The sequence below is a fragment of the Agelaius phoeniceus genome, chromosome 3, assembly GCF_051311805.1.
Source record: "Agelaius phoeniceus isolate bAgePho1 chromosome 3, bAgePho1.hap1, whole genome shotgun sequence".
Classification (NCBI taxonomy): Eukaryota; Metazoa; Chordata; class Aves; order Passeriformes; family Icteridae; genus Agelaius; species Agelaius phoeniceus.
In genome coordinates this window covers 86,592,046-86,835,838 of record NC_135267.1, presented here as the reverse complement: position 1 = coordinate 86,835,838, position 243,793 = coordinate 86,592,046, and the positions used below count along the sequence as shown (strand labels likewise).

At 37.4% G+C, this 243,793-nt stretch overlaps 3 protein-coding genes across 9 annotated transcripts; all 3 read left to right on the top strand.

Annotated features, from left to right (window-relative positions):
* Positions 1–594: 594 nt before the first annotated feature.
* KIF6 (kinesin family member 6) lies at positions 595–160,440 on the top strand. Of its 7 annotated transcripts, XR_013181445.1 has the most exons (25): positions 595–906; positions 1,677–1,783; positions 3,820–3,894; positions 15,795–15,942; positions 18,514–18,623; positions 27,217–27,346; positions 35,511–35,717; positions 40,680–40,823; positions 44,915–45,001; positions 48,040–48,143; positions 62,483–62,588; positions 63,426–63,552; positions 65,604–65,816; positions 74,112–74,153; positions 95,497–95,599; positions 102,443–102,498; positions 125,501–125,551; positions 139,483–139,564; positions 140,544–140,679; positions 142,200–142,288; positions 149,304–149,393; positions 151,792–151,892; positions 154,686–154,790; positions 158,071–158,117; positions 159,153–160,440. XR_013181445.1 is itself a non-coding variant. In XM_077175809.1 (23 exons), exons 1-23 carry the CDS (start codon positions 763–765, stop codon positions 154,700–154,702), a joined length of 2,391 nt encoding a protein of 796 aa, XP_077031924.1. In that variant the 5' UTR covers positions 595–762; the 3' UTR covers positions 154,703–156,123. The 7 variants fall into 7 exon arrangements, 6 of the variants coding, with proteins under 6 accessions (XP_077031924.1, XP_077031923.1, XP_077031921.1 ...); XM_077175809.1 differs by lacking the exons at positions 158,071–158,117; positions 159,153–160,440 and having other exon boundaries at positions 595–828; positions 154,686–156,123; XM_077175808.1 differs by lacking the exons at positions 158,071–158,117; positions 159,153–160,440 and having other exon boundaries at positions 142,254–142,288; positions 154,686–156,123.
* Positions 160,441–160,450: 10 nt separating this feature from the next.
* KCNK16 (potassium two pore domain channel subfamily K member 16) lies at positions 160,451–187,354 on the top strand. Its single transcript, XM_054630404.2, has 7 exons — positions 160,451–162,095; positions 166,306–166,420; positions 166,955–167,121; positions 169,478–169,643; positions 170,864–171,092; positions 171,372–171,477; positions 187,247–187,354. Exons 1-5 carry the CDS (start codon positions 161,883–161,885, stop codon positions 171,085–171,087), a joined length of 885 nt encoding a protein of 294 aa, XP_054486379.2. The 5' UTR covers positions 160,451–161,882; the 3' UTR covers positions 171,088–171,092; positions 171,372–171,477; positions 187,247–187,354.
* On the top strand, positions 175,599–201,362 carry KCNK17 (potassium two pore domain channel subfamily K member 17). The gene is made up of 5 exons (XM_054630066.2): positions 175,599–175,874; positions 187,247–187,361; positions 196,227–196,393; positions 197,534–197,702; positions 199,427–201,362. Exons 1-5 carry the CDS (start codon positions 175,659–175,661, stop codon positions 199,720–199,722), a joined length of 963 nt encoding a protein of 320 aa, XP_054486041.1. The 5' UTR covers positions 175,599–175,658; the 3' UTR covers positions 199,723–201,362.
* The last annotated feature ends 42,431 nt before the right edge of the window (positions 201,363–243,793 follow it).

The following is a 243,793-nucleotide window of genomic DNA, read 5'->3' as shown; positions in this document are numbered from 1 at the left end:
ATTTTCCACTTAATTTAAATTAGTGTGCTTGCAATCACTGTAATCTGATCCCTGCCACTATGTCCCACCAAAACTAAGGCCAAAATACAAAAATATTGTGTGGCTCTTCAGTGACCACTTCACAGAATAATGGGGTTCTGCTCTTACTGCTTTCTGTTAGCTCTTGTAGCAAGACAACATCTTTTCCCACTAGAAATTGTTTTGGTTTTTTTCACAACCATTTTTATATTAGAGTTAAGGAGTTGATGTCCTCAGTGCCTGTAAACTTGGTATTTCTCTCCATGGTGTTTCAGCTGCATAACGGCAGAAGACCTTCTCTTGAGACTGACACAGGTGCGCGGCTGAGCCGGGAGGTCACTGCGGACAAACAGGTGCAGAACAAGAGATCGGGCAGGGAATGCACCTTAGGGCCGGGCAGTGCGTGCGAGCTCCCTTGGCTCGCAGCCGCGAAGCTCCGGCCACGGGGGGCCTGCACGACGGGATGGGCAGGCGGAGCCCGGCCGCTCCGCGCTCCCTGGAGCCGTGTGAGGACCGGGAGCCGCTCCCTGGTGCCGTGTGCGGGCCTGGAGCCGTGTGAGGGCCGCTCCGCGCTCCCTGGAGCCGTGTGAGGGCCGCTCCGCGCTCCCTGGAGCCGTGTGAGGGCCGGGAGCCGCTCCCTGGTGCCGTGTGAGGGCCGCTCCGCGCTGCCTGGGGCCGTGTGGGGGCGGCGCGTGCCCGCGGGCCGTGCCCGGTTACCGTTGCCGGGGCCCGGCGGTGGCGGCGATGGTGAAGGAGACGATCCGGGTGTACGCGCGGGTGAAGCCGCTGGGCAGGCGGCAGCAGGCGGGGGTAGGATGGGAGCTGTGCCCCGGGGGTGCGCTGGGGATGCCGGGGAGAGCCAAGGGCTGGCCGGGGACCCTCGCTCAGGTGCGGGCAGAGGAGCGGAGCTCATCCCCTTCAAGAGGCTCGGGCGGCTGGCGGGGGCGGAGAGGCTGGTACGCGGGTGGGTGTGCGGCGAGAATCTCCTGCTGTCCGAAGCCTTAAGAAGTTCATAAAATCACTAAGTAGAGGAGTTTAGGCTGTAACTGTTGGGGGAGTGGCTGAGGAACTTTCTCAGCCACTGTTACAGAAAGGATCCGCAGGAAAGCGCTTGACACGCGTCACTGGGTTTGTGCAGTTCAGCAGCGTTCTGAGCAAGGGAGAGGAACGTGTTGCTCCTAGTGTGCAGCTGCCCTCCCAAGGGATAATAAACATGAAGTGTTCCTCAAGAACTGTGCATTTAGGTCTCTTAAATGCCTTCTTGTTTTAAACGAGCTCTTCTCGTTGCAGCCTTCGTCTTGCCGTAGCCTTTCCTAATGTAGTATTTCAGATTTTTTGGAGAGTTTTGCACTGGGGGGCGTGCTTCGTTTTTTCTTATAACATTACAGATATCAAAGTGGTTTAGTACGCAAATTATGTCAAAGAGGCTGCACTTTGGTTTCAAGTGTTGTTGTAGTGTTTACATGGTGACAGGATAATGCTGTTATGCGCTGGTTTTGTTGTGTAGTAGTTAAGGGAGATCTGCTCACGTATTCAGTGCAATTTGTAGCAAGTTTTTCTCCAGACAATTACAGGTGCTAAGCTTGAGTGTTGTATCTAAGGGTAACGCTGTTCTGTTGATGACGTTATTCTGTGAATTTGTGTCCATCCTTTATTAGAGTTACTCCATTGATAATGAGGAACTTCTGCCCAGTCTGGAGATTACTGTGCCACGTGACTTAGCAGATGGGTTCATTAATAATAAACGAGAAAGCTACAAGTTCAAGTGAGTAGAAGCCTTATCATTTTACCTTCTGCCTTTAGTGACTGACAGTGTTATGTGTAGTGATACAGATCTATATACTCAGGGAAAGTCTAAAATTAAATTATGGTATAGATGGGCTTATTTTTATATAACTCCTGTAACAAGAGGAATACTTCAGGACAGGCTCTTCACCACAATGGGTCTGATAGCATTGGATAAAATTGTCATACTATTGTCTGTCCATTGCGAGTCATTATGTATTTCTAAATCTCATCTCAAAGATTCATTTACCAATTCTTCTATTTTTGCACTTTGTTTTGAATTTGTATATGAAGACTGAATCAGGACTGTATGTTACCTTGTGATCTAATGAGTTGTCCTAGACTGGCTAAAGTCTTGATGCAAAACATTGTTTGGAAACTGTGTTTCAGACATAGCCAAAGCAAAGTAAAAAAACCCAGAAACTGTTGACAGAAATGAATTCTTGGTTTGAGAGTGTAAATATTTTTTAGGAACCTAAAATCAGTACAACAATATCAAATATTGTTATTAAACCAACAGAAAAGCGAGGCAACACTTTAAAATTTTGGTGATGAATAAAGCTAGATATATCATCTCCCATGATGATGTCAAGGCTGTCGTTTTCCAATTCAGTTATGCTTAATTTTTTTATAGTAAACAACAAGTAATTTGTTTCTCTATGCTGTTAAAAAAGAGAGCTCCACGTAAAAAACTGCAGCTCAGACTAATGCAGTTTTACATCAGCTAAAATAACCTGCTTGGAAAAGAGGACCTGCCCTCTCCAAGTAGATTCATATGCAACACTACCTTAGTCTCTAAATGCCCCAAGCCTGACCTAATGAATGCAGATATTTTTGTCTGACTTTATAATTCGTTAAAAACTCTGAGATGCATTTTGAGAAGCCTTATGCCTTACTGTTCTTAAGACAATGCAAGAATAATTGAGTTACTTGACTGATTAGCAGGATAGAATAAATGCTTTCATGTTTTGTGTATTGCATTTGTCTGTGATACTGCACCCACTGCATGGGTTAGCATGGTGCTTTTCTAGACACCCAGTGTCCCTAAGGCCTTCCTACACACCCTGGGAAGTTCTGTGCAAGAATAGAGCTCCAAATAAGGGGGGCAACACAGCAGGGCACCAGCACTTTGGGGGGCTGCTGGAACATGTGGATGACAACTTCCTAACATACAGTTAAGACAATCAGGATATTTGCAAACATGGACAAGCTGTTGAGGGATATTAAGCCTGGAGGTAGCTTTGACTGCAGTGGCTGTGAGATAATGAAATTCAGGACACTGAGAGAAGGGAGTAAGGCAAAAAGCAGGATCACAACCCTGGACATCATAAATGCAGAGTTTGTCTTGTTTGTGGATCTGCTTGAAAGAATTTTGAGACGCATTCCTGGAGAGATGACCAGGAAAACTGGCTGATTTTCAAGGATCACCTTCTCCAAGCTCAAGAACAGTCCATCCATGTGAACAGAAATGATGTAGAGGCAACAGGAGGATTGGAACAAGTGGTCCCTTCCAACCTCAACAATTCTGATTCTGTAAAATAACTGCAGATATTTTATATAGAAAGTGACAAAACATACCTATTTAAAAATCTCATTGTGACCTATAGTAATTGTGCAGCAGAATGAAGGAAATGGCTTAAAAAATGTGAGCCTGGCTGTACTGGCGGGATGCTGTATTTGGTTATAGTGTAATCTATTTATCCAGAATTCAATGTGGTGCCAGTTACAAACACTAATTCTCTTGATGGTTTTAAAATACGGTTTATTTTTTTTCTAAGCCACATCATTTTATCAGAGGATTTTATTGTACAGATCTCGTCAAAGCAGCTCTGTGTACAGCCTATTTATGTACAATAGCACAACAGCAAGCTGTGGTTAAGACTACAGGGAAAACATTGTACTAAGTTATGTAAGCCTAATGATGTAAACATTGACTATTACAAACACAAACAAAAATGTATGAATCAAGTACTGTTTTAACATTCTAAGCAATTATTATTTGCTTAATATTTTCAGATTTCAGAAAATTTTTGATCAAGAGGCAAAACAAGATGTGATTTTTGACAGCATTGCCAAACCAGTAGCAGAATGGTATGTTGTTGATCCTGCTCGTAACCAGGGAAAAGCTATTCCTGCTTTTGTTGTGTTACTTGAAGGAGAGCTGTCAAGTCTTTGTCTTGTTGTAAAAGTGAATTGATGTTCTAGTTTACTAAATACTGACATGTCTGAATCCAGGAGATATACAATCCCCCGAGAATGTTATGTGTACTAATGTTCCTTTTTTGACTCTTCAAATAGCAATGCTACTGTTGCCTCTTTTGTTGTATAGCAATAGAAATCCATGCCCAATTTTTTTTTTTTTTTGGCTGTAATATAAACTGACTTCATTGCCTTGGAATAGTATCTTCTATATAGTTTAATGTAGAGGTAAACCTAATGAAAATTTTATTCCCCCCATATAATTTTCATTAAGCTAGGGACTCTCACTAATGTTTGTGGAGATATTCCTAAGTCTTGTCATTACTTCTGTTTTGACATGTAAGGCACTGCTTTTGGCACTATTTGTTTTTTTCTCCTCCATTTTCATAATAAAAAATGCTCATATCTGACCGTTTGCAGAGGCAAATATTTAAGACTGATGAAGACCTCTGCATTTGCTGAGTGGATTGAATGCCACTCTGAAACAGGTGGATTTTTCAATGGAAAATGGATTTTATGCCGTTCTCTTTGCTCAGTTTACTGTCTGTTCCTGAAGTTTGTACTGGTGTGGGACAAAATCCCATGCAGGAAGAAGCAGAATTTCTCTGTAGTGTTTGCTTGTTGATCAAACTTGCTGCTCAAAATCCAGACTGGTAGTGAGTTGGGAACTATTACTTCAAGTGCCAATTTCTTTCTCACTCATTATCTGACCCACCTGATGGTTTAAGCCACAATTCTGCAAGTTATTCCTCAATGTATTGCACAGTCCTGTGTTTAGCACTGTAGGAAAACAAACTTCAGCTGGGCACTCAGCCTTTCTTAAGTTGTTACAAGGAAGAAAAATATATCCATCTCTTTATAATTTTGTCTTTCTCCCCACTCTTCCTGTTTTTGTCTCTGAAGTCCTCCAAAGCAGGAAGGTAATTGACAGTGAAAATGAAAAGCCAGTGAATTTGAAATTTCATTAGAATGAGCTAACTAGACTAAAAATAATGCTTGTTACTTTGTCATCCAAAAGATATTTCTTTGCTTATCTGACATTATAGCTTCACATTAACTCATACACTTAATTTTAAGTATTTCTGGGTTTAATGTTGACTGCAGAAAAAAATCTTTATCAAATTTGAGTGTGTTTGGAAAGAGAACCATTCAAAGTCCCGTTGTTATTGTACTATGGACTTAATTTTGATATGCTGAGCTCTTGTTGAGGATAACTAACTAGTAAGAAACTGGCTACTTTTGTCTCTTTGGAGTGTTTTTCTAGAATATGGATATGTTTTCCAGTTAATGAGTTCACCTGTGCAGTGCCCTAATAATCAGGAAGGGGTGTTCTCCTTTATTTCAGTGTTAGCTGATAAAAGACCTGTTTTATATATTAATTTTCTCCGTTATGTATGTTTTAGTTTCAGGGTTTAGATGTTTTTAAGTACCTGAAAGTACTTTAGTGCTATTAAAATCAATGGTGTTTAGGCAGACAGCTACCTCTAAATATCTCCAAGTCTTTGTCTTTAATGCTGAAATTGACTTATAAAACCATTCTTAATGAAATCAAAATTGCCTTTGAGCATTATAATGAGGTTAAGCTTGTATTCTAAACTATGCCTGTGTTACTGATAATTTTACTCATGCTTTTATAATAGAGTAGACAATAACTGAAGTATATTCATGTTTTTTATCCACTCCCTTAATTTTTTACCTCTTTATAGACAAAAATATATATTTCAAAATAAATTCAGAGTCATGAAGTTCCTTGGCTAATGGAGTCCTGAACTGGGCCTGAAATTTGTCTCACTCTGTGGTTAATGATAGCATTTTCTTTTCCATCATGGGAAGAATAAGAATTGCTCTGTTTCTCTTGGAGACCGCAGTTTTTCACAGTAAAATGTCCTTCGTTATTTGTTTCTTTCACAGTCAATATTCTCTTGCGTGAAAAAGCTGTTGCAATTACACATGTTTCTGTTGTTGGAGTCACTGTACTAAGGGAACGGATTGTGTGTTTGTGTTGCCAGTGAAAAGAAAGTAGCAGGAAAATATCAATGAAATAGTTCAGTAACATTTTGAGGTTCTTTGTCATGCATTCTTACAGTCCTGAGAAAATTCAGTTAGAGACTTGAATGCTTAGGGGAAAAAAAAATCTTGGGCATTGTTTAACTAAAACCAGAAAGGCAATGCTCAGGATTCTAAAATTTTTCTATTTTGTTCTTGGATGGATGGAAATTGGATGCAACTTTCTTTTCTCTTTTTCTTTTTAAGTAGGTTTTCTTTGATGTTGGGCCACTACTTCTTTCTCTAAGTCCAGTTACATTGTCATCTTGCCTGTGGTTTCAGAGGCACCAGACATTAGTTAGTTTAATTTGCTTCTTCAGTCAAAAGTGCCAGCCTCTGCAAACCATTATAAACAGATGACTTGCTTGAACTTTATTAGTTTTTTTCTGTCCTGGAGTCATCTTACATTGTTTCTTTTCCTTCTAATTTTAAATATATATTCTTGATAATGTTTTTGTGCAGAGTTTAAGAAGCACCACTAATTCTGTTACTGTATCAAAACCAGAAAAAAATAAATAGCACCCTACTTTAAAAGTTTGCTATGGCTAAGCATTGCTTTAGCCTCACAACTAAACAAGGCTACTCTCAAAATTTCAACTATTAGTATTATGTTTATGTATGCAACCAGAAATTAAGTAGAAAATGCTAACTGTTTTGAATTCATTGATTTTTCAGTTCTAAAATGAACTGAAAACTCAATGTTTTAGTATTAGATTTCTTGGTTTTTTAAATAATATTTGAAAATATTTTCAGTTCTCATGCAAATAAGAATTAGCTTAGCTGTTCATAAACCTAATGTCATCACCTATGATCTTTTGAAAAATCTGATGGCCTTGGGGATGATGCTCCCAATTCTGCAGGTTCTGGTTTCTTATGGGTTATATTTATCCTAAGAATTAGTGTCTGTAATATATAAACTACTTCAGTTGACTCTCAACTGGTTTTGTGGGGCTTCTTTCTGCTGTGTAGTCTTACAGAAAATGTAGTAAAAACATTTTTATTAAGAGCTATTTATTTTATACCTGGATATACTTGCCACACGATGTTGAAAGTAGTGATCTGCCTCACAAAGACCTGTAGAATCTATATAGAGCAAAAGGACACATTGTTTCAGATATCATCTTGAAAGAAATATAGCCTAAACTTTCCCCTAATTGAGAAATTAGCAATGCTTGCTGTTCTTTCTCAAAGTGAGTACAATTATGAGGCAATAAAAAGTGAGAAGTGTCATTGATATTTCTTCTCAAATGACTGTTAGTTGCTTGTTTGTTTTGACATAAATTGTGCAATTTAGAGTTGTTCAAGAAGGTTGCTTAATTTAAGTTAGTTTGACAGCTTTGATTCAGAATATCTTTGTGTCACTTATGTTATAGTGTTTATGGTGAAATTCTAAATATATTTAGAGATCTTGGTCAAAAAAAGAAAATATATTGCTTTTTTTTTCCCCAGTAGGAAAACTTCTGAAATTTCTAAGGAAACTTGCCTGCACTAATTCCTCAAAACTGTTGCATTCAAATCAGTTTTCTTTTTTAAAGATGAAGCATTACCAATTTGGATTTGTTCCACAAATATGGCAAAGACATAAAGAAACAAGAAGTCATACTGAGATACTTTGTTTCTTTTAATTAAAAGAAACTTTAGTTGGACCTCCAAGCGTTAGAAGATACCCGAAAGCTGAGTCTGTGAAGACAAATTCTCCTCAAAACTTATTTTCCAGATCCTTGAAATTAGGTTCTTCCTTCCTTTTATCTTCAGTATAATTTGAAAGGGTGAGAAGGGGTGGAGGGGGGCTGGTTTTGCCAGGATTTGGTTAATTTATTTTTTAATATCGATGAATTGAGGTTTCATGAGATAGAAGGAAGGAAAATGAGAGACACTGATTAAAAAAAAGTTCAGATCTGCAGGAACTGAGATAGAGAGGGCCAACAGTATCCAAATATCAGAGATACTGGTGACTTCTGCTTTTTTCATTAGTCTAATGTTTTGTAGTATTGAATATTTGTTTTGACCACATGCTTTTATGCTACTACACATTTAAAATGAAGATGGCAGAACTCGGGTAAAAAAAATAATGTGAAGCCAAAATAAACTAAGAAAATAAATAAGCTTTTAAGATCCAAGTTGTTCTCAGGATTTTCTCTTACCTACTTAAAAACACATACAGAATTTAGTCTTACTTAATAAGCATTTTTCATTGTTTTATTTATTCATATTATAAAATTTTTGTACAAAACTTTCTTAACCTATTAGAGTAATTAAGTAAGAAGGGATCTCTGTAGGTCATCTGGAACAATCTTCTGAGGAAAGCAAGTCTGGCTTCTAGGTCACATTTCTTGGGCTCTCGTCCAATAGAGATGCAAAAATGTCCAAAGATTGGAATCCCACAATTCATCTGAGAACCTGTTCCAAGGCTTAACTACTCTGACTGTGAAGAATATTTTCCTTATGCCCACTTGGGACCTCAGCTTTGTCTTCTACCAGTGTAAACCTCTGGGAGGAGTTTGAGTCCATCCCTAATGATCAATTGCAGAAGGTGGTAATTAGGTACATATAAGGCTTTCTCTTTGCAAGTTTGATAGGAAACAGTTTGCTTGCCTTCTTGTGCATGACATGCTGAATTCAATTGGTTCTGGCAGGCTCATTCCAGTTTCTTAAGTGCATTTTTCATCTGCTGGGGAGACCAAAAGTGGGGACAGAACTCAAGGAGCAGAGTTTCTTTTTTTTTTTTTTGCTAATTTTGAAGGTAACTGTTCTGTTTGATTCAGCAAAAATGGTGCAGCAGCAGAGGAAGCAGAGTTCTTGGTTATACTTAGGCAAAAGCCTCCCTAAAGTCTCATTAACAATGAGCACAGAAACAAATGAAAAGTTCTGTGTCCGTAAGCTTTAAATAGAACAAATGATCTTCACTGGAAATTAAAACAAAATGTAGTCAGAAAACCCAACCACAATAGAACAACCTCAGTCTGCTTTCAACCTCTGTCTACTGTCACTGGGCTTTTACCACTATTTATATTGTCTCAGATACTCAAGGACAAAGTAGTGAATGATATTTTTAGACTGTAGTAACTACCTATAAATTGTCTAGCTCTCACTTGAGGAATTTCTCACTTAAGGAATGTTAGGACGTTGTAAACATAACATATCTATCAATTTAAGTGGAATTGCTTCCATGAGTTATACTTCTGTATCACACTATATTTAGGAATTAGACAGCTTTCAGGAATGAGACAAGGCAGTGGAGTGACTGGAAGTGTCAGTTGATAGTTCTGTAACAGCATTCATTTACATAGGAGTCTGAACTAAATTTTCAAATTGGAAGTTCTGATCTCACTGTGCATGTTGTGAAATCACCATTAATTGCAAGTAAGTTAGAACATGCAAGTTACTTGATAAGTGAGTGAGAAGCTTGAGGGGGAAAAAAACCACATGGTATTGCTCTCATTTACATTAATGTAAAAAATTGTCTTATGCTTGATAATGGATAGTTTCTCAAAGTCCAAAGTGCAGAAGAGACCACATATCATAATTAATTTTTCACAAAGCCAAAACTCATTTTCTTGAGCAATCATCATTACATATGCTTTTGTGTAGCAGCACTTAGGTTATTAAGTGGTATTAACGTTTTACTGAAAGTGGAATATATAAGGAATATTTGCTTCAGCCTTCTGTTTTTCTATGTCTCTTTTTCAAAACAAGAGATGTACTAAAATTAAGAGTATTCCATGTTCATTGGGAAAAAAATACTTGTAGGATGTATGTTGGGAGTTTCTAAGGTATTTGATGTGCTTTTAATATATGCAGATAAGTTCAAATCCTATAGTATGCTCAAGCATTTACAACGGCAAAAATTTGCTGCATCAAATTTTTCCCCTAAAACTCAGTAATGTACCGGAAAGGTGGTCATTGAATTGAATAAGCTGTGGATCATGATCTTAATACTTTCCAGGTAGAGAATTCTTTCCCAGTTGAGGGAAAGTATCCCTTAGTATTCTGGTTAGAAAAAATACTAGGAGTACTGAAATTCCTGTCTCAAACACTGCTGTTGGGGGATATTTTTTAGTAGTCTGTGTCATAGCTGGAGGTAAAACTTGAACATTTTTAATTTAACCCATCGTGTTGCTGCCATAATATATGATTTGGTTTATTTAGCAGTGGTATCAAATCAACCTCCTTAGCTGGCTGTGTGCACAAAGCACCTTTTGCTTGGAGAAGGTGTCATTTAAATCCTAGGCAACATAGAGAATATATTCAATGCTTTCTTTTTGTTTCAAGTTGTTGCTGTTTAGCTCTGTAAGGTGAAGCACAAGCTTTTGTGTTGCTAGAAACCAACACTAAGTTTTCAGTGCTTGATCAGAAAAGAAGCATTCAATTCTTTGGGTAAAATGTAAGAACAGATCTAATCCTTTTCTGAATTATAATCATCTTGAAGAGAACATATAATTTGATGATAAATTATAATGCAGAATAAAAGAATAAAGAAGATTTAGGCATGTAATAAACAATAATTATTCATACTTTGGGAGTTGCTTGCCTGCAATTTATGCTGTTATTTGCTTTTTTCCCATGCACCCTCTTATTGTGTTTTCCACCATGCAAAATCTTTTTGCACAGTTTTGTGTTGTTCAATGATATTAACTTTTCTAAGGAGACTTTCTTATTGCATAAATACTTCTTGAGTTTGTAATACTTGTCAAACAATCATGATATTTCTTCAATATTTTGCTTTAAATCAATTTTTCTTACAGTCATCAAAAAGACAAGACTAACATTTATCATCCCACTCACCTCAAGAAGCAGAAAACTTATGTAGATATGGTTACATAGATGTACATTTATAACATATCAAACATTATTTTTTTTCTTACATTCAGTTTTTTAACATGTGAAGCTTCATATGACTTGACCACGTGTATTTTCACTGAAACACAAAAATATTCAATTTTAAAATGTGTATTTAAAAAGTGTTGATGTAATTATAATTTATGCTACAAAATCTGGAAAACCTGATATTCTGATATCATGAGTTAAATCTAAAATATTGATATTCTATTTGTTTCTTTGAATTGGCAACTGACTTTTTGGGGCCTTTCTTGACAGTCATGAAACAGATCTTCCACACATTAATAAGCCATGAAGACAGCTCAGTATATCAAATAAGATTGAAATGCAACTTTTTTCAGACCTGTTGCGTGTCCATGTTTTCCCTGAACTGTCATGGTTTTTGTGGAAATCTTAGCTTAACAGAACTTGAAGTCTTTGCCAGGTTTCTTTGAGATTTCCTTATATGCAGAAATTCAGGTCAATGAGATTTGTCCCCATTCAATGCATCTTATTGTCCACAGGTATGAACTTGAACAAATCAGACTTACTGCTCATGCATGTGGCAAATTAAGTTTTCCTTGACATATTTCATTTGTCCATGTTTTCCAGATAGAAACATGGAATATGTGGTTATAAGCAGTACAAGCAAAGCCAAATCAACGACTTGTTAGAAACTGACTTTAATATATATTATTCTTTTCTCGTAGAGAGTAAGTCTATCACAAAGTGTTACAAATATATGCCTGCATGTTTTAGTGAATAATGAAAATGATCCCTCTCAATTCTGTAATAGAATGAAACAAGCATACAATTTTAGGGAAGATTTTGAGCGTTGTATTTTAAAGGGTTTTTTTCTCTGTAGTAGGTGCTTTTAGGTCTCTCTTGGTATTGATAAAAAAGTAAGACCCTCCAGTAGCTCTGGCAATCACAACTTTGGTAAAATATGCTGGAGACAGATTTCTCCAACAGTGTTTTGGCTAATCTGTCTGGAAGTTGTCCATGAACTTCTGAACAGGGTGTTCTACAATATTGTATAAATGCATGAAAGATCTTTTCTGCAAAGCTTCTCCTTGGATTATGGGTCTTTAATATGTTTTGTTTAAAGCAGTACAGAGACTACTTATTCAACAAAATGTCTTCTTAACCATGCCAAAATTCATCCTTCAGAGAGGGAAAAAAAAAAATCTAGGTATTGTGATAACACCAAGGGTGCATGACTGAAAATACACTTTTAGTGTATGATATTTATTTATGCATATTTTTAAGTCCTCACATGACTACCATCACTATACCTGTGAACCTGTGTAGTTTCAAATCCTGAATTTAACAAAAATTTGGGACTTTTGTTCAGATACTCAAAGAGTAAAAATGCAGACTTTGTGGGAACTGACATCTTGCAAAGTAGGTTTTACTGAAAAGGCAGAAAAAAGCTGCTGATTCTCTACCAATCTTTCCTAGTAAAGAATCACTTCCACTGTTGGGGACAGCCTTAATTTGCAAGTGAGCATCTTTGAGGATCCCTTTGGTGGATGCTTTAGAAGATATGCTCTGCTCTTTTCTTGTTATAATGGATGTTGCCAACTTTTTTGGTACCTGCTGCAGTTATATTTCAGGATGAAAGAGACCATGTGTATATCCCTCCCTAGCATCTGAGGGACCCATCAGTTTGCCAAGGGTAATTATGCAGTACAGTTTGATGTTGTTTTCTTAAACAGCATTTTATGGGTGGCTAACAGTTTATGAAAGTTTTTGAGCTTTTTATTTTCCTGAGGGAGTTGTGCATCTTGGGTCAAAAATACTAGATACAAATCTTCAACTTCCTGAGTATTTAGTAAGTAGGTATTGATGTATTGATTGTTTTGGTATTGCTCCATCTAAATATAGTTACCCTTTCAGTGTTAAACTCGTTGGGAAAATGACCTAAAAATAGATTGATGGAGTTTTGGTTGGAATTTTTTTTCCTTGAAGTACTTAGAAGTGAAAAAGAGCCAAGTGTGTCTCCAACAACTATTTCCTATGTTGTCCACAAGGCTCATTGCTAAAACATCCTGTATGGCCATTGATTCCAAATGAAGTTACTTAAAATAAGTGTGAATAAGACACATCAAAACTGGATTTTTTACTTAATCCATGTTATCACATATGGGCCTTCAAAATTGATACTGACTAATATTCATGCTACTATAATTAGAGTGGTAGTTAAATCTCTTCAGTTTTGAAATATGTTTTTTCATAAGTATATATGTATGCACAAACTTTTAACTTTTGTGTATTTTATAAATTTAATGTTCTCTCCACAAGCCAATGCAGTAGAGGCTGTTCATTTTCACTGCATCTTCCCCTCTGCTTTTTTCAGGAGGCAAGATCTGTACAGCTTGCTTCTGGGCCAAAGGACCTTTGTCAGTCTTGCCTGAACACCTAGTCCCTTGTCTCTTATTTATCAAAGTATTTTGCTTCTCAGACTAAGAAAGGAATTTGCTCTCCATCCTGTCCTCATGGAGTTGAATGTTGCTCTTAGAAGGCTTTGCCAGCAGTTTCACTGGAATTATTGCTTGTATTCTTTCCTTACAGGCTTCCTTAGCACCTCAAGCAGGCTGTCCTTAATTGACTTGGTGGTAGTTGTAATACACTCTGAATGAAAGAAATGCCTGTTGTAAATATGGACAGGATGCAGTTATTTGTATATAATTATACACACACATCTAGTTACTCACACATAAATTTAGAAAATAAGGTTGACTTCTGGTGAGAATTTAAAGAACATAACTGTGGAATCAAAATCATCTATGTAATGCAATATTAAGATAACCTATAATTACATTGGTTTAGAAGAATGCGTTATTGACATGGATATGTTCACATTTTATGGGCGGTCAGGGTTTTCCAGAAAACTTTTCAGAGCTGTGCTGATGCACTGCAGAAAATATAAGAATATATATGAATCAAATAGCAAAAAGAAAACTCACTGACTTTTGCAGCTGTTTTGACAGCATATGGTATGTGACATTTTATCCTGTGTTTACATGTGAGGTGATTCTAATCAACAGCTTTTTCCATACTGGTTAGAAATCAGAATACAAACATGTTGAGTTAATAGTTTGCAGCCACACGTTTATTAGTTTTTAACACATTGCAAGACACACCTTTAAAGAAGAGGAGTAAGAAAATTTAACAGCCCCAGCTGCCAGCTCTGAAGAGCCAAAGAGCTCATCTGTAGGAGCTGAAGTGCAACTATAGAGCATCAGAGCAAGGTTCCATCTAGCGCACTATGTTGTCTCTGACAGGGACTAGCAGACAATGCTCAGAGGAACAAAACAAAGTAAGCATGTAGAGCTCCTCCTACATGTATCCTCTTAGTCTTTAGTTATTTGTAGTTTAGTGACTGTGTAATTTCTCTGTGATTAGTAGCCCTGAAGAAAAATGTTTTGGTGATTTAGTCCAATTTCTGCTGAAGCCTGTGTGACATTTTAATGTCCAAAACATGGCATGGCAAAGAGTTGCACAGCTTAACTACAATTTACTTGAGGAATCATTTCCTCTTGCTAGGTTTGAATCTGCCATGTCTGAACTTCTGTTGATACCCCCTACCTTCTGACAACTCATTACTGTCGTCAGCATTCAGATATTGTGACAGTGGGCACTAGAAATTCCTAAGATAGATGAATGAGGTGTTTTATCATAGTAGTTGTTTTGATTTGTAACATCTGGAATCTAATATCTATATATATTCCATCTTTGTGCATTTTGGGAGCAGATGTTCGCTGTAGCTCCTTTCAACATGTTTCTGGTTTTGTCTTTGACATCCTACTGTAATGGATTAAAATAAGCAATTTGGCAACTACCCAAGCCTTTAAATAAACTTTAATAAGTTGGAGAATCATTGCATCTCTTGTGGCGCCAGACCAGCAGCTATCTATATACATGTTTCTTTTCCTCTTACACAAGGGTTGTTTTCCCTCTTTTTATTTATTAAAATTGTAGTTTATTTATCACTTCTTTAAACAAATTGCACAAGAATAATTTTTACTTTTCGGTTTGTTGAACAAAATGGGTAGGTCCTTAAGCATAGTAAATCCAATCCAAAATTTAAGATGATTTAGCTTATTTACTGTTTAGTGGAAATAAGGTGGAAGTCAATGGTGGCGTGGTGGAAGTCAGTGGTGAATTAAAGAAAGATATTTGAACTGGACTTTCATTAGGCACTTCTGCAAACAGAAATAAGAAGTGTGAAAAAGATGAATCTGAATGCCATTTCATGCTATGTCATTAACAGCTATTTTGTCTGTTCTATCGAAGCTTCTTGTACAGTCATATTTATAACAGAAAAGTTTGCTATTACCGATGTGTTTTTGTGCATTTTCTTAGTAAAGGAAAATTTTATTACACTGATTTAAGCACATGTTCTCCTGCATACTCTTTTCAAAGCATAGTCTGGTCATTCAGTATAGTCATGGTCTCAGAATAAAAGCTGGACCCTGGTATAACAGTATCATTACATGAGTTTCTAACTATAATGTAGTTTTCTCTTTTTGCATTTAATGAGGTTCTATATGAAATATTTCTTGATTCTCCTACTGTATGAATAGCACAATTCTAGACATCTACAGTCTTTAAAGAGATTAAATATCATCCTTGCAGAAAATCATCTGCCATACTAAAAAGTATGAAAAGGTAGTGTAAATAGTAATAAGTATGATCAGCTAATAATGGATTAAGTCAAGGCATCAAGAAATCCTTCCATTCTAGATAGTTTAAATTCTATAGAATCTAGGGTATAAATATTAAAGTGTACTCTTGTATTACCAAAGCTAGTTGCTATGCAATTTAGAATTACTGTTAATTGTATTTTGGTTCTATACAAAGTTGATCATGGACAATATGTTCTGCCTTAAATGTTAATTATCTTCCTTTATATAATTGTATAGTGTTTTGGCTGGATACAATGGTACTATCTTTGCATATGGTCAGACAGGCAGTGGCAAAACTTTTACCATCACGGGAGGAGCAGAACGTTACAGTGATCGAGGCATCATTCCCAGGACTTTATCTTATATTTTTGATCAATTGCAGAAGGTATGGAACATTATTTTCTGTTAATTTCTAATGTCTGGTTTCAAATATTTAACTATTGCTAATGCTTGTTTTTATAAAAGTATTAGTGGAAGTCCTAAAACTAATGCTTAATAAAATATTGAACTTGACACGGTACTTCCTGTGTGCAAGAATGTATTTGTAGTTGTTTTGGCTATCTGGTTTATTGCAATAGTCTGAAAATTATGGGCATCATTGTGGGGGGCTTTTGTCTTTGTAAAACCCAGGGTATTTTTAGTTGGTGCAGCATACCTTCAGGTCACACAAGTTGTTCTCCTTGTCTAACACTTATATCAGCTCCACTCTGGTTTTGTATTGCGTGCATTGCATTTCATTTTTGACTTTTTATGTGATGAAATGAGTCAATAAGTGAAAGGATGTGCCAGAGTAAGCACACTGATTTTTTTTTTTATGTTTATTATGTTTGTGAGAAATTTAATTTTCTTTTAGTGTCTGAAATACTTACATGAGTCAACATAGTCAATTATTCCAGTACTTTTATAATTATAGGAGAAAGTGAAGAGAGGAGTCTGGTGTAATTTATGTTTTGTCTCTTCATTTATTCCACCAGGCCTATGACTCATTAATCTTCACATTTTAGCAAAGCTATTTAATTAAGCCAATTTAAATATTATTTGCCATTAACATAAATCATTCTGCTGTACATTTATAGTCTTTCAGTTGTGTACTACAGAATACCAATCTGTTTGCAGAAGGGTATATGGCTTAGTCACACTAACGTGCCCTGTCTCAGTAAGGGTTAACAAAAGTGAATAACTACTTTGGCTCTTTGGAAGTATGGCTTTGGCAGGTAAATGTACACAGCATGTGGCAAGTGCACAAAAACTTGCCATTGTAGGAATGGAAATGAAAAAAACCCACATGATCATGTTGTCTTAGACTTTCTGCTGCACTCACACAACCTCCATGGATTACTTTTGTAGTGGAAAGTGAACAGGTTTAGCGTGTAATTGCCAACAACAGTGTTAACACACCAACATTCTTTTCTAATATTAATTATGTAGTAAACCAAAATAGCTAGATGAGAATTAACTAGTATGTTTGTCAGATTCTCAACACAGAAATATGAATGTTTCCCATTTCAGACTCTGGGTTTGGACAAAAGTTATACTTAGTTACACTTATGGGGCTATTTCAATTTTCCTGCTTCCAGATCATTGTTTCATATAATCTTTTTTCTTAGTGCATTTTAAAGGGCCTCTTCTTGGTGTTTTATCTTTCCTCTTACCTTTCTTTTCATATGTCTCCCCGGTTGCATTTCTTTATACCTACAACTATGGTTTGGAAGGTGCTCAAATAGTGGACAAGAATGATTTGCCTTCTAACCCTAAGTAGGATGAAACAGGAGAAAGTGAAATCAGGGACATGAAATACAAGACTTGTTAAGCTCTTACTTGGACAAAGACAGCACAATTTGAAACCAAAGAAACAAAATTGGAGAACTAAATGAGAAGCACATCAAAACCTTTGTTTTTAATAACATTTCCTTTTAATTTAGAAATTCTCCTATTTCCATGGCATCCTGTTTGAACTGTTCCTTACTACATTTTTTCCATCCATCTGTAGTATATCTTTTAAATTATGTCCCTTGAAATAGTGAACTGTCATAACCAATTAAAAAAACATAGGAAATAATTATTAAATGAAAGTGACAAGTTACATCTCAAAGTATTTTGCAAAAAACCTGCAGTGGATTGAATTATTACATTTCAACTGTGATATCAGTGCTTTCACAGTGGTTTGTTCTGCTGAAAAAAAAAGTGACTTTTTTTTTTATTCTCTTTTATTTCTTTAATTTTGGAAATCATAGCCCACTATTTTGAGGTTTATGTTGTTTGGATTTGGCTTTGGGGTAGGGGAAAATTGTCGGCAAAACTCAGTTGTGTTAAATTACTTTTTGGCAATGTAATTTACCAAAAGAATTGTGATTGCAGAGAACAGCTGACATCATATCGTATGCAGTGCTCTAATGTTATGATGAAGAGAATGAAAACCAGTATGTCACTGATGTTTCTAAATTAAGTAAATCTTATTTTTGTTGCTGTTTTTACTTTTGCTTTGCTTTTTTCGTTAAGCACAGTCTTTCTATCCACAATATGAGCATTTACCTTTTTTAAAAAAATCTTTTTTTAGTGCAGAAGGGAAAAATGCCATGTTGCATAGTTCTGTAAGCAGCTCGCATGTTTAAATATATACAGACTTTTTAAAGTATACAGAATCAATTAAAAATCCCAGACTAAACTCATGGTAATAGTGGTTTTTGTGGGGGATTTTTGTTTTTAGTGAGTGTTGTGTGTGCCTCTGTTTTGGTTGGGAGCTTTTTGTGGGTTTATTTTTTTCTTTCCCCTTTCTTCTTCTTGAGTCCTTATATATATGGTAACACAAAACATGAAAGTATCAGAAATTGAACCTGTGCACCATACCCATGAAAAGAGACAAAGTGAGAAAGTGACCTAGAAGCCACAGAAATAAATTTGTCTTCTAATCTACCTCTGACTTCTGTTTATAACGCTTTTTTTTTTTCTTATCCAGGATAGCAGTAAAGTGTACACAACTCATGTTTCCTACTTAGAAATCTACAATGAATGTGGTTATGATCTGCTGGACCCAAGACATGAGACCTCCAAAATGGAAGATTTGCCGTAAGTAATAAATACAGAAAATCATTAAAACCAAGAGGAATAATTTTCGTATACCCTATTACATTGTTTAAGGACTTTTTGAAGTTGTGCTACTGATCTCAGTGTTAATTTAATCAGAATACTTTTTTTTCACGATTCTGTCAACAGTGCCGAAATGTTTTGTTATTTTGCGTGTAGGGTAGGGAGTAACCAAAGGTGAAAGGTTACTGAAAGGTAGGTGTTCACTGCTATTATGCAGAAGTGATCTCTTGCAGCCACTGACAAGAAGGTGCACTTGTTTTTCTCATGGCAGCCTGTCTCTTTGTATGGCACGTATGACTGCGTGGGGCAGAGACATGGAACAGATGGTATTTCCTTACAGCAGTAATGAGAATCTCTCTGCTTCTATTTGGGCCTTTTACTTCAAGGATAAGTATTTTTCTAGAATATGCAATTGTGAAATAAGGTAAGTTACAACTAGAAAATAGGTCACAATAGTGGCTCCAAAGAATCGTATATTTCCTTCAGAAAAGATGGTTGTTATAATAGCAGTCATTGATCAGACACTAGCGCCTAGTGATTGGAGCAAGGTAGTAAACAAAGGTTTGTAGATCATGAATACTCCAGCTGGTGATGTTAAAGATTTCCAATTTATAGGAAATCCAAGTCCTAGTCTCCAAGTCTGAAGTAATAGTTTATAGTCTGTGTTATTTTTAAATACCTGAGCAAACACTAAATAGGTGTGAATAAGTGAGTTGTTTACTGGATTCACAAGTACCCTGAAATGATGCTGGGCGCCATGGATTTTATCATTTGACATGATAGTAACAGACACTTGTAAATAGCAATAAAATCACTGCTGATACAAGAGCAGGAAACATGCTGAAATTTTTCAGTGGGACAATAAAAGAAAATCAATAGAATTTTATTTTGAAATAACTAATTATGTTATTCCCATGTTATTAAATTTTATTTATTAAAAAATAAATAAAATTTATCTTTTTCTATTTATTAAAAAAAATCTTGCAGCACAATATTTTGTGTTTAAATGGAGCTTTGTTTTTTCATGCAGTATGGGGTATCTAGGATATGTATGTACAAAATAGTTTTCAAGATTGATCTTTATGAAAGAAGCTAGTCTAGAGATTAGGAAAGCAGCAGACAAATGCAAAGTGTGGGACTGGGCTGTGAATTGGTCTAATTGTTTCAGTTTCTTTACCTGAAAAATGGAAGTAGAACTTACTGCTTTATGACACATCAGTGCTATGAAGACTGTGTGTCATTACAGTGTCTTTCATGATGAAGTTTAGGATTATAATCTAATTTATCTGCTTCCTGTGGCATTCAGACCAAAATTTTAGTCAGAGGCTAGTTTGCATAGTATAATTTAGTGCTGTGTCCATTTTTGCATGGACACAGAATAGTAAATAGTATGTTTACTTATTAGATTTAATGCTATCAAGTTATTCAAGTTTATTAGATTAATAATTTCATTTATTAGGTAATTTGAAATATTATATCTGAACTCATTCAATTTAACATTTTATAAGGATGAATTTATTCAGTTCAAAGAAACTGAATTTTAATAATATAACTGCAATTTTGAAACAGATATTTGGGATCACATGCTCTGGAAAATGTCATATTTTAAAACTAGGTACTGAATATTTCCTAATAATTGTGATTTTTAGAATCCTACAATTAAGCTTATGTATAGTGATTCACTTAAACTAAAGAATAGTTCTGTGTTGTGTGTAAGGTTATTTTAAAACATAAAAGTTGATGGATAATTTGATTGTAAATTAGGAATAAAGCATGCTGGGATAGTCATAATTACCGTAACCTTGCATAGTATATACTACTGCAGGATGAGTTGTAGTAAGATAATAAATTTTTCTCTACAGAGTAATATTACTGAGTGCTTTAAGGTTTTAATTGTACATGGGCATTATTTCCACTACATTGTTTATCAAGAAAATATGTTCTGTAAACTAAAACTATACCTACATAAGTCACATTAATTATGTGTAAAAGTATTTAATTAATAAAATGTTTTGTTTATTTTTTAATATTGTAGTCTGGGAATTCAAAACTTAAAAATTTCTAGTGTCATTCTGATCTAAAAAGGGAGCAAAAGTTGCAGGAATAGGTGGTTGCATGATTAACTATATTTCAATTACTTAAAAGATAAAGTAGAGGTTACTTATAAGTAAATAATCATATTTTAAAATATATCAGGTGTTTATCATCTAATATGTATTTCTGGAGAATTTTATGTGCTTAAAACCTCTTAATATTTCAGTGACAGTAAGCAAAATACAAAATAATAACTTTAAGTTTGCTTGAAAGCCTGTATTTAATGAGAATATTAAAAAGAATTTGGTTTTTGTACATTAAAGGTGTCATATTATATATAATTTTCTGTTCAACCCCACAGTGGATCATCTAAGCTTTGAGCACCATAAAAAGCCAAAGGCTTTTTACAGCTTCAAACCCTATGTTCTTGGGTAAATATTAGCAGTCAGTGCTGATACTTTCCTAAGTATTTAAGATGGACAGGAAGAGTATTGAAGAAATGTGTCATTTTAGAAGAGTAAGCAAAATCATTAGTTAACTTCATGTGATGTGCAGATTGTTCTGGAATAGTATTGCTATCCATATTCTTGCAAAAGAAGGGGATGTAATTTCAATGAGAAATTGAAATATGTACTTCTGACCAGCAAACTCTTCTTATCTTTATGTTACCATGTTCAATGTGGGGACTAAGTACAGATTGCATTCAGGTGATAGAAGTTGTGAAAGGCTTGCGGATACATGACAGACTTGTTGATAGTACTTGAAAAATGAGACATTGCAACTGTATTTGATGCTTAAGGCAAAAGGAATAATACACATTTTTAAATTGTCCATTATATCTAAACATTACATCATTAGACTTGGAATCTCAGCTCCTGCAGTCAAGGTTTTGTGTGTAGCCATACTTTGTGTGTTCTGTAGACTATGAGATTTTCATCTTAGCACTGCTTACTCATTTCATCTGAGTCTGCCAGATGAGGAAGGAGGAGGGTCTCACAAAAACAACCAATATTTTTCTGTAAATAAATTCCTGAGAAATGCATGAATATGGGCCATATAACTACGCATATATGTATGCATATACAGATTCCTGCGCAGAACTATGAAGAAATTGAATTTAATATTGACAATCTAATTCTGTTTGTAGCTGTAGAGAATTCCATGTTTCTACAAGGACATTATGATTGTTTTCAACACATAAAGGTATGAAATAATTGCTGTAAAACAAAGCTGGTAGAAGACTATTTAAGTACTTACTGCCACCTTATGTTTTGCAGGAGTGTTCAAATTAGGAATACTTTTCTAAAGCTCTTAATTTGCTGTGCATTTATGAATGAGCCTTTTATCTCCAACAGATTCTTGGTTCTAGTGTATATGTGACCAAATGTTACTGAATTTCACTTTAATTATGACCTATCAGAAAAGTTCTTCTTAATGTGTTCTTATTTATCCAGACGTAAGGAATTTTTTGACATCATGTATAGCACAAATGTAGAAACTGAAGTTATAGAACCATTAGTCAAGAATGACTAGATTAATTCATAGGTGAGCAGTAAGTTACTGCTTTACCTCTCTGCTGGCATATGAGGGCTAACTACAATTACTGCTGTTTTGCCTTAGAATAATAATCTAAGCTGCAGTAATTGAGGAGGTACTTGTCAGGGAGCTCAGACAACCATTACTCCACAGTGATGTGGCCAGGGGAAAATAGAATCTAAATTTCAAGTTATCAAAAGGGATTCCCCATTTTGTGTGAAGATTCTTTAAAGTCCTCTTTGAGAGGGAAGTGTTTAATTTTTAGTATGATGCAGTCTTACTTTAAGGACATCACACTTTAAGCTCAGAGCCAATTAACTTCAAACATCAGCAATGATGTCTATATCAATATATGTTAGTAACATGCAGAACTGTTATGTTCCATGGGGTCAGTGTGAAATAATTTCCCTTTGAAACAAAACCTGTTACTGCATATTGGTGAATTACCTCTAATGAGTTTGTACTCTTCTGTTTCTCTACTGCCCTCCAAGGGCTTTAAGAGTAATCAAAGTGCTGGCATGGGAAGCTAAAGCAACTACTAAAATAACTCCTGCCTTCCTTAACAAAGAAGGATAAAAATAAAATAAGGCTGAAGGAATAATCTTAAACATATAGGAAGCCTATTTTATTCAGTCTGATTTTTTGATGCAAATAAACCTAATTTTCTCCTCCAGTCTCAACAGTGTTAATGTCAGCCCCTTTTAATGGCTGTACCAAGTCTGTAATTTGGAAACTGACCACCAACCATAAACCTACAAGAATATATTTCCAGTGTTCTGAGAATTATCACTATTTTAATACTTCTAAGGCTAATAATATTACTAGTTCACTTTTTTATATGGAATAAATTCTTTCAAAATTAAGAGTGCTCATTGTGTTACTACTGAATAGCAAAGGTTAAGAGAATACAAAGTTTTGTGAGGCTAGACTTTAATAAGGAGACAGCTAAAAACTGTTTTGAATAATTTCTTTGAAGACTGATTTTTTTTAAATTACAGTTCAAACAAATTACACTTAAAATGCATCCAATAACTTCAGCATCCAAGATATATTGGTTATTCACATCCATGTTTTATGTTGATTTGTTTCCTGAAAAAGAGTATAAAGTCCAGTGAAGCTTTTTTAAGGTAACTTTTCTACAAACATTTGAGCAAATGTCAAAATTTATTTAACAAATTTTTTTTTTGTGAGTGACATTATTTAAGTTGCCTACAAATTCTAACAGATTTTGTATGTTTTGTTCTTACATGAATCACTGATCTCATTGGTTCAGTTTTAATTCCTTGTTCTACATGGTGGGGTGGGGTGAGAGAGTGCCCAGCTTTTTCCAGATGTCAGTGAGAAAGGTTTAGCAACAAATGGTTTGATAGGGTAACTGCTTTAGTAAGACAGAATAAGAGGAGGAAGATAGGAGGCAAATCTTGCAAATCCCATCACATGCTGGGTGCCCTGCATCCATGCAGCATTGGACAGAGCCTGAATGATTTCCCCATGGCACACTGCACAGGAGCAGTACAGATCCCAGCCATGCAGAGAAGGTCTCCCTTTTGCTCTTTTGAGCCTTTGTATGATTTTCTTACAAGAAAACAGCTTCATTCTTAGAAGGTGTTCTCCTGAGAACTCAGTGAATTTATTTGGCAGCCAAGGGATCTGTGCAGCACAACTTGGGCCTGAATGCCCCACTTGATGTGCAGCACCTTGCAGGCTGTGCCTGCTCAGGTTCACTGTTACATGAATCACTAACCCCTAAATATGTAAGTCTCCAGTCATGTCCATAACATCCAGAACAGCCAAACTGTGTTTTTGTTGTCTCAAAACAGAATTCATTGGAGACAGTGGGAAGGATTTCCTATCACAATATGATGTGTCAAGCAAGCAGTCTGCCTGAGCCCTTACTCATCTCACAGTTCTGCCATGTCTCACAAGGGAGATTATGCTCTAAATCTCTACTTGGATGGTGTCCTGGTTCAGGGCAAATTTGGGAGAGAACCCCCAAAGGGGTTCCTCTAGAAAGCAGATTCAATCACCCTCTCCCCCCAACTGGTTTGGGAAAAATACCTCCTTGGAGAAAAGTGGATAAAACTGTTTATTGAACAATAAAACCTAAAGAATATTAAGCAATAAAACCTCTTGCTGCTCCAAAAGAGATGACAAATTCAGGAAGTCCCCTTCATGGGCTGTAGCTCAACTCATTGTCTCTTATCAGTCTGTCCAGTGCTGGAAAGGCCGTGGCCCAGGCCTGGCCTGGTGGACCACAGGTGCGAGCTGCCAGTACTCTTCTGGGTGTTCGGTCCAGAGGTCCAGAGCAGGTTTAAACAGGTCCAAAGAAAAGGAAAAAAAAAGTTCAGGGAACTTCTTTGCCTCAGCTAGCTAAAAGTAACTAAAAGCCAAGGAGAGCTCTGGCTTGTTGTCTATCCATCTGCAGAAAAAACAGTCCAGGAGGAGGAATGTGGAGGAGTGAGTGCAGTTTTCTGAAAACAAAACTCCACACTTCTTCACTCCTCACTTCACTCTTGAAACAAGTCTTAAAGTTGCGGAACTTATTATTCAGCATAAGCAGAACATATGACTGGGGATAAAAGCAACATATAGTCAGCCCAGGACAGGTAGAAAATCAAATCTGTGTGCTGTTGTGGTGGTGGTAGCTGAATAACTTTGTGACCTTGCATCTTGAATAAGCATTGACTTTGTCCTCTGTTGTGGTGTTCAGGTATTCATGTGGTATTCATGATCTTTTGAAAGATTATCTTTTTGGGATGATACATAAGATGATTATCCTGACAATTCTTTCCTAAAAACTAAAGTCCTTTGCAGTTATAAGAAACATTACCTATTTGTATCCATTAATTTATTCTGTTCTTCTGAACAGAATATAAGATGCATACTTGTTGCTTTTCTCTTTTAACTTGATCCTAAATTTAATTGTGGTCCTATAGTCTCCTCACAATGACATAGTATCACTATATCCTGTTCATGTATTTGCATAGGACTTGTGTATCTTCATATGCTGTTTGTTTGCATCACTATGATCAATTCTTAAATGTTTGTAAATTTTTTTAAGATTATTTTATATTTCTTCAATTCTAAGCCCTAGAGAAAGATATAATAATAGGAAGCTTGACTTTTTAAATGGTCATTCATATTACATTCAAAATATATTAAGGGGATTTTTATTATTTTTTTTAGTACACAAATTAATGAGATAGTATTAATTAATAAAAGGAAGATTTAAGTCAATATTTGCTAGTAACAAGAATTTAATAAATGAAAGCATTCAGTGTGCAAGGCTCTCCTGCATTGGTGGGAGCTGAGTTGATGCAGGAAAGGGCACAAGTTAATAAGAGTATACTGCAATCAGAATTGCTCTGGGCTTTAGTGTGTGATGCACATGCAGATGCACACAGAATACAATATGACATTATCAAAAGTTTGATATGCAAGGCCAGACTTATACTTTGGGGTTTATGTTTTGAATGGGGAAGCTGAATTTTGTGACTAAATGAGAAATGTCTTATACCACCACACAAATTAAGGCTAATGGTAGGAGGCAATCATACTTGGAAGAGCAATTGTTATGATTACCAAAGAATATTTGTGTGTGTTTTACATGCAATTTTTCTTGAAAAGAGTTGAGTGCATTGCAATGTGTTTAAATTATTTCTCTATATTCATTTGAATGTTTTGACCATCAGACTGTGAACCACTCCCACAGTGTCTAAGAGCAATACTATGGAATGCTGCTTTGATGCTTGATTTCATTCTCAGTTTGAGGTGGGGTGGGGGGAAAGGAAAGTAAAGCAGAACAAAACCCAATCTCTCTGGTTTTGAAGCAACTTGGAGTAATTAACCTGCAAGAACTACCTACTGATAAAAACTCAAGCCCCATACTCCCTCTTGTGGTTTATCTTGAAGAACATGAAAAATATTTATATACATATATGTATACATGTAGGTGTATATGTATAGATAGAAAATATTATCTATACTTAGACAGAAAATAAAGTTTTAGTTTAAATAAAAACAACTCTCAACTTTTAAAAATGCTCTAATTTGTTTTAAATTGTATCAGAACATGTAATTCACTCTGAAAGACATGTTATTTATCTCCAGATTTAGAGTACTTCTGTTTTAACAGATTCTTCTGTGAGTTTTCCAAATCCTGCGAGGCAACTACTTGGCCTCCATGTTGGGTACTATAGAATGTCCCAGCTGAGGAGACACTAATGTCTTCTCAGTAATGGCACTAAAGTTTGACTCTCATTAACCATTTCAAAAGAAAAAGAAATCTTATGTTGAAGGACTATTCAAAGAAGTGAAAAGGATTTTCAGTAATATTTAGCAGCTCTTTAGGAGCTTTTGCCATATCCTTGCATCCAATTCCTTTCTGGCAGCTTCACTCTTATAAATATGTAACTAAGAACATTTCTAACAGGGGGAATAAATAAAATCATTGTTAGCTTGCTTTTAATTTAAGGAGGGGATAATTTACAGTTGTAGTTACTACCATTTAATAAAAATGAAAAAGAAATAGTCTTGACAAATTTTTCTAAATTTATTAGAAACATGTTGACTACAGATGTGTTGATTCTGAAGTATTCCATTTATATTTGTATGTCAAAATAATGGTATGCTTTATGTATCATCTATACTTGGTAATAGCAAACAAACCCTTACATGTTATTTGTTTGTGATGAATCATCTAATCTCTTACTTTTGAAATCTTAATATCTCAATAAACAAAAATACCAAAGCTTTCTCTAAAATGTACAGTTTTCTTATATTCCTTTTCTATGTGAAGTTTCATAATAAAGGAATAAAAAGGAGATGACAGTAAAAAAAGAAATCAACATTTCCTTTAATGTGTATCATTTATTTTTCATGTTCTTTCATTATGATTTGACTTGGGTTTTAGATTTCACCTTTAGGTGTGATCAGAATTAAAGTATGAAACAAAATTGCATTAAAACTCTAGTTTTCACTGCTGTTTTTATTTTGCATGTAGAAAAGTGACAATAATGGAAGACTCCGATCAAAACATTCATCTGAAAAACTTGTCTCTTCAGCAAGCAACCAATGAAGAGGAAGCCTTAAACCTACTCTTCTTGGGGGACACCAACAGAATGATTGCTGAGGTGAGATTTGCTGCTCCAATCTTCTTAACACCACCAAAATTAAAATGGTCAAAAGCATCTCTCCTCCTCTCTCAAATACAACGTATATTTTAGAAGTCCTTGGACGTAAATTATTATTCTCTTTTTGAGTGTATTTCCACAGTGAAATTAAATAAGCATTTCTCTGGTGATAGTGTTCTATAGTGGATCTTATTGGTGGCTCTTGAATTCATAACTCACTGAAATTCAAAGTAGAATACAGAAATTCTTGTAAACTATAGACTTACTTTTGAATTTGGCATGTATCAACATACACAGACATGTAAAGATAAGAAAATATGTCCTTGCAAAGCATTGTCAAACATTCCCAGTGAATTTTTTCCCTGGAAGTGTTCAACACCAGTTTGGATGGGGCCCTGAGCAACTTGTTCTAGTGGGAAGTCTCCCTGCTCATGGGGTGCAAGGGGACTGGGAGGTTGGAACAAGATGACCTTTAAGGTCCCTTCCAACTCAAACCATTCTATGACTAAGCATTCAATTGCCCTTGAAGTACTTAATATAAGTCCCCTCTTTTTTTCCTTCTTACTGCATAATAAACATGTGGTGTTTTATGGAAAAACACAAAACAAACAACCTCCCAAACTAAACAAATAAACAAAACCCACCAAGAACCCAGATGGTAGTTCAAAGGAAATTCAAAATAAATATGTGCCAATATTCAAGCACAAGGCTGTTTTTACTGATTCTGAAAAATTCCAATTAAATGTTTCCGTATCTGTAAGGTTCTTTTTTCCCTTTATGCTTGGATATGGAATGTAAATATAAAAAGTGTATTGCATAATATGAGCACTGGCAATGTGTCTTTATTACAATAGAGTTGATTCTCTTTTTGAACTTTTTGGGTTTTCCTCCTCTGTATTTCCAAAAGGATATATGATAAATCATTGGCAAGAAAGATACTTAGAGTATATGAATAGTCAGATAGTTCTGTGCTCCTGCTGGATGACCACATACACCTGGACACAGGGGAAGAAGCGTTTTATTACAAAACGTAAATAGGTAACACAAATACTTGTTCTTTCTCAAGGATGACTGTTTCAACAGTTATATTTTGAGAGGTAGGAATATGTTTAGGCAAGAGATAATCAACATAAGGGCTTCTCATAAACCTGAGCATTTAGGCAAGGAACTGCTTCATGATATTGAATTGGAAAAATTGGTACTGTGTGGAGGAGAGGAACTTGACAAAGTGTAATAGAAGACAAAAGGGTTAATTTAGAGATCTAAGAAGGAGGACTTATGACAGTAAACATAACTTCTTTGGAGAACCATATTTTTAGATCTTGAGTCATTATACTACTTTCTGACCTCTGAAGATTAGAACCCTATTAAGTAAACTTTAAAGAAAAAGAAGCAAGATTAATAAACCTAAATAGAAAATAAGTAAAATAAATGCTTAATTCATCTTTTTTAATGATGAGTTTGGGCTGTGAGAAAACTCAGATGACTGTCATGGATCGCATATGAGATGTGTAGCCTCTAAAATTGCAATCTAGTGCTTTAACCCTGAATAACCCTTCTTTGAAGAGTTGACTGTTTTGAAAATAAGAATGATAATTTAATTTCGGCATTAGCTATGATAATGCTTATGATTTGAGGGGTGTGTTTTTCCCTCATCACTGATTGTGCTAAAAAAATGTCATCACAATATTAAAAGCATTTTGCAGGTAAAATTTGTTCATTCATTCAATTTCAGAACCTAAGAAAATGTTTATAACTGAATGCTTCTTTCCTGCATGTAACTATATAGCCCAAGAGAAGGGAAAAAAAAGGAAACTAATCTACTTTGCTCAGGATTGCTTTTCTAGGTCCTTTGTTCTAGTTTTGATGGGTACTACAAGTTGTGTAGGTGGTAAGATGAGAGACATTTGTACAGAGACGATTCATAATGTAAAAATCCAAATAGGAATTTTTTGTCTCATATTTTGCCAGGGAGAAATAGGCAGAGATCAAAACTGAAAAAAACCAGAGTCTTTTGTTGGCGGCTCTACTGAATGTAAGGACTAGATTTTTGTTTGCTTTCTGATAAAACAGTTTCTTGATATATTTGAATACATAAGAATCTGCAGCAACAGGTTATAAAATCTGAATTTTATTTTTTAATCTGTTTTCTTATATTTTCTATCTGTTAAGACAACTTTATGATTTCAGTACCTGAAATTCATGCTGAAGATTTAAAAATCAAGCTTGCAGTATAAACAACTGGTAGCAGCGACATCTAAAAAACCTCCTGTGTGGAAATAAATGTTTGGCCATTTAAGTAGTATTCTCAAACCATTTTATCTTGGTATACTATTAATATATCTTCAGATGAAGTGGTCTTTCTAGGTTCTTGTGATGGGAATCCCATATAACCTCTGCCTTTTGAAATAACATGCCTTAACCTCTGTGATTTTGAGAATTCTTAGTGGTTTTTAGTATTTCTCTAAAAGCAATAGACTAAGCCAGCCTCCCAAGGATGTGCAGCAATTTCAAAACAGTAAAATCCTTTTCTGAATTTAGTACCTCTGAGAACTGCAGTTACATATACAGTTAGAATTTATTTTTTCCTTTAATGAAAAGGTACTTTGCTTTAATGAGGAAGGAAATGTTTCAGTGCATGGTTTTATACCTACAGCACTCAATTTTTTTAAAATTTGGCACACAGTGTATAAGACACAGTATTTGTTCCATCATTTAAAATGTTTGAAGTACAATTGGGTCAATCGGTAAACTTTTGGCAATGTTTAAATATATTTATTTCAAGAAAGAATGAAACTTTAAGGTTTAAGGTTAGTTGTGGGGCCCGACTTGTGATCTGTGAATTGAACTCATTCTATTTGTATTTATTGTACATTAATATTCTATTGAATATATATAGAAACCCTGTGGTAGTGTTTGACTGCATTTTTTATTGGATGAGATAGGAAAAATAGGATTTCAGTATGTGAGCATATGAGATTAAACACCACTTTTGACAAAAATGCATGCTATTTGGGTTAGTGCTGCAGTCTAGAAGAAATTACAACTTTCTGCTTTCCTAGGTTCCTCTTTGGTGTCAATTATTAACTTCTTTGCACGCCAACAAATCTGTAATATTGTATTGAGCACCAAATAGCATTGTTATTTCAGCACAGGTGCTTTCATTTCCATGTGTGGTAAAAAAATTACTGGTCATACATAGTACTTTGAATAGTCATTATGCTATAGTTAAAATGCTTTGGGATTTATATGGATAAAAGGCACTATATAACATAAGATTAACAATGTCTTCACCAGGGAGTATTAATTACTTTAAAAGTTATCTAAGTTTAAAAGTTAACATGGTCTAACTGTGAAACTGTACTTGTAGTAAATATGAAAATAAAGTATTGCTATCAGGAAATGATTGCACCTATTCTGATCCTGATATTTTCATAGAAAAATTTTTCAATTTCAAACTATGACAAGTGTACCTAAGTAAAACTGAAGAGCCCCTTTACCTGTAACTTATTATTTAGAAAGGAAACTAAAGACATACTGAGGTCTCTACAAGCTGAAGACATCCTGAGGTCTCTCTCATCTACCAGATATAAAGACAGGCACCTCCTATTCCTCAATTTGTATGCTCTTCCTTATAGCATAGTTCTATTGGAACTGGAGTTTATATTCATTAGACAGAGATATCCATCTGAACTGTGAAATGACTGTAGTTGTCAGAACATCTTTCTACAGATATCCCTCTGATTGTAGCACAAAATTGGAGAAAATTGATTTGATATCAATCTTGAATGCTATCAGTACTTTCTCTTTTTTCCCCTTGCTCTTCTTTGAAAAGTTCAGAAGCAAAAAATCCTTCAGATGAAAAAGAAGCATTCCTTAAAAGAAAATTTTGTAAGTTTTTACTGAGACATTCTCTCAAAAAACGGAACACTGAGAATTGACATCTCTTTATGCATTGGCTAATCACTAATTCACTCATACAGGAAAATCATGTTCTTCTGCTGTCTAAATATTTTGATTCAAGGAAGAAAAGATTTCACTGGAATGGTGTAAGTTGCCAAGTGGAGATGGTCTGAAATACGGGCTTAACAACTGCATTTATCACCTGCAAAATTGTTTTCTCCCAGTGGTCCTGCTCCCTTTCATGTATTATCTCAATCAGTGCTTTGGCAGCCATGCTTAACACATTATTCTTCCAGATAGTAGCAGCTTCTGTTAGTCTAGTGGTGATTTTCAAACAGCTTTTCTTATGTCTTTGTCCTGTTTAAGAAGCTTTGTCTTTCTTAGATCCTCAATTCTTAAGAACACTGTTTAGACCTGTAGCATCCATTTCTGGCTATTTTTAGTGCAAACATTTATAACAACATCTGCAACAAATAAAGGATTTGGGAAATACATAAATTCCTATATAAGGAAGAACTCCTGCAGTGTTTTTCTGACTTAAGATGGGTAAGAATTAGATTAAGATGGACAGCTTAGGTTCCAGCAAGTTTTTGGATAGTTCTTGACCTGGCATTTCTTGACAGAAATATCCAACTCAGAAGTTTCTTCCACTATGACTGTGATGTAGATTCTCATTTGAGTAGAAGCCATCTTTTTGGAACCATTGTATAAATAGATGTAGCAGTTAAAGTCACAAAGCAATACAATTTATTTAATTTCAGCACAGGTATATTTTCATCCTGGAAAAAACAAGACTGGCTTGTATGGCTTGAAATACACCTTGTATGTATTTTCCATGATCAAATGAAGTGTTGATGCTTTACCAAGTCAATGTTACTGAATTTGTCCTTTGCCATGCTACAAATGGGCAGCAATAGATGACCTGGCATTAAGTCCTTTGTAGTGTTCACGTGATATCACAAAGCATCTGAAGTCTGCTTATGTGGTTTATGATGTAACAGAATTCCTGGAAAAAATTATTCTTTGTAAGTAACTGCTGCTCATCAGTTGTTCTATATATAACTCTCACAATAGCAACCATCTGCTGAGAACCAGGCCACTCCCCTCTTTCTCTTTTTTTTCCTTCATCACATCAAATTAGTGTTAGGATGATTTCATATACATATGGTTTGAATACTACTAACAAAGCCAAAATGAACTCTGAAAACCACCAAAGGAACATTTTAGTAGGCGCTGAGACACTGTCCAGAAAATGTTGTTTTCTGTTTTCAAACTTTCTAAACAGATGAATGGTGATACTCAGAAGTTGTATATGTAAGATAATAACCAAACAGTAAAAGAAAAGGCTTGTTCTTGGACTAGAGATGCCAACATGTCATCATTTCTCTTCTGTGCTGTGCATCTACTTGTGTGGTAAAAGTAGCTACGTGTAGGGGGATAATGAAATTAACATTTCATGGCCTCATCCTATTTAACAGTTTAAATTTTTATTGCTATATGCTTTCTGCAAGAGTTCTAACAGAGCTTCCTGTATATGGGAACTCCAAAGCAGAGATAGAACCATACTGCAAAAAGGAGTACTGGTGTCTTGATTAAGCCATGGTTCTACTCTGAAGAAGGACTTCACAAAAATACCAGTTTGGGATTCTAGCCAATGACTTCCAAACCAGCTTCATTAATATTTTCCATTTACATGAGAAAAAAAAGCTGTGGAGAGAAAATCAATGGAGTTTCTAATGACTAGTACAGCCAAATCTACTTGGAACACACAAAATAAAGTTGTGGCTAGTGTATCAGAATAGATAATAAAAACCTTGTAGAGCAAATATTGCCATGTGCTGTTTGGAACTCAAGAGTCCTGAAATTATGTTCTTTTAGGATTTGAACTTTTTTTTGCCTCTGTTGGCATTAAATGGGTGTGACGAAAAGCCCTTTTTGAAGTAGATAAGGTTTTGCTGTAGTGTGAATCTCAAGTTTTCTTAACAATGCATATTCAGAAGTATGATGATTTCTTCAGCTTCTCTCATAGCAATGTTTACTTTGTGCTTCCACCTGTACTCATACTTGATCTGGCTTAGACTTGTCTGCAGTATAGTGTGACTGATACTACTTCTGTAGTGCAAAATGTCCCTAAATATCAGTTCTGTCAAGGAGAATGTCCTTAAATATTAATTCTGTTGTGGATTTTTAGCTGGAAAAAAAATATCCAGTCCTGCTTCACAGAGCTGCAAATAAAAAAGTCATAGGCATCCCAGTAAAATAAGTGAAGCTGGCTCTGATTATTCATGGAATCAGAATTGCTGAATGAAGTACATTTTCACAGCATATAACTTTTTCTTAGTCTAACTGCATTTTAAGTAAGTTTGGGAGTGCTTTCTTGTTTGACACCTTTCCCTCAGCCTGTTTATTTTCATTCCAACACTACAACTCACTTCCTCTTCATTTGCCCAGCATCACCTCTGAGGACAGCATAGCATGTGACTGCAATCTGATGCTCATTTCATAGGATTATGAATTCTAAAATTCTTCATCTGTATGAACTAATGATCAAAATTCTTTTCCCTCTCCCTCTGAGCTTGCCTGTATTAGGTAAAGCAGCCCAAAAGAAAATACTGCTAAGGCTGAAATTTCCTTACAGAATTTCCACCAATGGTTACAAGTGTATGTTGTTTCTGCAAACTACCTACTTGTTCACATCCAGTATGCTGCCATTTTCAGGTATTCTGCACAGTTGTTTTCTATAGCTGTGAGCTGTGCTGTGGCTAAATCAAAAAACTGACCTAGGTTAAATATCTATGGTTTGCTCTCTTTTATTTTTTCTTTTTTTTAAGATGGATCTGTTCCCAAAACCCATTTGGTTATGCTGGCACTACTAAGATGTTTTTAAAAAAAGGGAACTTGAAGTGGAGACAATTGAACCAAATGATCCATATTACTCCTGTTAAAGGACACTTCAGCTTGTAGTCTTTTTGTTAAGAGCTGTCCTTTCTGGATCTATAAGACAACATCTTCAGTACCTGCAATGGGCAGGCCATTTTAACATCTGCAGTGTTGCATGCTAAAGCAGATTATGTAAAAAAAAAAAAAAAAGACAATATGTTTATATATCTGGTCTGAATCACAGGATAGGTCTGCATAAAAAAATTACTGCAGAATGAATAAAGTAGAGACCAGAGATTAATGTAGACAGTGTAACTGGGATGTTTCTCTTACTTTTTTCAGCAGCTATAAATAAATATAGATTTAGTTGCTGACTCAATAATATTGATTTATTATTTTACTACTCTGGTTTTTTGCAGGGTCAGCATTTATGTCTTGAGAACAATGTAGTCATACTTGTTATAGTTTATGAATAGAAATACTATCTGTATGCTAAACCTTTAATCTCCCTATATTATCTCAAGCTTTAGCTATTTATGAAATGAGGATTATGTAAAGTAGTTTTACATTTAAGTTTCTAACAATACCTTGAAACAAGTAAACAAAAGGTGCTTTCGATGTTTAAAGGTATTTTATATGTTTTTTAATAAAAATGCAAATGTGATGGCATATGGTAATTAAAATTTAGAGTTAAATAACTGAGAGCTGTTTAAAACTTTTAGTTCTGCATTTCAAATATATTGAGAAAACCTCTGAAGTGATACTAAGACTGTACATTTCTAAAAATTGACCAAGACTTTCTGTGTTTTAAATTAAGGAAGTGTGGCTGTAGTTATTCCCAAAAAAATATATTTAAAGCCAAATATTTTATGAAAACTCTGTCATGCCACCCAAAAGTCTGATATTGATTTTGCCAAGCAGAATTTTTCATAAAAGTAATAATTCAGAAGTCTAAAGCCTTATAGGGAGTCCTAGTCCTTGTTATGCTGGTAGCTACCTATCATAAAAAAAAAAAAAAATTATGTACCAATGGGGAAATTATTAAATTCTCAGAAATCAGCATTCAGTAACTTTTCCTCCAGTCAAGCTGCCCTTTTCTAGTATTCCTCATGTAGTAAGGCCACTTGTTTTGCTGATGTTAGAGTACTTTGGACCAACCTTAATTGCTTACAGTACAATTTGTCCAGATTAAAGTTATCCAAGTATTTTTCCAGAATACAAAAGTCAGGTAAATCCTTTTGGGTTCTTTTTGCATGTTCATTACAGGTCCAATAGCTAAAAAATAGGATAAATTATTTTGGTTCCCAGATTACTGAGCTATAAAGAGCTGAATTTATTTATCCACTGAACATTGAGAGTTCTTTTTTTCCTGTTATTGTAGACACCAATGAATCAAGCCTCAAGCCGGTCTCACTGCATTTTCACTATTCACATCACCAGCAAGGAACCTGGATCTGCAACTATCCGGCGCTCCAAGTTGCATTTAGTAGATCTTGCTGGATCAGAACGTGTTGCAAAGACTGGAATTGGAGGCCACTTACTGACAGAAGCCAAATATATCAACCTGTCATTACATTATTTGGAGCAGGTAAAATTGAAAAAGAGTAAAACATTTCTCCCTTTACTAAATTCCTGTTTAACAATGTGCAATGTTTTGGAAAGCTTTATTGCAATATTTACTTATGCTATTTATTGCAGGGGGGTTTTTTAACATTGAATTGATGTGTCTTCCTTTAAAATAAAATATGTTAATTTAGAGCAAATTTAACAGTTAAGCAGTAGGATTATAGTTGGTATACAGGGTAGTATTTCCAAAATAGTTTGTTTTCTTTGAAATACTAAAGATATTTACAAGATTTGAGCTATATTTCTCCTAAAAATGTTCTGCATAATCTTCTTCCCCTTCCACAGCTGGGATGAGGATGTATCACTGAAAAGAAAGTGTTTGGGCTTTATTTGGTTCAAGCATTGTAGTATGGTAAATTATTGGGCTCTTCCCTCATGTGTTGTTGTTTTATTCCTCTACCAATTTAAATCTTTGATCTTTTTGAGACAGGAGATATCATTGGTAATGTATTTATGCATTGACTACCATAACTGGATTTACACCAATAGTATTCATGGATGTAGTACAATAATAAGTAAATAAATAAAATTTTGTTATTGTTGTTATTATTGTTGTTTTTGTTATTATTAATCTCCACAAAGCTTTGTCATTCAGCAATTGTTACTAAAAATATTCACCCTCTTAATAAGGTATACTAAAATCCCTATTCTTCTTTCATTGTTGCTTTTTGGTTTTCCTCTTTGGAAAAGGCAAATATTGAGTAGATAGATTGCTCCTAACCAACCTTATTAAGTAAAAAAAAAAAAATACTTCAGACAGCAGCAGTGAAAGGAAACTTTGGAGATAAAGATTTCTAGTAAAAAGATTTGGTTAATTATGGTGATTATTATTATTAATAATACGTTTTACAATAATTATAATAATTTTTAAGTTAATTATTGAAATAATTATTTAAATACTATTTAAAAACAAATTAAGGCTTTAATATATATCTCTTTGACCTACCATGATGTTTTAAATGATTGGATGTTTATGCTGCTTACCAAGTTAGAGTAAGAAACACTTGGCAATGAATGAAATCTCTTTTGTGAGTGCTGTGCTATTAAGCAATCACTGTTGATTTACAAGTGTCCATTTCAGATCCCACACCTGGAAGAGAAATTAATTTCTTCCTAAAACTAAATATTTAATATTGCTTACACAGTTACAGCATGCACTGTTCCTGTTGCTAGAAATTAATTATTTTGGGAATTCCAATGGACAATACAGTATTTTCTCCTAAAGCTTCTTTAAAATTTTTTATGTAGAAACATAGCAGGTCAGTGAGGCTGTCATTTAGGGGGACAATTAAGGAGAATATGGAGAAGAAAAAAGGCTTAACTCTAAAATTCAAATCTGTACTTTTTGAGTTACATTATAGTACATGTGTTATTTAGTAAAATATGCAGTTGAGGAGATCATCATTAAACCTGAAAATTTTGTGGGTGTGTATATGTGAAAATTCTTTAAAATAATGATTAGGAAATATAACTGTTATACTTGCTGGGGAGAATATTTTTCAGTTTTGTGTTGGTTTTCTGTTAACAAGAACAAATCTCTTGGATTTCATTTAATTTATAGTCAGAGATATTTCATCTGTCAAAAGAAGAAGCTTAAGGTACAGCAGGTGGCAGTCAGTCATTTACTATCACACTAGATTTTTTTCATGCCCCTCATTTGTTTAAATTTTACCTTGAAGAATAATGTCTGTATTTGAGTTGTACTCAAGGGAAATGATAAGGATCAGTGACTCTATAATGGATGTCTTCAGAATAATACAAATTTTACTCAGGATCCCTTCTTATTTATTGTACGATTTTTATGCATTTAGCAGGGAAAGATATTTTTTCATGCAAATTTTAATTCCTATTTTAGAGAAATACTGTTGGAAATAGGCATGTTGTATTCTGTCTGGGATTGTGTATTAATAGAAATGTTTTCTTATATTGAATAAAAGACCACCAAAGACAGTAAAAATGTCTTTTTCCCCCAAATAAGTGGGAATTTAATCATTCAATCCTGAACTTGCAGTGAATAATATATTAAAGTGCACAAATGCTTCAAAATTTTAATTTCTTATTAAAATTCTCAAGTCTTTAGCTATCAACTGGTGGTCTACTGTTGATTTATGCAATTTTGAAATACTTTTCACAGTAAAATAGTCATATTTAAATGATTTTTATCAATATGACAATAAGAATACAGTTCTGTGTTACCACTCTTGATCTACTTGTTAAATATCGGCAGCATGTTAAAAAAGTCTTCAAATAAATCCACTGTACTTTTACTCCAAGCAGCCTCTACATCTAGAGAAAAATGAAGATAGTTTTATGTAGCTGATCTGAAATGATAGCAGGAATTTGGAAGTACTTATTACTATATCTGGGTAGCTTTTTTTGTCTGAGAGATGTAGTAGCGCATTCTGGAATTACAACTGCAATGTAACTGTGCATATGTAGATATTCCCTTAAGATAGAAATATAGAAGATCCTGGACCAGATTTAGAGTTGCAAATTAAGTTGTACTGCCACGTGATTTGACACTATAATGGAGTTATTTTCTTATTTCCCAAAAAATCCCCAGGTTACAGTGTTCTCATTGCTTTAATGAATGCGTTCGTTAACTGTCTTTTAACACATGTTCCTTTTACAGAATGTTGAAAGATTTTTATCCATTAATGGATGGTTGCTGCCCAAATTTACCAAAGGGTTTTTTTTTTTTATAGTTTGTTTATTTGTTTGTTCAGGGTTTTTTGTTTTGTTGGTTGGTTGTTTTTTTTTCTGCAAAGACCACAGTTTAAGCTTCTAAACTCTACCAGAAATGGGAAGTAGGATGGGAAACAAAAAGAAGACCTCTGAAGCAGGAATATGGCTTCAGAGCATGTGATACACTAAACAGCAAGATAGAGGTGTACCTGACAGCTGTTTCTGCAAGTGATGCATGCCAAAATGCCCATCTCTTGAGGATTCTCTGAGAACAGGATGGCATGAGAAACTGGTGCAAATCTGTTCCTTGTACAAAAGAGGTAGACGGAAACAGGGACTCTTGGGCACACTTCAGATCATGTCATATTCTCTTGCGAGTCTTGCACTTTCTGTTGTGCTAACAGTGTTTCTACATGTGTCAGTGGAGTTATTTGTGAGTGATTATACCTGCTCTGTTTCATATAGGATTCAATTTTACAAAAAGTGGCAAGAGTTCTGACTGCAACTAGGGCTTGAGGTGGTTCGTTTGACCCACTCAAAATGAAGCTTTCTGCTTTAGTGACATTATTAAGCTTAAAATTACAGCTATTAAAAAAACCCTTTTTATATCTAAAGGATAATAACACCTTCTTAAATGAGACAATTTTCTGATTTTCGCATTTGGTGCCTCTTGGAGAATCCAGGTTCAGCTTCTATACACGTGATCTTTGTAACTTTGTCAAAGTATTCAGAGTCTCCTCTTTCTATTCCAGATTACTTGATTGGATTGTAAAGATCTATGAAGTGATTAAGATGAAGTTTTACTAATGGGACTTTAGACTAAAATAATTTGTGTTATGAGACTGTCATGTGACAGTGCAATAGGTTCTGCATCATGATAGCTGGTCACAGCTTTCCAGCATTAGTGTGAGAGGGTTCAGATTCTAACTGGCTGCAGACTTCCTGCATGGACTTCAGAAAAAATGAACTTCCCTGTAACAATGTTCGCATTTTTAGTGGAAATAACATACCTTCTCTCTGGCTCTTTTCTCATCTTGTCTATTCCATTTATGGTCTCTGTGTGGCAGAGGCTGAGAATGTGCTTATTAATGTATGTGCTAGACTACTATGAGATTTCTATGCAATATTATAAACAAACAAAACTTTAACATGTTTCTATATAACAAGTTGTAACATATGAGATTTGAAATCCTTGATCCAGGAATGGGTTTCCGGATTCCTTTACAAGACGGTAATTATCTTATTATGCATTTGTGTTTCTCAGGACTGCCAGTGTAAGATTTATAGTTTTAACTTTTAACTTTGTGAAGACCATTTAGAGAAACTAATGCCACAAAAAAGTCACTACTAAATTTTCTAAAATAGCAATTTTTTTTAATGTAGCATAAACAAAATATACACTGATATGTAACATATAAATGTTACATAAAGAAAAACCAACTCCTAATGATTTAGGAGAGCTTGCACAACTCATATAGCTAAAGATTTTCAGTAAACTGCTTGGCCAGATAACAGTTCACATCTTTTATATCACAAGACATCATGGGGTAATCTAGCTTTTTATTTAATAATTAGGTCCCATAATGTAAACAGCTGAGGAGGGAAACTGAGACTAGTAGGTGTACAATTTCCTTTCTGGCCAAGGCATATATATTCTAAACGGAATCATTTCTTTCCAGCAGTACATTGTAATCATGCACCCTTTTATTTGTGCTTTGCTTTCCAAGAGAATTTCTCAGAAATAAATGTATTGGCTCATGTACAAAGCACATGTTTTAAGAATGTGTCATTTTTAAAGTATGCTGTAGCAAATATTGAGGAAGTTTTTACTTTAATACTATCCATATTTTTTAGTTATGACCAAAAAGTACGAGGAAGATTTTCATTATGTTCCTGTGTCTTAGGAAAACCTGTGGGTTTGAGTTTATCATGTTCAGTTTCCATGTTGCTGAGAGACTGTAAGGCTAGGGCATGATAAAATTTAATGTACTTGGTCTTTCAGGTCCAGCTCCTACAAAGATATATAAACATACTGAAATTTAACTTGGAATTCTTTCATTAAAGCCAGTGGGTTTGCAGCTAACAGTGGGGTGCATAAGCATCCCAGTTTTGTTGTGTCAAAAGTTCTTGAGCAGATTGTATTTGTTCTTTATATGTTTTATATGTTGGATATGTTCTTTATACATCAAACATTAAGATACATATAAATTTAAGTATTTTAATTTTGCTATTGTTCCAGGTAATAATTGCCCTTGCAGAGAAAAACCGGTCTCACATTCCTTACCGAAACTCTATGATGACCTCAGTGCTAAGAGACAGCCTGGGAGGCAACTGCATGACTACCATGATAGCAATGCTTGCTATGGACAAAAGAAACATAGATGTATGTTATTTCTATCTTGAACAAAAATCTTCTCACTTCTCTATAGATCCTGCTCTTTTGATTTTTAGTATAGGTTAAAATTCAAGGACATTTTAATTTTGTTTCTAGGAGATAATTTGGAATAGAAATAGATAATCAATGAAAATTGCTGTAGGATAGAAACAAATCCTTTAGACAAATGTGCTTTTCTCTAAGTAATCTCAAATCAAGTGGCAGTTGGGAAATGACTTGCACTTAGTGATGAACTACTCTTTTTTTCAATTTACTGATTTCCTGGTGAATAAATTTTTGAGCTATAAAAGTGAATTTCTGCTTAAAACCTTGGCAGAACTTGTTTCACTTCTTTGGAGTCAAGATTTTATAGATTATGGTAGAAAAATGGAGAGTTTACTTGGAAAGAAAGGGAATTGGGAGGGTAGTTTGGGATTTATGGAAATTTTTCAAATATTTTGTATCCTGTCACTGATTTCCTGAACTGCAATTGTGTAGTGATGTTTCCTCTTTTTTTTACAAATAGATCTGTAGTTTTTATCAAAGGGCTGTAGTGAATGGGGCTACATCTGTCTGGAGCCTGGTCAGAATGATATTCTTCAAGGTTCAGTTCCAGGGCCAGTTCTGTTCAATACATTCATCAATGATCTGGATGCAGGAGTTAAATGGCCCACTAGCAAATTTACTGATGATGCCAAACTGGGAAATGCTGTTGACTCTCTTGAGGGACAGAAGGCCTGGCAGCTGGATCTAGATATATTGGAGCATTAGGCTGTGGTTATTTGGATGAAATTTAATGAGTTCTGCATTTATACTGGAGTAATGCCCAACACAAACATAATTTGGGAGACCAGTGGATGGAAAGTAGCCCTGCAGAAATGGATCCAGAGATGCTGGTCAGAGGAGCAGTGAGTCCTGGGATACATCAAACACAGCACAACCAGCAGGTCAAAATAGGTGATTGATTATCCTGCTGTCTGCTGCTCTCACCTTGAGCACTGTGTGCAGTTCTGAGCCCCACAGGTTAAGAAGGATGTGAAGGTCCTTGAGTGCAGCCAAAGGAGGGCAACAAAGCTTGCTAAACTCTGGAAAAAATGTCCTGTGAGGAGCAAGGAGCAACTGAGGAATTTGGGCTTGTCTAGGTTGGAGCAAAGAAGGCTGAGGGTGACCTCATTCCTCTCTGCATCCTCCCTGAGGAGGGAAAGTGGAGAGGGAGGTGTTGAGCTCTTCTCCCCAGTATCCAGCAATGGATTGTGTGGGAATGGTTCAAAGATATGCCAAGATATGCTTTAACTTGGTCAGGCAGTTGGATAAGTTGATCATTGTAGGTCTCTTCCAAGTGAAATAGTCTAGTCTATTTTATTCTAGAACATGTTGCAATGTGAGTACATAGAACACTGCACAAAGCCATTTATAATCAGTTTATTTCCTGATTTTCCTAACATAAAAACAAGAAAAGAAAAACTATTTAGTCTAAGACTGTTTTTTAAAATACAGTGGAAAATATTATACTCAAACCATACTTCATTTAGTTATAGACTTTTCTTTTATAAAAATGGACTTTGCTGTTAAATGAAGACATATTGTTCAGACTTGCAAATGTAGTTATGCAAACATATTGTCTGGTTACAAAGAAAGTTGGAGAAGTTTGTTAATTTTATTTTAAGCTCTTTGAGATCAGAAGCCTTTCATATGTCAATTCATCAGGTGCATCTCACATTGAGTTCTAGATTAATATTTTGGAAATATTTAGATCAAGCAATTATCCAGAGCAAGCTATTAAAATTTTCATGTTCTTGCTTTAACATATACTATTTACATCACAGATCTTATTCTTTGTTCCTCTGAAAAATAAAATAAAATGAAACAAAAACCCCAAAAAACAAAACAAAACCCAACAACAAACCAAACAAAAAACAAACAAAAAAACCCCAACAAAACAACAAAATCCCTTCCTTGATCCCCAAAATCTGGAATGTCCAAATAATAAAGGAGGATGATAAGCTAATATGTCTGAATAATATAAAAAGATAAGTAAGTTGTTAATCATAAGAAAATCTCAGAATTAGAATAGGTGCATGAGTCATTATCTATAGCTATGTTAGGGCTGCATGTTGGTTTGTTTTTCCCATTGGGTGTACATTTCACTCACAAACAATGCACAAGATAGAACTACCTGCAGTATGAATTGAAGTTGTATAGTAGAAGCCACTTTCTGAAGGACCTAATGCTATTTCTTGTAATGAAAATAATGAAGCAGAAAATTCAGAGTAAGAAAGGGAGGACAATAAGAGGACATGAAGAGGACAAATAGAACTGGATTATATTCCTACTTCTACCAATGAGTTTACTGAATTTCTTAAGTCACTACATCAAATTTTTTTGGAGTGCTTGTATGAAGATGTTGATTCTGAATTGTAGATACATTATTCAATATAACTGTAACTGAAGCAGAATGGAAGCTATTTTGGACAGCAGATCATAAAATTACAACAACTGAGTATAATTTTTTGATGCTTTTGACTTCAGTTTCCATTCTGTTAAGTGTAATCATTCCACACACTTGCAGAAAAGGTTGATTGATTAATCCTTGTAAAGCCCTGAGGTGTTGTGATGATAAGCACGATATAAAAATGATTAGGAAATTAGATGTCTGACTTGATTAGCATTTTGATGGCATGGAATGAACAGATTGTAAGCTAGCATATTGAACATTGAGAACTGAATTGATTACCTACTCATTAATTTAACATGTCCTGCACACTAAATGGGGTGAAGAGATCTAGTGGAAATGTATGTATATGTACTGTACATATAACTGTACTTACTATATATATAGAACTTAATTAAAATCACATTGTCTGATCATCATTGCAAAGGAACAGCAGAGGCAGATATAGAGTCCAACTAATACAGTGTGCAACTCTATTAATTATAAGGCCTTCCTTTCCTTTGATTCTCTACGTATATATTGTGTCTTTAGCAAGAATCATCTTTCCTCACGTAACCCTTATTCAGGGTTCCAAACCAAAACCTCCAAGCACTTAAAGAGACAGAAGTTATGTAGAAAAAGGTGTATGAACACAACATTTAAACTGGTGTTTTCCTATATTGAAGGACTGAAAACTGCAGAATTATTTCCATTCTGAAAATCAATTCTGTTACAGTAGGGAATTAATTTAGGGGCTAACAAATTTTCTTTTAAATGCAGGCTGCCACATCTCATAAGGGTTTATCATACAGTTCCTCAAGGAACATTTGAATTTCTGAGACTACTGGCTAGTATTCTATGTTTTATTACTTGACTGAACTGGATACCGGTGCTGAGGTTTTTTTTCATTAAATATGTATGTCTTATAGCAGGGTCTGGCATTTAAATATCAGCTGATCTGGAATGTGAGAACAATACTTACCAGCATCTTTGATTTCTCCCTGTGTGCTACAGGGGAGTACACAATGGCTGTCACAGAGTTTCCCAAACCAGCTCAGTCTTGTATCTTTTTTTTTCTGCCTTTCAGTCCTGCTGATCCCTGTCTTAGCTCATCAGACAGATTTTTATCTGGTATCACAGTTCCCCTGTATGCCTCCCAGTTTCAAGTCTCCTAGCTTGTTTCTCAGTTGTCCTGGATTTCCGCTATTCTTTCTTCCATCTTTTTCCCAGCTTCTCTTACATAAATTTCCTAGTCCCCTTTTCACCAAAAAACCAACCAACCAAAATGACAACAACAAAATTCCAACTTTTATTAGTTTTCCCTTTTTCTCATCATTCAAAGGTTATTGCCTTCTGTGTAGCATGGCTTTGTTATCCTACAATTCCAGCTGCGGTCTTACCTGAAACACAGTTGGTCAGGGGATAAACTGTATCAGTCAAATATGTCCTATGATTTAAAAGTTTTATGTGCTCCTGTCATTAATATACTAAACTTATTTCCCTTCAGTATTGTTGTTTTGGAATTGGAAATGATAGAATATTTCTGTAACATATTCAAAAAGTGGAAATGTAGTTTAATGGCTTTGTTAGCAGTCTGGCTACTTACCTGGTGCAAAGGTAATTGGAATTCTCTCTTCTCTTTTTTTTTTTTTTTTAATTTTTCTTCCAGGAATCTATATCAACCTGCAGATTTGCACAGAGAGTTGCTCTTATTAAGAATGAAGCAGTTCTTAATGAAGAAATTGACCCCAGATTGGTGAGAACTGTCTGGGGACAGAGGGAACGAGATTGCTTGGGTTAAGTTTTATTAATCAATAGCATTCAAATTGGTGTTGGGGATTTTATACTGAAAAGTGCCATTAAATTGTTTTCAGATGCAAGCTCCAACTTTTTTTCTTTAAAATAACTGCCACTTTAACTTTTTTTCTTTTGGACACAATTATAATTAAGTGGATCTTTATCAAATCTATAATTAAGTGGATTCTTATCAAATCAAAGGCTTTCTTAACTCTTAAAGCATCTGAGGAGAAATGGTCACTTTCATTATCATCTTAGTGTTATTTCTTTAGTGTGATAATTCCTAAATCATAATCACAGTTCATTGGATGGTTCTAAAACTCCAAGAATGTACTAAGATTGCTAATTACTTAATGAAGGCACACAGCTGCACTGAAACAATTTGTGTATTAAAAAGCTGAGAAATATCCCAAGCCCTTCATTGAAATTGATTCAAGGAACATTATAGATAGGAACAAAAAACTTTGTGAAGTTACCATTAGGAAAAAAAGAGGGAAACAAGCAAAGGAGACAGAAATAGCTAATTATGTAACTAATGATTTTATTCATTGTTACTTGATGGTAATTAGCACATTTCAGTTATTGTTAATAATTGTGCTTTTATTTTTTCTTGTCTCTTTTTCTTGACTTTCAAAGGGAACAGAAGTTCCTTGTCAAGTTTTCAGCTGAAAATTATTATGTATTTTATTTTTCCTTGCAATTTCTAATAGCAATAGTATCACAGAGTTAAAAACAAAGGCAAAAAAACCCCAATAAGCATTGCACAACTTCTTAATTTCTATCTGTTTGTTTTCTTTTCTTTTATACATAGACTTTCTAGTAGCAAATCATGCAAAACATTTCTTCCATGGCCACAGAAAGCTTTGATTGAGGTAAAGCATATGCAGGCTCCTGAACATTTACTACATCCTGTGGAGCTATACTCCGCGAGTTTGGTATGTCTTGCTCTGCAGGATCATTTAGCAAGTAAAGCAAAAGTGGACACATGAGAGTTAGAAAACCATCCCCTCTCGTGAAAAAAGCAGGGGAACACAAGTACCTCAAATTTATATGGCCCTGTGCTCATTATGGAACTTGTTGCCCATCTTAAGTGTATTCCCAGGGTGCAACTCTATTATTCAAAGTCTGGATTTAAGATCTTTTTCATAAAAATAAATTTTATTGTAATAAAATAATATTAATTTTATGAAAAATCAAAACACAATTTATTGTCAGCATCTATCATCTGTGAGTTGAATGCATGCTTTATAAAGGGTATTCACAATATCTCTTGGTAGATCTGAGTTAACTCAGATTCTTGTGTAAACTTTATTCTTCATAATGGAGATTTCCTAACTTTTTATCTTAATGAGAAAATTAATTTGTACCTGTTGTACTTTTAAGTGACTCATCTTTGAACCTCTCTCACTCATGGCTAAAGAACATAATTTAAACTGAAGATTAAGGTCTTGAATTAAACCTCATCTCTTCTGGCATTCATGTAAAAATAGAAATGAAGTTATTTTGCTTTTGTAGATTTTTGTCTTAATAATACTTGAAAATTAATCTTCTACCCATATCCTGAAATTGGTATTTCTGTTGTTGTCAGATTGAAGTTAATCATCCTAACAAATTTGAACATTGAACAGAGATCTTACTGTGATTCAGCTGTTTTAATTTTCTTGACTCAGTAGCTGGCACAAACTGTATCAGAGTGTGGCACCAAAACAAGGCAATATAAAATTATGGTAAAATGTTTGGCCTGAAACATTCTCTAAGTGTTCTTGCAACTTTTCTTATTAACAGTCATAATTTTAACAGGCTATTAAATAAAATATTTTGACTTTCATACTTTATTGTAAAAAAAACCCCATACACTGTAGGTTTAGAATTAAAAGAAGTAATCAAATGCATGTTTAAAATAATTGAGTTTTCAAAGTAAAATCTTAGGAACTTATGATTAAATTTAGCCATTAAAAGAAATAGAAATGTTTGAAGGAGTTTTAACATCCAGTGAAAATATGTGTCATTTATTTCAGCAATCTCATTACTGGAAAGTGCATGCAATCAAAAGTGATTAATTTTCCTTAAAAACATTCTTCTCTTGGAAAGTTATTTTGCACATGGAATCAGTGTATGCAAATCCACCTAAAAATATCACTGGCCTACTGACATTTGAGCCATATAAAGGGAGGCTTCATTAAATAATCAACCATTAAATGTCCAAGAATGCACTCATTCGTGTCTTAGACTTAGGTATATGCATATTTCTCTGCTTTGTAGAATTTGGCTTTGAGAGTTTAATGATTAGTAAAATTTGGTTTTATACAGACATTTATTCCCAAAGTACAGATTCTGACAGTTACTTCCTAGAATTTAAAAATCTAGTTAAGTTTTCCATGTAATGTTATCACATTACTATTCATTAATATCATTTAATTTCATTATTGCTTCATGCCATCAGTTTGTTGTTAGCAACTGATGCATCCTACAAGTATAGCATGCAATAATTCTAATAATTGCAAAATGTCACATGAGAAAGAAAAAAGGTAAGATTAAAATTATGATATTGTTTGGAAATTTCTGTTTGTAGAGGGAAAGCAAAAAAAATCACTTTTGTTGTATGGTTGCCCTTAGTCTAACAAAGGTGTCAGTTCTTAAATGTGCTTTCATTATTAAAAGGCAAAACTAATGAGTCAGAAAAACTCTTTTTATTCCTATGTCAAATACTATTTCTCTTTTGCAAAATATCTTTTGAGCTCTTTCTGTACAGCCAAATCTTCTAACACAAGAATTTACTGAATTTGGAAGACTTTTCTTGGGTTTATAAATGGAAAAACAGGGGATAAAAAAGAGCTTGGTGTATTTAAGGTACTTTGACAGTTTTTAGAAAAGATATCTTGTTTAAAAAAAGAGAAAACTAAAGTATATTTACCTAAACTAGACCTTCCACTGAAAAAATCATATACCAGCTAATAATTTGTTGGTGATGCTTGGTTTATGTCTTGCTGTTTGTAGATGATTATCCAGCTGAAAAAGGAGATCCAGGATTTGAAGGATGAGTTGGCACTGGTGACTGGCAAGCAAAGAAAATCAGAGCTTTCCCGAGAAGAGCTACTTCAGTAATGTCTTACATTGTTTTCATCTTCTTCTTTTATTATTATACTTTTCATCAGTTTCTTTTTTGGCATAAATATTTAAATTCATCTCAGAGTTTTAAACTTCCTTGAGTGAATAATAAAGTGGAGTTAGGTGCCAGTTTAGAATGGCAGATTTCCATGAAAAGCTCTATGAGGCTGCTGGCTGTGTTTTTGCAGCCTCAGCATTGAGGAAGTGAAGTGAAGTAAATGCAAAGGATGGGAATGCCTGTCAAATGCCAGGCAAAAAGAAGTGTTGTATAATAGGGCAGAATGAGAAACAGTCTCTCTCAAAACTGGATATTCAATCTGAGTAGATTCCAAAAAATATTGGAATTGTGCTAAGATGTATCCTGCTGCAGCATTAGTTTGATATAAACCAAAAGAAATCTCACATTTCAGATCCACAATTAGTTAGTGTCTTGAAAGCCAAATATTCTTTTTTTTTTTTAACTGAACATGCTGTTGAAATATACTATTAATTAGTGTAAATATTGTAACATTCTGTAGCTTTTGGTAACAGATCAGTACAGCATATAGGAACTTTCTAAATATATTTCTAAATATGATGTGTTTACTCAGGTCTAAATGTTCACAATGACTGAATTAAATTTCTAGGCTTGAAAAATTGATTCTGTAGTATGGACCTATTTAATTACTGTACCTCAAGTCTATAAAGAAAGAACTGCCTAATTTTGTTTGATTAGGTTGTTAACAGTAACCAAAGAGAAGCTGTGGGAATATTTAGTCTTTAATTTCTCAAGGGACTGCTCCAGAAGCAGCTTCCAGTGCTAACAATTTCCCCCGACACATAGGAGAGTCTGGAGACATGAAGACAAGCTGCTACCTTGAATTTCTCATGTCGATTGTTCTCATTATTGATCATTTACATCAGCAGTTATCAGTATATTCTCCTAATCAGAAATGTACCTGCAGTTCCTATGGAGTTAGTATATATTTATCACCTGCCCAAATATGAGTGTCAAATGCGCAAATAACATTGCAGATTAGCATGAGATGTGACCAAGACTAGCCATAGAAAGAAAAGCACCTTTCTTTTCCATTATATGCAGAATTAAATGCCCTTATTAGTTAGCTTCTTTTTACCCCGGCAGAAGGGTAAAAAAATAAACCTTTTTAATCTTCAAAAGATGACTAACTTTCAGTGATTTTATTCAGACATACTTAAATAATTTATATGTCGGTTTAAATAAGTGCTTTCATAGCATAATTGTAAAAATCTGTCACATTTATTTTCCACTGTGGTCTTGTTTGCTGCTTACTTTGTGTAGAGAAACTGGGATTTTGAAAATCATTTGAGTTTTCTAAGACCACAGTCACAAATCTTATTTGCTAAGATTTTTATCTTTTTGCCATGGAAATGGCAGTCTTATAAATAGGAATAGGTTATAAATAGTAATGGATTGATGGTTGATTAAATTTTTCATTATGATTATGCAAAGGAAAAGTAGGAATGTACCATCTGCATAAAATTGCACTACAGCATACCTCTGGGAGGCCTGATTTCAGAATTGTGACTAAAAAGTGTATTAGTTTTATGTTTTTCCTTTTTATCTATGTAGCACAATATGTAGTGCATTACACTATCAGAAAAGGTTTCTTCTAGGCTCATAACAAGGAATTTTGCATCCCATTACTCCAGAAAGAAGCAGGGTGGAGACTTTTATGAGTTTCTGCCTGTATTAAGTCATGCAATGAGAAAAAACTTTCAAGGACCTCAGCTACACTAGGTCAATGCAAAATTTTAAGGTTTCTAAATATAATTTATTTATATTTATTTAGGCTTATGTAGCACATGTATTCATTGTTTCAAAATTAAGTTCTTTCTTGGAATAAATGCTGTGGAATTAAAGTATAGTGCAGCAGTTAAGTACTGCTGACTGGGATATAATAATTTTCCTTAGGATCAATACTAAACAAGAACAGCCTCAAACAATTAACCTCATCAATCATCAATGCCATATAATAACATTTTTAAGGGATTGTTTTCTTAATATGTTTTTAAGTGGAAAAAAAAGAAAATTGGATATATAGAGTTTTTCAGAGAGGCAAAGAGAGTGTTAGAGAATAACTGTCACATACATGAGCCAAACTGGCTTGTTGGTATTTGGGCTGCCGTTGAATGGAATGCTGAAAGCTAAGTCAGTCTTTTCTAGAACAATTCAAGGGAAGGAAAATACCAAATGTCAGTGTTTATGAGTTTTGCATTTGTCTGTGTTCATGCAAACAGAGTGCTCACAGATAAACAACTGATGCCGCTCAAACACCCAAATGAAAATATAATGAAATAATGACATAAAAAGCCATTACTTCAATGAAAGTATCTTTTTGTGGTTTTGACCATTTATACTTTTTGAGCTAGCTTTCATATGGCAATAACATTTGCGACCATGCTGATTTACATGTCTGAGCTTGAGGTCCATAAATGTTCTGAGCATTTATGACAATCAGCAGATAGAATCTAAGTCTTCTGTCTCCAGTTAGAGTCTATCAACACATAATAGCAAATCTCCATGACAGTTCTGTTTATTAGGACTGGCCATCTGAGCTTGGAGCTAGTTGTTATCTGGAGAGTTTGTACACATTAATAAATATACAAGTGAGTAGTCCAAACAGAAGTATGGACCTGGATGATGGCTAATAAAATCATGATGACTATTACTGGAAAATGTCTATGTTGGGATTTGCATCTGGTTTTGCATCTATAATGAAACCTAAATAATATTATTTATCAGGAGCCATACAGATCAGTTTGTTATGACAGGGAGAAGAAAAAAAGAAACATGGTATAGGTGATAATGCAACATACTCTGTTGTGCTTTATTTCAAGTGGCCACCCAAGAATGATTCTTAAAGGGCTAGTATTGTGTAGGGGATTATTTTATTATTATTGTTTTTATTGTTCATGCTTTTCTTAAATGTCATAGAGGAAAGTCTAATTAAGGTCATTATGGATTTTAAATCCTACTTAGACATTTTTGCTGAGTTAAGATATCTTCTGTTTAAACTTAAATAAACTATATCTCATTGTGTGTGTGTATATATATATATATGTAAATAATTCAAGTTTATATAGTTATTTTCCAAATTCTTAAACTTAGACTGAAGTCTAACTGTGGTTAGTTTTATCGCAAATAATTGACTAGTAAGGAGAACTGTTATAAAGGATAGTCTTATAAAAAATGGATGTGCTTTAATTGTTATTTTTATTCATCATATTTATTTTAACAGAGGTCACAGCAAAATTGATCTGCTGAATGTATTCTGATCCTGGGGTTTTTTTTAACTCTTTGATGCTGAGCACTGATGGTCAAAGGTACAAAACATGTTAGTGAGAAACTCCGTGCACTGAGTACACATTTATTGTTTTTGTCCCACACAATGCTTTATCTCAGGCACTTTTCAGTACAAGACAGATGCCAAAATAAAACCAAGTCCAGTGGTATGTGTGTAGATCCAATATTTTTTACTCTAACACAATGTTTATGGTATTGCATAGGTTTTTTTGCTCTCTACATATGTTGCAGGAACTAGGTGTTAGTGATTGCCCAGGAAATAAGTGTTAATAGTATGTGAAAATTTTATTTTGTATGTTTCTTGACTTACTAAGTCAAGAAATGCCGAACATTTCTCATAACGATGAGCTTCATTCTACTTGCTTGCATTCAGAGCATTCCAAAGGAAATTGATGGGCTACTCAATGCAGTTGGAATTGCTAAATATTTGCAGGTAGCATATGAATAATCTGATTTTCATCCTTTATTTGTTTTTTCCTCAACAATCAAAATTCTTCAGGGATTTTTTTTTTTTTTCATTTAATGGAAGGAAAAAATCTGTCAAATATTCTTTCCTCATAATTGCTACAATGTCACATTACCATTTACTAAGTTTAAAACAAAATGGAAAACAGATGCTCTTGACTTTTCTTGGGAATGGTAAATTATAATATGATGCAACTTATCAGTTGTGTGACTAAAGCTACAGCTGTCTGGAATTCAGAATTCTGTTTTAAATGGTGAGCACTTGCATTACTGTGTCATACTTTTGATTTTATTAGTTTGTTCTCATAAATGTTAAACATAAATTAATTCTTCTGCTCTCGTTTTGTTTATCTAAAAAGCAAAGCTTAAAAATTTCAGCTAGACTACATAAGTGGTTCAGAATGTACTTCAGAAATGCTTCCAAAATCTGAATTGCTTGCTTTGGATCTTGCCTTCTATTTCCTCAGCAGTAAAAGGCTGATCTAAATATTTCTTTGAGCTGAAGAATTACTTTCATATTTAAGGGGAAAAAAATTAGAAAAGGAGCTCTTTGAATTATTTTTAAAAAGTAGAAAATAACATCCTACATCCCAAATACAGGGAAATTGTACTCTTTCAGGTTTCAGCATTATGCTTTAGAATAGAATTAAATTACCTCAAAATGATTTTTTTTTTGTGAATTGTATGCCAAAAATAAAAGGGAAAGTCCTTTTTGTTTGAATAATTTGTGATTTTTTTTTAATAATATAAATGAGCTCACTAGCAATTTTCAGTATGTGCCCAGAAAGTCAGGATTTCAAATCAACGTCCTATGTTCCAGAGAACCCACGCTTGCAGAGCTTTTGCCAGCTGGAAATCTCTGAGAACAGGACCGGAAGTACTGGCTTAGCACTTTAATTTATTAATAACTTTACCTTATTTCTTTCAGATACATATGTTATTACAGACAATTCTGTATTTTACTTCAACAATCATATATTGTTCATCTTACTCAAGTCCTGGAGATCTCATTACTTCTGTCTTACATTTGTTCTGTTTCAACATAGTGACATCTGTATGCTATCATAGTATTAACAATATTGCACTGTTGTACAGTACAGACCTTTAACAGTTACTCAGTTAAGCTGTTGAACAAATGGCTTCTTTTACAAAGCAGAGCAAATGTTCTTATTTGCTGATGTCAGTGTTCAATTTCGTTTGCAAGGTGGAAGAAATAAAGGCATATCACCTTGCCTTTTGGCAACACGGTTTTGCAGACCATAGATCCGTGTAGAAGTTAGCAGATTGACCGACATGAACTGTGTAGGCAGTATTCAAGAGAAAACAAGCTACCTTAGCTATAAAGTAGTCTTAAGATATCTCATGTTAACTGCTTGCTTAGATGCCTGATTTAGAATGCTATAAAATCAGTGTATTTTCTTAGAGGATGTATTTTCTCCTACATGTTATGAAATCTGTAGCAACAGTGCAGAAAGTTCAGATTCCTAATGCAAGCAGCTAAGCTATGTGCTTAAATTGTAAATAATTTTCTGTGATCCTGCTTTTTGTTCCAAGACCCCTGAAAGTAGGGCAAAAATATCTTATTTCAACTGATTACCTTTTACATTGAAACTATTCAGAGATAATAAACTGTAAAGTTCTTTTCAAAGGATAGCAAATTTGTTTCAGCACGGGGGTGGGAGGGAAGTAGATGAACAACTGTGTCCTGCTTTTTAGTGTTCAAAATTATACCAGTCATCTAACATTATATGGTTTCAACAGTAATAGTGAAATAAACACATATTAGTGAGGTGTATGGAGAAAACATAACATAGCTTCCATTGATTATTTATTTGTTTGAAAAAAGTCTTGGAGCCAATTTGCAAATATATATGACCAAATGTGATCATAGAAGCTTTTTGAATCTCACTGAAATTCATTGAATATTTGGTCAGGTGCATTATAAAGGTACCACTAAATATCTGTTTGCATCTTTTGGAACTTTGAATACTTTTTGATAGTCTTTTTCTTTTGATAAGTAATAACCTGTAAGTGATACTTTACAGAGTTTTTAAAACTACTTCTGTCTTCTATACTGTAGGATTATCTTGGTGTTCATCCATATGAGTACTTTTGGCTTCTTTGAATTGCTGTTATGCTTGTCCTATGTAACTTCATTTTATTTCAAGTTCTTCCTACTTTGTAGATATTTTGATTTTTTAAAATTTTGATAAACTAAAGGTTGGTTTTCTCTTGCTACTTTTAGATATACTCCAGTGATTAGAACATAACTACTGTTATGGCCGCAAGTATTAGCTGGCAGTGAGTAGCATTCCTTTCTGTATGTGCTTTTGGATTGTTTTTATAAAGTGCTGTTGAAGAAGGAAATCATCTACTCAGCAAGCTACTTGACATGTTTCTTCTCTGAAAAAAAAGTTGCATGTGTAGAATTAAAGGCAATAGGCACCTTTTTCTCTCAGAAACCAGTCTTGGTCTTTTTATTGTCCAGTCCAAATCACCCCTTTTCTTACTGATACAAAGATTTAGAGCTGTGTGCATTTCATCATTGAAATGAATACTTTTCAACTGTGTAGAAACTCATCTTACATCTGTTTGCCACATGGTAGCCATCTAATTCAGAAGAATCTCCTGTAATATGTAGTTGTTAGAGCACTATATAGATATTTTTCAAAACTGTATAAATCTTCCAGTCTGTAGAAGCATAAAACATTCAAAGGCTTACTGCTGTTACTACCCTAGTCTATGACTGAACCAAATCAATGCAGCCTTTACCAGGGCTATGATAATAGAACTATTCTATGAAATATCTACTGAAGGGATTGTACAAAGACTTATTTAACTGCTTCCACTATTTACCTGAATTATTATTGTTTCACCCAGAAGTTAGCACACTTTTGTTAAATGAGGGGTTAAGCAGTTATTTCTGGACACAGCATACAGCATTATCCCTTACAAATGTCAGTTAAGCTGTCATATGTAGTACCTGTCAGCATGTATAACAGCTCTTCTCAGGGCAAGCTGGGTGTATTCTGTGTACTTTTACCTTCTGTCATTTCATTCACAACAACGCCTGGAAATACCTTTCTTTTTTCCCCTATCTTCCATAGCATTATTCATAGAATCCACTACTTTGAATCTCCATGGTCTTCCCATGCTGATGTGCACTTGAAGCTAATTTAGCTTCAAGTTAGCTGTTCTTAACTATAACAGTCATTCTGCTTCCACTGTCGCGCATATTTTAGATCAATGAATTCATAAAATTTTGAGATGTGGCATTCCTCTTTAAACAATATAGACATCATTATTAAACTTAATAATAATTTTTGGAATTAATATATTTTAAAACAAATTGATACCAATTATGTTACCAATAGGAAAACTATTGCAAAATCAAGGTAAACAAACTTGTTTAATAAAACGAACTCTCTAATTACCACAAGTTCTTCATTAGCTGCCTTGTTAGCAGCCTAGTTTTCATAAACTTAGATTTTTGCTCGTGACAGAGTTCACAACTAACACAAAATTAATTGTTATTTAAGTGGACTTTATTTTGATACATAACATACAGTGTCAGTGATCAGGGGTTAAAAGGCAAGTTCTCTCAGGAATGAATCATGGCACATAAAGCAAGGTCAAAACAAGTCCTTCCAAATCTGTGTTTTGAGACTGTGCATCCTGCAAGCTACTGAGAGCTCCAAACTTTAAAAACTTACTCAGTTGGCTGGGAGTGCTTTTCTGATGCATTTCAGCTGTGTAATTTGCATCCTGGTTCATCCAAACAAGTGACTGATTCAGAAGCAGATTTTTAGAAAAAATATAGGTGCATGTTATTTAATGGATTGGTAAAAGCGAAGTAGTACAGTGCTCAGTTAATCATTCTGAAGTTGTGCTATCAGAAAAATTGCATGGAATCTGAAGTAATGTGGGTAGAAAAGTTTTGTGATTTATGTGTAGTCTAATCAGTAAGCAGTCTTCATTAAAGAAGAATTTCTGAAGGGTGGAAAGTAACAGAAGAGAAATAAAGTTGATAATGTAAAAGCTGTCTCTGAGCTGCAGTACAATGTGTGTTTACATTATTTGCAAAAGAAAAGATATAAAGAGGGGAAGGGTCCACCAAGAACTTGGGCCTGATTTACAGTCACTAATGAAAGAGTACTGTTAGTTTAACATGTGTCCATCCCAACTGTTTATGACTGTTCTACTGTGAGCTTTCTTCCAAGCATCAGCACAAGGGCTTGTGCTTGACACAGCTTGTGGCTTCACGTTCTGTTATCGTGATTAAAACCTGCCTGGATCAGCACTGTAATACTTTTCTTTTTGTACTATGTTAATATGTAAAGGGCCACTATCAAAATTAGTTTTAAATTAATCTTGTAAATCACTTAATACTGTTCCCTTGACAGTGACTTAAAAACTTTTGTGCTTGTGTGTAATCTTTTGCTCCTATCTGGGGTTTTGTTTTTTGGTTTGGGTTTTTTTCTGAGGAGCATTGGGAAAGAAAGACCCATTCTTTGTTTACTGCTGTTTTTTACAGAAAATGGGTTTTTGTTTCATACTTCCCTATTCTTAATCCTTCTGAGAATTTCTGTTGGGAAAACTATTTTTTCTGATGCAGCAGGGTTCTGGCAATAGTCTTCAGCATACCCTTGCTCTTATTAATAGAAGTTAGGCCTGCTGTTCTCAGGGCAGAACATTGCAGTAGTAAAAGAACAGAAATCTATTAAAAATTACCTTGGATGCTCCATTTACTTTAATAATATCAAACCACATTTACTGCTCTGTAGTTTACCTTACAACGTACAAGAGAAAAGAGAAAAAAGGGAGTCACTTTGCATGCCCATGAGTTATAAGACATCTTCATATGATACTTATTTTCCTGTCATGTAAAATTAACAGTGATCATCCGTGTTCCAGTTTTGATTAGTGCAAATTCTGCATGAAAACATTTTTGAGAGCTTTACTAAGCTAAAACTAATGAAGAATGCAGCATCTGGCTTGCTAATGTTATTAACTACAACAAATGAAAGATTATTAGTTTAATATTTGTTATATTTGTTTATACACAAAAATAGAGTTTTTAGGATTTCTAAAATATACTTTTAGGTTTGGGGATTTTTTTTAATACTAGTTTAATACTTTCAATGTAAGTATCTTGTGGCTAGGTACTTCTATTTCAGATAAACGGAGCCTTTTCTGATACAACTCACCTGCAGAACAAAATTCCTTCAAATTTAAATAAATTAAATTGACCATCTTATGTTAGAAGAGTACCAAATACATATATATACATATGACATATTTCCACTGAAGCAGTTAAGTGTAACAAGTAAGCAATTCAGTAATTCTCAATTCAGTGTTTGTACCTAGCTCCATAATTCAGTTTCTACTGAATTGCAGTTAATGAAACAGCTTCCATCATAGCTTTTTCCTATCAATCTGACTTTAAAAGCAGAGCAGTGTGAATTCATAGCTATAAGTATTTTTTTATAAGGGTCTCTCCAGTGTATATAAAATTCCTGGTGTTGATCTTCAGATGATAGTACAGAAAGCATCTCTTTATCTGGTTTTCTGCCTCAGTGAGTGATAGGTATTTGTTACAAGGCTTTTGATGTAATTTCATTACTAGGCCTTTTTCTTGATTATCTTGAATTTTAATTGGGGGGATTATTTTTTTTTGCTACCGATTGATACCTTCCTTGCAAAGTCATTTTGTAAGTTATAACAGAGAACTAGAATGTCAAAACAGGACTTTATTTCTTCCGTAGTCCATCTTTCATATAACAGGGAGGTCCAGGACTGCTGTAGTGCTGCTCTCCAAAAGTACAGTCAAGAAAGGAAAACATAATATCGTACTGTAAGCAGGAGTGCTCACATATATTCAATATTATGGAAAGTGGTATTGGTATGTTTGTTAGTTGATTTTTTTCTTCTTGATTCTAGCTGGTTTTCATTATATGCTTGAACCAAAGCACTTAAACATTTTTTACTTCCCTCTAGTTTATGAGTTACCTTGGCATTCTCAATCATTTTATAGAACCTATGTATATGATTTTCTAAATTATTTTCCAATTGACTTTTGGCAATTTGTGTAATGGGAAATCAAGGTTCAGCCTGGGATGTTTTGGGGAGAAGAAAATCTCAGTCACATACTTAAAAATTTTTCACACGTGGTATGTATTCTGTGTCCAGCATGCTCTTTCCTTTAGCAATTTCATTATCAAAACACCCTTCTTTGGGCAGCTTTATTTTATAATTTCTGTTTTGAGAGAACATAAAAATATTGGCCATTATTCTCAGCATAAAAGCGTAAGTTAATAAAAGGATTAATTGCTCTTTTTGAAAGAAACTCTAGTTCACAGCTCTTACAGACAATAGGACATACTGACTGACTAGGTGTATGGTCTCAGGACTGAGCCACAATAGATGACTAAAAATAAAGTATTTCCTATGCCTTTTTTATTCTACTATGACTGAGTAAAAAATAAACCTTTAGAAAAATACTGGTTTTATTTTACCTCATGATTTCATATTGCCTTTGTTCTGCCACTTACCCGTGACTCTGAGTAGATCAGTAAAGGAAGATTTGCTAGAAAGTTCTCAGGACTTCTTTTTCTCTATGAGTTTCTTGCTACTCTTGAAAAGCTGGATGCTACTTTGTTCGGTGTTGGGATGTTTAATCTGTTCTGGTTCAATTCTTGCTGACATTTTCTTGCAAAAGTCTTTGGTTTGAGAAAAATGGTTCAATGTGCATTCTCCTAGTAGAAAGCTAAGGATCAAACATAGGTGACTATTTCAGAAGATGCTTTTATTGCTAAGGAGAATGGTATTATCCATCTCTTGAAAGTAACAGAATGAAAAATGAAAGCTATTTTGGTTCTCCTTTATTTGCAAAAAGGTTTTTCTCACTGTCTCTATTGGAGGATGACTACAGTTTGTGCATGGTTTTGACCAGAAAAAATGTTCTAGGCTTGTAACTGTAGGTGCCCTAAAGGAATTTCATAAATCTTTTACAGCTGTATTTTATATAATTCTGTGCTCTAGTTTTCATTTATTCTATATATTTAATTTTATGGAATATTTAGAAAAAAATAGTAAACTGATTTTGTCAGGAATATGAGAAGTAAAAAGGATACTCCTCTTGTAAATTCTGTTGTCATTTGTTTTTGTGCCACCTACCAAACAGATATACCTTGTCTAATATATCTTAGGAAAAGGTAAATGTATAGTCAGTATTCCTTTTTTATCCTTATTCTCATCTGTATTTTTTTTCCCTTGCCCTGTGATTCTTCATTGTCTCCTTGATAAATCTTGTAAATGTTTCTGGAAATGAAGTAGCATTGTCTTTTTTTAATTTTTCAAACTGAAGATCTGAACTGTATAGATTCATTTTTGTTTTGACGGTCTTTGAGCTGCTGAATCAGTTAAACAAAAGATAGTTCAGTTTACTAAGGGTCTACTCATTGAGAAGAGAATCTTCAAATTGCCTCTGTATTGCATTGTTTATTTTGTACCTTTGTTTAGTGCTTCAATTTTCTGGAAGAATTCCCAGAATGTCAAATGTGTTGCCAGACTCTGTGTTTGTTTTAGAAAGAGTTCTGGTTGGTGTTTTTTTATGTGGAAACCTAAAAGTGTGAGAGAGGCAGTGATTTCTTTTGCTAGAATTCATGGAGATTTGCATGGCTGGTTTTCTTTTATTTATTTATTTTAATTTTTCTTTTATCCATAGCATTTAGACTTGGATGGTCTTTTCCTTTTCTTGTTCTCAGTCTTAACAATTAAATATTGAAAATTTATCTAAAAATTTAGTGGTAATCTAGGGTTTCCTACAACTGAGAAAGAGGCTGAATTTGTTTATAACTTCAGATTTACACTGTGCTATTTTAGATTTGCCTCAGCCTTTTGATGCTTAGATCTCTTTTGGCTTTTATGTACTACTTGGAAATCAAAAAATGAATTATATTGCTGTGATTTTTCAAGAATTCAGAAAAGGTAACATGAGAGAGAGGAAATAACAGTTTATATCTATAACTACAACTTGTCTAGTTTGCTACACTTAACAAGTGAACCTTGACTCTTGACTGGAATAATAATTTCAAAAAAATAGAGCATTATGTTTCAGGAATTATATATTCTTTATCTTTCTCTAGAAATATTTTCACATTATAGTAATTGTAATTGCAAGTCAGGGCAATTTTTATGATTGATTCCCATAGCCTAAATCTGTTGTAATCTGAGTATGGGTAAATCCCTGGCAACCAGATAATCTTTGAAAGGTTAAAACATCTCCCTCATAATTTCTAGTTGAAGATAAAGGCCCATTTTTGTAGATGACTTCATATAGTCAGTCGAGACAATCTAATTATCAAAAACCATTTTTTTCTTCTTTCCTCTTACTTACTGAAACCAATATGGTGCTTAACATATGACAAATACTGACTCTGTGTAATCATAATCATATTCTCGTTAAAAGTACAAATGCCTCTTTTCCCAGTGCTTACACAAATGACTGCCTCCATGGATGAAGGATTAATTCTCCTGCTCTTTGTGCTGTGTGTGCAGAGAGCAAGAGTAACTTTGTACTATTGGCTTCTGTTCTGCTGTACTCTTAATGCTGTGAAAAATCATGTAGCAATAAATAAAATTTTGGGTTATTTTACTGAGTAAATTTTGTTATCTCTTCAGCTGAGAAGCAAGTCAATGCCAATAATATTTATGTAGCTAATATTTCTCTTTGAATTTCCTCACCTTCAAGCTCTCCACATGTACAGCTCACATTGACTTCAGGGAGTGTCCTATAAATTCAGAAGTTGTGAATTTTGGACATTTGATGAGTGGAATACACAACATATATGTCTTTTGCTATTTAATTGAAATTATGAAAATGGGAAAGCAAAGTTTGTTTGAAACTAATCCTCTTGTTTCCTTTTTCTTCTGTTCTGAGCATTGCCACTTTGCTATCTCTAGAGGAGATAAATACCAAAACCTTCTGTTACATTTTCCAATTTTCACTCCAGTCCTGCAGCATTATTTTCTCCTGAAAATAATGTTAAGGTTTTTTCAGATTGTCATGCATGTTATTGTTTCACTCTCCAGCAGGGATTTCCTATTACTGTGATGTGAAGAATTTCAGTGAGAGAAGTCTGCAGAAGCAGGGAAATACCACAAAACATACTCTAGGATCAGCTTTGGATGCTGTGATATTATAATGCCTACAATTTTTCTGTGTGGTTACAACAAAGTGATTCTGATAATAAAATGGCAACAAGATTCCCAATCCCGTAACTGAAATGACTATGAAGTGACATTCAGAAGGCTTGCATATATAGTGGGGAGCTGAACAAAACTAGTCCAAAAGAAACACTAAGCACAGAGATGAACTCTTGCCCTTCTTGGCCACTTGATGCAGCTACCTTAGATTCCCTAGCTCAGGCTCAGAACTTAAGTTCATCTTCTGAGGATGATAACCTAAATAAACATTTAAAATTATAAAGTCATGCTTTACAGGGCATATGCCTGTCGTTGTTGCCTGTCATTTGCCTATTAAATAGCAAAAAGCATTTGTCAGGAACCAGGAAGCTGTAAATCTGAACCCAGTTGATGGAGTTTGAATTTGCACTTGCAGTTTCCCAGAAATATACCTTAGTAAGTGGGTTAAAAGTCTAATTTGGGCTTAGGAGTCCTCTTCCCTTTGTCTTGAGAATGAACTGCAATGCATCCTGAAATATGACACCTGGAAAGATGATGACAGCGTATAAGAGGAAGACTGACTCTATCTGTAGAGATGCGACATCTGGCCTAAAACATGATATATTATACCTGTATAGGTTTCTGGTCCAATAATTTTAATTTGGCTTTAAAAAACAAAGAGGGTGCTTCTCTGTGCCAGGTTGTCTTATGAAGACCAAATTACTGAACGGTATCTCCCTAAGGAAGATTTGCAAGAAAACACATTGCAAGAGAATAAAATGCTAATTACATTTCATTCCTCAGAGGAGCATTAGGTCTTTGAGAAGTGCATAAATATCTGCACTAGAAGATATTTTGCCTTACTTGGTGATTGGAGCAAGTAATTTATGCATGAAAGCTGTGCTATCTGCTGACTATTGTAATAGAAAAAGAAGTTGCTTTTTCTTTTGCAGAAATAATCATATTTAGTTACAAATCCTATGCCCAAAATATTTTAAAGTCTAGTCTTCTGAGAGAGCAGATTTTGTCTTTTCAATTATGAGATAGTAGAAGAGCAAAAGGTTACAAAATAAATGAGAAAAAGAAAAGATTACTTCTAAGATGCTTTTAGTTCTAGAACTATTCCTTAGCATGTACCAGTATGTTCAGAAATGCAGTTGTAGAATCTTCAGTATCAAATCCAGGTTTCATTATTCAGAACAAAAGTACATTTCAAATGCATGGACCTTGAAGAAAAATAGCCTATTAATATCAGGCAGCTTGGTACGTTTTGTATTGTATTTGGCATGCCACTTTGCAGAGTTGTCTCCTTGTTTGTGAAATTTCTTTTCTTCTCTTCAAAAATGTAATTTCCAGGTTGGATGAGTTAATTGAAACATTTCTCAAAGATAATGATCCTGATAGCTCTCTAGATGTTGGTGCTGACATGCGGAAGATCAAGTATTGCTTCGTTCACATGAAGGTATTTTTTTAAATGGGGATCAAAGTGCGGCTGGTACTCTGAAAATAACTTAGAGATATTCATGGTTAAAAAGTGTTAAAAGAAATTCAATGTAGTTGAGAGGTACTGGGAAAGGGTAAAACAATTTAACTTTAAATAGTGTGGAAGACTCATAGAAAACTTAAATTTAGATGGGCAAATTCAGCAGCATTTTGTGGAAACATCAGCAAGGATCCCAGTATGCAGTAAATTGTAAGAGACTGGAAGTTACTGGAATCAAGACAAGTTGTTTTTACATGGATAGATGTTCTCATCTGTATTTCCAGCATTACTGAGGCTCTATTTTGGACAAACTATGTTGACAGAGGTAAAAATGTAGGTTAAAAACTTCATATCCCTTTACCTGTTGCACTAATTCGTCTCATGGGGTTGCAAGACCTTCTGAATCATTGAGAAAACAAGATACACTTGATAATTGTGAAATTATAGAAGATAATACTTTTCTGTATTTTGGGATATTGTCTTTTCAATATAATAGTGTATACATTCCTGATTTTAATTTATTATTTTAAATAATTAGTTTTTAATTATATTTTTAATACTGTGATACTAGAGAACACTGGAGTTTGTGTAGAAAGAGTAAAGTAAATTCAACCCTTGCTAATGAAGATTAAAAAATACAATTTGTTTCATACTTGAGTCAATGGATATAATTTGACAGTCCACTGTGGCATGATTTTTTTCTGTCAAGACTATAGAAAGGTTTTACCTTTCTTTCTATAGCTAGACTCCCTCAGAATAGAATACAGAGCTGGACAGAAAGTTAAAAGGGTGTGTATTTTTTGTTTCTCTTTATAGCAAATTATAAATCATCCAATGACTTCAGGTAAAAAACTGCTCTCAGAAGACATCTCTGAAGAAAAAAACAGTAATGAAGAACTGGAAAAACTGAAAGGACTTCTGCAGCAAAGAGACAATGAAATCAGTATCCTTTGTGGGGGAAAAAGTACTATTTGGATTTGAGATGATCTTACAACCATTTTTCTTTGTGTGAGAGAGGCTATACTGTGTTAAAGGAAATACTCAATTCCCAGCTTTTATGTGACAGGACTTCTGCTTTGCACCTGCTTCTCTTTCCATTTTTACCAAAATCAAAATCCTGGATCCAAGCAGGTCTTCGCTTTAGAATGATCCAACCAATAACCAAATATTGTGGATCAGGCGAGACCTAAAACATTCTCCTCAAGCAAATTAAACTACTTTTTAGAGGGGGAAACTGATGCTATATAAAGACCAATCTATTACCTTGCAAAGAATAGAATTTCCTGTGTGTCTTATTTTTAGCCAAATGAGGTGTTGCTTGGGGACTACTAGGCAATTTGCCCTTAGAACAAATATAAAACTTGTACTTTTTACATTTAAATTTAAATCTTTTTGCACATAAAAGCACTAAACTGTTCAGATGTGCTTTGTCCATTTCACTGCCTCACAGGAAACATGAGTAGCTGCACTGCAGCATGACAGGTGGAAGGTATTTTTAGCAGTTTGGCAGACCTGTGGGCTAACCACAGCCACTACAGCCCCAGCTTTGCGGCTACTCAGTGGGGGAAGTTTGTAATACAGCAGAGAAATTAAAATATGGGGTTGTTGAATGTAAAGATAACAGGGGTTTTTTCACAGTTATTAGTAGAGAGTTGCATTCTTTGTGCTCAACAATTCCAACTCAGTTTTATATGTCAAATGAGAATAGCATTTTTCATTGGGGTGTAGCATGTTACCCGTCTGAACTGAGGTGGCAGGAAAGCTTCCCCATTTCTGCTCTTTCACAGATGATAAGATTGTGTTTTTCCAAGGTGCAGTTTCAAATAAATTTAGCTACTACACTAACTCATTTCTTTTGAAAGAATTTTCTTTCAAAAACTTCTTCAGTTTTTTTAATGTAAATTTTAATATCTGAATTCTCAGAAACATTTCCTCCTGAAATGAATTACTTCATTAGCATGAGAAAAAAAGCAAAAGATCTCTATCAAATGCACTTCTGCCCAACAGAATTATACAGCTTTGTCCACAGAAGTGAAAGGAGGAAACTTGTGCAAATCCATGTAAGAGTTAAATAGAAAGAATATAGGAAGACTTTGAAGACAAGACGGATTTAGGGAGTCTGCAGTGGCTAAGTGACAGTGCATCATCACTAGAACATTAATAACATGTCTAATGTGATGAAGTGGTGGGAAGTATGGAAGCTGTTGAATAAACTATGAGTTCCCTCTTGCCTACAGTAGCTAGAAGCTATCATAAAAACTGAATTGGAAAGTGTTTTATTATTATTACTTAGTCTAGTTAATAATATTCCCCAAAGACTACTTAGAATTTCTGCTGTTCATTAAGAAGATTAATTAGGATTAAGAAGAGTAGCATATAAAAAACCAGATCAGAGGGACTTCAGTGTTGCTAATTGAATGTATGCAGGATTTCCATTATATGTCCTCTATGAGCTGTTAGGCAAAATGTATTTATATTTAATATACTTCCAGTAAATTCACAGTGTTATTGCAAGAAATTTCCTAAAGACTTTTTCTGAATTTTAGTGAACCTTTTGTGAAAAGCTTACAGATAGAATATACTTGCAAGGCTACCTGTAAATTAAGAGTTTTTTTCTTTTGTTATTCTGTAATAAAAAAGTTTTTTTATTACAGAATTTAAAAAATAAAAAGGGCCTACCACAATGGCAATAAGATCCTGTTTGTCTGTAAATGCTTTTATCAGGAGTTGATTGAATGGCATCAGCCATTGTGGTCGATGTGTGACTTTGTTATTGTTTTAGTAAGAACTAATTTGCTGTTTGGAAAAACTGAGGTGGATGAAAATAATCACAAAGAATATGTGCAACGTTATTTTCACATTCACACATATGCTTCCATAATGTGAATTTTTTCACTTTGGAAAAAAATAAAAGGCTTATGCACAAACAATGATGATAGTCGCTTTAAAAAAAAAAAGGGAAAGAAAAAAATTTTTCCTTAATATATTTTGCAGATATTCTGGTAACTATGCTGAAAAAAGAAAAAAAGAAAGCACGAGATACTCTTTCCCAGCTTAATGCCACCTCTGCTGGTTCTGCAGTCTTGGAGCAGTCTCCTTCTATGAGCTTGGAAGAAAGTCAGAGTCCATCTAGATGTTCTAGTCTGAAAGAGGCAAAAGTTTCCAGTTCTTCCATTCCCAGACTACCTTTTCCTTCCAGAGCAACAGGTTAGTGTAATTAATTAAGTGAACAGCTATTGCATCATTCCAGTATGATTTATAGTATATCCTTCAAATGTGAACCAAAACAAGGAAGCTATATTTTTAGTGCTAGTCTTATTGTGCTAATCCTATATCTACAAATGCAGGGTTTTAAATTTAAAGCCCTCTAAGGTGCTGATGGCTTTTACAAATTTATGTAAATACTCTGTTGAACAGCTGTATGGAACCATAATATAAACTCAGTTGCAGGCCCTTGATTCTTTCAGTAAATTAACAGGAAAAAAAATGAGAGTTTGAGCATAATTCATTAAGAAATATAAGGAAATGATACTTTCCCCTGGAAGATCCATTTCAATTTATCCATATAAGTCATATTACAGGATTTAAGTTTGTGTTTAAATCATTGTAGAAGCAACTCAAACAATTGAAATAATATTGACCAGTTAGCATGGATTGGTAGGGCAGTTTTTATAGTGGTTATTTGAAAAGTGTTAAATGTGGATCATTGCAATTTTCTTTCCTTACATCATTTGAGCTAGTTATTTATGAAAATAGGTAACAATATTCTTGCAAGTTGTTAATTTCAAAATCCACATGAAAAAACTTCTAATAACTGTAGACAGATTTTTCTGGCATGGTTTCATGTTTTCTTCATTTTCTAGTTGAATTGTTCAAATAAAAAAATTTTTTGGTGTCAGCAGGTTCTAGAAGTTCTTATGTTTTTGTTACTAAAGAACATACCTCATCCTAAATTATCACATGCTACATATTCATGATTTATATTTCTGTAAGCTTTTTATGCATTTTGGGGGGTGGCTAGCTGAAGAAGACTTTTGACGTGCAACTCAGACATGGCAGCTGGCAAGTAGAAACTTAGGTTTTGCTAGAGTACTAGTGGGAATGGCAGTCTTAAACCACATAAAGTTGCCAATTATCCTCTAAAATTGCATTTTAATTGAACTAGTCAGTTTTCACACGTTATTTTGTTTCAGTTGCTCAGCTACTGAGGAATTCCCTTTGCCTTCTACTTTTTGTATTAACCATCCTTCTTCTCATTTTATAGGAAGAATTTATTGGATTTGGTGTCACAATAATATAAACTAAATATAATCATGTCCTTATAACACATTTCCTTTTCATTACCTCAGAAATATGCCTGCAAATAATAGCTATATTTTTTCAACAAATTGCTAGTATAATTAGATCTTTTATACAGTGGCATTTCTTTGATCTTTAAAAAAAAACCCTCATATGCATGAGAAAATTCTTAGTATTGATCAATGCATTCCCTTTTTACAAACATTGTGTGGGTACGTTCATATGAGTTTTCTTTTAATGCAAAGTAGGAAGTCTGAGCATGTCAGCTCAAATTGACTAGGTTGTAGAACCTTATTGCCTGCACTCTGCACTGGCAAGGCCAGGTTGGATGGGGCCCTGAGCATCCTGATCTAGTGGAAGATGTCTCTGCTCTTGGCTGGGGGTTTGGTACTTTGTCATCATCAAGGTCCCTTGCAATCCAAACTATTTTGTGATCCTTTGCTAAGTTTGGATGAGACATCATTCTCACTAAAGCACAGAGCCTCATTTTTCAACTATTGAAAGACTGAAAATTATGTTCATCACTATAAAATTATCAATTTCAAAATCTATCTAAGCTGTATATATATATGTATGCCATTTTGTCTATAGACTTTAAGAATTCACTAAAGATTGTAAAAGGGCTTGGGTCTGAGCCAAGGTCAACCTCTCAGGTTGAAGCTTTCATGTAGTATTAAAGCTATTCTTCATAATTTAAACCCTTTGCATCCTTTATCTTGTTTATGAAGATTTCAATTTACAGCACAAAGGCTTTATAGTATGTTAACTATTTGAAAAATTTTGCTTTTCTTTTTATTTAATTCTGTACTATCAAACCTGCTATCAGCCTGATTTATTGCATTATAACATCATATTTCTATTGTCTCTAATGTGTTTTTCATTTTCCTATCTAATTTCCTTATCCTGAAAGTTAAATTAGGAAATCAAAAGAAAATACAGGAAAAAAAATACTTAGTTTAACAAAATAGTTATTGGAACATCTATCTAATAATTTTTTTCAAAATATATATTTAGAACCATTCATTTATTTTGCAGTTGATTTATTGTGTAGCTTTACATTTGCTTGCCCAGAAACAGACCTTTACCATTCTGTGATAGAATAATATTCTTACCATTTTTTCCCATATGATCTAGGACCATATCTACATTGAAAGATATGTGTAACCAGGTTTCTTGTCTATCCTATCCAGACACTTCTTGAAGTAGGAGAAAGGCAGTAATACTATTTCACTGCTGAGCTTGATGTAATAATCTGTGATAACAGGAAATTTATCTTGATCTCATCACAGCAGTAAAACAATTCCTGGTCCAAATTTGTCCCTCAGCAGGCTGACTTTGAAGGTAAATGAGTAGTGACTCCAACAATAGTTAATGTTCTACAGGTACAGCTGTAATTTATCTCTTTTTAGGTCATCCTGCACTGAATGTGCATGGTCTTTTCAGAAGAAACTGAGTGAACATAAAAAATCTTCAAAGATTTGGCATCCTTCCTGTACACTCTGCCTTTTCCCCACCATGTGTATTCTGAAACTCTTAACAGAAGCCTTTAATCGCAGTACAGACTCAAAGATTAACAAGGCCTAACACCCAGATTTGATTTCCATGTAGGTTTTTGGGCACCATTATACAATATTATCAGCTGACAATACTAAGTTGTAAAGAGTTTATTCCATAGAGTCATAGAATTGCTTGGGTTATGTAAGGGTTCTTAAGAATCACCTAGTTTCAAACCCCCTGCCATGGCCAGGAATGCCACTCACTAGACCAGGCTGCTCAAGGCCCTATCCAAGCTGGCCTTGACCACTTCCAGGGGTGGGGAATCCACAACCTCTCTGGCCAATCTGTTCCAGTGCCTCAGCACCCTCTGAGCAAAGAATCTGTTCCTAACATGTATTCTAAACACACTGCCTTTCAGTTTAAAACCATTTATCCTGTCACTATCTGTCCATATAAAAAGTCCCTCTCCCTCCTTTTTATAAGCCTCTTTAGATAATGGAAGGACACAATGAGATCTCCCTGGATCCTTCTCTTCTCCATGCTGAGCAACCATAGCTGTCTTTGCCTGTGTCTGATTTAATGTTGAAAAGTACTTTTTCTGAACAGGTATGTCTTTAGCTGCTTGTTTGAATATTATATTTGAAATAATGTCACCAGTAAAATATTGTTGAACTTAAGATTTGATACCAGTGGTGACCTAATTAAGAACAGCTGCAATTAGACATGTGGATCATTGTTGTTTTGTATTGTGCTTTTTTCATTTTGTGTCAGAGTCTGGATTAGGCTGTACTTCTTGACAGCCACAGCAGAGAAATATGTAAATGCATGGTGTCCTAGTAATGCCCTAGCTTTCTCTGCTGGTTTTGGGTCACATAGCATTGAATTCTACATTAATTAAAAATTATACCAGTTTGCATGCTGTCAGATTTCTTTTTCTTGGATCCCAGAAGACTTCTTTTAGGAAGGACTGGATGGCAGGCAGGCTGCCTGGAAGCAGTGGAAGGCTGCCTGCTGCTGTCATTTTGTCAAGTCAGGTGGCAAAAAACAGTGAACAGACCAGAACTTGCTATCTTAGTGCAAGTGTTACACCATAAAAGGGGATAACTTGCTTTTTAATATCCATCCTCCATCACAGAGAGCTCTAATTTATAAATCCATAACCACATGAGGGAGAAGTGAGCAAAATAGTCTAGCATAGTAGCCATTGTTATTATTGCATGATAATATCTTTCCTGAATCAGAAACAGACGTAACTAGCTATGAATTTAAATTATGTTTCAGATGATCATACCAGAAAACACAAAGATAAGTTATTGGCATAATAACCTGAGCATAACAAATGCTTCAACAATTTTGCTTTTAATATAATCATTTAGTTCATAATCATAAAGTATCCACTGCAGCTTTGTGTTAATAATTCATATCTTCTAGATATATAATTGTAGAACTACATGTAATCCTGCTTAGGAGTTGAGTCAATTGTTAATTAGTAGTTTCAGGATAAATCAGAGAATGAATGAGTCTATCAAAACAAGAAAAAATTCAGACTTCATCAGACAGTAGAGTGATAAATATTGTATTGTATTTTACTTTTATTGCATTATATCACTTCTGTACAGAGAAGTCTTATTTTGGAATCAGTTTCTGATTTCAATGATGGCCGCTTGCCTCTTAGGATAATTCTGTCAGCATAAAAGATGATATATGTATTATATAATTTTTTTACCCTGATAGATTTGTTTTTCTCCTGAAATATAAACAGTTTAGTTACCAGAAAACAGTGTGACTATTGTGACATTTAAAGAATGCAGTGAATCTTAGTAAGAGGTTCAATATGCTGATGTATTTGAGAGTGATTATTTTGCTCTTACGAAAGATTTTGTTAGGATAATGTTTTGACCAGTTTGAGCCCTTTCGTTTTCTTTTCATTGAGAAGTTGTGAAGTTTTTTGAGAGTTTTGTGAAGAGTTTACCTTCTGTGTATCCCATTCATGATTTAAGATCACTTTTGCTTTACACCATGAAAACACCTATATGAAAAAGTATTCTTGCTGAAAGGCTGACTAGCTGGCTTAGAAATGTAAAGTGAGAGATGGTTTCTGTAAACAGATTATGCTTATGAATAGCATGAAAATAGTGATGCTAAGACACATACTGCTCATTTCTGAATGCTAAATATTTCTGTCATGTATTAAGACATTTTAAAATATTTATCTTGTGTATTTATGTAATAATTTGGGGAAAATGCTTCCTTCTCTTGTTGAAAATCTTTCTATTGTCTAAAAACAGAAAGTTCCCTAATGCAAAAGGCTGACTGAGGTTTTCAATCAGTGGTTTTCCATCCTGTGTCTTTCACTTCAGAGAAAAGGCAGGTCTCAAACATTCAGAAAAATTATTTGCTTAGCAAACCCATATGTTTCTTGGAACATTTTCTGTGTCCAGTAGTGCTTTGGGACATCTGGGGGCAGTCTTGGCACTGTGTTCATGACAGATCTTTTGTTAACAAACACATGTAGTCATTTTATTGCTATCTGGCCAATAAAAGAGTTCACTGGTGCATTTAGGTCACTGCTCAGAATTACTGTTGATCTTTCTCATTAGTCAGAAAAGAAAGTATGTTCTACATTTTCTGTTAAAGGTCCAGGAAAAAGTATATGTCCCATTTGCTCTCCAGCTGAACTTCTACCAGCTCCTAGTAACATGTAGTGCATATTTCATTGCTACTGTTAAATCTTTGTAACAGCTATTTAAAACAAGATGTGATGTTTTGCTAATTTCTGAAGCATTAAATATTTTCTATAGTTCAGAGTGATTATAGTGTAGAGTGCATATTGCCATGTTTAAGGACCATGCAGGAAGTGTCAGACTTCACTGCTTGATTTACTTGTTTTAAAAAGTCTTCTAAATAAATTCAGCAAATATTAACAGACAGCAGAAGCTTTTGAACAATTTTACTCAACTTTACTTCTGATAAGCTTAACAAAGTTATTTTCTGGTATTTCAAGTTACCAGATAAAATGTGTATTGCTAGGGCTTCAATTTATGTCATAATTATGAATGGCTGTCAATGGCTATCAATGAGACATGTTTGTAGCATGTAGCTGTGAAAATTTTTTACTCTGTCATGTGCTGTTAGACATTTGGTATCTCTATTGTCTTTTTAAATCACAGTTTTATTCCCTTTTTTAATCTTGTGACATGAACAAAAAGTAAAAATTAAAACTCAAAGTAATTTCTAAAACAGAATTACCCTCCTTAAATATACACTCGCTGCAATAAATACTAAGCAGACTAACTCTCTGAATTTATAGGAAACTCAACTAGCTTCTGGGGCTTGCTCTTTTGTTTGTTTGGGTTTGTTTTTTTTTTTTTTTCAACATTTATTCTTCTATCTTACTGCTTCCAAGAGCTTTATTTTGTTGGAATTTATTGTGAGTCCACTGTGACTTTTGCTTGAGTGAGAACTTTGAACTCACTGAGGTTAGTAAACAGCAAAAAAAGAACTGTGTTAAGAAGTTTAAGACTCCAGAAACATCTCTGTAAGGAGCAACAGATGACTATTCCTTGTGACAAAGAAATATAATTACATGTTATAGGATTTAAAGGGAGCTTCTGCAATTGATATTCAGTGATAAAACCCCACGTGTTACAATTTTCGTCATCTTAACTAAGTGTTTAGAAATATGAACATAGGATTATTTTTATGAGATGAAACCCAGATTTTCCTCTTTGGAGCTTGGTCCCCATTTGCAACTTCAAAGGCAAATTGTGTAACTTGTAAGGATTTAATGAGAGTGAGGAGAAGATCATGGCAGTACTTTCACTAATTTTTCAGAGACACTGAACCTCATTTATATATTGAAAATGTTGTTATGTAAAAAAATTTAATTCTTCCATCAACAGCTTTTTCTTTCTTCACATTTATTTGGTTTTACAAAACATGTCTGTTTTTTCTGAAATTCTCATCATGTTGTTCTTTCCACTTCTCAAGTGGGAATCTCTTCTGATGTAGAACGTATGTTTGGAAGCTTGTTAAAGATGCTTTTGGCAGTTTTTACTGCCTTCCTCTTGAGTCTGTTTAGATGGGGAAACTTTCCAGTATTTTTATACTAGTTTACTGTTCTCTTATCCAGATTAGTCTGCTAAATGTAACCTAGTGCTCCTTGGAAGTTCTCTGCTATTTCAAATCTTTTTGGCTTTCTGTTTCATTAGCTATATTTTGGCTGTCTAAAAATACTATTGGATCCTTCAAACTAGCTCCTTAAAGTTTTTTTGGGTTTTTTTGATGGCTGAAGGTCTTCAACTCTTGATATTTAGGAGGTAAAATATGCTTCTGAAAGTTTTTGCATGTTTGAAGGGTGATCAAATCCTTTATATATTGACTGTCAGGTTTGGCAAATACCTCTGTAAAACTTCTTCCATATTGTTGTTGTTATGAATACCAGTCTTGAGAAGCTACAGTGCCTTTTAACAGAGCCACTACGTGCAAATTATGTATGCATATGGGTAATCAAAATACTACAAAGTTCTTCTATTAGCTTAAGCTCTAGATATTTCTCTACAGATGTTACTAATTCTGCTAAATAATATAATAGTCTAGATTTCTGTCTCTTTTATTTGTGAATTTAACCTAAAAAAACCTTTTTTTCATTCTGTTCCTGGCAGAAAGAGATATTTTCTTGAGACTCTAGTCTCAGCATATTTGAATATAAAACCAGAGTAGGAATTAGTGGAAATAGCCTACAAAATCTCTACCTTTTTTTCCTGATAAGCAGGTTAAGTTTCATAGAAATGTTTCAGGCCAATTTCATGCTTCTGTTCCTGTACAATTTTTTCATTGTAGTTTTCTATGCCTCAGTAATAATTGACTCTTAAGTTTTGGATGCTTTTGTTGAAAAAATCATTGCACAGTTCACTTACCTCTGATGCATCATCTTTTTTTCTCTTACACTTTTAACTCTGAAATACCTATTTAGTAACTATGCCTTTGATTCATTAATTTTCAGCCCTGCTATAAGTTCAGAAGGATACTTTCAAAAGAATAACATTATCTTCACAGGTTATATTTTATGTTTATTATACATTGTACATTTAGGTTAATTTGAGAAAAATTAGACCATTATAGACATCTGTGTGGAAGAAAAGAGTAACCACATAAATGAAAATAAGCTAACAGCTAGTGATGGAGTGATACTTGGTTTTCCATGCTTATACAGTAAGTTTGGTTGATTTTACTTCCAGGTCAGGTAGAATCTCTTACTGATTTTTATTGCAAGGCTGGTCTTACAAATCTTTGACTGAGGTGCTCTGCTGCAACCATCTACCAAGCTATATTGAAAGCAGTCTTTGATCTTTTTGTTCATAGAGTCAGGTACCAACTGGTCTAAGACTTCCTTAAGTTAAGGCAATTTTGTCATTTGAAATGATCACACAGAGTTATACAAAGAGCTAAAGTTGTTCTTTGTAAACCTGTGCATATCAAAGATGCTTCACATGCAGATAATGATGCCATTTTCCTGTAGCAGAAGTTATATGACTGAAGAAATTATTTAACATTTGTAAGCATTTAGCAGTAATTCCAGCTCTTCTTCAAATAACTTTTATCAGACTTGAATGCAGTGAGTGTTGGAGTTGGGCATGATAAAAGTCTGTCTATTTTTGTGTTCTATTAGAGTGTGCTCATGTTTAATTTTCTCTCCCTTAACAGTTTCTTTGTTTTCCATTTTTCCTGGCAATATTCCTCCTAGAGGTGAGTAATTTGGTGATGATTGAGCAAAACATTTGCTGAAAGATTTTGTTGTTTATTTTTTTAATGATTCTATGCTAAATACTCGCACAAATAGCCCTATCAAACTGTGAGCTCCTTCCTGATTTTCAGCATACTTTTACTAAACCCTCTTAAAAATAAAATTGAATTTCATCTTTTACTGCTTTCTAATCATCATTCTAATGTCCAAGAATCTTCTATAACCAGTATTCTTAATCTTTAATGTGTCTTGACTGTAATTATCTCAAGCCTTCTTAGTTTCGTCACCTCACAACCCTTGAACTGCTGCTGCATGTTCATGCTACTTAACTTGCTTACGGTTGCTATCTTAGCTATTGTAATGTTTCTTGTAACCCTGTAATTCCTTAAAATAAAGATCATCTCAGAAACAGCATTTTGAAGTTCAGCTCTAGGCAAAACTAATATAGACATGTAATCTTAAAATCTGGTGCTGTTAATATCAGATGCTGTGTTTGAAGGCTCCTGCAGTTTATTTTATTATGCATATTATTATGCCACTATTGCTTTCTGCTGCCATTTTAGGCTTTCTACTACCTAGACATAAAAGCCTTTGAGAACATCAGTTTATTATGCTGGAAGTCACAATAAACTTTCCCAAAAATCTAAATGGAGATATTAACTTCTTCCTTAATATTTGTTATGTATTTTAAGCACAAGTCTTATGAGGAACAGCTGAGGGATCTGAGGTTGTTTAGCCTGGAGAAAAGGAGGTTCAGGGTGGACCTTATTGCTCTCTACGACTACTTGAAAAGAGACTGCAATGAGGAGGGGGTCAACCTCTTCTCCCAGGTAAAAAGTGACAGGATAAGAGGAAATGGCCTCAATGTTGTGCCAGGAGAGGTTTAGATTGGATATTAGGAAGAAATTTTACTCATAAAGGGTTGTCAAGCATAGGAGCAGGCTGGCGAGAGGAGTGGTGGAGTCACCATCCCTGGAAGTGTTAAAAAAAAGTGTGGATACAGCAGTTGGATATGGTTTAGGGGTGAATATGGTGGTGGTGCTGGGTTGACTGTTGGACTCGGAGATCTTGATCTTGGGCTTAGGTGACCTCAGAGATCTTTTCCAACATTTAGAATTCTATGTATCTGTGATTTACACTCTATTTTAGGAAGACACTGGAAGGTTTTTTTCTTAGTCCTCAAAATAAATCAAACCAGTTTCTCCATATGTATGTCTCAATGATATAGGTAATACAAAGAGGGCATGTTCCTGTGTCACTGCCAAAATACACAGCTGCACCACCTCCTGGGCATAAAAGTGCTGGAAATACCTGCATCTCTTCCAAGGCCAGATAATTCACTGGAAGGGTAAAAACCCAGCATAAACTGCTGATTGATAAATTGTTGTTCAGTTTGGTTTCTTTCTTGAGATCTGTTACTTAGTGTTTAGATTAAGTGCAAAAGCACAAGATTTATTATTTCTTCCTGTTTTAACTTGCTATTATAATTCTGTATATGTATGTAACCTATTCTCTTCTGGTTTCTGATGTGTCATATGCATATTTAAAATGATAAGTATTTAGACATTTATAGCTCAGCCTTTTACATGTTTGTTTTCTGAGCACAACAACTTGGCCTGGTGATCAAAACATCCGCATGGCTGAATGAGAATAACTTAGGGTAAATAATCTCCAGCTCTTGTGGGGAATCCCGAGTTTGGGCACATAGCCTGCAAAGCTAAGTTAGTGAGAAAAAGGAGAAGTACTTAGAAAGATAGGTCTAAGGCAGTCATGAGGTTCATTGTATCTATGCATGACCAAGCAGGATTTATAGTTAGGGCATCTGTAAACAACTAATGGTGTTGATCTCTGTAGGCGTGTTGTTAGTTCCCTATGATGTCAGTTGGACCTAATCATATATCAAACACTCATGTAATGTTTCGACTCTCTGTGAATTAGAACTTTAATCTATTTATCCTTACTGTTTGAAGAAGCAAGACTAAGTCCAGAGAATTTCTTTCCCATGTCTAACTTCCCTTGTAAATTGTTGCAGGTTGCTATCATGTGTTGCTCTTAGGTATAACTTTGAGTGATTTAATGGTAAATAAAACTGGATATAAAAATAAAGGTATTTTTCAAAGATAAAAAAAGATTGCCTGGAATAGTTATATTTTGGAATGTGGCCTGTTTGATTTTGATTTTAAAATTTTGACAAATGCTTCTTTGAGATTGGGATATTAACATATCCACTTCAATCCACAAAATTATTATGCAGCATCATGGGAAAATGGGAAGAGCTACTCAGAATGAACATCACCATTCTTGAAGAGAAAGTTTACTTGAGATTTGTAATACAACTTTGAGGTATTTTAGACTCAAATAAATAGGCATGTTTTAATCTCTGACTGACAAGCCCTAAATGAATAGAGTGTTTTCCAAATAAATGATTTTGCTACAACCTTCCATGCGTTTGCTGCCCTAGGTTTGATTCCTGCAGTGTACTCTGCCTAGAGCTACAGATTTAAACTGGTTTGAAATTTAATATGGTACAAAAAGTATCTGCTTGTCTGTTAAACAGAAATGATCTCTGCACACATGTAATGGCACAGCTCTACAATATTTCTCGAATTAAGCCTTTGGCCTAGACATGTCAGTCATTTGGGACCTGCCTTTTTAAGAAACCCTGCTAGAAGTTGCCTCTATTACAAAAGGGAAGATCTGTGGTCCGGCTATTGTTTCAAAAATGTCTTCACTGTTGGCATTCTCATGAGGTGCTCCAGAGTTTTCTTGTTTTGCACACTTAAAAGTCTGATTTTCTCCAGATTTTTAAAAAGAAGGAATAGATTGAAAGGTGCCAACCATGAGAGATGTACGTTTTTATATTCCTATGGCTGAACTTGTTAACTGTAGCTCTTAATATTAAATCATTGAATTTATATTTAGGGGAAGAAAGCTTGGGTAAATTGAGTCATGTCTTGAACTTTTTCAGTAAAATAACTTTAATGCTGGGTTGAAAAATTCTATTATAATGTCTAAAACAGTGGAGAGGGACTCCAAAAAAAGGAAAAAATTGAAAAGATGATTGGTCTTTTATTCTGTCTTACACTCTCCTCCTGGACTTTTTTTATTCAAATGTCAGGAATCTTTTTGATCTGTTTAATGGAATAAATTAAGAGACCATGTGCTGGTTACAAATAGCAAATGTGTTTCTGAATACTACTTTTGTCTTTCTTGTGAAAATACTGTGGCTGCCAGGAAACTGTAGTAGGAGTAGACAGTGGAAGCAATTGATACTACAATAACTATTGTACCTCACACTTGACAGTCTGAACTCTGGGAGGGGAAAATTTATTTGGAAGGGGTAAAAAGGAATGGGCAGGTACGGATTGGAGTTCTCTTTTGTAAATAAGGTAGAAAGGAGCAAAAATATATGTGGCTTAGGATGTGTTCCTAATGAAGCTGTGAATAAGATCAGAAATGAGAGAGACTTGAATATTCAAGGGAAGGAAGAGCTAAGTTACTAGGAAATGAAAAGTGAACCCAAGAGAGTTATTGAATGGGAAATGGGCAGAAAGACAAGACAGTAATACATGTTTTGAAATTCATGTGCATTAAAATGGAAACAATAGTTGTGAAGTGGCTGCTTGTCATCCTTAATTTACCTGTTGCACCCAAGAACTGAAAGCTCAAAGACAGAGGCCTCAGAGGAGTCACATTTTAGATTTAATAGAGCTTCCTTAAATTACTAGTGCTGTAGGAAGAAGTACAGTTTTTAAAGTGAAGCATATATAATTGTGATCCCTTTGGTAAATTTGTTAGTCTTTAAGATGAAGAAGATTGGTCTGGAGTTAAAGCAACCAGATTAACAGCAGATTTTTTTTTCTTTATTGATACTTTTAAACACTTGGTTTGGAAAAACTGTGTTGTTACAGTCAAAGACCTAATTTTGTCATAATAGACATTATGCAGGGCAAGATCTGGTAAAACACCTGTTAACAAAGTCCAAAAAAATATGATTGACAGCCTGTTCAGCTCATCTGATGAGCATCATGTATTTCATGATTTCCTGTTGCAGCAGCCCAAGTGTTTGTTATAGAGGCTTTCTCATTAAAATGTCCTTTTTATCTGCCTCTGAATGAGGCATTAAGAGTGTCAATGCCAAGAATAACAATGACTATGTTATGTCATGTTCCAATGAATAGTTTCTCTGCAGGCTTTTCATAAGTGACTCTTTACAGTGCATTTGCATGTGAGGCTGTACAGAGAGAGGAGAGGAAAAATAGCAAAATGGAAAAAATGCAATACTATCAGGTCATGCATGGATGAAGTAGTCAGTGTGTTTTTTGTTTGGAACCTGTTTGATACTATTTTTCCAGAGAAATGTAAAAATGAATCTATTATTACTGGACTGTAATGCTTTGAGTGGTTAAATATGTACTAGTGGTGTACAGTTCTGGGGCTAAATTGAGGTTTTGTGTGGCTGAATGGAATGCCCAGCTTGGTTGGATTGAAAAATGTCATAAGACTTTTTTTCCCCAAACATTTCTGCCAAGTGCGTACAGGAAGTGGCTTTGGCAGTTGTATCCAAACAAGTAACTTCATTTCCTGGAATCTGCTTTTTGCAAAATGTGGACTTTAGGAAAGAAAGTGTAAAGAGGGATGTTAAGTGGTAGAGGAAAGATCACCCTTAAAAGCCTCTGAGAAGAAGGTACAAATTATCAAACTCCATTTTTTCTAGGTATAGTCACAACAGTGTTATATAATTTCTTTTTTTGAAATTGATAGTTTATTTATATAGTAAAAATAATATTAAAAATCTATTGACCATAACTGCACATAATTATGAAACCATTATATTTATTATGGTCCGTTTAACCATGGTCTATTTTATGTCTGTTTGGTGTTTACTAGCAAGGCAGCTACAAAGTAGTTGAAATAGAAGAGAATGTGTTGTATGACCACTCTTATTAAAAGGACCTGTGAGCAACCTGAGATTTTGTAAAACTTCTGCTTATTGTCATTAAAAAAAAAAACTAAAAAGAGAACAGATGTTGCAGGTATAGTTCTCAGTTATAAAGAACACACGAGATTATGTAATATTAAACATATTCTGCTAAAAATATGAACATGTTATCTGACTGGTTGGGTGCTTTTTTGCATGCTATTGTGAGTTCATCTTTTTCTAGTCTAACTTGCTGGATTTGAACTACAGTTTTTTTCCTCTGTTTTGTCTCAGGGTGTTTATTTGTTTTGTTGTTTTGGGGTGGGTTTTTTTTGGTTGGTTGGTTGAGGCATTTTGTTTTGTTTTTTTGGGTTTTTGGGGTTTTTTTGTGTTTTGGGGTTTTGGGTTTTTTTGCCAACTCTCTTAAAGTTACTAACCTTAATATTTCAATAATAGTGCCTGCATTCTAATGTACTGCTGGGTATCTGCCAATAATATAAACACAGATTTCATCATCCTAAACCCTTAATCTCAGGGTCAAATCATTGATATTTTTCAGATGCTTGAAAAGCGGTAATCAGAAGCTGTTTTGCATCAAATAATTTTTAAGGGTTGTTGCTAATGAGGGGCTATTTCAGAGTTACTAAGAGGGAAAAAGTACCTTGAGAAATGTAGTAGCAATGAGTTATACTGTGATGCGTCAGATAAGAACCTTGGACAAAATTTTAAAATTTCCATTTTCTTATAAATAATATTACAAAATCCTATACTCCAGACAGCAAAGTAAATACTTAAAAAAAATCTTAATTTCAGAAAAACAGCTTCAAGTTTCACAGCTAATCAAGAAATCAGAATATATAGCTTTAGTAATAGATGTAGTTACTTACTACAAAATGACAATATAAAAAACCAACTTTCTATAACTATTGTTCTATGTAGTCTTTATCCAGTCATTAAAGATTCTGCTAGTGGATGAAGAGACAGGAAAAAATGCTTTGGAAGCAATTCAGAACAATAATTAAAACATAAGTAAAGATAAGCAAACAAGTAAACCTTTCCCGAGTGGCACAAGCTGTTCTTGCTATGTCATAAACAGCACCTGCTGTACATTTTGGGCAAGTGAAAGCTTTACCTTTCCCTTTTCATATTTAGTTCTTTTTATATTTTATTCTTCATGCAATCATCTATTTTTTTTGCTTTTAAAAGTTCACTTTTTATTGCTTAAGCAGACAAGCTTCAGACAGTTGTTGTTAGCAGTTGTGCCCTTTGACTACTTGTGCCACTCTTTTTATTACAAAAGAAATTAAATTTATTTGTAAGAATAATGTACAAGCTCCTGTTAACATTTGCCTTTGCATGTTTCTGATTTTTCACTGAATGCTTGTGATAAAGTGGATTGTCTAACAGAGGTTGTTAGCTGGCTTATTCTTGTTGTTTGTCATAAAACAACTCAGCTTTCCACTGCATTATAGAGGCAATACATTGCATTGAATAAGATCCTAGACTGAGATGCAGGCCATCTGGTTTTTATTTCAATCCTTATTATTTACTAAGTTTGTGAACTTGCACAAGTGACCTCATCTCTCTGAATCACTTTTTTCAACTGTGAAATACATTAAGAGTGGCTTATCTTCCTTGATCACTTTGAGATTTCATGTTCAAAGGCCATGTGTAAGAGCAAAACCTTGTTTTTCTAACATTGAGGAGCAGTTGCAATGATTTGTGAAAATAAGACAGTGAATTAGATGCAGAAACCAACATGAAATCTTGGAAGTCTTGACTCTTCATTTTTAGTCAGCATAACTATCCAATTTGTTTGGGAAGCTTTGCTGAAACTCTAGACTATGCTGGCTACTGAAAATTCCATACAAGCATGGGCAAACGTATGGTATCTTTGATATTTATTATAAATTCTGAGAGTAAGCTACTTGCAAAGCTGTCTCTACTTGCTCAGTAAAAGAGAGAAACGCACTCAGAGTGGGCTAAAAAAGTTGTGTTAAAATTATTGAATATTTTTATTATTAATTTTTTCTTCTGCAATACCTCCCCACTTTGATCAGCACTTCTTATTTATGCCATTTACATCCAGCTATAATTCTGGGGAGAAATAATTCTAAATATTTCAGAAATTTCCTTTAATCTTTAAGTGTACAGAGAGAGACTGACATCAGTTTGAATAATGACCAGTGGTTGGAAACAGAAGAATGTCTTAGCTTTGTATCAGAACCATTAAAAAAACCTTGAATTAGGGAATACTAGAAGAAAAGGAGTTCTGGGAATATATCCTTTGGATTTTCAGCAGGTTTATTTAATTAACTAAAGCCTGATACAAGAGCTCATGGCTCTGATACAGCACATTTAATGTTGTAGTAAGGTTGAATGACAAGGAATGTCCATAATTCATTGTCCCCTTTTGATGTTCAGGAAAACAAGCAGTTTAAAGCCATCAAATAAACATAGTGTACTTGGCTTTCAGGAAGAATTATGCTATTTTTCTTGTGATAGTCACTTATTTCAACAGATTTTCAAGGGGCAAAGCTGCTTTTAATTCTATGTCCTGACATAAGCAGATTTAGAGCTACAGAGGTTATTGGTTCAAAAATTGCCTTTTGATCCTTTGTTGCAAGTTAATTATATAGTTCACTTGGTTACAAATTTTGGTTAAAAAGGAATTGAAAGAAGTTTCTTTTCACAGTGGAAATCATGCCAATATGAAATGGAATTTGATTCAAATACTTTATATTACATTATTGGGTTTTTCATTTAGTTTTGTTTTTTTGGTAAGAGAAGTTCCCTCAAATAGCTTCCAAGACCATTGAATTTTCACCAGAAAAACTCTGTGGTATCATGAGCCAGAGAGACAATAGGGTATTCTTGCCTCTGTGACCAATCAATTTTGCCTTTAATATCTCTGGTACAAGAATGTCATCACTTTTGATTAAAATGAGAGTTTTTTGAATCACAGAAATAAAAGTCAATAATTATAATTCAGAAGAACCCAGATTAGTTTATTTTTAGTTATGATTCTTCTCAATTTTAATACAATAGACATGTTAGGCATCGTAACAAAGTTTTACTTTTCTCTATTTATTTACTGTGGAGTCTATAGGCAGAATAAATAAAGCTGAGAATAAATTAGTGCGAGCAGTTCTCTGAAGAGAACATATTTAGGTTATGTCAAAAGTTATTGTGCAATTGTATATGTGTTGTATAAAAGAAAAATAATTTGTATTTTGAATAATGAAGACGTCCTTCTAGTTTTGGGGGGTTGGGGAGGGCAGTTTCACATGTTTATTCTCAGGAGCAAGAAAGGCACTATGTCTCTGCTTATCCATATGTTTATTGTGTACATATGTTGGCTGTCTCTTCAATTGCCATGAATGTACTTGGGGGAAAAATATCTGCACCTGTTTGTTTGCAGGATCAGGAGTTTAGCTTCTAAATTAATTCGCTTTCCATTATCACTGTTGAGGATGGAAAAAATGTGTAATCATGTAGTGCAAATATACATCTAATAGTAAGGGATTTGGAATCACTGTAATTTTTCAAAGGCTCATGGAATATATATATTTCTATAAATAGGAACCCACCAATGAGACAAAAAGTGGTCAAGAAATTGCTTAAGATGCATGAAGAGATTTCTGAAAGACAAATATTTTGTGAATTATTATAAGCAAGTAAATGTTGCAAAATTGTAGGTTTATTTTACCACACTCCAGTATCACATCTGACTTTTATATCATGGGGAATGGTTGCTGTACATAGAGACAAGGAATTATTATTTTGGTGAATGTGGTTATTTGTTGTTATGGGAGCAGGACTTATTTTAATGGGATAGGCCACACTAACCCACAACTACAGGGAAAAGGCAGTTCCTGCCTTTAGGGACAATTTAAGATGGAAGCTTCATCCAAAATTTGAATTTACTTTAGCATGATGAGGTTTCAGGGATTGAATTTGGAGTTAATATGTGCACTTCTGCTTCAAAACTATATTTGTAAACCCTGACCCAGTTATTTCTGATGTTTACTCTGAAGACAAAAAATAACATGAATAGCACAGATCTTTTGGTTAACTTAGTGGCAATTTTGAGGTATTAGCTATCTCTGGTTATTCATTCTCCCTTTGTTATGATATAAATTCATTCTCTGCAGCAGACCTGCCCTTGATGAAGCTATCTTAATCCCTTCAGTGACCCAATATGGTGGGATTTTACCTTGAAAGTATGCGAGAGTAGGAATTAATTGTCCAGTAATTTTACAGCGCTCATAGTTTTATGACTTTAAGTTCAAAACAGAAGTTTCTTTTCATAAAGTAATAGTTCTTTATTAAAATGTATTAAGATATATTTAACAAAAAAAAAATCTGACTCCAACTTTTTACAGCAGCAATAGCATAAATATCGTACATGGCCAGCGTGATCTCCCTTACTGTAGCAAGCCTGAGACTGTCGGGGGAGAACTCATTTTTAATGAATATGTTCTTCCTCCATTTTCCTTTTGTATTACTTCTTGGTTCTGGGAACAGTACTGTGGTTAGACATAAAAGGTGTTCTTCATTCATCACCCTAGAGTGCATGTACCATGCTCCAAAGATAAATGTGCAAAGAGAAAAAGGTCCAGGTGAAGCCCTGGATTGACAGGAAGAGGCTTTGAGATCTGGCTGCATAGGGCTAGACATACGATGTAGTAAAGAATAATCCTTTTTTAGCCATTTGAAGATTGCAGAACTGGCAGTGGGGAACTCTCACATTCAGTCTTATTAATTCAAAACCTAGGGATATTTATATATTTGAATGGCTATTTTGACAATAACGGTGGACGTTAAGGATTGTATTTCAGGTGATAATGATAGTACTAGATGGAGAATTTAATGTTCCTGATTTTAATTAAACTTTCAATTTAAAATATAGACATTTTAAGCATTGCTCCTAGGTCAGATGGGTTATTAGAATCCTATGGGTTGTGTTTTTCAAATGTTTCTCAGTCTTCTATGAGGAGTGCCTGTGCCAAGAGGAATAAACAGGGATATTTGCTTGAATTCCAGAAATATTTCTGTAGTATTAATGAAATTTCTCAATCGTTTTTTTATTCCTTCAAGCCATCTAAACTAAAGACACTTATTACCACTTACTAATTTTAGTCTTGATATAAAAAGTGAGGTTATTGCTTTTATCATTTTGTCATACGTGAGAAGTCCCAGATTTACCACATGCAAGGTTTTAGAGGCTTTTAGCTGATACATAGGATTGGGTAGTGCAATACCAACTTTCACTGACCCTGATAACACTTTGGCCAACTTCCTTCCATCTTCCTTCACTCAAATGTGTCCTTAGGTGGTGTTTCTTTAGAACTGCACTCAAATAGCAAGTTACACATTTTGAGTATTCACTTAAGTATATATCCCCTCTAAGGAAAAATACATCCACATACTTAACCTTCTGCAGTTGCTCTGTGGTTTTATAATGACCATTTTTAACGTCCTTTCTGGTGAAATTGCCAGAGCAGAAGTACTGTCATACCTAAAGTAACTGAAGAGGGATGCCAGTGGATGCAATCAGAGGATAGGAGCTCTGTTGTCACATTAGGAACTTAGAAGCATGAAAGCAGATATTCAGTTGCAATAATTAATGACTTATTGATTTATAACCAGAAAAAAGGGTCACCTCACAAGGGCCTAACTGTCCAGCTGAGTTTGTCAGTTATATGTTTGTTGATAAAAGCAGTGTTTCTGTTCAGTATACATGAATTTTTCTCCGCAATGGTTGATATATTAGTAGAGTGTGAATGCATTTTTATTTAAATGAAACTTTTCAAAGTCATCTGTAAGCTACTAAGTGAAGAAAATCATAGATTTATCTTAGAATGTCTTAAGCTTGGGCTGTATTAGAAGAATAACAAAAGAAACATTTGAATGGAGTTTGTCTCTGCCTTCATACAGAGTTTTCCACTGGTCTCTGGGACCTGGGTAACAGAAGGCTGGTGGTGATAGTAATGACTAAAGTGAAGAAGGCATTCAGAAGCCCTGCCTTTTCCATGTCCTTAGTTACTAGGTCCCCCACCTCATTCTGCAGGGGACCCACGTTTTCCCTGGCCTTCTTTTGTCACCTGTATATGTATAGAAACTCTCCTTGTTGTCTTTAAATATTTCTTTACATATTGCACTTTGTGTAGCCCAGTACAAGAAAGGAACAGTTAAACAGCATAACATCAGTACATATAAGGTGATAAGGTAATGCTAGGTCACAGATTGGACTTGCTGATCTCAAAGGTGATCTCTTTTCCAACCTAGTTGATTCTGTGATTCTACATACTTACTGTACAGCTCACATAAAATCAACATGAATATCCAGTGGCACTGGAAACAGCCAATGGTTTCAGTCTTGGCAGACAAAATATTTTTGATAAAAACAAAGGGAAGATACCTCATTCTTTTACTTTTCTCTACAGAATGAATGTATTAGGGATGGAAATTGAACCTTCCTTTTAACAGTTTTCAGTTTCATTTCAAAATGTATTGCTATAGATGTAATTTGATATCCAAAAAATTTGATCAGCTGTTCATATATATTTTTGTAACAAGGACAGCTACTGCTTTTCCATTTTGATTAATTCACCAATACTTGCATAGAGGCGGGATTTCTCTTTTTGCAAATGACCACTAATGACTATAACTCAAACCCATGTGAACTTCAGTAAATTTAGTATTATATATTAAGAATGTTCAAGTTAATATTTTTATTCCTGCTCATGGAATCTGAAGGTTTTATTCTTAGAATATTGAAAGGGAATACTACTGATGTGTTGCATAATTTTGTTCATAAAAATATGATGTGCATGCTATTTGTCATAATTATCAGAAAAAAATTGATTTAAACTCTGAGCTATTTGTTTTACTTTATCTCATTTTTAGTGAGTAGTAGGATTTTAGTAAAGCTAACTGAAATATAGCTCTAATTTGCAGTTTTAATAAATTGTTTTGATGGATGCCTCTGCTCAAAATGTTTTATTAAAAATGCAAATTACAGCTTTACTTAAACCTGCTCAGCCTTCTAGACTGTGTTATCACTAATTTAGACAGCAAGTACACTTACTTCATGGGATTTGCAAAACTGATTTTAAAAAAGAATGTACATGGCCTTCAGAATAGTTTTTTTTTCTCTACAGTCTACAAAGATTTAATATTTCCTTTACAATTCAATCCTTCAAGATAGATTTTTTTTTTCCCCATCCAAAATGAAATGCAGTCAAAAGAGTTCTTAAAAGCCGTAAAAACAGCTGAGGAAAGTCTAAAATAATTAGAAATTTTACCTAAAGATAGCTGAGAGTTTTGTAAAAAACAGTATGATAAAATTTGGAAAGCAGAAGTGAAAGTTCAGGAGAAAAATTAGCCAGTTGGATTTTTCAAGCCCCATTGCTATCTCCTCCTTTTCTGCTTTGTCTGCTCTTTCAAAACCACTATAGATGAAAAAATTGAATAGATGAATGTGGCTGAACTGGAAATAACTGCTCTCTTGCTACATTCACTAATCTTTACTTTGTGTTACTAAAATGCACTCTTTGTGTAACACAAGAGGCACAACATCCTTAATTCCAAAGCAAATTCAACACCTTTTGTCAGGTTAGGTGTTTAGGAACATGCAAGTTACACAATTGTTCTCTAAATGTCTGCTGATTTATGGGCACAGGACTCCCATTTTAACTCTGCTGGACTTCTGGAGCTTGTCATATGCCTAGAAGACCTCAGTTGTGAGATTAGTTGAAACTACTGAAGGCTCTATTTTGTGTGTATATTTAAAGTACAGTTAATATGCATTAATGTAGCAGTTACATGATTCCCTCAAAGAGGGATAAAATGCTTTTTCAGTAGGTGAGTGCTTGAAATTTATTGTGGTCACTTCTGAGGTATAACATGCCTAATTTTCTATTGTCATGCTATTGTTTTTTCAAGTCTGGACATTGGTACATGGCTTCTGTGCTCATTCTCAGAGATTAACCCCAATAAAGCTTCGAGAGGGCAATATTCAAATTTCTTTTGTTTTACAGATCAATTTTATTCATTTCTTATTGGCTGATGTTCAGCTTCCAAAAGATCTAAGTGATGGAAGTAATAAATCTGTGTTCATCTTGAATATAAACTGATAGTAAATTTTAAAATTAGTTAATTTAGATTGCTTCCTGGCAAAAATAAAAATCTTACCAGGAAGTTTATCTCATGGTTTCTTCTCTGAGCTCTCTACCTCAGCATATCCCATTCAGTGCTGGTGTTTCTGATGGGAGAGGAAAAAAAATAATTTCTCATGAAGTTGCCCCTGCATTCCTGTAGTTTATAGCATGAAATAGTAAAAGAAAAAGATAGCCCCAAGATGGTACCCACTACAAAGGATGTTTTTCTTTTCTACCTAAGATGTAGTATATAGAAGCTTCTACTTCAGAAAACCTCAGTATCTTAATAAAGAAAAAGCTAAAATGTAATATGAAATTAAAAGTACAGTAAGTTTCAAAAACCAGATTGATGTTTATAACAAGTTCTTTTCCCTCTCCTAAAGTGTTCTGAAAATGAAATATGCCTCTTTTGTGGTTTATGGTGTTACTGGCAAGCCTGGTGGTAGAAGTTATGCTCCAGACACCAAAAATACATGCAGTTGTCTACAGATGTCCCTAACAAAAAAACTTCACTTGCATTTGATCCAAGCTGTCATGACTCCACTGATGTAGGTTGTCATTTGGTAGAGCTCTTAAAATATTCTTATCCACAGCTCAGAGTAATTCTTCTAAAATTGAGAAAGATATATTGAAAAGGAGAATATACATAACATGTCTATCACTCAAAACAGCATAAAACACCTAAATTGAGAAAATGTTGAGACTATTCTATTTTTTTGTAAATATGTTGGTTTGGTTGAAAAAAGCAGAGAAGTTTCTGAGCCTAGAAGCCCTTTTTCGGGTCTAAAACAGAAGTGGCAAATATTGCTGCTACAGCATGTCAAGTACATGAAGCATGTAAAAACTGATTTAATTTGCTATTACTCAATCTTATTTGAAATCCTCTTCTTAAGTTCAGTGGTCTAAATTTGATTTTAAATCAAATCTAATTTGAGTTGACACAAGTGCATAAATATAGGCCCTTTCTTGTATTTAGTAAAATTTTTACAACTGCATCAACAATTGAAGGGAAGAGATTTAGGTTCCTAAAAACAAGGGAAATGCAGTTTCTTTGTAGTATCTGGTGTTTGATGTAAACGCCACAATGCAGTATGACATATATATCCTGTTTTATGAGAAGTTACCTGAAATGTGTGAGTCTGTCGTATGCAGAAATGAATCTTATTTATTTAGAAGTGGTAGCACCATTGGGTGGGTCTCCTAAAGTTCTTGTGGGTTTGACTTCATATTTTCCTTCGTATCCACCCACTGAGATTCTGCCAAGCCTACCATGCTTCATTTCATGCTTTCCCTTTGTACCTACTAATTAAGGACTTTCAATGTGTGTGTGTATTATACAATCAAATATGATCTCACAGGCAGCTTTAAAGAAGTAAACTATTGCAAAAGAAGATGATTTTTTTTCTTTTGAAGTAGGGTGTCATACATGAAATGCAAAATATTTCTCCAATAATATTTGTGTCAGAACACTACTAATTTATTCCCCACTGCTGAAATATGTAAACATTTTGTTTCTGCCAAATAGCCTTAAACTGCTTTCTCGTTTCTATGCTCCAACTTTGGCATTGATAACACTGGCGCCCACTGGCTTTTTAAAGAGAATATACTAACATAACTAGGCAACAGAAAAGTAGACATGCTGCAAATCATCAGTTCTAGTACAGATATTCTAGACCATCTTGATTCCATGCCATGTAATCAGAGAAATGGTACTAAAAATTATATCTGAGAAATATAACAAATTATATCTGAGAAATCCGTAAGAAACAAAAAACATAATCAGACCAAAATGATCCTGAGTCTGACATCTAGGAAAATATATGCTCTATCAGGTACAAGTCATTACCATATTTAGTTGCTATTAACAGTTTCCTTTTATCCTGCAATTCTCTCTAAAATTGTGCTTTGCAACATTTGACAGGGAGGCAAACTGGTATACTAATTTTCCAGAAGAGGAAAATGAGGGAGCAATATTTCAATAGTTTCAATCTTTACACATAGATATAGCTCTAAGATCAACCTGATATTCAACCAGATTCACCACATTTCAGTAAACCACGTTTCTTTCATTAGACATTAAAGGTCAGGTGGCTTTTGTTGCAAAAGTAGAGGAGTTAAAAACATACCTGCACTGCCACTTGAGATTTCTTAAAATAATGAAACTGAAGACATTCAACGTGATTAAATTCAGCTATCATGTCCCATTTAAAGTTTTGTTGTTGTTCTATGGTCTTAGACAATCTTAAAATAGTCAATTTCATCTTCTTTAAAATTAAGGTTATACTTCATTTAACCCTGGGTTTTGAAATACAGTTCAATATTTTCCTTACTACTCCTGCAGAAGAATATTAATTAATGTAGTAATCTACTCCTTATGTGATTCTTGTAATTAGTTAGTTGCTGCATTCTTTGGAAGCATTTCAGTTGAACTTTATAAAAATTGACTTTTATGGAGTTGACACTATATGAAATATCTAGGGTTTTTCTGTTTTATTTCAATAATCTTAAAGTAATCCCATTCTTAGTTATATTAATTGCATTAGAAATAGTGTTTTTCCTTGATTTGTGTCCTTCATGCTTCTATGCAAGATTGTTCTTTGCTGTTCATAATTTTCAGGGTTTCAACAAATTGTTCATTTTGCCCTCTTCCTCCCCTCTAAATAAACAAAGAAACTCCAGAGCCAGAGAAATTAATTTATGCTCGTTTTACTTTTATTTAGTTCGTTGCATCTGAATATTTTGGTTTTCCTTCAAAGCTTTTAACTTCCCCAGAAAAATTAACACTGCAGGAGTTCTGTGAGCAACCTTGTTTTATGTCTTTCTCATTTTTGAATTGTAGTTTAGTGAAGATAGCTATATGTAATACACACGTTTTTCATGAGAAATTTAGCTGAGCATTGCTAAATGCTCAGCATAGTGGGGAAGTATTTGTTGTATATCCTTTTGCCATCTGCTTGCCTATTTATAAGTATTTATTCTTTATTGACTCAATGTTGCAAGCTCGGTTACATCTTTTTCCATTCTGAACAGATGGCTATGACATCTTGATGGATCCTGGTAAAGATGTAATGAATTGTGCTTACATTACCTCTAATACCTTAGTTCTATAGCAAAGATTTACCAAATCATTTGTCTTTAGTTTCCTTTGAAAGTTTTTGCAGTTCCTTTGTTCCTATTTGATAATATGTGGAAATACATAGTAGCCCAAACAGGCTGACAGTCCTCGTAAGCATGAAGACTCACAATTCATGCTAGTTGGTATCCTGAAATTCTTCAGACTACCCTCACTTGAATGAGACTTTTCCTTGAGCCAAGAGGACTCTTTGCTTCTATTGATTTCAGTGGAAGGGTTGATAACTCTTGACTAACAGACCACTTAGTAACAATGGATAGAAAATAGAATGAGAAAGTCTTTTACTCTGAAAATGAAGTTTCTGCAAAACAGATACATGGGCAGATATGTGGACAGATGCGTTTCTCATCAGAATACATTGTCTGAACAGTTATTCCCAAGAGTTTGCTTTTGTCAACAGTCTTAATGTTCCTCCCTCAGAACAGATCAACTTGCAATCTTAATACTTCTCTTCTGGAGAGTTGTTTCCAATTTTTTTGTGGGTTAAACCAGCAGCCTCTGGCATGAGGGTTGCTGAAACCTCCTCAGAGCCTTCATACCAGGACCAAAATCTGGTTACAGGGTGGTATTGTGAGGAGACACTGTGGTTCTGCTTTCAGACAGAGATGATGTCAATTTTATGCTATTGTTTGACAGAGTTTCCCAGACCTAACTGAAGAGCAATGTAAATTTTTCCTGTAGGTTTCATGCATTAAACTTTATGAACATCATCTCGCTCTGAGGAATAACCCTTTTACAACAAACCAAAAAACAGAAGGTGGCCAGACTCAAGACTGGAAATGCCTTTTCCAGATTGAGCAGTCTTGAAATTTGTATGGGAAGAAAAAAAAAGAAAAACCCACTAAAATAAGTACTTTAAAAATATCTGATATTTATAAATTTTGATCACTAATACATGCTGCACTAGGATCTGTTGGTGTTAGATGCATTTAAAAATCAGTATGGTCATGTAAATAGAAAACTGTTTGATCACTTTTAAAAACAAAATAAGGCCTATGTTTATCCCCTTGCATGCTCCTACCTACTCAGTCTAGTCCTTGAATAATTCCAGTTCATACTATTTAATTTAAAAATAGCATTAATCCAAATAATTTCTTTGTTGGCAGTTGAAGACCCAGCGCCACAACAGGGCACCACACACCTACCCTACATATTCCTTTAAAATTAAAATTTCTTTAAAATTAACATTTGGTGTTTAGGATGGCTGTAAATAGCATGTTGTATGAAACAGCACAGAACAAATGCTTAAAATCTCTAAATTAGTTAGTGATAGAATAGCATGCACAATGTCTGCCAGGGTCTTGACTGATATGCAGGCTTCTACCTCCTATAGACATACAACTGAGTCCTTGAATCCCTTTTGTCTTTTCTCACCTTAAAAAGCAATCAACAGCATTCAAAAGCCTCATTATGTTTTTGCTAACTGTATTTTGAATAATTACTGGTTTTGAGAGTTTAGCCCATTATCAATACCACAGGAACCTTTCTATTTCTTGGTCATGTCAGATCTTGTTCTAGTTCAGAGCTTGGGAGACATCACTGCCACCCTGCTGACTTAGGCAAATTCAGTGGGACAGATGTAATTTGCACATTTCAACAGAGGAGCTTATTGAACCACATTTTTTTGCTTAATATGAAAGTTGAGAGAGCTCACTGGGTCAGAGAACAGACTGAAATCAGACCTTCAATGACAACATTCCTAAACACACAAATTCATGATGTGGATTGAACCTGAATTTTACCAAAAATTGCAGCTATGTGAATTTGCTATAAATGATGATGGGTTTGCTGCAAATTTTTCATTGTGTGAGTTGAGCATATTTGTGTTTTAGTATTCAAGCCAAGTTACACAATCTAACAGGAAAGGTATCATTAAAATTAGGTTGATACAAACTTTATCTCTTATCATTTTTTTATGCAATTCTGTCAACTGGGGTTTCATGAATGCGATTGAAAGAAAATTTTATGCTTTTTCCAATTATGTGAATTATTTTTATGGTAATGACTATTCCAGGTCTCATTGTAATGACTTGATGACATGTGTTTCCTGGTTCTCATCCTGCATGATATGATAGTTCTTCCTTAGATAAGAATTTTCAAATATTTACTTTGTAACATTGTGCCATGGTAATTAAGGAGAGGAGGATTTTTTTGGCTCTTTGAGTGAAATAAATTGTTTTCTCTAGAAGTTTTAGCTGAACTATTCCACCATCCTGCTAAAACTTTGTCCTTATCATTGGTTTATTCTCTTAATTCTGTTTTTGTTTATATAATATAGGCATTGTTGTAGATAGATTTCAATTTCAAAGCTAGAGAAGAACAAATCCAATAACACCTTGTTTAAAATAACATAGAGCTTATTTGTTAGAATTAAGCTCAGGAAAAACAGGATGCCAAATAATGTTAATATACCATGGCACTTGGAGATCATTTGAAAGAAGGTGAGCCTATTTTATGAAATTACAGATTATTTAAGGAAATGTAAACATCATGATTGAAGATACCACATCAACCATGGAAAAGAAATAAGCTTCACTACTGAGCAGAATGAAAACACAACTACTCCATCAAGCTTTCAATGTCTCTTGTAGTTTTTTTACTGTTATTAATATAATTGTCTTCCCTTATTTTCTCCATAAATGTCACTGCCATTACCCATAGGCTGCAACATTTTTCTGTAACTGATGTATGCTCATATTATACTGAAATACAATTTCAATAGTCCTAAGTTTCATTCCATTTATACTATTTCCAGAATGGGTTTGTTTACTACTTCATATGTTTCTGTATTTTCTTAAAATGAACAGTGTAAACCAGAAAATTTCCCCTTCCAAAGTGTTCTGGGGATCTATTTTTGTGTGCTTTGTTTGGCTGTACAAATCTGATGCCTTTTCAAGCTAGTGCTGGAAAATTATTATCAGGTTACCTTTAATTTTGGTTGATGCATTTCTGCCAGGCAGTAGCAATAATCACTGTAATAGTTTTGTTTTCCAAACTTACTTTACTGTTTTTATTTATACTGTCAAAGGCAGCACATGGCCAGAAGAGTTAAATACTTTACATTGCAGTGTTATGTATGAGTAAGGGCATGTCATTGTTTATCTTAGGCTTGATCATGATTTTTTTCCAGGCTTTCTGCACTTAGTACAAGCTTTTTCTGCAACAAAAGCAATTCTAGGGGGTCAATTCAGGCTGCATGTTAAAATTAGTGCTAGAGATGGGATGAATGTACTATAAAATTCTGCTCACAAAGCTGCCTGTTTTTCTACAAGGCAAGCATGAAACATGAACATTACACTCTCAGGTCATCACCTCAGAAAAAAAATATTTTCATGAATTCTCTTGCTCTTTTGGATCACACAGCAGTAAATAGTGTACTCTATCTTTCCTTGATTTTCATATACAGAAAGGGTGGAGCATTTCTGCAGGCTTTGCCATTCAGACATTCCCGGTGGTTCTATTTTCAACTCAAAATTTTTGAATTAGTAACAGATGGCCTGATTCTCTTGACAGAAAAGGGTAAAATTTTCTCTGTATTTTAAAGAAATCTTTTTACACTTTTACTGATCCCTGAGTCCTAGTTTTTGCTACCAGCCTTCTGTATAAAAAGTATCTTATATCACAGAAATCTTGCTGCAGTCAGTGGGAACTTATCCTGATATACTATGATGAGGTGCACCAGAATATATTTGGAATTACTTTAAAATGCAGCTTATGGATCAGTAAGGGGTAACACGCCAGTATTGCACATCCCAGCCTGTTTAGGCATGTTTTGCTTATTTCTTGCCTCAGCTTCACTGATGTAAATGAGTATAGGACTTGGTGATGCTGACCCCAAAAACAAGGTATTTCATGTCCATGAAATAAGAAAAATGTGTTAAAGAAAGCAGAAGAAACTGCAGAAACCTGGAGAAGGAGAAAAACCTTACACCAAAATTACAAAGCAGGTAGCCTGGAGAAGAACTGGCATATGCACATATGTTACTGATAATGCTGGTCTATTGGCATTAAACATAGAGAAAACTCTTGCACAGCAGAAATCCTAGGGAGTTTTACAGCTCTTGTTCAAAATGGATTTGGGGGTCTCGGATAGCTGTGAGGGAGGAAGGCACACTTCTGGGTAGGACAAAAGAAAGACTCGGGGAAAATCAAAAGAGAATCAAATTCCAATTTAAGGAATATAATTTTGGAGGTTTAAGTTGCAACCTGGAGGTTGAATTAAAGGTGGAGCTATCTTGCATTCTTCACAAAGTTTGCGTTAGAGTCCTCTTCCTTTCTGTTCCTGAACTGTCTTCATTCCCATAGTTTATTTAAGTGCAAGTCTCATCCTTTCTTCTTGCTAGTTTATTGACATATACGTACTGGTGATTAACACAGATGCTGGCATAAGCTCTCATTCTCCTTAAGCCTTTGAATGTTTTTGTTAATAATAATGCAGATATAATGTATCTTACTTGGATATATAGATCATCCAGCAGTAAGAACTGAAAATAATACAGACTGTAATATTTTTCTCTAATGATTTTAAAAGATTTGAATGCCAAATAAGTCTTGACACTGTTGTGCACAAAAGGAAACAAGCACCATGTTGCAGATGTAAAAAGGCACCAGCCATTTGTGTATGTAGAATTCTTGCTTTACCTAAAAGGGTATGGAAAAGTATTTGCTAATGCATTATTAAAGAAGCCTGATTTTTTTCTTCCAAGAATATTGAAAATATTCAAGGTATACTTAGGGCCCAATATGAAACAGATGGAAGAAATACAGAAACAAACTGCATTGTGCTGTTGTGAAAATACCTCTGGCACGCACTTAAGAATATTTCACATATTTTAAATTTTTGAAGTTCAATTTTACTTATGAACATTTAAAATTATCTTGAGGAATGATATACCTCAAGCATTGAGACTTTAGAGAAGTGATGTGAAATACAATTTTTCAGATAATAGAAATCTTTTGTCAAAAATGCTTTCCAATCAGTGGAAAATCAAACTTAGTCTTCTCTTTGCTTTAAGACCCCTGGCCTAACTTGCTGGGTTTATCTAAAAAAGGATTTAAATAAGTGCATAATCTCTATCTTTTGATGACTCTGAAGAAGTTCTCTTTTTTTTTTTACCTTGGCCCAGGAGGAAAGATGTCACTTGGATGTCAGGAAGCTTTTGAAATTTTCAAGCAGGACCATGCTGACAGTATAACCATTGAGGACAACAAACAGCTTCTGAAGCAGAGGTGGGTGTCATAGGAAAATACAGCTGGGGGAAGACATCTGAGGGTTCATTAGCAGTCTGAGCAGGAACATATAATTTTACACTAGACATCCCAGGTTTCTGCTGAGGACTTGTTACAGGCCCTTCACCTTTTCTTACTTAAGACATTTCATATTCAGAAGGCACTGAGTGGTGATAGAAGTCTGGATAGAAATGAAAATAGCATTAGGAATCTTAGTGCATATTCCTGCTGGTTTTATTCATCTTCACAACCATGTTGAAGCAACGTGGCAATGACATTCATGATCAAGAATTATCTAGGGGAAGTAAAATCCATGGGACTGAATCAATTACTCCAATTTCCATTGTCAAAAATGCTTTACTGACTTCAGCACTGAATTGGATAGTAAACTAGGAGATGCTTAACATTGCATGTCTGATGTCCCTAACCTGTTTGCCAAGTGATCTTAGCTTCTTTCTTCCAGTTTTGCATTCACAAACAGAAATAATACTTTTGTCCTCCACATTTGTTTTTAATGTTGGCAAAACACTTAATATGTCTGGTGAAAATAGTGATAATGGCAAAACATTGAAAACATGGGTTTTCATACAGATTTTAAACCTCACAAATTAAACCACCAACACTTGTCTATGTTGGTTGGATAACAGTACTGCTTCACTGTCAGCTTTTCAAGTGTTAACCCTCCTAGTACTGCAAAAGAAATGCATGGCTTTGAGATTGCAGATGCAAAAGCGAATCTCTCAATCTGTGTTTGTAACTTACATGTTTCCCCTAAGAGTTGCTTGAGGCTATTTTGCTTGTTTTCTTCTATTTGGTTCAGGGAAGTGTTTGTTTGATTGTAGGATATTGTCATTTGGTTTGGTTTTTGTGGAGTTTTTTTGTTCTGAGGTTTTCTCCTTCTCCAGGTTTCTTCTGCTTTCTTCTGTTTTCTTTAACACAATTTTCTACTTCACAGGCATGGAAATAGAAATTGGTTTTTTTTCAGGCACACCAAGTCTTATACTCATTTATTTCAGTAATATTGAAATGATCTCCACATCTTTGTGACTTACTCAAGTTCCTGCTATTTATCACTTTTCTGAACTGATTAACTTTTTATCTGGATCTATACCTCAGCCACAGGAAAGCAAATTGCTAAGATATTAGATGTATGTAAGTATTTATCCATGTAAACTGGATATCTAGCAATGCCTTTCTTCTGATCAATTTATCAGATCATGCCACAGCACTGCCTTATCACTGCATAAAAGATTACACTGCAGTCATTTCTGGTGTTGCTATTCAATAGAACACTTAATAGTTACAGCATGACCATGAGAATAATATGGTTCTGAGCCATGCTCTGCCCTTCCTCTAGTCAATAACAATTCTTCCATATTTTTCTGTATGTTATTACTATGAAGCAAACCAGTATTTCCTTCTGGTTTCAGAATATATAATAGAGATGAGCGGAATCTACTAAGTTCTATGACAGATTTGCTTTCTTTAAAGGACAAAAATTCATACTGATGCCTTGTGTAACCCCTCTCTAATAGGCATCAGCTGATTGCTGAAATCAGTGCTAATGTGAATTTTGATACTTTGAAACAGGCAGTTTCCCCTGCCATTTGCAGTCATTTTTAGCAAAGATGCTCAGCTCCAAGTTTACCGAGTTCATTAGAATGGATTTGTATGAAATCCAGTCTGTAATTTGGAATGCAGCCTCTCAACTACTAGTTACACAAAAGCTCTGTTACCCAGCCAGTGTTCAAATTGCACAGGAAGAGTGTGGACACCACATGTTTAAAGGTTACCATAGCTTCCCTTTATATGTAGGCTTCTCTTGTTAATAATTTTGTTTATAGTTGCATAACCACTTCTGTCATACCACAAACAGTGTTTGGTTCACAAATTACTTATTTTTAGCCATCTTATTTTTTTCCTTTGGGCATTTCGGGTAGATTCTCTTGGTTTGCTAATTATCATAGAGTCAAAGAATAGGCTGAGTTGGAAGGAATCTTTAACAGTCATCTAGTCAAATCCTGCTGCAATAAGCAGGGATATATTCAACTAGATCAGGTTGCTCAGAACAAAGTCAAGATTGACTTTGAATGTTTCCAGGGATGGGGCATCCACCACTTCTCTGGACAATCTGTTCCAGTGTTTTAGCTCTCTCATTGTAAAAGATTTCTCTCTTAGACCCAGTGTAAATCTAGCCTAAAGCACTACACCTTGTCCTATCACAACAGCCCCTGCTAAAACATTTGTCCTCATCTTTCTTATAATCTCCCTTTAAATATTGAAATGCTGTAGTATGGTCATCCTGGAGCCTTCTCTTCTCCAGGCTGAACAACTCCAGCTCTCTCAGTCTGTCTTCCTAAGAGAGGTGTTCCAGCCCTCTAATGATTTTTGGGGCCCTGCTCTGGACCCACTTCAAGGTCCCACTGCAGGTCTATGTCTTTCCTGTGCTCCAGAACTGGACACAGTGGTGTTGCATACATTGAGTGCTGGTAGCTTGGTGTGCAGCTGCACTTTGAGCTCTGGTTGGCAGGAGCCCTAGGCAAGAGGCCTTGAACTAGCGCTGACCCTTTGCATAACAAAGGACACAGGGACCTGGTGGTTCCAGCCAGGTGGACAGACACTTAGAGACACAGTAGTAGCCCTTGCTTCAGGATGAAGGGCAGAGACTTTCATGCTTTTAGACTGTGGGTAAAAAAATCCAGGGTTTTCTTTGTTCAGGGTCCCTCCTCAGAGGCACCAGCTTAAGCTGTTATCCTGCTGTTGCATCATAATTAAATTATTTTAAGGACCCAGACATCTGAGTCTCTGCTATGGGAAAATCAGGGTTTAGCCAGTAAGGAAATGTTGTCTAACTGTGTGTAGTAAGTGCAGGGAGTTAAGCAGTTCATTTGTTGGCTCACTCACTGCATAGGGGCTTTGGTCCTAGCTCAGGTGATGAGAGTGTAACTCGTTTTGGCTAAGGACAGGGTTAATTTTTTGTTGTAGCCATGAGGGGCAAGGCCTGGAGCCATGTGGGTGTAACCAAGACCCTATTGTTATTCAGTACCATGCTATGTCATGGCCAGGGGCAGAAGAAGAGGATAACCTAACTCTAACCCTCTTTCATTTCAGAAAAGAGCATTCCTTTTCCCATGGGGGAAGTGTGGCAGACAGAGTGGTGGGGTAACACAGGTCCCAATTGAAGGGAGCACTTTGGATGGCATGGCTGTGGTTGGATCAAGCTCCAAACTTTCTCTTTTGCACACTTTTGTTATGAATATTGTTGCTATTATTAATAATTTTCTTATTTCATTGCTGTTTCCAGTAAATTGTTCTTATCTCAAATGATAACCTTTGCCTTTCCTGCTTCCAATTGGACAGGGATCAAGTGGAAGTGTGTTTTATTTAGTGGGACTCCTAAATCAGAAAATGCCATTCCCAAACCATTCTGGCCCAATCCCTACACAGGCAGCATCACTATACTCTTCCTAGGTTATCCTGTGCTTCTACTGCCTGTGCATTTCCTGCTTGCTTTACTTTAGATTGATTTGCAGATCTCAACTCAGTCATGCTGGTCTCTTGCCTTCCTTGCTTGATTTCTTGCTCCTGGGGGTTTTGAGTTTTTGCACTTCATGGAAAACATTTTAAAAGACCTACTAGCTTTGTTCTATGCCTTTTTCCCTGAAGGCAGTTTTCCAGGGGATCTTATTGACTAACTCCCTGAAGAGCTGGAAGATAACTTTTCTCTTCCCCTGACCCATATCCCTCTGGACTGAGAACTCCACCAATGCATGACCACAGCAGCTCAGGCTGCCTCCAATCTTGATGTCTCCAATTAGCTCATTACTTTGTTGACCAACAGGCCCAGTATCACGTCCCTCTGGTAAGGCTGTCTATTCCCTTGCTTAAGATGTTATCCTCCATGCAGTCCAGGAGTCTCTTTGATTGCCTACTGCTTGCCATGCTACTTTTTCAGCAAATGCTGACTTTTTTGAAGTCTTCCAGGGGGGAAACGCCAGTAAGCACAATGCCTCCATCAGCTGAAGCATGAAGGCCTCATAAATAGGCTCCCCTTGATCAGGCATCCTGTAGTAGACGCCAACCACTCAGTTCCCTTTGTTGCCTCAGTCTCTGATTCCTACCATCAGCTATCAGCCTGCTCAGATAACTATTGTTCAGAGACAGCTCTTCACACTCAGTCTGCCTCTTGGTTTAGAGAGCACCCTTTCTCCTTACTTGTCCCTTCAGACAATCTGTACCCACTGGTAGGCACACTCAAGTTATGGGATTTGCCCTACCAAGTTTCAGTAAAGGCAACTGGGTCCCAGCTTTCTACCAGTCTGGTGACTTCCAGCTTCTTCTGTCTGTTGTCCATGCAGCATGCATTGGTAGAAAGGCACCTTAGCTGTTGGCCACTCCATCTTCTTAGAACACAACTTAATTCCTTTGAAGTATTTCCTTGGTGTTCCCCTGTTGGCTCCTACTGCCTCAGGAGCCCCTGGCTCATCTCAGTAAGACATCAAGTGTGCATTATATCATTCTTATAGTAATTGAATGGTGAACTGTCAGTGAGCCTTGAAAGCTTCACTGTGAAGGTCACAACTGTTGCCTGGGCTGTGAAATTATTCATAGAGATGTGACTATGCATAGCCATACCTATAAAAATATAGGTGTATTTTTTCTGTAACTACTGGTGTAAAAATGATCAAACACAGTCAACTAATTAAATACTGAAAAGCATTTGTTTTGTTAAATATGTATATATATATATAAGAAAAAATTTGTTTTTGAAGAAACCTTTTCACCTACTACTTCAGAGCTCTTCACAGGTGCAGTAGCTTATACTGTAACTCAGTAATGTCTCTGAATTTAAAAAGTGGGAAAACTGATATAGTGAAAGATAATTCAAGTGAAACAAAATTGAGTCAATTTGCCTTCAATTCAAGTTGCCTACGGGAAGTGCCTTTGTAAGCTAGAAAATGTGATCTTCTACAGCTTTACAGCCATTCTTTTTCATTTTTCTTCCATGCATTAATAACTGCTTCCTTGCTTAAAAGAAACTACCCTGTGTTGATACCTGGACAGAATCAGATTTCTGCAATTTGAACTTTCTATACCTGACTTCCAGAGAAGTTAATAATATCCTATTTCTTAATGCAATCATGTTCTCTTAGGATTGTTTCTCTGAAGAGGAGAAAAATGCACCCCATTTTCTGGTGAAATATTCTACCAAGAAATCTTTCCAGTTGTGCCACTCCAATGTCATGCATACTGCATAAAGCCTCTAAATCCCATCTTAGACAATATTTCCAGTAGTAAAATTCTACTGAGCTTATAGATGAGATGTAAATCTACTTTGCTTTTTGTTGTTCTCTATTGTTTTTATCCCATTTTCTTTGTTCCTAGCTTTCTGGTTTTTAGCTGGCTAACAGTTAACTTGTTTTTTCAGTACCTATGGGCAAGTTTCATGGAAAGGATGAGTTTCACTTGGGTCACTTGTTGTTGTAATTTCTAATAATTAAAAACAAGTGAATACTCATTTAATTCACTGAATGTCTCTTTCATTAGACAGCCTCTGAGTTTGTCTTAGCTTACATGATGAGTTAGAGATTTGTTTTCCAAGATGTTTATATTTTAATTACTGGCACTTGCATTCAAAGAGTGAAATCTTTGCCAAAAATGCTTTTTCCACTAAAATTAGTGGCTAAATTCGCTCTGGGGTTTCATTGTGGAGTATTTATCTTGTAGGCAATAGAAACCATGATTTGGCAATTTCAGCCTTTTCTGTTGAGTGGTTTCCATGTAAGATATACATGAAGTTTTTTCAGCTAAGAATATAATTGTTCAGTCATCCCTATGCATATCACCTTAATGCTAGATAATGTCACCCTTTTTTTTATTAAAGTATTGAAAATAGCTTTGTCCCATTCAATATTAGAGTCAAGTCTTGTGTATTTACCTGACTTATTTTGTTTGACAAGGATTCATAGTCACAGATGGAATCTGATGAAATATCATAAATTCATGCCAAATTTCAGTTTATGTTATTGTGCTGGTTTATAAACTATAGTGTTTGAACAACAGATGTGCAACCCTTTCAATTATTGGTAGTAACCTCTGAATAAAGGCTGGATAAATATCTGGCTTCAACTTTTCCAGATACATCTCTCTGTGAACAAGAATCAGAGTCAACAGCCAACATGAGATTTGTCTCAGGAATTAATAAGTAATAAATAATGGATGAAATTATTATGGAACCTGAGAGAAAGAAGGGGAGAGGTACTTCAGGGTTTCTTTCCTTTGATATTTATGCAATCCTTAATGCCTGCTTGGGGCTCTAAGTTAACCCCAGTAGAAAAAGCTTTTCTAATATCTAACAGAAGCTTCAATGGCTTCCACCTTTTTTGTGTAAGAAAGAGTAAGTGTCCAGAAACCCTCCAGCTTCAGCCATTTAGCCTTGTGGAATTCAGCCTTGAAAGCATATGTTTGTGAGCAGATACCCAAGTAGGAACTTGAAATTCTAACTTGTTCCAGTCTTATGAAGAAATGGACTAATTGAGAAGGGGAAACTTTTTCACATCCCACCTTTGTAGGGAGAAGCCATATTTGTTTACTCTGTTTTGATATTTTTTGAGTTGGACAGAAGTACAATTTGTGGATTTCTTCAGTTTCTTTGTCTAGACCAAGACTCTTCTAGATAGTTTCTCTTAGACCAGACAATCTGTCCTAACGGAAAATTGTTTCCAGTTAATTCTACTTACAAATGAAAAACTAGTACTGAGTAATTCTGTATTTTATTGTGATAAGCTTCTGGAACTATTTGTTCTTTAGAATAGTTCTGTATCATTATGTTTGCATTGACAGGTTTGATGAAGCTAAATGCCTTGGAGAGAAATTAAATGAAGTGAGAAATAAAATAAGTGAGTACATTTTAACTTCATTTTCCCTTTAGCTGATGAAATCATAGAATTCAAATATATGGGAGGAGATTCTAGTTTCTAAAAGAAAAAAGTCAATGCATTGCTAAGACTTCCAATAAGGTAAACTGTAAGCCAATGATAGCAGTAATAATTTTATGTACAAGTTTGATTATTTCAAATACTGCAATGTAAAAACCAGTTCCCTTCTTTATTTGCTAGTTTGAAATTTATCAAAAAAGAGAAGGTAAGGTATTAAGCATGGAATTTTAAATTTTATTTTGGAATAAAAGGATCCAAAACCATAATTTGAAAAATTCATATCTATGGATTAAGGATTGTATTAAGGATTAGCACTCTACACTTTGTACAGATTAATTAGTGAAATTTTGAGGAGTACCTCAGTTTGGTGGGGAGTTTCATCTTTTTTTCTTCTAAGACCCCAACAGTATATGATTGGTATCCAATTTCAGATTGTTCAATGTCAAAAACCACCCATAGATACAGTCAACCCCAAGGCAGGTCTTATTTGACCCTCTTAGCACCCTTTGATATGTTCCTAGATAATTTTGGAGTTCTGTCGATTCCAAATCACTCCAATTGACTCCAATCCTGGAGGCTGTCCAGGATTTGTCAGATGTTAAACAGTTTTGTTCTGTCCCTAAAGTTCTTGGAGATCAGGTCCATGTCCTCCATTTTGCACATTTGCACATTCAGGTGAGCCATGTCTCTTCAACCTTTCAGATGCAGAATGTGAGGGACCAGATTGAAAGGTAATCTGGCATCCAGGGCAAGTGGTGTAGATCTTGCTCTCATTTTCTATCTCCTCCTTCTTTGGGTGGCACCAAAATAGACATGGGCATTGAAGTCATTATCATCACTTCATGTCTTAGAATAGCAGTTGACTTCTGGGAAAGGACAAATATCTCACAACACAGCTGCCAAGTGCTTTGTACTTGCACCATAGCCATGATTATATTCTCTGTGGTCATGAATGATAATTATTGCCAGATTCCACTCCCAGTCACCTTTGGGTTCACCACAAATCCCTCAGAGATATTATGCAGTATATTTATATTATGTCAGGTATGCAGAAAGCCTCAGCCATGTTGGCAAAGTGTTTTTAAACCACAGCACAACTGATGTTTGGAATAGATCCAGAAGCAGACACATCAGGTGCTGAGCCTTCCTACAGGAGTTTTCTGAACCCTTGGTTATTTCTGTAAGACATGACACTAGAATTCACCTGTCTTCTTTCAGTAGGTTAATTTCCCTCTGTCAGGCTGGCCAAAACATAAATGTCAGTACAGAACCCGTGCATAGATATTCATAGATTGACCCATGCAAGAAGAATTTCCGTATCTACCTCACAACTATGGGTTTCTGCAGTGTCCATATAAACTCAACTCCTGCCAAGTAGGCATTTTACTGTGGCAAACTTGGAAAAGCAAGTTAAACATACCATGGAGGACTCTTTTCCCTCTGCTACCATCTTGAAGTCCACATTGTCCTGCATTCCTTCTGTCCCTTAGATTTGCTCATCTATATTACACCCAAAAAATTCCTTAGCCTAAATAAGGTGTAGCCAAAAGTCAGCCCTGACTGCCAAGCTTCTTTCTCTTATGGAAGTTGAAATTCATTTTAGAGCAGGAACAGTGAATACAGCCATAAGCAGCTACATACAAGCACATCTTTCTCAGTATCTGGGATTGCAACTGTGCTGCTTGAAGAGAGGAGCCTAGCAGACACCCTAAAGGCATTTTTCCTGAGGGAGAACAAATGTTTGGAGGGTGTGGTAGACATTAAAAGATGCAGTGGGACACAGGCCAGTTCTGAAGGTACCACTTGCAACATCATGCTAGGACAAGGTTTGTGTGATCTCTAAGTCCCTTGAGATTTGAATCTCTCAGAAATAAGGTAACAATGCAATGTAGACATCATCTCTCAAGACTCTGTTTCCATGGATTGCTGCAAAATCTAGAAGAAACCCTTGGTTTGGACTGAATTGCTGTGTGTTTTTCCTCAATGAGGCAAAACTTCGGATACTGTAGTGCAGTAGAGTATGGATTCAGCTGCAATTTAAAACATCTGTTTAAACTTGCTTTTGGTTAAATTCTTCAGTGTTAACATTGAAACAGTGAAGTATATCTGGGAAACATGAGTGATACAACAACAGTATATGCAAACTAAAAAACCAAGCAGATGCCTTGAACAAAGCAAGCAGCCATGTAACAAATCAGTAGTGCTGCATGAGCTTGACAATGCTTACATGCCTCCTGTAGGAAATTGTAATAGGTTGTAGACCACATGAATGCTGAAAATGTCCCTTAAGAATCAAGCTAGAATGTCTCCAAAGTTCTAAAAAAAAATTGCACAAAGCACATTTTGTCTTGTTTTGGTAGATAAGTGTAGCTACAAGAGAAGCGTTTTCAACTTGAAAATTAATTTCCTTACTCTCTTTTTATTTTGGTAGCAAAATGGGAAAAATGTATTTTCATTCAGTTTTTACTCTAGTTCTATTGTATAAGGAAGAAATTATTTCTATGTTGTATCCATTTATTGCTATCTATATTCTGATTGATGCAGATTATGCAGATGTAACTACTTTGTGGATGGTTTTTATGCACTGATGTCTGAGGCTTAAAAGTGATCATACTGTAAATTCCTTTCTTCAATTCTTTCTGTGTAATACTCTGCAACATGTGAAAATTAGCACTCTGGCTAATATAAATATTAGATTTTATTCATCTGTCCTTTCATCCTGTCCAGCTTTGTTTAGAACATATTTGTTAATGTATCTGCCTGTAAGTACCTCCTAAGAAGTATTCAAATTTTGTATCCAGTTCAGCTTAGTCAATTCAATTACACTACCTTATACAGTTTAACAGCCTAAAACATTTTTTTTCAATTAAGTCTGTTTCATCATTGAAGTCATACTCAAAGGATCATTAAAGATGCTAAGTAAGTTTCCTAAACTTCCAAATTTTTACTTAAAATGTGGTATGAGAAATAAGAGTCATCTGCAGCCTGCAACTAGATCTTTCATTTACTTTTATTGTTGTTTTGGTTTCCTTAAGCATTCCTGACTGCCTCGTTGTGTACAATCAAGAACAGATCCCATCAATATCAGTTTCCATTATTTCTAAGTTACTCTTAATAGTATAAAGCTAAAAACCACAGAGGCCATAATAATCCATTTCATGTAGTCCGATTATATTTTGAGATAGTGACAGCAGCATCTGGCTGTAACTTTTATGTCATAAATACTCTTTCATTCTGACTTTGGAAATATTAGTATTTTGCAGTGAAAAGCACACACAACACTCCAACCCCTTCTCAATTACACTAGCATTTCAAAAACATCAGGAAATTAGGGCTGTAAAAAGAAACTTGTGGTAGGATTTTCTTGGTAGGCTTTTGTAGATGTACTGCTTGCACAAAAAGATTAAGGAAAGCCATGTCTAGATGTAAGATGGATTTCAAGTGTGGAATAACTATAATATCAGAAATGAGACATTGTGACCAGCATGCCTCTTTGCTAGTATATCACTTAGTCCTGGATTATGTCTCCTTTTATGTTGAATAGCAGTACCAGGATTTATTTTTTTTTAATGAAAAATAATACATCTTAGATTTATCATTGTGCTTACTTTTCACAATGACTTCCTAGAATGCGAGGATGACTTTTATTGAGGATGAAAATCGTCTTTTTCTGATACTTGGGGGGAAAAAAAAGAAGAAGAGGGAAGTATTTCTAAGTCAGGGTAATTTTAGTGGCACTATTTGCTGCATTGTGACACTAAACTCTGTATAGGCACAAATAAAGGAGCCAAGGGCTTTAGTGCAAGCATTGAGAGGCAATTCTTTTTGCAAGTTATTGCATAAATACACCATAAAAAAGCAGAGAAATTGTACAGATTTTGAACATGTAGACATGCCTGGATTTGTTTGAGTGAACTATTCAGAATTGTTTACATATGGCTGGAGAATGTACCCAATGACTGGGCTTTAAAAGACAAATACAAAAAACCAACATGAGTGAAACTGGAAAAAAATAACTGAGAGGTCAGGAAACAATGAGAACTCTGTAACCAGCGTAGGAGAAGTGGAAAGTGGGCCAGCACTGACACAAAGTACATTTTTGCCTTTCTAGTCCAACATTAAGAATTTTCAAAGTGTATATTTTGCTAGCTAAAAAAAAAAAAAAAAAAAAAGAAGTTTATTTTCTTGGGAAAAAAAGTGCTGTATGACTGCATGTGTTTTTGTAATATATTATTTTCAGAGTTAGAGTCTCTAACAAGAACTGTAGATCCTTTTGGTATTAGTGAAGAAAACAGTGAAGGAAATTTGATGCTGAAGCCTAAGATTTGATTTCAGAATAGTGAAGAAAATTTCTCATTGCAAAAATTTGAGTGATTGTGCCTAGCACAGTGTGGTGAGTCAACCTCAGCTGACAATCCAGCAGCTTACTCAAAGGAATAGGGTGGAGAAGTAGGAAGAAAAAGTTTGTGAGTTGAGATAAAGATGAGGACGTGGCTTAACAACTACTAAGTGAAACAGATTGAAGTCAGGAAAATTAGTTTAATTTATTGTCAATTAAACTAGAGCTGCATGGTGAGAAGCAAAGACAGGACCTCTGAAATAAAAACTTCTCCCCTTATCAGGGCAAGCAGGAGGGTTTGGTTTCTTCTAGGGTGCTGCTATGGACAAGGTGGTTTTACACTATTACTGCAAACACTCTGTGTCAAAGTGGTAAGGATTACGCTACATCTGAACAAATTGTAAAGCATTAAATAACAAAAAGGACCCAACTGCTACTACATTAATCCAAGAGTGAGTTGGGAACTGCAACTTCTATTTTCAGTGTAATTAAACTGATACATTCATTCAGAATTTCCCGACCAAAGAAAGTTTCCTATGTGCAAGAATGTGCTGTGTGTTAGAAGCCTTTAAGAGCAGTAAAGATTTCCATTTCACTCCTATAAAAGTCTGACTGTTTTGGGTTATTTTTACCACTATTAGATTTAGTTTTTTCCTAAAGGGAAAAAAACATACTAAATGGTATTTAATGCCCAGAGGGAAGCAGCTGTTGTTTTTAGTCTGTCCAGAAATCAGCTAACATTATGATTGAAGCTGGAAGAGGAAGGACAAACTCATGTGGGAGTAATAACTGTGTGAGGAAACAGGCACTCTCGGAATGAAAAAGGGTAGGTGGTTGGATTATGTGCACATGATGTTGATGGTGCATCCATACCCACAGGAATGCTGAGCTGTTGCACTGCTCTGCCTCATTTCAGGTTTAGATTTTTGTGCACAAGATCATAGAATACCAAAGCAAATTATAATCTTTAGTGACAGCAGGTTCTAGTACTGCAAAGCAAGTACTAGAAGAGTTATTGAAGAGTCCTCATTTAATTTGCCTGTAAAATATTCAAATACTGTTCATATGTGTCACAGTCAATGGCATGATATGCTAAAATGGTAAGGATGGAGGAGTGGAAGGACAAGACATGTCAGTGCTCAGAGATAATATTGATTCTGATTCACTAACTTGGATGTCACACTGTTATTTCTGTGAATGCACAGTAGATGTTAAATCTACTCCAAACCTTATTAATATAAACCCAGAATTTTTATTCACCCTTTTTTCTTTGTGCAAGATTCTATGTACGTATACATAAAAATAAGTCTTGTTACTGTCACTCTTCCTCCCCATCTCGATGAGCCAAGCAGACGTACATTAAACTCCAAAGTAAAAATATTTCTTGCAAGGGTTTCCTTTGCACCATGCAAGGGTTTTCTTTACACCTGCACAACTTTATGAAGGACACTGATAACAGCATTTTTGCACAGAGACAAAAATAAATAAGAGAGTTGAAGTTAACGTTTTTTAGGCAGAGATGGTCTGAGAGCACTCTGTGGGGTACATCTACATTGCTGTGGCTTCACATGAGGGCAATTACTTGAAAAAAGAAGGATCAGCTAGTTAAGAACTAGAACACCAAGGCTGATACTAGGAATGCTACACATATTTTAAGCCATGATTATATGAGCTGAAAGAATTGAGGGAAGTCATGCACAAGCAAATAGCATTTTTAAAACTTTTGCTGAAGAAGTATCTGTGCTTTGGAAGGATTGGATTTCTCTGTTAAAGATAAGTTCTGTGCTTTACATGGAACCTAGATGAAATGAAAAAGCTGTGATGATTTGCTAGATAAAGAGAGAACCCATCAAAATCTCTGCACTGCTTTCTTAGAGCTTAATATTATTGGTATTATTATCTATTTCTTTACAGTAATATAAATGTTCTGAGTTAAAGACATTAACTTACTGGACATTGTTTCAGCCGTGAATGGAGACAATAAGAGAGAAATTACTGTGCTTTGAAATGCATTCCATTCTTTACTGTAATATTCTGAGATACTTACTCTTTTATGGAAATAAACACTGTGACTTCCTAGTTGCTGATTTAATTAACTGTTCTAGTGTAATTCCAAAAACTATCAAGTAGTTACGAAAACTTATATGTGCTGACCAAATTTTACTGGAAATGACTAGTGTAGAAGAAAAATGGCAAGGTTTGGTTTTGAAAGGGATTGAGAAACTTCAAGAAGAAAGGTTACATTCCACAAAAAAATATGGTTCAAATGAGATGCAAACAACTCATAACTAAATATATTCTGTATGCAGATTTAATGGGCAGATAAGTCAATAATGTCATTCCACAGCGTATCATTCTTCAGGTAGCTTGTATTCACAGCAGAGACCTTTAAAATCCATGGAACTTGAAATCTTGAAATCCTCACTAAGGAAAAACTCTAGCTGAGGTCAGTTTGAGTTCTACTTGTGTACGGATTGAAAAGAAGATTCTGAAAAGATTTCCACATTTATGTTTATTATTTTTTTAGTTGATCAAGGGCAACAAGCATTAGCTATAGATTCATAGAATCATTGAATGGTTTGAATTGGAAGAGACCTTAGGGGTCATCAGTTCCAACTCTCCTGCCATGGGCAGGGTCACCTTCCACTAGAACAGGTTGCATTGAGCCCTATCCCACCCAGTGCAAATGGGCACTTGGTGCAGCACATGCTGTGCAGCTCATTCAGCACATTCTCTATCAGGTGTACTGTGTGTGCCTTCTTCAAAGCCAGTTCAGTGTCAGGCTGCATGTACCATGATTTCTGTGTCCAACATACCTGGCTGGATTGCTCAGTACCTGAGAAATTCCAGATCAACAGCCAGATCAGTGATCTAGAAGAAGCTGAAACAGTAGTTTATTATGAGAAGTAGGAGATTTGACAAAAACACATCAACGTAGGCTGGAAGCTCTCTGAGCACAAAAGCCAGCCTGCCTGCTGCTTCACCTCTTCTGTCCTGCACTGGGATATATGGAAAATTAAAGCTTCAATACACATAGTTTCCGCTGATTTCTTTTCTCCTGGAATGCTGCCTGTCCATTACAGATGTCCTCTGTCACTTAACAGAGACAGTCTTGGTATCAGGACACAAGTTGTATCAGAAAATAGTACACAAACATTTTTTCTTCCATACTTCATCTCAGGTGTGTAACTATGCTTCTCAGGTGTGTAACTCTGTTGCTTATTCCTGAGTGATGTGGCTTATACCTAACATAACAAAGCACATTAGGTCTGCAAAACCTGCAGCCATCTGTAAGAAAAACAGAAGAGAAAACAGGCCATGGGGACAAACAGTCCCCCAGATGTAATTTCCCAGCTGGGATGTTATTCAATGTGGCCCAGTGCCTAGAAGCCCCAGTCTGTTTCTGATCTGCAGGTCAGTTTCAAAGCAGTTTTGTAATAAACGAGGCATGTTTATGTGTCTACCAAAAATAGCAGTAGCTGTTAAAGCTGAAGCCATTCAGCATGGCTGACACAGTCTTCAGAATCTTTCTCCTTAATTTCTTGGCCCAATTGCTTGACAACTTAATGCTGAAAAAAACAAAGTTTCTATGTGTGTTTGTTTTGGATAAATATCTAAATTTCGTGCCATTATGACGGCAGTTTTCAGATCTATTTTTTTTTAATGTTACATTTTGATTTTTGGAAGCAAGGAATTCAAAACACAGAAAAACAGCTGAGTTTCTAAAGATATTATTTTCTTAACTACATTGTCACCATCTGCAGTTTCTTCTTTGTTCGAAATGTAATTTGCTTTGCTTTGTAGGATGCTACATCTTACTTTTTTGTTTGGTTACAAATCCTTCAGTTTTAACATATTTCCTGCTTTCCATGATGCAATATAGCTCACTTTCACCTGATTCTGTTCAGTTTTTCTACCACTTCAGGCATCATTTCTATGGCCTAGTTAACCATAGATCTGTAGAGCATAATCTAAAATGGTGTGGTCTTTCACAGTGTCTTCTGAAATATCTCTCAAGGTTCTGTAAGGCAGAATTGGTGTCATGACTTTCACACAGGCCTGGCAGGTAGCTACTGTATGGTAACTGGTTACTATCCTCTTGGGGCAGACTCAATGCTATGATGGACATTTTCACAACCTATTTTCTTGTCCTTTGAGCATCCAGTTGATCATAATATAAGGCAGAGAGATGGAATGTATTTTTCTTTCTTGCTAGAACTTCAGTGAAAAGTTCATGTTAATGATTTTTGGTTTCTTTACTTTTTCACTGTGTTCATAGTGAGAGTAATCAATTAACTACCTTGTTTGTAATAAACAGATCATATTTTGATTCACGTGAAAATTTTTTTAGAATCTCAAAAGTCTCTGCCAAGTGAGCAAGGCTTAAATTGTCTTGAAGTAGTGCAGTTATGTTTGCTGAGTGTAATTCTAAACAACCTATGACTAGGTAATTTATAATACAATAATTCTTTTAGCTGAATTGAGTCCCCAGAAAGCTGATAGTAAGATGTGCAAATAAGAAAGAGAACCAGACAAAACTATAAAGTCTATTATAAAAGCCTGTGAAGTGTTAGTATTCCTTTCTGAAAACAGTAGAGAAAGTATATCTTTGTTATGCTTATGGTAGGCATTGCACATGTTATAGGTCCTAACCATAAGTGGAGCAGGAAAAATCGGCATTTTCCAAGCCTGAGGATCAAGACACGAGGGAGGTGCCAAAAAGGAAGTTGTGAGGGAGAAATGTTGGGGCAGCACCATGCTCCCCTTGGCATGCTTATTGTGGCTGCAGTGTCCCTGGAGCTCTGGGTTTTGTAGCTTTTTCAAGCCTAACCCTAAGCAGAGCAGAAAAATCCGAATTTTTCAAGGTGAATTTCCACCTTGTGGGTGGTACCAAGGTGTGAAGAGAGCAATGGTAGAGTTGGCATGCCTTTTCTAGTTGCACTGTCCACAGACTTCAAGGCTCTGGGGTTTTCTCAACACAAACTGTAAGCGTAACCCTAACACTATGTGCAGCAGCAAAAACAGCTTCTTGCCCAGTTGCCTGGAACATAAATGGCACCAAGAAAGCTGTTGAGGGAGCAATCGTTGGGAAGTGGCATGTTCCTTTATAAATACTCAAAAAGTTATAAATGCTCCAAAACTTACCAAAGTGATACCAAATAAAACCTAAGGGACTGAAGTTAAAAGAAGAGACAAGAGACAAAATTCATTAAAAGAAATGGGAAAAAAAAAGGTAAAACAAAGATAAAACAATAAAAAGGCATGGGGTGCATAAAGGGCAAAGAAAAAAATCAAACCCTACAGAATTTATCCTCATTGAAATCACAAGAACTCTTCCTTTCAGGAAAGGAAATGAAATCTTGAAAACAGAAAGGAAATTGTTACAAACATTCAGAGCTTTTCTGTTTGTGTTACAAACAGAAAACGAAGTGTTACAAACACAAGAATAAAATTTAATTTTTTTTTTTAAATTTTGAAATGGAGGAACTAGAAGAAAATGGATAGGGATGAAATGAAGTGCAGTGAAAAGGATCAAAACTTGCTGAAATTATTATCACTGAAATTGCAAAATCAGGAAACAAAGTCAAAGAAAAAGATGGAAGAGATAGGTAAAATGAAATGCCTAATGTAAAAAAAAAATCTTCAACTAAGGGAAAGCAATAAAAAGGCTTGCGATGCCATGAAGTAAAGGGAAATGAGCAAAACATTGTTTAAAAAATCCTCATAAAAACACGAGATTTAATTTCTGAAACTGTATATTTCAGGAAAATTTACTTGAAAAAAAGAAAACAATTTCTTCGCAGATATATCGTTTGACATGGTCTTCTGATTTTGAGATTTCAGTAAAGGTTAATTGGGGCAAGTTTTGGACTTTCTCACTAAATTTCATGGCATGTCATGCAATCTAATTGTTTTCACTTAGGTGAGAAATTATTTTTTTTTTTTTTTAATTAGGCAGGTCATTTCCTCAATATCCTCACCTATATTTTGTCTGCGTTTGTTTCCTGGATTTGGGATTTCGGTACAGTAAATTTTGGAAATTCTTTGACCTTTTCAAAACACCTAATTTCATCCCAATCCATCTGCCTTTAGTCTAAATTTCCAAATTTTCTGGTTTTTTTTTTCAATTGCATTTTATTTGATCCTATCTCCTTTCCAGACTGTTGGAACGCTTTCTTTTCTGTTCTCAAGATTTCATTTCCTTTCTTGGAAGGAAATTGGTTTTTTTCTTTCAAATTAGGCTGGTCCTTTCTTACAGTTGTTCTATTGTCTTTTCTCTTACCTTGTTTGAATTTTCCCCTGATTTTGCAGCTTCAGTGAGGTTAATTTAGGTAAGATTTGGTCCTTTTCACTGCAACTCATTTCATCCTGGTCCATTTGCTTGTCTTCACTAAATTTCCAAATTTCCTAATTTTTATCAATTGCATTTTATTTGATCATATCTCCTTTCCTGAGTGTAATGCTTTCTTTTCTATTTTGGTCCATATCCTTGCATTTCATGGCATCCCATGTCTTTTTATTGTTTTCCCTTTGGTGACAATTTTTAAATTTTTTAGATTAGTCAGGTCATTTCATTCAATTCTTTTCCTCTTGTCTTTTCTGTCTTCCTCTTTTATTTTTTCTCCTGATTTGTCAGCTTCAGTAAGGTTAGTTTTGGCAAGTTTTGGTATTTTTCACAGCCCTTAATTTCATCCTGGTCTATTACCCTGTTGACTATTTCCAATTTTTTTTTTCAATTGCATTTTATTTCATCATATCTCCTTTTCTGAGTGTTTGTAATTTTTCCTCTTGAAATTAACCTTACTGAAATCCCAGAATCTGGCAATGGAGTCAAATGAAAAGATGGGAGAAGATATCCATAACCTACATGTCTATGAAAAAAATCATTTTCACCAAAGGGAAAACAATGAAATTGCATGGGATGCCATGATTTGCAGGTAATGGATCAAGACTTTCCGAATTGTTCCTCTTTGAAATTGCAACCTTTAATTTATTTTCTGCAAAGGAAGAATTTTCTTTCTATAAAGGAATTTAAATCTTGAGATCAGATAATGAATTGTAACCAATACTCTGGAAAGGAGATATGTTCAAAGGTATTTTGGTTTTTTTAAGCCTTTCCCTAATTTTGTCAGAAAAAGTGACTGTTTTCTTAGGCATAGATACCCAGCATGTGAGTATTTTCATCATGTAAGGTGTGGATGGAGCAATGTTGTTTTATTGCCATGGTCCCCTTGACATACCTCTTCCTGTGTACTGACCCTGATCTCTGGAATTTCAAGTTTTCTCTACCTTAACCCTAAGAATAACCCTAACCTCAAGGAGAACTGTAAAATTTGATTTATTGAGAGGCTGATATGTCCAGCCTGTGGGTGGTGCAGGCTCTCTCCCTTCAGAGGTACACCTATGTTTATGGCAGCTGTGCCAGAGCTTTCTGTTCTGCTGCTGCTGCAGCATGGTCATGCTTTGGCCATTTTCAAAAAACAGAGAAGGACACATGTCATTGCTCTATCTTCCTCATTCCTTAGCTGGTGTAGGACTTACCTGATCTGGTATAAATGAGACTGGTAAGAGAACCATGCAGTTCTAGTAGCTTTGCTGAGGCCTTTTTCTTTTTTGTGCTCTTCCTTGTAAGAAGAGGATACCATCTTTTGTAATATAAAGTAGTCTTTGCAGCATCACTCAGCAAACCTATTTCAGAAAGTAGAAGTCTTTTGGCTTCAGGGGGCAATGCATATGTTAATGGCAATGCTAAATATTGTCCTATTGTTTCAGGGTTGCTTGCATATGTTTGTTTTTACTTTCAAACAATAGGCAATGCCCCAGGATTGCAGTATGTATTCTGCATGGGTCCTCAGAATGAGAAAACATGATTTGTCAAATGACTTATTCAGAAAATACCAAACTGAATGAACTCATTTGAACAGCTCTATTATGCTCCCCTGGTGTGCTATTCTTTAAACAGAAGAACCTTATTAGTGTAACAGTCACTCCAGGCCCAAGATGTTAATGTTTTCTTTGGCTCTAAGTTGGAATGTACATATGTAGGAATCATTTTCATTTTCTAATTATTACAAACGATGTTCTGTTCTTTACAAACAGGACTATTTTAAGGGGAAAAAGTTATACTCAGGAAGAAACCAAGTAAACATTTTTTACTTAAGGTTTCTTTAGAATAACTAAAACTAATTGACCAGGCTCATTGGATTTAATCAAGCCATGACTATAAACTTGGAAAAATACTCAGTAACATATTTCTGCCTGCAAGCTGTCTTTTGACTGAAAATAGGTACTCATTACTAGATTGCTACCCTACATTTTGCTGTTTTATTAGGCTATAGTATGTTCTTATGTCAATCTATTCAATTTGCTCTATTAAAGAAAAAATTCTAGGTGATAGTTGATGCTATATTATGAGGTGTGTGTGTGTGTGTGTGTTGAATCCTACAATCTTTTGTACAAAAAGTTTTCCTTGATCATAGAATCACAGAATATACTGACTTTGAAGGGACCCATCAGGATTATTGAGACCAACTCCTGGCCCTGCACAGGACAACCCCAAGAGTGACACCATGTGCCTGAGAGCATTGTTCAAATGCTTCTTAAACTCTTTGAGGTTTGAGGCTGTGACTACTTCTCTGGGGAGCCTGTTTCAGTGCTCAACCACATTCTGTCTAAAGAACCTTTTCCTGGTATCCAACCTAAACCTCTCCCAATGCTTTATCTGCTGCTCCCAAGGTACGCTTGGCCCTTCTGGCTGCCAGGGCACTGCTGATTCCTGTTCAAGTTACCATGAACTGAGAGCCAAAGTCCCGTTCTCCAGCACTGCTCTCCAGCCTCTCATTCCCTACTATATACAGACAGCTAGGTTTGCCCCATGCCAGGTACAGAATCCCTTGTTGAACTTCCTCTAGTGGATGATTGCCCATCTCTCTAATTTGTCACGGTCTCTCTGCAGGGCCTCTCTGCCCTCAAAGGAGTCAATAGCTCATCCCAATTTAGTGTCATCAGTAAATTTAGTATTCCCTCAAGTCCTGCATCCAAGTCATTTAAGTCTTTAGTATTGGATGGCCAGACATTTTAACAGTGAAGAATCAAACCTTCAAATTTTAGAGAGGTAGATCTCCACTAATTCAGAGTAGTACTTTGCAAGAGTGATATTCCTTCCTGAGCACAGAAAGGGAAATTTGTTCTTCATAGTATCTCATGGTTCATTTACATGTCTAGACAGCATTCATGCAGACTTGTAGCACAGGCATATAAACCTACACATACTAAAAGACAATAGCTGTTTTTTTCTAATCAAACTAGTTCCTAAATCATGTAAGATCACTACAGTTGATTGTGAATGTTGCAGAAGGAATGCAATCAATAGCAAATATCTGTAATATGAAGATTTTTTCATGCACTTTATTTAAGGGTGAGGGAAGATGTCTGTTCTGAGCTGATTATATCATTTTACCAGTTATATATAATCAGGTTGTGTTTTAAATTGATGAGCAATTCAAGAAGCAGTCTTGGGCTTATCCACAACAGTGAATATGTGCTGCATCTTCACAGGAAGCTATTTCAGATTTTACTGGGTTGCTAGTATGTGTCTGACACTCAAGGAGTCACTTCTCAAAGGTTTGGTAGATATATTCTAAGTAAATGTGAATAAAAAAATGTGTCATATGCTCATTCTTACTCTGACTTGTTTCCATCACCCTGAAATGTTTGTCTGCATGGCCTCAAAACATGGTAGCATATCTAATCAGCTTCAGCATAGTAATTTTTTAAAATTTATTTTATTTTTAATTTTGTGTCATATCTGTCAGATTCTTAATATCAGTCTGTCTCATCTGACCAGAAGTTACACAGCACTATGTGCTCAATGCCAGGACAATTCCTTGGGTAAGAGCAAAATTTTAAGTTTCTGAAACTGAAGTATATAGTGAGCCCTGGAACTCAGTATTTAATTTTATGTTGGACAGCTCTGGCCAGAAGAAATGTCACAAAATGAGACTGGACATCAAATTGTTGCATAGAAATTACAAAGCCGTGAAGGCAGAAAAAACAGAAAATAACCATGTTCATCTGAAACTCGGATATAGTCATTCTCTGCCTAAAATATTAACTGAGACCAGTGCATTATTACCAGAAAACTTGTTGAGGCTAAAATCCTTTGGTGTTGACTTTGCTTGTTTGTGCTTTTAAGAACCCTTTATTTATTTTTCATTCATCTTAAATTTGCATATTTGAAAATGTGAAAAGGATGGGAGCTGTATACAAGGCTATTTCTCTATTTTCCTTATTCTTTTTCTTCACATTAATTTCTAGGAAATAATCAAGAGATAAGTGGCATTTAATCATATAAGCATCCAGAGCACTAAATTCACAGATTATGGCTCTTTATCCATATGGCATTGCTTTTCAGTCATGCTTTTTGGACCAGCTTAATATTTAATTCATGAACAAATAGATGTGATAAACAGAACGATCGTTTCCAGATGTGCTTCATTTCTGTTTCTTTTCTAGCAGATGAAGATAAACAGAATATTTGTTCACTTTGGACAATACCTAAAATAGCACCCTGGCATCTAAGATACAGCTTAAGTGAAATTTAGATACTTAAATTCAGGAGAGCTACCCAGGAAAAACAAAACCAAATAAATCCCCCCTCCCAAAAAACTGTTCACTTATTTCCTGAATGCAGCAAACTGCCATTGCTACAGCACATACAGAATTACTACTTTATTGGCTGAGCTGCCTATCCACTCCCCATGGAGTATCCAGACATAATGTATGCTTCTGCTGAAGTCCCATGGAGTGTGCTTGCTGCTGTATATCCATGCTTGGCTAGAAATGCCTGGTCAGAAATAAGTAGTGACAGCCAACCTTGGGACATGAAAATAAAGGTCCAAGCATTTGTTTGTAAATTCAGAAAGCATTGGTTCTGATTTCCAGTTTCAAGGAGATGCTGAGCTGCAGTCCAGAGCTGTTAGTGTTTTATGTAGATTATCCTAAATGTTCAAGTGCTGAGTATCTGGATTTTTAGAAAAAGAGTTCAAGTGTTCCCTTGGGAATGCTTCAACAATTAAGGCCTAAGTAGCCTATGACAGTTTGTACTTAGAGGAAGATCGAGGTCCAGAATAATGTCAGCAGGAAAATAAAGTCAGTTCCTGTACAGTTTTGCTGTTTAACCTTATCAATATTTTTGTTGTTGTTCTTTAGCAGCCAGAATGTATGAAAGGCTATTAGAAAAAAAAATGTGGGATGTGGGATAAAGGATGCTGTGGAAATGCAGGCCAAACAATAAACAGGAATGTCCTTCAATCTTAAAGTGTAAGTCATCATCTTGTGAGACAGCAAAAGTAATCTGGCCAGAATTAACAAGAATATGAAGAAAAAGGGGAGGAGACTTAATATGGAGGTTAGAAATAAATGCATAGAAATGGGTCAAGAGTTTAGAGGACTGTAAATTGAGTAGCTCAATGAGTCACAAGATGATTGAGTCCAGTGTTTAACCAATCACTATCTCTTCAACTAGATCATAGCACTAAGTGCCATGTTCAACCTTTTCTTGAATGCCCCCAGGTATGGTGACTCCATCACCTCCCTGGACATTCCATCCCAATGCCTGAACACCCTTTCAGTGAAGAGATTCTTTCTGGGAAGTCAAGTGCATTGTCATCCTGTAGCAATGACTGGCAGAGACTGCTATGTCATAAGCTTTCTGTCTGTAAATTTGATCATGCTCGAAGATATTAAATGTGTCAATAAAACCTATTATTGTCTCACCTGAGTCTGGCAAGGAAGGGAACATGCCCCAATCAGGTATGGTAATCTCAAAATGTGCAGTATCCTACATGGTAGTAAAATGTATCCATTTGAATCTGGGATATTTAAATTCCTAGGAAGGAGATTATGTATCCTGTATTATGGAGGAAAAACTGTCTATTTCCATGTGTGTTTGGTAATGCACTGAGCTTAGGCTATGGTTTGCAAATATGAATTTGTAGAAGTCAGGGTTGTGCTTCAAATTCTAAACCTGTTATCCTTCCTGAGAGCCCTGACTGCAGAGCTCAATTAAATCCCATCAGCTTTCTTGCTCCCAATGGTCTGGCCCATCTCTTTGCTGCTAGTTACTTTCTCCAATCTTTTCTTTCCCAGCTGGCAAAAGAGAGTGTTTACTTGTATTTCAGACATTGTAGTTGAGTTGATGATAGTGTCTCATCTTAAATTGCTGGTATGATTGTGCTGATGTGCCAAATTCTGCTGCTAGAGCAGCCAGAACATGGGCAGACATTTCCTTCTACATTCTCTGCTGTGGGGCAGTGACCTTTGACAGCAAACTTTGGGATGGAGGGAAGGGAGAGGGAAGAGGAGAAAGGAGAGGCAGTAAAGTCTTAAACCACTGCAGAAAGCAGAAATTTTCTGCAGCAGGTTTTACTCTACAGTATGTTACCTGAGGTATTGTCACTCATATGTTTTTAATGCTGATGAGGGCCATATTTCATACCTGGAAAAATGCATGTGTGTCAGAGTGGCCCTGAGTATTGTAATAATATATTTTCCTCCCTGATGCCACCAAGGGTTTTCTGAAAATGAGAAGCTATCAAATTACATGGGGATTTGGCCGACCATGTATTCCAAAATTAAGCATTTCCATCAGATGTAGTGTTCAGCCAGTTTACTAATGCAGACTACTTTGTCTCTGCACATTGTCCTAATAGAGCCAACTGACATGTTTTTGCCACTGGGGAAGGACAAAGGTTGAAAAGAAAATTCAGAATTTGTCCCAAATATTTCTCTGGGTCAGAGAAAGGCTGAATGGTTTATTTGTTCTTAGTGCTGCAGGATTTTGCAATAGAATAGAATAATTTCTTTTATTCCATGAATTTTCTTGTCAGATACTTCTTATCATAGACTGTGTTCTTATACAATTTCATCACCAGATTTTAAAAAATATTCTAACACATCTGGTAAGATTTCCTAGAACTATCTCTGTTTAATCTCCTCAGTTTGGGAAATTGTTCCATTTGACTATCTATGCTTGGGTTCAATGTCTCCTACTTTCAGGAATACTTTGTAAGCCGTTGCAACTCTAACCTCAAGTGCAGTTAAAAATATATCTGTACAAAGCTCATGGAAGTTATGTGATTGCTCCCCTCTTTGTCTCTGAGTGATTATTTGCTGAATATGCATCTTTAACTTCTGCTCATTCAGCAGGATTTCTTATCTGATTTGAGTGGGTGCATGCAACTTCATGAATCAGATTTAATAGTTTCAGAGTCTTGAGTTGGTTTTCATAGTTGGATGGTAGCTGAGTCCAGCAGCAAATATTGGGGCATTGCATTACAAACAAAACCCCACTTATTTCCTCTCATGGTTTAAGCCCAGCTGGCAAAAAAGCACCACACAGCCACTTGCTCACTCCCCTCTGGTGGGACTGGAGAAAGAATCAGAAAAGTAAAAGTAAGAAAACTCATAAAACTATATATTTTAATGGGTAAAGCAAAACGTGTGTGTGGAAGCAAAGTAGAATAAGGAATTCCTTCACTCCCTATTGACCGCCAGATGTTCAGCAATCTCCAGGAAAGAGGGTTTCTTCACTCCTAAGAGTGACTTAGGAAGACAAATATTGTCACTCCAAATGGCTCTGCTTCATTCTTGTTCCCCCTAGCTTTTTTTAACTAAACACTATGCCACATGGGGTGGAATATCCCTTTGGTCCATTGGGGTCAGCTGTCCCAGCTGTGTTTCATCGCAGCTTCTTGTGCACCCCCAGATTGTTGACTGGCATGGCAGTGTGAGAAACAGGGAAAAAAAACCATCTAATACCATATAGCCTGATTAGAGACTCAAAATCCCTGGAGGGTGAGTTCTAGGAATCAGATGCCCTGGATGCATAGGAGGATGTTCTGCTAGATATTTTATGTAACACCAAAAATGATTTAACAACAAAGAAAGTGAAACATACAGCATCCTATTTGAGGGGTGAAGGTTTCAGGATCTCCATGATGAAAGGATGCATTAAGATAAATGAAGGCTTGAAAAATGTAAAATAATAGGAAAATACTAAAAAATAACAAGAGATGAGAAGTCATTGACAAAGGTTTTAGCCTGTCAGGTCTTGAGTTAGTGGTCTTTGAAACCTTATATTAGTATTATATTGAGGATCTAATAAAACATAAGAGAAGTTTTAAAACCTGTAACATGGACCCAAACAAAACAAAAAACTTTTTTAAAATCAGTGGGGGTTTTTTTAATTGTAACATATTCACTTTTGTATTGTCCCAAAGAATATGCTTCAGGTCAAAGCATTCCTTGTCTGTAATACATTGGAAAATAATTTCAGATCCTTGAAACTCTCTGGAACAATGCAAAGACAAGAAGTAAAAGGACAGCCATATTATTCAAGTTATGTATTCTGTTCTATTTAGTCACCAAATGGGACACTTTCCTCTACTTTGCATCACTCCTTATTAGATTTCTCTATTCCATTTTATCCTCTCCATCTCCCTCCTTGCTTTTGTCTCCTGTCACAAAGCCGAAGTTCTGTGTTACCGGCTCATCTCTTTTCCATACCTACGTGTCTCCAGAAATGCAGGCCAAAACCAACAGATTTATCACAGCCTTAATGACAGCTGGCTGCATGCTGAGTGAATTCTTAAATTCCACAAAACTACTTTTCTTGCCAAAACATGTGGAGTTGCAGCAGTCAACATTTTATTGGGACCATTATCTCCAGATGAAGAATGACTCTGCTGGAAAAAATTATTTGGTATCAGCTATTGACCTATTTTTAGCCTCTTGTTTGGTGAAACTTCAGAAAATATAATTACCCATATGTTCAGTGATGTTCTCCACATCTTAAATTCAATTTTTGCAAACCACATTTAAGCACTACCTCTTCCACAACTTAACACTTAGAATCAGAAGACATGGTAGGGTTTTTTATGAGAATGTGATTCTTCATATTTCTTTGGGTATATCTTTGTGCTTATGAAGATTGTAGAGCAGGCAGTACTTAAGTCTGAAATCTTCCTTTTGTTTACATGGGAAGATTTGTGCCGGCAACGGTATTGGAATCATCCCCTACTTCTGTCGCTTATGAACTTCAAGACTAGCATTGGGACAATGGTGTTCTCAGAGGCAGAAAAGTAGAGCAGGTCAGAAACATTCATTCTCCCCCACAAGTATTTATAGTGAAAACAAAACAAGATTACTTTAATCAAAAACATATACAGAAAATCTTAAGGGTTTGTCAAAAATAAGAGCTTCTAAGTGAAAACATTTTTTCCCCAAATGAAATCTAAACAAACTGTCAAATTTCAAATTGGATTAAAATAAATCAAAAGATTAAATCACATCTGTCTGGCTAAGTATTGGTATGGAATTATAGTCAGGTGCCTCATGATACTATGTCCCCCAAATCTGAACTTGTGTTTGGCCTACTTTTCCCATAATACAATTTCAGTTTTTCTTTAGGAAGTTTTCTGGGAAATGAAGTTGAGTTTTGCTGCCCTGAAAAGGCAGTTTCAACTATGTGAATTGGATAAATGTCACCTTTCTATATAAAGAAGAAAAAGAAAACTCTTTTGCTAGAAGAATAGTAAGGCTGGAGTTTTATTTTTCTAGTTGTTGGAGAAGTGTTCTTTGGTTCCTCTCTCATTACAGGTGGTCTGATTCAAACTTCGTGTTCTTTCACAAAGCTGACAAATAGAAGAAGTTGTTTTCTTGCAACATCATGGTCCATGTCATGGAGCAGAAGTGTACAAATGCTAGAGTGAAGCGAGAGAAGAACATTTGGGGTAGTTTCACACTGCTGAATGGTCTGACAAAGCTCACAATACAAATAGAGCTTCTGCAGCCTCTGTCATTTCTATCCTAGCTGTGCTCAGACTAAACTCTATGTAGCTGAAAGTAAAGCCTCTTGGCTATGATCATTTAAAACCCAGTTCCAATGTTCTTGTGTTTCCACATTTTTGTACTGATGGCAAGCTGTTGTCTATCTGCTTCATCTTACTCTCATTGACTTGTTTGGCCTGCTTTTTTTCAGTTGGCCTCATTGCTATTTGAAATGCAAAACATTTAGATTGCTGATGATCTGTTTCTAGCAACATTAAAGAAGGAGACATAACACCATTTATTCACAAAATTGAGACCTGTATGTCACCCTTATTTTCAGGTGGCTCTTGATGAAAGCCTGTTGTCCCTACTGGTGCCATTTTTTTCAAATGACAGTGGCAGTTGCCTTTTGCAGCTCACAGTTCTTCAGAGAATTTCTGATCCCTTACACAAAGGGTAAATGTGTAGATTGTTAGAAATGTATAGATTGTTTCTGAGGCACCTCTGTTAATGTTAATCCATTGAAATGAGTTTCAAGATTACTACAAATTGTTTCATGGCTGTCTCATGGCTCAAAATTGAGTGAATAATATCACACTGTGTGAAACAGTGCCATAGAATACAAGGATCTAAATAGTCAGAAGAGGAAAAAGCAATTTGAGGAAAAAGGAGCAGTTTAATCACATTTCATTGAGTACTGAAATCAATGGAGTTGCTTTATAGAGCTTTCAAAGCACAAATACCAAGAATGTTGATCATTCAACCAGCTTTTTTTCAGTAAAAATTAGTAATCAAGGGTGTTTTTTCTATAGTTAAAGGAATCAACTTATTTAACTGAATGTGGTTTTTTTGGTCAAATGTAGTACAGCTGAGATAGAGGATTTCTTTGTTTTTATAGCATGGTTAGATGAAGTTAGCTACTTCACTTAACCTGTTTCTCAGTAGCTGAAGGCTTTTCCTAATTTTACAGACTATATTTTCCTAATTTTATGGGTAACTTTAATTACAGAAAAGGTCATTGGTTTAATGTAAAAAAATTAAAAATAATTAAACTTCCTCAGCATAAAAATAAAAAGCTATGTTTATTTTATAGTTGAAGAGTAGGTAGAGTGTTTTCTTTTGTTTGTTTTCTATAGACATTCAAAAAAAACCAAAACTTGACTGTTATACTGCAATGTATTTCAAATAATCCATTTCCTACAATGCTACTAAATACTTAACAACTATTCTCATAATTTCCAAAGAAATTCAATTTTTTATGGTCCTTTTGTGCTTACAGAACAATCTAATTCTCATGAACTGTGAATTTAAGTGTTTATTTATATTCTCTGGTAAAGCATTTGCCAACTTTTAATGACTTAATTTGCCTCTGATTAGCTTACTCTGTAAGACTTCACTTGTAAGCAAAATGATATTTTTAATTCAAAATGCATACTAATATGATATAGATAATCACAGGTCTGAGGGGGGGGGAAGTTAATCCAGCATGGACTTTTTTCCTTTCCCTGGTATCCAAATTTACAGCTTAATAAATATTATGAACAAACCTCTGCTTAGAAATTGTTTCAATTTGAAAACTTGAGAGACATAATCCCATACATCTTCAGAATACATTTGCTGCTGAAATTCCATATTTAAGATTATGTTATTCCTTTATTGGTTCCATTAATGTCTTTGAATAATGGCTTCCCATGTGGTAATCTAATTGTGGTTTGGAATAATTGGGAAATTGGCCCATTGTCATAGATTGGGTAGGAAATTGATAAAATAAGGATAAAAATTAGTTCTATGTGGCATGGGAGTCTAACTAGGAATGTTGAGATAATGGAATTGGTTATTTTGTTGATTGAAAACCAATGACATCTACACAGTGAGTCCCGTTGAGCAGTTGCCGTGATTTAGGAATATTACTGCCCAACTCAGTGCCCCCACCAAGACTCTCCAAACCACACAGTGCTGTCTCTCACTGCCCCATTCTCCCCTCCCCTTCCCAGCTGTGGTGGGATGGAGAGAATTATTAGAGGTAAGAAAGGCAAAGATCACAGGCTGAAATAAAAACAATTTGCTGGAAACAGCAGTGAGACAAGAAAATAAACAGTAACAGCAACAATGTTAATGATAGAGGGTACAGGAAAAGAAATTCACACAGAAAACCTCCTCAATATTAGACAATATTGGATGGCTCCCTCTGCCATGATTTCTTTTGAGAAAGAGTGTCCCTTTCCCCTGCCCCCTGCAATGGTATGAGGTAGTACAGAATAACCTCATGATCCTCTCCCAGCTACTGAAAAAATTAACCCGAGCCAGGACAGTAGTAGAACTTGCAGAAGCTCTAGTACATGGGATATTTAAAACTGAACATGATAGACAAGGAAAAATGGATTTTGGGGAATTAGTTTTTCACTGGCAAAGGGGTGGACTAGTGACCTACTATCTCATAAGCACCTTTAAGTCTGTTGGAATTCTATATGTCCTCTGGCCCCATCTGGACTTCTTTTGTGTCTAGCAATAGGAGATCATTATCCTGTGAAAATGCTTGACAGTAAATTCTTAATTTTCAGTCTTTCTTACTGGACAATTAAATTTCAGTATTTGTAGTGTCATATTGTGCCAACTTGTTTACTTGCAGTAGAGAGAAGGACAGAACTCAGAAATCAACTTGTCCCATGGATCACAAAGACATCTAAAACTGGCCAGCAGCACAGGGAGTTTAAAATGGTGAGAAATATGCAATGACTTTATTGATTTTTGACATTTTGAATTCTAATTATTTGCATTTTGTGTCTTTTACAGACCATCTGAAAGGAAAGATAATCCAGAGGCAGATACAGAGAGCTGCTCTAGGTAAGAGTGTAACATTTCAGACAGGATACAACAGGGACAAGCTCTCTGCCAGGGCTGAATCTGCTTGGGAGACAGGCTGTGTTTTCTATGACAGATTTTTTGCCACAGTATTTCTACAATAGTCCATGACACAAAGAATATGTGAACTTTGCCTGAATTTTGACTCAAAAGGCATCTAATTTTATGTGTGGTGAGAAAAGTAATACACAATTCTTACAGATTTGGGAGTTTGGTTTCTGATTAGTCTAATCTGAATTCCCATTAACAGACACTGATTTGTCCTGAGGCTGAGCTAGCAGCCATGTTGCCACAATCTAACATTCTTTTTAATTTTTCTTGTTCCAAGGGGGGCTGAAGGCATATACAGTTAATTTCTCTCACATCTAGTTATTGTAATTGAGAAGTTATTCTCGCTGTTTCTGTTGACACAACTGTAAAGCTAAAATTGTCTGTGTAAGTTGTTCACAAAAGTGTAAAGTCATCCAAATTTGGTTTAAGATGCTTTAAGCTGATTTCACTGACTTTGTACTGAAATGGCCTAGGAGTGTTCATAAGAGAATTCCACTTTGGGGACAGTAAACTTCAGCCAAAATTTGACAGAAAACCTCTGGGTCAATCAGTTTAGATCCCCCCTCATTTAGATCCATAGAAGAATCCCAAAATGTATCTTCATGAACCTACTTCACATAAAAGATGGAACTAACTTGGACCAGATTGCAGCTGATATGTGTATTTCTATGTATACACAACATAGAGGACATTTATCTCTTCATAAGAGAGAGAAAATTTGGGGACTATATTTTCCTCCAAAAGTCAGGTAAGTCACTTCAGAATAACAAAACTGTTTCTGTTTCTAGTTTACCCATACATCTCAAGCTTTAGTGATAATGTTATTGTTTCATACCTTTATCATTTTGTATTTTGATTTAAAAATCAGCATTAAAAATAATTTTGTCTGTCAACAAAGCCAAGGAATCAAACTCAGCTGATTTTTATCAGGATGAGAAGGGGAAGGAAAGGAATTGCTGATGTCTTCTTCCTGTTATCCAGTGACAGGACACATGTGAAAGGTTCAAAGCTGCATCAGGGGAGGTTCAGATGTGATATTAGGAAAAGATGCTTTACCAGGGACAGACTTCCTTGGCAGGTGATCAGTGTCCTGTACCTGACTGTTTAAAAAGTATTTGAGCACCCTGTTTAATAGTAATATGCTTTCACTTTTGCTCAGCCCTGAAGAGGACTAGATGATGGCTGTGAGTCCTGTCCAACTCCTCCCCTTCCCTGCCCTCCCCTTCCCTCCTCTGAAGTTAAATTTAAAGGTGCTATCTTCAGAATAACATGGAATTATTTCTTTAATTCATTCTAGGTTTGAATACCATCTATTTAGTAATTTTTTAACATTCTTACAAGTTACATAAAGATAAATCATAGCAATGCTGTTTATGAGAATTCCTTACTCAGTGTTTTGAAAAATGAACTAATATATTCTGAATATATGTTTCAATCTGAATGATAATATCTGGTCTTGTACATTGTCTTTTTTACTACATAGAAAAATTATGTTTCAAATGATGTTTTCAATAACTAAGCTGTTTTTCATAACATAGGTAGGTATTATTTTTCATGTCCTTAGGAAATGCCATAGTAGTGACTTTACCAGCTATACATTCACAGTGTAAATATTCCATTAGCATTTCACCTCATAGCAGGCAACCTGTGTGTTTTTGCCTTTTTGTTTTGAGCATTGCTGTCTGCTTATTCTCATTGAGTCTGGAATTCACAAAGTATTTTCCAGTAGTTACATTATTATTTGAAATACTCTAGATATTTAAACTTAATATTTATTCTATGAGTTGGGGAGTATTGTTTGCCTGTCTGCCTTTCTGGATGAATGTTTTTTCAAGGAGTAACAGGTGCCAAGTCTCCCAGGAACTTCTTGATGATCAGAATGTCATCAAGATATTTTTAAATGAAAACTGTGTGGTCAAACGTCTAATAAGGGTCTTTTGAAATCCCAACATGAAATAAAACACACCATTGTTTCAACTAGAAACCACATTAAGTTAACATCTTCCATCTGCCTTTTTTTTCTTCCCATTAACTTAAAGCATTTTATGGTTAAAACTTTTCAAGAAACTATTCTAGTCTGATTTGAAAAAGTGTAGATCTGTTTCCCTTATGGCTGTGCTTAAGATGTGGATTTCTTTTTGAAGGAAAACACCACTACTCAGCCCATTGCTCTTAGCTATCTCTTTTAAAACACCATATGCTGGGAGTTAAAAAAGGACACAATTAGATGGGAGGTATCATCAGAGACAAGGGATGTTCAAAGTTTGTCAATACACTACCAGAAACATTGAATATTTTATGTAAATTTGCAAGGATTCATCTCAGTGTGCCTTTCATCTTTATTAACTACAAAAAATACCTTATTATGCAAATAAATAATTTTAGTTATCTTTATTAAAATCTTTCAGAGTAACACACTTAACTGCATTTTTAGGCAGGATCTAAAGTTCCTTTTGCATGCTTAACTGCACTTCAGTAGTATTTAAAATGAAATAATGTGCACACTGCCTAAGTATTGACAGCAAAAACACTGGGTCACAAACACACTTCAGGGTGGAAAAGATGGGAGAAAATAATGGAAAGAAAAGCTTTCCCTGGAGTTTGCAGTGTTTTAGAAGGAAAGTTGATGTTTTATTTTATTCCAGTGAAGCATTATCTTATGATGTTTTAAAGTAGTATTTTTGTAAAATGCAGAGCCTGATGGCAAAACTTTTTGCTTCTGAGGAGGTTTGTTAGGAGCAAATTATTGTCCAACTCTGTTGTATTTGTAAAGCTACTTGAATTGAAAAAAACAAAAAAAGAACACGTGGATCTTTGTAAGGAATTTGCATCCCTTGTACAGATTTCAGTATTAAGGCACAGTTTTATCAATATTTTATTAAAAAACTTCAACCAAACCAAATAAGAAAACCACTTGTTTTTCTAGGTTTTGTAACTTGAAATTTATAAATAAGATTCCATATTTCTCATATTATTCAAAGAGCTGTTCTCCAGTTCTTTTTAAGCAAAATTCCCTTGAAAAACTGATTCCTCATAAAAAATAAAATGACGAGGTGCTTCAGAAACAACAGATATGTTTCAATCTCTGAAAATACATACCAGCACTTGATTTGGTGTGGCAAATGCCTGCGAGCAAAGATTTCGGCATGTTATTTTTATATTTGGAATTGTAACACATATTTGGTTTTAAGCAAAGAGAGGGAAATTCCTGCTTATCTTTCTTGCCTTTACAGCTTTATCTGTACCATCTTTTCCTACATTTTCAAAGCTAGATGCCTGTTCTAAAGATGTTAGTATCAGTCTATGCCCTTTTTCATTCCTTGCTGTATATTTCTTTGTAGCATGTTTCATTCTGCTTACTCACCTTTCCTTGTCTAGAAGTGAATGACCATGATCAGCACAGGGGACAGACAGTGCTGTATAATGAATGCATCAGGGTACTCCTGCAGGAATATTCCAGCCAATCTTTGGAAAGTATTTCAAGCAATGATTCCTCCAATGCTTTGATGCTGCCACTACCATATATCCAACATCAAGATGCAAATATGTTGTCTGACAAAATTCTGCATATCAGAAAAGTTACAAAGGAGAACTGCTGCTTTTGGCTCTCCAGTGTCAGATCACAGAATGATTTGAGTTGGAAAGGAGGTTTAAGCCTCCAGCCATGGGGAGCGACATTTTTCACTATATTAGGTTGCTCAAAGTTTCATCCAACCCATCATTGAAGTATTCCAATGTGGCTCATGCCACTAGAAATGCTGGTCCACCATGGTTTGTATCTGCTCTGGATATATGTTCAGGAAATGTATGGTAGTCCTCTCTGCAACCCTTGCAGCCTCTCCTAGACATATATAACATTAATTAGTCCAATAATTATGACTGTCTTGCATTCATCTGCTATGATCTGTGTGAATGGAAAGCACATAGCACTTCCAAACTGCTGGTTTGCATCAGAGTTAATCTGTTCTTTAAATAAATCCATATTTAAATAAAATGAACTTGGTTTCTTTCACTGCTTTGCATCTTGTAACTGAGATGATATTTAACTTTTTTCATATGAGGCAGAAGAGTCTTGATCTCTACTAATGCCATGAAATGAAGAGACACAAGTGTTTTCAATCACAAAATGACAGAAGCTGAGGAAACTGGCAGCTTGTGTTTTCCCACACAAATCCAGCATAGTCCATGGAGAATAATAGATGGCCTGTTTTAAGACCATCATGAAAACTGATATCTTATGTATGGGCTAAATAAAGCACTTTAGAGAAATAATCTGAAGTCCATAATTTCAAGGAGGTTGTGGTTTTTTTTTTTTTGCTTGGTTGGGTTTTCGGGTTTTGTTGGGGGTTTGTTTGTTTGTTTGTTTTTTGAAAGAGATAAGGCAATGTTCCCAGTACTACCAGGCATCCAAGAGCTAAAATATGCTAGAGACCAGTGTAGTCAATTTACAATAGCCTCAGAATAAGGGAAAGATTTCTCTTAGGAATATAAAATTTTCACGATCTTTCTGTGTGTTATGTTCTTCCGTACATTTGCGCTTGAAATGTCAAACAGCAGTGGTGGTTTTGTAGAAGTTTTTGTGCATGCAGCACACTGATTTTTATTCCTAGGGTGACCTCTAGTGGCATCAAGGCATTTTCTTTAGAGATGAATTTAATTTCTTTAGTCTGTTTCAAAGGAAATAGGAATCGTGAGTGACAGAAAGCTGGTAAGGTTGTGCTTGCTAAAAGGGACATTTATTTTTCATTATTGTTAAGACAAAGATACCAATATCACAACTGGATGAAAATTCAAAATCAGTACCGCTTTGCCTTTATTAACAAGTTTTACTCTGCCAAAGATACAGATACTTTTGAATTTGCTTTGTACAATTATTGAAATATATTAGATACTTTTAGAAATATTTACCAAAGTGGTTTTTAATCAAATCCTTGCAACACTATAGTGACAATTAATTTTGAACATATGTATATATAAGCAGTTATTTGGACATTACAAGTTGTTAGACTATATCCTTTGGTAAATGTGAAGCTACACACTAACAAACTTGCTCTCTTGGTTTTGCATGCTATTTTGTGCTTCAAGTCAGCATAGTTTAGAGCTGAAACTATGAGCTCTTGAAGAGTTTTTTTATTTTTGTATCTGCCAAGTTCTTCTGTAAAGATAATCACAATCAGGAAAAAAGCCATGGACTCAAAGCAGCAGCTAGACAAGCTGCAATGATGCCTTACCACAGCACTTGAGGTTTCTTCTTAGGTAATATGTTTTGGGATTTTCCCAGTATTATATGGGAACTAAGTTTAAAACCGTAGGAGTATGTTCTAATAAGACGGCACTTCTTCCACCTGTCCCTTCAGGCCTCAATCTCACACAGACTTTTCTTTCCACAGTCTCCAGTCCTTCTAGAGTGTTTCTCTCCATCCTTCTAGAGTGTTTTGTAGTTTTATTTTTTCGCTGTACTTTTTATATCAGTTTTTTTAGCAGGATTTAGTATGTCCAAGGTTAAATTCTAGAGGCAGGCACGAGTCTTCTCTTTCAGTTTGTCTTCAAGAAAGAGAATACTGATATTTACTGGAAGTCTTTGCAAATATGTCCTCCTCAACTGTTAGAGAAAATTCTGAGATTACTTGTGTGTTCCTATTAAACTTCTCATGTGACCCACTCAAATACAGCAATCAGACCTCAGAAAAGAGCAAAGACATTTTTGGATCAAGTGATATTTTTATTAGGAGTCATGAACTTGTGGCACAGCTACCCAGTACTCAGCTTTTTGACATTGACTTTGGCATTTCACTGTTGTTGGAACAGCTTGCAGTCTCTGTAAGTTTTCTTGTAGTAAGCACTTCTGAAATAATGAAAAGTTCAGTGGGAGTTGTATTATTATTTAGAAATTCCTTCTGGTGTCTAACAAGACAGAATCTGAAGATGAAGCTTTTAATTCTCTAGTTTGGTCTATTAAGATAGTAAGATTCTGTGAGGGTAGTCACACATTGAAAAAGTCATCAAAGAAGTTTGCAGAATCTCTGTTCATGGAGTTTTCACAAGATGTCTGGACATAATCTGGTTCAGTTTTCACCAAACCTTGAGCAATTTGAACCACACAAGCTTCCAAGGTCTCTTCCAACCAGAATGATTCTATGATTCTAAAACAGGACTTGAGGTAGAGTGAACAAAAAATAAATCTGGTTCTATGCACACAGACTACAGATTCTAGGCCTAAGTTTGTTTGCTTATCTTCAGTATATCTTTGAGTACATCTCTCTTTTGGCTCTAAAAAGCTGGTAAAAGTTTAACTAAGAATAATGCAGAGTTTAAAGTGCTTTGGCTTCTTTCTTCTGGCAATGTCCAGTAGGTGTGTTGGGCAGCTTGACTAGTTCTGTTTCAGTCAAGGTTTTCTCCATGAAAGATCTCTCTAATAAAAATTTCTGTAACCTAATGAACTGTAAACAACAAATGGAGCTCTTTTACATTTATTTATGTGAGTTTTTCAAGGTCAGGCCTAGAGTAGAAATTTCTATCTAGCTGATTATGTAAAGGACAGGACAAGGGGTGAACAATGAAATAGCATAGTGAGTGTGATACCCAGCATTTCAGAACAACCTGCAGGTCTGGTAAAAAAACTTCTGCCATTTATTTTTTGCTGAAATAGCTAAAGCAAATTAATTAATTCCTTCTTTGCTGAAAAATGTTTTCATATAAATAATTACTTGGAACAAGTAGCTAATAATATCCTACAAATGTGCAGAGGTTGGATACAACATCTCCAGATAAGAATCTTGTGGTTAAGTTGTAATTGCTTCTGGATATGTCAAGATTGTCTCTTCTCAGTACACACTACACTGTAATTCAGCCAACAGCTACCAGAACTTCAAGCCCAGTGTCCTTTCCTTCACAGGTCATAGGAAAGAACCGAGCTATGAGAACTCCCTAAATACCTCTGTATTTCTTGTTCCTTCTTGAGCTGGTAGCACAGCAGAGACAGCCCAGCTGTTCTGCAGCCAGCAGGTATGGGCATGGGAGAACCAGCAAAAGCATGGCACTCCATGTGGGGCAGGAGTGTGGCCAGTAGGGATAGGGGGTCCCAAAACCATAATCTGGTCCCTACAACTGCCCAAGCTGCACATGGCCCTAATCTAATACACATGCCAGAACACAGAACAACATCAAAATTAATCTTCTTAAAGAATGACATTCCTAGTGACATTAAATCCTATAGTTGTAGTTTCAGAAATTTTCTAGAAAATTCATACATAATACCAACATCTAAAAAAGCATTTAGGAAACTTTTAGAGGACCAGTGAAGTAGCCATGTGGGAGAGTGGAAACTAAACTTTCTGTAGTACTTTTGTCTTTATTCTACACTTAACTGAGGTGGGGTCTTAGCACATCTCTTTGCTATTTGCATAGAAAAAAAATCAGATCCATGATAGAGGAGCCTCAGCCCAACATCTTTTGTTTTATTTGAGCCAAGAGTTAAACTAAATAATTTATAGTGCAACCTCATGCTCATAATATAATGATTTCATAATGATGCTTTCCATTGCATTCCTTTACTCTCTTACAGATGAAAGTAGCAGAAAGATCAAAGTTGTTCAGACTTGTACGGCCATATACATTTGTTTGGTTAGTATTCACTTCTTGAATCAAGCTGAAAACCTCATTTATTGTCTAACTTGAAGTTAAGCATCACTTTCATGGCCCATCTATACCTATACACAGCTGAAGCAGAAGCAATTAAGGATAAGCATGTATGCTTATTTTTCCTTAATATTCTTTCAAATGACATTGGTATAAGTTTAGTGTACAGTCCAGAATAAATGCTTCTGTGCATTTTCACGAGCATTTGTAATGACAATCACAGTACAGTTCTATGTCTACAGACAGTTCAATGCAGAATGCAGGTAGAACACCCCTTTACTTTTAGAAAACACTAGGCCTATTGAATTAATCCCACAGCTGCTCTGTGCATTGCATTCCTAAATGTGATCTGCAAGCACAGACTTTGCTGCCTTTGCCAGTGTATGTTGTTCATGCCCAGTAATCTGTGACACTCATTGTTGACTGCACCTTTAGCACCTTTAGGTGTGTCTTATTCTTAGGAAAGTTGTGCTATATTATTTTTTCTCTTGACTAGGCATTACTTTACAAAAGTTGTGGTGCTTATTGAACTGCAGTCTGGATTTTGGTGGTGGGGTATTCCTAATGTCTCATGACAAAGCTTAGAAAAGAGATTTTTAATTTTTTTTTCCATGACAGCTCTTGGATTTTGTAGAAATTAATGTTTACAAAACTTCAAAGCTTATGGATGACAAATCACACCCCTTCTTGGGAGGCAGAGAAAGATCATTCAAACATATCAGGTATGATTTTATCTAATGTTATAACAAGATAAATGATGCGAGAGGATTCACATGTAATCAAATGGTAAAAAGTATTTATTAAGTTTAGGCAAGAATCTGAGTTTGTAGGGGGTTCCTGGCTAAGACCCAGCTATGTTACTGCTTCACTAGATTAACTGGCATGTATGGAACATATTAAACTTGAAGCTGCTTTGTTGTTTTTGTTTTGTTTTTTTTTTCCCAGTTTATTTTAATTGTATATTTGGAAAGCAACAGGGACTTTTTAGCCATGATGGTTTTAGAAGCTTGCATGGCTTAAGTGCAGCTGACATGAAGGTAACACCTCCTATTTTGAATGCCATGTATTTTCAGGAAAAAAAATATAGATTACTAGTTTCAAAGAAGAAACTTAAAGGAATTAAAGTGTGATTGTATTTAGGAAAAACAGCTCACTGAGATGGGAAAAATAGCTCTGCTTGCCAGGTGTGCATTGGAAGTTAGTTTGAGCCAGTATTAAGCCAGTAAGACAGTAAGCAATGCAATGTTACCAAAAAACCAACAAAACAAAAAAAGATTAATAAAGCAGCATACCAATGGACACTTTTACTAAATTCAGTGATCAAAATCAACAAAATACATGTCCTTAATCCGCTGCACATCCATTAACTTTTAAAATGCTGAAAATAGGACAGTGTGTTTCAGTGTATTCTATGAGAAACTGGCTGAAAATTTTAAAAATCTATTATATTAGGGTTAAGAAAATTGCTCTAAACCCACAATATAAACTCATTGAGACATCAGGGTATTTTCATCTTCTCCTGAGTTACATTGTGCCTACTCATCTTTGCTTCTGTATAAGGTACACACATGGTGCCCAGCGACAAACATAGGCTGACATGGCCCTGGGGAAATATAAAGAAAAAGAGGAGAATTACTTGTAAGATGATCCTGAATAATGATAGACAGGTATTCCTTTAAAAAAAAAAAAATCAACTTTCAACATATGTTCCATTTTGAAAGCACTAATACTGGAGTTTGCCAAAAGCTGCAAAGCTGATAAATAATGCAGTAAATATATTAATGGGATACTAAAGTAAATTCTAAATTTGGTTACTTCAAGTGACTATAAATTTAAGCAGATAAACACAAGACTATCCAGTGAAAAAAATGAAAATATTTGACTGCAAAAGTACAGCTGGAGGGCAAGGCACATTGTTATTTGAGGCACAAGACAATAAATCCCTAGGAGTTTGACTTTCAGGATACACTCAGGTTGAGAAATATATGAGCACTCCAGAGAGTATAAAGTTCAGGGTCACAGAGAGTTTCTTGCAAAATTTTCTGACTATAGACAAGAATCTGCCAGAGTATTTCAGGTTGTTGCCAGTTTGTAGTAAACTATGGTGATCACACTTGGTATCATTCTAGAAATAGTGTGTTTCATCCATGCTTTCCACATGGCTTTGAAACAGTGATCCAGTTAGCAGGTGCTACAATTTCTCTCTGGTACTTTGTGATTTGATCATGTGGAATGTGCTGTAAAATTTACTACTTCCTGTACTCCAAAATTGGCCATTTTATTAGAATTTAATAGTTATATCTTTAAATGCCTCTTACAGTCTTCTTTATGGGAAAAAAAGCACCAAAAATTACAAACTCTTATCCTATGAACTGTCACCTCATGCAGAGCTCACCTTCATCTCTATGTGGGCAGCTGGTATCAGTTGTGTCCTGTGCTCACTTCACCAAATTGGTTGTATATGAAGATGAAGCAAAAACAGTTAGCCTTAAAGTAAGCATCAAATTTGCCAGCTATTTCCCTACCAAGTGTAGCACTGCCAGTCTCTTCTTCTCTGCCAGTCTCTTTTCATCTGAGGACTCAGTATTCTTAAAAAAGGTGTCATAACTTAGGATTCATAATTTTTACCACTCAGCTGTATGTGCAGTTATGTTAATGTAAGAAACTAATACTCCTTATCAGTACATTGCTGACTGCTGCCAAAATAGTTCTGTTGTACAGAACTGGATGCCATCAGAAGCCCCTAGTATACACAGAGCCAATGTTTTCCTAAGCATGCATGTCATACCTCCCTGCACCCCTGAAACCTGGGGCTGCATTATCCAGGATTAAATTGCAGCAACTGCATTTGTTGCCCAGGAGAAGTCACTGGGGCATGAAAAGTGCATGTGATATTACACTCCAACTGAATGAAATCATCTCAGCTGATGCACTAAAAGCATAGATCTAAACTGTGCAGCTGAGTTTTATATGACAAACTGTCAAACAATGAATTAAAAGTCAATCCTGACTGAACAAAGCAGATACCATTTTGTGTTCTGTGCAGTTGCAGAAATTATATTTGATAGTTAATATTTTAGCAATAGCACCTCTACTACATCTTTTAATGTATTGCAAATTTTTTCATGTATGTGGGGCAAAGCTGATGTCATGATTTTTCAGCGCTTCATAATCTCCATGTACTTGACATATGTGTGGTTAATATATATTTTCTGTTTCTGCATGGGAAGGCAGATATGTACAATAAACTCTTTAGAGGAAAAAAAGCTGTAGCCAAAAGAATTTTTTTCTTAGGTGTCTAAATTGAATTTGTGAGTAAATAGTATGCTTTTTATGTTTTACAGTCTATTCGTTCAGTGTCCCTCTAACATTATTATAAAATGACTGAGCCTATGTACTGAAGAATGCTATCATTAGATATGAGATACAGTGAGCCAGTAACCTCTGCCTTAGCTTCCTTTCTTCAGCTGTAGCTGAAATTGCCTGGACTGGTAAGAGGAGGGAGAGGGGTGTGAGGCAGCAGAAGCCATGGGGCAGAAAAAGGCCACTGCAAGGATTCATCAGGAAAGGTAAAGAGGAGGAGAAGGGAGAACAGAAGTAGCAGGGAATGAGGAGAAGGCAGAAGTAGCAGGAAACATAAGTGTTGAAATACCATCCACCAGACTTTAGGTGTCTTTTTACTTGGAACATCAGGAAAGAGCCATGATCCTTTGTATATATTACAGTAGGTATATTCCAAAGGTCTAGTCTTTGGAGCAGAATGTTACTCAGTTCACAAACATATTGCTGCAATGAGCAGACATGACAAGAAACTGAAATGGATATTGCAACAGCTTGGGAAAAGACACTGGAGAACTTACAAAGCAGTGCCCTGGCAGGCATGTCCTGGACTTGACTTACTACTGGCCTTCACCAGACACTGTGATCAGATCTCTTCTGCTTTTGTGACCCAAGCTCAGTGATGTGCACAGGGATATGTAAGTTTTAGCCATTTATCTGATTTTATATCTGCTGCTGGGGCCACACCAGCCTGCTGTATACTCATCTCTTTCCATTCACAAAATTCTGCTGCTCACCTTGTCTACAGCTGTGCTTCTGCCTTTCATCTCCAGCTAGGGATAATGGGCAGACTTGCATTTGTGGGTGAGGATGCTGGACCCTGTTTATGATAAAGGTTTTCATCTCATACAAAAGGCTTTATTATTATTTCTGAAGGTAACATCCCATCCCATCTGCTGCATGTAATCAGCAGAAAGAAAACCATTCTTTTGCTGTTTTTATATACAAGTGACAAAATTTTGCCTAAGATTGGCTGACCTTTCAAAGCTAATATAAAAATATTTTTCCAAGTACTAGATGTCCTAATAAACCAAGGAAGGAAAGGTATACTCTGGCTTGTATCACTCTCTAATAACTACCAGAATTTGGTGATGTTTTCATGTAGGGAAGTCCTCACTTCAGAAACAGCATTAACATTTTAAGATGTTACTCTTCCACCCCATGCTATTTCCCTTCATTGTAAGGGGCTAGAGCTGCTGCCTCCTGAATTCAGACACAGTCACAGATTGTGCAAATAGGACAAATGCACTTCAGCATGCTCAGGAGAGTCCCCTTTAACCTGAAATTGGCTCACACTAGGTCTGGCTGGAATATTCATGGAAACATAACAAAGATTCTCACACAGTCTGTGAGCATGGCTCACTTGAGAGCCAGTAACTCCCTAAATCATTTCAGTTTGTTCCACAACAGCACATTTCCCTCAAGCCTGGCTGCTGTGTGCTCATGAAGTAAAAGCATGAAGCCTCAGGAGCTCTGCAATGAGTGTCTCCCCAGCAGTTCCATCTGTAGCTGTGCTTTTCCCCATTATGCCTTCTCTTGGGGATGATATGTGAGAAATCAGAAAATCCTCATCCCTTGCAATCGTGGAAAAGTTTTCTCCTTTCTTTAAAGGTTCTGGCACGGTTATGATGACCTTTGTGTTATCTGTTATGTTCAGGTATAACTTATACAATATCACTGTTGTATCATCTCCTCCACCTCTTGTCTCGTTTGTTCACTTTAACATTTCAAGCAGTTTATATTTTTATCTTTTAAGGGTACTCTCCCCACCACAAATGTATTCACCCTATCCTTCTTTGTAATCACACACAGCAAGGCCTTTCAATGTATGAAATGAGACTTGTGCATGGGCTTTGTCCACCTTGACTGTCTGTATTAACATGCTTTAGCTAAGTCATGAAATAAAATGCTTTTCAACATCATCTGTATTAAGCTATAGGGTGCTACTACAAAAGATTAATGGTTTCAGCTGGTGTGCTGACAGGCAGAGAGGGATCACTGCTGCCCTCTTGTTCCAGACAGAATTCCTCTCCTTGAAGAGATGGTGTGCTCCTCAGGCCTCGTGACAGACTGACTTAGGATTTATTTTCTTGGCAGAAATAAGAGTTGGGGTGGAAACTTGTATGTATTGTACAGAAAATCTTTTGGTTTTTTAAATTTTTCTTGAGTTAAAAAGGTCAAACATGTTTTCTTGGGAACATAAAACTCTTCTCAGTCATCCCAGAAACAGAAACTGTTGTAACATTAGTAGGTAACTTTACATTTCCTTTCACCACTGAACCTATAAACTGTGATGGAAAGACTGTTTCACAATCTCTCAGAATAAGCATATTGTGTATTGCATGTTAACTACTTCTGTTACAGGATAGGGAAATCATAAGCTGCTAATTTAGGCTACTCTTAAGGTATTTCCTTAGTTATCCTTTACCTTGAAAATTATATAAGGATATTTTCCTTATATATACTAATTTTTTGCTTTCCAAATTTCTCTTTCAAGAGCTACTGATGTCTCTTCTCTTTGCAACAGTTTCTGGTCTTGTTTTTGTTAGCAAAGCCATTGCAAAAAGTGGTTTAACACATTTGATAGTGTTTTATGCCAAATATGAATGTTTAACTTGCTTTTATCTATATCTAAAATTATTGTTCCAATTTTTAATTATGAAAAAATCTAATTATAAGCAATTTTATACAAATTACTAGTTATTGACTATGTCCTCTACTAAGTAAGGCCTAAATAGGGAATTTGAAGAAGCATTTCCAGAAGAGAGAAATGGTTAATCACCCCAATTTCATTAACTGCCTCTTAAAAGTTAGTTTTTATTCTAATCAGAAGTTGCTTCTTTGGACACCATATAGTCATTGCTTAAATCTGATTTACCTTATAGCTGTTTTAAATCCTTCTGAAGAACTAACGTTTGATCCAGTAGAAGAGAATCTTCGAATGAAAATTGAAGAAGAAAAAAAAAGGTACTACTTCTGCCTCAGATTTCTACCATCCTTCAGAAGATAAATTATACTGATAGTATATTCCAATTATAATTCTGCACATGCAGCTACCCTCAGGGTTTTCTCTGACATTTTAAAAATATCAGCTTTGTGGTTCACTAATAGTTCTAAATTTGTGTATATGCTGTTGGTTTGTCTGTCAGATGCCACAGTAGATGAGAGAGGTAAAATTTATGCTTGAGCTAAAGGTTAAAAATAAATAAAAACAGCTTAATGTCCTCCCTGAGGATTAGTGTTTTCAATTTGTTGTTTGAATCCAAATGTACTGTGAGCCTTTTGGGTTGATTCAGAAAAGTCCTGCCTTTCTTGTCCTAAAGAAGCCCTTTAGGTTATACAGGACTCACTAAGTGTAAATAATATGCAGATTACACATTGGTTAACCAATCCTTGCCAGGAGGATTTAAAAAAGTATATACAAGGATATCAGTATGAAGTATTTTGCTGGCATTTGTTATTCACAATCTCTGAGGAAAAAATCTGGCTCTTTCATACTCCTGGTAAATCTCCAAGTGTCTATTAGCCAGGAGAGTAATGAAGCTTGCATCTAATGAAGCTTCCATCAGGAGAACCAGTCTCAGCTCCTATCTGAATCCCAGACACCAGTGATTTATTAATGGTAACATGTTGAGAATGCAAAAGAAATAATTTTCATAGTTGATTGAACCTGTATTTTAACTGTTAATCAATGTGGATCCCACTTGAATTTCAGTAACTTCTTTATGAAATAAAAGGTTTGTGGAATAAGTTTCTTGCACTTACTGTCCCATGAAGCTTTTGTAAGATATGAGATGTTTCCTTCTACCATCTGTCTATGTCCTCTGCATCTCTGATTATTATACATTATTTTATAGTTTAAATCTCTAACAGTTCTAGGTAGGACTAACCTTTGTTCAGATATATGTTGGAAATTCTGTAATACACTTTCTTCTTCTCATATTAGCTATAAAACAGTGTACAGTCGCTTCAAAGGACTGAAGGTAGAGATTGAGCACCTACAGCTTCTTATGGAAAAAGTGAAGATGAAGGTGCAAAAAGACTTTGAGGTCTGGTGGTCTGAAGAGGCAAAAAAATTCCAGGTATGAAATAATTTTGTATTTCTTCCATTTTCGTGTGAATATAGCATCTTCAATAATTTCTTTAAAAAGTAGTTAATTGACTAGACAGAAAGGAGTATGAAGGAAGGAATTCAGGGTCTGGTTCACCTGTACTTATGCCAAGGTGAGTTGGACAAAGGTACTGGGAATTATACTTATGTGAAGCTAAAAAAAAATTCAAACAAATCCATTTTTTTCCTGCTCTATTTTCTTTTTGATGTTCTCCCAAACAACTTGATTAGTAGAGAAGTATGGGCCCAAAATGCTAACAACTCTGAAAGAATATTGCAGATTGCAAAAAATAATCTTTTTTACTGCTAGCAAAACTATGATTTCATCTGCATTTTTTGCTGCAAATATGCTGCAAAATTACTGCTAAAAATTACTTTTTAGCTTCCTTTGCTTGCAAAGGCTCCTGTAACTTTTCAGCTTCCCTAGGCTCCCAGAGGATCATCAGCTCCCAGCACAGGGTGTTTCCTCACTCTCTAGCTGAAGTCCACCAGTGTTTAAGCACAGAGTGAGCTAATGCAATGACTTGTGTAAAAATGACCTAAAGACCTGTCATTTTAACCACTGTATTGGAAGTTCATAACACAATCAGTCTGAAAACTACATTCTACTGAAACAACCTAGCTTTCTTGTGCTCCCCTTCTGACACTTTTTTAATGTCTTCAAGTAGTGACACAGCAACTCACAGCAAAGCTCGGCCAAACGTACATCAGCCTCATGAAAAAGAATGCTGAGTGCAGTCCATCCCATATCATTTATTATTAACTGGAAGAGAAGATTTCCTCCTTGGGGAAAAGTTGTTATAAAGAAAGAAAGTTTTAGCTTATATTTTGGTTAAGTCTCATGAGTATAGATTTAAACCACATTTTTAAGAAAACAGCCTAAAGTAAATACAGAACTTAACATTGGGAACTTAGTTACCCATACACTGCCACCTAAGCAGCCTAATTGCAAGTTAGCATGACCAAATACTTTTCCAGTTAAAATCCCTAACCATATAGGTGGCAAAGAGGATGACGTTTTAGTCACCCTCCTGTCTAAATATTTAGGCTTTTCAAAGCACTGCAAGTAATATTCTTGAATACACAGCAGCACATTTTTCTCCATCCCTTAAAAAAGAGAGTTCCACAATTCAACCTCTCATGATTCATCAGTAGAAGATTAGAGAACTGGAAAACATAATTGGGATTGATTTCTTTGATCTTGACCTATCTATACATCTGAGCTCCCTAAGAAACTGAAATCAGTGAACATATGCTGTTACATATTAAAAACCTGTAACTTGAGCTTAAAAATACTCAAACCAATCCTAAATACTTTTCTCTTTGTTCAGAAGTGTTTGTGCAAGTGGAGAAAATACTGAGTGATTCAGGTTCTGTGTTTTCTGAATGAGTCATTGCTTACCTTGTTATTACTGAAATTTATAGTCCAATATGAAGCACTTTAAAAAAAATCCTAGCCTGATAATTTTGTTTTTCAATCTAAATGAGCAGGAAAAGCCAGAGATGGTTGACTCACCAAATACTGTCAATCCTGTTTATCCACAGTTTATCAGATCCTCACAGCACCTATCACCTATCAGGTAAATTGCTTATTTTTCTTTTCCTTCCTTACATGGGAAAAAATGCCCTTTTAATAAAAGTGAAGTTGTCCAGAATGCTTTTGCAAGTACCACACTGAAACACTGTATTTTCAGTTACAACAGAAACAATTGCGTAAAAAAGTAAATTTTATCATTCAGTTATTTGAAAGTCCTATTGAAGGTAGGACCTCAGTTCTTTTGACATGTTTGTCTTGGAACCTTGGAAACTTTTCTATAGGGGCCCCACAACAGCTAAAAAAGGTAAGCCTGTTAGCAGTCAGTTTTGTGAATGAGGAGACTGTATCTCCTTTGGGATGTATGTAGGGGACTTCAAACCAAAAGAGATTTAAAAATTATTTCATATATATCCTAGATAGACTTGCTCCTGAAAAATGTCATAGTACTACATTTATGCAGCATATTATTCCACAATGATATTATATTTGATATTGTAAGATGGTGATGTGTCATATACAGGAGAAAAATGTAATCATCTTGGTTGTTTCATCAACAGTCACCTCTGATTTTAACACCCCTAATTTAAATTTGCAGTAATAGGTTTTTCATAACCATCAGGGAAAGTAGTGTGCAAGAAACCACACACCTGACTGTGCCAGTTTGATTGAACCCATATTTTAACTGTTAATCAATGTGGATCCCACTTGAATTTCAGTAACTTCTTTATGAAATAAAAGGTTTGTGGAATAAGTTTCTTGCACTTTCTTGCACATTCAAGGACAATAAATGGAGGTGTTCTCTCCCCTTCCTTCTTTCTCCCTCCCTCTTCCTCTTTCCCTCCCCACCTTTCTCTTGCTCTTTTTCTGCCCCTCTCTCCTCCTTGTTACACAATTAACATTCCTCTGATGAGTGGCTTTACCTACATTTTTATGACAGTCATCTGCGTAAATGATGTTTTACTGTTTTCTTAAAACTGTAAAATAACTTAAAGTTTTATTTAACACTCTCATGTATCCATAGTAAATGCTCCATAATCAGTATAGAAAATGATAGACATAGTCTTCTAAAGTTTTCTGATAAGACATTTTCAGATCTCTCAAACTGATGAAAACCAACTCCAGTCTTCTCTACTTTGCTTTGGTTCTTATTCAGTGTCCTCTCAAGACTTAGGCATTAATCACTTTGCAAATGCTTTTAGGCCCAATCTGTGCTGTTCATTTCTGGTCTAAGGCTGAAGGTTACTTGTCCCAGAGAAAAGCTCACGAACCAGAACATGAGAGCATTTTTGGTCTAGCTTAGCACAAATTCAGCCAAATTAGCTCAAGCAATCCATGACTGTCACTCTCTATACTGTCCTTTGAACTAAGCATCTCTTGTGCAACCCCTCTGCCCCACTGATCTTGGGAACAACAAATTTCAGTTGGTGTGCTGATGCATTGCTCAGGAGAGCAATGCCTTTCACACTCTAATTAAAAATTCTTGAACTAAAAAGAGCATATGGTAATGCCCAGGCGCTTTCTAGAGCAATGGGGAACTGGCCTCCAGCAGTGGTGAATCCTTGTTTTCCTTCCCTGGCTCAGAAACAAAATCACATAACTGATTTCTTTATGTTTTTTTAAGCTTTTCTATCAAATGCCTTTAGTGTTCATGTTTATTACTAGAGGACAACTCTAAAGAAAGTCCATCTGGCATTTTAACTAGAATGGAGAAAGGTGCCTGGGTGCTTTCAGCTGCCAAGCTTACTTCAGAGTCCTGTACTGCCCCACATGATTCCCTGCAAAAAGCGTATGTTCTTTACAGTGAACAGTTTCTCTGTGTCTAAGTAATGGGCATATTGACTGAGGCTGACTGGATGATCCTTGCATAAATATCACAGACACAGAATATTTATCTTCTGCAACTAAAATTGTAGAGGCAGTTGGGATGAATGTAGCTTTATTTTCCCATCTCTATCAATATTCTTGCAATAATCTTTAAAAGTCAAGTGCTCTTTCCTTCCTATGGTTCTAAAAAGTTGATCTTATTTTATGTTAGGCTGTTTAAACGTATTTTACTCGGGTACATTTCCAGTGGCATGTATATGGAAGTAGAAACACTATTGCTGCTTTTTCTGAGGCAGGAGCTACAGGCTTAACCTCCCACTGGGCATGAAAATTTACTTTTTCCCATACTCCAGTCAATAACATTTTAGAGTAATGGTTTCAAATTTCAGACTTTAAAAGAATAAAATAGTAGAATATTTATTTCCCAAGGATTTCTTTGGCCCCAGTTGTCACAGCAACTTTACTTACCACTTCCCATAATTGTGTAGAATGAATCCAGGCTACAGGCACTTATTTTCCTGAGACACAAATGGCACTTTTTTCTAGCCTGTATAAAAATCAACCATCTCCTTTTGGAATGATATTGCTGTCTTCACCCAGCAGAATAACCAGCCACCAAAGCAAAAGCTGACATAAATTATGTTTGATATAATGTGGTGTAAATAAAACCTGTTTCCAAGATGGAATTCAGTTAACAGGTGTGTTCAATAAGTATAAGATCTAAAACTATGTAGGCTAAATTCTAAGAGTGCTATTGACAGAGTAAGCATGCAGTAAAACCATTCAGACAAACTCCTGAATGGGAATGGATGTAAATACAATCTTCAGGCTAGCAATAATAATTTATATAACTCAGCATGCAAAAGACACAGGTGTATTCCTAATCTTTGTGTGTTTGAACAAGGTCTTTTGATCACCTTCTACTGTATGACTTGTGTGCATTGTTATTGTTTGACACACCTAATATGTCATGTTTCCAGAGAAAATTAAGCCTTGGGAAGGCTCAAATTTTATTTTATACTAAGTTAATTTATAACTAAAATAACAGAGAAGGGAGGCTGGTAATCCTTTTGAGGCTTAAGAAGGATGCACACACCTAAAAGGCGCTTGATGCATGGCCAAATATGTCTCATTTTTCAGTTGAAAAAATGGCTGAATTGTTAAAGTGTCGAAATGAGTCTATGTTAATAAAAGAGTTGAATAGTGACCATTTCTGCCTCAGTCAGTGAGGTCTGAAAGCTGTGGTGCTACCTGAACTCACACTGTATATATGTTTATGTCTCTTAATGGATTCTTGTTCAAGTTTGCAAGAAGTCTGAAAATGCATGTCAGGCTCAGCACTCCGTATATATTCCATGCATTCAGAATTCAAGCACAGCCTTTTGTTCTTCCTCATACAGTCTCTCTCACAATGGCTTTCATTTAAAGAATTTATCAGATCCTTGTCTATTCAAATTGCTTCTCTCACTGAACATTTCATTTCAGTAGTGTTGAAGGGTTCCTGTATTCCCTTTGAATCATATAAATGTTCGTTATTCAAATCTTACAAAAATTTTAGATTTTTTTCCTCCTCTTAGAATGAATGCATTCCTTTTTATCTCAGTCAAATCTTTCTTAACCTCACTCATTTCCTTTTACTGTATCTCATTTGTCCTATTCCAGCAAGTCCCACAGTATGTTCAACCTCAGACTCCTCGGCTGTTCTGTTTCTTATTCAAAGTCTTCCTGGCACTTTAAATTCCCTTGGAGTCATTTTCAAATAAATCTTCATGTTGTCTGATGACTCTGAGCATCAGATTTTTTTAACAATTACTGTCCTGGATCGCAACAGTTACCCCCTATATTAATGTTGTGTGAAACAAGTTCAATGTTTACATATTTTACAGCATTTTCTGTCTAATCATTTTTTATTCCTGCCATTTTCTGCAGTGTTACATAATGATAAAAATATAATCTGGGAATAACATCATCAATTAGTGACATTTCAAAGGTTTTCACATTCTTTCGTAACAACTGGAACAATACATCTATGAATTTGCAAGTTAGGCCAAATTTAATTTTGTAGCCAGCTATTAAAATGCTCAGCTTTAAGCAGCTTGAATCTTTCCTGTCTGTACACTGAACATCTGTTCCCCTCATGTCCAAAACTCAGATAATTGGACAACTGCAGCTGAGGTTTTCTTAACATTACAGAGGTTACACACCTTCAAATTTTCAATTTCCATTTTAATCTACCTGATTTTCCATTATTTTTCAGCTGGCAAGTTAAGCATTCATACCATGACATGCATCGTCTCTGCAGCTCCTCTACCCAGTGTACTTGATGGAGCTGATCAGTCCGTGGGTCAGTTGTCTCTGGTCCTTGGGTTCCTGCAGCAAGGGAAACTCTGCTGCAACCCTGTGTACATCTCTGTGACCCCTGTCCCATGCCTGCCTGAGACATACACTCTCAACAGAGGATTCTCCCCCACCCCAGTCCCCCCAGAAAAAGAAAGTTATCCACTGGGTGAAACATCAGGTACTAGGTTATGAAAACAAACAGACATATAAAGTTGACAGACTATCTTTAATCTCCAGAAAAAGTAGGAATTTTACTGAAGTTGTCAGGAAGCAGTCTTTGAGATTTCTTAAATTCAACTCAAGGAAAAATCAGATAGATTGAGAATGAAAATAGGAATCATACACTGTCAAAACAAGCTGAATAATATTAGAGGTTAAAGCTTGGGCAACAGACAGACACAGGACTTACATACCTTGCATGTCCACCCAAATCCAAAATGTGTTCCAGGAATGCCTGTTTGCACATTAGAGAAATGTTGAATGGCATCTCTAGATATCTCTGGATCAACCCCTTGCCTGAAGAAGACCTTCATCACACTAAAGTTTGTCAGGCATAATTTTGTTTGGCTTTGTTGGAGCATCCTGAGATGTCCAGTCCTTCATGCTGGTCACACAGAGTGGGGTATTATTACCTCCACCCCATGCTGGCATAATGACTTGCCATTAAATCTAAAGCATTACTAGAACATTTCTCAATTTTTTGCATTACTAGAACAGCATCTAACACTCAGATGAATAAGGAGTGTCCTGACTTCTAAGAACAGGCTAGGAACAAGTTATATCTGAACATACAAACCACTGCACAGCAGAATTACACTCTTTTGTCCCCCTATGATTCAACTTATCTTCCAATGTCAGTATCAGAGCATCAGTATGAAGGATGCAAATTATCCCCATACAGACCATCCCTCTAGCCTAGGAATTAAAGAAATCTCTAGAATATAAGAGATGGATTTGAGTTTTGCCAAACTGATGAACTCATTTGTTTGATTAGCACACTAATTGTTAACCTCTTACATGGAAGCAGAACTTTGAGTCATTTCAAAAAATAGTTACAAGCTTCCTTATAAATTTCCTTAACTTGCAGGAGAACAGTTTGCATCCCACAATAAAAATGTCTGCTTGCAACCCCACAGGCACTGGATAGGAGATGAAGGTCCATCTCTAAGTGCAGTAATGTTAATTTCCTGATTTTGGGCATCGTCTCATCAGTCTAAGTGGGTTTTTTAATATTGCTTTCTGTGGGTGCCAATTCTACCAGAGCACCCTGAGGCAAGTTTTGCCATATTGTCCTTGGGTCCAGGAATGTACTAGAAACTGACATCCCTAGAGTTCTAACCATGCCACACCTTAGTATATGGGGGGGGGGGGTGGTTTGAATCAATCTAAATCTAAATCCCTTTCAAATGGGGATTTAACAATTGTAGGCAATGGTTTTTTTTTTTACAATGGAAAAAATAATTCAAATAGGTAAACTACTGCAACTTTAAAATACTTCAGCTGACTCAGTATTTGTAAAATTATACATTTTGTGCATGGCAAAGAGAAAGCAAAGATGCTTATTTTAATTTAAAAAAAAAGCAATAAAAAATAATCACATTAAGTCACATTACTTTATGTTTGTTGTAGGCTAAGAATAGAGTCAGGGATGGTTGCTATGGTTCAGCTGATGTGTAGAGATTTAATAAACCTCGGTTATGTGACTTGGATGCCTCAGTATCTCAGGGCACAGACAGAGAGGCCTTTTAGAAAACTGAATTTAAAACACTTAATCACTTCATTTTTAAGAACTGCCAAATCAGTGGAAAAAATGTTCAGGAAATCCTAAAGCAGAATGACGATATAAGGTTCCCAGATATTGTTGAACCACATAGTAGGTAATAACATCACACATCCTTTCTAGCTCTTATAATATGTAGATGTAATAAAGTACAGAATATTATTGACATTAAATAAGATATTGCTTTAGTTGAATTAGGGAGGTGTGAATGGTGTGGGACTCGAGGAGTTAAAGAGAATCATTCAGCAAACCTGGAGCTGTTCAGCTGAAAATGACTTATACTCCTGGGCACAATATCTTCTGCAAAACTGAACCTGGCACAGTGTAAAACTGTAAAATTTTAGTAATAAATTTCTTTCCCTTTTCAAGTTCTCTGCCAGAAATATCAATTCATCAGCCAACAATGAACAAACTACTGCAGAGCTAGAAAAGCAAGAACTTGCCAATCCTGCCATCTACTGGAAAAATCCTTACACTGAGTAATTTACTTTTTCCACTCTAAGATTGGCACCAGATCTGGCAGTATGTGCAACTCCCAAGAAAAGCAGAGAGTCTCTAGATATCCGGTGGTGGAAAACCATCTCCCTAACAGTGAGCTTCCTTGATAATGATATCTGCAGAGGCAGGAATGCACAGCAGCTGTTTGCAATATATTTGGCTATCATCAACAAGCCCCATCCCAAAGTCCTCACTGAATTTTTACCCAGTCTCTCGCTGATTTTGGTAACAACTTTGCCTGACTAAAGAAAGAACAGAAAATGAGTAAGGGCCTCACTTGGCTAATACTCAGTTTAAGAACTAAATATACCATTACAAACTGTACATCGAATATATCAAAGTGCTTTACAAGTCTGCTTAGAACGCAAATACTAAAAGTATATTTTTTGTGAAGGTATTTGTCATTCTTTCATAGCCACATTCTCTACAAAAACATAATCATCATATGGATTAAACTGAAAATCTTCTTTCAGTAAACAAGTGTTTTATATAGATTTTTAAAATTTTGAAAAACATCTTCTTTGTAGTTAGTTAGTGTATGTATTAATATTGCCTACACAAGGGCTGTATTCTTTTATTTCCTTCTTTTTCCTTCATTTCTTCATTTCCCATTCAGTTTTTCAGACACCAGTAGAGAGAGCCCTAATGAAGATCCACCTGTGAAAAACAATTCAGTCACTTCTGGTAGCCCAACTTCAAAAACAAGGTAAGAACTATACCTTGGCTACTCAGAGGAAAGAGCAAAGTATAAAATAATATAATGCCTTCACAGTCCTCCATCCATCTATTCAAAAACAGTCTCCTTGAAATATAAAAATAAAAAATTTTACAAATTGCAGATTTTCCTCTAATTTCCAAACCAACTGCAGGCTGCAGCATAGCTTTACACCAATCTGCTGCATCATCAGGATTACAAAGGTGGTTTCGAGTTTGGCCTGAAGCTTTTTCCTCTATAAACTTATGAATATTCATGACTGTGCCTTCCCAGCCTTTTCAGAGAAAGGTATTCTGAAAGAGTAAATAAAAACATTTGAAAATAAGTGAAATCAGAGTGTGTATGTATTGAAGAATTTTAGAATACAGGAACTAGGCAGAGATTTTTTCATACTTGTGATTTTGTCTTTAAAATATTTTTAATGTCCCTCCCACAAATTATTCTGTTAAAATAAAATGGCAAAAGTTTCAGGCTTGGCAAAGGTTATATGTCATGTTTTCTCAAAAGAGGAGCTGCTTTTTCAAAATTAGCTTATCAGGTTAACAGAAACTACTAGGGTTTTGAGCCTCTCTATTTTTTCTAGTGTGTTTATTTCCACATTCTATTCTCCCACTGAAACATTATGCCAAGTCACTCTGCTTCCAGAAGTTATATTCTTATTGTGCTCAACAGTTCTGGCTATCAATGCCCTTAGGAAAATATGGTCAAGTTAATGCATTAGTAAGAAGAAAGCACAAGGGTTTTTTCTTTCATTTTCCAAAACAATCCATTTCTAGAGCAGAAAATAATCGTGGAAAATGTCATGCCCCAAAACCTAATGTTTTAAATTGCATTTGGGTTTAAGAAAAGCAGAAGAAAAATAGAAGCTAAAATGGAATTTAGAGAGTACCTTCTCAATATCCTGTGGGTTTTTATTTTTTGTATTGTTGCTAAGTAAATGAAAATCAATCAAGAATAGTCCCTTATTGGTGTTCTGTGATTACCTTGTAAATTACATAAAAATAGGGGAGTTTTAAGTTCAGAGTAATTTCTTCCTTGTTTTTCCATTTTGGTTCACTGATTCAGCAACTGAGAACTTAATTAGTAGCACAAAGACAAGGATATTACACTGCTGCATATGTCAGTCATAGAAACCACCTACTGCTGCAGTCAGTATGGAACAGTGAAAATAACTATAATTACAGAGGTATGAAATGTAAAAAAAAAAAAGTTTTTCCCTTTAGTTCCCCTTGTCCCTCTGTATTGTAATTTTTTGTTGCTGTATTTCTCATCTCCCAATTAGTGCTCAATCTTCAAATAAGGTTAAAGATGCAGGTGGAAATTCTTAGCTTTCTCAGCTGAGTAGAATAGCTTCATTGTATTACATCATCTTACACCACCAGAGTATCTGTTAAAAACAGTCATGAGTCAATGATTTAACAGCATAGGTACATGAGTTCAGCTGGAACTGGAGATTCAGCAGCACAAAGGATTTGGTCTGTCAGGAGATGCCCTGTGGCATTCACATTCTCTGAAAAAATTCCTTCGCCCAGGATTTTTCTCCTGGGAAGCTGAGAAGTCTCGGAGAAAAGGAAAACAATTCTTATCTCATTTCCTTCTCCTGTGTTGTGCTCATGTGTGGAATGTGTTTGGAGATTGTTTACCCACAGGTGATTATTTCATTGGATTCTGGTGTGAGTAGTTTTGACTCATTGGCCAATTATGGCCAAGCTGTGTCAGGACTCTGGAAAGAGTCACAAGTTTTAATTATTATCTTTTCAGCATTCAGTATCTTTTCTGTATTCTTTAGTATAGTTTAGTATAGTATTCTTTAATATAACATAGTATAAAAGTAAAAAAAACTATAATAAAGTAATAAATAGGGATTCTGAGAACATGGAGTCAGATGCATCATTCCTGCTTCGTCAGGGCATTGCCCTGCAAATACAATAATGTCCTGAGTACCATGTGATTGTTTACTTCTGTGTATGTATGAAAACTTAATTCCCCGAAAGTAGGCAAAAATTCTATTGATCTGTTCAGATGTATAACAGCCTGAAGCAAGCAAACACACGGCATAGTCACATCCATCATTTCCTTGGTAAACTCACTACATTAAGCTTTTCCACTTGGTAATTAAGTCTTTGACTCAGCACTACAATATTTTTAACCCTTTGCGAGAGGTCTATAGCTGATAAGCAAGTAGCCTTGCCACACTAAAGAGATGGTGGCTAATCTTAGGAACCTACATAAGGCCATTAAGAAGTCCTGAGATCAATTCTCTGCTAAACTGTGCCATATCTAACAATGCATCTAAAGAATAAAATCCTTTATGGTGAAAAAAGAAGACGTGACAGAAAAATTAACCTTCTTACTCCCTTGAGTTCACAAGCATACTTTCTTATTTCAGGACCCCACCAAGTTCATCTATTCCTCTGACTGGAGACAGCCAGGCTGATGCTGACATCCTAGCTTTCATTAAAGCAAGACAGAACATCCTCCAGAAGAAAGGTAAATCTTGCCAAAATATAGAAAGCCAAACCAAAATCTCCAGTACAGCATTTTGAAGTCAAAATAGCTTTAATCCACATTTCACTGATGCAAGTGAAAACTGATTCTGGCTTCAGTTTTATTACATTATGTTCTCATCCTTTCTAAACTCTTGAGGTTCTTCACATGTATTTCTTAAGTGGCTCAATGCTGCAGTGAAAAATTATGAAGGCTCTCTGTTTTACTAAGCCACCATCAGTGAATATCTGGTGCATGCATGGCTGTGCAACCTGCATAGTATATTATTTTACCCTTAAGCAAATGCATTTGAATGTGGTTCCTTGATGATCCAAATTTTTCTCTATAGATTTTCTTTAAACTATGTGTTCTGATTCTCATCTGGTATAAATTTAGTTGTAACAGTTGAAACCAAATAAAGATAACTCAAATGATTGCGCTGTACCCCTGCCTCAGGAGGCCGACTGGCCCACTGTGCCTGGAAAGAGAATACCCTCAACAGATATTTCACTATGTCAAGGTCTAATGAAAATTTCTATGAGTATTTGTCATCAAATCAGGTACCAAGAACAATCATAGGAAGGTAATAAAGTTCACTCTAGAGTGTAGATAAGTAAAATTGGCAGGAAGCAGAAAGCAATAAATAAACAGTGTCACTGCAAGGTAACCTAAAATTTATTATGACAAAGAAAAATGACCTGTGCTTTTTTTTCCCCCTGAATAATAGTTTTTAGTGGCAGCAACCAATTATACAGAATATGAGCATGTTAGTGGTTACTGAAGCAATAACTTTCCATCAGCAGTTCACTGCTGACGACAGCATTTTTCAACAAGCTATCTGCACCTGGCAGATGGTGTTAGCACTGTCACAAAGTGGGGCTTTGGTATCACACTGCTTATCAGAAAACTGTCAGGTAAACACACACTGGCTGAAAATACAGTGTCTCTACCCTACACTCATCCAAAGCAAACACTTAGCACGCTTAGGCTTTGGGATCCCTTTTGTCTTTATTTAGAAAAGCTGTAGTCAGGTTTGTTTTCCAAATGAAATTAAACTGGATTTATAGGCAGCTCATCAAAAGAAGGTTAGAGATAAATGTCTTACAACAAATATTTCAGGCCTTCAGAAGGCCCAAATCTAACTTAATGTGTGATGTAAAGTAATGTAATTAACAAGAGCACATCTTATCCTATAATCATCTCCTAAATCACACCTTATCAAAAATGTCTCTCTCAAATGCCTTTTCCATCCTGATTGTTTTCAGCCAGTGGCTATCACCTGGCATCATCCATCAGTTTCAGAAGGGACTAGTCATTATCAACATTGACAGCTATTTAGACCCCAAGTCATAAAAGGTATTCTTGTGGAACAAAGGACAGTCAACACTTAAAATTATTCTGAATTTCAGTCAGACAAGATGAGCTTCCCTAAGTGGATGAAAAAGAAATGGAGTATCATTTGCTCTTCCTGGCAGTGCAGGGCTGGATGACTCAACAAATTGCTAAGTATGAGCAGGAGAATAAAAATGTAAAGAGGCTATATCGATTCAGCAAATGTGTAGGGACCTGATGTGTCACAGACAAGAGACTACTCCGCAGCAAGTTCTGAGAAGGATTTGGAGTTAACCTAGCAGATAAAAAAAGGCTTTTCTTCCTTGAAAGGAAAGGCAAAACCTTCCAGATTTAAGGGATGGAGCCACTGATAGCATGAACCATTGAGCAAATAAAGTTTGTAAATTCTAATTTAGCAAGATAAAGGAGGAGAACTAGAGGGTTTTCTTTTATGGGACAGGGATGGGGGCTATGATGTCCCCATTCCCACCCCCACAAAATAAAACTCTCAGATGTAAAGAAGAGTTAGGTAGAGAGGAAAAGTAGAAGAAGAATGTAGTCTCCCTTCAAACTTTGGGGGAAAAACACTGTGTCATCAGTCATGTAATTTTTCCTCAAGAAATTTCAAACACATGAAAAACATAAGAGAAATTATTTGCCCAGAGCCATTAAGCTGCACCAGACACTTTCACACAGATCAAAGTGTGCTGAGTCCCACTTCAGTGCTCTCTTGCTTCCTTACCAAACTCTCTTCAACTGAGATATTCAACAATCCTTTCTACATTTGCATGCAAATGTATTCTCTCTCTGCATGGCTGTTACACACACAGTGCCCTGCAGGAAACATGAGGAAGCATAGGGTCAGCCAAGCCAAAGTCTGCTGGGCTTAAAACTGTCAACATCCTTACTGCTCTTTCCTTTATTGATCCTGATCCTTTCAAACTGTTGTATTAGTATCTTAGAAGCAAGCTGGGGGCCCTACTATACATTAGAGGTGGGGGAAAAAAAAATGTGTGCAGAAGCCAACAGAGTGGAAAACAAGTTTCATAAATGGAAAGCATGGGAATGCTCAATTTCCTTAGTGACAGTAATGCAGGGGTGGGAATGAGAGGTCTCAGTAAAGATTACCTCAGGGACTGTGGGTTATTACCATTTGCTTTCTAAACAGAGCAGAATTAAAGCAGGTACATTCACAGGGTCTTGCTGGGATTGTTGGAGCACTGTAATAACTAACACTGGAAAGCTTTTTAGAAAAGGGCTACTCGGCAAACATGCTTTTGATGCCACATTCAGTGTTGGGTAGAGAAATGAAAATGCAGAAGAGTAGATGAATGATTTTTGTGTCTTAAAATATTTAAATTAAAGGATTTTTTTCTTTCTTCTGTTTTGTATTTCTGAAGTTTGTTTTAAAACTGACAATGCAACCTGAAATGTAGTCTAATGTATTTTTTTATCTCCTTTCAGGCTTGGGGAACAAATGAAATTCTTGTCAGACTCCACTATTTCCTTTTAGAAACTGTGAAAGTCCTTTATTCTTTCCCTTCCTCTTCTGTTTAGAAACAGGTACAAGTAAGTACTTCACATGTACAGGTTTAATTGGTAATAGCATATAAATTGTCTTTGACAGCAAAATCCATTTCTCTGACAATAGATATTTGAGTATTTCCACTCAGTATCTTCACCTTCCTTTAAGATTAACAAAACTGAAACAACTAATCAGGAGTTTGACAAACATTTTTGTTTATGAGAATTCATTGTAGATTTCTAAATATTAAAATTATCTAATGTATTAATGCTCTTATACATCTTTAATCTGGGAAAGGCTTATTACTGCTGGTAGGGGTTTTTTGCATTGATTTGCATAAGGCTTCGTTAATTATACCTATTGAACATCAAGAGATATTCATTCAATAACAGTAGTTATCTGCATTACAAAATTCTATAAAATTTCATTTGAGATTTTTTCCCCCTCAAGGAATAACAATTTTCATATCAGATTATTAGAATACTGAGATTGCATTGTAATATAAAACCAAATGTATTTTAGGAAGTAATTCTAGAGCTCAAAATTTCCCAGCTGTTTTCTTTTTATTTGAATGGACTAAATGTTGTACAGAATGCATTATATGTTGTGCAAAATGCATACCCTCCCAGAATATACAGGTTTTAGAAGAAACAACTACACTAAATAGGCTTTAAACAGAACAAAGCCAATACTTGTGAAACACCAATGAGATGTGAAAATTTAAATGCATTTATATCTTATATTCAATGTAATTTCACTATTGACTGGGTACTATTTTATTGCATAATATCCAGTTATGAAACAATTTGTTTTACAGCTCAAATTAAAATAAAAAATTCAATGCAAAGTACAGTCTATTTCTCTGAGATATACATACTACCATATTGAAGCTGTCACTTTTTATGCTAGTGATAATCTTATAGTCATGCATTTAGAGGTGTATGGATTGGTCACATAAAAATAAAGCAATATAGTGGTAGAAGTCACATATTCTCAAGGATGTATATTTCTTTATATACATGCTGATACTTAATTCTTTGTCAAATTCATAATTATACAGAAGTACATGTTGAATTGCTGTCTTCAAACCTACAGAAAATATGTTTGTCAAATTAACAATTAATATGCAATCACTTCAAAAATATTAAAGTTGTACCTTTTTTTCCGTTTTAATTTTCTGTAAAAGTCAACACAGATACCATATAAATTGGTAAGCTTTAGTAGAATTTGGTATCTGTAAACTAAGATAAAAGTCAGATCTACTCTTGCTTTGAGAAGAGTTCAAGGATTTAATCAGAATATGAAAAATCCACAGTCCTTCTCCCTTTTATATGTCTGCTTTGTTGGAGATTATATTAAAATGTCATTCTTCCAGAATTTTTATGTCTGTCATTATTTTTCTTCTTCTCACTCTTTTATATATAAACAGTGCATTAAATATGCTCTACATTATTGTTCATACAGCTTTGTTGAGGAGAGCAGGACCACATTCCTGCTTCCATTCAACACTGCTAGCTGGAGAAGAGCCACAGGTTCCAAAATGTTGCTGGGTCAAGCAACCACCCCTTTTTGTTTCCAGTGAAATACCCCTTGTAGTGGATTTATTTGAAGGTGGCTTAAAGGGAATCACTGGTCCAACATCTCCATCTTTTTGACATTGAAGCATTTCCAACAGCTTTAAGTAGCTGGTTAAAAGAAGGATCTCAGCACTATCTTCATATGAGTTATGTGATGCTGCTACTACTTGATGATTCAGTGTTCTGTTCTCCGTTTGCCACACATCTCACTCACAGAGAGAAAAAAATTCCTTACTCTTCTGTTTCAAAATTCTCTAGCCTTTTTTTACTCTATTATGAATTTGGTGTGAAATTCAATCACTGTTAACAAAGTAGTACCTGATTGGCAAAATGGTCTAAGATTAAGATTTTACCAGGCACTTAAGAGCTTTGACAAAACTGCATCCAGTAATGAAAAACCGTATATATAACACCATATAAATATATAACAAATATATAACACCATACAAAAAAATAGAAAGTCTTTCTCGCATATTTTGAAAATTTTCATAAGATCACGTGGAAAAAAAGATTGCTCATTTAGTAAATAATAGTCTTAAGACATAAAGCATTCTCTTTCTTAAAAAATCTGTTCCTCTCTTCAAAAATTGAGTCTTGGGTTCACAGGAAAATTCAGGTTGGAAATTATTTCAGCAGGTCTTTAATCCCACCTCTTCCTCAAAAAAGCTTGAGCTACAAGATCAAACCAAGCTGCTGAGGGCTTTGTTCAATGTGGTCTTGAAACTCTGCAAGAATGGAGACCACATAACCTTTCTAAGCAATTCATTCTAATGTTTGACTGTCATCTTGACAAAAACTTTTCCCTTATGTCCAGCCTGAACTTTTCTTTTTGTCATTATCTGTCTCCTTCTCACAAGCCACACTGTCAAAAGCCTGGCTCCAGCTTTTGATGACGTTCTCTCAGGTGCTGAAGGGCTTCTGGATCTCTTCTCTAAGTCTGTGGGGCTTTCTGAAAGCATTTATTGCTTCAAGAAATTATTGTTGGCCACCGACAAGCAAAATTCCTTCTTTTAATAATCTCTCTTCATATAACTTCAAGATTAATTTGAAATAACCCAAGCATTTGCTACATTGAAGAAACAATCAGAGGCCCACACTTATCCTGGTCTGGAATCCTCTCTAAGCCACCTGTAAAACAGCATTGCTAAGCATGGCATTCCTCATGCCCATCTCACTTCAGTCAATTCACATCCTATCTAGCTGGATTTGGTTCAATGTTCATATGGTAAACAGAATTTATTTATTATCTGCAACCAGAATAATCCAAATATATTTTCTTTTTTTTTGGTGGGGATTTCTTGAAGAAGTAGCTCTAGAATGCTAGATCCCATACAGATATTAATTGGGATTAATTGATACCAGGCATTGTGGATCATCTCATCTTTTATTTCAACACTTTTCCAATCTTCTATATAGGTAATTTCAGAAGATGATGCATGTGCTCTGCTGTGTTACAGCACTGTAGCTTCTGGGAGGGTCAGGATATGACCCAGATTATAATAAAGGCCAAGGGTCTGTTCTCATTTGTGTTGAATCTGCCAGGGTTCTGTACAGAGTCTGAACCTGCATTAGTGAAACCCGTGAGTTAACCAGGTTTTGGCTTGGGCATTTCACTACTTCCTGGCCACTGCAGCTTTCCAGAGAGCTCCAAGAAGAAAATGGTATAACCTTATTTTGAGTTTCTCTTTCTTGGAATATGGACATGCCCTAACTCAATCTCCCTCTGTCACTCCTGTGTTTTTCAAAGAAAGAAGCTTTGAAGAGGAGTAATAAGGTTCACAAGTGTGTAACAGTGTAAGTATATAATGTATATATTCTTACCTGGTTTAATCAATCATGGGATGCAATTATTTTATGTTATTAGTATAAACTGAGAGGACTTCAACATAATAAAATGCTAAGATATTATAAATGTTGCTGCAAACACGCAGCTGGTGAATATGGATGCCAAGAAGATGAACATCTAGACATGCCTTGTTACATATAGCATATTTGATAGCTCTATATAGAATGTGTTTGTCTTTTCACAGTGAATTTTTAATAACCACAACAATCAAACCACTGGCTTTATATTATTTCATATGAATCACTTTTATTGTTGCTTTAATCAATGTTAAAAAATATATTTTACAAATTTTTTTCTTAATATTTTCACTTCCTGCAATGTTTGCTTTGAAATCCCATCGATAAGACAAGCAAAGTAAACTGTCATGCCTGAATAAATTAAATGGTTCTCTTATTTATATTTAATATGGTTCTAAAAATAATTTCCTTAATTTTTCTCTGCAGTGCAGATTTTAAAAGTCATTCAAGGAGCAAAACTAATTAAAATAATTCAGTATTTCCTTGTAGAAACTGTTCTGGCTGAAATGCTTAGCATGTGAAAGAATGAATCCCCAGATCTTTGCATCCACTTTGTCAACTAGTTCTGTACAGAGACATTTCTACCAAAAAAACTAGTCCAGAAATCATTCTCTATCAGAAGCTTCATAATAACAGGATCAGTGAAGATATCTTTCGACTTATTTAATTACTTAATTTAGAAACAGCTTATTTGTGTTCATGTAAATTATACTTCTGATCACAGTGGTATTTTTTTCTGGCTTTTGAAAACCAAAGAGGAAAGTGAGCAAACCATGTCACTTATTTTTTTTGGCCTATCTTTTATTTCACATCTATCCATGTTCAAGATTTGTTAGGGGCTGTAAGAACAATAGGTAAAGCATTTGGAGAACACTGAATCCTTTGGTTTGCTCCAAGTGATACATGAAAAGTGATTATTATGTATATTGTAAACCAGGATGTCATTTTGGTATCTGTCATTTCCAGAATGGCTCAGATTTTCTATGGGAAAAGCTGGATCCTATTGGGTCAGTCACACTGAGGAAGAAAGACAAGTGAAGGAATAATCAAGGAGATCATGTCCAGTCCTGGATTCAAAATATGTTTCATGAGAAGTTATTCCCTAGTTTTGAAAGCAGATGCACTCTTACATTCTATATTGGCAAGGAGCACTGGAAAAGCAGGACCTTGGAAGAACAGTCTACTTCCACGTTCAGCTACTATTAAAAAGTTCTTGCATACTGCATTTTTTATTCCTAAAGTTTGTGAACTCAGGTTTTGTTTATTTTGTAATCAGAAGAGCATTAGAAAAGCAACAAGAGAAGTTAAGACTAGAGAGTGCGCTTTGTCATCCTGTCATAAAAAGTGATTTGCTAGTATTGTTGTTTCAGCACATTGTATATGATGTCTTTTTACCTGGAAGCCAAATTTAATTTCTGATGTGGTAAGCCATGCTGAACTCTCTCTTCCAGATTCAGAACTCACACAAAAACCATTAAGTCTTCAGTTTACTTCAAAATGTATATATTGGGCTTTCTTTTTTCCTGTGGCAAGGCATCATTTCTGGGCTGCTGCACAGATTGTCTTTATTTGGGTCCTATATTGCAGCCTAACACTAGAGGGGGAAAGAACCAAACCAGTAGAAAATACTGTGTTATAGAAATAAGCATACTGTGATGATGTTAGTGACTCAATTTGCAAAACCTTAGAAAATTAAGATCCCAAAAGTAAGTCTGTGTGGACATTTTTTCTTAAGGCATAATTTATACTGCCAACTTTGTCAGCTGGCATGCTTTGTTGATCTGAACTGAAAGAACAGAAGGGGACAAAAAAAATCTGATTATGGGCTGTATTTGTTCATTTATATCATATAGTTTCATACCCTTAACTATGAAATGTACTTCAACTGAGAAAATTTGTCCCAGCACAGCTGTGCACAATTCCATGGTTTGCATCCATTCCAGAAAGCAGGTAGGCTGGCATTCTCTTGGCCTGGTTAGGCATGGGTCCTACCAACAACAAACACCTGGAGCTCCCACCAGAGACAGCCCTGCTAGTGCAATACTCCAGGCTTGTCTACCCATATAATTGCAGTGGAAATGGAATAAAAAGCTGTACCTTTTAGTTATGGAAGTCGGACACAAGAGTGATGATCTTGTTGGATACTGTGTAAGTAGATGTCATCCTTGGCACTGAACAAGAAAAGGCCTTCCATCAGTGATAATAAGCTGGATTCTCAGCTGATTCAGGTCAGTTTGCTTCATAAGGTTGTTGCAGTGCTAACTCCCAAATGTTTTGCTTTTTCAGCTGAAAAGAAATGCCAGACCACCAAGGCTCTGAGTTCTTACACATTGCACTTCCCTGTTGAAATCTTTCTGTTTCCTTACTCACACTAACAGAACAGCCCCAGACAAAGTCCAGGATGGTCTCCTGGGAATTATCCACAATAGTTTTCACTTTTCAGAGTGGTAAGTGGCCTTCTGCTGCTGGTGGTCAGCCATCCTCCTCTGGATTGTTACGAGCACAGTACAAATGGCAAGTCCAGGGATACTCCCAGATACAGATATTAATAAAATAATTTTTTCAGTCTTTTTCTATGAGCACTACCTCTTGTTTGAAAATAGGAGTAAAACCATATGAATGCTAAGCAAAGTAGGGATATCTATATCCAGAACATTTTAACTGTAAGGGAGTATAATAACAAAATTGCAGCCCTAGCCACCTGGCCATCTTCGTGTGTGTGTGTGTCTGTGTTTGTTTTCTTTCAGAAGCAGTGTGATAGATGACACTTGCCATAAAGCTCTTCCTACAGAAAAAAATGCAAGCCCAGCTCATTTCCAGTGCATGATAATTATTAAGGCTCCCATGAGTGAAAATGATACTCTTTTTTTAGCTAATGATTAACCATATGCCCTCCTTCACCCTTAAGTATTTGGATTAAAAGGGCAATACAGAGACTGAAGGCAGTAGGCATGAGTGGTTTATTCTCTAACTCTGTGGACTAAAGGGTGAAGTCATCTGACAGGGTTCAGGAGCAGCAGCTGAGGCAGTGAGGGGATTGATTTTATTAGGACTAGAAAAGAAAGAGGTTCTTTTGTGTGACCAAGTTGAATTCAGGATGTTTATAAGCTTCACCATGCTGGTTTTACTGGTGCCAGCAATGTTGGTATGGTACAGACAGCAGCTATTGACTTTTCCATCTATTCAGCTCCATACTTTTCTTTCTGGGGAGTCTGCTGTAATTAGAGAGTTTAGAGCATTTTGTTGTAGAGAAGTCTAGTGTTTAGAATAAGGCTCTACTTATCAAGATTTTAAGAGTTTATCTGTGGTTCTATATTCATATGACCTAGGGTAAGTCATATAACCACAGTTTTGATTCAGCTTCCCAGACTAGAAACTAATACCATCCTCAGAGGGCTTTATTCATTCGATTGAGATCTTTGGATAAAAGCTAATAGAAGAAAGACACTATGATTCACAGTCTTATTAAGCTATAAATGTTCACCCTTTATTTTGGATAGAGAACAGATGTGGAGGGATAAAATTTCTCTGTTAGTCTCACTTTGTAAGCCCTGATACCCTGATGATTTTTTGAAAAACTCTCCAGGGCAGTACTGGGAACATGGGTGTGTGATTCTTGGTGTTTTGGGTAGGTCACATCTTGGAACAGTAACCTATGAAGTTCTGAGCAGGGACTGGCAAGGGCAGATCAGCAGCATGGCCATCCTCACCATGCACAGCCGGCAGATCAGCTGGACTCCACTGCTGGTACTGGGGTACCTCTTTTACCTCCTCCTGGGTGCTATGGTGTTCCAGCTGCTGGAGAAGCAGGCAGAAACACATTTTCGGGACCAGTTCCAGCTGGAAAAGCTCAAGTTCCTGCAGAATTACACATGCTTGGACAGACAAGCCCTGGAGCAGTTTGTACAGGTAAGAGGAAAGGGTTCTCATTATTTTGGCTCAAGCATTATTTTCATTAGAAGAAATTATACTATCGGAGCCAAGTAGCCTAGCATAATATAAACCAATCAGCTGCCCATGATATTAAATATCTAACTTTCTCATTCATGTACTTCTGTATCTTGATCTACAGAACTTGTTTCTTTCCACAATCATGAACTCCCAAAATGTAAGTGCATCTAGTGACACACTTGTGCTACATTGCAATAATTTCAACTTCATGGTTCTCATCTCCCTCATTAAATATTACTGGGAATTATGCATGGGAACAAAAACTGAGAATCAAACCTAAAGAAGTAGGTTGCCCTTCCAAGGTTCTTCAGTCCAAACCTGTGCAAATTCTGCCCTTTTGTGCTAAAAACCACAATGTACAGGCAACAACTGACAGAACCAGAGGACACAGTCTTAAGCTGTGCCAAGGGAAACATAGGTTGGATATTAGGAAAAAGTTTTTATAGAAAGGGTGATAAAGTATTGGAATGGTTTGCCCAGGGAGGTGGTGGAGTCACCCTCTCTGGATGTGTTTAAAAAGAGACTGGATGTGACACATGGTGCCATGGTCTAGTTGAGGTGTTAGGACTGGGTTGGACTCAATGATCTTGGACATCTCTTCCAACCTAGTGATTCTGTGAAATTGTCTACTACCTCTGAAGGCAGTCCTGCACTTCCAGGCCTAAATAAAAGATAAAGTCAACCATCACAAGCTGTCTTATCTATTGCTTACAAGAAGAGATAAAAGGCTTTTTGTTCAATATGGGTTGTCAGTTAATGACAACTTCAATTACATTTTTACCTTTTCCTCAAAACTGGCTGGAGGTAAATTACTTAGACTTTTCCTGAATATATATTACAGATATATTCTCAAAATAGTAGTGCATAAACTGGGCAGAAATCCTTGAACTTTGAAATCTTGAATCCTTGAGTTTCTTTGTGCTCAAAACATACCCAGCTGCAAAGTTGGGTGCCTAAACAGTTTGAACTCTTTCTACCATGTTATTAAAACTGATAAAAACTCAAAACAATTTGTACTGCCCAAGTCAGAGGACTTCCATGAAGGTATAAGATTTTGATCAACAAAAAGCCCAGACTTCATATATGGATTTAAGCAAACAGTGAAGTTCAGATCAGAAATGGTAGAAAAGGTGCCTGAACCTCTACATCTACAAAGCCAATGTTCTGGTTACTAATACTGTGATAAATTACTTGTGGAAACTTGGACATGTGCCAGAAAATGACTAGAGCTTTCAAGACCTTACATGCCTAAAAACATGTCTATTTTTTTCACCTTCACGACTTAGTGATATTACCTGTCCTTCCCTTATCTCTCCGATAGTGATTGCAGAGGTGAAAACCCTGATTCTCATTCTAAACCTGTGATACTTTATTGGATTGAAAGGTTTATTAAAATCTCCACTACCCTCAAAACATTAGAGGAGATCACACATACAAGATTCTTCTCTCTCTGACTCCGTGGACTTTTCTTAGGTTCACTGCTGTGCCACTCAGAGAATTGCATTTTGCTGCTGTGTCTCTGCTGAATTAAACACAATTTCACTTATAAGCTGTTCCAGACAAAACCGGCTGAGGGCACCAAATCATCTACAATGCACCAAGCTTCAGAGTACTGAGACTTTGCAGTCCTCAAGGTACATGTAAGTGCAGGTACTCTCTGACCCATATGTTGCTCAAAAGACCTGTTAACAAATTTGTCTAACTCTTACTAATATTAGAGAACACTAGTCTTCCCATATAAAATCTCTAATGCAGGGAAGCAGTTGTGTCTCTGCATGTTTTAACTATATGGTTAAGGAGGCCTGTTCATCATGTCATAATTTCCAATCTGAAAAGTCACAGTAGTTAGACTGAAATGAGACACAGCCCCCACACTCAGTCTATTCAGCTAACAAGTATAAAATGTCTTGTCTTAATGCCTTAATTCTTTAAACCTAAATCCTACAATGTGAGATTCAACACAGATTTTTCTTAGCATATCTATTTTCACTTATAATGAGTTACCACTTATAATTCATCAACTTTTGACTCTATCGTGCATGAAACAAATTCTTATAATTCCATGTCAATAGACTGCATTGGTTCTGCATAGCTAAAACTGCCTACCTGGGGGATGATTTTGAGGTGCAGCTCCTAACATGAGCAGCCTGGAGCTTTGGGAAAGTGCAAATCCAAATTCTTTTATCTAATGCATCTCTGGTAGGCATACTTTGGTCAGGAAATTATGCCAGTCTGACAGCATAACTGAGAAACAGATGCATTGAGTAAGGAGTCCATGTTTTGATCATGTCCATACTTTTTCAAAGTCTCAAAGTGACATAAATACAGACCAAAAGGACAAAATCCTTGTCTATGACTACAGTTGGCTGCAATGTGCATTGGCAGGGGGACAGGAGCAGAAACAGCAGGCAGTTTTTATTCTCCCCACACCCTACTATAGCTTAATGTAGGTACATATTTTTAATGTAAATTACAGCACATTGCTTTTACATACTGACGACTTCTCTCCCAAAGACACCAGCTAATGTTCACAACTATTCAGCAGCTGCCATAACCCTTACCTGAGCTGTAGGTGAAAGGAGCCTGGAGCCATTATAACTGTCCCACAGGAGCCTGTCTGTTGGGCACTGGGATGCCATTTCATTCATGGGGTTCTTTCACGGGATTGTATTTAACAGCATCAATTACACCAACAAATCTGGCCTTGTCAGACTGTGTCTGAAAGCTTCAACATTTAAAGTCGCCTTACTCTTCTGTGTTGGCTCTCATGATGTGAATGTAACTCCTGTGAACTCTTGTGCATTGAAATGCATAGAACTGTCAAGTGTTCCTTACAGGAATAAATTCAACCTGTGATTATTTCAAAATACTCACACCTCAGTAGTTTCTGTGTGTTACTTCTAAGCAGTAAATTAAGTAAGTAACTCTAGAAAATCTGACATGTTAAATTCTTCTCATTCTAAGAAAAGGCTTTTAATGGAAAATGCAAAATTCTTTGTCATATTGAAAATAAGCTCTGCTGACACTTCAATCATGAGGTCACACATGATGATGTCCAGCAGCCCTCTGATAAATTTGATCAATGCTATAGGATTTTTTACTGAAGTAATCAAATTAGCTACTATACATAGGATACTCAGTCCATCAATACAAATCAGCTAATATTGCAGAACCTGTCCAAAATCAGATACCTTGTAGTAGTTATGTTCACTAGAAAAGCAATCTTTCTGGGAGTGGCTAACATTTGAATCAAGAAAGAGTATCTTCTTCGGTCTCATACTCCTGGAACCAGCTAAAGCTGGGGTTCCTATTGACTCCTGTTCATGTCTTGCATCATTCAAAGTCTTTTGAAGAGATGAACAAGTAATTCCTCAGGCATTTTGCAAAATTACAAAGGCTGTGACTTATCCTTTGTAAGCTGTGTGACAAACAAGGGGATTCTTAACACCCCAGCCACTGAGCAGAGGGAAACCAATCTCCCACAGACAAATCCTTGGGAACAGCAAAAGGACACAATGTTTATTAAGGAAGTTGACAGGATATTTGATGTAGGAACACTAATTTTTTGGCACACTGTAGTGTTGGTCTGGTAAGAGCTGTCTGGAATAGAAGAGAATATTTTATTAGTTAATCTTTCAGACTAGGAGGAGCCTCATATTCACTGAAAATTATATGGAAGTCATAGCCAAAAATAGTAATTCATCCTTACAAGTACTTACATGGAGGAAACAGAAATGAGCATGTTCCTCATGCCCCTGCCCACAGACACAACTATACATTTATACATGCCTAAATTAAAAACTTGAATGAGATGACTAGATTACAGAAGGAGAGAAGAGCACAACCACATTCTTTTTTGTGGCACAACTTTAATTTTTTTCCCAGTTTGATCACTTTGGGGAATCGTCCACCCCCTTCTCCTTAGATCTCATCTAGCTGGGGAACCTATCAGACTTTAATGACCTGTTCTCCCGTAGCAAGAGTTCAAGTTCCTGACCAGCTCTATTTCCAAGTTTTGCCATGTCAGCAGAAGTTCTTTTTAGTCCAAGTCTATCCTGTTATCTACACTGTTTATCACTCTGCTTGCTCAAGATGGAAAACAGTATTTACTTATCTCTACTTCTGACATTCTTCCTCATCTTTGCTCCTTTGACCTTTTCCGCTTCAGGTCCTTATGGAAGCATGGGAAAAAGGGGTCAACCCAGAAGGAAACTCTACAAATCCCAGTAACTGGGACTTCAGCAACTCCTTCTTTTTTGCAGGAACTGTTGTCACCACTATAGGTGAGGTACTCTCTTTCCTTAAAAACTGGTGTTTCCTCCACCTGTCCTGTAAAGCCCCCAGAAATGTGTAATTAATGGACAGAATACACCTGCAGGACAATCAGCTACTGTGGGTTATGGTTTTCTATTGATTTCCAATTATGCCTGTTATTTTTCTCTATACAGCATTTTATATTCCCAAAAAAGCTGAGTCCCTACTTGGTACATGCAAGATCATTTTGTACATGGACACATCTTTGGGTTGCTTTGAAACACTGAGTCACACTCACCACAAAATCAGAGACTTATAGAAAGTTACAATAGTACCTGGAAGAGTAATACTTTTCATGTTTCATTTTCAGCTAGTAGTAGTGAACACAAAAGGCTTCATCATAAGCAATGGCAATTTGCAGACAGATTTAATTGAAGGAAATCCTAGATCCACAGGTTCCTGAAGATTGATGTAGTTAAGGTTCCAAGCTTATGAACATTCCATGATGCCTGCAGCTTGCCTGTAGAGCCTTTTCATGTAGCTGTTTTCTTCTTTTTTTCCAGGTTATGGCAACCTGTCCCCCAGCACAGTGGCAGGGCAGATCTTCTGTGTGTTTTATGCCTTATTTGGAGTGCCCCTCAACCTGGCCTTCCTCAATCAGCTGGGAAAAGCTCTCAATGCTCATCTGCTTACCCTGGAAAGATGGGTGCAAAAGCCAGGACGTGCCCAGGTACAGTGTCAATTTACCATTTGATTTCACTATTTTAAAACTAGTTAAAGTTCTTTTCTCAGATAGCTGCTGCTGCTGCTAGCTTAGGTTTCCTTTGTGAACCACAGCAGTTACATGGCCCTCTCTATCAGAAACTTGATACACTTAATCTACCTACGATAGCTTTGAAGTTATAGGCTTTTGCTTGAGGGGCCCTAGGTTTGCCTTTTTAAAACCTTACTCAGCAAAACCATAGACCTGGTGACCTTGGCAGAATACATGCATGCACACACATTGCCAAATCAAGCTCTTATTCTCCAGCCTATGCCAGCATCTATCCAGAGTTTAGCTCTACACTAAGTGCAAAGGCAACTTATTTTTATTGGCCTAATGATCTGGCTGGAATTAACTTTCCTGTTTGTGCCAGCAACTGAGCACTTCCTTCCTTTTCTTTTCTTAAAACGCAAATAATCCTCCTTACTTACAGTTTATTAGTGAGTTGTTGAACTAGTCCAGACATTTTTCAATAAGAAAATCACTGATAATGGAAAATACATGAAGGTCATTTATTACAAAGTTAGTGCATGTTTCTGAGAAAAGGTTCAATGAATTAACCCCTTCACTTAGGGAAAAGGGAGATTAGATATGTGAGATATGTTGAAACATTTCAGAGTTCTGGCACAAGTTTTTTCTTTTACATTTGTAAATTCTCTTAGGTCACTGCATTCTTTATCTACAATGAGAAAGCTATAAAGGTGCTGTCAAATGCAGACTTGAATTATATAAGCAAGAAATTCTTTAGCTGCATAACTTCTGCCTGTTCCCCAAACACATGCAGCTCTACCACCAGCAGGATTTTCATGCTAGTATAGCTGCATCTTTCCCTAGATTTCTGATAGCAGCTCAGAGATGTGACTTTTTTTCCCCCCTTTTCACCCTGAGTTGACATTTCTGACAGAACTCCTATAATCAGACAAAGATTTGGAGCTGTATCTGCTTGTTTGCTCTGAAAAGTTTATTCAAGGAGGTTGGTTTATCTCCTTATAAACAGAATTTTTTCATGGTCTGGGAAATTAATTGCAATCTGTTCTTCATTTTCCATGACTTAATGTTCCCAACATTACAGGTTTATACAAGAAAGTTCTTAAAAGGTGGCTTAAAAAGTAAAATTGTTCATTTCAGTATACATTTTAATGCAAATTTTATTATGTAATTAAACTCTATTACAGTACTGGAATGAAATGAGAACAACTGAATTATATATCAACTATAATCATGTCAATCAGTAATTCTCAAACTGCTCTGCAAATGAGGCAAATATTATTAAACAGCTAGAGAGACATGACACATAATATAGAAGTGACTTGTCAAAGTCACCCAGTCATCTCAAGCCATGTTTCTCAAGCTCAGAGCATTTTTTTATGTGAGATAATTCAGAGAGAGAAATTAAAACATGGTATCTGAACCTTCCACTTATAAGCAGTGGTTTGGCTTTTCCTCCAGTCACAATAGGCTCATTAATAGAAAATCATTCTCTGGTTTGATTGCCCTTGAGGGCATTTTTAAATAATTGCAATGAGTTTGCATCAGCCCACACATCATTAGTCAAAAGTTCACCAGAATGTGCTCCCTGGAAACCCATAAGTTCCTGATCATCAGTTGTAAACTCCTAAAATCCCTTCAGGACCCATCCACTGACCATTCTTTGTACCTATCTACCACAGCCACATATACTGTAACTTACCTCCCTGAAGGCAGATGTTTGTCCTGAGACACAGATCTGCCCTGTGCTAACACAAACCACTTCTGCTCTGAGCACTTCTAAGATAAAAATGAAAGCAAGCAAACTGACTTCACTTAGGTTTCATCCAAATATATTTTTGGCTGAGCTCTTGCCAGCCACTTTATAAATCTTTGGAAGCAGTCATAGTGAAAAGAGCCCTAATTTGTTCTTGCCCATCTTTGCTTCATGACTTATGCAGTATGTGGTGATTTTCCTCAAAGACAATAGCTAGTTGACTACAAGAGCATCTCTACTTGAATTTAAATTGTAAAATGAGTATTTCACTACAATGGCTGTCATAGTAAATCTGAAAATATGACTGGAGCATTCTTGAAAGCTCATTGCAAAAAGCTTTTTAAAAATCCCTCTTTTTTCCCTAATTTTAAGATTTTTTTTTCATGCTTAGGTACAATATCTATGTGCAGATAAGCAGTGAGCTCAGCCTGCAGTACATGGAAGCATTGGCTTATCCTTTTTCTTGCCATCTCTCCCAGGTGGGGTGGGTTTGTGATTCAAGAGTACAAACAGACATAGCAATTTTGACAAGACATCTGCTCTATGCTCTTTAGCTGCCATCTTCCTCTTCTCTTTCAGGTGGTTCAAACACTGGCAGTGGCCATCTTCCTAACCACTGGGACCTTACTTTTCCTGGTGTTCCCACCATTAGTCTTCAGTTATGTAGAAGGCTGGAGCTATGGAGAAGGCTTTTACTTCACCTTCATCACCTTGAGCACAATTGGATTTGGGGACTATGTAGTAGGTAAAAAAGAGCATGAACTGGATTGAGCTTTGTTGAAATTCATAACTCTAGTATAAAACTAAATACAGGGAGCATAGATATCCATTCCACTATAGATCTGGTCAAGAGTGAGCTCAGCCAGACTGGTAACAATGAGCTAATATATTAAAGGACAGGAGCATTTTTCTCTTGACAGCCAACCTAAGAGTCACCTGACTTATTTCACATGTGCCACTGAACACTCATTCAACAGTGGCTGGTACAAATGTTATCAAGAGTGAAAGGTGGAATATAAATAAAATTCCTTTTTCAGTATTAAGCCTTGAACCACACTCTCCTAACACTGTTTTGTTTTAGCAAGTGCCTACCATTCCCAACAACAAATCATATCAAATATTAAATAATCAGTACTTAAAACGGGGAGAAGATTACTGATAACCACAGGATGCCTCTGAAAGAAAACAAACCCACTGACATTACATAGCCCTTAGACCTCTAGATTGAGAACATAATGGTAAAGACACATGAGATACATTTTTCCACACACTTATCTGAACAAATGCATAATCTTAACAGATTATGTCTAATGTATTTATTTGTTAAAATCACTAGGGTTTCTTATTCACAAGTACTAGTTCTCATCTCCTAGAGGTCATTACTATTTCCCAAAAGGAGATAAAAAAGAATCCCATGCTGAATCTCGCACTGTGGAGTTTCATGACTCTATCAGCTGCACTGATTGCCCATGCTGTGGAAATATCAAACCAGGGATTAAGATTCTTGTAACCACTTAATTAAAATGGCTACATTTACCATATTACCCAAGTGATTGTGAATCCCAGTACTGAGGTAATATTACTCTCCAAAAAGCAATCACTTATTCACTAAATTGTAGCTGTCTAAATCATCTGAGATCCCCTGTGTGCCTCTTGAGTAACAGTTAATATGGATTCAACATTTAATTTCCAAATTTTTTTCCTTTGTTGTTGGCTAGGAACCATTGACTTTGAGCATCTCTAATTAATATTAGATATGGCTATTTTTATTATATAGTCTCAGCTTCAGGGATTTCATACTAACTGTGCTAAGCTTAACCTGAGAGTTGGCATGAAAAAAAATATCCATCTGCTGATGGATCACACAAACTCATTAACATATACACTTTTGCAAAGAGTGGAGGGGGTGTATTTAGCAGACCAAAGCTGCCAAGATAAATATGCAAATTTTCCTGGATTTTTCAGGCACGAACCCCAACAAGCACTATATCCCTGTGTACCGGAGCCTAACTGCGATATGGATTGTTTTTGGCTTGGCCTGGCTGGCTCTGGTTTTCAACGTGGGAGCTGACTTGATGGAAAGATACCTTCAGCTAAAGTGGCACAAGTCTGACTTAAGCTTGGCAGAAGGAGACACCACCAAATTGGAAGATGAGCCTGAGCAGCCTAGGATCCATATCCCTAGCTGAGTAAGGTACAAAGAAAGCAGGCTTGAAACTGCATCTTCCATCTGTATCTCACACTAAGCAACCCCTGTGGATAAAGGACTAAACCACAGGTTGTGGACTGTTTTCTAAAGAGGAAATGGTTCAGATACATGGAAATTTCCACACCCCGTGTAGGCATCAGCCAGTTAAAACTCCAAGGAAGGAGCAGTCATGGTTACCCAACGGCCCCAGGATTCATTTTACACTTCTCATTCTAAGGCAACTTCCCCTGAAGTAATCAGTTATTATCCTTTCTCTTTCTCTAGTGGGATTCAGTTCTTATGGTCACTCATGTTCAAAAAATCCAGAGTGACTGCCTCCCAGCTTCAATAACAAGTCATTTCACCAAGAATCTCAAGTGGAAAAAGTCAGGTACAGAAATCTTTCTTCATTTCCAATCAGAAAACAAACAAAATCACAGAGGAATGTCATCAGTTATGAACACCTGCTTATTGATATCCACTCAATTAAGATTCAGTTTATATTGTCTGAAATGAACATCTTTCATTTTCTGGGCTAAAATGCTTCTCTTTTAATTGTGAGGAAATTATGTGTCTATCCAGCGCTGCCTGGACTGACAAACTGCCAGCTCAAAGCAGGTCCTTATCACATTCATTTCACAGCCACTTGAAAACAGCACTTTAAACTAAATCTAAAAGCAAAGAGGCATCCTTATTTCTAGCCAGATCACAAATATCATTAGAGCCTGGAATTTGCTTTGGGCCAGTCATAGAAGAGCTATTATGCACCATAGAGAATTGATGCTGTATGTTTACCTCTAAATAAGGCCAATGATAGGTTCTTGCATTAAATCTGATCCTCAGTCATGCCCATGCCTCAGACCCATCAAAAACGGGGAGATTGAATTTATCCCAGTTATTTTAAGTCAAAAGAGGCAGCAGCCACCCTCAAAGGAGCTGAAAAGCCAAAGTACACACAAGCACCTAATAAGAGACTTGCCACTGAGATGCAGCTCTTTAGTCATACTCTCTATTAGACTCCAGCAACTTGATAAAACAATTATCCATTCGTTTGGGTACCATCATCAATCATCACTGACATGTTCCATGGGTGTGCTTGTAATTATATACTCACTGCTATTTATTCAGTATGTTTATATCTCACAGTAACCATCAATTAATCCCTCTGAACTCATTTGTAAGTGGAACTTTAATGTAAAGGATGAGTTAAATATGGCTGGGTACGCAGACTAGCCCCAGGATAGCACAGGTCTGACAGACTATAGGAACATCAAATGTCAAACTTTCAGCAGCTGCTTTGATATTTCATTCTGGAGATGTGTCTATAAAACATGTAGAGACTTGTGTGGGTCGCTATTTTTTCCCTTCATACTTTGTGGGCTAGATTTTTACTTCTGAGGAGGGTCACAGCAGATATTTGCTCTTACACCTGATAAGGTCCATGTTTCTTTGCTGGTTGCTGACTCCTGCATAGTGCAGTGTGGCTACTCAAATCTGAAATTCTGGCATATAAGAATACTGGTGATTATTCAACTAATTTAAAAAATGAATATTCAAATGCTTATTCCATCCAAGATTTCCCTCATGTCTTACCACTACCTACCTCACAGATTTTTATCTCCTTGATTTTTGCACTGATCTTCCTCTATGCCCTCAGCTATTCCCATAAATTTATGCAATGGCTTTCTCTGTAGACTTTCACTGGGAGCAGCCAACTCTCTTCTGTCTGGCTTTTTATATTTTTGCAAATCTCACGGGAAACTTGTCTCAGTATTTTCTGCTCTTTGGACACAATGTTTGCACTTGCCCTTTTAACATCATCACCATCACTGTACTCTGTACCTGCCTTGTGTTAACACCATGACACTTTTGGCCTCTTTATGTAAAAGACAAAACTGAAGTTCTGCTGACTTCTATATCTAACCTGTTTTCTTCACCTTGCCTTTTTCCATGCCTTCTGTACTTTATCAAGCCACAACACATGCACTAGTCTAAAGGTGATCCTATCTACTGTTTACACCATGCTGCACACTATAAAAAAAATGATAAAGAGGTTTATCAGTGATAGAAAGCACTTACTGGCAAAGTGTTTCTTAAAATTATCCTTACTTGACATCTGACCGCAGAAAGTTTGGATTGTTTTTACTGCAGTCCAGAAAATTGTTCCCATATCTGATACTGATTTTGCAAAGTAGCAGGAAATGGTGAGACTACCTTCTGGATTTTTTGCTTCTGCTGCACTTACTAAAGCTGACAGTAGCTGCAGCAGTTCTTCAGCTGCCCAACAGAAGACTCAGAAAGCTACTCTTAAATCAAGCATATGGCCATGCTGGAAGAGAAATGTGAAGGATACTGATGCCCTCTCCTGTGCTACATAAGCTATAGAAATCTATTGCTTATTTTGTCAATTTTCAAGGTTCTGAAAAGCTCCTAAATGTCATGCACATCTATAAAAAAAGTTACTTTGAGGTACATAATGGGAGTACTGACCCAGGTTTTGATGGATAGACCAAGTGCTTTCTGGTAGTGTTCCTCTGATAAAAATGTAGTCATCAAGTGTCAACTGACCAGCTAAGAAAAGTAATGTGAAAGAACTGCACAATCACAGGAACTTGCTATGAGCCAGAGGAGCACACAAAATGGATTCTTTTCATCTGATAACCCATTTTCCCAGTGGTATATTTCTGCCCAGAATGGAGAGCACACATGCTCAGCTCCGAACATGGAAAACAGCACATTTGCAGCCTCTGAATGTGGCTCTGCAGGCTGTGGCAGAAGCAATGGCCCAGGCAGTGTTCATCTGTGATGTGGAAAAGAAGCACTTTGTCCTGAGCAGCTACCACCTGCAGCCCAGGGCAGGACAAGAAGCAAATGTCCTTCCAGGCTTACCCTTACCCTTTTAGCCTACTCAACAAGCTCTTCTTCATCCTCCGAAATACATGCTGTCTTCCCAGACAACGCCAAAGTATCATTGGCAAAGATTTGAGTCTTTCTCTATGGAGATGTAAATAGAAGACTGACAGACAAGTCACATTTCTGAGAATACTCAAGGAAACAGCCATGTATCTATTATATGATTCTGTAAAGATTTGTTGTGAAACTTGATTTCTTTCTTCCCAAATTCTTTCTAGCAAGCACATCCCTGATATCCTGAGTTTTCACAGCACGTCTCATAGTTAAAAACCCCAAGTCTCACCTGTAATTAGTTTTACATATTTTTAGCATAAACATTAAATTCTATATGTTTAATCCTTAATGTTTCAACATAGTTATACTCAGTGTGCTTTGTACAAACTATCTGGGCTTAAATACAGCTAAAATGTCAAAATGTAGCTCAGATGTATCTATTTCCTGATCTTAAATGTGATGAGTAAGTATATACTTTTTAGAATCCTTTCATTTTTCTTACTTATATATATCTTTATAGAGGGTTTTCTTTTATTATATATGTAATTCCAATTTTGTCTTTAAATATCACTGAGTAATTAATATCCTGAAAAGGCAGAATTAAGACTGAGAAGTAACCAGCATTATTATTTTTTTCTAAGACTGTGCTCTGGATGACACCGTTACACTGGAATTGGTCTAGACTTTGCATATTAATTTTTGCATCTTGCCAGTGAAATCATGTGTTTATGCTAGTCAGTTTAAAGCACATCTCAGAAAACCATGAATTAGCACATTACCAGAACATTTCAAGGGGGGCAATACAATTTTGGAGGCTGCCTCACTTGTATGTACACTTCCCTGGCAGGGCAGAGTGAGAAGACATGACCCTCTGACAGTGTATTAAGTCATCCTGTGCAGAAACTTGCTGGGTTTATTCACCTTTAGCTCATATTATGTAACAAAATAGGTAAATTACAATGTCCTTATACACCCAAAACGATTTGACTGTTTTATCTACCAGTGAAAGAACAGAAAGGAACATTGGATGGTGTCTTACACAAGAAAGTAGTTAATCAAATAGCTCTCAGAAACTACCTATATGAAAGTAATCCCATCTTTCACAGGAAAATCATAAATTATAAAAAAAAAGCTGCTACCTTTTCACTTGTTTCTATCAAAGGATTGTTATCACAAACACCTGCTTGCTACCTTTTAAATTAGCCTAGCTGCGGCGTGAAAGAGGAATGCAGATTCATGCAGAGTGCTAGCGTAGTGCTCTCTAAGTAGTGCCAGCTGAAGGGGGAAGCACTCGGGACTGGGAGAGGGGCTGGGTAGCATCCATCGGGGGAGCGAGCGTGACTCGGAGCTGGCTCCAGCTCAGGCACAAGCGGCGCGGAGCGGATCAGGGAGCTCTGGGCCGCGCTGTGGGACAGACAGGTGGGACCTGGAGCGGCGCCAGACAAGGACGAGGGCGGTGGGGTGGGCTGCAGACGAGCAGCACGATCGCCTTCTTTGCCCAGCACGGCTCTGGGCCCCCCTCTTCGCCGCTGCGGGTGGGAAGGGGCAGGCCGGGGGAGGTGCTGGGGGCCGGGCGCTGCCGGGCCGGCGCTGCCCTCTCCTCCCGCCCCGGGCCAAGCCGCTTCTCCAGCGCCGGGGGCGGCGGCGGCGGCAGCAGCGGGGCCGATGGTGGCGGCGCGGCAGCAGCGGCGGCGGCGGCGCTGGGGGGTGCTGGTGCTGCTGGCGGCATACGTGGGCTACCTGGGGCTGGGCGCCGTCGTGCTGCAGGCGCTGGAGCGGCCGGCCGAGGTGCAGGCGGCCCAGAACCTCCTCCGGGAGCACTGGGAGCTGCTGGCCAACCACACCTGCCTGCAGGGGCCCGCCCTGCAGCGGCTCATCGAGGTGAGCCCGGGCGCGCCAGGAGCTCAGCGCCCGCTGGGGCTGCGGGGCAGGCGCTGCCTCCGGCCCGGAGGGCGAGAGCGGGGGGAAAGCGGCACCAACCGCGCCTCCAGCCCCCGAGTAACTTTAACAAGAACCAACAAAAAACAGCAATTTTTCCTTGTGTTAGTGTATGCGCATACATCCCGAAGAAGCCGCCCACGGCGTGGGAGCTTTCCGTGGGCAGCCGCCTCTGCCGCGTCGCTCCGTGCCCGGGGCGCGTCGGGCACCGCACCCCGCGCTGCTGCGCGGCCCGTGCTCCCCGCTGATGGAGAGATGCTCTCGTTCTCCGCTGCCCTCCCAACCGCCGCGGCGTTCGCGGTTTTGAAGCGCCGCCGGATGACCGAAGGTGGTGGAGTGTCCCGTTATGTGACAATTACCTGCAGTTAATTACATGTGGTTTAGGTTTGCTCTTGCACTTCGGAAGCGTGAGTTATAGGCTGTGACGTCTTGCAAGCGGTAAATTCTAATGGGAAGGCTTTGTCGTGGTAAATTTAGTTGATGTTTATACTCGTGACAAACTTTTTCCATCTTCTACTTGTTTAAAGGGAAAGTGCTTAGGTCTCTTAAGTTCTCCTTAAAAATGCTTCTGAAGATATTTGTAGGATGGTTGCAAAATGTAAAGCAACAACAAATGCAGTCTTACTAAAGTACAGATGGTTGAATTTTTATGATACCGATACAGGCAAAGTGACATAAATGGGTTCTCTCTTTGCTCAGCTTTTGCTTGAAAAAGAAAAACCTGCACGATTGAAGTGTCTTGAGTATTTACCCAAACCCCTTGATTTCAGTAGGTGCTGGTAGTTGAGTATGTACTCCTTGCTTTGGTGTGTCTGCCTCAAATAGATGTTGCCAAATACGAAGAACAGTTTGTTTTGTTTTGGTGGGTTTTTGTTTGTTTGTTTGTAAAAGCAGTGTACCGTGATGACTGAAACCATAGCAACTGGTCACTGCAGTTCAAAGAATCTAAGAAACTTCGAACTCGGATATATACTTTTTTTTTTTTCCTCTTCAGCAGAGAGGAAAATACCAAAGCCATCTAATGGGATGATCAATGGTGTTTCAGCAAGGCTCTGGCAGACAAAATTGTGCTGATTCCTTATGTCGTATTTTTATCCCTTGGCTTTCTGAGTGCTATATTCTCTGTTGGCAGTCAGTAGTATAGTGATCATATGCTATAAATTTGGGCCTTTGTAAGCTACTGTAGTACCCACTTTTATTACTTATGGTGTGAGCTATGCTACCTGTGGAATTTAAATAGAGAGAAGTGAGAAATAGAGCAGAGAAGACCAGTCTGGCATTTCATAAAGCTGGATCTTAGTTAAGCTTCATTCAGCACTGGCCCATTGTGTAGTGAGCACCTGGTATGGCACTTGCCCAGGGGTTGCAAGCCCTTGGTGAATGATGGTAATGAGCTAGTAATGGAGAGAAGGTAATCACAACTAAATAGGTAGAAATGCCATTCTGTCAGTTTGTTTTACTGCAGCATGACCTCTATGTGTTCTTGATACCCCGAGAATAGGAAAACCACTCAAATCCCTTTAGACCAGAGGTTGTTACAATATGCTGTGTGAGTACTTAATTGTGACTGAGCAAGCCCTTGATGGGAAAGTTACAAATAAGCTTTGTTTCATTTTGTGCAGTGTCTGTGCATGCCTTCATGCTCTGAGAAGCCATACTCTGAGTTTGAATGGCTTTGTGTGTTATTTTGAATAACTTTAATGCTGAGAAATTAATCCTCAAAAATCCACAGAACTGATACTTTCCTATACTCTTTTCTAATTTCCTAGGCAGCAATCACTGGCATGCTCTAGGTATGCTGAAAAAGAGATGGTTTTGTGTGCAGTAAATTGTTATTGCAGTATATTGCACATAGTTTATCAGGCAGTGTCATCACTGGCTCTTTTCAGATAAGAAACTTGTCTTCTAGATACACAGCTGATTATTTGCTAATTAAGAAAGACATAAAGCGTGTTTGTGAAAACGTAAAGCAATGTGTGAATTTTAATTGCCTTGACATTACTGACAACTCCTCGTTGTTTTCTTATAGCTCTCGGATTCCAGATAATGCTAAACTGTGTTTGTTTTAAGTGTATATGGGCCAATATGAAAAAAAATCCTAGTTTGCTGAGCAATGTACAAATGTAATTTTACAACCTGTTTATCACTTAGTTCCTAGTTACCAGCTGGGAGGGGAAATCCACTGTTCCAACCCTTGTGCAGATGGGGGAGCAGCAGAGAGCTCCAGCTTTAAGGAGCTAGCAGGAGAGCAGGGAGTGAGGATGGTTTGGAGGGAAGCAAAGCAAACAAACCATGCTGCAGTAGCTAGATGAGTGAATTATCATTCAGTAATTTCTATGACTTGGGTCCTTTCCAAGGAAGAAGCAGCCTTCTACTTAACAAAGGAGAGGACGGAAGGAGGTGAAAATAGCAGATCAACAATAAAAACAACAGCGGAGGAGAATGTGTTAGAAAGTGTGTGACGTGTGGTGGTGTGCCCCTGCTTCCTGTAGCTGGATTTTGTTGGGGCTCTCTTGCCTGGAGGGATTGGCCAGCTCTTCCCCTGCAGGAGCAGTTCCACATATCCCGAGTAGTTAAAAGTAGCACCTGCAAATGCTAAGCAGATAAACAATGCATGGTCATGTGTTTATGCACACACAGAGGGCACAATGGAGGCACTGTGGCCACAAGTCTCACTACAGTGCATCCGGTGATGTTTCCTCAAGGAACACCTAAGTTTGACTCTGTTGACCCATCTAAACCCAGACTATTGTTCTGCCATTGTGACTGCACACGTGCTCAGCAGGAACAAGACTGAGAGCAGGCCATCCCCATGTGCCACTAGGCAGCATGAAAAGAGGACAATATCTGCCCTTTTATTATCATTATGGTGGTGATCTTTACATGCTGGAATTACTGGGTGTGAGGTCACATAAAAGGAAGCCCTCAGTAACAAGACTTGCAGAAGATGGCAGCAGATGCAATGATAGGACAGATTGCAGGTGATATGCTTTCAATACAATGAAGAAAAGTAGCTGGACTCAGCTGGGGAGAAAAATATCTATGTCCAGGCAAAAATTATGTTGGTTCTAGTTTCTGGAAGTGTCCAGAAGGTGAGGCTTCACACAAAGAGGACACTTTATGTATGAGCATATTTCTTGGAGCTGAGACCCTTTCTGTCCTTTTGGGGTTGGGGACACCTAGACATGCTTTGGTGTAAATCACTTCTAGTACAAAAGTGCTTTACTGCATAGTGTGAGTGTATATGTAGCTCTAGTCCAGCTGAGCTGCCCTCCAAACTCACTCCTTTTCCTGCATTATTTTCAATGGTTACAGGCACTCAGCTGCTGTACTTGCCAGTGTCTCTTTGATCAGATGATTGGCTGTAGGGCCAAGCTTGGAATAGCACTTTTTGTGTATTACCTATTACCATGACATCCCTTTCATGCTATCCTTCTTTTTTTTTTTTTTGATAGAAACCTTTTGTGTTGTATACATATTTCCCTAGTACAGATGTTTCCAATACTTATTATACTGTTCTATTGGTTTTCTATTGTGGATATATAATGCTATTTGAAGACAGTTGCTTTCATAAAATGAGAAAATGAAAGCTGAGCTAATTTTTTTTTCTTATATCTAGAAAGATGTAAGGTTTAGTGAAATGGGCCTAATGCCAAAGGGCAGGTTATAAACTAAATGGCTGCAGGTGGATCTAGATACTCTTATCTCCAGAGTCAACAGCTAGAGGTACACAGAGAGTTTGAGTAGATGTTTACAAGAGCAATGAGATCCCACATGACTGAAAGATTCTCATCAATACCTTGGCTTGTACTGACATTGAACCAGCAGAGAATTGTGACAGCTGTCAGGAAATAAAACCCTGCAAACACAGTTTACTAAAATAATCTTGCACTCAAATGATGCAACAGGAAGGGGTGAGCATCAGAGATCACCTGCCAGTGGTGAGGGCCTTAAAGGAACAGCACTGACTCCTGGTATTGTGGAGCTGTAAAATCTATATGGAACCCAATTTGGTTACATTACCTTATCACAGGGTTGATCCCCTGTAATCATTTTTTCCAGCTTTGTGGTTATCAAAATGTACTGCTGCTTTGCTTAAGCTACAGCCAATTCATCATTCTCTAGACCTGTTGGTTAAAAGAGCTGTGGGTGCCTTTCCAAGGATGTGCATTCTGTGCTAATAATACCATCTTCTAGCATCCCATTGACAGAAGTTGTTGAAGGTAAAATCATTATTCTGTAAGGCAGTAGGCTGGCACTATGTCATCAGACTTCTTGGAAGGTAATGAGATGACATCACCTTATTCTGATGACCTCTTTCTGGTTAGCTCAGCCCTAGGTCTTCTGGTAGTGTCTAGTACCTGTATTCAAAAAGAGAAAGGCAAGGGAAAAAGCATGACAGCTTATTATATCATACCTCTGCCAAGAGAGATATGTTCTTTTGATATTATCAAATTCCAAGTTACAGCTGGTCAGGCTTGGTGAGAAGTAACAAGGGAGTGTAGCCAGCTGCATTTGAGTGGTGTGTGTCTCAATAGTCTGTCCTACCAGAAGATTTGAGACCAACAACTAGCAGTGAATAGCTCAAGACTGGGGGTGCCTTCTAAAAGGAGAAATGGTAATTGTTGTCAGTTGTTTGAAGATTCGGGTTATTCTTATACATATTGTTCTTCATACTTTATCTTTTTTAATGCAATTAAAAGAAAAACAATTGGGGAAAAAAATCTCGGTTTTACTAGGATAACGCAATGCAACATTTCTGTATTCTGTAAATTATACAGGCAGCTTCTTTGAACTTCTTTCAACAGGCCCTGCCTATTTCTGTTGCAGCCCAGCTGTTGTCATTGGGGTTTGGGAAGTGACTGAAATTCAGCAACACTCTGTCTCATAAATCACACCACAGATTCTGCCTCGATATAAAAGCTTAATTTTCAGAAAAAGTACTAGTGGTTTACAGTAGCATTTGTTGCAGCATTACTCCTCTAGGCTACATCTTTTGTTCCTCTCCTGTTGGTGAGTAAGTCTAGATGAATTCTAGAAACCGTAGTGCACATCCAGCTGTGAAGTAAAAGTGCTTTTGCTCTCTTGGTTCCTTTGGTATAGAGGAACTAGCGCTAATTACATTGGCAAACATTGCTGGGGAGATGGGGGAGCAGTTACTTGATCTGCTCTGAGGTTATTCAAGTGGCATAAAATTAAGGAAAAAAAAAACCCAACACTATGAATTCAAAAGAAAACCCAGCTGGGTTTTTTGTTTGGTTGGTTTTTGGTGGGGTTTTTTTTGTGCCAGTTCTTTCAGGCAGAATTCATGTAAGTTTACTCTCCAAAGACAAGGGATCAGAGCTCATGGCTGGGAGGGAAAGTGGGATTAATAATCTATTTGTCAATTATTTGGAAATTAATTGACCTTTGCCTTTGCAATCTGAGACCAATGTTAATGTTAACTATTTTCTTCTCATTTACATCTGGTATCCTGTGAGGCATAAATGAATGTTTATATGCCAACATTGCACAGAATTTCCAATGCACAAAGTTTGTGAGTTGTTTTCTCATTAATCTAAATGGTAGCTTGGTGCCTTTTGAACACCTTCTTTTCCTCCTTTATATGTTGCAAAGGTGAGGAAATTGTCTGGAAGGAGGCAAGCCATTTTCAGGAGTTCATGTATGCCCTGGAAAAGTTGATTTCTGTACATGAATATATAAACTTCAACTAAACTAAGAATAAAGATTCTTATACCAGTCAATTTTTGCCTTCTTTGAGAACTGCTTTCAAATACACTTACTAAATACTGCTTTTGCCTTTAAAGGTATCTCAGGATTACTGTCACCTCTGGCCAGAATGCCACAGTTCAGAAACAGGATAACAGCAGTGACAGGAGCCACAGTTTATAAAAAGGTCATTTTTATGACTCTTTCCCTGATGGTTTCCTCCAGAAAAAAAAAAGTCATGAATTCTTATGGATATATTTGGTAGAGTCATAAGCTTTTGGGGCTTTGCTTTTGTCATTTTCACTTAACTTGCTCATATTGGGGAGGGTAGGCAGATTAGAATCAGTCTGTTTAATCATTTATATAAAGCTTATTTTTTGCTGTAAAGATCATGGGAGGAAAGAGAAGCATAGTGTTCTGAAGAAAGAGATTGTGAAGAACATAGTGCCTCAGTTTACATATACACATTCATTCATTCTTTACTGCTGACCTTAAATACCTTTTTTGAAAGCTGTATGCTGGTCATATGCTTTTGTGACTCAGTGCAGAGGTGAAAGATGGAATTTTTAGCTGGTGTCAATGAGGTCAGATTAAATAATGGTCCTTCCTTTTGCAGGACTTGGTGATCAGAAGCTGTGCTGCAGCCACAGGTGGGCGGTGGGGGGCCCACATGTGATGATAATTGTGGAGGGGAGGAAGTGTAAGCTGAGAAAGCTGGGAGTTGCCCAGAGCTGATAACACAGCAAACATGGTAAATGAGACTTATGGGTATGGCTGAAGGATAGAGTGGCTCGGCAGCAAATACAAAAGAATAAACCTACATTTTTGGGGGAGGAAGATGCAATACTCAAATGTCAAGTGGAAATCAAACTGTAGTTGTTGGGGCTGGGTTTTGGTGTTTGTTTTTTTTTGGTTGTTGTTGTTGTTGTGGTTTTTTTTGTTTTGTTTTGGAGTTAGCTAGACAGTATGAACAGATCTTTTGAGTGTAATTCAAAGTGTATGGTTGAATTTTTGCTGGTATGTCTGTAATAACTACTTTGGGTTTATTGCTGCAAAGCTGAGTAGAACTGGTAAAACTCCAGTATAGGTGAGTCATGCATTATCAGTCATCTGTGGAAGTGCAGCCCCAGAGCTGTGAAGGGTTAAAATTCAGGCCGCAGGAGTGATTTAATTTTTTTAGTTTCTTTTTTTTGACTATGATAAGGAAACTGTGGTAACGTTGTGTTTGGGTGTTGCTGCAGAAAGAACCAGTGGCTGATAGTAAAGGACAGGGAAAGAAAGGAGTATTGCCATCCTAAAATAAGTGTGATAAGGGAGTCAACAGAAATCCACAGCTTCCTCACAGGGTTACCCCTTAGCTTGAATTCAAGCAGGGAGTTCCTTGTAGAAATATGCACAAAGCAGGCTTTTTTACTGGGATGTAATCTAACGTAGAGCTTGTATTTGCAAGCATGAGTTTATGCCATTCCTAACTGAAACTTCAGAGTTTATACTTGAGAAAGGTGGAGCTGGAAGCTCAAGTTGATTATTCTGAGACTTTTTTTTTCTAACAAAGGTAACAGGATAGGCATCTACATTTTAAATAAACCTCTTTGAGTGGACATCACTTGCATGGTCAAAAAGCAGAACAACCTACTTGAGTGAGAAAATTAGCAGCCTGCAAATGAAGTTTCATTGACCCATGAAGGTCTAAGAATTTAAAATCTCAATTTATAAATCCTGTAGAAGTTACAATAATTCCCACAAAACTTTTATCTGTAGTTTAAAATTATGTAAGTATTGTCAGCTAAAGATGCAGTAGTCACTGCAAACTTTAAATTATTACCACTTTAGAGAGGGGGAAGTAAGTGCAGAGAAGTGAAATGATGGTTTTATGTTGTACAGCTTGTCTGTCAGTAGAAACCAAAAAACCACTGCATTCTGGCTTTTTCTTAGTATTTTAACCACCCACCTGTTTCCTTTCTGCTTTCTGAATTGCACATGACCTTTAAAGTTCCCAAAATATCAAGCCCAAGCTCTACAAGTTCAGTATTTTTTGGGTGGTTGTGGTATTGACTGAGGTCTTAGGTTAGGCAGATAACTGCTTTTGAACACTGGATTTAAGATGCTTCTTCTACTAGTGCCTTTTAATGCATTAGGTTTTGAGGCAGACACTGTACAAATCTCCTAGTCCTCTATCCTATCTCCTAATCAGTGTACAAATCAGCATAATTAAGAGAAAAAGGAAAACACCTAGGTTTCGAAGTAATCATTAACTAAAGCAAAGTTTCTGGTTCTCAAGAAGGCTGGCTAAGGAAACTAAGCACTTATGCAACATGTGTGATTCACTTTCTTTTTAGTACCTCCTGAACCCACAGGCTAAAATATACTTCAAATTTATTTGAAAATCCATAACAGAGACATATCAACACCTCTTCAATGGAAAAAGCAGGGAGAATTCAGCTGTTCTGCTAGTGTTTATCAGCTAGGTTTTTTCCTGTATTCTCTCTAAAATGATAAACCATTTTTAATTTTTCTATGAAAAAGAGCAATAGTGTAAAATCTAAAGAGAAAGAGCAAAAGTCTAAAGGAATATAGTAAATTAAGGAGAATATTCACTGATATCTCCCTAAATGCTCGGTCAGCCTTCAGGAGTTTGCAATCCAATGACTTCCTGTGCCAGAAGTAATCTCTGTGCATTAATAGCCATCAATGGATTTCTCTTTCATGAATCTGCCCCCATGGGCACATCTGCAGGAAGGCAAGCTCCATTAGTTCTACAATTCTCAGAAGAGTCAATCTTTTGTTTTCTGTCATCATTGTTGCTATGTCAAAGGTTGATTCTAGATAGTATAATAAAACATTTTTTACTTTAGGAAAACAAAGACTGTATCCTTATCTCCAACCACTGTGAATCTTCCCTTTTAAGGGTGGCATCAGTTACTCTTTCTTCCTAACAGTAATGAACTTGGCATTTTTTCTGGGAGTGTTGTTTTATTCAAGCGGCTTTGATTTGCATGAATATTCAGTGCTCCCCCTTTGGGCTGGCTTCAACAGGTGGGTGGGCCTAATGGTGTTCTCTGGTTATTTGATAACAAGGTTTAACAAATGAATGCTTAGAGACTTCTTGCTGAAAGGGCTTGGAGACCTCAGCAAGCACACCAAGTGCCTCAGTACCAGGAACAGAAAACAGCTGGCATGCTGCAAGCTCAGGGCTTGCTCTCTGCCAGTGAGTAATGGTTCCATGGTACTTCCTTCCCACTGCCAGCAGTGCAGGTCACTGTCCATTTAGGGCAAATGCTGTGTCTTCAGAGCCTCAAGACACATCCTGTGCTTCCTGGCAGTAGCATCACTGCCTGGGGAAGGTTTACAGTGACCCTGGGATTCTGAGTTGTTACGAGTCACTGCAAAGCTGGCAAAGTGCTCACAACTGCTCAGCCTCTTGCTTCTAAACCAAGCAAAACAGAAGTGCTGCAAAAATGTGAAATTAAACATTTAATGCCTCAGTTACTGCTGCTTGTTTCTCACATTATGTCTTTTGCAGGCTCTTTGTTTCCTTTTTCTGCATGAAGGTTTTTCCATTTCTTTGGGCCAATTGTGCCACAGGTTCTTGCAATCCTCTCTGGTTCTTAAGTGTTTTTGGCTTTAAAACTTGATGTTGAGTTTAATATTATCTACTGCTGAGCTTGTATCAGCAAGACATCAGGCAGGAGAATGGACAACAAACATGCTGCATGTTTGAGTTTTTCAAGTATCCCTGATCCAGCTGGTAATAAATTTATCCAAGAACTGGACTGTGGCTGTTCCAGAAGGTATATATGTGTTCAAGACTAACTAAGAACTGCAGAGACCACAGTTTACAGAAGGACATTTTGAGGAAAATATCAAGCTTTTTATTTCAAATTTAACTACTGGTTTCTGGAGGGGGGGAAAAATAGGTCATCTGTATAATTTTCCAGTGTCTCTCTTGCCATTTGACTTACTTTGGAAGTTATTTTATGTTCATGCACACTAATTCCTTTCTAGGCCATTGTCTGCAGAATTTCTTACACTTCTTAAACCGAAGGTCAAATGTTGTCAGCCTGCACGCCATGTAACCTGACAAACCTCAGTGCAGACACCAGACCTGGAAGAAGAACAATGAGTGGGGGAATTACACACATCTGTTCAAAATAAATCCTTCTGGAGGCTTCTTGAGGCAACCTTTTCTCTCTCTTGTTCTTGTTTTTTTGTTTTTTTCAGGGATAATTACAGAAGGAAGCAAAACGCAATACCACATCTGTGGTCCTTAGCCCTTCTCAGAGCACAGGCTCTCTGCTCTGTCTCATAATTTAGAATTTAATAGATTATAGTGTGACTCTAAGGGATTTAAGTTGCCTTCAGTTATGAGTAAATCAAGATATTTCTGAGAATACATTATCAAACAGTGTTTATTGCTTAGAAAAATGTGTTGATTTCTGAGCTGCTCCATCTTCGTGTGATAATTAGTAGCTCTAGAGAAAAGAGGTAATGATCCTTTTAGTTATGCTGCTGCTTGGGACCCTGGAAACAGCTTTTAATTCACATCCTTGTATAATATTATAAAAATAATAAAAATTATGTAGAGCACATTACATCAGTAAAATGGGACAAAGCTTCCTCACTTTGCAGGCTTGACGTGCCAGTTTGTTTGGTGGATGTATAAACTACAACTCCTTTGCAAAACCAAAAACTGATCAAAATCTGAGTGTGATTCCTTTTATTATCAGTGGTGAAAGTTTTATCAGTCTTTTTTGTTGGGATGGGGACAGTATTATTTAGTATCTGCATGTCTTTTTCAGAGATGATGAATTTTATGTGTTCTTGGTTACACTTTGCATTCAAAGATAATCAACTGTCAAGTGAAGTGTGAAATGTTTAGTGTCCATGCTGTGAATAATGTTGTTTTGGACACAACTATCATTGATTTTGTTGGCATGGGAAGGTATAGTCAGATGTGGGCACTGTTAAGATGTCTCATATCTTATTTTGGCATAACTCTGCACACTTCATGTAGTGACTTCTAAGTCTTTCCCAGGAAGATTGAACAGAATCAGGCATAATGCTAATCTGATGTGTTCATTCCCATTTGTAGTCCCAATGTGGGGACGTATTGGCCATCCTGAGTAGTCTCAGTCTCCTATAACACACCAGATACATTCCTCCCCAGTCCAGGGGGCTTCTCTGCAAGGGATCTGTATCATTTACGTATGTGTGTATATTTGCTGCTCTGGGACTTCTGCCATTGGAATATCCCATCTGGAAGCATTTCATTTTCCTAATGAATATGTCATAAGGCAGTCTTAATTATTGTCTGTCTAGGCCTTCTCTAGTTAGATCTTACCCCTAATCTCTTCCACATTTATCTATATAATCTACCATGTGCATGTGCAACTTTATTGTATTGCTGTAGGTGCCCTTTTCTTAGAAGCAATATGCTGGCTTTGGCTTTTCTGACCTTGCAGCCCTTTGGTCTCTAAGGTACAAGAGATCCTCTGCTATAAAAGGGAAACAACAGAATCAGAGGTGGTTGTAGTTTGGGTTTTTACCAGTCACATGAACTTGCCTTAAAGGGGTTTATGGGATCTCATGTTATTGTCTCTTTGCAGGGTATCATCCAAGCCTACAAGAGTGGCATAACCCTCCAGGGAAACACCACTAGCCTGGGCAGGTGGGACTACAGTGGGTCTTTTTTCTTCTCCATATCTGCAATAACAACCATTGGTAAGAGCTCCCTGCTTACAGGGCCACCTCATAGGTGGGAAAAGAGTGGGAATGAGGGCCTGTACTCAGATACTGCTCCAGCACTGTGTGGTTCCCTGGAGCTTGCAGTAGGGAAGCACCCATGACTCCAGCCCTAGGAGTGCTTTGTCAGTGCCAGTAATGATCTCTAACTGATCAGACACAGGGATAATTAGATCAGGACATAATCCTGATAAATTACATGGCTTCTGGGGCCTGAACTTCATGGTACTGCACTGCCTGGACTTTCCCAAGTCTTGTGCACTCTGAGAGGTCTGAAGTGAATTGTGCATTGAAATGGGCTTTTCCTATCACAAGGACAGGAATTATCTTGGACAATTCTTAATGCTGGCTGTTGCGTCTTCAGAGACTGTATTTATGAATTATTCCTACTTATTACTGCCTGTATTAGATGAAGACCTGCTTGTTCAAGTGGAAGTTAAATAACTGGATAAACATCACAATTCAGTTGACTCGGGTTTCAGCAATTGGGTAATGCAAATCCATGAAGAAATGATGGAAATAAGTAGGGGGAGGGAAAGTGAAAAAAAAAAATGTACTGGGTACAGAGCTAGTTAAGGCAGATGCTGTTAATTATTGTCATTTTGTGTCCCCTGTCCCCAAAACTATTAATAACTTGCCTAATGTCTTTTTCTTATGGTATGACCCAGTATTAAAAAAAATGTAGGAGAGAGTATGTGGAGAGATGGTTGTTGGGGATCAAAAATCCCTCACAGGTTTTTTGATTTGTCAGCTCTCTTTAAGTATTTTTTTAAATCAAGATTTTTCTTTTTGTACCCAAATGGAACCTTCTTTTGATATCTGATTGTGTTTGAAGATACATTGGCTCCAGAGCACTAAGCCCCCAAGCATGAGCTCAAAGAGAGGGTTTGTGGGTTTTCTGTGGGGGTGGAGGTGAGTGGGTGGTGGTGTGTCATCTTCCTGTGACTCAGTACATCTTTCTGTCCTGCTCCTTTGCACATGCATTGTTCTGGTTGGGAACACACTTTCAGTGTGCTGCACTGCCAGGCAAGGGTTGCACCAGATGATGGCAGTGGAGGCTCATCAGACAGGCTTACTCAGGTTATGGGTTTCCAGCAGAGCCTGGTCAGTTCCTTCCAGCCTTTGGTACAAAGCAGCATCTGCTCAGAGCTGCTTTGCGTGCCTCGGTAGTGAATCCTGATGAGTTTCTAAGCCATCAGAGTGACTGTTTCACCATGGCAAATTTAAGTTAAAGATATTCAGGAAGAATCAAATTTATCATGTTAAAATAATAAAATAAGGGGATGTTGTGATGTTGGCAGAGACCTAGACTAAGCATTTCTGCTCTTCTATACAAAGAGTAGCTGCTAAGCTACTCTTCCCACCCCAACCCCCTGCCCCCACTCCCCTCTTTTTTTAAGTAAACCCCTTGTCCTGATGGCTGTAGGGGAGGAGGACAGGGCATGACACAACTGAGTTGATAGCAGAGACAATTGAAAGTTGAAAGGAACCAAATCTTGCAGCTCTTTATCTCATGATTTTAAAGCTGGTGCTGTGACTCTAGAGACTTGTTAATGATTTTCAATTGCGGATTTGAGAATGCCATACAAGCCATTTCTATGCAGAAAGCTTCAGAGGACTGGACCCTTCACTCTGCTTTTTCAAGTGAAATTGTTAGTTGCATACAGATTAGTGTCATAACACTCTGTTGATAACAATATGTTGTAGAAGAGAAAACTGCAAATGGTTTCACGGAGCCTTACCCTGAGTCTACTATCATAATCTCTCTTTATGCAAATTCTTGAGGTAGTTGAGGGGTTCAGCCTCGATGAGGATACCATGCTGTGACTGGGAAGGATAATTGATTATGTCAAGTAAAGAGACAAACTCCTTTCCAAAGAACTCAATGAAGTTCAGAGGGGTCAGTCACAATGGGAAATTTCATGTATAAGGTGTGGCAATGAGATAAATGACAACTGAGAAGGCTTCTGGAGAATTTGTAGCGGTTTTAGTGTTCTTACATGGCAAGGAAGGGTTTATCTCAGGCTGTGATTATGGAGCCAATGAAAGCAGGTCCATCTGCACAAGATTAGCCCATAGGACTTAAAACCCAAGGCATTCTGGCAAATGAGTTCAGGAAGGGTAGAGTTAAGATGATAAAGCAGAAGCAAGATTCTCAGGAATTTAGGGGTACTATTTTGAAGAATATGGATGGCCTCTATTCCATGTGTTCCAGCTGCTGCAAGTCCTTTGGCCTGTTTGTCTCTTCCACATTTTTTCTTTGTAATTAATGCTATCTATGCCTTGCTGGCCTCTTATGTAAAATAGCATCTTTGTGACCCTTGTCCTTAGTCTTCTCAAACAGCACTGCCAAATCCACTATCACTTTTACCTTCATCCATTTCCTTTGAGATGCTCTTTCTGTTCTGCCAGCTTCTGTGTTCTACTTTAGGTGCTTTAACCCTTCCACAGAAGGCGAGGTCCATTTCTCAAGTCCTTACCAGAACACTTTCTCACTGGGGTACAGGAGGGGATGATAACTTCTTTCCCCATTAACACCAACTGAGGGGCATTAGCTTCTTTCCCCACTAACGAGGTTTAAATCCCCGTGTTTCCTGTTGCAGCATCTTCTGCACTGTATCCTTCTTCCAGTTAAATGAGAGCCTCATCTATTTTCACTACTAGTGATTAGAAGCAGCATGTAAACTTTGGTTAAAAACATAGCAAGTTCTAACCTGCAGGCTGGACATAGTTGGTGCCTCAATTGCAGATGTATAAGAGATATGTATGAACTAAAATCTCTTGTTTAAAGAGGTGCCCCAAAGCCTATGTAGTTTTTGGCCAATCTCATGATTTAAATGGAATTGCATTTATAAATTTGGTATGGTCAGTCCTGGCCACCTGCTGATTCTTGCTCCGCACTGTTACGCTTCTGTGCTTTCCTCGTTGCTGTCCTTGACATATCATATCATGCCATATTTTATGTTATCTCATTTTCTGCAGATTTTTCCATAAGAACCCTTTCTCCAGTTTCTTGAAGGGTCATCCTCAGAGTTCCTGTAGAGCTGTAGTAGTAAACATGATTAAAGAAAGAAAAGCTAACTTGCTGCTGTTTTTATCTCTCAGACTTCTTTATCCCTTGCCGACACAAAGTCTCTCCTTTCTGTGTTTACTCTCCTCCTACTTTTAGTTTGGACTAACAGGGCAGAGGTCAAAGCAAGTTCAGAGTGGGGCACAAGATCAAAGTTCCTAAAGTCAAACGACCACAGGGTGGTGTAATTTCAGAGAAGGTGCTAGGGAAAGGCTCTTTCTGTAGTCAGTGATGAGGCTGAGCCTAAGAGTAGGAGTATTGCCCTCTCTAGCCTGAATGTCCCACTTAATATTGGGTGGATGGATGCCATTGCCTAGTGCTGTGTTGCCATTTTGTGATGGCACAACCACCGGAATTCAGTTGTATGAATTTCAAGGGCCCTTTTTTAAAATATAAAATGGGGCAAGTAAACCATCTCACTGTGAAGGAAAAGGGAAATACCTTCTCCCTTTTCTTTCCTTCTCTGGTTAGCACCGTACATAGCTCCTAAAAGCAGTACCCCAAAGAACTGGGAGATAACAACAGAGGCACAGATCAGGCTATTCAGTGAGTGATGGTATTAACCACCCTGTTACAGACATTTAGTAGTTGCCCCAGAGGATCCCAGTGTAAGGAATAAAACAGTAGCAAGTTCAGGGCTGTGAAATTCTGGTAGGGTAAAGCTTTGGGCAGCAAGAGTTTCGTGAAGACTCTGGCCCTCTGCAGTGCTGCCCAGTGTCTGGTGGAGCTCCTGAAAAATGGTCAGGTTCCTCCTATTGCTGGCTGACAATCTGTTGGGGAATTCAGTTAAACTAACTTCATGTCTCAAAGTGGTTACTTGGAACCACTTTGATATTTGAATCCTCTGTGAACCTCAGGATCCTCTTGTGTAGGGGAATTCTCAGCTGAAAAGCTGCCAGTGTTGATGTGTTGATCTTTTCCCTGCCCTGTGACAGCTGGCAGAGCTTCTCTATAGGCTTGGCCAAGGAGGATGTGGCACATGGGAGGTCACTGGTGGGTTTGGGGACAGCCACTCACAGCAGCATCCTCTGAGCTATGTCCTGAGCACTGGAAATGTGGCCTGCTTTCCTGACTGCATGCTATCTTACCCAGCTGAGCCTAAGCTCACTACAGAGCTTTCAGTGTATGCACAGCATCAGTCAAAGACTGCAGTACTCATCTGAAGCATTTTTTTCATACAGTGAAGGAGTGTGCAACCAAATTTTACTCTCATCTGGAACTTCATAGGGCTAAAACTGTTAATAACTTCCCTGGTTCAACCTGCCAGGGTCCCAGTGAGCTTCCCCATATAAGAGACAGTTCCTGAGATTCTCCCACCACTAGCTTTAAAATCAAATTCTTAAAATTTTTGTTTTGTTCTAACCATAAAACTGAGAAGCCAATGCCAGCAGTGTGGCTCCTTGGGGATTTTGTCCTGTTTCTGTCCCACGTGTACAGGCTCCATGCCTGTAGCATCCTCCCTGGATGGATGAATTGGGAATAACTGATTTCCCATGCCAGGTGTCCTCAGCTGTGTGCAGCTGATAAGTGTTCTTGAACTTAGTGCAGACTTGGTGGGTACAATGTGAAATCTCACAAGAAGGTTGAGAAGCCAGCATGTTAGTATGTTTTATATAGTTATGGAGCCATTCAAAGCAGGAGGGAGGATAGGAACCCCTGACTTGCTGATCTTCAGGTGCATGTAGGTGGTACCAAATGACCTCTGAAAATCCTAATGCTTGTAAGATCATAAAATGATTCAGGCTTCCTGGTACCTGAGGAGATCTCCAGTGCAACTGAAGGCTTAAAGCAGCCAGCTATGAGGTCAGAGCAGGCTAGTGAGTGCTTTGTCAGGGCCACCTTCCAGCTAAGCTGGGGCCATGCTCACATTTTAAGAAACCAGACAAACATTACCGTAAGGCTGTGTGAGTGATCAGAAGGTGTGTTTGTGGTTTTCCTACTATGAATTACACAAAGATGTCTTTTCCATCTAAAGTGAATTTTCTTTTTTTTTTTTCCTTCAAAGAAACATTTGAATTTTTCATGGAAAAAACCTTTCATTTCTTCTGGATTAAAGCATCCAGATCACTTGTAAAGACCACAAGGGAAAGAAATTTTAGAATTCCTGAAAAGTGTTAGAGGAGGAGTTAGTGGTGGGAGGAGCTGGATTGTTTAAGGATTTAATTTCCTCCAGTGCCTGGGAAAATAGGAATGTGGCTCACTGAACATCACCTCAACTGCCAAGCAGAGAAGTTTTACTGAGTATTTAAATGTGTAATGAAAAATAAAATAATTGTGGCATTGATATCCCTCAGTGAACTGCACAGTGGATACCGGGCCCCAGGTTAGATGAATTCCTGGTTATTCAAAGCAAAATATTGTCAACAAGAGCAATCTGTAAATTTGGGATTAGACCCATGTCTGTAGGAAATGATGGCTTGTATACTTTCATGTAGGAGAAAAGATTTAATAAAACAAGTGTTGCTTCTCTAACCATAGCTTTATTAGTGGTTTTAGCGCTCAAACACATTTTTTGGGGAGATTTGGTTTAATGCTAACCCTGGATTTTTCTGGAGATGAAATTTGTTTTTTCAGATGTTTTTCAGCCTATGATAGACATGTTTTGTTCTAAGCACTTTTTGATGAAAATACTCTTATATCTGGACAGTGAGAACAAATCTTTCATTGTGGGTAGCAGGAAGTTGCAGCTGCCTCAGTTAACTGAGGGCACTGCAAGTACTGTCTTGTGAATGAAAAGATCTTTACTAATAAGTCTTATCTTCTTAAGAAGTCTACAGAGATTCTGAATCCCTTATGGGCAGGAATGTAATGGGAAAGCAGGGGAAAAAATCCTTACTGTTACACGTATTACTTACTTAATACGTGTAACAGAAGCACATGAGTTAAAGCACATGGTTATGAGCATTTAGAAATAAAACCATTCTTGTTTCCTCCAAAGAAGCTTAACTTACATTACACCTTATTTCAAAACAAGAGGAGCTATACATGCACTTAATCCAGCTGCTTTGGTGGAAACACACAGAGATGTCTTTGCAGTTTTTAGTGGTCATTTCTCAGTGTGTCTTTGCTCAGACATGTACCAGTGACATCCCAGCAGCAGGCTCATGAGGGATGTGACACAACTGGCAGTGCAGTTTTAATTTCTGAATCTGGTTCAGATCTTCTAATATCTAGCTCACAATGATTTAAGACACCAACTAATACTGAAGAGAGGAAGTCCCATTTTCCCATTCCTGCTTAAGTTTTATAACAGTTAAGGTTTATATACAATTAGGTTGGCATTTCTTTGTCTAGTGCAAGAAGAAGTGGATGTAACCAGACAGGAGTAAATTTCTGGCCATTTTGCATGATCTAAAGTCTCCTATGCTATTTGATTATACTTCATATCCTATATAAAAGCTGGTGGGACATGCTTTTTTTGGCATATGTACAGCAACTGTGTACCAAGTCTTCAGAAAATTGTCTCAAGCTGCTGAATCCAAGGGAGAAGGGAGCCAGAGAAATCAAATGCAAAGCAGGTCTGGTGTTTGGAGGGCGGAGTTTACTGTGCACATTAGACCTTCCTACATCATTTAATTTGCCATTCTAAATTAATTGTAACATACAAGTTAAGTTTAGGTGCCATCCAGCCCTATGTGGCATCCCCACAATTCTGAATGCTGCTGTGCTTCACAGAGTGACCAGAGAACATGGGCCTTTCTTCTTTTATGTTTTTCTGCAGAGAAACTTAGAAATCTGTGATTAAAAGAACTGCCCAAGACATTACAGAGTCTTTCAAAACTTGATATAGAAGGAAAAGAAAGGGGAAAGGCTGGGGGAAACCACCTTGGGAATAACTGGCTGTAAATGATTGTGACTCATCTTCAGCCTCCAGCCCTACCATAAATGCCCCCCAGCACTTTCTCCAGGGCCAGGTCAGGCCACAAAACACCCTAATCCCATAAGAGAAAAATTGGAACTAATCCACTGAAATGTCACAGCCAGTATGAAATGCATCACACCAGACACATCTTTCTATAATTCGCTTAGAAGGGGTCATCTACCAGATGTTCTTGCCTACATGTCTCATTTACCACACTTGTTAGTCTAGAAATGGTGAAAGATGGCAGAAATTAGCAATCATTTGGGAAAAGTGCATTAGCATTGCAAAGAAGGAGTAGCACTGGCATGAAGTCTTAATTTAGCCCCTTTTTTTGGACTGTATTTCAAAACATTTAGTTACATAAGAGCACTCCATTCTTTCTGGAGGATGCTCTCCCCCTTCCCAGGGACAGGCTCCTGGGGCTCCATTGGAGGTGTATTGTGTGCCTAAAGTTATTGAAGGGGATGTCCTCCATGGAATCAAATTTGGGATTTGTGGGGGTGCATACTTAGGAATAGTTTGCCTCCAGACCATTTTCTGGGTGTAGTTTGCTGGCAGACATGCACAATTGCAGAGTTGCCCATGGTGTGAGATTTTTGTTAGCAAAATCTTGGCACGTGTAGATATCCCCAGCTCATAGCTGCACACATTTCTACATTGTTGGTCAGTGGCTTATTGCATCTGGCATGTGACAGAGGATAGTGAAGAAATGGGACTCTGGAGTTAACCACAGATGTTTGCACTCTCACTTAATCTGGGATACAGAGCCAGCCCTGGGGCCTCTCCCTGCTGGGCACTGCTCATTTGCCCTGTGGCTAGAGCACCCAAAAGCAGGGTAGCAAGGCAGCAGTGGAGGGAGCACCTCTGCACCTCTGTGCTTGCTGTGCCCGTGGCTGGGCAGTGCTGGGAAGGGGTAGCATTATTTGTGGTAAAAAGATAATCTCCTCTGTAGACATACAACAATCTCTAATGAGCAGAGGTGATTTTGGAATGTAGTCAAGGCCATAGGTCTCTGACTGGCTAAGGCAGTGTTGAAATGTTTGTGGTGTGCTAGTTCTTCCGTCTTTGAAAGCATCCTGTGAAATATACCCTAGTTAAATCTGACTTTCTTGTGGCAGAAGACACTGGAAATTACAAGTGCAAGTCTGCAAATTTATGGGACATTTTAAAAAGAATGTATGTGGAATGAAGACAAGTGATTTTGAAGCCAGAACAATCTGGGGATACAAGCAAGGCTGTGATTGCAAGGCAGGACCTTTTATTAGATCACTTCCTATGACTAGAAGAAAGAGGAAAAATTTAAAACTCCTTTTTCTTTAGGTCAGAAATGAAAGTATTTTACATAGGTTGAATGTAATTTCTCTGGATATATTGACTCTAGACAATAATTTTGACAATTTAAGATGGTTTTGGTACTTGTGGTGCAAAAGAATATAAGCAAAGAGGCAGTGTTAAGTTCACTAGTCCTGTGGGACAAAGGTAGAAAAGGGTGGTTGTTATAATTAAAACACTATTGTTGTGATTCAGAGACCATCTGACAGCGATGCAGGATCATGTACCAGTAAAGCCCATGCCAACAATGCTTACAAAAATTGAACTAAACGGAAGATTTGCATTTACGTCAGATCCCAGCCAGGGCAGTGGGTAGGGGAGAGGAAGTTGACTGGTAAATGGAAAAGGAACTAAGCAAAATTGGCAGCAAAGGAATGTTATTTTCCAGCCCATGAGAGGATATGACAAACAATGGATGTAACTTACAGTTATTTATAAAAAAGGTCCTTTTGGAGCAGTGACCTTCTCACCTAACTTCTGTGGATGATGGAGGTTCACCCCTCCAGGGGGAAGGGGTGCAAGCAGAGACTATTTTAGATTTAATGCTTCATTAAAGCATTTCATCAAATCCCTTGTCTAGGCTATGGGAACCTGAGCCCCAGCACTGCAGTTGGTCGAATCTTCTGCATCGTGTTTGCACTTTTTGGGATCCCCTTGAACCTTGTAGTCCTGAACGAAATTGGGCACCTGATGCTGCTTGGGGTTCAGCATTGTGCCTGTCGCCTAGAGGAGGTGTTTCACTGGCAGGTAAGCAGTATGGGGCAGGCATGTCTCAAAGGAAAAAAGACAGAGGACATTGTCTGGTATTTGAGATCCTATGACGAACAAGGACAGCCTGGCTGACTATTTGACCAAAAAGGCAATAATACTCAGGAATAACTGGAAGCAAATAAATTTAGTCTATGACAGCCCTCTGAGGTGTCGGATAAAGTTGTTTATTAATTGAGGGAAATTCTGTGATGAATGACTTCCCCTACAGCAACAGAAGTGATAAAGCATTGAGCAATGCACAGTCCTAGACTATCTAGTCTGTTTATCATCAGTTTTAGTTAGAATTGCATATGTAAGTTACATGGGAGCATTTGTGGAACAGGCTTTAAACTGGCATGAATTTAGGACTTATGAAGGTGATGCCCAGTTTGTGTTGGCTTAGTGTCAATGTTTAACCTCAGCTGACATCTAAGCACCATGCAGTTACTCACCCCTTCCCAGGGGGATGGGGAAGAGAATCCAGAAGAGTAAAAAATTCATGGGTTGAGGTAAAGACAGTTTAATAAGTAAAGCAAAAGTTGGTCACACAAGCAAAATAAAAAAAGGCATTTGTTCACCACTTTCTATCAGCAGGCAGCCATTTCCAGGAAAGGAGGACTCCATCATGTGCAGCACTTACTTGGGAAGACAAACTCCATCACTCTGAACATTCCCTGCTTCCTTCTCCCTCCAGCTCTATATGCTGAACATGATGCTGCATGGTATAGAATATCCCTTTGGTCACTTGCTCAGCTGTCCTGGCTGTGTCCTCTCCCAAATTCCTGTGTAGCCCCAGCCTACTCACTGGAGGGGTGGGATGAGAAGCAGAAAAAGCCTTCACACTGTGCAGGCACTACTCAGCAACAATAAGAACATTCTGTATTACCAACGCTGTTTTCAACACAAATTTAAAGCACAACCTCCTACTAACTACTGTGAAGAAAATAACCATCCCAGCTGAAGCCAGCACACATGTAGGACAGACATGCCATTTGTTATAGTGGAATTCAATGAATGTTTGTATGCTTTTGTGGAGTCCATCATCATATCATCATCATCTCCAACTGAAAAACAAGCTGGACTTTCCTTGCTTCCCTTCTTGTGACAATTTTTTTTTTCCCCTTCCTCTTTTACCAGAATAAAGCTTCCTTCCTGATGAAGACCTGTGCACTGGTAACTGGCTTGTTATTGTTCCTCCTGCTACCTCCCTTGTTATTCTCTGACAAAGAAGGCTGGTCTTATGAAGAAGGCTTCTACTATTCCTTCATTACCCTCAACACTATAGGGTTTGGAGACTATGTGATTGGTGAGTAGTTCACATTTCATTGCTTTCACCTACTGAACAGCAAATCCATGACACACAAAGCTCCCCACGTGGCAGATTGGCACCAGTAGCAATCCCCAGACCTGATGATCAGTATGTTGTGGTGTGCATTTGGCAGGTGGGAAAAAACATGGTTTGTGCCATAGCAATGCCACCTGAGGAAGAACAAAGGCATTGTTTCCCAGTCAGTAAGTGGCACTGAAGTGGCCTTTCCCTTGAATGACTACACCACCAGGCAGGAGTGCCATGGTTCAATCACAGTGGTTGCTGAGGGCACACTTATCACACTCTGGTGCCACTCTGCCTCTTCATTAACAGACTCTGCCTCTTCTTCTGTCAAAACCCTAGGTAATTCTTTTCTAAAAGGCAACTTAAATCACTTAGGTATAGGCTGTCAGGCACTAGGCACTGCTTAGCTTTGGATGCCAAAACCCTTTGCCAGAGGAAATGGGATTGAATTCACACCCACTGCATTTGCTGAAACACAGGACATGCCTCTTTGATAAAGACTTTCTCATTAAAAACCAATTGATTATAGAAACATATGCACTCTTGAATTCCTGAGAGACAGACTAAAACATCCTATTACAGATTTGCTATTTTCTTTTCTTCATAGCACTTGCTTGATGCTTAGACAACTTAGTGGCATTACCTTAGGACTTGTCTGTAATGCATCAAAGTTATGATTAGAGCTTGTGTAGGCACATGTAAATAAGTTAGGAATAAAGTTAGCTTGAGTAAGGGTAGCCAGATGGAGCTTGACAAAAGCTGGGTCAGCTCAGTATTTTCCTATACTGATTTTACAGATGATGCTGAACTCTGTGCTACAACAGCTTTACTTCTCTCAGTTTCTGGTAATGCATTTGGTATTCCTTCCTCTTCCAGCTGTGCCTTCACCTGTGTAGTACCTTTGTAACTGGAATACTGCCATAGAGGCACTAGGTTTGGTATGAGAATAATTGAGTGTCAGTTGTGGTGTATAGAGGCTAAACAATTTTGCCTTACAATTCTGTATGAGCGGTTTATGCCTCAAAAATGAGGTTCAAGTGACCTTCACACTGTTTCCTCACTACTGTGATACAGAGCTGGGAGGAATAAATGACCTGTGGGGAAGCATCTCTGCAGAAAAGGATCTGGCAGTCCTAATGGGCACCAAGATGTCCATGATCCTGCAGAGAGTGACTCTGTGGCCATGAAGGCTGGTGATAATTTCAAATTGTCTTCCAAGGTTCGATTATTCTTAGAGGTTTTAGGACTGCTCAGACCTCTTTTCTCCTGCTCTCAGAGACTCTTGCTTATATCTGGTTTAACAAGATACATATAGTGGTACATAAAACCTGCTTACCTCTCTGCCTGCAGGGACGTCTGTTACATGCTAATGGAATATTGTGGTGCTAAGTGATAAGCAGAGAAACTAAACTGTGCTTGAATGTAGATAATTTCACTTTGACATGGATGTAATTTGGGATTTAGTTTTCTTTCTTGAGAGTGATATTTGCAATTCCTAAGGAGTACTAGGCTGTTGCTGACACATGATGAAACATACTTACAACATTAGTTCACATGCTAAGTGGATGGCATACTTTTTTTTTATGTAGAAATCACTAATATCCAATGATATTTCAACTGTCTTTGCTTTACATGTAATGTCTCCTTTGAGGTACTCTTGATCCAATGTAGAAATGTTTTGGGTGGTTCTGTTGTAGGGATGAACCCAGATCGCACCTATCCAAGCTGGTACAAGAATGTAGTCTCTCTATGGATCCTCTTTGGGATGGCCTGGCTAGCACTGGTTATCAAATTTTGCATCAACATTCTAGAGAGCTCCAGTTACTTCTGTCAATGCAACAAGAAGAGCACAGAGATGGCTGAAGATTTAATTGATGGTAACAAAAATAGCGTGACTGGACTTCAGAATGCGGAGATCTGCTGTGACAAAGACACAAAAATGAAAGGACCAGTTGAATCTCACTCTTACACAGCTCCTACAGAAGCCCTCTAGGGAGGAAAAATATTCTCTGTGTCCTGCAGGTTTTAGTGCACCAGAGATGAGCCATTTAGAAATGTGTACATGGAGCTGCTCTGACCTGTGAATGGGGTGAAAGTTTGCTTATTGAGCTTGAAATGCTTTTATTTTGAATTGAGGAATGACAGAATATTTCAGTTCCAGCACCACCAAGTACTACCAACAGGACTCTTAGCCAAAAGTAGATTTGTGGAAGTGTTACCTGCGCTCCTACCTCAATCTGTGAGGTAATCTTTGACATCCCTGAGCAGCACTAGCTGCTGCATTTCTTTACATGATTCTTGCAGTCTCTAGTTATACCTATGGCACTTTGCAAATGCCACAGCCATAAAAGCAAGTGCCATTTAATGCAGGAAACAAATGGCATATTGCCAAAAAAAATGAAAAGCACTGTTTAAAGCTATCTAGCAGTCATGGCAGATGTGCACCATCACCTATATACTTGTGCTTGAGAAAGGTGGTAACAAGGTTTTGCTCTCTGATCGTTCATATGGGGATGGCAATGAGGAAGAGCTCGTAGAGGTGCCTGATAGAAACAGATCATTCAATTTTTTAAAAAGTAATTTCTACATCAGAAGTCTGCTAACAGAAAGAGACTGGGTATGCTATTCCTTACTTCAGAACTTATGTGGATTCATTCTTGGAAATATTTTGCAAACCAAATGTCATCAGCTCAATGCAACAGTTCATTTAGATAAATTTGTATTTTGTCACATCTTGGAAGTCAGAAAAGGAGGACTAGAAACAATTTTAAAAGTCAGTGGTTCCAACATTTTCCTATCACCAATATTAACAAGGGCTACTTCAGTCTAGAAACAGACTAGTTGAAGCAACTATGATCGAGAGATGCTATTGTGATGAACTTCTCATGTCATGAATGATTAGTGTACTGTACCTGTTCTATCTAACATCTTATATATAATAACAACTGTCTTTGATCTGTGGAATGACATGCTTATTTGGTTTTTGTGTCAGTCATGAAGCAGAACTTGGTTGAGTCTTTTTAATTCCATTAAATTCTCAAAAATCTTTTTAAATATTGTGCCATTTATAAGGGCACAACAGTCTAACTCCTGGTGCTGTTTGTATTCCGTTATCTGTTCTTCTCATTTTGTTACTCTTGTTGTGGTATTTGCATCCTAAGCATTAACTTTGAAAACTTCACCATGGCAGCAAACCAGAATGAAGCATTTGATTGAGCCTTCAGCTTTTGCAATGAACCTAAGGTCCCATGGGGTTGTAAGAGAAAAGACTGAAAACAGAGTCTGTTGGAGTATGGGACTGAGGAATTAGAAATATGCATTGCTATATTCACAGAAATGGAGTGAGTGAAAAGTGTACAGTCTTCAGGAACACAAGTTCTGAAACATATATTGTGAAAAAAGTGTTTCCAGAAGAGGCCAGTCTTGAGTATTGATATCTGGTGGAACTGATTATAGGAAAAAATGCAGCAAAAGGATCAGCTGAATGAAATTCAGAATGTTGACCTTTTTCTGAGTGCACAGTAGTAAATGTTCTCTCAAATACTGTTTGAAGGGGCAGCAGATATCAGGAAGGGAGACAGTGGACCTCTTGGATCATACTGATGCAAAATAAATACATTTCAAATTTTTGAACATTGTGTAATTTTTTTAATAGCCTTTAGCATAAACTTTTCTGTTCCATGTTTCATCTTTCTTGTTTTCACTGATGGATACACAATGTAGTTTTTATTGGCCTACCTGAAGAAGAAAGTGTATTTCTTGAAACATGAGTAAATTACACTTGACTTCACAAAATGTGAGGCCCTTTAATGCATATCCTTTGCACCCTTTTTCACAGGCAAAGCTTAGTAAGTATAGGTGTATTGTAAAATCGGGATGCCCGGGAGGTAGTAGAGTTTCTGCTGTCAAAGCACAGGAATGACTATGTTAATCTGTTTCAACTTTTACTTGAAATGTCACAGACTCTGGGAATTTCTACTAACTCTGCTATTTGATGAGAAGGCTTGTAGAAGATTTGAGAAGAGTTTCTTCTTTTGGATTTGAATGTCTGTAATAATAATCTCATTTAATTAATGTTCTCATCTATTTTTAGGCTGTGGATGGGGTCTTCAAAAGTGCCTTTGAGGTTTAGGCATCCTGGTCCCGCTGAAGAGCAGAGTTACCTGTCTTTGGGCAGCTAATGTATATTTCTGAGAGGCAAAGGGGAGAGGAACTCAAGGAATAGTCTTGAAAAAAAGAGGTTAAAAGCCTTTTGCAGATCTCAGGACTTCCACTGCATATAAGGGTTCAGCCACAGACTTAGGCACATGGCTGGGTCTCAAGATGCCTCGTTATCTGCCCCAGCTGTCCTTTCTGAGTCATGTCCTTCTGCAGCCCTGCTGCCCAGCCACTCACCACCAGCACAGTCCTGCCACCCACAGTCTGGTACCCCATATTTTACGAGAGACGCATCAGAACTGCTGGCAAGCCACACATACCTCCAGAGCCACAAGTTCTTGCTTGGATCTCAGCTCACCAAAAATTTTAGGAATAACTGAGTCAAATACCATCTCTGGCTGGTTTCTCTGACAGTGAATTAGCATGTTGCCTCTTATGAATACCCTTTTTCTGACAATTCCTCTCAGCTAGCTTTTGATGCAGACAATAGATATTAGTATATCTGAGTCCTTGCAAAGAGCTGTGCCTCTGGTCTTTCTGTTCTTTATAAAGATGTGTTGTGGTTAAATGATATGAATGTATTTGTTCCTGAGGGGATGAGAAGAAAGTGGAGTTTTGCAACATCACAAAAACATCATCATCACTGTGTCTACTCTACCAAAATATGAAAGGTTATCTTCTCAAGGGTAAAATAAAGAAAACAAAAGCATGGTCCTCTTATCATTCTTGTCACAGATGACTTGCAGTCTTCCCTAGTGTGCATTGGAAAATTACAGATGCTCCTTGATTGGATTTTTTTTGTCTCTTTTGTTCAGATAAGTATGCAGTTTTTTCATTAGTAATTTCAAATTGACTTTCACTGCTATTTTTCTGCACAAGTCAATTTTTCCTTATTGTCCTGTTTTCTTCCTTGGGAAGAGTGGAGGTTGGAAACAGCTTTGGTAGTTGTAAATATTTATGTAAAATCACTCTCCAGAGGCTTTTTCACAATCACATAGAGCATAATGTGCTTCTGACCTTTATGCAGTTTCCCAGGAAATCAATCCCTTGAAGCAAGAAGATAGAGAGGAAGATATCTCCCCTACTTCAAGGACAAGTTCTGGCTTCAACCTCAGTGTTTCTTATGCTGGCTCTTTCTGCTAGGCCAAAAGAGATGTTTATTCCTTGGGGAGGGGTGTGCCCAGAAGTCCACAACAGGATGTCACAGCAACGTAGTACAGGCTGCTCAGAACTGCACAGTTTTTGTCTAGTTGACTACAATATTTTGAGGTCCCTAGAGCAGAACAAGGAGGCTCTTTTCCCATGATGGTCTATGGCTTCAGAAAAAGTCCAGGATGTTATTTTTCTTGCAGTGTATGGCTGATAATATCTTTTCTTACAACTGATATCCCAGGTCAGTTTAGAACTGAAAACTGTTGGCCTAGAGGATGTTCAGGGGGCTGTCATCAATGTATCTAAATATCTGCAAGGAAGGTGTGAAGAGGATGGAGTCAGGCTCTTTTTCAGTGGTGCCCTGTCACAGAGAAAGAGGCAATGGGCACAAACTAAAACACCAGGAAACACTTTTTCACTATGAGGATGACCTGGCACGTATTCCCCAGAGAGGTGGTAGAGTCTCTATCCTCAGAGATCTTCAAAAGCCATCTCTAGGTGACCCTACTTGAGCAGAGGAGTTTGAACAGATGATGTCCAGAGATCCCTCCCAAGCACAGCCATTCATGTTTATGCATTTTAAGTTCAAACCAGCCTCCTCCTGGTAGTCCACTGTACACAGCCTTCCCCTCTCTCCAGACTGTCTCCATTAACAGCCAGGCTGCACTGCCAGCAGGCCAGGTAGACCTTCTGCAATTTTGTAGATGTTAATTATTTTTTATCTCAGAGGCAGAAATGCACTTTGTAAGAAGGTTCGTACAGAGCAAATACAATTATTTGGGGGTAGGGAGGGTGTCTTGTCTATATGTTAGATACCATTGTACCATTCAAAAAATGTGCAATGATGTTCAGCTTTTCAGGTTGGTATAGCCTCCTGTCAGTGTTATGTATCTGCCTGCAAGTTCTAGAAGATGGATTTGGTGCTTCATCTCTGACACACTTCAGGTAAGGCAAACCTCATTTTGGTTTACCCTTTCTAAAGTAGAGACTTACATTGGTACTGGTGGCTACTTACCAATTGAATTAGGGCAAAATTTTAATGTATTAAGGTCTTATAAGCTTGTCATCCATGTAAATAAATATTCTGTCTGATGGAAAAGGTGAATACAATAAACACAAATAAATGGTCTTTTTCAGTACTGTTAATGCCATGGCTTAGGGAGCTGTGTACTCGATAGTGTTTCCCCTTCCAGTAGTCCTGGCTGTGGGTGAGGTAATATCAGGGCAGATAATTTTTGTGATTGCCTCTAAGCACCTTTTTGGTCTTAGATGGTTAGGGGTTTTTTGTTTGTTTGTTTTCTTTTGTGGGTTTTTGTTTTTGTTTTAATATCTCATGTAAGTATGTGGAAACTTACAGATGAAATGGAGTTGGGTCTGAACATCTGGGCATGTGTCACACTGGATGGTCCTGGGCAAAGATTCAGGGGGTTCTCAGAAAGATGATTGCAGTAGAACAATATCTATGCCCTGAAAAATCTTGGAAAATCATACCCTTAAACTCTTTATGTTAATATAAATGAAGATGTGATCTTCAAAACTTCCTTTCAAATTCTGAGCTAAGGTACCTTTATTTTTAAGGGAAGCTGTACGAGAAAATATTCCTAGTAGAAAATTGATAGATCTATATTGCTTGAGTACTGGAGATACCTCTTGAGGCAGAAGCAATGCAGTGTAAATTAGAAAGGCTTTGAAAATATTTTAATTTTTATGGTAATATGTAACTTGTTTCTTCACTGCTACTAAGTTATACACACGGGAACACAGGATTTAGTTCTCAGGTAATATGTGTTTCCAAACTCTCCAAATTAAAACAAGAGTATGCTTACCAAACAGAGCTGTACAAAATAAAACAGAAAAGGAAGGAAAAAAACAGGAAAGAAAATGTGGAGGAGAGAAGGCTGTGGAGTTTATTACTCATTCCTAAGGAACCTGGTTATCAAATTTGATTAGGTTCGTACTTTTTTTCCCTTTTTTTTGGTACTGCCTTTAAAAGCTATCCTTAAATAAATGAATCCAACTGTATTTAGTTAGTGATTGTGGAAATGCTTCAGACATCCATGTATCTGAATGAATAGGAAGGCCCAATGCATAAATTTAGGGGTGTATTACAGCCCCAGAGGCAAAACTGAAGAAGAAACAGGTGTGGAAATTGAACAAAAAGGCACACAGAAAGAATACAATCAAAAAGGAGGGATTAATTGAGGCAAGGAGAAATCCAGTGAAGCAGCATTTTCCCAGCTTACTGTGAGGGAACTTTCAATATAATTAAAAATTAGAAGTAACCTAATTTGAATAACTACTGATCAAGAAGTCATGATTGTTCCACAACTGCTGTTACGTGACACCTGATTCTATTACAGGTTGGAGTTGCAAGGCAGTTTTTAAAACATTTCAGTTCTCCAGGTTAATGTTGTTAATCACTTTTCCAGCTACTTTTTTGGATCTGCTGAGTTGGAACACTATTGTGGTACTAATGATCCTCTGCACCTCAAACTGATAAAAGGGTGTCTTCCAAAGACAGGTTTCAATCTGTTGATTAAGCTTTGGTTAGAACGTAAAAATGCAAATTTTACAAAGTATAGTACAGAAAAATATATTCCTAGAAGGCAAGTGGGATGGATGACTGTATGCTGTATTGAAAGTATCATAAAAAGTGCCTAGCTTCTTGGTTTTATATGGTTTTGCTGTCAACAAAGCATAATGAGTTTAATTAGTAATGGGCTTTAAAATAAGGGAGAATTTCTCCTTAGTAATCAATAAATGTAAGACAAGACTTTAATGCAACACAACCCATTTGGGTGCACCCAAAACAAAGCCACATCTCAGATATTACTTAATGAAGAGACTGAAGTGTTGACACCACTTGGATGAGAGGACTTTTGAAGTCTTACAGCACTTTGAAGTCCAGGGATTCCAAAAATGCTGGGTTATACTTTTCTGGGTCTGCCCTTTGAATTTTGAACTGTTACTGCAGTACACAACATTGTGTGTCTGTGTTTGTATAAAAGAGAGAAAGACTATGTGCTGCTGGTGTTGCAAATCATATTATGGCCATGTTAATACCTGAAGTACATTCCCCATATGGCTCCCACCACTTTCCTAGCAAATAAAACAATATTTCATTAATTTTTCTTCATAAACTATTTATTTCTCATCATTTTTTCTGGCCTTGTCTCTGTCTAATCAGTGTTTTCAATCTTGAATCACATCATATTCTGAGTTAGAAGGGACCCACAAGATTCATCCAGTTCAAGTCTTAAGTAAATAGGTCATACTGGGATTGGATCTGCAACTGTGGCATAATTAGCACCATGCTCTAATCAGCTCTGATCCTACATTAGTTTTCTCAAAATTCCTGAGTCAAACTCAGCTCTGCTCCTCTTGCATTCCCCCTGTGGGGTCAAACCCTTCTCCTGTGCCAGGTATGTGTAGCAGAGTCCTCTCTACTGTGCTGGGGCCAGGACTGTATGTGATGCAAGGAGAAGGGAAGGGGCAGGAGCAGAGGTTTGCAGGAACTACTTTAACTACTTTTCCTGCTCCAGCTCTCTTCTCTTAATGATGTTAACTGTAGGATCCCAGCCCTGAGGAGGGCTGAGATCTCCTCAGTATCTGCACCAGTTCTGGTCTGCTGGTCTTTACCATGAGGAAAGTAAGGGGATCCAGGCAGTCTCAGGTGGCTGCCTTCCTTTCAGGTTGGTTATAATGTGCTGGAAGACTCAAGCTTTGGTTGTGCCATGCTCCAAGCTCATTTGGAATGTGGAGAATTTGAAGGAATGGCAACACTTAAGATCTTTAGGAAAAGCCTGAAGGAAGGTGGTGATGGCTTTGCACAAGTTTGTCTTCCTTTTGAGAGAATGCTAACTGTAGTAATCCAGGAAGTGCCAGGCAGCAATGAGTGACCCCAGGAACTGAGCCCAAAATAGTTCTCCCCATGGATTCTCTTGAGATCCAGCAGCTCTGGATGTTATTGCTGTTTGTTCCATGATAGTGTTGCCTTTGGAGCTCAGAACAAAATGTTTCAGCTGAGCAATGCGTTGAAGGCACAAGGATTGAATCTGAGAATATCTTTTGATGTGACATAAAATTAATGATGACAGCTAGTAGCCACAAGAGAGTGTACTGCATAATGTTCTTGTTGTGACTCTGAACTAAAACTTTTGAAGTTTAGAACTTGTCCCAGAATTTCTTCATGATTTCACAAATAAGGATATTTACCACTCTATGTGCATCATCTCTATATAACCTCTAATTCTTAGGACAGCAGTACAACATTCCCTGCTATGCATAGAGTAGCTAACAGAAGAAGATAATTAAAGGACCTAACCAAGCCAGGGGAAAAAAAAAAAAAAAAAAAAGGAGGGAAAAAAAAAGCGCCAAACACATGGGCCCCACTTTTCATCATAGTGAAGTACCTTTGTCTGGACTAGGTCCAAATGTTAGGTGTAATGCCAGTGCTTTGTGACTGGTATCTGGGAAGGAGGGATCTGTTTTTAAGTCTTTAGTCTGAGAAAGGTGGGGCAGGCCAGCAGTATGACATGATTGCCACCTACCTAAGGTTCATGGGCAGGCCTTCTCAGCCAGTCTTGAAGCTGTTTCACTGCTCATAAATTATTAACTTGGCTGTGAGGGACAGAACTATTAGCTATCCTCTTGCTTCATGAATCACTACATGTGTAAATCTTTATATGGATTTAGTCCTTAAGGAGTTACTACACTAGGAAGCAAAAGAATATCCACTTTGGATAGCAGTAGCCACTGGTGTGAAGGATTGCCATCACAGATGTCACCGAGTTAGCTTTTATGAATTTAGATGCTTGTTGGTTCTCAGGCACTGTAAGAACATCTTGGTGTTAGGTGGACTTACCCCATAGAGGAGCCCTTAGCCCTAAGAATGGTAAACATGTTCCCCATATAATGTATGGCAATACGTAGAGACATTTCTTTGCCAAGGAATTGTCCACGTGAGCTTGCAAAACAAGAAGTGACAGCAGCAAAGGGTAGATACAGAAGTAGCTGACTGGCATTTCCACGCAAAATTCAGCCACAGGTTCTTTGGCAAACACCTACCGGCAACTTTTCTGTTTGTAGAAACCCAGCAGAGACACCTTAAAACAGGCAGCAGCTAAGTGGTTAGGGAAGTCATTTAGGTTAAAGCAATGCATGTTCATATTTCTGTGTGACTAAAATCAAAGGATTTAAATCTATCTGATTGTAAAGGCCCCAGGCTAAAAGGAAGTTGGTCTTTCTCAGTCTCCTTTGCTAAATACTTGTTGCATGGATAAAGAGCCAGTGGTTCAACCTATTGCTCACTCATGAAAGTATGGGGATTATGAAAAGGTGACATTTAGGATCCACTCCTGTGAATATTAAATAGTTGCACCAAGTGGGACAAGTGTACTGGTAGAGATTGAAAAATATTTAACCCAGGGTACATAAGCAACTCCAGTTCAGGTAGGGCAGTGCCTTCAAATCCTGGTCCCAAATCCCAAGTGATCACCTGCTGAGTAGCTAGTAGCAATTTTGAGAAGGTCACTAGCCCCTAAATAGAGCATGGAGGCACCTACAAAGCAATTGCCACTGGAGAGCCCTGAGGATGCCAGCTAGAAAGCAGAACTGCAGAGCATAGTTAAGCTCTGCTAAGCTCAGTTAGGTTACATCAGACCTGAATGATCTGGTTTAAAGGATGTAGCTGTACATACAGCTGGAACAGCTGTGCAGTGTCATTACACAAATAAATGACGTGCAGAAACAAAGTCAACCTGTGGGTGGGTGAGCAAGTTTCTCACCTATAATCTTCCTCACCATTTGCTTTGCAATAAAAGGGAGCTGTCAGAGACTGCCAATGGGAGCTGTGTCTCCCAGCCTTGCCCTCCCTTATCATATTTCTGAGCAAAGCCAGCTGATTAAGCAGCGTCTGGTGTGACTGACCTTGTATCTGAGGTCAGTCAAAGACCTGCAGAGCAACCTGTTGATTCACTCTAACAAACACAGGCAGTAACTTTCAAGTTTGCAGCCCTCGATGCCCTCACTCAGATGGGCATGGAGTAGTTATTTTAGGTCTATTTTAGGTTTAGATGTCTGTTAACTTGCATACACTTCAGCAAATTGCTGTGGCTCAGGGCAGTTTTAGCCTGAGAAATGAGGGATGATGAAACCCTGCCTGCACACAGACACACACAGGTGTGCACAATATGGTAGGAGCAGGATTTGGAATGCAATAGGATATGTCTATGAGGATCAGTGAAGTAGAATGGGAGAACATGAGATCATATTGTAAGAACATGTGTTTCTGGAGTAATTCAAATCTTATCAGCACAAGGAAGTGTTTGCCAGTGTAACTTCAATTGGTATTGCTGTACCAGGAAACCCTCCTAGCAAGTATAAAGCTTGTATTACTTTCCACAAGGAAATAAAGGCTTATCTTGTTGGAAAAACTGTTGTATTCTGACCCAACACATTTAGGCTGGCAATCTTGGAAGGAGAAGTAAGACCTCTCTTTATCTTTTCACTTCTCTGTAAGTCAACTTCAATCATGAAATGGGATTAATGTTTCTTATTCTATAGTTCCCAGGAATAATGAGAGAAGTCACTACTTGAGCTTTGTACAATACTTTCCAAAAGAAGATCTCTAATGCTCTCTACTGATGCAGTGGTGTACTGTTAGCATGCTGTGAGCACTCACACAACCCCTTCCTTAGACTGCCTCTTGTCTCTAGCTGGTGGCAGCAGTTGAGGAATATTAGGTGTGGTCTGCTTGGCTGCCAGTTACTCAGAGATAATCTAGTTCCCAAATACTGAATTTCTACAGGGAAAAAAATGTTTAATCACACCCAAAGCTTAATTAGCCTCATCATGCTAAGCTCAAGCTAGTGCATGTGACTGTAGGCATGTGGTCCTGTGTGATATGCCAGAGGCAGTTTGGTAAAATCTTTTGGTGTGCAAGAAATCCAGGGAATCACCATCACTGCACAGATACCACAGAACAGTTCCAGTCTTCCTTCTGCTTCTACTGTTCTTCAAAATGCTTCGTTTGCCTGAAAAGGGCACTGTAATGTAACAGACTGATCTGTTAAAGATCAGGGAAAGAATTAATCTCAGCCAGTAATAGGCATCTATATACAAATTGATCAAAGGACTTCATGATTTTTCTGAGCCACTTCTAGAATAAGATGGATTTCCCCTAATTGTGTATGTCATTCGGTTGGTTTTACAGGAGACCGAGCATTGTGCACATTCAGATGGCAGATGAATCACAGCCTAGAGGTCTTCACCCACCCTGCACCTAGGCCTCTGAGTAGTCTTCTCTGTGGATGCTAATAAAGCAATCACTTTTGCTTTTATTTTAGGTCACTTTCACATTTTGGTATTCAGGCACTTGGCAGCTGTGTAATGTTTGGTTTGCAAACACTCCCAGGGAAGGGCTCAATCCAAACCAATTATTTTCTTTACAAAGAGACAAAAACTCAAACATTTTTCTTTACTCTCACATTTTGTAAAACATTTTTTGTTTTTCTACCCCAAAAAGGCCCAGGCTCAGTTCCTATACCCTTCACATATTTAAAGATCTCTTTCCACACTTTACTCAGGATTATTGTGTGGCCCTGTGCTCGATTTTTATGGAGGTAGAAGTATATTTAACTCTTCTTTAGCAGCCTAGACATTTTAGAAGCTGGAAAAGGCATGGACACATCCACTCTGTTCATCACAGGCACATGGACTAAGGCAGACCTGTTGCTACCTGAGCTGGTGTGTCTGAATGATGCACAGGAGGAGCTGGCTTTGGTGTAAAAGCAGCAGATTTCCTAGGAAAGGTGCTCCCTTCCAGGTGCTGTGCTGCACTGGGAAACCCTCACACTTTGTGCTGCTCTGCTGCTGGGTTGGGTATCTCTGTGCCTGTGCTTTGCTGGGTGATGCAGATGGGCCAGCAGCCACCACATAGCACTGCTGTCACCCCTGCTTTGTGCCATGCAGTGGAGAGTGCTGTTCTGAGGAGCCTCCAAAGAGGAATCACAGGGAGTGTTTAAAGCCAGCACTGTCTCTGTTTATAAAAGCCAGGTCTCACTTCAGCTGTTTTCCCACTGAGAAGTTCTCCATTAAACTGCCAATCCAGTCTTCATGCTTCCTCCCACTCATGAAAGTCTAGAGATCAAGATAATCTACTTCCAAGATAATGGAAGAATACTAAATATATGCCAGATACTTGATGGGATAAATGAGCATATTGTGATTAAAGGAAGTGAATCATATCTTCAAACAATGTAAATTTGTACAAACTTACCTCAGCCAAGAATGTATGCCCACGGTCATACTTTCAATTGGAATTGAAAGTTAACTAATAAATGGGAGGGATTTAGGTAGCAGGTCAGTCAGGCTTGTCCACTCTTTCTCATGCTGGAGGCCAGGTAGGAGCTCTGGGCTTTTTCCACTTAAGCCCCAAGTCCCATAGTGGTGTCTTTCACATTCCTGGTGCAGGAGGGACTCCTCTGATTTTCACTTCCACTTTTCCTTTTCTGCACAAACAGCAGCTTCTACATCCACTGGAGGAAGAGACACTTGCTGTGATGCAAAGCAGGCACTGAATCTGGACAAGACACTTATCTGCTTGAAATAGTTTGGTTGTGTTGTTCATGGAGTGTTTCATGCGGGATGTCACATTCTCATTTCCAAGTTAACCCAAATAACAGGGGTGCTTGTAAGGCAGCCCAAGAGCAGCTTTCAGCTCATTGATGAGTCCATCTGTACCCCGAGCCGTTTCTCTTTTTTCATCAAATGGTTTTAAATTATTTATCTGACCATAAACTTCTATACTCTCCTGTTCAGAAGCTGGACAAATCTGTCTTTTCTTTGGTTCCTCCAGTCTCTCTGAGGGCATAGATACAAGATAGAGGAGTAGATCTGTTTTAATTGTTTCTTAGTTTTCTGTGTTCCATATAGAGACTGTTGAAAGGCTTTACTGCTCTATATCTTCTGAGCATTCTCCTGCATAGAATAATAAAGAATGAGTAGAATAAGGCCTGCTGGATGACTCCCAATGGATAAGAAAGACAGTCATTCTAGTACTACCAGAGATTAAGAAAGCAGGTGAGAAGGAATCAGCTCAAATATAACACCATTAGACCCCAAAAGGAAATAATGTTATCTGCATGGACTAAGTTGGTTTGGGTTTTTGTTTGGTTATGGGTTTTTATTTTTTTTTTTTAATTTGATTTGGGTTTTTTTTTAATAGACACATTAGATGGTTTAGTATCTTCTATTTTTTTCAGCTAAAATGTTTTCAATCTTTTTCTTTAAAGATAATTTTCTTCACGGTGTAGGAGAATGCAGAAATCAACATGTTGGGCTTGTTTGATGCTGATGCCACACTGAACAGACTTCTGGCATCATGGAAAGTGCCAATTTAATTGGAAAGACCTAGTTTTCAGTTTTCTGGATCTGTGAAATGTCATTTTAAATATAAATGAGAGTCAGACCCAAGGGGATTATCCAGATTCATTAATTTAAATTATCATCAATATCTTAGTGGATGCTCTTGTGTCAGTTTCTAAGAGATTTTTAAGGTGGATAGATTGGGAAGTAGATATATGAGCAGGTTAGTGGGTGAAACATGAACATAGCTCAGAAGACATGGTTGCCTAAACAGGAGTGCACAAATGGAGGGAGCTGCTGGATGCAGGGATGCCAATTAAAGCTACTATGGGCAATGGTGGGTTTTATGTCCATCCCCTTTCTCTTGATCAGCCCACCAAGGGATAGAGCTGTCCCTGGGGCCTGAGATAGGCCCCTGTCCTTCTGCTAAGGGTTCAGCTATGGAACTGCTGTGAGCTCCCTCACTTGGCACCCTGCTGCCTTGGGGACAAGGCCTCTCATTCAGGCTGCCCAGGCATTACAGGGCCACTCAGCAGCTGGGTCCTGAAGGCTATTCAAGATGTTTTGTGTAATGAGATCCTGGCAATGAGGTTGCAGAGCAGCTACTCAGAGGTGAGGTGAAGTAATGCCAGTGCAGGCAGAGTGCACTGAGGTTGATGAGGCTGTGATGAAATCTAACTCACCCTGTTTTCTTGCAGAGTTTACAAGTGTTATGAAGTGAAGATGTGTGGCAGTATTTCCCAGCTTTAAATGATGTAGGTTATCCAGGCTATAAAATGCTTTGGTTTCCTTTGAATGGTTTCTATAAACAGCTACAAACATGTCTCTCTTTCCCCACTGCTTGATTTACTGATGCCATACTCAGGCCTGCTGTTATCCCACTACTTATTGTTACAGGTCTCAATAGCTCTGAAACAAAGACAAAACATCCTGTTTATTGGAGCAGGCATCTCAGATGACATTTTCCATTACTTTCAGTATCACTAGTTTTTCCCTCTCTTTATATATCTTTTGTAGCCATGCAGCAGAAAGGTTACCTGATCCAGGCTTTTGCCTGCTTCTAGTGGGAATTTTGTGATACTTTAGGGAGAGGGGATGCTTGTAAGAGTCAAGAGATGCACAAGCTGTCTTGCTGTTGGGGAAGTCATATGTACTAGTTGTGAATCACTTAAGGTGATTTGTGAATGCTGGCTATGCCTGCTCTTGCATTATCACAGTGCTGCCTGCAAGATCTGGCCTATGTGGTGTTTTGTATTGTACTGTTGTTTGTGAACGCTGGGTTATCATGGATTACTTTATTATTCCATGTCATTCATGCACACTCATGCAGGCAAGCCAGGTACCAGTTTGGTTCCTATTTTCTGTTATTAAAGAATGCATGCCTCCATGTAAATCTACACTAAAAAAAGCTGTATTCATACACTAAATCTCAGTTTTCTCTTTGCCTGCTTTACTTGCTTTACTTTGCCTGCTTTACTTTATCTTGTGTTAATCTCAGCAATGTGTTGTAGAAAGATGAGTGCAAACCAGTGAACTGTGTGGTTGGCTGGGAGTTTAGAGGTCTGAATTCTGTTCTCTGTTTTCATTTTGACCTGGTGCTTGACCCCGGGACCTTTCTTTGTTCATCTTGTCTCTTCGGATTGATGGGTTTCACTCAAGTCTGTACTGGTTGGAAGTACTCAAGTCAAGGGAACCAGGGTTTCAGGATAAATCTACATTGCAGTTTTAAGCTGTGTTCCTGCCTGTGCATTTGCCTAAACCCACTACTATGTCTGCACAAAAATCTTGCTTATGTGGCTTGGATTAAGTGATAAAGCTCAAACTATTCCAGCTGCTAATCAGAGAATTCCTGAGAGTGCCTTTTGTTATGTATTCTTGGCTTGACAAGAACTGCTAAAATTATTTGTCTCCCAAGGCACCATCCTGTGCCCGGGGTCACAGGAGCTGCTGGTTCCTCCAAGCAAAAGCCAAGTGAACACAGCAGGCACCAACATTTTTTATATATGCATACATTTCTCTACAAGCAATACAATCTTTGTCATGCAGTTATGGGCCAGTGTACCTCATCCCTGTAGCAAAGTGAAGCATCCTGGTGTGAGTGACTGCAGGAATTTCTGAGCTGTCCCCCTTTCTCCTGCCCTCTCATTTACAGAAGTGGTGGAGGTGCTGCACCAGGTCAGAATTCCTGCAGAGTCCTTCTAAAATGCTCCCATCAGACTGGGACTCACCCCTCAGTGAGACTTTTCCTCATTTTTAGCTTATGTCTGCTAATATTAATTACTTCAGCTTTGAAATATTTTAGCAAATAAATGTACTGGTTTGATATAAAGACCATTTATCTCCCAAACTTTGGGATAACTGAGTGTTGCAAAAGTTAAGTCTTTCACATCCATGACTGGTGCTGGTTACAGTCTCTTTTCTTGGCAAGGGAGTACAGGAGTTGTTATTCCATAAATTTCTCAACAGTTTAATAATATTTTAAGAGAATATGATTCACCGCTCTCATTACTAGGCAGTTTTTGTTAATAATCAATAATTATTGCTGGCAAACATCAAGTGTTTCATGTCTGAAAACTAACATTTTTGCTGCCCCAGTTTCTCAGCTAGTGTATCAGAAGACCCAGTTTGCCTGCACCAAAACTGTGATTGTTGATGACGGTTTTGCTGATGAGTTAAGATGTAGGAAGATCTACCTGAACACCCTTATTTCTCCACATGTTAGTGTTTCCTTACACCACTACATAGGGGCCTGAAAAGTCAAGATGCAGATCTATCAGTGATGTGTTCTATCCATAAGACAAACATCTGTTATTCATCAGAGTAAATTAATCATTCTTTTAAAAGTCATTTGCCCACTGGATTATAATTTAACTTTTATCTGGGAGTGTGAACCAGGAACCTGAATGCTGACCGCATGGTCAAGGAAAGTAAATGGTTTCCTCATTCCTTTCAAGTGGTTGGGCAGAAAATTGGTATTGTAGCTTTTGTTTAGCTTGTGTACTCATAAGCCCTTCTGTCTTCCTTGCTCTGAACCACAGCTCATGTGGTACTACCAACACCGTTAAGAATCAGATCATCCAAAAGGACTGCTTCTCCAGGAAAGGATGGACAGCCAAAATCCTTTACTTGAGAGTTAACTGCCTTCTGAATGGTGCATTCTTGGAGCCTGGCAAGCTGCAAGAAAGAAACATACCTAAAAATACCTCTTGAACCATGTCCATCAGGTGCCCTTTATTTTGTGGGTCCTTGGAAAAAGAAACGGTTCAAAACAGGTTCAGAAAATCGGATCATGTTAGTTAGTTGTAACTTGACATCAGTGAGGTTAGACCTGGGGCTCCTATTTCTTGTCTTTTTCTAGGTGACAGAGACCTTCATGGCTGTGAAAAGCCTCAGATCAGTTCTCTGAATTGTTTTTCATTACATTTACATGTAGTCTGAGACTTTTGTTGAACTAATTTTCAAGATGCTGAGAATTAATTAAATTTTTTATTGTCTGTGCTGCAAGTACACATTATTTCCTGGAGGTCTGGTGAGCTGCAAGGGACCTGAAGGCTGGAAAGTCAACATTACAGATAGGAGTAAGACTCAGAAATCCTGTCTCTATGACAGTTCTTCCAATCTTAAACTATTGCTGACTCAGCAATGTTTTTTGCAAACATATGTTATCCAGATTTCTTTAAGGACAAATATCATGACAATTTAAAAAAAAAAACATTAGCCCACTCCCATGCCTTTTCATTCTGCTCTGTAGGCTAGATCAATTTGTAGGCCAGATCAATTTTAATACCCAGACAAGCTGTTCATGGGAAGAAAAACCCTCATTAACCTCAAATTAGACCCAAATGATGAGATTTTTAGTTACGATTATATCAGTGATAGGTAAATTACAACCATGTGATGTTACAGGTACCTGGCAGAGGGAGATGAGATTCACCCAGTGCAGACACATCTGAACAAGATATTAAGTGCCTGTGATAGTTAATGGAGAGAAAAAAGATACGCATAGGGCATAATTAATTTAATTCCCAAAGTGTTGATGAAAGGGCAGCAGATAAATCTGACCATAAAAGTATCTATTTCCATTAACTATAAAACAAACTTAATATGACTGCCTTAGATAGAAATTCACATCACAAATGTCTAAAGGTGATGAGATCCCTCAGAGAATGAGATCCCACAAAAAACAAATGTGAACACAAATGTGGAGATCACCCTGCAATGTGAACTCTGTAGTGCCAGAGCCCACACTCAGGAAAGAAATTATTACGCTGAAGAATTCACTATCTGCAAGGCCCACAGTCATAAGCTCCAGTGTGTACAGGAAGCTGTATTAAAATGCCAATAACAAGATTTCCAAGATACCTGCTAGGAAAGCGATCTATTGTATAGGCTGAAAGGGTCTGGTTATCTACCATGTTGGTTAATTGAACAAGAGCAAAGATCAGCAGGGTAAGGCCATGCAGGAACCTTGCATGAAAAAAGCCCTTTAGTCAGACTAGGGCACGTGTATGAGACTGATACACCCGGCCTGTAAATGCCTCCAAGCCAGAGATGCAGGTGGGAAAGCCATGTGGGCACTTGCATGTGTGAGGATGTGGTGTTCCCCAAAGCAGTGACAGTTTTTCCTCCCTGCTTACATTATGAATTAGTCATATTCCAGGGGCTGCTTGAATGGGATTTCAGGTTCCCATCAGTTGTTGCATTTCCCTCTCTCCATCCCCTCCATATCCTGGGTTTCAGTCTCTGTTCCATACTGTGATTTATGTGTCCCAGAGAGACTAAAAGTAAGCTCCTGGGTTTTCTCCACAGAGAACAGAAAGTCCCCATTTATAGTCCCCATAGCCCTACAGCAGCAGTGGCTGTGGCCTCTGTGAGTCTGGACAGTGCCAGTGCAGCTGGCTCCTGCTGGGCTCTTCCATGCCATGACTCCATCGCCTGCATCCAAGGCAGTATCTACCTGCAGCCGTGCTAACATGGCTGAACTTAATTCCAGCACTGCTGCACGAGTTTCAGTGAAGACAGCTCAGGTGTGCACTCCACCGTGAAGCTTTACCAGTCCAGTTGCTGATGAGCTGCCTCCTGTCCCCACTCCACGAACACTCTTCTGACTTCAACTGACTGCTGAATCAGCTGCATTGACAGGAACATTTGACACCAACAGGACTTAGTAAGTCAGCTAAGGCAGCCTGATAGTGGTGTCCTGCTGAGTGGTTTAATGTCTTGAAGTGAGGACCGGGATGTTTTCCTCAGAGTGTTAGATGTTTATCCTTTTTTTCCTATATGTTCTGTTAAGTGCCCCTTCAAGTTTACCTTGTCCTACACTTCTGCCCCAGCCCTGCCACACTAGGCAGAGGGGCGGATGTGAGATCTGCCTGTTTGCTGTAGTGGTTCAGTAACCTAAATATTCTTGACCTATGTCTTCATTATCAGTGTGAGGTGAGTTCCTCTGTTATCCCAGACAAATCTAGCTACCACAGCAGGCCTTTCATATACCCACATTACAGCAAGAGTACTCAACAGGCCAGAAGGGGTCTAAGCCAGAAGTTCCCAGATGCCAGGCTTGTCACCCATACTGTGAAAGCGATCTCTGTTAGGAGGTTTGCCATGCTGAGGAGTGACTGCTGCAGCTCTCCAAATGGAGAGGGGCTGACATGGTGCCAAGCACAGGACATGACTGGTGTGACAGCTGCAGATCATGCCCTGGGGTTGCAATCAGCAGTTTTGGATGACGTTTTTGGACGCCAGCATGACACTTGGTATCCTGGAGTTCTGACCCATCACTTTGATTTCAGCTCATTTCTATAATTAAGAAAAAAAAAGGAAAACAGCAGATCAAAAAACCATGTGTGTTCTTTAAGAATCATCAGAGACTGGTAATGCTGTAAGAGTCTTCCTGAGCACTACAGAGATTTGTCTGTTAACAAGAGCTTTATAAAATCTTCATTATCACCACCTACCTACCAGGGGAGCTAACAATTTCACACCCTTTTTATTATTAGCTGCACATAATACCCTCTTAACAACAATTTAAAAATAACTGCAGGAAGAACTGAATCACACATAATTTGAACAATTAGAAGTGACAAGCTGTTTTTCTCATCTAGTAAAATATGTCCATTTGGCATACTTTGCTGTCTAGCAGAGCTTTTTTATTCACACCACTCCAGTCTCTAAGGAAGACAAATTATTATTATTATTGCTCCATTGACAAAGTGGACATCTGTACTTTCAACAAGATTAATATATTGAATGCACCAGAGTTATTTTATAGACCCTGAATTTGTTGTTATGAAGCAGACCCAGGAAACTGAAGACACAAGGCCAAGCCAAGCGAGTCCTTGTGAAAAGCCTCCCTCCTTGGTCCACAGAGTTAGCCAAACAAAATTAATCAGCCCTCCCATGTGTAGCATCTCCTATTTATAAACTGGACCTTGTAACAACATTTGCTCCTGAACTTTAAAAAGCTTAAAGGGTTTTGAGAAGAAAGCACACTCCATGTCACAGGTGGCATAGCCATTCTCTAGAGAAAATGGGGGCCCCTCGTTGAGGATGTTATGTACATGTTCTACCAGCCAGATTTTTTTTTGTTTGTTTGTTTTATTTTCTTCTATGAACAGTAAAGTTCAGGTTTCTTGCTGAGCAACAAGCTTGACCTAAGAGGCAAGCAGAAAGCTGGGCATGCAGAGACCTGATGCCTGAGGGTGCTTAAGTCCAACTCCTATTACGTTTTTCCTTGAAGACCTACCATAAGGCATAGCTTTAAGATTCTTTATCACTTTCAGAAATGAACCACTTGCCTCTTATTTTTAGGGATATTTATGTGCCTAAAAAGGCAGGTAAGTAGTTAGTGAATATTTCAGAATAGTTTTGTATCTAACTTCTATCAAGCAAATGTCAAATGACTTAATGCTTTGAAAAAATCCTATAAAGAAGATTTCTGAATACATTTACATCTCTGGCCACTGTTACCCCATCAGTGAAATGAAAGCTATCATAATTGCCCTTTTCCTTAAAGGCAATGACGAGACCTTGCTACGAAATACAGAGCTCTGGAGCACCAGTGCTGCTAGAGAATGTTAGGTAGATCTGAGGATGGTGAGAGCATCCTTGTTTCTGATGTGTCTCTTGCCATAGGGAAAAGAGGAGGCAGTGAGCTGAAGCCCTTCTTTTTACTGTATTCTTATTTCACATTCTTTCATAGTGGTTGGCTTCTTGTCTTCACACATCTCTGACCCTCTTCACTCTGCCCTGTTCCTCCCACCGGCAACATACACAGTTTATTTCATCCCACCATCTTGAATAGTAATGGGAGCTTAATTATCCAGTGGGAGACAGTGTGACTCCTTTCTTCTATCTCTCTGAGTGCTGACATAGTGCTCATAATTACAACTACTTCAAATAGCATGCTAGGTATTTCAGGAGGTGAAAAATGTTCTCTATTTGCTACGAGCAAATCCCATTCTTTTCTGCTTGATCCAATTTCTTTTTCTTCATCTGTTTTCCTGAAGCAAGTCAAGCATGTTTTGATTGTGCACTCCATTAGCAGAAAAGCAATGTCTAATTCTTAAAAATATCATGTTGGTTTCCTGTGTGCCTCTGTGCCATTGCGGCTAAGTAATCCCTTGTGAAAAATCTGGCTCTATTAGGATGGAACTCCAAGATCAGAAGAAATCAGTGAGTGTCTGCTTGCTGGTGTGCCAAACAAATCTGGATAAAACACATCAAAAAGATAAGATTGATCCATTCCTGGATTGATCTCTCCCCCCCTCCAATCAATTCAAAGGGAGACAGCTCAGTGCATTGCTGTGCTTCCTTGCATAAACTGTAGTGACTACAGGATAGGGTTCTGCCTGGTACCCAGAGGTTTTCCCTTTCTACAAAGCATTAATCTTAATTCTTCACAGAGGAAATCATTGTTCAGTAGTCCAACAAGTAATCTTTTAGTCCTGTATTGTAGTGTAGCTGAACCCATGAACCACTGGTAAACATTCCTTCTCGCTGAAAGCTGATAGTCCTGATTAATTTGCAGGATCACACTGCAGATAATTCACGCCAACAATGATAATTTGTCCCTTAAGCATTATGTCCCTTAATTTCCCTGATATTAGGCATAGAATTCTGGTCTTTTTAGCTATGAAAAATTGTATTTGAATGCAGGTGAATTTCAAGTCAGGTGTTTGAGACACGGAGAGGTGGGAAGGCTTTACATCCAGAAGGAACAGGCTGCAGGAAAAAAGGAAATGAAAGAGGTTACACGATCTAGTTAGGGAATGGCAGAGATTTGGAAATAGTGCCTCATAAAGCAGTGAGATTCTCAGTGTCCTCGCTGAATGGGAGTAGGAAGCAGCCCTACCTTGGGCAGCCACACTGCAAACAGTTGTACCTACCTTGCCTCCAGCAAGGATTATATGTTAACAGCACTGTTATCATCACTGTTCACGGGAACGATCAAGGGTTTGCCTCAGGAACACCCTTTTGGACAATAGTAGCCTTCCTGCCCTCTCTTCACTTGAAGCAAGTAATAATTTACAGCTACATCAACAGCAGTCACTGCAGCCCTCAGGCAACTGAATTACAACTGCAGCTAATGCACACAGGATTGAGCAAAAGCTACACCCTTTCACTATCACATAGATTCCACAAATGGCTTAACCTGGGGACAAACCCTACAGATTCCTCTGTGACATATTTCTAATCTTGGCAGCCTGCATAGGGCTGTGGAATCATTTGTCTATTACTTATGTATTATACAAATTACTTATGATTTTGTGGAATAACATAAACCTGTAAACCATGGCACAAATTATCTCTAGTTCAGTTTTCACTGAATCCTAAGAGCTTGTGCGGATGGAGCTGGTGCTTTCTTCCTGATCCCTATTCAGGCTGCACATTCAGGGCTACATCCAGAGAAGGGCTGTCTGCCCTGAGCTGTGAATTTGGGTCCCAAAAAGGCAGGAGGGTGCCAAATTCACAAACCTGGAAAAGCTCACTCTACAGCTGTGTTATGAAACATCTGTGTTTTCTTTTTGTGTTGAGCTACAGTCTGGGGAATAAATTAGGAGCTGTTGGGTTTGCGGGGTTCTTTTTCCCTGTATAATGATTTTTTTTTTTTTTTTTATGAACTGAATTTTAAAAATGGGAAATATTTGCCATTATGCGAGGAATGATCTGTTTAGTAAAGCCTAGTAAAAAACAGTCTGTGTCCATAACTTTCCCTTTCTGCAAACACATCCACAGCCTCCTGTTTTCTTTTCTCTCACAAAACTTTCTGATGAAAATTATGAGAGAAACAGTCTGGATTTTCAAAAGTAAAAAGCTGCAGAACTTGGACACCTAAACTTCCCCTGGAGAAAGTATTGCCAGCTCAGAACAATTCCTATAGGGCAGGAGATCTGGTAATGGGGGATATGGAAGAGGCTGAAGATCTTATTTTTTTCTTTTCCTCAGTCTTTGCTGTCAGTCTGCCTTCAGCCTCACAGAGCTGTGTGCCTCATGGCAGAGCTTGAAGGAGACAAATATTACTAATGGGAAGGGGAGATTAAGTCAGAGACTGCGTAAGCAAATGCTTCAGCGTAAGCATGGGGACCTGTGTGAGTCCTTGGGATGTGATGGCACGGGTCCAAGAGTTAGGAGGGAGCTGGCCGGTGTCATTGAGTATGGCAAGGCCATACTCTATCACATGTGAAAAATTATGGTAATTTGATGAGGTTCCCAAGGTCAGGAAGAAAGGCAAATGTCACACCCACCTCCAAGAAAGGCAAGAAGTGTATGTCTTAGCAGGGGCATTGCTAGGAGCACGATTTGCTCCTAGCCTAATGAGGCTGCACTTGAAGAACTGTGTGCAGCTTACAGGAGGGCATCTGGCAGAAGACCACAAGTCACAGGGCATGGCAGAAGACACTGGGACAACAGGTTTATTTACCCTAAGAAAGAGAAGGAGACTAGGAAAGCCTATTGCCATCTTCCACTGATGGGGAGGCTGCAGAGGGAACAGAGCCAGATTCTTCTCAGACATTTAACAGGAAGGTACAAAAGAAAATGTTCTCAGTTTTCACTACAGCAAACTCTAATTGAATATAAGAGAAGAAAATGTCGTTCTGAAAGTGACACTGCACTGGAGTGGGCAGAGAGGCTGTGGAGTTTCACTCCTGGACATTTTCAAAATTCAGCTGGTCAAGGCCTTGAGCAACCTCACCCAGCTTTGAAGTTAGCCCTGCTGGAAGCAGGAAGCCTGTCAGGTGGCCTCAGGGATGCCTTCCAGCCTGAATTAGTCTGTGGTTCTGTGACTCTTGTGTTGGGGCTTTCATGGGTTTTCTTTCCTATGTGTATTCCCAAAAAGAGCAGAAGAAGACAGGAAAGTGTATGTAACTGTTAAAAACCAAAAATATTCCCTTACCCCATTAGAACAAATAAGGAAAATAAATACCTACTGAAATGGACCAAATTATATATTTTGTTCTTAGCTTGCTATTGTCTGGAGGGTAATGATTTCAGGTGAAGAACAATTGCTTTCTAGAAAAGTAAGGATGTTTTGCAAGATACCTTCTGTCTTTTTAACAGTAGCCTAAATTTACTTGCAATGACTGGAATTTCTTCCAGTGTGTTCGAATGCTTTCAAATATAAGGAAGTCCAAATCATTGCTGCTGATGGCTGGGTCAGGAGATGGTGACTTCTGGCATGTGGAATGCAGTCTCATCTGACACATCTGTGTGCTGGCCTTTTGCTGGGATCTTTTCTTGCAATCCCAACATTGCATTGCATCATCACTCAAAGCTGTTCTCATTTAACTCCTAAATTTAACAAGTGTCTAAAACCTCCAAATCCACATAAAAGATGCTAGCCTTTAAAGATTCTTCTGACGTCTTCCTTTGATACTGGAGCTCATTTAAGTTCTTTCCAGAAGGAAAGTAAATATGCTGCAGAGAATAAAATCAATATGATGGACAGTCAAACACTTATTGATTAAAAACACTGTTCCTTAATGCATCATCAGTTTGGTTTGGACATTTACGAGCAAGCATAATTTTACTAATATAGTGAGGCCAATACCAGTCTGTAGCAAACACTTATGGAAAAACCATCTGGCTCCACAGTATTTCTATTACTGTTATGCAGCACACAGTAAATTTCACCACCTTCAATTCCACTTTCAAATTTCCGTTCTACAGGAATCTGTAGGAACATCTTGTCTGCATTCTCCACCCACACAAACACATGCACACACAGGCACAGTGTAAAATAGTAAATTAATTGTTGTTATTCATATGCTGTTCATTGTATATTCATAGCCACAGGTTTTCCAGCTGAGATTCCCAACCTAGTTAACACAGTGGCAGCACACAGGTATTCCCTCAGCTGACAGAGCTAGTGCAAAAGTGAGAAGTGGTCTCTCTAGAAACAGCCTGAGCACCTGGAAGTAAATCTAACTATTGTTCTCTTCTGAGTGTGAAATGGGACCAAACTCCTGCCTGTGTCTGGGTGAGTTTTCCCTCTGTTTGGGCTCATCTTCCAGTAAATGTTGAACTGCATGTGCAATAGGCATATTCCCAAGCATTTTGAATGTCCAGTATCACTCTCAGCTAGCACTTGACAAAGTACAGTAATGGATTAGGGCAGTCTCTTATGACAGGGCAGATCTGTAAGAGATCCCTATTTTCTGCACTTCTGTGGAGCAGTGCCACAGACAGAATCCTTGCTGCAGCTATCTCACCTCAGTACCTCAGCACCCTGCTTGCAAGGCTGATGTTTCCCAACTACACACTTCCTCCTGTTGGCCAGATCCAAACTCAGTCCTCACTGAGTAGCCTCAGCTCCCGTGTCTTCCCATGAAAAAATGTGCTCTCAAAATGTTGCCATCCATTTTTGTCATGGAAAGAGCTGCTCCCATGCACCTCCCCTGAGAGCCTTACATACACACTAAGTCACGCTGAGATTCATCCTGCTTAGCTGGTGTGCCTGATGCTATGATGCTGTGTGCTCCACCTCATATTAACACTCAGACTCTGAGTCCAGAAAAGCCCCTTTAGCAGCCTCATGGACTAATAATGATCCAACTCTCTAACAGAAGGTTAATTCTATTTTTTCTTGTTCATCTTATCTCTTGGCCCAGACACAAGCTAGAAACATTTTTTGCATGTAAAGCTGCCAAAACCCAGACGTCTTACACAAGAGCAGATGCTTAGAACTTTGTCCCTAGCTGGCTGGCAGTGCAATGCTAGAGCAGAGCCCAGTTTCCTCCCCTCCTGGCTGCAGCTCAGCTTAGATTACACAGACCCTTGAACCTGCAAGTTCCCACATGGCAGAGAGATTTCTGCTTTGGTTTCGATTGGGTCATCAAAGTTTTAGTGACACCACTGCCATGCACCTAATCTGGGGATGCTCTGCAGGCCCTAAAAGAAAGCTGTTCAAGGGTGGATGCTTGCTCACGGGAACATCTGCCAACAGGACAGTTTCATCAATTTTAGGGCAGATGCCCCCTTCTGTAATTAACTTTATGCTACAAACAAGACTTATCAGTTCACTATCTCTGATGGTTGAATGTTCTGTAGCTTTAAAGTTCCCATTGTTTGCAACACTTTTTTTTCCTTGACCCCTGATTTATAGAAAATATCATGTTTTCCTTCTTCTTCTTCCTTCTCCCCCACATACCTTCACATTATTTCTTAGTGTTTATCAATATCAAACCTTTATGAACTTGTGCATAACTAGGTAGTCATGCACAAGTCACACATCATTAGTCATGAGTGTGAGCTCAAGTCCCACCCTGTACTTGTGCCTTGGTGTTTCAGCTGAGAGCCTCCTGTGCATTGCACATGGATGGTCTCTCCAATCTTGCACTTTTTTCTTAATCAAAGAATGATTCTCTCCTCCACAATATTGTACACAGTTTAATGAAAAAAAAAGTAAGACACAAGCTTAAAAAGGTGAGCATACAGATGTAGAAAACAGTATCAAAGCCAAACATTCCATGTTTCAAAAAGCAGAAGCAATTTCTTGTGTTCAGTGGCATTCATACTCTGGGGTTCTTTCCAGATTGAACATTTGTTATTTGAATACTGTATGAGTTGTCTATGCAATTTGCATATCAACATACTTACATGTTGTTGAACTCTGATAATGTTTTGCATGGACCTTCTTGTGCTTTAACAGGGCAAAGGGAGCTGTACAGGACAATATACCCAGTACTCCTTGCATAAACCTGTGAGAACTTGAGCTCACGGTGAGCTTTTGTGTCTTGAAACAAGCAAAAGCATCAGATCTCATGCATCATCCTTCTAAACTCTCCCCTGGTTTCTTGTATTACTTTGACTCATCACAATAGTCTCTTCCCAAGCACTGAATCTGCACTCTACCACTGACAGCAAGCCCCCCTTAATCAGGCAGAGTCCAGAGGGATGAGTGCAAACATACTATGCAAAACTCATCTCAGGACTGGAGCGGTAGTAAGAGATGGATCCTCTGAGTACTTTCACCCTAAGACATATTCCTTATGAGGCATCGTGCTGTTTGAAGGCAGGAAATCCTTATAGCATTAAATAAGGATGAAACCATGTGTAGAATTAAGCAGGGCTGAATTAAAATTGCTTTTAGAGTAAAGAAGGAAGGAAAAGAGGAAATGCTAGTCATCAAGGTGTGAGATGACAATAGACTAGTGAAGAACTTCAGCTGTGTAAGTGAAGGTACTTGTGAGAGGCTGCAAGAGATAGATTTAACCAGCCTTAGGAGATAAACAATCTCATTGAATCATGTCCAGAGTACAGGTATATACGATAAAATGGTATAAGAAATTTAGACAAAATATTGGATATTTTAGTTTAGATTAAATAAGGATAAAATGACATCTAGGCATCTCAGCTGGAAGCTTTGTTGAAAAAAAAAAACCCAGCAAAAAATGCCCAAGATAAATCAGCAGGGATGCAATAAGTTTGTCAGTCCTCTACACTCAAGTGGTCACTTCCGGGGGGGCGACACATGTCTGCAGAAACTGCAGAGCAGTTGGCAGTGACTTGTCTCTCTGAGTGTGTTTTACAACTAAATAAAAAGAGGCCACCAGTGATGATTCTTTAAGTGTTGCTCCTTCTGTGAATAGATTTGTCTTTTTCTTCCCAGTCATTCATAAACAAAACAAAAGTAGGAAAACACCAACCAGCGCAGAGGGAGAATTGGTGTTGCTGCATCAAGGATTCCTAAAAACTGGGAATGTCTTCCTCTGAACCTAAACCAATGACTCTGTCAATTTGTTTGCAGTGCCTGTTGTGCCTGTTGCATGTGTAATAGCTCACCATTCATCCTGAGAAAATAGAAATACAGCTATTGAATATAGGCTGCTTAGGGAGGTTTGCTTTCTCTTATGTTCACTGATGGAGAGCTGTTGTTCAGCTGTAGCAGGGTGCAGGTGAGCTCTCCTCATAAGCTCACTCCAGTGTGGTAGGCAAGCCCCTGGTTAAGTGACACAGATCCCCAAATGTAACTGCAGACCACTCACTCTCTCCCCCTGCTCTCCCCTTGCATTTTACCAGCATCTTCATAACTTGCCATGAGATGAGAGCTGGTACCTGCTGTATACCTGTATATCCCGTGACTGATTTAAACAGCAGAGAAAGTGCACGTTATCACATCCTTTCTGAAGATCTGTTATCAGTTTTCCTCCTATCACAGGACTCATATTTTCTGGCTGTCTAATTGCAGAAGCATTTGAAGGCAAAGGGCTTTGTTATTGTTTAAAACTTTCAACACTTCTTGTAACTCTTTCCATTGAGGGAGTTAAAAAATCTGATGCTCTTGTTCTGTTGATGCATTTTGGGCCCACCATCAAACACTGGCTGTCACTCCCCTTCTTTTTCTGAAAGCCCCTGCAAACTTTGCTTCTGGCAGTATCTCAGAATATGAGTACATAGTTGTTTTAGTTGAGTCCCATTACTCTTTCCTCCCATTCCAGTACACTGCTTGTTTGCAGTTGAGAGTGTGATTTTGATTTTCACTGCCTCACGTGTCAGTTGCAAGCCTGAAGGGACCTTTTTATAATTGTAATAACAATTCTCAACAAAATCAATGGCACTTTCATTAGTGGTGTGGAGCATCCATTTTGTTTTGCCCCCAAGGAACAGATGCCTTATTGCAGAAGATGTTACAATAGAGGCTGATGCTCAGCAGTTACAGAGCAGAGCCACATCATAAGGAGGATCTGTCATGAGGCTGCCTTTAATAGGCAGCCAAAAGAATTTGGCTCACACTACACTGAATTCTCTTATCAACAAATTTGGCATCAAAGGAATCACAGTCTTCTTCTAAATTTTCTGAGTTTGCCTGAACCTCAGTGATCTGGTGACCTCTGCCCTCATAGCAGCCTTGCTATGTGTTGGAAAGTTGGAATAGAGTTACTGTTCCAGTTTGATATGGGAAAAGGAGTTTCTCAAGTAAATGCCTACCCAAGATGTCACATCAATATAAGGACTGGAATTGCTGAACTACATTTTTAGGCACTTGATTTGGCTCACAGTAGATACCTGAAGATTCATCAACAGATGCCAGAGGATCTTGCTCCAGCACCATTGCACAGGAGCACATCCCAGCTGTGCTCTCACCCACGCTTCTGGGTTTCTTTCCCATGAACACAGAGACAGCAGGAAGAGAAAGACAGAGGAGTGAGCCTGGTGCAAGCTTTACTCTGTTAAAAGAGTTAGGCCTTGGACCTAACTAGGACCTATCCCAGCCCTAGAAATACGAATGTATTTTCCAGAAGCACAGAGGCAGATTGAGGTGCTGTGGGGTGTTAGGACTATGCTAAGCCAGTGCTATTCCTTCTTCCCTCTGCTGCTGTATTCTGCCCCTGAAAAGGGTGCACCAGCTGTGCTGATAGAGCTGCTTGTGTGGTCACTGTGTGAACCAGATTGGGAGACTCCATCTGAGAAATAATTTCCTTTTTGTTATTTTCTGACTGGAGTGGTTGCGCAAAGCTGTTTACAGCACAGCTGCACTACTGAGGGATAGCGTGCCACTGGACAGGGTGTAAATGAGAGGAGGCATCTCTGGGGAGGAGTCTGTAGGGAGAGGAAGGAACTGATATTTTAAACCAGAATAGCTGTGAAACTCTTTGTAATGTAAACTACAGCTGAAGTCAGTTCATCTTCTGGGGCTTTCTTTGTGGTCACTAGGGAGAGATAAGCTGTTTAAGAGTGATGGAGAGCAGAAGTCCTTATCTCCATTGATTATAGAAGGACCCAGACACTGAAGTGCTTAATGTTACAAATACCCCCAAAACAAGCAGTGAAGCCAAACTTCCAGTGTCTCAAGCAATTTCCCTCTTGCTGCCTTCATATTAAGGAAATAACTTTCATTTTTGTGCCAAGAGTCTGCCAAAATAGCAGAACTATATTCCTGAGTGTAAAGCTACTTTGAAATCTGATCAGCAAACAAACAGGAATCTGACTCCTAACTTCACCTACCAGTCCTGACAGTCCTCATCTCCATAGTTTGCTTTATTTTCAGATATTATACAGTGTTTAAGATAGGTGTCTATCACCATCCCTACCTAATAGAGATAACCTTTTAAAGTCTGCCTAGACTCCTTCCTCTGAGTATGCCTTTCTTAGCCAGTGAGCCACATTTCACCCTTGAGGTTGTTTACTCAGCTCCCACTCCAGTCTCCAAAATGATGCTTCATTAATTCAAATGAAGTCTGGGCTAAAAGGGGAGAGAAATGGCACTATCCATCTTCTAGTTGAGCAGGAACAAGGAAGCTGCAGCTGCCTGTCCATCAATACCAGTTTTTGTGCTCTGCAGGATCACGTGGCAGTGCACATTTGATATGGATAGATCATGAGGTCAGGATACTGTTTTGGGCAGATTAGTTGTAGGACAGCAGATCTTACCTGCTAAGCTACTCCTTCAAAACATTTTGGACATCCTTGAGCCAGCAGAGAGAGTGAGAGTAGTTCAGTGCCTTGCATTCTGAGGTCACAGTGGTTTTAGGTCCATGACTATGTACCCTGAAAGTAAAATTACCATAACAGGAAAGCCCAGCCCAAGAAGTGCCTGCCAGCAATGCAGCCATCATGTATTTTATCTTGTGAGGATGGCATTTATCCTCTCTCTGGTCAGCCGTATCAGAATTTGCAGTGTTTATTTATATCAGCTCAAAAAAGACCACACAGCTATTGCGACCACACAGTTGTCAGCAGCCACCACCCAAACAAAACAATATTACATGTTAATTGACCATGGAATAGCATGCTGGAATTTTGTCTTTCCTTGTTTTGTTCATTCTCCCTGTGAATTAGACCAATAAATCTACCACACTGTAAATCTGTTTTTTTCATTTTTCAGCTGACCAATCTGCAAGTCACTTCACCCACACTGCACCAATCACACATAAGATTGCAGATTTATTTTAGTTAGGTTATTCTATAGATATAGATTATGCAATAGCTGTACCAAGATACCTGGTTAAAATGGGCTGCATAAAAGTATTTCATGATCAAGCTATGTCTTAACCATATCAAGAACTAATCAGATCCCACATGAAGATACAGTTTCCTGATATACATGAGAATTAAAGCATGCATCTTTCAAAGATTTGTGGTTTTAAACTGAAGTTATGATGGTGTTGTGTCTTATATCATTCCAACCTCCAGTACTGGCAAGTGCAGTTTTAGTTTATATCTCTCTTCTGTGGCATACATCCAGAGAAAACAATACATAAGGCAATGTCAGAATGTCCTTATGCAGAATTGCAGTGTTTAACTAAATCTCTGCAGCATCACAGTATTTGTCAAAATGATACACCTTTTTGTTTAGAGCTTGCTATTCCCTTCCCAGTCTCACATCCAGATAAGATTAGTTATTTTTTCTTGAATTCTACTTTAGCCCATGTGTAATGAAACCCTCCAAACCCTCCACATAAAACTGTGAGCAAAGTCATGCTCCTAAAAAAAATGCAAGGTTGTTCTCAAGCTGGTAGTGGGAGTTTAGGCTATTTATTTTTAGTCATTCAGAAATAAGTGATTAATAGTATGTAAGAGATCCTGGATAAGTCTTTGCCTCTTTCTTACAAATTTGCACCAGCTGACACGATGAACATTTGCAACTTCCTTCTGCCTGCTCCTCTTGTAGCTGGAAGAAACAGGAGCACAGAAACCATCATAGATTGGGATAAACATTCTGGTAGCAGAGTTCTGAACCATCTTTACCTGTACAAGGTAAAAATGGCCCCACCCTGTTACGGTTTGGGGATCACCAAGCCCACACCTCTTGCAGCCTAGTCCCTCTCTCATGCTGACACAACAATTTGTGGGCCATGCCATGAGCTAGACCACTGAATGGAGATGAGTTTCAAAGGGGTGCATCCCTCCCTTTACCCATGAATGGTTGTGGGGGGCTGGAGTGAAGGAGCACCTGGAGGTGGAAGGGATAGGGCAGGAGCAGCCCAGCCAGACGGGTTCCTTGCTGAAGTGCCTGCACTGTGGCAGCGCAGCCTGCGCAGGTGGCGCCACTGAAACAACACCCAGCCCCAGCTGAAGGTGCGGTCAGTGCTGAGTTACTGGCTGGCCCCGATGACTCAGGAGAGATAAGGAAAAGATGTGGGCTATTCCTCTGGTAGTGAGACTGTCTGTCAGGCAAAGGTCCTGAGGGAAAAACATGCCTTGTTTTAAGGGCTGTGCCATGATACAGAGTTGTGTTACAGTAGCACTAACAACAGTGCCCCGTTCTGGCAAACAGCTCTCGCAGAGAATAAGGTGTATCCTGTTTCAAATACTGCATTTGCCCTGAGTTCTCCCTGTATGTCAGAGATAGGTGTAACAGCTCCGTTTTGCCATTTCAGAATCTTCCCCATTCCTATCACTTGGCTGTGGGAAGTCTCTGCTTCTACTGGCACCTCCCAGTTTGGCCAGATGGCCACTGGCATGCCCCAGTACTCCCAGTAATACTGGCACTGGAAAATCCAAATGCCCCCCCAGCATCTGACTAAGATCTGTTCATTACCAAACATGGAGTATGGAAAGAACACTCCCTTGGATCAACCTGCTAAGAACTAACTAACTAATGACCTAACTAACTAACCAATTATCTATCTGCCTATTTGTTTTATCTTTTCCTGTAATGTAGAGCCACACTCCTACATCTTCAGCATATTGTTTATCTAATATATCCTTTCTAGGGCAATGATGCAGGGAACTAGGAACTCTCTTTGATACCCTGATGTCTTCCTATGGCACAGTTCCTGTTGTAGTCTTCCATACAGAAGTTTGTTGTGGAGTATGGTAGAATGTTCTGTGGCCCATGGTGGGGTGTGGAGAAGATGGCATGTGGAGTTTTTTGGAGCAGCATTGTCGGAGCTACAGAGGTACAGAATCAAGGTTGTTATCCACAAATGAGGCCTTTTTTGCATGTTAAATGGAATAACAGAGTCCACCAACTTTTCCCCTTGCGGTTTTTCTCCTAACACCCTTAGCCTTTCACAATATATAAGGGATATCTTGGATTCCTGAAACTTAATTGCTGTTTTATCTTTTGGCATGACAAAAACACATTTCATGATTAGCACTTTTTCCTGCCTACAACCATCCTTTTCTTCAGGACCTCCATTAAAATCCCTTTGGAAATTCCACTGGCACTCCCATAACTCACAGTTCTACTCTCCCAGCCATGCCTCTGTCTCCTGACAGTGCTGCCATATGACTCGCCCACGGATTGGTCTACTGACTGCATTGCCCCACACTACTGCTTTTCCATACTCATGGTCTTCATGTTGTGGATAGGAGTAAAATCACTGTCTGCCCCAACCCAAAATATCTCTGTCAGTCCTCCCAGGTCCATCTGAAACTGAATCCTTTATTACTAGCCATGAAACTGAAGCTTCATTCCAGTGCATGGAATGGAATCCACACATCTGTTGTCCCCATGGTCTCTCCTGGCTGCCAGACCTAAACCAGAAATGGAGCAGCCGTGTTAGCCTGGTCCTGCCCCTGAGCACACAAGCCTTGCTGAGAGCAGAGCATCTGAGCTCAGATGTGAGTACCACACTAAGGCTGTCACCTCTGTGCCAGAACTGGCTCATGCCCTGGCAGCTTGGAGAGCAGGAGGAGCAGCCCTGGGACCACCTCACCTGCCTGTCCAGAGACACCCTCGTGTCCTTGCACAGTGCTGCTTCCCATGTCCAGCTGCCCTGACACTGGGAGCAGCTCCCAGCCATGGGTCCCCAGGTCCAGTGCAACTAGAGAGATGAGTAAAGAACCTGAAAACATTACTTCTGGGAATCACATCTGCCCTAAAGGGGAGAAACTCAAGGTTTGCATCTAATGCTGTAAAAAGGACTGTAGTCTAAGCAAGAGAAGGAATATAGCCTAGTAATGGATCTTGTTTTAAAGCTAAAACATATATGTTATATTGTTTCTGTTAAACAAACCAAAAAGAAATTGCCATAATTGAAGAGTCCTCTGCTAAGCATCTCCAAATGCTTTAATCACTACAGTGTAGTTAGGCAAAAAGTTTGTCTGTGGATCTGGAATCACTGTACAAGCTTTATTCATTACCTGTGCAACTTGGCAGCAGTAGAGAAGCCCATTGCAGCATCAGTGGTGAAATGCTTGCTTACTTACATGGAAAATTATTAGCATAGTTTTCTTGTTACCTAACAGCAGTCTGAATTCCTGAAAGGGATAAAGGAAGATGATCATCTTCATTCTTTCCAGCTGCACCAAATAAACAGCATTCCTCCTTCATGTTTGTTATTGCTTACAGGCAAAGAGACCCATTTCCCTTATCCAGCTTTGATGCTTATGAAAAATTGGAAATTGAAGGGACACACCCTGCCACAGCTTTCAGCCAGCAAAGGGTTAATTGCAATTATCCCGACATTTGGCACTCGAGATGGATGATAAAACCTTATCTTCACTGAAGCAAAAAAATCTCACCAGGATAACAAGCATTGTATTGAGGAAAAGGCAGTTCAATGAGCAAGAGCTTCTTAGTGATAGGGAGTTTTGCAGCCTTCACTGTATTTGTATAGTCAAGGCAAGCAACCTTTCCCCACACTTTATCACGAATATAAAGATATCAACTGAAAGTACTGCACAGTTGTTTTTGGCTTGAGAACCACTAAAGTTTATATTGGTGTCAGACAGCTTTATTTAAGGCCTAATCATTTGTCTGGTAAAAAACAATATATTGAGTGTCTGGTTGAAGTATTCATAACCTGTTTAGGATAGACCAAAATGTCTAAATCTTAATCTAGAAAATTGTGAATCTGTACCGGTGTAGCTCCCTGTTTACACTTGTGCAATGTAATTACTTGTCTGTAATTACAATGTGTAAATTGCTTTAAGGGTGTAGAGACATTAAAAACATTGAGACATTTGTGGAACAAAGCCCTTAGGAGACTGAGATGTTGGAATGAGTTAAACCTCATGCATTTGGGTTGAATAGTGCTTTACCTTCTGTAAATGACAAACTTATGGAAACAGTCATTGGAAACAAACACTGAACTGAAATGAAGAGCCTGGCTACTCAGGGCTTTGTGCCTTATAAATGTAATAATCTGTGATGAGTCTGAGTAACATCTGCCTTTGCTCACTCAGATGAGTGCAGATTCACCTCACAGCATCAAGTCATTTCAGCTCATCCTTTTTTTGAGCTGCTGATCTCTTTGAAGTGATAATACTTCTATGGGTCCTGTGTCTCCAGAGCAAAGGTACTGTACCAACTTCAAGAACTTAACTCCTAACACTCCAGAGAGAGAAGGATAATCATTCTGTTTTGTAGGCTTTAGCTCCATGGGAACTACTGGGTTAAGATGGATGTTGAGAGAGAAGAGGCAGAGAAAATACCCATCTACTCCTGAGTTTTGTCTGCCATATTCATCTTTTCTCAAATTGTCCAGCGAATGGCTCACATTTTCCTTCCTCTTGGAAGAGCTGTTTTCTTCTGTTTGCAGTCATATAATATTCCTATGCTGTCTTCAAGGACTAACATAAGGAAAGTATTTTATCTGTTTTACCTAAGGCTATTAAACAAGCTACTGTGATTTAAAACGTGACAGTGACAGCTTTCTATCACATGATGTAAATTGAACTAAGGTTACTTTGGCTGCATATGCTCTTACAGTGTAAAAGTAAACCTGGAGTAGTAGAGGAAAAATATGCTTTAGCCTTTCATTTAAACATTTAATTTTATTCTATCCATGAATATAATTATACCAGGATAGTTATACTGACAATCTCCCTAATGGAGTTGTACCTAATGTGTATAAACTAATTAGCTGGTTTAAATAAACTAGAAGACCCAAAGGATTAATTTTCCTTTTTTTTTTAATTCTTCCACTGATTTTTCTAATTCTATTTTAATTGCATCTGTATGAGCAGAGGTGTGATTTCATCTTTCATTCTTTCCTCTGAACTGACATACCTTCTCTTTTGCTTTCCATGAAAATTGTCATTACACATTTAAGTAGTTTAATGGAAACAAAATAAATTTGTAGGTAATATCCAATAAAAAATTAATATAGATCTTGAAAATGCAGCTCTCCATTCCCAGAACAACTGCACTGAAAAAAAAGAGCCTGAAAAAACCCAAACATATCAAATAACTGGAAGGTTTCAGTGAAACCCGTCTCAAAAGTAGCAGCCAGGTATCTGTAAAACACATTTTGGCTGGGGAGTACAAAGCAATACTCATGGTACCCCAGGGCTGGGCACAGAGTATGAGGGACTGCATTGACATTGCTTCTTCCCATCCCCTGGTACAGAGTGACCTCCCCAGTGGCCTGTGCCCTTGGAGGGAGCAAAGTGGGGTAACAGAAATCTTGGGTCAAGCCCAAGCAATCACATTTTCATGCTCTGAATATTTGCCTTCTTATTCCTATCCCTCTAAATAAATCACATCCTGAAGGACCTTGCAGATTTCTGTGGGTTTACTTTTGTCATCTGTGGAAAGGGAAGAGGCATGATTCCTCACCAATATGTGCTGTGCCAGCAGATATCCAAGGGGCTGACTCAGTTGTTTCCCAAACAAAGTGCCTTTGTCGGTGCAATTAATAGGTGGCTCATAATATGTGAATGTATGACTGTCCCACTACTGTAAATGTGTCCCCACTAGGCCTTAGTATGGGATATGGAAGCCTTATGCCCTAAGTAACACCTACAATAATGTCATCTGAAAGCTATTTGCCACATTCAGGCAGAAGCTGAAATTGATCTCAGATCCCACTGCTGCTGGAAGCAGAGGGCAGCCCCACCTCTGCCTGTTCTGTGGGCCCCAGTGATGCTCATGTGGGAACTGCTCCTGCTCAAAAATGAGTTTTATCAATAGAAAGCTTCTGTTTCTTCTTGTTCAGCTGACTGGCCTGGCTGTCTGTGTGGATGCAGCACATAATGTGTAGTGGCAGCACATAGGAAGGACAGAACTGCATGAAGTGCAGCATTAAATCAAATTAAGATAATTGGGGAAGTAAAACTTAAGTCAACAATTAATGTCTGTTGGTGAATGAATATGAGCAAATTCTTTTCTATTCATGACAACTATCCACGCAGAAAGACAAAAATGTGTCAGACAGATATGTCAGTTACAGCAAAGAAATGGTTCAGTTCTAGTCAATTCAGAGTAAGAAAGGAGTGATAAGATGCATTAACCCTTGAATTAATGAACAGAATGTTTCAATTTTGGTTTGGTTGGAGCAGAAACAGAAACGCTTAAGCTGCTTTTCTTTTCATTTTTTGAATGCAGCCCAAGATGTGGGCGGTAACAAAGCATCAGAAAGGTTGCAATTGATTTGGAGCATATGGCAAAACTCTTTGTCAAAGAAAAGGGGGGGAAAGTTTTGTTTGCTGGAAGAAAAAGAAATGAGAAGACCAAAGCAATTCAATCTGCTGAGTGTGAAATGCATTAGGAAGGTAGGAGTGTTGCACAGCTGAATGCTGTGCTGTCACTGCCAGACACTTCTCTGCTGGCTCCCAGTCCTGGAACTCTGAAAGAGGTCTGGCAGTCCCAGCTCCATGTTGGTCACTGCCACAGCCCAAAGCTGTGGGGACAGCAGCATATTGACCCAGCCCAGTATAGACATGGAGGGACAGAAGGAGGGTTTGTAGGCATTTTGAAGGAAAAAAGCTTTATAGGTATTTTGAAACAGAAATGCAGGTAATATATACCTTATTCAGATATGAATGGCATTCACATCTGAAAATTGCACATTTGTAGTAAAAAATCCAAAATTTCTCCTGTGTTCCCAGATTCCTGCATTCCTAAAACTGCCTCTGCCATTATGGAGTTCTTAGCAGTCCCCTTCCCCACACAGCACCAACACTTCAGGAATCATGTTAGCCATGGTAGGAAAGACCTGCTTTGTTTTAACTATTACCATCTACCACAGCATTCCTAGTTACAGGCTCTTGTCTTGCTTCTAGTGAAAGAAGATAATTGATATATTTTCTCTGTTTTGGGAATGAAGAAGGATCTGAGAGATATAAAAGTGAAAGCTACCCTGTAAAGCTTTCTAAAACTGCTACATGGAATTTACACTACAGCTGGGAAACCACTGTGCTTTGTGAGATAAATTAAAATTTGGTTGCAAGTGAAGCCACAGAGATGAAGCCATGGACTATGGAACCCAAAGCAAGCCTGCACATTTTATTGCTTTCAGTGGACTGCTTTCGGCTTGAGCTCACTGGGAATGAATGGAGTCCAAGCTCACAGTGTCAGGTAGGCTTTGTGATCTGTGATCTAACGTGCTGTCAGTGGAAAGCACACTGATGGTCGGTCTTTGTCAGTTCAGGTGTGCCTGCACTGCCCACGCAAAATCAATACAATTCATTTATATATCAGTGGAGTTACAACTGACAGTCCAAGCATTGATCACAGTGCCATGAGAGGCAGATCATAACTTGGAAACCAGTGCATGGTCTAGCAAAATAGCACAGGAGGAAACCTAGAAGAAGAGGGACAGATGTCAGGCACAGTTTGAGAAGAGATGCCACCACCGTGAGAAGTTAGGAAGCCCACATTTATTCCCTTTTGACTCTTTCATGAAGGCTTTGGGCTCCAGCTAATGGGTTGGAAAGTTGTGGACCCTTTGATGCTTGAAGCTCTCTCTGCGCACTTCATCTACAAGAAAGCTCAATCTTTCTTTGGAAGTAAATGTTTGGTGCTGTAACGTGTTAGATAAAATGTTTTGAGGAATTCATGCTTATGAAGTAATAGATATTTATCACAGAAAAGATTGTAAAAATTCCCTTGTTCAACTTCTGTAAAATCCGGCTGAAAAAATTCGTCTTAGTGCAATCAATTTATCTCCTACTTAAGCCTATGGACCTCTTTCTATAATGTAATGATACATTATAACAATGTACTCAGAAAAGAGAAATTTCAATTTTTCCCAGTGTAGATCCAACCTGGTAGGGAATTATTTCTGCAGGACAACAGTTCCTTATCTTAGCTGGGGAGCAAAGATGAAGACAGGTACTGTAATTCAAAACAGCCAAACAGACAATTGGTTTTTTCACTTTTTTTGTTTGTTTGTTTTTGTTTTGTTCCAGTTTGACTGAACAAAATCTGGACCAATCCAGCTCTGAAAAAAGTTTTGTATTCCCTGGCATCTAGATACACCCTAGAATCTCAGATGAAAAGTTTGTAGCAGTCAAGAAGTCACTTACAATGGAGAAAATTGGGAAAACAGCTGTACTTTCTGTTTTGATACCAGCACAGGTGTCCTTAAAATGAACTCCACAAACAGCCTTTATAATACTAAGATATATTTTATGATATTAAGATATGTTAGAATTTAATCTTTTGAAGAACTTCAGTTGCTGACCAACTACCTGCAGGGATTTAAAAAGTAATTCTCCTTTGTAACATGATAAATAGGAACGAAATTGTGAGTTCTGATAACCCTGCAGTGTGTTCAGAGTTGCCTTGAATGGTTTTAGTGCCTGTAGGGGTCTGTTGTGAGTGTTGCTTCTTTATTGTTTTGGAGAGAGAGTGGGGAAAGAAGCAAAGTCGCGTGGACATGCATGTATTTCTTTTGTATCCATATGCCTAATTTGTTTAGTCCTTTTCCTCAGTGGATCTCATAGTACTATACCAGGAATAACGCATTCCATGTCTCAGACTGGAGTGCACCCTCGGTGGAGGAAGAGAGGAGAATGTAAATGTAGGGCAGTGCTTCCAGGTGTTCACCCCAGGAGCTTGGCAGGGGGCTCACCCAAGGATGCTCAGCACTAACAGCAAACCAGAGAACAAAGCCCTGGAAGCCTAGCTCCTGGTCTTTTGCTCTAACCTCAAACTTATATGTTTACTGAGAACATACTTCTATGACTTCCTTAGCAATTCTCACATGATAATTTTAGATTTTGCTTCCCCTGTTTGTTACATGCCCACAAAAGCTAGAAGACAAATGAGGACTTAAATGTTCTCTTAAGTGCTAATGAAAAACTGAAATTCGAGAAGCACAGCTCTCCAGGAGTGTTACTGTCTTATGGCAGACTTCCCTTGGAAATGGCAATGCTGATGAGTGCCCTTTAATGGTAGGTACTTCTCAGTACTACCTGCATCCCTGGCAGTCACAAATAAATAAATTCAAGCCATTTCTAAACTTACTTGGTATCTTAGTTGTTCTAGAGGCTGACACCTGCTATTGTAAATAACCAACGTGACCACAGGGAAAACACGGTGTCAGTTTGCTCTTCTGTATTTGTAGAGCACGTTTATACCCCAGTGGTACGCAAATATCCAGTTGCATCACGTTGCCTGTAACTTCATTTGTAACACACATTTCTCACAACAGCCTGAGCCCAGGTAGATCATTCAGCTGAGCAAACTGTCCTGCTCACAGTGACTCACAGGAAAGAGGCGTTCAACAAGCAGCCAGGTGATGGATACGCAGCAGAACGTGAGGCTGGTTTTATTTTTCTGAGCAGTTGGCTTAACTTACTTCTGTAGCTCACAGAACTGCCAAAGTGCTCACTGGCATCCTACAGAGGAAACCAAAACTACCATTCCTATGCCTTAAAAGCAATTTCTTCTAAAGCAGAGTGAACTCTAAAATAGTGGACTGTCATAAATGCAGTACATTTAATCCTCTTTTGTATTTCATCCTCTTTTGAATCATGAAACACATAAAAATATTTTTTATATAAAACTGATGCATACTTTTATAAGGCAAATGATTGAACATTCTTTTCCAAGCAATAGTGCTGAGAAATGGTTTGCCATAGATGTGTTGGGAATTAGGTTTTTTATTAAAAAGATAATAGCAGAAAAATAATATCTCTTAGCCTGAAACCTTGTTAATTAGAATTCCTGTATACATAGAGTTCAAAGGGTGTTCTGAGTTCTTCCTTTTAATCCTTGCAATCACAAGAACGAACCTTTGATGATTTTACATCTCGCATCTCAGCTTTCTGCCTCATTTTAGTATTTCTGGAGTGGGAGACGGCTCCCACGTTGGGGATGTTCCTAAATTCATTGACAGATCTTATAGGCACTGAGAAAAAGCATCATTAATGCAGAGTTAAAACTGTCCCCTGGTATTTCATGCCCTTCAAGTCAGCTTCAGGTGTAGCACCTACATCTGAATATATGGGAAATAAAGGATTAAAAAACACATCTGAAACCTTGACTCTCGCCCTTCCCTGTCAATAGCACCGCAATGATGTGCAAATCAGCCAGCTACCTTGCCTGTGTAAGGCGTGATTAGCCAGAAGGATTAGTCACAGCAGTTCAGCAAAGCTGATTCATGTTAAAAGCTCATGTGGATGGACCATTCACACCTGTGAATGGAGGAAAAAATTCCTTGCCAGGCCCTTCATTTGAACAAAAGAGGGTTTCCTGTAGCTTCGGGAGCCCTACGCCCCTCATTTAAGCGCTGCATTGAATCGGTCCCGTAAGTAAGGATGCCAGCAGCTCTCTGTGCAGAGGCTCAGTGGCAGGTGAGTGTAGGGCTGGATGTGTCGAATACATAAAGGCAGAGAGACTACAAAAGAGGAGAGGAGCAAAGGGCTTATCAAATGTGAGTGATCTGGTGTTCTGGGGGTGAGGTGCGTCAGGAATTTGGCTGCAGGGCAGATGTAGCCACCCCCCTGCAGAGTTCAAAGCACCATTCGGTGTCGGAGCGATTCCCGGAGCGCAAGCCAGGCAGGGAAAAGGTTGCCTGAACTTGTACTTTCATTCTTCCTCTCTGGTGTTCAGAAACTTGTATTTTTCTAACTTGATTCTTTCTAAAAAGACCTGGGACTTCATCACGTAATCTTAGCTATGCTTCAAGAAAACTATTTGAAGCTTAATTTTCCATCCTTACTCCTTTTCTGTAAGGGAAGAGAGAAACGCAGTTGACAAGGGTTAGAAATCCTTCAGGAAGCCACAGCTATCACAGTTTTGCGGGAGAGATGCTATGGCAACTAGTTAAATATAAAGGAGGCTATATGATCTCCTAGTGATTCTTCTGTTATTTATAGAAATGGGGGCTGAAATATTTGGGGTTGCTGATATGGATTCTCTTAAAGAAACAGTGAGATGCACTGGATGGGATAACTATTGTATGACTTGAAGACTTGGAACTGCACCCTGCACCAGCAGCCTGCGCAAGTACATCCCTAGTTCAAGTAAGATTTTGACACACAAACACACACACACACACACACACAACCCCCATATATTTTCTGTGTGTCGGCTTTCAGGGAACAGGGAGAACTAATTAGGATTTCCAACCAGGTATGCAGCAGAGAGGTCTGTACTGTCCACCAGTAGCTCAGGTGAAGAATACAAGTGTGAACAGCTTTAATATGTTATTCCTATACACCTAATCCTTGTCTTCTCTCTCTCTCTCCATACACTTCTTTGCTGCCTGTGCTATTCTGGTCATTCAATTTCTTCCCATTTATGTAAATCTTCTCTTTCCTTGAAGTCGTAAAATCGTGCACTTTTCCCGTCTGATGCAATCTCTCTGTAGTGACTGGCAAATAAGACCATGTGAAATAAGATTGCACAGCCTAACACACTGATTTTTAGTGTATTTCATTCCCCCCAGCAGCAGGAATTTTCTCTTGGGCACCCAGCGTGCTACTGCTGCTCTACTACTACTGTAATGTCATTGTGATTTCCAATATTAACAAGAATTATCACCTTATTTTTCCAGAACTTGAATGCGAAACGTTCCAACTTTATAGTGGCAGAAAAAGAGAATATTTTTTTAGATTTATCTGGAGGAATAAAGTGAATACTAGAAAATAATGCTACAAAAGAGCTTGATTGGAGTAAGGTACTAGAAACAACAGGATAAAATTGACTTTATATAAATGATAGATAAATAATGTCTGAGGGTCACTTAAGTTCAGCTGAGGGGTTCAAATGAGGGTCATGCAGGTCCTTATTAGATCAAACAGTTAATTTTTTCAGAAATGGTGACCTTTACCCAACTGGATTTTGAAAAAGAATATTTGACTGTGCAGAAGGTTATTAGAATTGGTTAATTATCTTCTAGTGCATTTGTAGAATATGATAAGCATGTGAATTTGAGACACCCCTATAAAATGGATGATTGCTTCTAAAGAAATTTCAGTGACTTCCTCTAAATGAACAGTAAGGGCAAGCCAATGGCCTTGGCCATGAACAAAGTCTCTCTCTCTCTCTCTCACCTTTCTGTTTTCTTTTCCATCATGAAACACCTCCCCTTCTGTGAGTATAATACTGGTGTCTCTCCTACTACACCTTTCCCAGAAGCTTGTTTCTACAACATAATCTACCAGATACAAGCTTGTAAAGTAGTAGAAAATACTTGGATGTTCTCTGTCTCTTAACTGTCCAGCTGAAAAGTGGACTATAGTTGTTCTACTATTCCCTTCTCTCCATTAAATTTGTTTCTTTCACCAGTTGTCTGACATCTAACATTTTAGGCATCTCCCTTCCAGACATATAGCTGCACCTGATCTCATCTGAGGACACAAACCCATCTGCTGAATGATGGGGGTTATTTATAATAGTGAACAAACAATGGCATTGCTCTTACCCTTGATTCAAGAGGCTTGGAAACTGTACCTGATAAGGGTGCAAAAGAAAACAGATCCTAATGTTCTGCTGAGGTTTTGACAGTCACCTGTGAAATGGCTGTTCCTAACAAAGTCTGGACCTCTCTGCTCTACAGAACCAGACCCTCAGGAGGGAACCTGAGGGTGTTGTGGGTCAGAACTCTAGTTTACATATGAAGACGCGTAAACTGGGACTCAAATACTGGCTGTTAATCAGGATGGTCAGAAAGGAAAAGCTCAGGCAGGCACAAGAGTGAGGATTCTTATTCCCAGTAAAGCTCAAAGAATTTACTACCGATATCTGTGTTCCCAGAAGCAGGTAAACAGCTGCAACATGGCAATGCCTGGACAAATGAAAAAGCCCCACCCAAGGTGGACGTTGTTCACAGTTTGTTCACAGTCATTTCTCACTATGCATGTGAGTAGTTCTTGTAACTTAACAACTTGTAACTTGACTATCACTTCTGTATGAGACCTTTGCTCCCATCCTATCTCCACACTTCAGTTTCAGCTCATAGCACTCCTGTAGGACACTCCTCTTCCTTTTGCAGAGGAGAAAATAAGGCGCTGAGGCATCATTTGCAGATAGCTTTAATGTGCAAGTAATAATAAGATGAATTAGGATTTTCCAAATCCATGATTGCTAGTGCAGCTGTTTCTTCCAAAGTGACTTCTGTTTTGCCTGTTGGTTAAGAGTTGTATCTTCCCTGGGTTTTAAAATCCTTCCTAGATGGCCTATATCAAAGCAGGATTGGGGGCACCTGAAATACAGTGTCTGGTTTCTGATCTCAGACGCCCCTCTCTGAAAAGGTTCAGAGGACTGTGATATTCAGTTCCTACATTGTGTGTGCCCACCTCCAGAGAGGTCCCTGGTGCTAACTGGGGAGCCCCACACAACAAGCAGGCAGGGGCAGCTGTTTAAACCTGCTGTTGACATCAAGCATTTCAATATTCAGGGCACTGAGCCAGGCAACAGGACATGCTGAAGAAAGGTTTGTGTTTGGAATTCTCCCTCTAGGCTCCATAAAATAGTTTAACTCAGAAATTGAGGTAGGTGCTTTGGTGAGGCAGAAACCGAAACCAGCACATGAGCATCGACATCTCAGTCATGCAGTTGAGTGAAGGCAAATAAGGTGGAAGAACAGCCCATTCCAGTGGCCCTCCTCAGCCCCAGGGGCATTGAACCCAGGGCTCCCTCTCTGCAGCACAGCCAGGTATTGGCCGTTCCTGGTGGACACCTCCTACTCTTCTTCGGAGGATAAGGAGTCAGGACTACACAACAAGGATCAACGGGACAAGAGAGACACAGAATGTCACCACACTGTCTAGGGACTCAGGGAGGACCTGCATCCCCTATGCCATGGTTGGCAACACTTTGT

Coding starts and splice junctions, on each gene's coding strand:
- KIF6 (XM_077175806.1), top strand. CDS start 763: ATGGTGAAGGAGACGATCCGGGTGTACGCGCGGGTGAAGCCGCTGGGC. Junction 27,347..35,510: donor CCAACAGAATGATTGCTGAG/GTGAGATTTGCT, acceptor CTGTTATTGTAG/ACACCAATGAATCAAGCCTC. Junction 95,600..102,442: donor AAACAGCTTCTGAAGCAGAG/GTGGGTGTCATA, acceptor TTGCATTGACAG/GTTTGATGAAGCTAAATGCC.
- KCNK16 (XM_054630404.2), top strand. CDS start 161,883: ATGGCCATCCTCACCATGCACAGCCGGCAGATCAGCTGGACTCCACTG. Junction 166,421..166,954: donor AACTGTTGTCACCACTATAG/GTGAGGTACTCT, acceptor CTTTTTTTCCAG/GTTATGGCAACCTGTCCCCC. Junction 169,644..170,863: donor ATTTGGGGACTATGTAGTAG/GTAAAAAAGAGC, acceptor TGGATTTTTCAG/GCACGAACCCCAACAAGCAC.
- KCNK17 (XM_054630066.2), top strand. CDS start 175,659: ATGGTGGCGGCGCGGCAGCAGCGGCGGCGGCGGCGCTGGGGGGTGCTG. Junction 187,362..196,226: donor ATCTGCAATAACAACCATTG/GTAAGAGCTCCC, acceptor TCCCTTGTCTAG/GCTATGGGAACCTGAGCCCC. Junction 196,394..197,533: donor AGGAGGTGTTTCACTGGCAG/GTAAGCAGTATG, acceptor CTCTTTTACCAG/AATAAAGCTTCCTTCCTGAT.